The sequence below is a fragment of the Pithys albifrons genome, chromosome 16, assembly GCF_047495875.1.
Source record: "Pithys albifrons albifrons isolate INPA30051 chromosome 16, PitAlb_v1, whole genome shotgun sequence".
Classification (NCBI taxonomy): domain Eukaryota; kingdom Metazoa; phylum Chordata; class Aves; order Passeriformes; family Thamnophilidae; genus Pithys; species Pithys albifrons.
Genome location: NC_092473.1, coordinates 8,363,682 through 8,652,039, shown reverse-complemented (window position 1 = coordinate 8,652,039; position 288,358 = coordinate 8,363,682). Strand labels below are relative to the sequence as shown.

At 41.6% G+C, this 288,358-nt stretch overlaps 1 protein-coding gene across 2 annotated transcripts; it reads right to left on the bottom strand.

Moving 5' to 3' along the window:
- Positions 1–55,289: 55,289 nt before the first annotated feature.
- Positions 55,290–224,205, bottom strand: XYLT1 (xylosyltransferase 1). 2 transcript variants are annotated; one of them, XM_071571087.1, is made up of 12 exons: positions 223,639–224,205; positions 179,535–179,573; positions 140,751–141,279; positions 112,797–112,969; positions 111,957–112,159; positions 89,795–89,875; positions 77,373–77,589; positions 75,112–75,288; positions 72,927–73,189; positions 69,384–69,579; positions 63,654–63,987; positions 55,290–55,999 (listed from the first exon to the last, which is right to left on the bottom strand). In XM_071571087.1, exons 1-12 carry the CDS (start codon positions 223,858–223,860, stop codon positions 55,677–55,679), a joined length of 2,757 nt encoding a protein of 918 aa, XP_071427188.1. In that variant the 5' UTR covers positions 223,861–224,205; the 3' UTR covers positions 55,290–55,676. The 2 variants fall into 2 exon arrangements, with proteins under 2 accessions (XP_071427188.1, XP_071427189.1); XM_071571088.1 differs by lacking the exon at positions 179,535–179,573.
- Between the last annotated feature and the right edge of the window lie 64,153 nt (positions 224,206–288,358).

The following is a 288,358-nucleotide window of genomic DNA, read 5'->3' as shown; positions in this document are numbered from 1 at the left end:
GATTAAACATTTAAACCAAAAGAAATGATCCCATAATTTAAATAGAATGATTTAGGAATTTTCCACAGTGGCATTTGTATTCTTAGAATAATTTACCAGCACAGCTTATAACTTCCCAGGTTTCTGTTTGCTTCTGTGTGAGAAAAATATGCTCTGCTAGACTGACTGTAGTGATTAGTTAAATTACTCATACATCCATTATTTAAAAAAAACCCTACTATTCTGCTTTGAGTTTGTATTTGTTTAGTGCCACCTGATATTAACTTTCTGCTTGAATGATGGCTGCTCATTTCGTGTATGGCTCTTGAATGTCAATCATACAAACGTTTGATACCAGCTCAGGCCAGTGGGTGTGGGTACGTGTGGAGGTGTGTTTTTGTGATAATTTATCATGAGAAGTGGAACTGGGCTTTACTGGTGTATGACATGAGTGATACAGATGATTTGGTACCTGTATCAGTGAAAACTACATGGAAAATAAGTATAAAAGGGGAAGAGCTCTGCTGGTGGGAAGTGCTGCCCAGGAGCACTGGGACAGGGCGGGTGAGGGGTTGCTCTGACTCTTGCTCCCAGTTGCAGAGGAGCACTGGGACTCTGGTTGGCAGTCAGACACCTTCATACCTGTAACACTGCTTGTGAATTTAATGTACACTTTCTAACAAACCATGGTGATAACAAATCTCCTTTGAGTCAATCTGGCATAAAGAGAGGAAAGCTGTGTTTCCCAGGAAGAAGCCTACTTATTCTTTTCAAGATTATTGAGTTATTTTGAGCTTGTTGCTACTATTTTAAGCAAATTGCATATTCTGAACAATTAAAAGCATGTCTTGCTTTGAAACTGAATATACTGCCTTTTGTTGGCATTTTGGTTTTGGACACACATAAATGCTTGAACTATGGGTATATTCCTGTGTCCATTTTTTCCCTGGGAAAGGCCACTTTTGTTTTCCTGCTGATGGACATTGTGGGAGCCATGGTGCTTCTTCTTCCAGAGGGAGCATGTAAGGGATGGCAGAGCGGCTTAAAATAGCTCTCTCTTGAAGCAGCCACAAAGGACCAAAGGCCATCCAATCCATCAGGTAGGGAAATTTTAGTTTGACTAAGTAAAGCACAGTCTGTTCTCATCAGAATGAGAGAGATGTGTAAAGGCTGATCAAATTCTATTTGCTAAAAAAGATAAAATGTATATAAAATTTATGTATTACTGATCTGGAAGACATTTATCTTTTTTGATCCTCATTTGAGAGAATGTGTTTATTAAAGATATAGGTTGTGAGTTTGTACCTATATGGTTATTTTTGTTTCTCACATGCTCTTTTTGACTGACAGAGGGTCTTCATTTCAATGGTCTGTTGTCTTTGAGAATTGTTTTCTCATTTATTTACTTTCATTTTTCCTACTGAAAGTTCCTATTAATAGTCAGATCAAACTGTGTTATACCAGAATGTCTTTACAGGGGACAGGTTTTACAGAAGTTGTCAGTTTAATAATGTAACTATAAATTCTGTTTAATGTAAAGCAGGACTTTCACCACAGTGTCTTTAAATGGTTCATTTTGTCTTACAAACATCAAGATTAATCTAAAATCTTTGACTCATTCTCTGTAATCTCACCCCAGTATTTTACTGCCTCTGATATATTCAGCATTTTAAAGACTATGTCAACACAGTAAATTTTATTCTGCCAATAAAACTTGGTGAGCTCACTGAGAAATTCCTACATTTTGGAAGGCCATTAATGTTTGAAATACATAGTAATCTGTTTATTGCTACATTTTACACATCTACAAAATTAGGTTACCAGTCACTAGCTAGCTGTAAACTGCAGCACTGCAAGATAAACCTGAAATAGTAAATACTGTATATTACACTGTATGATCTTTTTAATAGTGTAATTTTCAAAAGGGTATTGGAGAGAAAATGGTTACTATTTCCAGCTTATTCTTGACATAGAAATGGTGGAGATACATAGCTTATTAAATGGCCCTCTGACATATGGTAATTATGCTGATTCTAGTGATGGTTAAAATCTAGCTCCAGCTAAATGCTAGTAGGGACAGCAGCCTTAATTAAATCCACAGTTAAATACTGCTGTTCAGACTTCCTGGCCATCAGAGCAAAGCTCCCAGTTGCCATCTAACCATGTTAAGCATGTTGGGTCCCTCAGTACTGTACCCATCCAGAGGACTACTTAGGGATGCTTAGGGGGGATGGTCATTGCTATGTTCTGGGATGCAGAAATCACCAAGGCATGCTGTTTAGCCCATATCCTTGCCAGAAATTCAGTGACCTGGTAAGCTGAGCATTTCCCATTGAGAGGCAGCACTGGGAAATTTGAGGAAGAAGTTGAACAGTTACCTGTCTCTGGTTGCTCTGGACATACTTGTAGCTTCCCTTGTAGCATTGAGCCTCTTCAGCTGCTGAACATTCATTTCACTTAGTTCAATTTTAAGTCAGGCTGTTAAAATAGTTGGGGAGGACTGTTTAAGGAACTGTTCACATCACAAATTGCACAGTAATGAAGTTCTTTGCAAGATATGTAATGAAGAGCTTGCAGGTTTCTATCCTAGCTAAGTAAGTCTGTAATTATCAACTCTGCAAGGCAGAAACTCAGGATGAGGAAGGTTAATTTTGTGCTATAAATACATTGGTTGATAATGTAATATAGATGCCGCTCTTGAAAATTAGAGTTAAGATACTCACATTATTATAGCATAAACTTTAAAGTCTTAGCCCAGGAAAGTTGAAAACCTGTGCCCTGACTTGCTGCTCATTCCTATTGGGTTTATACCAGACTCTTCTGGACTTGGGTCAGTGAAAATGTGAGGAATCACAGAAAACTGAAAGGAGGTTCAGACCTTTTCTCCTCCCCAAAGGCTCTCATAAACAGCTGGTGCCATTCAGGGTTGCAGTAGCTTATTGGCAGAAGAATTCTCCCTTTTTCTGCTTCTGTATAGTTGACACTAAAACATCCATTCTTGATATTCCTGCCTAGTTAGTGACTAGCTGTAACAGCTCTCTCTTCCTGAGGAAACTCAGAGTGGGCAACCTAGACCAGACCTAAAATTCATTGACAGGGAGGTGCTATTGTATGGGTTTGGGCCAGGACACAGAATATAAATAATGATTTCCTGATACTGATGCACAGAGGGCAGGAATCTAAGACCTTTCTTTGACCTTCAGCAAACTTAGCCATTAAAAAGCAAATATTGCCTTCTGTCAAAAAGGGAAGCAAGGTCCAGAGGCATCTAATAAAATAATTTATATTCCTCGTTGAGACTCACCTAAGAGAAAACATTTGCTTCTCAAGTGCTGGAATCATGTAAAGAAGTATTTCCCTCCCCCTCCCCCCAGTCATATTCACACTACATCACTATATATTCAAAGATTAAGTAAATCTATAACTTATATCACCACATCCCTGCCATCAGTTTGACTGAGGTCTATTCCTACAGGTGACTGAAGCAAGGCATATGTGCTGTCAATCTCTAAAGAAAATTATATCGAATATGTTTTTTATAATCTCTTGTTGGAAAAGAAACTTTGTTGTAACCTTCATAATATTTTTAAAGTCACCAAAAGTTTTGGGATTAATAGTGGAGTTAGGATTTCTGTTGGCATTGAGTGAAAGAGCAGCAGTTGTGGGGCTGTTCAGCTCAGGGTTTCTTTATACCTAAACCCTCAGAAAAGTCCTGGAAAACCCCCAGATAAATAGGTCCCAAGAAAGCAGTTCAAAAACCTCTGGAATTAAGACAAAAGGCAGGTAGATGTCAGTCAGAGGTCTGTTGTTTGCCTTGTGTTTTGGGTATTAATTTAATTATCTATTAAATTAACAGATGGTTTCTGTGTTCCAAGGTATTCCTGATTCTTGGTGACCTGTCTCTTGTGGTGACAGGAGCTGAGCTGTGGAGCAGCTTAGGGAGACCAGAAGATCCATAGGCACAGCTTGCGGGGACCTGCTGGAGCCATCCTACCTTGAACCCAGCACTGCTGGTCAGGAGAAAAGCCTCTGGTCAGGAGAGCATCTACTTGGGGAGACAGATGAGGGAGGAACTGTCCACCACCCAGGGCACCTTCTCACATGAGGAATGCCCACCACAGGTATGAAATAGCGTTTGGGTGTGCTGTGACCACTGAAATATGCAAGTGACTGAGTCAGATGTTAAGGAAGGCTCAGGGGGAATAGCTGGAAAAATAAAACAATAGGTAGGACTTTAGGAACTAATGGGCAGAAGCTACAGTAAAAGTAAACACAGAGGACTCATGGACATATGTGATAGTGAGAAAGAGTCAAAATAGGTTTTGTTCCAAAGAAAGTTATGCCTTAAGAATTGGGAATTCTCTGAGGAGAACATATATATTAAGATGTTCCACCTGATTTTGCTCAGTTTTATCAGGCTTTCAGTAAGTTCCAACAAGAAAGGCACTCAAGTTAAGCTCTCAAACATTAAGAGGGAATGCATTCTGGCTGAAGAACTGGAAGCAAATGATAAGAATTACCATTTTTACAGTGGAAGGATGCTGCTGATGTGTTTCGTGTGGATTTTGGGTAGAACTTGTGCCATGAAACACATTAATAAATGGTCTGGAAAAGGGGATTAATTGATAAATGGCAAAATTTACTGAAATGGAATAATCAAGGGAGTAAAAGCTAAAATTGACTGCTGAATAAACATGATGAAAAGTGACGGGATGGTAGCATGGAACCAGAGGCTCAGCATTGATAAATGCAAAGTAATACACAGGAAAAAAATTAGCCTTAACTATTTATGAACCTTGATGGTGTCTAGATTAGCTGTTTCCACTGAGGAAGGTACTCTGAAAGTCACTGTGAATATTACTCTGGAAGCATCAGCTATTTCTGACAGCAGTCAAAAACACACATTGACTCTTAAGTATGATTACAAAAGGAAGTGGGAACAAACCAGAAAACATTATGCTACTGTATAAAGCTGTGCTCATCTCTCCAATTTGGTATACAGTTAGAATGCTTATTGCAGGAAGGATACAAATAAGACTTGTATGAGACAGGGATGAATATTATTATATAGTTTCCATTCTGAGAAAACTGCACATATTTGGCCTCTGAAAGAGATCCCCAATAAGAAGATAAAATAGACCTACTTAAAATCAGCAGTGCCATGGAGCAGGTGAGCAAAGAATAATCTGTCATTGTTTCCTCAGTACATGAAAAACAGAGAAAGAAATAGACAATCCATTTAAAACAAATAAACAATAAAGAAATATCTTGTCTCACTTATATGTATGATATGAAAGACACTAATGAAAGATGTGAAGTTTAAAGTGGATTACAAGTGGATTCAGGAAAAAAACCCATGTGTTTGGACCATAGTGAAGTGTTCACAACATCTGAAGTCATAATGAAAGTCTCCATTGCCTTGTAAGAAAAACAAAATTTTTTTGCAAATTCTTCCCTTCACTCTATATTCTTTCAACATCTGTGAGGATTAAAGAAATCTAAACCACTCTGGACCCAGGTAAGATTTGCTATCACCAAGAAGCAGTTCCCCTTTAATTTACAAAGCTACTGAATTCTCTCACCCCTTTATTCCCCACTGGCTGTGGCTGTCCTGGGTGCCCAAGCTTGTCTATCTCTTCTGATTCCCCTCTTCTGCCAACATGCCTCTTTCTTCCTGCAGCTCAGTGTGTCAGAAGTAGTCTACAAATAGCTAAAGCTCTCATCTGGCTGTTTTCTTCTCTCTTTGTCTCCTTGCCTCCTTGAAGTTTTCTGTCACTCAAGACTCATGTGCTTCTCCTGGGCAGAACCACCATCAATAAAATCTTTACTCCTGCACCACCTGTGCAGTGTGAAGAGACTTCTGAAGATGTGAGTGTCCGAGGCATGGGCAGTTGTCCTCTGGGGAAGGAATGGAGGAGATAACACTTCAATATTCTCCCAGGCCCCTGGCATAGCCCTCTGGGATAGCTTGGGTGGGGAATTAGACCCTACCACACAGTGCTGCAGGCCAGGGACATTGCTGTAACTCGACTGGTGGTTCAGACAGGTCTGAGAAGCCACACTGAGCTCATACAGTGCAAAGAGGTCAAAAACTACTGCAGCACTCTCCTTACTGACTCTGCACAGGCACTAAAGTACCATGTTCTTTCTGGGATGTTTTCACTTTTTTCTGCCCAAGTTCTTCAGAGAAACTTCCCTCTGTCTAATAGGACTTGCCAAGAACTTGTCCCAGTTCTGGCAATCTCCTATAAAGAGAGGTGAATACACCATAAAATGTGTACGGCTTGGAGAGAGCATTATGTCTTTTAAAGAGGTCTACTTGCCTTCCCCACAGTAAAGCACTTTGAGCTCTGCGAGTGAAAAAGCCCAGTGCTGTGTAGAACAATGAAAGTACTAACACTGTCTGGGATAAATCCTACAGGATTAGGCAGGCCTGAAATAATTATCGTTTTCCAGCAGAGGAAGGAGGCAGCAAGCTGCGTAGATTTTGAGTTTTATCTGTTCTCTTTTTGCCATCAGAGGATGAACTTTCATGCTCAGTTTGTATGAAAAGAATGTAATGAAACTCTACAGCAAGTAACTTAAAAGCTGAGTAACTCATTAGGACTTCTGTCCTCCAATTATGTCCCAATTTGAGTACCCCATCAGGTGCCAGTTAAATCCTACTTTAGTTTGTATTTCCATCTATTACACCAGTAATCCCTTTGATGGCTTTGAGTTTTATCGTGACTGCTCTCATGGTACTGTGCCTGGCTGAGGATGCAGACTGAAGCATGAAGCTACCTTTGAACATGGTATCCTGATTTGCTGCCCTCTTCAGCTCTGTGGTTATAATTTGCACATGCAGTGAAGTAGTCACAGAATCACAGAAGGACTGAGATTGGAAGGCACCTCTAGAAACTGCCTGGTCCAACACCCTTGCTCAAAGCAGGGTCAACTAGAGAGTGTTGCCCAGTGCCATGTTCAGATTTTGAATATCTGCTAGGATGGAGACACCACAGCCTCTCTGGGAAACATGTTCCGGTGTTTGCCAAAGGGATCAAACATAAGATAAAAATGCCAAACTTGTGAAGTTTGAATCGATTTTCCAATACTTCAGTGGCTGTCTCTTGTCCTGTCACTGAGAAGAGCCTGTCTGAGAGTTTTTGACTTCTTCCCATCATATACTTACATTCATTGAAAAGACACCACCCCTGAGACTTCTGTTCCCACGCTGAGCAAACCCATCTGTCCCAACCTCTCCTCACAGAGATGCCTCAAGACCTTAACCATTTTTGTGGCGCCTCATGGACATGGTCCAGCACCTACTTGGCTAGAACTGGACAAATAATACTGCAGCCATGTCTCCATAGGGCTGAATAGAGACAATTAATCACCTCCATGACTGCCAGTGTTGCCTTTCAGCAACCCATGCTGCTGGAAATACTGGCCATCTTTACAACATATGGCTGGCTCACGTTCAGCTTGGTATCCACCAGTACCCAGGTCCTTTTCTGAAGAGCTGCTAAACTTACATGTTACTCTGTTTTGCCAAAGGTATACAGCTAAATGAAAATGTTTGTATTAGTAGAGTGGGGATTTATTAACACAGGTCTTTGATCAGAGTTGTGTGAAAGAGTGAACCCCAGTGTGGGCTGTACCTCAAGAGGCAAAGGAACATGCTCTACTCCTGAGCTATGGTCCCAAACGCTGCTCCCCTCTTCCAGCTGTCTCCCCATGAGTTTGCCAGGCTTGTCCCAGGTTTGGGAGTCCCTGCATTGTGTTGAATGAATGGCTTTATGTCATTTGTGGAAATGTGATATGTAACTCAGCCAGGTGTTAGTAAGCCCTGAAACAGTACTGAGCACATGAATGTGTCTGTAAGGCACAGCTCAGCAGAGATGCTGATTCAGGTTGTGGGAGCAAGGGAGCTGTGTTAATCCAGTACAGCCCTTCTAGCAGGTCTGATTGCCCCCTGCCTTGCTTGTCACCTCTCTCCTGGGGCCAAATCTGGAAGTAGTCTGGATATAAATGAAGTACACTGTATTTACTTCATGTTGTAAAAAACGTGCCTGTAGTTCGCTATTTCACTTATGCTTAGTTTCATGGAAGGGTTCGTATGCCTCATTCTGTGCTGCCAGAAGGAAGTGGACATTTGGTTCTGCTTGAGGACCCAGTCCTGAGGCTCAGTGTTATTTAAGAGATATTCAATGTGATTCAGTGCGTGTAAATCACTGTTGTTCTCTTTATCTGAAAACAGGTTGCTTTGATTTATACCAGCTCAGGACTGGCACACTGTTTGTGCAGGAAAATGCTTGCATTCCTTCCCAAAGCCTGTTGCTGTGTCTCAGAGTGATCTGTATTCCACTGCAATGTTGAGTTTTTTCAAAATTTGGGAGCCATTTACAACTTCAGTGCCATGCTGTGACATGATGCATTGCTTTGTAAACAGGGCCTTAAACAGCCGAGGTCTTAAATCCATAAACTGACTGAGGCTTGGCAACACTTTGAAAATCTCTTTGCCAAATAGCAATGCATTAGAGTACCTTCCAAACAAGATCTGACTGTTTGAAATGTTCAGGTCTCTTTTGACACTCTACCAAGGCATTATGAGACTACCTAGGGCTTATTTCCCCTGGAAATAATAAGAAAAATTGCATTTGTTCTATGTGTAAAATAATACACCTGAAATACATGACATGCTCACTTCCTCTGGTGTTTTATTTCCTCTAGGTTAGCATATTTTTTTTATAAAAATAAATGATTGCTATCAATTTTGCTTTTGGAACTTGCTTGCTAAGACATCTCCCATGTGTAATATCCTCCCTGAGACATTTCAGCATTTGTGCATCTTCTCCTCCCTCTCAGCTCCCTGCTCGCCGAATGGAGCCAAGTGGGAATGGTTGCTGTAGGTACCAATATGTCTTCTCTTATTCTTGTAGACACATTTCAATTCATCCATTTTCAACAGTTGGTTTTTCCCCCCTCCTCTTTATGAAGACATGGCTATATTTTTCTGCAGCTTTACTTTTCACTAAGGCATCCATATGACCATTGTAATTTATCATTTCACAGCACTTTGATACTTTTAAACAGTCACTTGTCCAAGAGCACTCATGTTTGGCAAGTAATGTGACAGGCTCACAGAGAGCTCTAACTGCTGTCCAGAGTCTTGGTAATGAGCCTTCTCAAGGCTTGGATTAGTGTGCTCTGCTGCTGTACATTCTTCAGGTGCTTGTGAAGAAACTGCTCTCCTTCCTCCTGGTGTTGTAACTTTGCATAGACGGGGGGAGAAAAAAGATCCCTTTTCTATCCAAATCTCTTCCTTCTTTCTGCTCTCACTGAATGAGACTGTGCTGGTTGGTTGACACCTGAGCTATTACTGAACAGATAACCAAGACTGTGTGATCCATTGTAGCCTCTTCTAGGGACACCAGCACATGTGTATCAAGTGAGGAAAGCATGAGGTACCACATACTGAGGATCTTGGTGAGAGTGGAGTAAAATATGTTCAAAGTCCAGACTAGAATCCACCACTTGGACAGCTAAGCATCTTTAATTTCTAGTCTTATTTCCAGTGTTGTCCATGGCTGTTTGTGTTTACTCCTTACTATTCCTTAAAAGAAGGGAAACAGAAGTGAGAGGTGAGGAAGCAGAGTTCCTTGGCACAGGTTTGATTTGATTTTGGCTATATTTCTTAGTCCTGTAAAATCTGCTTGTTTTAAAGACACAACACTGCAAGTGCACACAGACAGGCCAGCCCTGGTTTTCCTGCTGCAGTCTCTTGAAAGCAGCAGTTCCTGAGTGGTCATACCCAGTAAAGGTCTCACTGTGACCACACACCAAAAGAAAGTGTATTGTAAAATCTGGATGAAAATAGGACATTTAGGGAGGTTAAAGCTCTGCATATTGGTGCAGTGTGTCAAAAAATAATAAAGAGCATTTTCTGCATGTCATTCAGAATAGAAGCAGTTAATAACCCAAATTACTTTACAGCACCCTCTTTGGCTGTTGCCAACTGCCCAGACATCCTAGAGCTACTTAGTGAACCATAAATTTGCAGAAAATGTTGTCCAAAAGCCAGCAGACTGAAATGATGTAAAATGAATTCTGGCCTTCTGCACCAAGATCTCACAACACTTATGTTCCTCTTTAACTGATTTATTGAAGTTAGGGAGGGAGTAGTTTATTTTGGAATTTTTGTTACTAGGCTTTGTATCGTTCTTTATACACGAAACTTTTCATGTAAGAGGAAAGTGGTCTTGTGTGGTGGTACACATAGTGCAGCTCTGCACTTGAAGAAAATTAGGAGGGTAAAACCCAGCAAGCACAAAGCTTGTCTGGAGGAGGAACAATTTTAGACTTTCCTTGTGGACAGTAGCAGAATTATTTTTGGAAAATATGTATGGAGATTTTTTTAGAAATTCTATACTTTAATTTCCGCCAACAATGTGAACAAACATATCACCTTCTGTCTGACTCATTATGTCTTATTGAGTAGTGAATTGTAAATCTTCTTTGTTCAGGCATGATTAAGACTTACATGTCTCTTGTTGGCCAGATTTCCTATTGACCAGAGTAGCAGTCAAAGAAAATGATAGTACAATTTTATGTGATTAGGGCAAATCCTTAAAAATCTGGGCAACTTTCAGTAACTATGTCAAGATGGTAACTAAAACAGAAATTTTGATACTTGTCAAAGCTTGATTGTTGGAACACACAAATGTTTCTAATTGGTTGAGTCAAATTTTGTTTAATCATATCCCTGTGTTTTCTTCAGTTTTGGTTTTCCTTGTAAACATCTGTTGTTTTTCTTACTGCTTACATAGTCATTTCATGCACATTCCAAGAGTGAAAACATCATTCATTCCTCTACAAGCTTCATTTAGATAGTCTTTTGTCCAGCTCATTTTTTCTTGTACTTTCCTTTTTTTCTAATTTTTCAAATAAATTCAGAATAACAATTGAAATAACTAGGAGAAACTAACAGGATTTTCAATAAAGCTTTGTGTTACAGATCTTGTCAAGAGTAGTGTGAGCATTGTACATCCCGAAGATGAGAAGGAGAAAAACAATACCAAGTCTGCAAATGAAGTCTTTAGTCCCTTCTGCACCAACTGGAAATTTGAACAGTTAGCTCAAGGAAAAAAATTGAATCAGGCACTAGAAGAAAAGAAAACATAAATAATTTGTAACTCTGCTAATAACCTCTGAGAGCATAAACAATTTTCAGCTACTGGAAATGCAAATATCTTTGTAGCTAGTTAAGCCACAGGCTTAGGCACTGTCCTTGTCAGCCTCTTCTGGTTTGGGATGAGCTCACAAGGGCATGCTATGAAAGCCTCTGCCTGTTGAGTTGTCTCCATCTATAAAAATTCTTAATCCTGTTTACTTCTTCATGGATTTCTGCACCTGATTTTTGCTGTATTTGACTTGGAATCAGCCTGTGTTTGAGGGGTTCATCTGCCATGCTCCACTGCCAGGCTATGACTTTATATTGTTGGCCAAGAATTTGTCTTTCTTCCTTAATATTTTGTAGTTGAACTTCAGCACATGTTTCTGTGTGACACTCAATGTGGGGGCCTCGAAGCAGAAATTGTTACCCACAGTTGACATATTTCCCTTTCATTCAAAAAGTCACCTGCTCGATCTTTATGTTAAAGATGGATCAAGATATACAAGATATAGAGAAACATTTACTTTTCTTTTAATTTTGAAATCAATTCAATTGTCAGGGTAAAACCAATGGGATTGTATGTGTGGTAGTGCTGGAAAAAGATATTGCTGTGTCCTTTTCAAATCCATTGCAAAATTAAGGCCAAATTCAACCTGGAGAATCACCTACAGAAACATCCTGACTTGGGTTGTTAAATAACTTATTTATTTTACTTTTTAGTGTATACACTAGCTCAGTAGTGTGTTTCTTCAGCATCCTTTCATGTTTGTCATAGTTTTACCCAGCTTATTTTTTAATGTATTTTGACGGCACAGAGGAGCAAATTGCAATGTTGCTGATCACCACCTGCCTCACCCAGCAGCTGACCAAGGTAAAATGCTACTTACTGCATTTTTATCCCCTGTTAAGTGTATAATTCATAGAAGCAAAGGTACAACTTCTGGGAAAAACAACAAAAAAACCTCAAAAAACAAAACCCTGTGAGCAAATATTTGCAGAACTGAACCCAGAACAGATGTATGTGGTGCTCTGAGGAGAGCTCAGATCCCAAGGACTGTGTGAGGACAAGCACAGCGAAGAGCTGGGGGTGAGGTGCTGGTGGGGATTTCTGCTTGCCCAGGGTGCCACCAATCCCTCCTAGCTCTGCCAGTGTCCCCAGAGTGAGATGTCTGCACTGACCATGGGAGATCACAGTGCTGTTCCTGTTGGGAACTGCAGGCAGTGCAGGCTGTGGTGGGGTCTCTGATAATGGTATTTGCATGAGATGAGCAGAGGAGTCCATGAAATTAATTCTAAACATTAAGACTCATCCTTCATTTTTATGACAAATTTTGTAGGAAAGGAACTCTGGATGTCTGTGACCCAACCCAGGGCTCCAGTGAGGTCCAGTTACAGAAGGGTGCTTTTGCCACCCAGGTTGGAATATGTTCCAGGATGGTGTTTCCACACCCTCTGTGCATTCTGTTCCAAAGGATGAGTACCTTCAGGATGAAATATCTATGACACAAAATACCACAATTTCCTATATTACAACTTATGTCCATTGCTGAGAGTCCTTCTGCCAAGATTTAGCTATTTCTCATGGTAAAGTTTAATAAACAATCATCAGTGTGTTACTGCTACTACTCCAGTCCAAATAATAAGCAGAAGGGCTCTTCTTGAGATGGAGTTATTTAAATCAGCTTCTTAGAGGAATTATCATGCATAAAAATGCAAATTGGAATCTACAAGCACTGTTATCTCTCAAGTAGGTGTTATGAAAATCCCACCAGATACCTGCATCCTGTGCAGATGAGCATGAACACGCAGCCTGATGCAGCAGTAAGGTAAATTAATAAATGAAGCAGTGCTGCACACAGCGACCTGAGCATCTCAGCTGCACTGTTTGCAATAGGTTGTTTGAATAATATGCAGTAGGCCCCAAGAAGGAAGTTAAATCTGGAATTTGAGTGCATGTGGACAATCTGCACAAGAGAGGTGCAAAGAAGTTGACTTCAAACTGAGGCAGGCGCAGGTACCCTGAGGGAAGTCCTCAGTGTGAATGCAGAGCAGTAAATATAAGACAAGCAGATTCAAACTGGGTTTTCATTATGGTTGGCTCATTTTAAAAAGCTGAGCTGGGTTTTCCTGGGTGTTTAATGTTTGCAGTATCTATTGATTTCAGCTGGTGTTGGTACATGCTCCACTGTTTCAGAAGTGTCGGAGCAGCTGCTGTGCTGAGCCTGCTGCACATAATTGCTGAGCACAATAATCTCACGGCTTGTTTGGGTTCCCTGTGCCTCTCTTATCCAGCTTGCTATCTCTTGCCTTATCCTTACATTGCAATGCCTTTAGGACAGAACTATCTCTTGTGTTGTGTGCAGCAACTGAAGTGATAAAGATCCTGGCTGTGCCTGGTGCTTCTAGGAATTACTGCCAAAAATCCATCCCATAATTATTTATTAATATGGTATGCATCAATGTGAGACATTTCATTGGCTTTAATAGGCTTTGGATCAGTTTCCTCAGTACCTCTGGCCTTTTTGGGTTCCATTATTCATGAAGAAACATCTTTAATTCAGAGTTAGGGACTACAAATACAACAAGTGTACCTCACGCTTTTATCCATGGATACAGAAGTTATCCCTAAGCTTAGAGCTGCTGCCTCTGCGTGGAAGAGTACATGGAAGATCCCCTTCTGGGGATGCTTGTGTTTGCAGGAAATAAAGGTGGAGTTCCTCCTCCCAGTGTGGAGGATTTTCTCTCTTTTGCCCTGTGTTGGGGTGTGTTCCCAGAATTCACCTGCTGCACTGCTCACCTTGGGCCTAAATGGCAGCTTTGCCCATGGACTGTCAAGTCAGCAAAGTAGTTTAACAGGTCAAAGAAAGGGTCATGCTCTGTTCCATACAATTTTCATTCAGGGGCAATCTTTTTGCCAACCTTTCATTATCTTTTTCCCAGCTTTTACCTAAAGATAAAAAGAAACAGCTTATAATTCATTACAGTTCATTAAAATGAAAATAAAATTTATTTTGCATCAAAATGAAAAAATATGACTTGTTCATTATTAGCATATAAATGGTATTTTTTTATGTCACTCTGCCACAAAATCACTTACATTTTCAATGATCACAGCACACAAAATTAATTTTTGATAGCCTTTTGTGATTTGGTTGAAAATTCTCATTTCTTTTTGTGCATTAACAGCAAACTGTATCCACTGCTATTCATACCAAATTTTAGATAATGAAGCAATTAAAAATACATGGATTGAAGATCTTATCTCATTTTTCCTCTGGCCTATTTCTGCTTCATTATTCATGAAGGGATATGTTTAATTCAGAGTTAGTAATTGCAGATATATCTAGTATAAATTGTGCCTTATATTCTTTTACCCAATTTCAATTTATTTTAGCAAATAGATCTATGGGGAAAAAAAGAGCAGGAAAGACAAAAGGGCAAAAACTACATCTCAGTGTCGCCAAACAAAACCTTACAGGTCTATGGCTTGTAAAGTATTTCTGCAGCTCAGGGAGAAGTTGATGCGATGGAGCTCTGTTCTTGGCATATTAATAACCTCACACTCGTATCAAATGGCTGAATTAAATTATTCTGATTTGGAGCAGTTTGAGAGACCTCATGACTCAATGTGACTGTCGTTCTACTGCTTTTATCCACAAAGTCAAAAAGCCCCAAATCAGTGAAAAGCAGAACTAGTAGAGACATGAATGTAGATAACTAGCAGAGTCGAAATAAAATTAAGGTGTTTTAGGCAAGTAGAGGAACCTTCACTTTCCAGAAAGTGAAAACAAGTCTGGATCATCTGTTTCCATATGTCTGGGATGAAATGTGTCTGTAACAGCTTGATAAAACGTTCAGATTCTGAACACACAAAAATCATGAGAGCTGACAGTGGGTTTGGGATCCAAGGAAATAAAAGCTAGTACATGTGGTAGAGTTGGCTGGGAGGGGCCTGCCAGTGAGGGCCAGATGGCTCCTGCCTTCCCTCCCATCAATCCCAGCCCAGGGGTTGGATTAGGGTTGGCAGCAGGATGTCAAGGAAAAGATACACACAGCAGGAAAGTGCTTGGACCAGGCAGCCCAGATACCTCTAGGGCTACTGGTGAAACTGTCCCCCAAAGCCCAGCTCATGTGGGGCCATGTCGAGTTTCTGAACTTGGGCTCAGCTGGGGGCTTTATGTGAGGATTGGATGGTGCTCGTGGAAACAGTTCTTCATGGAGAGGTGCTAACAAGGTTAATTATACCCAAGCATTGTAAGGGTTGACTGTTGGTTACTGCAGTGCCAGGGTCTTCTTGTTGGGTTATAAGCTGTCCTCAGGAGTTGTCACAAAAATCCCCTTGTCCTGAACCTTCTGCTGAAGAAAGGAAGGGGCATGACATGGATGAGGTTCCAACTATTCTGCCAGAGTGCTCTGGAGAAAAGTTTTGTTTTAATTGCTAAGGACAGACCCCCAAACATCTCTTTATACCAGTGGAAATTTTTGTAGATATGTCTCTCTCTTGAAATAGTTTGTAGAATTAACAATTTGGATTTATTAAACATTGTGATCAGCACTTTCTGGTCCAATTATTAATGCAAATATTTCTGCCCAGCTATTTGATTAAATGAATAATTTGCAAAGTGATGCATAGCCTCTCCTGCATAGTGCTTGATTCATAATTTCAATAAGTTAATTAATTACAATCTATTTTCTCTTGTAATGAATTCCGGTTTGCTTTGATGGCTTTGGAAGTCTTAAACATGGTGTGAATTATTCTCAGTTAAAGTTTCAGAGAGTTTTTATGTTCTATAGGAAATAGCATTTACAAATTATTGCCTTTCAGTATAAACAAAACTTCTGCCTGCCTTGCGCCCCTAGTGCTCTGTGAGGAAAGCCTGTCCCTTCATAGGCAAGTGTCCCTGTTTCCCCTGACAGGCATCACTTTCAAAGAAATTACACTGCATTCAGTTGCTCTGACCAACAAAAGCTGATGTGCCCTGGGTGAACAGCCATTGGGAGGATGTGCCACCCACCACAGCTGTGTCAGGCCATGCAGGATTATCTGATCTTCCTTTGTCTACAATGTCACCTGTTGGTTACCTGGAATGGGAGCCCCATGTCTTGTGTGCTAATGCTGCCAGTAAGTGCATTGACTGCTTTCAGTGAAACTTGCTGTTCGTTCATCACACACTGGTGAAATTAAATATAATGCAATATTCTTCCAAGAGCATGACATCTGTTTTCCTGGATTCCTGTTTTTACTAAGTTCAGTGAAAGCAGAGTTCCTGGAAGTGGAACTCCTGCACAGAGTTAAAGAACTTCCAGCAGGGTTCTGCTGTTGGATTGCTGTGGCTGTGCTAAAGCTGACCCCTGACTGCTGCTGGTGACCAGGTGCTTCAGGGTGCTACCAAGCCAACAGTTTAGGCTGTGTATCCTCTACAGGAGGGACACACCTCCTCACCAAATTTGCCATGTTTTTTCCCCATTCTGTGGTTCCCTTGCTCCGACAGGTTGTCCTTTCTTCTTTTTCACCTACCATGTCCTGTTTGGATTTGGTCCTTTATCTTGTTAAATATCTTTCCAGATTTAGGCTGATGTTGGAGAAAGAAGGTGGGAGGCCACATGTTTGGTGATTTTTCCATTGTTTCAGACCATATTCCTCCATCTCTTCCTGCTTTTCCTATCTCTTTTTTTATCACATGAGTGTTTCTGATCTCTGCCTTGAACCCCCATCATACTGTTTTCTCCCTTTTCATTGTTCCACTTCCCTCCCTCCTTTGCTGGAGGGTGGCATGGGAGAAAACACCACTGAGCTCAGAGCTGTCATCTCCTTTCCTTCCACTGATGTTGCAAAATAGGTGGCAAAAGCACTCCCAGCAGTTGTCCTTGAGAGAGACCTGGAGGCTGGACATAGAGAGGCTCAGACACTCAGATAATAACCATCTCTAATTAAAAACTGGATAATTCAGATGCCCATCAGACACACTATCTGATCATAAACACAAGCCTGGCACAGGCCTAGATCTTGCCTCCTCAATGTCCTAGTCTGCTAGGAACGGTCATCTGAACAGTCACACAGTAAGGCTTCATCAGCTTCGCTTCATTAGAAACTAATTAGAACCATCACCCCAAGCTGGAAAGATACCTTTGAAGTACAAATATTTCCTCAGCTTTTCTTAATCAAGGCTTTCTTTTTATGCCCTTCTATAATGCTGATTCCAGCCAGCACATGAACTAGAAATCCTGGAAGACTGAGAGGAAAAACTCCTCTTGCAGTATTTCCAATTGGATAAAAACCAAAAATCCATTGGAAATCTCATGATTTCCAGTACAATGTACTGGCCAAGACAATCTGGAGAAGCTGCAAATAAGTATACAGATGTCTGGAAAAATCCCTGACCTGAAAAAAAATAATCTTTGGAGGCTTGTTTATTCTTAATACAGGGAATAAACCCTTACTATTTACCAATATTAATAAACTCTTTACAGCATATGGTGCCCACAAGGCAAAGAATTAGCTGTGTTATTTGCGTTGATAAGCCCATAGGCCTGAGGGCTTGTGCGGCCTGGACAGACAGGAAAGCAAACTGTAAAAAGGAAACATCTTCAAGAAGGAAACCTGTGGAAAAGACAGATACATGATACAGGTGAGGTTTTTGCCATGTGTCTCACACCGATCAGGTAATGTCCTGCACATCCAGCCCAGCACTGTCAGTGCCAGAAGTGGACTGCAGGGACTCCAGGATCCCACATCCCCCCTTCCCTTTTCCTAATGCAGTGCAGGAACACCAGAATCCCTCACCTCTCCTTCCCTTTCCCTGATGCAGTGCAGGGACACCAGAGACCCACACCACTGCTCCCCTTTCCCTCGTGCACTGGTGGTCAGGGCAAATAGGGACCATGTGTATCCTGCTCTCCACACTACCCTGAGATGTGGTCAGAGGTGGAGAAAATAACCTGAGATATATATCCAGGATGGGGCCTTTATTTATACACTTACAAAATGCTTCCCATAAATTCACTGCAAAATAGCTCAGATCTCTGAAGAGCAAGCCATGTGATGTGGCCTTGCTATTTCAGATGGTTTTGTTTGCTCTCTGCATCTTTATTAACAGCACTCTGTCAAGGCCATTGCATTAAACATTGATCTACCTTGACAATGGGAGCAGGGTGTGTGTTTGGAAGGGTAGGGGTCAGCCCCTTGCCAGCAGCATCCCTCTCACAGATATTTAACTGTTTCTTAGGCTCACAAGAAAGACACATGGGAAGAGTCACTAGTGCTGAGAAGGCAGAGAATTGCACTGCTGACTAAAGCGTGGTGGGGAAGAAAACTGCACTCCTGAATTTCATTCCTGGAAACCTGCCAGACTAGGGGGCACCTCAACCAACCTTGTTGCTCTCCTGTTGAGGTACCGTCTGCTTGTTCACATTTACCAGGCAGGAGCTACTTATCATTTCATAGCAATTCTCCAGGCTGAAGCCTACTGACCTGTGGGAAAATCACTCAAAGGGCATTTTATAGCACTTGAAGCTTCATCTATGCCTAGTGATGAGCTCACTGCTGTAGTTTTGAAGGTGCTTCCTGCAGTGATTCTTTTATGCAATTGCCACTTCATGACTTATTTTCAATTTCTAAACATTCTGGGATTCCCTTGAAAAAGTCTCAGGGGAAGTTGCAGGTTCTAAAACTCTTGATACTTTCATGAAAGCAATTCAGACACCAAATGTTGGTCTTTGTATTGGGAAATGAGATGTCAGAGGCTGCTGCCTGGCTTGGTGGTGACTAGTGGAGAAGAGGTTTGAACTGCTGGGGTAGTCCTTGAGGATGTTTGAAAGGGAAAATACTAATTGCTGTGTTTCTGTGAAGGGCATGATGAGAGGCACAGATATGCAGGGTGTTTGTTTCTCTGGCTTCTTGATTTTAATGTAGTGAAAGGCACTTAGAAACTTTACTGGCAGATAAAAACAAATCTACAGCAGCCTAAGGGAGCCCTGTAACCCTCACAGCTACCTTTCTGAACGCTTTAAACTACCTAGTGCAAAAACTCAGCCCAGCTTTCTAAGTGGGGCAACCTATTCACAGTCCACCTTCACGTGGGCACTCCCAAGTTTTCCAGCTCTTTAAGTAAGAGAATCATGAAATGCTAATCTCCAGTAGCTCTTTGTTCGTCCAGAGCAGAGGGATTGATCCCTGGGCTTTTTCTGTGGCTTTCCCACTGAGTTTCTCCCTAAGCCTGCCCTTGCTCAGGGTGTCCCACTGATGTGAGAATCAATGACAAACTGCTCTGTGCAGTGTGGGACACGTCATCTCCACGTTAGGGATGACAGGAGCAGCCAGCCTGCTGGCAGGCATCCCCCATGACGTATCCCCTGCCCCACCCCAGCCTGCAGCCCAGGGGCTGTATCCTGCCACGCTGTCCATTCCCTCCTGCTCCTGGCTCTGCAGACCCTGCCTGGAGCCGTTGGTTGGGGGAGCGAGGCCAAGCCTGTCTGGCAGCAGTGCAGGCTTTGGGGAGGGGCAGCAGGGCTGCTGTGCTTCAGCTGCCAGCTGGCACAGCACGCCAGGCACTGAGTGGGGACCAAGCACACTCAACTGAAATGCCCCAGATAAAACATTCCCACAGCCTGTTCACATTTGCCTGGCTTCACAAAGCACCTTAACTTCAAGGTACCTGCTCACTGAGTGCTTGAATTTGGCTTGAATGTCTGGTAGCTTTTGTTTGCAAGTTTTAATTTTGGCAGAGGTTCACTTGTGTCTGTTTCTTTTTTTTTTATTTTTAATTTTGTTGAATTCTCTGGCTAAGGATAAGTTAGAGGCTTAAATTACACAGTTGCACTAACAGCAGTCTATACATTAACCACAGCAGTTGATGAGCTTTGAAAGTTTTGCTATAAACTCCCTCATCTCATGGCATCTATTTTCACCGTACCTGTCAGTGCAGGACAGCCTGACACCCTGTGGGTGCACTTTGGAGGGAGTGGGACTTTGACCCATTTCAGTTCAGCCACAAATACAATGTATTTTTTTCTCCCTCTTCACCAATGGCTTTTAATATAAAGCTGAGACAGGCATTTGCAACTTTTTTTTCCCCAGGGTTGAACTCTGCTATTTCAACATGAAATTTTTAATCCAGTAGTAATGCCTGGGTGTTGCCTGGACCTCCAGGGTTTTGCTGATATGTTTTTCTCCAAAACTAATGTGCCTGTTGCAAGCAACTTTACTCTGAAGTCTGTTCAAGCTCTCAGTTTGCCTCTACAAAAACCCTCCAACACCCTGACCATACTTCAGCTGCCACTGTGATGAAAATGCTTGCTGTCATGTTAATTAATGCATCCCCTTGTCAGTTCTTTGTAGTCTTCCATCTCCCTGCCTCTACCTTTGTCTCTTCTCTCCTCTCTTTGGGTGGTAACCCCTCTGGATGGATCTGAGTGTGCACAGAACCAGCCATGACAGTGCTCCTACAAAAACAAAGCATGTAAAAACATGAGAGCATCCCAACCACCTCTGCCCTGTAATACCATCACCTCACTTTCAGTAGGTGCAGTGCAGATACTGAATGTCACACCCAGATACCTATTCCCTTTTCCTTGTGTCCCTTATCCCAACTAAGAAGGGAGCAGTTATCTGCCCACAGTCTGATGATGAACCCATGCAAGCCCAGAAGTCACTGAACATGTAATATTTTAATACTTTTATCCCTAATAGACTTTCCTGTCCAGTTTGAACTTCTTGTCCCTCCAAGAACAACTCAGGAAGGATCCCATGGAAGTTCTCACTGCCACGGGTATTCTTAGGTCTCCATCAGGAAAGGCATGGGAATCTCTCCAGGCTATTACATCAGCCTTGCAAATGACTCACTTTGGATGTCTGCACTTTCTGTTGCTGCTGAGGACACAGCTGGGTTGGAGAGCTTTGGTCAGAATCATCTTTCCAGAGGCAGAAATGAAGGCTGAGCCAGCTCATGGTGTAACCACAGTGGGTTCAGTAGGGTGTATTGGTGTCCTAGGGGATGTCTGTGTGATGGATCTTGTCTACATGATGTTGAAATTAAGAAGGGGTCTGATATTTTTCTTCATCTTCTGTGACACACCACTTCCTACCTTCTGGGTTTTTTTGTTCATCTGCAGAAATTTTAGTGTTTGTGCCTGTGAGACCACAGCAGAGTCTTTTTTAGCCTGTCCCATTGCTCATTCTGGAAAGTTGGGCCAATTTAATTCACTCATAACCTTATAATATCAGAAAATGAGGTCCAAAGTTTCCTTTCTTCTCTGTAGTCTTGTGGTCTTTCTTCTTTTTTTCAGCATTTGTTGGTTTGCCCATTCTGAAATTCCATTTTCAGGAGATGTACTCCTTCTGAGTGCATTTCTCCCATATTTTCGTTATACCTTTGTGGTATTTGATTTGAGTTTTTGAGCAGGTGAGGTCCTGACTGACATTCCAGATTAAGCAAATTCCCAGCTTGTGCAACCTGATCATCTCTTCCTGCTCTGATTTTGGTGTGTGCATCACACAAGTTGATCTTGGTGTGAGATGGATTGGCTTGAGAGCCACATTGCCCTCCTTATGCTGTGGCAAATGCCGGTGCTGTGGCATTTCCAGTGCGGGGAGATCATCATCATCTCATTAAACTCTTTTGCTGCTCAGTCTTTCACCTTCTGGGTTGTGTAGCTTGAGCTTTGCTTTCCCATGGGCGGAACCCACTGGAATGGCAGTGATGCCTCAGACATGAATCCGGTGACTTCTCTCAGCAGGAGATGATACCTGTCCTGTAGCCTAAGTTCCCCAATAACACTCCTTGAAGCTGCAGGCACTTACCCACAGTGGTTAAAAACACTGCCACTGGGTGGGAAGAGAAAGCTCCCAATTCTGCTATTACTTTAGACCACCTGTGCCAGGCTCCAGCCTCCTTGCACTGCACTCTGAACAGATGTTACAAAACTTAACAGAGGCATGAGCTTCTGCAGAGGACTTTATCCAGCACAGTGGCATTTTGCAGCTACAATAATCTCCCTTTAGCACTTCCAGTTGTGTCACCGTTGCAATTAGCAATGCATTTATAGCACAAAAAGAGACTGATAAGAGCACTCAGGCTGGTTCCTGGTCATTGAGCAGCACCGTTTCTAACTTTCATTTGAGCAGGTTTGTGGTTCGGCTAAAGAAAAAGTGACATCAACCCTTAAGAAATGGCCAGGGAATTATTACAGTGCATGGGACTTAGGGTCTAAATGGTCTTCTAAGTTCTTTGTGATATGGCAACCCTATTCTCATGTCTCTTGAAAAAATCAGTGTTAGATTTCACTGAAAGCAAATTGATTTCTCCTAGATTAATAAAATGATGGAGGCTGGAAGGGAATTCTGGAGGTCACTATCTTCAACCGCCTGACCAAAGCAGGTGGTTTTATCTTGGCACAGAGCTGTAGTGGCAGAGAGCTAAGAAGCCTTGAAAACCATGCAAGAAGATTTCAATGAGGCACTGAAAAGGGTCATAAATAACTAACTGATACTAACTTTTGAATGATCCTCCCTGGTCTGAGCTGCTGAGCCTTCCTCCAGGGTCTTCTGCTATATAAAGGGGGTTTTGATGTTTTCTATTCTCACCAGGATGGTGTTGGAGTTTGTACAAAGTGAAGTGTTCAGCTGACTGTTGCATGTTAGCCTTGGAAGCTGCAATCATACAACAGCCCTTTGGAGAGCTGCTTGGGGTCGGAGTATTTTCTCCTTGTATCCCAGGATCATTTAGAAAGGTGGCATAAACACGCTGGAGAACTGCTCCTTCAGACACTTATTCTAAAGGAGAGAATGAGTTTTTTATGATATAAGCTGTTTTATTATATTCCATTGTTACTCCCTGCTTAATTATTAGCTTGACTTTTCTTTGCCTTGCCATTTCTAATTTGTTCCCAACCTTCCTCTGCAAAAAAACAAAAAAACCCCCCACTCTTTAAAACAGTTGCCACAATTCACCATGATTTTTCTGTTCTTCCCTTTCTGGCCCCACAACTCCTCCTGCTCCCCTAAGGGTGCCGTACCAAGAGCCTTGCAATGCCCCGGTGTGTCTGGACTGGAGGTCTCCATGGCAGTGCTAAGACACCTGCTCGTGGTGTCCCCATCCTGCACTGGGTGAAGTATCCAGATGTGTCTGAAAGAGCATCTGCTCCCTCAGCACATAGAGGTCCTCATTCACAAGCTGGGCTGCAGTCCTTTGTGTTTACAGAGAAGCCTGGCTTTGAATCCCAAGGTAATATCCCTGCAAATGGCCTGTGTCTGATGGAGGAGCTCTGTGGACACGGTCATTCCCAGTGGAGCGCATTCAGGTGATAGTTATTCATTACTCCTGGGATGGAGGGGGTGGAAGGAGGTGCTCTTTGACATCCCAACAAAGAATACCTTTTTTTCCCCCTCAATTTAAAAGTGTGTGTTACTTACTAGTGTAAATGAAGAACAAAATGGAGAAAAGTCTGTGATGAAATATTTAAGTTCTTCGCATCTTAGTTTTTTCATCTCTGTACCTCCGAGGGACAGGACACTATCAGAGTCTGGCTTTGTAGTGCCAGATAGCAGCACTATTTTGTCTGTGCTTGTAGTACCTCCTCAGCCTCCAGCCATGTGCTGCTGCCAGCTGAGTCCCCTGCGCTGGGGGAGCCGCTGCCTGGTGTGGAATCCCAATGCACTCACAGCACAACCACTTGTTACCAGAAGGCTGAATTAATCAGCTTGGAAAATTTATTAGATTAGCAAGGAATGACAATGGCCCAGAGAATGAACTCTGGCAGAGGGGCTGAAACAGAAATGGGTTTCTGTTTGTCCCTAGGAGAACTTTGAAGTGTTTTATTCAGAAAAAAACCTGCAATAAATGGCATTACAGAAATGTGGGGACTGCTTGGGGGCTATGAATTGGTGACTATTAAGGTTAGATTTCCAGAGACATCTATTTATTCTCCATCCTCAGTTTCTGTGGAAAGTCAGTGGAGACCATTTTACTGGTCCAGCTCTTTCAGCAGGTGAAAGAGAGGGTGAACAGGCACACATCTCCATGGAAGGATGAGCTTTCAGGGGACTACAATGGATGCAAAGGCTGTTGTGGCCTTGCTACCTGCTGCCCCAACCCTGTTCTTGGGCAGACCTGCCCAAAGACTGCAGCAGCCAGGTTTAGTGAATGTTTATGGACTCTCTTTGCACAGAAGTAGGATAAGATGGAAAAAGCAAATCATACCCTCCAGATCCTTTTTTTGGAAAGTCACAGCAGCAATTCAGAATCTGCCTGAGTAGTCTGAACCTGAGATTTTTCTTCTGACATGAAGGAGAGCTTTTCATTGATGGTGTCTTGCCTCTACCTGTGTTCATGACTGGCAGCCATACAGAAATATTTTGCCTTCAGAGCCAGGAGAGATGAAATGCTACACAATGCAAATGAGATGCTGACACAATTCTCTCATGTGCTTGCAAAAATTCATAGCAAAAACTTTCCCTCCCTGCCTTCTCCCTCATCCTGGCTGCAGTGCAGGCTGACCCCATGGGCTGGGTTTAGAACTGAGCAGTGCCACTTCCAGCCCCCTGGGCACTGCCCAGCAGAAGACAGTCCTGCAGCTGCTCTTCAGGCCACCTCTTGGCCTGATGATGCCAGAACAGCATCCAGGCATCTGTCAGGCACAGGGGTTTCTGCTCTCTATCTGGAGAAATGAACTGCACAGCCTGAAAGGTGAAAATCCGTTTGCTGGGATTCATGTAGTATCAGGAAACATGAGAGTCTGAGAATTACAGACAGGAAAAAGAACAGACATTAAGTTCCCAGTCCTGGTCTTTTTCTCTGCTATTACACCAGGAAGAAAACCCACTGTGATAAATGGACAGTTGAAATAAGAAATGTCATTACACCAGGTTGCTCTATTACAAAAACATGTCTGGTCAGGTAAAACAAAGATGTGTGGCTTCTTTATCTTCGGTGTAAAATAGTCCAAGTTTCACCTTCAAGGTACAGAGTTTCCTGGCTTGTAATTTATACTGGATCTATGATTCCACAAATCAGCCACCTTTCTTCCTTCATTATAATAATGAATTTAAAAGCAGAGAGTAATACTATCCAGGGCTAATTCATTCCTGGAAATTTTTTATCTGGAGCTGCAGTCTTCATTATCTGAATTTTCTATTAGTTGCTTGAAGGTGTGCATTTCTCATAGAAACTACCACATGAAGATGTGAATAACACATAACGGAAAACTGAGGAGAAAAAAAGGCCTCTTACTGTCCCTTCAAATGGAGTTTTATAGCTGAAAAAAAGCAATACCTGGTAGCAGCTTTGGGTCTGCTCGTCTGCTTCTGTAATATTGTCGTATATGTTGAGCTTAATTTCTTTCTTGCTCCAACATTTTATTCTGCTGTCACTACAAGCAGGTTCTTGGGAGACTTTTGGGGAATGCCCAGAGTGGCACTGTTACTAATGCTCTGAGGCCTGAGGTGCTCATCCCAGTTCACTGTGACACAGTGGCAGAGTCACCTGTCCGGAGTTGGATGGTGTGTTATGTATTAAGCCCTACTGAGAAACCAGAAGACTAGGGAGACTTCTATCATCAGTGTATGATCATGAAAGCATAGCCTGGTGTAAGGGGGTGAGAGGGATTTTTGGACAATTCTGGAAATCTGAGCAGTATGGGGCTGCACATGGAGTTACAGTATATCAGACTGTGTCCATGGTCACACTGTGGTGGGCAGATGGCTCTTCAGGAAGGAGATATGTGTGTGGTTAAGTGAGTCCTGAGGGTTTCTAATTGCAAATATTATGAGTATTCTTATTGCATTAATACAGGTATTAATATATCATTGATATAGCATATAATATTTAAGTAATTATACTAATATTGAGCTGGCAAGTGAGAGCTGAATGTACACATTAGTTCCTCCTCATCCTGCTATGTTATGCAAACCCATAGGAAAATTATTATCTCATTCACATAATAATATTGAGTAATATCTCATGCACTGAGCTAATTACACCCAGGTCAGGTGTGTCTAAATTAGTTGCTGTCATACCTAGCAGCCAGGTCTGAAGAGAAACAAATGTCTGACTTCAATCTGATTTAGTCCTGGCTCTGCCTCTGCAGTGTGGCACAGCTGCATCCTGCACCTTCAATGTTGCACCTGGAAAGGGAATGTTTCTGCTGTGTCCATAGGGAGCTGTGGGATTTAATGGATGACTAAAAGATATTTTGGGGCCACAAAGGCTGGGTATTGAGATGAGCATTGTAAGAAATGCAGAGCTGATAAACAGTTAAAGAAAATGGAAGGATACGAATTGAAATCTCTGTAAGAAAACTCCAACCTGACCCAGAAAGACCATATCTTTCAAACTTCACATGCTCTCGGGCAATTCCACTGAAAACATTGACTGCAAGTGCTTCTGTGCTTTGTATTAATCCTCAAGGCAAAAGTAAGGTCACTGCTACAGAAAAAAGTGGTAGCATTTTCATTTTAAAACAAGCCTAGGGCTTATTGAATCTTTCTCTAATTAGGAGGTCTTTTTTTCATCTCTGTTCTCCTCTCCACCATATGCTGCAAGGCTGGTTTGTTTCCTTGGCCTTGAAGAAGGGGAAAAGCTTTTGTGGGAGAATTTTAAACTTCACAGGTCTTTTCCTTCTGGCTTGTATTCGATGGTTGTGCATAGTTCATAGAGAGCATGCTCTGAAATATTGCTGTGTACTTCAGGAGCCCCTGAGAAGATGCCTCCTGCTTCCCTTTGTGCTCTACTCAGACCATGGCCCCTCACACTGCTCATGTTACTGAATGTGATGGGACTATGGATGACTCCCAGAGAAGGGTCTCTGGCTCCCTCTGATAATGCTGTTACAGTTCTAAGGCAGTTGTTGAAGCTTTGTAATTGAGGGCATTCTTTAGGTGAATTTGGCTTTTGAGGCTTGAGATTTGAAAACAGCACGTTTGATCCCTGTTAAGGCCAAAGGCCAAAGGAAAGTGACTTTACCAGTTTCTGCAGGTTGTGGACTAACTAACTGCCACAGGGTAAACCCTCCTCTGCTGTGGTAAGAGAGTCTTTGCTCTGGCTCGATCACTGGTGGATGTAAAACTGGGGTTTACCACTGTGTTGGAAGCTCAGTTAGGAAGAATTATGCTTTTGCCACCCAGGTGTCAAGCTGGAGTGAGCTGAATGGTTCCAGGACGCAGTGCTGCATTTATGGGCATTTCTTCTCAGGACTGGAGCTGATGTGAGGGTGGGTGGGTGCTCACAGGCAGGCAGGGTGGGAGCAGGGCTGGCTGCAGCTGGAGGGGAGGGGTATCAGGCCACGAGTCCACGTGTTTACTGGGATGGTGTGTGTTGATTTCTTACATATGTGGAGATGGACTGTACACTCCATGAATCCCACTCACTCAGTCTATGTGAATATAACACCCAGCCAAGTGTCTAGGCAGGTGTCTCACATTTCTGCTTAGGTTATTCACTTCTCCCTCAATCAAGAATAAACTTAAAAATGTAGGAAGAGACTCCTTTTAGGCTATCAAACTATCATCATCTTCTCTGGGTTTTTAATTTCCTCTACCCCTGTCCCATTAACACTAGGTAAGTGTGTGAGAAAGATAAAAATCAGCTTACAACTTTATGGACAATTGATTGGAATAAAAAAAACAGAGTGCTGAGCGTAGCTGGCTCAAGCCTGCATAGAACCTCTTAAAAATTATTTACTAGATACTCAATAAAGTTTGCCAGAATAGCCTGTTAAAATTGCAGAGGCAGAGCCTTGGGGGAGATTTCCCTGCTCCACTCTGTGCCAGCCCAGCTGTGGCTTTTGGTAGCATTAGGAGTAAACACAGCTCCAATCAACATACTGTTGCTTTCTGTTTGCAGCAAATTTAAGCATGATATTTATAGGCATCTCTGATCTCCTTTGATCCATTCTTTCCATTTGAAGAAGCTGTGCTTTGAAAAAAAACACCACCTTCCTCTTTTCAGTGGCAGAATTAGAGAAAAAATGCCAAGGCACCAACTTTCAAAATGCTACCTTTAATGTTTATTTTAATGTCTAAAAAATATCTGAGATACTGATCCAGCAGCAGACATGGATAAGCAAAGCAGCAGCAGATCTTGTTCCACATCAGTTTATGGCTAACATGTCTCTGTAGTGTCAGGCTATGAGGTTATCACACATATTCCCACCTAGAACATAAAGTCCGTGCTGGAGCCCAAGCATGCTCACCTTCCCCATGCTTATTCACAACATGCCATAATATTCTGTGTATCAAGAACCATTATTAGCTCTGATTGACAAATGGATTTCTGAGCTAATGTATGTGTATCACACATGGATCACAAGTTTGAAGTCAAATGAATTCCTGGGAGCTGAGCTACGTCTGTTACAGCACAGCATTAACGCACTCAGCAGCTGGTAAATAGAAGGTGAAGGTGCCTCCCTATTGCTGGAAGAGCTGCTGGTGTCTGGAAGAGGAAGCTGTGCTATGAGCAGCTACAGGTGGGCTGGGGAGGCTGGTGCCTCTGCTTGGCTCTCCAAGTGAGGGGCAAGAAGCACAGTACTGGGTCCAAGAGAGGTCCTCAGAAGAAAATAAAATGACCCCCTCTGAAATACCTTGCCTGAAGCCAGTGAGACTACAGGAGCTCAATAAGGCTGTAATTGAGTTTCTTGAGCAAATAATGCTCATCATGCCAAGGCACACAGTAATCAAGATTCTCCATTCCCATCCGAATGGCGCCCTCACATCTACTCTGTGCACCCACACCACGTGTGACTCCTTTGCCTGTTTTTAAAAGAAAATGTAGTCTTGAAGGCAAAGGTGTTCATAAAGGATTTATACCAGAAACAAACCAGAACATGCTCAGGGTGGGGCCCAGAGTCAGCTGGACCATTCAGCTGATGCTGGATGAACAAAAACTTCTTGGCTCATGAAACTTTATCCCTGTTGCACATAAGCTATTTACACATCTGGAATGTCATTTTGCACTCAGTACTAAGGCTGCACAAGGCATAGCTCAACTGATGTTGCTTGCTTTGTGTTCACAACAAACCATCAACAGATGGTTGCTTGTTATCTTTACCTCTATGTAATTTCACAATCCTGCTCAAGCAGTCACTAACAAGCATAACATGGAGACTGAAGTACAAACATCATCCCCTCACGTTGATAGTACAGCATGAAAAGCCTTAATGAAACCATTGTTCTATTGATGCAATCAGACCACAGTACAGAGTCACAGCCTGCAGTGTTTTACCAGTTCAGAGCCATCAGTTAAGTGGTAATCCTGGCCAGCACAAGAGCATACTTGTGTTCTGAGTTGAAGAATAAGTGTTGATAGAAGTCATATAAATATATATACACCTCAACAGCACCCAAAAAGGCAGCAATAATAGCCTGGTGCAGTTCTTTCAATATTGTGGTATCTTCTGTAGCCCAGCTTCTTCATCCAAATGAAACTCTCTGGCATGAAATCCACTGGAAAGTGCACGTCAACCCTGAACTCACATAATTGTTATGCCTCATTAATTTGCTGTGTTTATTTAAACTGGCTGATGTGTTCATAAAATAAGTAACCAAACATTAAAAAAACCCCAAATCTTGCTTCATGAAGCTTTGAATGGCTCTAAGTGTAAACTGCTTTGTTGCTTGCTTGTCTTTCTCATTGGAATGCAATGGATACCTTACAAATGAAAAGGACTGGAAAGGTGTGTAATTTATGAACTAAGAAGTAGTTCTAAATAATACCTAATTAAGTTCATTCATGACCTGGCACATGCTTTTTAGCTTAGCCTGGGCATTTGCAAACCATTAACAAACATTTTAATTGTAATAATTGCCACTGGCAGCAATTATTTTTGGGAAAGTGGCTAATTCCAATCAGTAGAGAGAATTTGAAACGTGAGGAGCACACATCCTGTCTCTTTGAAATACCAATAGAACCAGCTGCATGGCAGTGTGACAAATACTGAACTTCACTTTGTAGGAACGATGGTGAGATTTGGAGAAGCTGAGAACATATTCTCAGGCCCTTCAAACCACCTCTTTCACCAGCAACCTCAAGGGCAGATCTAGAGGGAGTGATCAAACATGCTGCCAGCCCAGAGGCTGCTTTTGGAAGACATGGGTGTAAGACACTGATAGGGTGGGGTAGTGCAATATCCTCCACGTTATTGCTGAGATGCAGTGGCTGCATCTGCTGACTCTAGAGGCTCCTGACTGCACGACAGGGTTTGTTAGCTGGGCCAAGAGCCAGCACCCTGCCACGCTGCTGAGGATGCTCTGCCAAGCTCTGAGGGAGCTGTTTATGCTGGCATGAACTGCCTCCATGTTTGATTTCTGGAAGATGGAAAAAGCTGGACCCCTGTCCAAAAATTCAGAATTGAGTATAAGATTGTTGTCAAATGCAGCAATTAGATGCAGCACTGCAGAAGAGGAATAAAGCACACCATTATTTCTTTGTTAAATTAACTTTTCCACCCAAAGCCTGTGATGCTCACCGTGAAGATGTCACTTGTAATTTTTTTCCCATGCACTCAGCATGGTTCCGTCTTACAGGCACTTTAGCACTGAATTAATTACTATGTTAATGGATGTCTATAGTCCATTAGTAAATTAAGGCCTGATGCTAATTCTCTTGGGGGGGAAGGAGAGGGGTGTCTCTTTAGTACCAAATCATTCAGTTTGTTGCCAATGGACTCTAAATGTTCAAAGGCAGGAGAGAGAAGTACATCAAAGACACTTTAATTTGAAAAGCATAGGGGAAGCTGATCTCCAGGCCTGTCCATCTTACAGCAGCAGATAAATTAGCTTTGAATTTGTAATCAACCTCATCACTAGGGAGTGGGCATGATGAACCTGTACCACCAGGCATTTTCTTCAAGTAAGACCTAACCCTGTGGTTTTGGAAAGGATACAAACAGCCTGAAATTTTGTGGGAATATCAGATTAAACGAATGAGGTTGTTCCTGCCCACCCTTCAAATGCAACAGACTTGATCATGCTTGAACTTCAAAATAAATTCGGGAGAAGCCAGTGACAAAAGGACGAAGAAAACAAAGGCAGGAGTAAACACAATATTGTTATCATTGGCACAAGTCTGCTTTGGACCCTGCCCAGAGGTCCTTCAATCCTGTATTTGCCTGTATGTGTCAGGAGTGCTGCTGTAAGTAGAACTGTCATTCCAGTGGGGTTTGGGGTGACCCTGTTGCATGGCTGCAGGAAATGTGGGCTGCTGTGCTGCCTGTTAAGGAGACACAAGTAACAGCTCAGTGCTCCAACCCAGCAATACTCAGCTCCTGCCAGAGCATTGCTGCCTTTTCTGCGCTATGAATACAGCCACGCTCATGCGTTTTACCTTTAATAGTATACAAAAATGAAATTTGCTCTGTAAGGGAGGCAATCATAGTCCAAAAACTGTTCACGTGGGTTCTTCCTCTCTGCCAGCAAAAATATAACAGTTAATTAGGCTGGAAAACCCAAAGGAAAGTGAATTCCAATGGCCAATCATGGAGTGGCATGGAAAATATCTCCATGACAACAGAAATTTATAGCACTTCAATTTTAATATATCAGAGGATAAGGGTAATTTCACAGGCACTGTGCTGAAGATATACCCCTTTCTCTTTCTCTTGATAGTCCCTGGATTAAATGGGAGCCATGTTAGTGAGGTCCCAGATGTGACAGTGAAAACAGCATTATGAAACCTGAAAGTTCTGAATGCAAATACACTACCAAGGGAAAACCTTACCCTTGTTGTGTACTACAAGCATTTGTGAGACACTGCAGTAAATCACAGAGATTTCTTCACACATTTTGGTACACATTTTATTAACATAGGGCTCAGCTCAGTACATGAGGCACAAGGAGGTGCCAGTTCCCATCCCAAGAGCACAGTCCACCTCTTGCATAGGTTATTGCTAATTGTCGTCTTTTGATGTTAGTGTTTTATAACCCATCATGTATTCCATGGTGAAAAACTAAAAACAAAGGAAAAGATGAGCTTAGAGAGTATGGATAGGTACCCCAAAGTCTGGCCTACATTCTCTGCTAATGATGAGCAGGAGTATTATGCTTCCATTTTAAACACTCCATTCAATGTATTTTGCAAATGTATCCTTGGACATGAATATGTCTTGTAAAAAATGTCTTGTAGATTTAGTAGGGGATGAGTCAGTTAGCACCCGTAGATATTTCATTGATGATTTCAGTGAAATTAATCTGTATTTTAAGTTAAAATCAAATGTAAATATGAAAGCATTGGCTGTTGGCAATATTTACTTTTTCTTTCCTTTTTAATCCTAACAGCATGTCACTTTTGATTAGGTTCAATAGGATGCTCCTATATGTAAAAGGGCATCCCACTAGTTTGCCTACAAAGAGCTCTTCTCTCATTTTCACATATCTAAGCATGTTTTGTGGGTCTCCTTCCAGCCAGCCATGCCTTGGACTTGTCCTCTTGGGCAGGCCCAGCTGAGAGTGTGCAGGGAGAGATACGCTGTCTATAAACACGTGAGAATGGCAGGGTGAGGAACCACCACAGCCTTCTGGTTTGTTTTCTGTAATACAATATGGAAAGCACTAACAGGATTAGCCTTTTGTGATGAGTGATAACAATATATTAAAAACTAATGTTAATAGGCAGCATGAAATTGCTAACAAAGTAGAAAATTGCTAATAAAATTCAATGGAGCTAATTTAAACTTTGATAATGCATCCAGCTTTGAGAGCCCTTTTCCACAAAGCAAGCTGTGGACAGTGAAAGAAGAGGATTTTCATTGCAGAGCCCAGGGCTGCCACTCTTTTTTATTCTTACACTGTTTTACTGCTGTAAAGTGACCTCTGGCACCTGGAAGGTGAAAATTGCCGTGCTTTCAAATCATCCAAACAGGGCTAAATGCTGCCTGAATGTGTTACCTGTATGGAAACCAATGTGTGCAGGTCCTTACCCAACCCTCCCTGGGCCACGGGGTTCTCCAGTGATACAGAGCAAACAAAAGTGGTTGGAAAACTCAGCTTTGGGGCACATTTGGTTCACTTATGCATATAGCTCTGGACAGCCCTAGAATTATCCAGGGTCCCAATGAATTTGTACAGCTGGGAGGAGGAAACAGAAATCTGGGTGAGCTGAGGGTGTGGGGACTGGAATCAAAGCAAGATGCGACCTGGGGAGAGCAAAGAGCTGATACCTGCCCCACAATAGCCTGGGTTCTAGCTCTGTAGGGCATCTTGGCTGACTTAGTCCTCTGGCCATGATGTAACTGTTTCAATCTTAAGAAAAAAATCTTTTATTACTTAAAAAAAATAAATAGATTCAAAACAAGGCCAGACTCAAATACATTGTGTGGAAAGGAAGCTGAGAGTAAGGGCAGAAAGACCAGACAGTGCATGGAGGGAAAATTGGTAAAAACAGACAAAGGATTCTAAAATGCAGAACAAATCAATTAATTGGACAAATAGCAGGGCAAAAAAGAGACAGACCTGAACAGAGACCTGTGTCCTGTAATAACTCTTCCAAAACTACCCAGATTAAGGGAGAAAGTAGAGATCAAATGAGCTAATTTAAGCAGATACCAGGCTCAAAGGATAATGTGAATCTTAATTACTCACTCTTACTCTTCCTTCTCTTCTTAACTAAATGAATTTCCCAGGCAGTATTTCTGAGTTTTGCCAGACAGGAACCCAACTGCACATTTCAACCAAGGGCTTTGGCGAGGTCCTTTTCCTCAGCACGTTCTTCTTTCCATTTTTCCTTAGATTCAGTTATTTTCCAGCCTGGCCTTCTACATGCTTCCATGCTGAAAATCACTTTAAAAGATATTTAAGAATGTTCTGTGGAGTGGTGCCATAAGGCCCCTGCACTGATGTCAGTTGGGGATGTCCTTCATGTTCACCCAGCTCACTGTTCCTGGACCTTACTCATTACATCCCCTTGGCTGTAGACAGAGGTCCTGCCACTGTTTCTGTTGTACCCAATTTCAGCAAGCTTTTAGGAGCACTTAGAAACATCTTCCCATCTTTCTCAGTGTGGGGGGGACATTTCAGAGGGGTTCGGTTCCCCTGGGACACTTCTTTTCCTTCACGTGAGTTTGACATTTGCAGCTGTGGGGCTGCCCACAAAGAGCTGTGTTGGGAGTGTTCAGTTCTGAGGAATGTCCATGGCTCACATCAGCTTGAGACTGAGCGTATTTCTATTTCATATGAATTTTCAAGATCTTAAAGAGTCACTGCATCTCCATGGGAGTAAATGGGAAATGCATGTCAAGCGAGGTACGACAGAAAATTACCTTTTTAAATAGGTTTGCATTGTAAATGAGTAATCAGTTCACTGATAAGATATAATGACTTGGGACCACAGAAAAGATTCAAGGAAAGGCAATGTTTTTCTTTTGTCTCACAAGTGACTCTCAGCTGGGAGAACTAACACTCTTCCTAGAACAGCAGCTATAGCAACAGGAGGATTTGACTGAGTAGAGGTCAGAGAGTATAAGCTGTTTTTCACTGCTGATTTTAACATGCCATCCTCACAATTGGCTATTACTTGTGGTGTTAGGAACCCTTTGCTGTGATTATATTTCAACCAGTGCTAAATAATTAAAGTTGTCAGCAAAAAAATTGAAGTGTCTATGCACCTTTGAGAACAATTTCAAAATAATATGATGTCCCAGTTATCTCAAGAAAATTACTAACAAAAGAAGCTATCCACAGGGCAGGGAAAAACATGTTTTGAGGGCATCTCTGTGTATTTTGCATAGCATTTTGCATAGAACATTGTCACCAGTGTCAGTCATATGAAATTTCCTGGTAACTAGAGGTGCACAATTTCTCTAAGTGGGGTTAAAATTCATACACCCATGATCAGGGCAGAAAAGATCAGGCAAAGGGGCATTCCTGTACCCAGCCATATTTCTCATTATCTCATTTGATTTAAGGAGGGAAAAGGTACATGGCACATTTTAATCCTCATGTCTCAAGCCATGTCCTGACCTGCTGTGCTGCTTTCTGGATGCTGTCAGAGGTATCAGTTCAGAGCTGGCTGTGTCCCACTAGAATGCAGGCAGACAGAGGAAAGGCTGAATGTTGTCCCTCCTCTGTTCTTCCTCACTGAGCATCCATGTGTGCACTCTAAGGTCCTTTTCTGTTAATCTGTGAGTATAACTATCATGGTGTTTTTGGCAGTGGAGGAGGTACTGAGAACACACAATTTGCTTTGCGGCCACAATAAAGATCAAAGTTTAAAGAACATTGGCACAGGCTCCTTTAGACATGAAATTCAGGCAGAACACAGCAAAAAGCAGCATCAGCACTTTCCCTGGGGATGGAAGATCTGTGTCTGTACTGCAGGGGCATTCATATGTCATGGGCTGTATGTTTGCTCTGAGCGTGCTTCCCCTCAGTGTCAGGCTGTGGTGGGAGTAGGAGGGATCCCACTGCCGGTCATGGCTTTCATGTGCAGAGAGGGATACACGTGCAGCTATCAAGGTCTTGCTGTAACAGAATCATGCCAGAAATTCCTTTCTGACCTTAGCACAACTCAGTTTTTCCAAGGACACAAAATCTCAGCAAACAGGTCAGTACAACAGGCACCAGTTGCTCATATTGTAGTACTTCAGCAGGATTGTGTGAAAAATGTGCAGCTAACTTGCTAAAGACAGGAAAATACAGTGGCAATACTCTTTACATAACATACTGGGGCTGGCAGAGCTTTCACAGGACTGTAAGAACTGGCTTGGCTTTGCAATAGCCTCCCATTGAAATGTTGTTCTGCTTCCTTTCTTCAATACATCATTACACCTAACTTTTTAGTTCCTCTGCATCATAAAGGAAATGTGTGCCTTGTGGAGTTCTGTGCAATAATACCCCTGTAGCTCATGCTGAAGTTAAAGATAAACCCTTATCTTCCCAGGGTTGCTGGCATGAAGCTCCACAAATCCTGAAGCCACTAAACACGCACAGACTCAGGTCTCAGGGGAGCTCAAACACACACTCAGTTTGTCTGAAGGCATTTACCTGGTCAAAGGCACCAGAAGCCTTGATGCTATCTGTTTGCAATTATATGTACTAATTGGGCACATAGCTCAGCAGGAAGGCTGCCATTTGCATACACAAGTGCCCCAGGTTGTTAGTCATCGGTGCAAATGCCAGGGTTTAGCTCCAGCAGGCAACTCAGCTCCACGCAGGCACTTGCTCACTCCTTCCCACTGAGATGGAGAATCAAAAGAGTGAAAGTGAGAGAACTTGTGGGTTGAGATAAGGACAGTTTAACAGGTAAAGCACTCACACAGCCCCACACTCAAGATTTGCTCTCTAAGGCTGATGAAAAGAGTCCACTTGCTTCCCTGGAGCCAGAGTAGCTTTGGGCTGTCCTGCTGGAAACTTGGTTTTATCTGTGTTGAGTTTTGGAAGTTATCACATGCCCAGAGGCCGGGGTGGCTTTAGTTACAAGCATGTTAGTGTTTGTGCACCACATGGATCAGTTTAATATTTGGCTTTTCAATGAAGCTCAAGTGTCTGCTTTTAATAAAATGGCCTGCAAGCAGTCAGATTTCCTCTTGCACAGGGTAATAAATGACTCATGCCTTCATGTCCCATTCCTTCAGGGCAGACATATAACAAGCTACTTTGCCCCTGTTTTTGCCTAGGGCTTTATTTCACTCTATATATACATATATATATTCTGCACTATATACAGAGTGTAGAATAAAGTATACATATGCACATGTATGTATTTAGAGTCTGGAGACAAAGAAATACATCTATATATAAATATAGGGAGTTAACCTCTTGGCAGGGGCAATTCAGCTGTGGAGGAGAGGCTGTTGCTCCTGGGGCTGGCCTGTCTTGCAGGGGCAGCAGCAAAGCAGCACCCAGGGCTTGCCTGAGGCTCCATGTTCCTGTCAGCACAGAGTCCATATACCTGCTAATCCATACATTGCTAAGAATTGCTAACTAAACTTTCAGTTCTTGGAAAAGGACATAATTTAATTATTTCCCTCTGCCTTTATCCCTTGTTCAGTGCAGTTTACCTGACCCTGTCTTGGCATTTAACCTTTTATGGGGTTTCTATAGGATGATCGTCATAAAGTTGTGTTCATACTGTATTGCTGCTTTCTGCTGCATCCCTGGAAGTGATGCCACTTCCCACAAGGACAGAAGATGTGCAGAACATTTTGCAAAGAAATTTCATCCTCTTATGGTGGGATTTCCTCAAAAGGGCAGAAAATCATGACAATAAATCAAGTGCATAAATATTCACATCAAAGTCTAAACCTGCAGGGCACATAGAAAGGGCATATATTGTTAAATTTCTCGTTATTTATTGTTTTATCAGACAGGGCTATTATTGCATTGTAAAGGATATATACTTTCCCCATCATGAGGAGAAGGGAATTGTACAGCACCAGTAAATCAGGTTATAAATTGCTGAGATATACAGGGTTTGATCCTAAGTCCACTGGAGTGGAGGATATGCTCTCAAGGCTGAGAAATTGTGCTTCTGGTCACATTTCCTGGCTACCCACCCCTAATCCCTTTTTATTTCCAGTTACCTAGAAGAAAATAAAAGACTTAAAGCATTACAGCTGCTGTTGTTTAAGGAAGTAGAGATCAGCTTTTTGGTTGTAAGCCGAGATTATTTGTGAAAAGTGCATTGTTGATCAAAAGTTCAGGCTGTGTCTTAGTTCTGGGAATGTCTCTAGCAAAGGGGTTTGGTATTGAACGGGTGAGTCTGTCTGCAGCTGTAGACCTTGGAAACAAATGAGGCCCAAATTAATCTCTGTTGTCTCTCATGTGAACAATCTGAGGGGGGAAAAATTAGCAAAATATTACAGTCAGCTATTTCTGCTCCAGAAATACATGGCAGTGAGTATCACACCCCTCTGAGGCTTTTCCCCCTCCAAAACCCTGTAGCATGGACAAAAAGTGAAGGCAGGATCCTTCCTTTATGGGCAGGAGTGGGACCCACTGTGAGAAATCCAGTATTACATTATGTGCACTGAGGGATGTATTTCCATCTATTTTTACATCTAGATCCTATTAGGATCTAGATCAGACCAATCTTTCAGTTTAATGGTCAAATGGAGAACAATAAGATATTTCTGTGAGTTAACCCAGAGCTTACAGAAGAAATAGGAAAATAAACAGCCAACAGTTCCCATTTGGGATCAAACAGGATTTTTTATTTGTCAGATTGAAATTAAAATGATGTTTGGGTTGGTTTTTTTTTTTTTTTGTTGTTGTTCTCTTTTATCCTTCCTTAGAACAGACACTAAACTAGATTCCAAAGGAATTTACTTTAAAACCCAACAGCAAGGTCAAAAGCCAAGATATTGTGTGTTTTATCTGAAGAAAGAAAATGTTCCCATAGTAGTCTCAAGGCTGAAAAGCAGGGATGTGCTGGAGTTGAACAGCTCTAATCACAAGTACTGTGTAAGCACATGAGCACTGCCCAGACTCCTGGGCCATGGGCAGCCTCTGTCCATCCCTCAGCTCAGCATTCAACAAGGACAAGTCCCGGAGTGACTGTGACTGATCCCGGCAAGAAGCCATGAGGAAATCAGACTCATTTGCTTCACATTAATAGTTTACAGGAAGAAAGTCTCATTTCCCCCACAAGTACAGCTTGGAGGAGCCACAGCTCTTTGTGGCTGCCCACGCTTTGAGCGAGAGGCTGCGCTGGGCACTGCGGAGTGTGCAGTCAAGTAGTACTTGAGAAAACCATGTCACGGAAGTTGTTGGGGGTTTTTGGACTGTTTTCAAGCAATGAACTTTTAAATGTTGGTTAACTCCTTATAAAATAGTGCTAAGCCAAGTCCTGTTCTTCTGGATGGGAAAGCCTTGTGATTCACCAAGGAACCTAAATTGTGTTTATGTATTTCTTCCATCTCTTTTGTACAAAATTGAAAGAATTGTTATAAATTAGACTCATTTTTTGCTCTGCCCTCCAAACAAAATATTTTTATAATAAGAAAAGTATTAGGTATGAGTTCAGAAATGTTTTGCTACAAACATATCTGCCTACAGAGAATGCACTGAGGGTAAGGGAGGCCAGCAGAGTTAGATGTGGAAGGAGAAACTCTTTAGTGAGATTTGATCCAGAGGAGTAAAACATTCACAGTCACTGGCTCGCAAAAAAATTTTCCCCTCCCCCCCCTTTTTTTTTCTTGCTCTGTGCAACCCCCAGAAACTTTTCTGGAAGCCCCAGTAGCACTGCTGGTCTTTAGGGGCTATTTCTCAGCCCCTGAGACTGTATAGGTGTTACACAGCTATCTGAAGGAGTCCAAGATTAATTTATTCTGTCTAAAGGAGTCCTGGGGTGTCCATGGAGGAGGGCTGAGCTCTGGGACAGAGCAGGGCTCCAAGAGGAGCACTGGTTCTCCATGTCCTATATTCCTCCACCCCCAGAGGTACCCAATCCTGAGGCTACTGGGAAAAAATTTGGAAAATGTCATTCTTCTTTGGGGAACTTTATTTTGACTGCGTCCTTAAATAGAAAGATTTTGAATCAAATCTATTTCCACGGGAACCAAAGAGTTCAGGGTGTTTATTTATCTTCTTGTCACTAATAAAACAAAATTGCCTGTTAAAAATAGTCATTCTGCCTTATGCAAACAAGCAGGGGATGAAGCAGCAGACAGGGAACGAGACTGGAAAATGAGTGATCCCAAAAATTATTTCTCCATCTGCCATGAGGTTTGGGGAAGCTCTCAGATCTCTATTTTGCTGCGTGAAGCCCTGGAGACAGAACATCCTTCTGTCAGGAGGTGTTTGCTGCTGCCTGCAACGTCCCAGCCCTGTAGTCACCCCTCCCCAGGGTTCACAGCCCTCTGTGCCCCAGCCTGGCACCTTGGGCACTGGCAGCTGAGGTGTGTGACCACCAATGAACCTTCCCTCCTGCTCTTGGGGCACTGCAGACCTATCAACCCTCTTCTCAAGCTTGTGCCAGACACGAGCATCCCTCTCAGCCCTTCTTGCTGCCCAGTAGGAATTTAGTGCAGAGGAATGGATTTCCCTCCCTCGCCACTTAGTGGCTGTTCCACACAATCTGGCTGGGAACCACCGGTGCCTCTATGAAAACACTGGTAGGGCCAAAACCTCAAAGAGGACCTGGGGTTTCACAATGGCAATCTCCTGAGGAGCTGATCAATTCAATATAAGAATTCCTTGGAAAACCAGTAATTTATTTCTCATTAGATATTATTTTTATTCCAGATCCTCCTGTCAGACACAACACAATGTATATATATTGGTAAGTGTGGGGAGACACCCCTCCTGGTGCAAAGAGATGAAGAGCCGAGCTGCAGGGGCAGCTGCTCTTTCCTTTGCCAGCTGCACCCTGTTAACAACAGCCATTGTGCCTCCAGCGGGAGAAAAACCCCAAATCACTCCACGTGCTGGGGCAACCTAATTGGGTATTCAATATTTGTGTAACAAGCTGTGACCAGGAGAAGTAGCAGGGCTGTTACAGCACTCCAAGGAAATGAGGATGGATGGACTCCCACAGTGGGGTGTGAGCTGCAGCTCAGCCAGGTGGGCACCTGTGTGGTTTGCACCATCCAGGCCTTGCAGCAAAGGTCTTGGTACAGCTCCTGGTGGGTAAGTAGAGGAATGAGGTTCAAAGTGCAAGAATAGGAGAAAGGATGGGACAAACCTGGAGAAACAGCATGGCCTAAACCCCCACATCATCTTTCAGCTTCTCCATTAGTAACATTAGTTTCCTAATGCTTCATTTATGCCCAGCTAATGAAACCCAGGCACCTCCAGGGAAGATGCAGTGCTGGAGCACATGGAGTACATGAGGGAACTACTACATAGCCTTGCATTTGCAAAATGTTTTTAAACTGCACATTTGTTGGCATATAAATGCAACATTGAAAATCATTAGAAATCAAAGAGCAGCAGGAAGCTGTGGACATGGCCTACAATTGTCCTGGGACAGCAGAACCCTTCATCTTTATCCACTGATCTGTATCTCTGATCATATCCACATCAGAGAGATCTGCTGAGGGTTTTTCTCATGTGACACAAGCATCACCCATAGGACTGTCACCTTTCAAAGACACCAGTGCCTTTCCTGTATGTGTGTGTCCCCAGCACCCTCCATCTCTGTCCCTCATCCCACCGGAGCTGCCTGTAGCCGGCAAGCCCTGAGGCAGTGCATGGGGCAAGTGCTAATATTTATCACTTTGCTGTTATTGATTAGTCCCTCAGGGACTTACAAATAATTCAGTCTGAATCACAGCATCCAGTGAGTGCATCTGCAGTCAGTGGCAACACATCAGACCTGTGGGGGAAGGAAAGAGCCTTCTCTAGAAACTTTCATGGATGGACAGGTGCATTGCTATGTGGGTGGACATGTTTCATCACCCTCACTATGTGGAAATGGATGGGTGACAAACACCTCCAGAAAGACAGAATAGGAAAGTTGGAGCATGAAAGAGCTTTACAGATTTCCTGTGTTATGAAGCAAACCCCAGTGCAGGGCAGGGACACCACCCTGGGCTCTGGCTTTAGGAGCACAGCTTGGGATCCCCAGCCAGCAAAGGCTTCTTTCCTTTCTGACATATTCTGATGCTGCAGCTTATTTCCCATTTAGGTTGGGAGATGACAGCACTGTCACACAGCTGTGCTTTTTCAGAGTAGTTAAAAAGCCATATAGTAAGCAAAACTCCCAAGCTTCTGATGAAAACTGTCTCAGGAGGGAGTTTTCTCATCAGAGTACTGACTAGTGAACTGCTAAAAGGCATATATTAAAACCCAGTACTCCAGATAACTCCAGCCCCAACTTTGCTGAAATCCAGAAGAAAATGGAATTCTTTGGAAATACACATTGCCTAAATATTCTGTGGGGCTGAGGTGAAGGGGTTTGCCCTAAGTTGGTCAGAAATGTCACAGGAAGAATTCCATGCCATTCAAACTCACTCAGCTAACAGCACCTGCATGAGAGGGGGTCTGAACCCTCCTCCACCAAAAGCTGAGCCCATACATCCTGTATCATCTTCTCTCATTGAGCTCCCATAGGAAAAATATTAAGAATTAAAGAAAACCAAATCAAAATGAAAATACCCCAGACTTATCCCTGAGATTTACAGACTATGCTCTGCATCTAGTTTGCACCTGATACGGTTTTACTGGCCTTTAAGCAATTGTGACTCATATTTCCCTCATCCCTCCTTATTTTTGAAATACTTTAGAAGACCTTCAAGGCTTGGTCTGAAGCTTTGTCAGTCCTGTGCATGGGCAGGATGTCTTCCATGACACTGAGGTTCTTTCAGCACGTCAGAAAAAAAAATTCCTTTAAACATAAGCACAGTGTAACTGAACTGAATTAGTCCTGCTGCTGGTTGTGGGAGGAGAACCCACTTGCAAAGCAGGGAATGAATCACTTGAAAATGAATATTAAGCTTTTTTGGAGATGAAACCAGAAGAACTGAGTCAACACAGACTTTCCAGCCTGTGGGAGACAGAGCTGCGTTGGATGGCAGCAGAAATCCCCTTATCACGCCCAGAGCACGCCACAGGCATGTTTGGTGTGTGCAGCATCCTCATGGTCTGCAGCCCTGGCATGGGATAACCACAGGAGGGTTTGGAGCACCGCAATGGCCATCACTTCATGGGCTCTCTTACCAACAAATTGCAGGGGTGAGCTAAGACAAAGTGCTCCAAGTCTTCCACTGACTTCCCAGGGGCTGTGCCCCCACCTCCTCTCACAGGGGGAATAAATCTTGCCTGTCTTTCCCTTGGCTGTGACAACACCAGGCTGCTCCAAAACACTTGTTCATCCCCATCCAGATGCAGTGAGACCGAGGTGGGTTCCCACATGCTCCAGGGTGTGTGGGACAGCCGTGCTGCCATCACCCTGCCAGGCTTTTCTGCAGATCACTGGGCTGCCTGGGGAGATTTTGGCAACAATTGGTGGTTTTCCATGGAAGCTACTAGATCATACTCGGGTTTCTGTGGAACTGCACTAAAAACATGGATGAACCTGTCCAAAGACACAAACTATACCACAGTGTAGGATGGACATGGAAAGGGGCCAGACTCAGCTCTTCTTTTCACAATAAAATAAGGGTTATTTCAATGTATTTTAAATAGAAGGTGCTTTTTTTTCTTGATTAAGCTCAACCCAACAAAATTCCTAAAGGAATTAGAGGGAGAAGAGGAAGTCAGGGGTGGTCGGAAATCGAGCCAAAACATCAGGCAAATGAAAAGCCCCAGACTGTTTGTTTGCAGGCAGCAGTATTTGGGGTTAATGACACTTTTTATCCGGATTGGAACAGAGAAAAGGAAATTCTTAAGACTTAAAAATATTGCTGTAACGTGAACCATAGTTCTCAGCCAGCCCTTGTTCTGAAGCTATTTATTTGCCATGACTAATTTGGAGTTTTAAGTGTGGCCATTGCCTCACACGTGGCAGTGCCAGGGCACTCTGGGCACCAGGAGCCCAGGAAGAGAAAGCCACTGGTTCCCACCAGCAGTGCCAGCCCTGCCCTGGAGCCCAGAAATGAAACCCATTAACACCGTTTCTAAAATGCATTTCACGTGTGTGCATGGGGATGCTCATGCACTAAAATTAAACTGCGGATACAGACTCAAATCACTGCCTCACTATTTCTTCTCTTGCCCTATTTTTTTTTTAATTAATCAGCCCAGAGACACTGAGAAGCCAAGTGCCTTGACAGCACAGAGGTGATTTGGGAAGGGTTGATGGGCTGCAAAGCTCCTGGTAACAGGGCCAGCTCCTGGGTGAGCTCTGCAGTTGCCCCTGTTTTAAGGGTAAATATGTTGTTAATTTGTTCAGCAGACCATCACTTCCCATTTTCCATGCCCAGAAACAGCAGGCCAAGGCAGGCAGCACTTCAAACACAGGTGGTTTAAGAATTCTCCCCTTGAACCATCTCCTTTGTGGACTGAAGAGAGTGTGTCCTGCTGCCACTTTCCTAGCACAGGCAGTGCCTCCCTCTGCCTTTAAATAAGGATGAGAAAAGGGAACTTGAGTGGATTCTGGGTTCATTTATGACAGTGCCACTTTCAAATTCCTTCAGTTCTGTGTGATGCACATCAGGCACAAGCTGAGATGCACCAGGCAGAGAGCTGGGCTAAAAATAAACCTGGAGTGTTGTTGCTGTGTTAGTCTCCCGTTGATATTTCTTGGTTTGTTTTATAACATCTTCAAGGCCACTCAAGTGTGGGGGGAAAAAACATAAAAGAGAAAATTTTTGCTTTTGAGGCTGGATCAAGAGTGTGCTGGTACAAATCGTGTCATTTCCCTGAGTGGATACAGAGCATTACAGTCACTTTGGTACTGGTTCACACTCATGCATACTAAGCAAAAAATACACAGCTTGTGCTAATTCTTAATGCATTATTACATTGATACCAATTCAATTTTTGTTAATTATTAGCATTAAAGGGATGAACAAATTCAATCAGCACTTACTCATGTGAAAGAAAGGGACTGTAGTGCAACTTGGACTCAGCAAGAAGTGGCCCCCTGAAAGAGAGACTAGGGCCACAGCAGATCTTGGGTTAGGGACTTGTTGGCTCTATGGAGAGGACTAAATCAGAGAGAAAAGCTTCCAAACAGGGAATTTTGGAAAGAAAGTACATGACTTTAAGTGCCTTTGGACATTGCATTAATTGCCTGGGAGATGTAAGGTCTCTGCAATGGGCATGGCACTGATCTATTCCTGGTCTGTGATGGGCCAGAGTGGTCCCTGCACTGTCCCTCTCCAGGAAACCTGCCTGCCCTCCCTGGCCTGGCTGGTCCTGCTGTGGCCAGGCTGCTGGAAAGTAGCTTACAGCACTTTTTCTTTCTTCCTGGAGGCAAAAAATAATTTCTTACTCTGAAGGCCAGGGCTGGAGCCATCCTCTGCTAATGAATGCAAACCATCAGTGAGCAGTAATGGAAAATCAGGGATGATGTGGCAGGCAGTGGCTTGCTTTCAAGGCACCAAAAAAGCCCTTTTAAATTTAAATTTAGCAAAGAATTAAAAGCACATATAGGCAGACTCTATTAGAAAGTGAAATATTTGATTTTGGTTATTAATCTGTTATAAGAATACTTTCATTTCCTTGCCATATGTATCCAGTGATAGACTTTCATAAATGAGATCACATTAAAATGTACTTTGTTTCTAGTCAAATCTCTTTTATTATTATGCAAGTCTTAGTTAGGAAAAAAGAAAAAAAAACAATTACTGAACCAGACTAAGAAAAGTAGATTATTTTAACCCATTTATACAACTGAAATAGTGCTCCTGCTTGAAGGCTATATGTTGTGCAGTACTAAATGCCTTGGGAAGAGATTGCTCCATCACAGCTGTGCCACCAGCTCTGGGATAACTTACAGGCTTTGGAGAGATGCAGGGCCTGCTTGGGTGGAAGTGTTAATTCAGAGGCAAAGGAACCACTGGCAGTCTGAAACCAGCACAGAGCATCACTATGGATGTTTTAGAGTGAGAAGGAAAAAGTGGTTTGACTCTTACAACTCGCTTTGGCTGATTAGGCACAAATGTCTGTTTTAAACCTTCAAGTCTGGGCCCCCAAATCTGTGTCATATTCCTGCTGCATTTCAAGTGTCTTCACTTCCATTCAAGCAGTCTGACAGAGATCCAGCAGGGGCCACAGCAGCTGCAGTCATGCTGCTGGAGCAGGACAGCTTTGCTTCCAGATTCACAAGCGCTGTGGATCCACACACTCCCCTGGGATGGGGCAGCCTTGGTTCACAGCCAGTGTGTACACTGACATCCTTCTTCAGCTGAAGTGAAAAGTCCAATCTGGCCTTTACTAGAAGAGGCTGGAGGCTTAAATCTGCAAAAGTGTAGCATACTTTTGAATTGTATTCATACTGTTAATAAATTAACCTGAAACTCCCTGCCCATGAAATTAGGATCCTGATGTGGCTCTGCTTTGATTGAGAGCTGTCCAGAACAAACAAGTGTTTGACATTTTACTCCAGGCCACGTGGTGTCTGAGCATGGTCCCCTTGGAGCCCCCAGCTCCAGGTGCAGACTGTTCTCACCTAGGCAGGATTCACAGCTGATGCCTTGGCTGTGCCCTGTTTCACATTGCAGCCAGGTGAGGGATTTACCCACACCAAAGTGCTGATTTGGCACTGGAATAGCCAAGATCATCTTTCATAGGAGAATGAAAAATTGCCATCCGTGTCTAGTTTTAGCTATAGTAGAACCTCGCACATCTCCCATTTTTTAATCATTATTAGACAGCAAAGATTTACTGATGTCTGCATTTGTGAAGCCTCAAATTACAAACAGCTTCTGATTTTTAGAAAATATGTTACAGATTCTTTAGTAATGGATGAAAGAATGTCAAATATCTGGGTACTGAAATGAAATCCCCATTGTCGAGGCAATTAAAAATACCTCATTCCTGTTGCACTTGGCTTACTGTGCAGCTCTTGGCAGATCACTCTGCACTAGGTTTTTTGTCATTACTGTGAATTAGCCGTGTTCTAGACTCTATAAATATTAATTGCAATCCCCTCAGCTTAGGCATGGCAGAAGCAAAGATGGGATGATGTTGTCTCCAGCAGACAGAGAGGCACAGCCTTTCCTGCCAGGGTGATGCTGTTGGCATCTCAGACCCTCAGGGCCGAGGTGCAACAGGATTTCTGTGTGTTGCCTCACAGAGCAGAGCTGAAGTCTACGAAGCAAACACAACACTTGAACACCTGGTGGCTTGATGTTTTGTGTTTTTCCCCCCCCCCCTTTCTTTAAAATAGCGGCCAATGACACATTTGGAGATAATTAAAACAAAGGTCGAGGGTTTTTTTTTTAATATGCCATGACTATTAGCAGCTGGATGAGGAATAAGCCAGCACAAAAGCAGCATACTTCTTATCCCAGCTATAAATAAAACCAGCCTTCAAGAGCATGCTTTTTTCTTTTTTTCCTCCCTTTCTCCCCTCCACAAAAAGTCCTTTCTTCGTGCCAAGACTAAAATATTAGCACTGTGTTAGCTTCTCTGTTTAAACAGACCTCTTTGCATCTAAGTGCCAAAAAAGTGGAATTCCTGAACAGCAGGTGAAAAGAAAACACGAGATCAAAAGCAGTTCTGGCTGCCAAGAGAACCTGCAGCACGGCTTGGGGGGTGCATGAAAAGTCACGCAGACTCCTGGTGGTGTCAAAGACTTTTGGAAGGTCGTCAAGGAGTTTTTTTCAAGCATCCCACATCAAAAAGCCATGCTAGGAGACAAACCTGCAATACATTATGAGGATGGTGCTAAAGATACCAGTCACCCACTTTCAGGAAATTTAACTTTTCCCCCATCACACCTATGGAAGCAGCTCTAAGAAATCAGAGTATGGGTATGAAAATAAGTTTAAGTGCTCATACTGGATGAACATTAGGCAATGGTTGGTTTGGGTCCATAACCCACCAGGGAACTGTGGAAGGAATGGGTCTTTCTAAGCTCATCCTTGTACTTAAGGCAAAGGACACATAGTTTGCTGCTCTTGTAACCAGCCAGCCCTTATATTAATTCATATTTCTGCACCCAGCTGGATATTCCTAAGCCCATGACAGAATCCTTTCTCTTTGGATGATGTGCCCTTCAGGGATGCATGGAAGAAACTGCTCCAACCCTTTTCATAGATGATGGCCTTCAGAAAAGAGATTTCAGTCAAGCTCCTTGTTAATCCCTTCTGACTCTTTTCCTACCATTCCATGACATCACTTGAAAAGGTAGGGGCAGTCTGGCCCCAAACCAGACATCTGGATTTAAAAACAAAGAGAAGGCAGTGCTGGGAACCCTGTGAAGTTCAACCACCTCGCAACACTGCACTGGGGGCAGCACCCCCGGTCAGGCTGCAGCACTGCCCACCTGTGAGCCATCCTCTGACCAGTGAAACTTATTTCCAAAAGGCAACCCTGAATGCTTCCCCATAATTGCTATGGCTGGGAAACAGAGCCTGAGAAATAACTGACCAGGCAGTAGCACTGGGATCACAAGTCAGAAGTGTTTGGGCCCATTTTTGCTTCTAAAACTTACCAAGCAGCAAAGTTCTTTCAAATAAGACACCGACTGGTGGAGTTGAAAATAATACCAGGTGCACAGGTGCTTCTAAAGACAGCCTTTTTTTTTAAATTTTATTTTAAAATTCTGCATCTGAAAACACAGTATGACAGAAAGCATTTATATACACTGCAGTGTTTTTGGTATAATACAGTATTTCATACATCCATTTCTTTTTCTGCAAAAAAATTTGCTTTGTCGGACAAACAACCAAACTCCCATTGACAAAGAATACAGCTAAGGCACATTGTTTCTGCGAAATGAAAGACAAAAGGGTGCAAAAACGGGTAGTGCAATAATTGCTGAAAATCACATTCTACTACAAGAAAAGCATTCTGACTTTGAACTTTGATTACTGATCAATTTAAGACATTTCAATATTTCATAAAATACTCCTTTAAATAAATAGCAAAATATCTACATCTTTCACTGTGTTCCATTTGAATTTCCAATTTTTTTAGACTTTCCTGTATATACATGGTTTTCCTTTTTCTTATTCAATAGATTACAAAATATTTCTGTACAATTTTATGCATATTATGATCTATAACAAAATAGTTATTTCTTAAAACTATATTACCACCAGTCTTTGAAAATGACAGAATAGAAATAACTTATTATGGACTATGTTAGGCAATAGAAAAATCCAATCAACACAAAACAGAACCAAAAGGACAAAGTCAGAAAAATAATTTCATTACATTGAATTAATTAATTTTGTTTCACAAATCTTGTTTTCCATGTAAACCCTTTTCAGTTGCCTTTGGGTTGTTTCCGCATCTGAATACGAAACAGGATAGGGTTGGGATTTCTAAGAGCACTGCAGCCTGCCGGGAATATTGGTGCTACTGAAAGACGACAGTTCTCATGGAGAAAAGTATTAAAGAAACCCAACATACACCAGCCTTAGCAGAAGTCATTGGTTTCTGCTGACTTTGACAACCTTTGGATGAGGCTCCAAAAGCCAGATTTTTGGAACTGCATTTATGACTCAGATGATACAACCAGACTCCACTATGTTCTAAGTGTACTGTCAGATTCCCAACCACCACTCAAAATCTGGCCCATGTGGTGACATTCTTCAGGTTTTAAGACCATACCATTTAGAAGATATTTCTTATCCCAGTTACCAGCACAAATCTGAGAGGAATGTTACTACATTGTGTTAAAATGAGTGAAATTACTGCACAATTTGTCTTGTGCATCTGAAGCAGCCTGCACTGTTGTAATCTAAAGATAAATTAAAAGTTATTAAGTTTGTACTTGGTACGCAATTAAATCAACTTTCCTTATCTACAGTGAGTTGCAAAAGACAGAGCTCATAATTTCCTAAGGTTTATATGAATGTCTGAGCCTTTCTTTTGCCCAAAGGGAAGGTCATTTTCTTCCTTTAAAGACTGCATTTGTAAGCAATTTCCATTGTATTTGTGAAGTGTAAGCTGACAGCAACACAACTGAGCTGTAATAGAAATCTCAAGGTGCCTTTTATTCAATTCCACAACAGAGAAAGTGAGCAAGACACAGACAACACCGAAGTTCCTAACACAGTTTAAGGCCACATTTAGAAAGGATGAAAGTAAGGCTTTCTTTAAGGGGCAACACACTGGATGCCACAATGGGAACAGACACCGAGTGATCCAAAGCTGATGGGATTCACCCACGGAAAAGCTGAAACAACATCCTAGTTTTGGCCAGCAGGTCTGTGCCTCTTTGGATCTAAGCAGGAAAATAAAATGAAATGCCACAGACATCCTCCTCTGGAATATTCCCAGCAAACTGAAGATGTTTCCCTCGTAAGAGTGCTATCTTCTCAGTCCAGGGTGTTAATTACAACAGAACCAAAGACAAGCCGAGTCATTACAATATACAAATGCAGCGCAATGAACCGCGCCTAGAATTGTCACTCTGTTATCAGAGGCACCTGTACAGTATCTTGCTGTTTATTTGGCAAGGTTACAAGTAATACTTCTAGGTTTTAACAAAGTAAAAAGAGAATTTTGCATAGATTGTACATTCAGTTCAAGGAGATTTCTGGTACCTTTTTTGTTGTTCTCAGGTAAACGTGTTTGCAGACACAGTGAGGTAGCAGCTGTGATAGCACCCATGAGCAAAAGAAGGTAACCAAGGCAGAAGCAAAGAGCAGAGTGATCAACACACCACTGTTGGTAGAAAGGAACAGAATCAACATGGTATCTGCAGTGTCACATCATGAGGATTATCTGCTGCCAACACCACATAACTGAGACACCCTAATGCTGCCATGCTCCTGGGTCACATGGGCTGTTGCCTCAATTTTAAATCCTCTCCGCCTGATCCTTCTTTCCCTTACTGTGATGGTTGTGGTGAAGATTTGGAAGACCAGTATCTTCTCCACTACACCTTCAAAGGGAATTATGAATGAGAGTGTTTGCTCACTCTTGAAGAGTCTGCAGGGAAGTAGGTGTTGCCCTACAAATTCTTCCTTGCCGTCCTTAACCCTAATTCACATTTCTTTGGCTCCTCTGTGCCTGGCTGCAGTGGCAGCTGCCCTCAGCAGGGCTTTGCAGCAGGTATTCCTGCTCTCAGGAACTCCTGCTGCCTCCCTCCCCTCTCTTTGGGTGTCACCCCTGGAGGTCTCTTGGCAGAAGCCTGAGCGTTTGGTTTGGAAAGGCTTTTTTTCATGATGTTTCCAATTGTCATTTAATATGGGCTTATGGTAATGACCTATAAATCCTTAAGACTACATTGGAGGTCTTGAATGGTAGAAATAAACACATAAATGAATCATTATCTTTTCACAACCAGACTGAAGCAAAAGCCAGTGGGAAATGCTGCCAACCACCAGTTGGTCTTACTCTATTGCTGAAATAACCAAGTCTCCTCTTACATAAATCAGACACCCATGCCTGAAAATCAAGAAAAGAGAACTGCTGGCTTTCACCAACTTCTTCCTGTGTACCAGTACTGAACTGACTGAGGGCTGTCCTGAAAAGCAAATTTTTCTGGTCTATAGCAAGGGTTTTTTTAAAAAGCCTAAGGGGTCTGGCTCACACAAAACTTCCTGCTCAGTGGAAAGCAGCGGAGTTGGCCAAGGTTTCATGTGGCCAGCACCTGAAGTTTTGGGATCTGGGAAGACAACAAGGAGGGCGTGACAGCCAGCGGCAAGCAGGCAGTTCTCTGACAGCTGTGATCAAATCAACAGAAAGCTGGTCCTCATTGTCTGGCCCCAAGAAACATCTGGATCTTGCTTTCTTTCTATCTGGAAAGCCAAAGCTGAGATCTCAGGGTCTCAGAGGTTCTCAGTTTGCTGTGCAGAAGAGCCCGGTTTGTTCAGTGTTTTGTTGCAGCACAATTGTGTCAAACTTTTGCAAAGTTTCAGCATCTTCTTTACCCTTCATCTCTCCCCTTGTTCAGGTTTAGACTATCCCAGTTCTGATTCACTGACTTCACTACTCTGCTCATTATAATCATAGCTAAGAGTGATGGAGGCTTCATTAGCATCGTAATTAGTGCTATAGGAGATGGAGAAAAAGTGAATGCACATTAGTTGGTCCTTTTGAAGGTGCTGCAGGATCACTGTTAATATGCTGTTAAACAACTGTACAGGCATTGTGCACTGAAGCCAATACCCAGGAAAGTCAATTTGTAACACACGAATGCACATTCCTGTATCTCTAGGCTTAGCAATAACGAAGGCTTAACAACAGAGATACAGAGGGACTTTCTTGTATAACACTTGCTATCATGAAGGAATTGTTAAAATTCTCTGCTTGCCAAGAGCACAAAAAATGAAGACATAATTTCAATTCTCAAAAAAATCCCCTTGAATAGCAGAAAATGAAAATGCAAATACTAGTACTCAATGTCCAAATGCCATCAAAGAAAGAATTGGACAAATCTGAAAATAAACTGTCATTTGAGCTATTTCGTTTAGCTTCAGGGTTTAACATTACCATATAAACAGGTTTGCATAATGCTAAGACTGACTTTGGACATAATTCATTAAATTACGTATGTAGATTTCCTGCATTTTGCCACATTCCCTTTCCATGTAATAGAGATTGATCACAGGACTATTTGCTGTTGTGCAGAATAGGCAGGGAATTTAAACAAGCAAAGCATTGCACACAGAGGCCAAATCTGTGAATATGCAAATATAACCCTCTTCCACTGAAAGGGATTTAGATCAAACCTGGCTTTCAGCTGGAATCTCACTCAGCCAGGACTGGCCAGAGTGATTGGAAAATAACACCTGCACATTCAGATGAAGATGCAAAACTCACTTGTTTTGTACAAACTCTGGGTCCCTGCTCTGAATTCTCCTTTTCACCAAATGTAGGATCTGTGAAGTTATTCTCTTCTGACAATTGACAATGTTCATCACAGGTTCCCAGTGCTGCCATTTCAAGCCAGAAAAGCCACTAAGCAGGATGTCAGTCTTAGTAGCACTACCACTGATGAGCTTGGAGCCAGCTGTGATCCCTGATGCAGAATCTGGCTTTATATGGTTTTTATTCACTACTACAGGACTTTGCAAGGCAGACACAGAGTCCCATATATATCTTATGGATTCACCTCTGCATATTAATAGCTATAGTAGAGGTGGTTGTTTAGATCTAGAAGATTTTCCAAACATGGCAATTTACCCTTTCATGACTTCAAACACAGACAGCCATTTACCCCTGGCATGCTGTCACACCTTTTATTTATGCTGGATTGACTCTGAAGCCCTCACTCAGCATTACCACTCTGTGGAAGTTTTGCCTGAGAAAGGACTGCAGGGTCAGCCCCTTCAGCTCTGCATCCTGTTTTAACAGCAGCACTGGGATTGCCAGCTGGCTACAAAACTTCACTGTGTAGATGCTTTTTGTCTTTCAGAAAATGGACTAATATAAATTTTGCTTTGAGATATTGTAAACCTAGCATATAATGCAAATGGATATATCAGCAACCATTTATTTTCTTTCCCTTTTTTTTTGTACTAAACCAAAATACTTTGCACCTTGTATTTCAAATTATAAAAATGGCAGATTTTTTCCTAACCACAGAAGACATGACTATTGTCACCTTCTGCTTGGTCTAGTTAGTAATGAAAACTTACCAACAAAGCACTTAAAAACATGCCTCCTTAAGAATAAAAATAAGTATCAAAGCTAAGTTATCTTCAAGCATGTGCTTGGGTACACCCCTACACATATGCTGATGTGCAAGACAGACTGAAGATTTTGTGACTACCCCAGTAGTCTTTTTGAGAACAAGCACTGCCTGGCTTGTTAATTAATGAATTTTATTGTGTGCCCTAAATATGACGTTCTTCATTTAATCTGCAGGGCTTGGACTGTGCAGCTGCTGTTGTATCACTGTGACTAAAGCCCTGGATTTCACAGTGAGGATTGGAGGTCCCCAGAAAACACGAACTTGACAATGGAATGTTAGATTAAAAACAAGCACTGATAAAACCCCCTACTGAATAAGAAGTAACAATGTGATTCTATTACATAAACCTGTTGGCAACCCTGGTCTCAAACATGCTTGCCTCTAGAGCTGGTTGAAAAGCTGGAGCATTATCTTGACTGAAATATTTCAACCAGCTCTCTTTGCTACAAACTTTCCTAAAACTACAGTTCATGACTGTCAAAATCAAGACAAAAAAAGAAAGGGAGGTGTGAGGGGAGGAAGGCCTTTCCTTAATAAAGGCAGCTTCAGTTAGTAAAATAACATAATCTTCAAGCTGCAAAGGCAGCACCTACTAATTAGTCATTGACTAAAACATAAATAATAAATACCTAAATTGTTCCTTCTATGCATCCATTTTTGTGCCAGATAAACATTTCAATGCTCTGCCTTAATGCCAGCACAGCTGACACCACAATTTGAAGTCCAAAGCAAACTGCAAGTAGCTTTAAACCAATACGACAGAGATACTACAAGTCACTGGGATCTGTGTGTTACAGTCATACTGCAATTGTTTAAAAGGGAATTCAACCTTCCTGTGAGATGTGTTTACAGAATGATTTAAGGGTCTGTTTCCCTCTTGATGTGGCTGCTAACTCTCAGCAGAAAGTTAGCCCTGCATACAGAAGGGTGAACAGATACAGCAGCAACAGGACTTCTTTCCTAATTAACCCAATAGCTTCTAATGGCCTTTTTGGGTTCTGTTGCTAACAAGAGATTACCACAGCAACAACAACAAAGTATATGTCTTTGCTAACGTAAAATGCATTAGTTGGAGATGAATTTGCATATAAAACCTGTATTTTAAACAGTTCTTGGAGTGTAAATTAATTTTTTCCTACTATAGAAAACGCAGGTTAAAATGATGCAGAACATGCCTATTAAAAACAGGATGCAGCTTGCTTGGAATTTTGAAGACAGGTAAAAGTAGACTGACAGAATAAAGTAAAAGCACAGAGAAACACAGCATTGCTCTCCTTCCTGTTCAGTTCCTGGCTTCGGGCAGGGACCCATGTCCTGTACAGCCTTCCAGATGCCCTGCACAAGCCTAGAAGGATCCTTCTTCACCCAGAGATGGAGACTAAGGGAGGGAATTAGTGTTAAGTCTCACTAGCCATGACTGAAATTAGGGGAGAAACCTGTTGTTGCAGGTTTAGGTCCCAATCTGACCCTTTCATCGGTTCCATGCAACTCCATTGCCTGAGAAAAAACAGCTCAGTTCATGAGCAAAATTAACAGAATGTGAGCAGACACATCACAATTCCCCCTGATCTACACATGCACACCTGCTGCACTGGCAGTCTGTGAAGATTCTCAGGTACTGGTGGGCTCAGAAAATACCTGCAGATTTGAAAGGGTTGAAATTTAAAACACTTCTTTGTTCTTTAATAAATACTTTTACTACGCTGACCCTGAACCCGACTGCATGAGACATAGAAGACTCATCCAGCAAAACACTGGTTCCATTTAGAGTTTATCGTGAAATTAGTCTAAAAAGTTCCCGAAAATAATCTGAAAGTTTCTGCTTTTGCTTGTTTTCTCTAACTAGGATAACAGACATCAGCTGAGTCCAGAATTACTTTGTATTATTAAAAACCAGAGGTATGGTGTACCATAATTATGTCACGTTCTGTGAGGTCATGTGGCCATTCAGGCTCCAGTCTGCAGTGACCGACCCCTGGGAATTTTGCTGTGATTTATTCATGGTAGCAAAATAATGAAAGCCTATGAAATAGCAGAGGTACAGACAAATTTATTTTTAAAAAACACTTTTAGCAGCTGCTGCTTCACTGCCGTCTCCATGGCTTGGCACTACTGTTTCCAAACCCACAAGAGGGTGGGTGCAGCAGCACGTGGCACAGCTGGGTCCCCACGGAACAGCACAGGCTGTGGGATAAGTGAAGCTGCTCCCGACAGAGCTGATGGAGAGGGCAGCGCCAAAGGCCTTGTCTGAACTTCTTTTTTTCTTTTTTTAAAATGAATTATATTGCAATAAGAACAAAACAACAACAAAAAAAAGGAACATTCCCTTAGGTTTCAGAAATCTGGTGCCAGATTCACACAGAGGCAAGGTTAAATTCCCTTTTAAAAACCTATGCCGGGGCAGGGCGCAGCGGATGCTACCTCAGGCGGCCGTCGGGTTTGACGGCGCCCAGCTCAGATTTGGGGTCCGGGCTCAGGGAGCTCCAGGCTGTCTGAGCACAGCCCTGCATGACAGGGCAGGCGCTGGGGCCGACACTGCAGATGTCCACGGCCGACCAGACGCTGCCCACCAGAGAGTCCACCCAGGCGTCCAGTCGTGTGCCCACAAGCCCCGCGTTCCGCTTGGCCTGGTCCACGCGGGCGGCACTGATGGGGATGTTCAGCACGGGGTTCAAGCCCTGGAAGCTCTGCTCCATGTACGCGTTCTTTGGAGGCCCACTGTGATACTTCATGGCTTCCTCTGGAAAGGCAAAAATAAACCCAAAACTTCGTGTTAAAACAAAACAACTTTAAGGATCTAGGGGTACAGCAAACAAAACCCCCAAGGTTAGTGGTGTGCTGTGGCACCTTCCCCAGCACTGAGGACATGCTGTGTCCCAGGGGTGACTGGCTGTGCTCAGCTCTGGCACTCCTCATGCTCAGCACTGAGTTCTGCTTATTGTGATGCTCACCCTGCAAAAGCTGCCTCAGCAGGGTGAAGCTCTGAGCCTGAAAGCACCTTTTCATCAGCACTTTTAATCAGCAGCCCCAGAGATGCAGAACACCCAGACATGGCTGCACTTTGAAACAAGGAGATAGTTCAAGGATGCTTGGTGTGAGAAGGCTGGAACCCCTGTGAGACCTTCAAGTGCTATCATTGATTTGTCTAGGAGGAAGAGCCAAGATCTCAGTTTGGTTTTTTTTTTCTTCCCTAAACAGATGAACCTTGACCAGCTGTGGAAAAGTCAGAACATTTGTTAGGTCTATCTACCATTCCTGCCTCTGAAAGGACAACACCATGGCCTTGGACAGACCAGAACCATAATGAAATACGTGTAGCCCCAACATCATTCCTGGAAGTACTCCAGTTTCCCTGGAAAAGAATTGACAATTATATTTCAAGCACTTACGCTGAACAGTGGATCACAACAATTCCCTAATGGCACTTTTCTTTGCATTGTGATTGCTTTCCTTACAGTAACCCTTCTACCTCAACAAAATGCAGTACAAAACCCCACATCTGCAATACTGCAGAAAAAATAAATGTCAGGCTGTGACATTGCTCTCAAAGACCTAAACTGGACAGTGGGTCAGGCCACCCTTGTCTACAGTTGTCTGCCTTCTGCAGGTCTGTGAGTGCACTGAGGTGCTGCTCATAAAATCAGACTGGGATCCTCCCAAAATGTTCACCAAGTGCCTCTTGGGAGCAAATTCCCAACCATTTCTTTCTGCTCTCAGTCGCCTTCCCCAGCATCCTCTCTCTGGCAGCACAGAGGATATGTTTAGCTCTGCCAACAGACACACTGTCTAGAACAGAAAATGGGCCCATTCAGGGCGCTCCAGGCGAGGAAAGCCACGGTGCACAGCGAGCGTCAGAGGCCAGGAATTACATATTCACAGCTACAATTCCTTCCACATGTCCTTGCTGCTTGCACTGCAGCCTGACACTAAGTCCTTTCTTCCACGCAGAGGACAGTATCTCAGGTGCTGGCAGTAAATCCATGTATTTACTCAGAGGGAAAAAGGGATGTTTAGTTGGAGCTTTGCTGTTACATTTGCAAAGTCTTTAATGTCAAATACTGTGAAAGTCCATTACTTCAAATCCCCAATTAAATTGGGTCAGCACATCCCTATCACCATTATACATCACTTAACTGTTCCTGTGTCCATCAAAACCCCTCTTTTTATTTTTAATGTTAGATATCCACAATAACCTCTAGTCAAAATGAGGTACATGTGTCAGAAGTGTATTCTGCCAGAGCACTGCAGTTAAAGAAACAGAACAAGTACACATGATTAAATTTCCTTCTTTGGAAGCAATTAAATATGGAAGACTGTTTGTCAACCTATTAATTAAATAGGAACATTCTGAGTATAAAAACCCAAATAAATAAGAGTTGGCATTACTAGCAGGATCATCTGATTGAAACAGGCAATTCAGCAAGCCTGTTGAATCAAAGCCTGTTGTGCATGTGTTTAGTCCATGGAACAAGAGAGATCTTTATTCAGACATGAAACAGGATGAAATGGAACTTGCTCTTCCCTCTGGCTCAGCCTCGCACTTTTTCCAGGCCTCAGGACTTGGTGGAGTATCAGGACTGGAAGGAATGAAAACTACAGAAACCGCAGGACCCAGTGCTTGGCAATGCAGCGGACATTGTGTTAAGGGCTTCCACTGCCCGCAGTGAAATGTGCTTCTTGGATGAACCTGACCTGGTACTGGCAGGGCATTGTCTGGCCCTACAGTAGAATGTCACCCCAAGTTATGTGACAGCAGGTCCTAGAAAGGAAAAGCAACCTGAGTGGAGTTACATACATTCCTCAACAGGAAATGCTGAGGATTTGAATCAGAACCCTCTCCTGGAGCCTCCAAGTGTTTGTTAAACAGTTCATAGGAAGAAGTAGGGAGGATGCTGCTCATCCAAACCATGGCAGATACGGGCTGTTCCTCTTTGCATTAAAGGAAAAACAACAGAGAGAGAGAACCATCCCTCTGTAACTTACTGGGCTGGTACAGGAGAGGGACAGTGTGGCTGCCAAGCCCTGAAATGCTGTACAAAAGGAGGCTGGAACTACAGGGCATGATCTTAAAGCACTGACACTTCAGTCAAGTGTCATGAGCAAGAGCTCATGAAAAAATAATGAAGAATGTAAGGCTTGCCTCTGTAAGACATGCATTTAGATATCTGTATGGTTAGAGCACAGTTCAAAATTAGCTGGATTGCAGACATTAAGCCAGACTTTTCTGCCAGCAAGCATAACCAAGCAGCCCTTTGACTTCAGGAGGAGATGTATCAATGCAAAATATATTTTATTGACTCTAAAATATAGCTTTAAAACACGTGGTTATTTTTGTCCCCCATTTTTATTTGCTCTTCACTCTGGCAGGGTACATTTTTCAACTGACTTTTCTTGGGATAACTTCTTTGAACTAAGTGCAGACTCTGAACTAAGCTGCACAGGCTGGGATTTCAGCATTCTTGTGGGAGTTTGTTCTTCATTTTGCAGAAAAAGCAAATGAGTTTAGACAGAGAGTGGGCTAAGAAATGAAAAATGTGGTTACCTTGGTACACATTAAGGCGCTAGACCTGTGGGTTTTTCAAAGTAACACAGAATGTACAGCTTTATTTCTTTACTTGAATTGCGCTGAAACCCTCTGGCAAAGAGGTAATTTTTTATTGACATTTTGTTTGTTTTCTCTTGCAGCAAACAAGACAGTGCTGCATTTGCTCATTGTGGAGCTAATCGACTCCTTGTCAGCTGAATCTGAACTAAATTTCAAAGCAAATCCCTGTCTTCAGGGTTTTCCTTGGAATGATGATTCCAGGGCATGTCTGCTCTTCTGCAGTCATGTGCCTGCCTGCTGCTATCTCTGTGTTTATCAAGAACATGTCATGTTACCTCTGGTTAATTTAAAGAAATCACAGCAGTTCTGGCACAAGTTGCCACCCACTTTATAATCTGTATAGATGCAATTAGAATTGATTGAGCCACTGCAAACAACCAAGGGCAAAACGAAAGTTTCCCAGTATATACTAATTGAGATGATCTATAAATATGGATTAGGTTAAAAGGCCGTTAGGTGCCTGTGTGCATTGCCTGTGTCTGCTAATGCTGTCAGGTTCTGAAAGGAGTGGCTGCAGTTTGGGGGCACAGAGACCAGGAACTGGTGTTTCAGGCTCCCTGGGAGCAGCAGAGATCAGCAGCCCCGCATCCAGGACATGCCCTCAAACTGGGAACACAGCAGGAAGAGTGTCTCTCATGGCAAAAGAGGTTGCTCTTCTTCACTGCCCTCCTTGCTTGAAGGAAGAAGGGGTTTATGTATTCTTTTATTTATTTTCAATCCAGAGTTTACTATCATCTTGAGGTTTTGGGGCTTTTTCTTCCTGAGAAGTGAACCTGCCCACTGGCTCACCATAACCTATTTGGCTTTAATGGAGCAGGTACTATCCATTAAACAGATGACAACTCATTATCAGCACTCCAGCTGGGAGAGTGCTGTGGAAACTTTACCATGAATATAAACTCAAATTTAAAAATTAAATTGCTTTGCTTTTTTCTCTTCCCTCTCTGTGCCCCTGGGAGTTGTGTAAGATCACACTTGGCATGACTGTTTCACATGGCTTTTGTAGTACCTGGAAGGGCGGAAAGTGGGATGATGGGGATGCAGAGCCAACCTCTGCTGAATTTACTGTTTTCTTAGGACTTGAAATCTACTGGGTAGCTTGGATTATAGTCTATGAACTACTGGCTAAATGCTCTGAATGATACCTGTTATTTGGCTCTGCCTCTGCAAAACCCACACAAGGGGACCTGGACAACTGGCCTCGAGTCTCCAAACTGTGCTTAAATTCAGGCTGCCTAAAGCAGACAGCAAGAGTCCCCCACTCCTGTCTGTCATCACTGCTAGTGATCTACTGATCTGCTCACTGTTTTGTCTCCTCCACATCCCATTCCCTCTTTGTCTTGGCACAATTATTCCTAGAACATCCTGCTGGTCCTTGGCAGCCCTCCCATGTCCTTACAACAAGCACAGAGTACTTGGCTTTAACACACTCGACCATATGGTGAGAAACTCAAAATCATTTTTTAGAAGAATAAACTGGACTCTGTCTGTGCAGAACATAGAGAGAAGGAGGCTCTGGTGGAGCGAGTGAACCTGGTATCTCCAAATGATTTATCTCACAAATTCACTTAACTTCCTTTTTTTTTTTTCTTTCTCCAACCAGGCAAATACTTGAAGGCACTCTTGAGCCAGAGGATCTGCTGAAGGCAGAGCTGATCAGTGACACAACTCAAAGAAGAGAAAACAGACACAGATTTGGATGACTGGAGGGGGAAGAGGAGCAAGAAAGAAAGAATAAATAACATTAGATTATAGACTATATAGATTATAGACTGAAATAGATCTGAGAATGCCATTTACAGCAGAAATACCCCAAACAGCATCCTCAGTAATTCCATGTAAGGTCTGATCTCTTACAGATTCAGGTTTTGAAAAGATCAATGAATCTGTGGTTTTAAAATAATTTACATTCTGTCACTTATGCTCATCTGGACACAGTATCAAAGAAAATATCTGCTCTTGATTTACCTTTATGCTTTTATGTGCACGCACAGAATTTAGGCCAAAATTAATAAATCAATGGAAGTAGAAAAAGGAATAAACTAGTGGCATATGCTGTTTTTATAAACTGCTAAACAAAACATCTTTGCTGGCAGCTGTCCCATGATTATTTTTTTCATTTTGAATTGAAATAATCAATTTTGAGAGTCATGATACAGGAATGAACAGGTTTCATTTTGATTATTCAAAAGAAGAGCAAGTGGTTCCCCTCAAGATGCTGGAAAACCAAAAGCAACTTTTCCTTGTTGTGCTCCATATTGAAGTGATATGTAGATGTGCAGAGATTCAGGAAATACAGGGATTCTTGTCATGTCCATGTTCTCAAGATATAAGATTTTAGTGGCTCCTGCCAGATTTGTGCAAATGCTTTTCAGAATGAAAGAAGCAAAATGCACACAAGATCATGGACAGATTTTTATGTCTGTAAGTACAGGCACTCCAGTTTCTACATCCGGGGTGTACGAGACAGATCATTATCAAGGAAATGACATGCAATGTGGTATGAAATCTATCAGTCATGTAAAAAGCTTCTGGAGTAGCAGATGACTTTCCAGGGCAATCTTTCTGACAAGGGCTGGTTTGTTTTTTTCCAGGGGGGAGAAGGTGGTGGTTGTCATCGGTGCTGAGGGATGATGGTTGGAGGAACAAAACTGTAAAGAAATCTCTTGTAAGATGTATTCCCCTCTTCTCCTGACAACTGCTGGCTAAGTCTGATGTATGCTTTATTTTCAGTGTTAAGACAAAAATACCATTCCTTCGTTTTAGAAGATTTTTGGCAGCTTTTCCATTGTTTACAGTAACAGAAATAGTTCTTTTAGGAGTTCTTATTCTTCTGTCATACTCTCAAAATGCCTTTACTTGACAGAGTAAAATGTATTTAAATAATAAAGTGGTGACAAACTGACAAAAGCTGGAAATCAAAGCTAAATGACAATTGCCTGCACAGAGCACAGTCACTGAGACAGAACGCGTTAACCAAACAAGAGGAATTTGCATGGTAAACACAATTCTAACTACAGTGGAGGGTCACTACCTGCCCCTGTAATTAATTTCCTCCTCTACCTCCATTCCTCAGTCATCTAGAGTTTATACATCACATCATCAGTAGCAAATCATCACTCCTGAAACATTTTTCCTAGAAAATATTGTTCCCAAGCTTTATATTTCATTCCTGTAGTAGATTCTAGTTAACATATGAATGAACAAGGCACTTTAACAAAAAATACGAGCCAGATCTTCTCCCAGTCTATTAATGGGCAATACAGAGTAATTGTATAACTTCAGTGGAATAATTTCAGACTCAGAACGGATCAAAGGGAGTCTTGCCCTTACATCATCTAGTGTGGGCTTATGGTGGAAGTCTGAGACACATTTACCTGTCCATGGGGCTCTCCTATCATAGGGAAAAGCAGCAAGGTTACTTGCTACATGCCATGTTTTCCATCCAATTTATGCCTTTAATGTTAAATTATCAAAGAACATGGAATTCATTAACTTCCAGGAGACGAGTCAGGAACAGCTGTGTTTTGAAGCAGGTTGCCTCAAACTTTAAAAATGTATTCCTTCCACACATGGTGTTTGTTCACAATTTATCACTGCCTATTAGCTAATAACAGCAGCAGGTTGGAGGTAGTTTAGTTTCTGCTTAAGAAATGATGCCACCAAATGTTAGAAGTAGAAATCAGTAAGTTTGCTCTTCTGCTGGGAACTGTGTGGAATCAAGCTCCTGTTGAGTGAGATAAGGGCTGCATTAGCTCTCAGCAGTTGTCTGTTGGTGTTTGCATTACAGAAGCAGCACGTTATGCTGGAAGGTAAATGCCTCAGTTTATTTGCTGCCTTGTCAGGAAGAAGAACTTCTGAAAACTTAATAGGATCATTCATGTATCTAGCAAATTTAAGATGTCTAAAGTTATGAATATTAATACTGGGCAGATGGAAGTACTTGAGCACGTTAAGAAGAATGGTAAAGATATTCAGAGCAACAAGCTTGTTTTGATTTTACTGAATAAGAAAACAGGTGTGGCTGTAAAACAGTCCCTCCTCTCCCAGCACAGTGTCATGGGCACTGGCTGCAGACCTGAGCACTGGGGTGATGCCTGTGCCATGCAAACCCCTGCTGGGAGCCTGCAGACACTGGCAGCCCCAGAACGACCTCCGTGTTTGGATGGCTCAGGGCTGCCGTGGCAGGGAAGAAAACGGTTTCTTTCTAGAAACTGTCAGTGTAGGTCTGATCCCAGGACTGTATCCATAGATATTTCTGTAACAACTGCTAGGCATGTACTGAGGAGATTTTGGCATGTATCAGGCAAGAGTGAATGTCTGGAGCCTGACAATATGTCAGGTGAGCTCTGGCCTAGGGTAATTTTGTCTAATTCAGCGTTTTGTATAATAATGCTTTTATACTGTTAAACACAGAAACTTGTAACAAGAAAACAGTTTAAACATCTGGAACTCTGTAAGAGCAAATGTGAATAAAAAGCAGCTTTCTATTTCTAAATGATGGCTTTTAAAATAGCTGTTAGATTATGGGGAGTCTGAAGTTCTCTGGATTCTGAACTGTGCATATTTTACAGATATAAAGTCTTTTGTTCAAAGTGGCTGTGTTTTACAGAGTGGATACAGACACTTCTACTTGTCTTGGTGCAAAAGTTTCTTCTGATTTAGTATCTATAAAATTCCTTTCTTACATTGTTTTCTAACAGAGTGCTACTTCATTTTCAACAGCAGCATTTACAGTGAATACAGACCCAACAACTGTATTATTCCTGTAGCAAATAATAAAACTTACCTGGTTTGATAGGCTGCTGATTAGAGAAGGCGAGAGGAGTAACAAGGAATTTGGTTTCAGCTACCTGTACCCAGTGGTGCATAATTTTTATTGTCCAGACACCGGGTCGCAGGGGCAGATTCAGAGGTGGTTTGTATTGAGTAAACTCGGCACTGGATTCAATAAGAATATCATAGGTTGCTGCAATTACATTAATAGGATCCACCCAAATGACAGTCACGGTGACATTGGGGCCTTTTCCCCACTTCTGCATGCCCACTGGCTCATCCATTGGTCCAAGGAGTCCTCCGAAATTCCGGAAAAGCCTCTCCTTGGCATCCCATTCGGTGCCAATCTGAAATGGAAGAACACACCTTTGCTGGCATCATCTCTGTTAAGCACCTTGTGTCAAATGAGGGCTCTCAAGAGACACAAATCACATTTCTCTAATGACATGAATTATACATACATATATAAAAGCTGACAGCAACATGACCTAAGACTACATAGCATGTACACAAACTGTGACAACCCCAAATGCAAGGCTTGTTTTTTTGTTCCACTTTTGATGGATAAAAAGGTTTTCTTTATCTTAAGAGCAACATAACAGGCTAGAGCAGCTCTCTTTCTTCCCTCCACAGAGGCAGACAATAAGGGCCCAATCCTAGTGACTGGACACAGGCTATGCATAGAAAAAAATATGACCCATCATCTCCTGGGTCATGAAAATGTATTACACATTTTAGAGATGGACCCTGCAGTAGAGACCTTCTCAGCTGCTGCTAAGACCAGGAAAGAAGCTTGTGCTATGATTTCAGGACAAGTCACATCAGGTCCTTTACCACAATCCATCCATGAGATGCTGTCCCCTTGCACTACCTTCCTGCCTGATGTGTGGGAAGTTATTTCTTGTAAACTCTTTTCTTACTGTCATAACAATGACATTGTTTTTATTTATTCACTAACAAACAGTAAACCAGCTGATTCACAATCTAGCATAAATATTTAATGGACCTTTCTTTTTCCTAACAGCTTTTATATTTCAATGCTCTTCATATGAATTTCAGTGGTTCTCCCATAACCTGCAGGATGACACAAACTTACAAGCTACTGCCATTAAACCCCTCATAGTCCTTCAGTCTCCTTTTGCCTTAATCTGCAAACAGTGTAGATGACTGAAGAGTTGATTTGTCCCCTGTACAGAACCTCCAGAGACCCATGCACACCAGGCACGATCCCCACTTTCAGGATATATGTGGATATTGCAGATTTCCCCAACTCAGAGGTGTCCTTGTCCCTGAGTTTCACCTCACAGGGGCATGGTCAGAACCTGCTTTCCTGAAAGCAGTGTAGCTTATTTGCTTCAGAGATTTTTCTTCTAGATTTCATCTCATTTCATGAGAATAAATGATTCCAATATAATGCTAAAATCCTCCCAAATCCCCTAAACATAACAATTACAGAACGCCTATTACTCCTGATACATGTACTGGAAACTGTCCAGTCTCCAGTCCCTTCTAAATAAATCCCTGTGGCTGGCAGACAAATTACAGGAGGACTGCAAGCAAAAAGGTCCAAGGTCAGTAAAATAAAACCCTACCACCCTAAATCCATCTGTCATCATATGAATTCCTCCTACTGGACTATGACACTGCAGAATATGAGACAAAATGAGCTTTCCACTATTCTGCAATCCATGCAGCATTTCTGGTATTCAGAGGTATTTCACCCAGCACACCAGCTAATCAAACCAGACAGCGTAGCCCAGATATCAGACCCAAGCATCGACTGCCTCGAGGAGCTGTCAGTGCGTACTCTCCTGACAGGACTGACTGAAAATGTATGGAAATAAGCTGAGAAAGAAAATTTCCTGACCAGATCTTATTATCTACTCTGCCAACCTTCACTGAGTGCAGCCATGTCACACCTACGGGTGCTCAAGAGACCTGGAAATAATAAAGCCACAAAATGTGAAACAAATCTACACCCTTCTGGGCAAAGAAAAGCCTATAAGGAAGCTTTTTCCACCACATTTGATATTTCTTACTGAAGAACTCCTTGAAGAAAACTTACTTGATCCTCAAAAATGAAATGTTCATTCCTAACATAAAATTATTTCCCCTCTCCTTCGTCTTTCACCCCTGGGAAAAGAAATCAGAAAGTTACAGTCCCCTTGCTCCAGCCTCCAGTGACACTGCTCAACACCAGGTTGCACAAAAGGTGTTGAGACATTTTCACATGCACAAAGATTTATTATAGTGCTCTGTAGAAGAGCTAAGGGTGCTATTCGGGAAAAAAGTATAACAAAATCGTTGGCTGGTTGGAAAACTTTCTCTAATGCAAACCAAAAGTCCCAGCCAAAGGGCAGTGGAAGAGGAGAGGAAAGGCCAATTCTTGTGCTGGTGGCAATTACCTCCCATGAGAACCTGTCACACCACTGTGAGGGTGTGTAGGTCTATGAAACAACAGCACAAAACCAACAAGGAGGACACAGGGCAGGCCCTCAGCAACACAAAAGGCACCTGGGCACCCCAAACCCCCCTGTGCCCCAGAGACAGAGCTCACACCAAGGCTCCACAGGCACCTTGGGCAAGGGAAAAGGCAGGCAGCTGAACACATCTATTCACAGGATCTGCCCTTTATGTCTGGTTCCCAGCTGGGGACATACTTTCCCATGCTGCTCAGCTGGCAGTACAGCTGCTTTTAGAAGCACAGTATTTTACAGGGAATTTTACTTAAAGCACTGGTTAGAGGCTCATACCTCTTCCCTTGAACTTTACACAGCTGAGTTCCCAGGACCGAGATGTCTGATTTTACAGGGCAAGAGATACAACAGTCCTGTAATAATTTTCACAGCCCCTTAAAACACTGTGAGTAGGCTTTCATTTTCAAATGGAATGCACAAAGTATGGGATGGAATCAAGCAGTGAATATCTGATAAATTATAAAGGGATGTGGCACAGAAACTGGTATTTTCCACATCATTATTTTAATCACCAGTATTTTTGGGTTTCAAGAGCAAGTACTGTGCACAGGGTAGCTTTGGAAACCTGGAAATCTCTCATTGGCTTAAAACTTCTGTTTCTATCTCTGTTTGGTCCAAAGATAAAATTTTCCCAAGATAAATTATGCCTTGATTATGGGTTTGTGTCTCATTGCTCACCACAAACAGGACCATTAGGTTCACACAATGCACACTAATTGCCTGCCACCTAGTTTATTTTATTCTCTGTGATGAATCACAAGTCTTAACAAGACCAGAAATGAACTTAGTGTTCAACTGATAGACAGTGAGCTAAGACTTTTGGTTCTGTACAGCAAATAAATCTCCTGCCCTTCACAGAAAAGTTGCCTGAAGCCAGGCTGGCAGGACACACACTGTGTGCCTTGTGCACAAGCCAGTTTTGGGAGGTGTGGGAGTTTCACACTTGGAAATCATCTCTCTCAGATTTCCTATAAGTTTATTTTATTTTACTGAGCCCAAGGTTGAGTGCAGGAGCTGAGTACCACCCCCTACCAGCCATGGGGCAACCCAGCTGGCCCATTTCTTTCCACTTGACATAGTGTGTGGTGAAATCTGCTCCTTATGAAGCAAAGTCTGAGAAGCAAAGCAGAGGAGCAGAGGGCAGGAAGCACTGACTGGAGAGACCCCATTATCTCTGCTGCAACCTCAGCTGTGCATCAAGGTCACAAATACACTTGGGAGCACATTGAATGCAACATATTTGTTCTCTTCCTGCTGGCCCTGCTGGTGTGAGTTGGGAGAGAGAGGAAAGCTCCCAGTTAAAATAGCCCCAATTCAGATTTTAAATTCCTGCCAGATCATGGCATGAAAGTTGTTGAAGAACCAGCAGTTCTATGTCCCCATAAGTGCAAATATTAATTCTCTTTTCTGTGAACATTGATGCCTCCATCTTAGCTAAACGGCTAAGTTTGTTTTCCACTTGCTGGACTTGGACAAAGCAGTGGCATTTTAATAAGCTGTAACAGATCAGAGCTTTCCAGCCACACTGAAGCTGAAGAAGTTAATGCTGGATTTATACCAGGGTAACTGAGAGAATAATTTGGCTCAGAGGCAGAGATCTCTGCAGACCAAGGGAAGGCAGAAAGTAAAATAAACAATTAAGAAAAGATTAAATTATTTACTTTGTACCTCCTGGTCTTTTAAAATATGAATCATTTCCAAAAGGAGAGGACAATTAAAGAGTTTAGCTGAATACAATGAAAACAAGCAAGCAGACACCAAAACTCTTTCGTGAGTTTCACATAGAGGGAGATGTTTCCTTATCAAGAGAAAAGCTCACTAGTGATTAAATTCTTCCCATGCTTTGTGCTCACACAGCTTCCCTGCAGCAGCAGTTCGTACAGGGCTGCCCACAGACCAGACATGGTCTATGAGGCCGTAAGAGCAGCTCATTAGTCCCGTGGGATCCAGGGATGCGCCTCACAGAGCGACACACTCCACAGAGCTGTGGGCACTGACATGCCAGGGGAGGCTGGCGCTGGGCCCTGCTGCTGCAGGACATCTGCCAGTCAGGCTCAGGCTTTGCTGCAGGACTGCTTTGGGGAAAAAAGGTGCCCTGTGGCCAGGGGGGACCTGGCAAGTGGCCAGTGAGTAAATTCTGGTTCCAGGTGAGTTTCCTTCCTACAACTGCAAAGATGTCAGATGTATTCTTTCTATACATTTGTTAAAGTTCTAAAATACCACAATCAAAACTTCTTTTTATCACAAAGTTGGAAAAAACTATGCCCCTGCTGCCAGCCCAGTTGTCTTCTAAAAGAGGACCCAGAGCAGGCAACAGGATGAAAATGAGATTAAAAATACAAAATAAACAGCAGAAATACTCCTACAAATCACAAAAATTAAAGCTGGTATGACTATTTATCACTGCATGAAATGGCAAGCCTACCACCAGACACATTGATAAATGAAGCACACTTTCCATCCATCTCTTTAATGGCACATTAGTGTCGTGGATTTGCCATGCACACCAAAACACTGAATCCCACCTAGGCATTACTTAATTGCCCAAGAAGATGGTAATTTATGGACTTAGCCATAATGACTAGAACACATTTGTTCAATCAATTTTTGACCTTAATTGAAATTTGTGGCTTAACAAGAAAAATCATGAAATTAACTGTTCAGACAGTTGTATCTTTAAAACAGAACACAGATGTCGGGTTCTATTAGTGGTCAACTTTCCTGATATATTTTAGGGTACATTTTTTATACTCTGTGTCAGATGCTGAGAAAAATCCTAGATAAAATAACAGGATTTGGGGGAATCTCTGTGATAATTTTCCCTTCCGTGTTACAACATCAATATTCTGCTCACACACGGCATCGATACTTGGCTATCACTAATTGTATGAGATTTCAGCGTACTCTGGAGAGAAATATTTAAAGACATCACCATTCACATCTGGAGTTGCAGAAATATGGCATTTTCCCCAGGTATCTTCACAGTACTCACAACCATGATGCTTGCAGGAACTTTTAAGTTACTGAGCCCTTTTTACAACAGCAAAGATCTTCAATTTGTTCTTAAAACAGAAAGGAGCAAGGACACTCTGAGTAACATCTGACCTGGCAATGGTATCTCCTGTGAAGAGGGTGTGCATTGTGCTAGACAGCCACTCTCACCTAAAATTTACATGGAATACACTTTCCAAAGACTGCTGAATTAGTATGCAATCTCTTGATGTCAGAGCTTATGACACTGTGCAGGGATGACTACGAGCACTTACCTCTGAGAACCGCAACCTTCCAAGATCATTTGGTGGACTTCCGGTCTTGAAGACTTTCTTGGGCATCACCCATGTTTCCAAAGTTTCTAATTTACTGACAGCCAGATTGGTTGCATGGTGTCTGATCAGGAAGCCTTGGAAACGGTCAGCAAGGAAGTAAAGGTGGACAGAAACTGGATGGCCCATGGGGTAGTATCTGTAAAACAGCACATGCACGTGCTCATCAGTTACACAAGAGGGACATGAAATCTCCATTTACTTGGAGCTAATGGCTTAAGAAGCATTCACTTCAACTAAAAAATCCACCACTGTACATTAAGACATTTCAAATGTGTTCATGACTCATTATCAAGTATCCTTAGACTGTTCTAATTACCCTGAAATGTAAAGAAATATTACTAAGAATATATGCTCATTTAGAGCATATTCACAGCTCTAAGCTCTTTAGGAGGTCTGTCTGTGTGCCAGAGAACTCCCTTCCTTAAGCACCTCCTCTGAGTACAAAGTGCTCCCCAGAGATCCACACAGATCATAAGGCTGCAGCACTGTTTGCTCAGATAAACTGTAGGATAAAGGATGCCCCAACAATATGCCTGTGCTTCAAGTGCTGCTTTTCCCACCCCAGCAGGGTCAGTGCCTGCCCACACGGGACAGCAGGGAATGCTACAAGGCCAGGCATCAGCCCCTGAGGCCCTTCCATTCCTAAATCCCTTCCCCAAGGGCAAGGCTCTGCAGGATATCACTACAGCAAAAGACACCAGGATCCCATCCCCATTTTAGGTCCCCCTTTATTTTAGGAAGTAAACTTCACATTCCTTAAAGACTTGAGATTTAAAAAGAAAAACCCTAAAAAAAGGTCAACCAACCAGGCAAAACCACTCCTCAGGAGATTTACGGGCGTTCAGTTACAGTTCAGATAAAAACACAAATAATTAAAATGTATGGTCAATTGTCTGCTATAGTCTCAGAAGCATCTGTAATGATGTTTGGATATATCTGGATGCATATATAATTAAAAACTTGTTATTCATAGCTCAGAAATCAAATATTTTGCTACTTTACAGCACTGACATTAACTGTGAAACAAGTTAAACCACCCAGTAACACACCTTCCCAGAAAGTCAGCTAAGTCTAACTCCTCATTTTTGTTACAACAACTCAAGACATGAACACTAAGAGAAGCTGACCAACGAGGACTTTCCTTTGTGCGAGGTCAGCAACACCCAGAAGGAAGTCTTTAGAGCTTGAGAAATAAACATAAGAGGATTGAGCAAAAATGCAGCAAAGCCACGCAGCCAATTCCAGCAACAACCTGACTTGTGTTCTGAGTACTGAGACCTCCTGTTTTATATGTGTGCAGCAGCAAATATTTACAATATCCTTGAAATAGTCCGAGTAAATTGCCTCTTGGCAGAGTGAGTAAAAATGTCTAGAGATGGAAGAAATAAATTAAATCTCAATCACACATTAATGTTGCTTCCGTGGAAGATGCTGATATGCAATCTCATTTGGTACCTGAGCAGCCTGCAGGGCGGCACAGCTTTCTGAGCCTGTGAGCTGGCCCTTGTTAGAAAGGTGTGCAAGGCAGGTTCTCCTATAATCATCTCCTGTGCTGCTGCAGGAGGCAGCAGGGACTGACTCCAAACGTGATCTGAAGCAGTAGTGGCTTTTCTCTTAGTGCTGGCAGTGGGTGTGAAATGAGCTGGGGTGGTGACTGCAAGGTCAGCTGCCTCGGTGCTGCTGTACCCCAGCAGCAAAGGAACACTGTCAAGGTGCTCAGCCCAAATACATCCCTGCCATTACTGCGTTAGAGATGTGAAAAATCACTGCAGGCAAAGAGGAAAGGTATAGATGCACACACCTAGAAAGACAATGTAATATTGAAGAGATGTGAACATAAACATGAGGATTATCCACCTTTCTGTGATTTAAATTAGATGCTGGCTCACAGTGTTTCAAGGGGGCTCAGGTAGGTATGAAAACAAAGCCTCCACTCCATATCACTGCTTGCAATTCCTCCCTGCACCGTTTCATGAGGCTCCAGCATGTAAAGGAGCCATGCTTCATCCCGGGGACAGCTGCAATCAGCGGTGGATGACATGGTGTCCCTATCTATAATCTGAGCAAGCTTGAAAAGCACCTTGAGTTCCTGTCCAATGGAAAAGTTCCTCAGTAAAGAAACTGATAATTGATGTAAATCAGCATCAGAACACTGGCAAAAGGAATAAGCACAAAAGTAATTGTCAAATTATTTCAGTGCTGGTTACACATAGCCCTCATCCTCTCTGCTGGCTTTGCTCTGCAGGACAGAGGACCCAGCACTTCTTTGGGTCTGCTTTTATTTCCTATAAGGAAGGTATGCTACTACTAGTGATAATTTCTATGTAATTGTTATTGATCTTTTATTGCTTTGCACTGGTAACCTTCACTGACGAAGCTCTAATAGGAATCTGGAGCACTTATTGCCACATCTTTCTAAATGGGACATTGCTCAGGACTTTCATGACTGATTTGGGAAGGTCAAGGCACATTTGGTTCCCTCTCAAGAACACAAGAGGGGCAACGTCCATCCATCAAAGCACATGGAGTGTCTTCAGTGTTCGCTGATTTAGGCTGTCTGTGTTTTCTAGTAGGATAAAAAAAAATCAGGGTCCAGAAACACATTCTGAAGAATGAATAAAGAGATGGTAAAGTAAGACTTTAAAAAATGAACGCTCTCCGCTTTAAATGTAAACAGCTTCAGATGTTGCAGGCAGCAAACACCTACCATGAAGAGAGCCTTTTCTGTGCAAGTTTAACTCCAGAAATTCTACTTCCAAATCCCTTTTAGGCTGAATTCTTCTTTACTAGGCTTATGTGTGAGAAACGAAGCTAGAATATAGGGGCAATTTCCCTATAAAGACCTTTATTTGATATATATAGCTATATATATCATTAATAGATATATTTATATATGCAAACATTTTATGTATTTTGTGCTACTAGATCCTACCAGCTGCAGCACTTTTGGCACAGAGAGCTGCACCACACAGGCATGCTGAGTCAAAGAAGTAGCTCTCTGTACTCCATGTGTGCTCCCAGGGGAACAAACAAGCTAGGACCATTAACCTGCCTGTGTTCAGATTAGTTCTGAAACCCCGTCCCTCTGCTCTTGGTAAGTGTAATAGGGGTGAACACGACCTCTGCTGCAATCACATGGAGGGTTTAGGAGTGGTGGCTATAATACACTTGCTGAAATTAATCAAGGCAAACGCAGCAGTGGGGGTAGCACTGCCCAACTGCATCCTGTCAGTCTTCATCAGGCTGGAGAGGAGCTCCTTAAAAGTGCAGCAAACAGGTCACATAATGTCAACCCAGAATAACCAACGCTTTATTACAGACATAAATACTCCTGGAAATAAGCACTCTACACTTGCAGCTGCCTGGCCGTGTTTGTGAAGGCAGGTCCCAGCCAGCACAGCCAAGTAGAACGAACATCCCCTGGAGCTCAGCAGCCCAGCCTGTGTCCCCCGAAACACCAGAACCAGGCAGGCTCAGACTAACCGGCAGCTGTTGTCTCCGGCAGCGTGGAAGGAGGTCTCGGCTCTGCGCAGGCCCAGGCGGGAGAACGCGTGGAACATGGTGAGGGCAACGTCGCTGAGGGTCTGCACCCCGTCGGGCTCGTCGTACACGTTCTCCCAGTAGGACCGCAGGCCAGGAGTGCCAGATGGGTAGTTTCCGTACAAGTAATAGTCCACCTGGCCAATTATCTCTTGATTCACTACAGCTTCAAATTTTCGGGCAAAGAAAGTTGGCCTGGCAGTCTGCTGTTGGGATACAACAGGAAAAGGCACTGAGTGAGTTCTCGTTTTCAGCCATGACACTTTGTCCTAAGAAATGGGTTGGAGTTGAGGACATGAACTGGTTCTCTCCATGGGCAAATATGGCTTACAGGGTTGCCTTTGTGCCCATTCATCCTGAGGAGTGGTGATAAGATTCAGATAAAACGTACATAATTACGCAATGAAAACACAGCTGTGTCAATCCCTTCATACCAACAGCCACAGCCCACTGCCTTGCTCTGGAAGGCTTTCCCAGTGACAGAGTGGTAGGAATGCTTTCTAAGTCCCTCTGTTAGCCTGGAGACAGTGCAGCACTGGCACGTGTTCGTCAGGGAACAAAGTGTCCTGTGGCACAGGGGCTCAGAGGAGGCAGAGCAGCATTTTCTGTGTATGGATTTGCTGCTAGGAGGTGGTAAGAGGACTCTGGGAGAGGGACCCTCTGTGGCTGAGGTTTCCCAGCTTCTCAGTGGTCCTGCACAGTCTTTGCTCTGCACTTGACACAATCTTGGGCAGATTGCTGCTTTATATGCTACTACCATAACCTTTAAAGTCTTTGTTTTTCTTGCTCATATTTGAGCATGGGTTCTGAGGTGCCAAGGAGTTCAAGAGTGCCCCAGTGGCTGGAAAATTCTTTTGAGGATGCTCAGTTTTACTCTGAGATGGCATATGCTGTGGGCTCTCTGATCTGTGCCTCTGCAGCTCACTTTGTGCCTCCGTGGGAACTGCAACCTAGCCTTCTGGTGCTGTGTGTTTTTGTGAGGAACTCTCAAGTGTCAGAAGCTGCCTTCAAATCTATTCTAATTTTGAACTTTCCCTTCCAGCTCAGTTTATTTGATTGTTCTCTGAAATATTGTTGTGGGTTCACAGCCTGGAGCAGGTCAAGCTCTGCAGTCTGGCAGGAGTTTTTAAAGACTTGCCATTTATTCTGTGCTGGAGATTTTCCTGGGATTGGTGTTTGGGGTAGCAGAGCCTCTCTTAGATAACATCTCATTTGCTCTTTTTGTGAGTGCCTGTGTCACTGACTTCAAGCATGCCTGGTAGGCAGCACATTACAGTAAAGAAAAGATCTCTGTTTCAGAGCAGTCATCATTTCTCTGCTATAGGGTAACACATTCCCCATCCCACACAAAGCCTGAACAAACATGCTTTATGCAGGGAAGCCTGAGGAGCTGCATGGATGGAATTGCAAATCCTGTGACCTTGAAACAGGCGGCTGTTCATTCTTCATAAAAGATACATGGGCCAGATACAGCCTTGAGACTGAGTGTACCCTTGAGCACAAGATTTGCTCTCATGTCTGCCTTGAGGAAACTATCACAAAGGAACTGATTAAACTTTTTCAGGCAGTACTGCCAAACCTGGGTGATCAAAACCTCATGACTAAGGCTCCAAAAACCATGAGATAAACTTTAATATAATCATGCTGATGAATGTATTTGCCTTGTGTTATCTAAGTCTCTAGCAGGCACACTAGCCAACTTCTAAGTTTTTTTAAAGATAAACATTGCTTAACACTGAAATCCAGGAGTTTCATGAAATCATAAAAGCACCTGAGCTGGAACTGTGGAAAAAATCCTTTACAACAACTTCACAAGAGTTACCAAGTAATAGTGGTACCATGATGGATGTGTCAAGCTTCCCTTCTCTCTAGCACAGCGGATTACCAATGCCAAGTAGTTTTTCTGTGACCTTACCATGTAGTAGTATGTCTCAAGGGTCAAAACACAGGAGAACTAACCTTTTGTTCTCCTGAAATTTGGAATAGAGCTTTCTCACATCTCTTTCTCCACCTCCCTGATGGAGTAAAAGCTTCCCTTCCCATTTCCTGGTGCTGTTGTGCAGCAGCCAGGTGGCTCTCCACACCACAGGAGAGGGGGAAGAGCCTCTCTTAGATTATGTCCAGGTACCTGGAAGCGGTGAAAGTCTGCTGGTTTGAAGTCATTAGGTGAACAGCCACACCAGTCAACAATGTGCTTGTATTGACACTTGCAACCAAGTTTCCGATTCCAGTTCGTGATGCGCAAGTTGTTGTCCACCATGGAGTCACAGAATGGGCTGTTCTCCAGGACAGTGTGAAAGAAGGACTGCAAGAAAAACAGAGCAGATCAGTATACTTAGTTCTTCAAACTTCAATTTTTTCCTTCACTTCAAGCCCATGGGCTCAAACCTAATGCAGGTGACTTATCTTTGTTGGAAATCACAGAATTAACGGGCGCATATGAAACGTGCTCCATGTGTCTGGATTCCATAGAGCATGAAAAACTCACAACACACAACAAACCCAACCAAACTGTAATAACACACAGCTGAGACCCTGCTCCAATAACCTGGCACAAAAAAACTGCACTTCTGCAATGACCAGTTTTGCGCACAGGAGTCCAAAGGACTCAGGAAAGGTACCAGTGCCAGTAATTATTTTGTTTATATTTCATCTGTATGAGCAGTTCCAAGAAATTCCCATTATTTCTTGTCTGTAAGTTACTCTCTGGTCTTACAGATTTAGGACTATTTTCCTGAGCAATGTACTAATGATATATCTCAAGTTGTTCCCTAAGACAATTCTTGAAGCTACACCATCACCCTGGTTACTATGAAAAGTAGACAGTCCCAGACAGCTCTTCTGTGGGTGTCTCTATCATCAGCACTCTGATATGCATTGCCAGTTGAGTGGCTTTGTTCTGAAATATACAGTTCACCCTAGGCACTAAAAGGACATTCTGCCTCCTGCACTTATGTCTGAAATCATAATTCTTTATTTGCTGACTCATGGCAGCATGGTATTCCTATTGGGCTATCCTAATTATATCACCATAATACCAGCTATTACATAAATCATATAGAATGGGGACTGATATAGCAGGTCAACAGGTCAGTGAAGGGAGGGTAGTTTTAAGAAACCAGCTACGTGTCTTGCAAAGAAAACCTTGTTGAAAAAAAGCTATGGAATATCATCAAATTTAGCCCTGGAAGAGACCATTTTTGGAGCAGTGACTTCTCTTCAAAATCAGTAATAGTAAGATCTATAAATAACTAGAATAACATTACCGTGGCTGGCCCCCAAATAATCCCCCTACTCTTTTTAATGTTAAATGACAGCCCAGTGAATATGGATTTTATGCTTGAACTGTTTGGTTAAACCCATAAAGGCATCCATTCTCATTCAAGCGAGAGGGGGAAAAAAAGCCTACCCAATTACCCATTGCCCTGTGTCCTTTTATAGCAATACAGAAATTTTTCTAGATAATGGACGAAAAGGTTATCAGAGTTGAGTGAAAAGGTGATTTTTAACAGAAATGGGATTAAAAGAAGATTATTCAACATGTGTGTGGAATAATGAACCCCTATCAAAAGATGACAACTTCTGTGCTCCACCACAAGCTAATGAGCCTAGATTTGCAAGATTAGTCCCATCAATCCCTCAAAACATTCAGGAGCCCAGGAAGTTGTTGTTTTAAAGACTGTCATCAGGTCTTCCTTGGGATGGCTGAGTGCTGCACTCTGGAAGCAGAGCCTGACAAGCCAAGGGAGTAGTGTACCTGCTGAGGCAGGTGCAGCACAGCCTGACAACCCACCAGGGTCTGTGCTCTACCTGCAGATAACGCACATTCCCTGACACACTGCTGCGTGCCAGACAAAAACCCATCCTGGTGTGTGCTCCCCTTCTGCATCACTTGAAGCCAGAGCGATTCCTGAGTGATCTAAATGATTTGTGACTGTGCCTTCTAGCTGATTTTGAATGGAACAATAAACCTTTGTTTGTAGGGTTTATATTTTTAAAGAAAAGGGATGGATAATAGCAAGGAAAGCTACTTATGAAGACAATTCACCATCTCTAATATCCTTCAAAAGCTTTGTGCAGGAACAATTGCAAGCAAAGGGCAGCTGGATTTTTGGTTGTTCAGGGACAGATTAAGTGTCTTAGAAGTATAAAACAAAGCCACTCCTTGCAAAAAAGTCCCACAAACAAACAAAGCAATAAACAACTGCAAAAGATTTTCTAACTCTGAAGGACTTACTTGTCATGGGAGTAAAATTCTCATTACCCACTGTGGGATGTTTCAAAGCCCACCAAAATCAGGTGAAAGACCCTCCGATTTCGGTGATCTTTGGGACAAGCACAAACACTGCAGGTTTGAACACAGAAAGGGATTGCTTTGGATTCACATACCTCAGCAGGAAGCAGCGTGTAAGTGTAAAACCTCCTCATCTTTGTTACCAGGTCATCATTAGAAAAAGTGACATATTCCACAAACTTCCTGTTTAGGAGAAACCAGTCAGACCCTCCATCAACTGTGATTCCTTCTGGGATCTTTCTGTCCCCCAGGCGCCACATGTGTGTATCACATTCCAGGAAAAGCCGATCCAGTCCTTGTTTTCTGATAAATCTGAAGGAATACAATAGTAGTGAAAAGTTAATTTGTATATTGTTATCATCACAAGCTCTATAAATAAAATGCTACTTTCTCAAACAAAGAAGGATCAAAAGGTCACTTGTTTATATTTCTGTTCTACTCCTAAATAATGCAGAGGGTTTAATAAATGATTAATCAGTTATGCATTCAGTTATAGAGGCAAAGATCAACAGGTTGCTTTTAAACATCATTTTACACCTTCTGCTGTCCTAAGGCAGAACTGTGCAGATGACAGAGCTCTATGGCATGACAGTCTGTAACACTCATTAACTCTCAAAAAACCACTGCAGAAGAACCATGACAGGATCTAAACACAACCTGTGTGACATGCTTCTGTCTCTAAAGAAATTCAGTTTTTCAAAACCAGCTAACTGTTCATAAAGGTTAAATGACCAATTTGCTCCTGTGTTATCATTCCACTAATTTTTCTGTTGGGTTATAGCCAATTAGGAAGAAATGCCATTGTATTGGTCTTTGCTGCAGAATGAGCATTTTTGCTCCATTTTCAAGTCTATGGGGAACAATGTTTTATTATTGCTGAACCATGAATAAGAGGAGCAACTGTAGAACTGTAAAGTTCTGGAAATGAACTATTTGAGGCCAATAAAAGAAGAAAAAAAAAGGTAGGAAATCAATCTATGTTTGAAAACACTTTAGACTGGATGCCCACACATGTTTTGAGACTGTCTGAACCAGGTTTCTGTTTGGTACTCCCTTTTCAGAATGTATTCCCAGAAGGAGAAGCAGGGCTGTGAATTAGCACACGCCTTCATACGGGGGGGCTGAGCGCCGTTAATCACAGGGAGTTGTGCTGAGCACATCCCACACGTTCTGAGCAGTAACAAATGCTGACTAACCAGACGCTGTGGAACTCACAGCCACACACCAGGATCCCTCTGGATGTAGGATCTGTAGGGTAAGAGCTAAGGCACCCACAGTGAGGAGGGCACTGTGTTCCCTTCCTGAACCACACAGGACTATGCCAGGGTGTTTCAGGATTAGGAAGTCAAGATGACATTTTAGGGGTCCTCAAATACATGAAACTGAAGGAAGGGGAAAAGAAATAAATGTTAAAGAACAACACCAAAGCTTTCTGGACTCCGACATCTGGAAACATGAGCATTAACCCTGCAGGCCAACTCCCTGGTTCAAGTTCTGTTCTATACCAATCAAAGAACTGAGATGCAATTATGAAATGGTGCATATTAATTTTCAAAAGGACCGTAAATGACTTCAGGGTCTATGTCCCACTGATAGCTATGTCTCTTTTCACAGCATGAGAAGAGCTCCTCTGTTAACATAACAGTGCAGAAAATGAGTAAATGAGAGTTGAGAAATTTTTTCTTTCCATGAACAAGTTTCTAATTTCATGTTCCATTATGAAGGATAATAGAAAAGTCTTGCAATTTTAATGTGGTGCTCTGGAATGTAATCTTCAAATTCAATATTTATGCAGTTATCTCCAAATCAAATATTAATGTGCCTGAAAGTTTGGTCATTTATTTATTTCCCTCAAAACTAAATGCTCATTTGAGTTAATTATTTTAAGAAAATAATAGAATTTTATCGACCATATTTGAATAAGAACATAAAGTTCTTTTCCATGAAGTAATTTTTTTCGACTGCTATCTCTACCAATTTATCACCCTTTACTCTCCTTTTCAAACAGAAGGTTCTTTGGCTGCAATAGAAACCTTCAAACCAAAGAAATCACCTTTCAAATTTCAAGAACTGCTCTACTTACAAACTCCCTCAGCCTGTATCACATGATGGGGCTTAGGAGGTAACTGGTACCAGAAAGCTCAGTTACACAGCTCCAGTCTTATTGTCTTAACCTGGCAATACAAGAGCATGGCACACTATCTATCTATAATGTGAGCAAGCTTGAAAAGTACCTTGAGTTCCTGTGCAATGGAAAAGTTCCTCAGTAAAGAAACTGATAATTGATGTAAATCAGCATCAGAATACTGACAAAAGGAATAAGCACAAAAGTAATTGTCAAATTATTTCAGTGCTGGTTACACATAGCCCTCATCCTCTCTGCTGGCTTTGCTCTGCAGGACAGATGACCCAGCACTTCTTTAGGTCTGCTTTTACTTGATACAAGGAAGGTGTGCTACTAATGATAATTTCTATGTAATTGTTATTGATCTTTTATTGCTTTGCACTGGTAACCTTCACTGACAAAGCTCTGATAGGAACCTGGAGCCTCCAGAAAGGCAGCCCAGCCCAGCTGAAGAGCAGCAATGCCTCTGGAGACCTCCAAAGAGATGACCCTTTTCCTCATGCTTCCTGCAACCTTCCTAGAAACATCATAACAGGTTTCAGACACCGGTAACAACAGCACAGAAAGCAGGCATTTTTCCGAAGGCTCACCTTTGCTGGGCCTCTTCACACACAGTCATTACAACCAAAGGGAATGACACATTAGCATAGCAAATAATGAAGCAATAGTTTATACAAGGGGCTGTCAAGACACAGCTCTCCACTGGGCAATTGCTTGCTGTCCATTTTTGTTCCTTGGGAGCCAAGGGGACCAAATATATTTCAGATCTGCTGGAAGCTAAATGATGCTGCCTGAGGAGGCAGCAGCTGCCCCAGCAAGCCCAGGCAGTGCTGCTGGCATAGACAGCTGAACTGCAACCAAACTGCAAAAGGTGGATAAGGCTTCTTTTTTTCCCCCCCAGGCTCTCTTCTAGGATGACTGATTCTCCTAGCTACTCCAGCAATAGCAATTTTGGCACTCAGGCAGGCCAGAACTTACTCTAAGCATACTGAATATTGCCTGAGGAAAAGGGAAAGGGGCTATTTGTATGCCACATAGGCCTTTTCAAGAAATGAAAAACTCTCACACACTACCAACAGTTCATAAAGATTCTTGACTAACCATTCAAGAATGCTTGCAGCCACCTCTGAAAAGAAATATAGGAAGATGGAGAGCAAAAGCATGACCTTACTGATTTGTTTCTAGTCTAATGCTGTATTTCATTAGTTTCTGGTTATGCTCAATGGAATACCAAAGCAGTACATTTTAAGAAGGCATGTCAAGCTTTGGAGAGAGCACTGACATGCAAAAAAGTGTGGGTTTTCCCTTTGTCTTTCTCTCTTGGGTTTTACAGGACATCTAGCAGATAACTCCCAAATTAAAAGGAGAAAAAAATGGCTTAATCTTTGTCAATGGGAAAAAAATTCAGGCACTTCCTGTCACCCTGAACCTCAGGTAAGACTGGCACACCTCTGCCACCTGCATATGTACTGGCCAGAACAATGACATCCAATTGCACCAAGGTGTGGTTGGCCAAATACAACAGAGACTGTCATCAGATGAAGACACGTGACCTTTCTCCTAATCTAAAACAAACAGCAGGAGGAAAAGAATAATGATAAGAAAAAAGTCAGCCAGGGGAAAATAAAATTAAAATAACTCTAGGGTTAAGAAAAGCATGCCATTTTGCCTTATTTCACAGAACGCTTCATCTAAGACATCTTATGCTTCCCCTTAATCTTTCTGACTCTCGTGAAAGACCCTCCAATTTAGAGGACCTGGATTACACTCAAATTAAGCAGCAAGCATAGGATGTTATGAATGTGTGTTGCCACCTGGGCTCAGCAATCAGGCATTGACACGTGTGAAAGGTGCCATTTGTGCCCTGACCATGTGTGGATGCAGCCTTGGGGTTTTACACGGTTTTGGATGGTTATTTTTATACTTTGTTAAAAAACCCTACTGCTTGCAGCACATGGTCTGTCACACTGAATATAGATGTCAGTCCAGACAGCTCTTGATTGCAATCCAGCTCAGGGAACTCCTCTTACTTTGTAGTTTATTTAAATATTTATAATTGCATTTCAGATGAGATTCTAGGATTGTATAACACATAAAGCATTTGTAAGTTGTTTAGCACACACTCCTACAACATGAATATAAACATATAGCTCAGCTCTTATGACACGTTTTAACTACTAATATCACCATCAAATATCATCCTTTTGGACAGTTTTTCCAAGTGACAGTGCATACCACAAAAACTTGGACATCCCTGCTCCTGAATGCTCATACTTACACAGTCTGTAAGTCAGAGAGTTTGCTGTTTTCTGGTTTTTGAATTCTATAAATGAATAACGCTTTCTAAAGCATCAGAGACTATCAGATAGATTGCTAAATGTTACTTATCAGTAACTTAGTCCCTAAAAGGTTTTCATCTGGAAACAATGTATTTTGTAAGGTGAAAAGGTCTCTTCCTAAATGTTTCCTTTTTCGGGCCTCTTGCCCGGAAAACCCCTTCTCAACATTTCACTGTTAACCAGGTGCACCCAGGACCTCATCATCATTAGTCAAGGTTTAAGGAAAAGAGCTATGAATAAAAGTTACAATGCACCAGGGAAACAATTCATCACAAGTCAAAAGTCAATGTCAAAGCAAGAAGTTGTAGAACTTGGAACTCCACTAGCAGCATGTTCGTGTTTCCCTTAATGTATGTGGGCAAACTTTGCACATTGCTTTGATTTTATCTGCTCCTCTTTTAACTCTCTTTAGACGAAAATCTGAAGACAATAGTCCATTTTGGTGGGAAAAGTCAAGTAAATATTTTTACAGATGAGAAATATGAGAGTCACTTGCCAGCAGTGTTTGCACAGCCATCCTGAAAACACTTACTGGGGTCAATCAGTTGGGAAGCATAAAAACAGTAACTTGCAATTTAGGTGACCAACTAGAAAACACAGAACAATAATTTGACAATCTTGAATGTAGCACTGCAACAAGTAATTTGTGAGCAATCTCTAGGCTGCCATATATCTCCATAAACCACTCACTGAAAAATTCTTTGTAATAAGCAAGTTCATAAAATGCAAACCTGTGCAGAGCAGTATTTTTCCCTGCCTGCTCAGGCCACAAATCCTCACAAATCCATTGAGTATGCAAAGGATTTCCAGTCAACTGCAACACAACCCCGATTTCAGCCTATTTCCAAGAGCAACTCTATTCTGTGAAGGGTTAAAGAGTATTTACAACATCTGAAATAATTAACAACTGGCTATTTACACACATCTATACAGTATCAGATGATCATCTGTTTCTCTAAGGATATGATCTTGCAGTATGTTTCCCAAGAGCTCTTCCTGTCATGCTGAAAGCCTCCAGGGCTGACCCACCACTCCCAAAATGGAGTTGAAGCTTGAAAAGGGAACAGCGTCAAAAAGAAATAGCACCTACTTAGGCTGTCAAGATGAGGAAGATTTCCACCTGGTATGACAGGCAGCATGTGGAAAGCACAGAACACACAATTCCTGCTGTTCCAAAAGGCCACAAAAATAACTCTCAGTATGGACAGAAAGGATGGAAGAAAAGAGAAGGAGAAACAAGAACTTTGTTTGCTTTGCATGGTGCTTAAACTGTGGCATCCCAAATGCAAATGTTAGCAAGTCAAAAGTAGATTGCTTCTTATCTTTAATTCCTCTATTAGGAAGACAATATTATAAACACAATACTCTCCCAACAATCTCCCTCAGCTTTAATGCCAATAATGCAAAACCAAACATCAACAATATCAGAAAGAATTTTTCTCTTGACAAGATTTGCACTGGTGGGATTGGTCTTATTTCATGATTGGGCTTATTTGAGCAGCAAAAGCCAAAGCTGTAAGTAAGCACACAAATTGAAATGCTTTTAGTAGCTTTGCCCACTGTGCTAAATACTCAGAAGTTAACAAGGAACACAGGGAAATCTTACTTCTAAAATGTGATTAGTGTTTGTCATCCATATCTTTGCATGTCCCACACCTTGTGGAGCAGCAGAGCACAGTGTGTGAATGGAGGGGAAGCCAACCCTGCACAAGGGCATCACCAGCTGTCCCTTGGCAAGGACAGCACAGGCTCTGACCTCGGGAGGACAGGGACTGACTTCAAAGCAGAAAACGCAGGTGACACAGCCATGAATAGCAACCCAGCACTGAGAGATGCAGTCTGTGACATTTGTTCCTGTAATTTCTGTGGGTCTCCAGGAGCTGGGCTGCAAGTTGTGAGAACACGGAGTTCTCCTGGAAGGATTTTTTGGCAGTCCATGTTACCACAGCTGTTTTAATTGTATGTTTAAATACTTTGATGTTCAGTGTGCAAGTAAATCAGGGGCAGACAACTGCTGCCATATACACTGGACATAAGGTTTAGATCATTTACAGTGCAGCAAAAATGATGCAGTACTCTGAATGTCTCTTTCAAGTGAAAAATCTGCCTTGAAATATTATGTTCAATGTGGCCCTTCTCAATCAATGGCATCCTTACAGAACCCAAAGAACCATGGTACTCAGGGTATTCCACAAGATGCTGTTGAAAGCTGATGAATACACATATTTTATCTGGTCATTATTTCATCTCTGTGTGGACATAATTAGATTTTTCAAGCTTTAAAATAGGTGCCTTATATTCAACATAATTTGTTTCTGTTTATTTCATATATGATTTTCTCAGAATAACCATTTAATGCTTTAGTCCTATTGCATCTTTGTTTTATGTTTAAAAAGAAATTTCTCATGATTCTTTCTTCTTGTCTGCCTTTTCCTAAGCATTAACTTACCCTGATTTTGAAAAATCGTACTTTCCATCTTCTCTCTTTGAAAAGAAAAATCTCTCAGAGGAAGTCTTAAAAAGCCTCAATGTCTCTCAATATTTTAATGCTGCAGATCAAGGAGCAAAATAAAAAACCCTCTGAAACTGTTTTAGTTGTAGGAAACTAGGAGAGTTCATTTTTTGCTGTAATGACTCTACTAGGAATTGCCGTGTTTTGACAACAGTTCCATACATTTCCTTGTGAGCATAAAAAGCTCGAGAGGGACTTTCAGAGACTTTCCTGTGGGTTTCTTTCCACCACTTTTCACTTACATGGTATCTTTTAAGCAACACTGAAATAGCTTTTATAAGGACAAAAATGAAATGGCTTCCTCTCTCCATCAGGGAGACAACAACTCAAGTGTTTCTTTTTATATTAAATAAGCAAAACTGCCAGTGATCGTATGCAGAGATGTAGCATGAACTCACCACAGACAGACTGAATGATATGGAACCTGACATTTTGCAATCTGTTTGTGTCCAATAAATGTCTTCTCTAGAAGATTTCTTGTCCCCTCACCGCCTCTTCTTCCCAAAACCCACATGACTGAGCAGTCCCTGACCTGGGAACGCTGCTGGACCTGAGTGGCTGAGCTTGCAGCCATCTCATCTATGTGATGCTGCTGCTGAAGCAACTACACCACAGGCTACTGCTACACTGTGGCCAGCAGATCCAGCAGATTCCAGCTGGTGCAGCCCCAGAAGCACTGCAAAGGGACACCTGAGTGACATCATAACAGCATCTCAGGGAGGGTTCTTCTGTGCTTAATGTCTCAGGATCTGCAGGCTAGACAGCAAGGAAAGAAAAGGAAATGAAGTTTCAAACTTTCCAGCTTTCCAAGTGACTGAGGGCAAGTGTGAGTCACTTCTACACAGATTTCAAGCTGCCAGACCTGGTCACTGACCTGTGGGTACATCAGGGCCAACAATATGCAGCCAGCTTAAAAGGATGTTCCCGGCCATAACCATTTTATAAAACGTCTCAGGACCTCAGTTGACAGGGCTCAAAAGTTACCATTTATATGACTAAAAATGAAGTGTGCAGCTCAATGTTTCTATACAGCAATAAGATTTCTGATTAGTTTACCAGTACCTCAGTTTACACCTTCTTCCTAATTCTGTCCCAGCCCCATAAAGTATGGCCACTTCAAACCAGTGGATGATCTTGCTTGTATACTCTAAGAACAAAGAACATCCTGCTTAGTCCCATGTCAAGACACATGGCTGGTTTGGTTTCTCTTTGCATTGACAACTTAGAGCATTGTTTTCCAAAACCAAGCAGAAATAAAAGGCCTACAAGGAGGCAAATTGTCAAGCCAAAGCAGTAAAGGCTTTATGGATCCCTTAATGCTTAGCATAAAGCACTAAGGAACATTTGAAAGTTAGCTGTAATGTCTAAATTTTTTAAGTGCAGTCTCTTTGCAGATAAAATGCATGTTGCTATTTCAGTCACTACATTTCTCATGCAACTGTTGGGCTGAACTACTTCCAAGCAAAAAATAGATGTTAGACCATGTGCTCCAGAATATTCAAGTGTTTTCAAAAAATAGCAAAAAAAAGTGTGGCTGAGGGTAATTTGTGCCAAATGAAGCACCAAATATTTTACATGAGCAGCAATATAAATGCTGCTAGAACCTAAGTGGTTAAACTATTCCAACACCAGGGATAATAAATAATTTTTCCCCTAGTTTTTGAGTACTTACTGGGCAATTTATCAGTGCAATACACAACAGCATTTACTGTGTGATCCATTTTCCCAACCAACCACCAACCCAGTATACAGAACACCAACAAGCAATGTCTGGCACTGAGGAAAAAAATCATGTCTGAAATAGTGGTGAAACAGGTATTTATCAGCACAACTGGGATGGGATTGTGATGCTCCTTAGTACATATCTAACATCTCTAAAATTATGTGGAACCCAGGAGTCAGAAAGGGGACAACACAACTGCAAAGAATAGTATTAATGAGGAGAAAAAACTGCAGAAGAACTCAAATACATATCACACTTTTAATGACCTTTTCTTTAGTTTGTATTTTGCCTATTCACTCGAGATTCCTCTAAGATCTAACACCACCCAGCCTTCACAGCATGTTTACACTGTTACCCAAATGATTACTGTGGCAAGATTTCTATAAAAAACCCTTTTTCCTGCTTGTGACATTGAAGATGTCACATTATTATTTTATAATACATCAGCCAGCTGCTGCTCCTGCCAAAAAAAAATCTTCTGCATATTCCAAATTGCAATGGTTTATACACCTACCAGGTTATTAACTTGCTTTTAATAGTCTGAGACACTGAAAAGAGGAGAAAATATAACAGTTGTCCAGTAAGTACTATGTAATGACTCCAGCCACTGTATGCAATTTCATTTCATACATCCACCTCTCTCAGGAAATAATGTTTCTCCAGCTGAGTGTAGGAGCCACTTTCATGTCCATTCCCTTTACTGAAGTCACTAAAGGAAAATCAGAGTGATGAACTTCTTAATGACTTTGGCATAACTAAAAGAAAACTTCACTCCATAAAGGGGAGTTTGGTTTTTCTCCTTATTTGGCAGTAAAACATGTACTGATTGTGAACATGGCTTGAATACAAAGTACATTGTAATTGAGCTGTATAAGCATTTCAGTTTTAAGATGCACTTCTAATCTTTCTCTCTTCATTGTATGATTCAAAGACTGTGGTGACTTAAAATTCAGAGTTTCCAGTTGTTTAAAAAGCAGACAGCTGAAAAGCTTATTCCTTAGGAGCCATTATTCATTCACAGATTAAAAATACCAGCAAGGCTTATACATTGTTTTCAATGATATTTAGATGAGTAGCAGCTGTATTATTTGTTCAAATGTTTTGAGAAAAACACCTTGGATAAATCAAACCATTATTGTATATGGAGGAGCAGTCAGTATAGTCCAGTGCCCTCTCCCTTCATGGCTTCAATTAGCTGGTTTAAATAAAACATTCTGTTCCAGTCTGTTTTGAGATAGGGTATCCCAAGGGAGTTTTTTCCTATTGCCCAATAATGTGGAGAATAGGCCTGTGTTCTAAAACCTTTCCCAAAAGCTGGCCCTTTTTTAAAAAAATTTTTTGTTCCCAAACCTTGAGGCTGTTGCTTCTCTTCTAGACCTTAGTTAGCTCTTGGCCTTACCATTCTCCTCATGGGGTATTTCTTTTCCCCTGGGCTGTGCCATGACAAAACAAAGAGCAAAATTTAAAAATCAACCGGAAAAATGAATAGAAAAAAAAATCATTAATTCAATGATCAAGTAAACAAGTTTGGCTGTGGAAATTCCCCATGCAAAGGTCACAAGAAGCTGGGAGAATATTGTGAGTAGCAGCACTACCCACCCCTCTTGCTCCTCCAGGGACACTGGCTGTAGGGAGCTGGCCACAGGGTGACAGCCTGGATGGGCTTTTGCTCTCATCTCATCTGCCTGTGCTTGCACAAGGCATTTAAGCCCAGAGAACTTCATCATTCCAACTACACAGACAACCAGAATGACCACAGCTTACACACCTTGGGCATACAATCAAAGTTAGTTGAAAATTGTATGTCCAGTGGATAGAGCGGAGGGTACACTTACCAGCTTAGACAAGACCAAGTTACTGAAACACTAAAAATAAAATATCAGGCTAGAGATCTTCAGATACAATTTCTCTCTCAACAGGTAGATGCAGAGCTTGAAATTCACGCATTAAAAAATCCAGGGGGTAACTGCTTTTTGATCAGCTTTTGGAAACAATGGAATAAATTTTTACCAAACACCAGCATTACTGAGAAGATTTGCAGCTGCTGGCTTGAGTGTGTCTCTACAGCTGTCTGGGCTTTGCAGGAGGGGAGCCACTTTATCTCTCTGATAGAAAAACTGGGGAGATGCCAAGGGGTGAAGTGAAAGGATCTATTCATCCAGTGGTCAACAGTGGGAGTGCTTAGGGGACTCAGGGACTAGGCAACTATGGCAGACAGGGACAGCAAATCTGCACTTGCGTGCCTGATGCACGGGGAATTTATGGCAGAAATAGAGAATAAAACAAACAAACATGGTGACTTGTTTTAATAGGTTTGAAGGTATTTAGTTGTTCATACAATGGGAAGCATTGAACTACTAAATGGGTTGTTATTCCTGTGAGGGGAGGACAAGTGGCACATTATCTCATTTCATTATTAAATTAATATCAGATTAGTGTGTTTAATTGATCTAAATTGTTCTGCTCCAGCTGAAGTTGGTTTATTTGAGCCAGTTTGACGCTGGCATGTCATAATTCATTAGCTACTTTCCTTAGCCAGACCAGGGAATTTGAGAAGAATCAGGTGCACCAGAGGAGCAAGGAGGCATAAGAGACCAACTGCTTTTCCCTGGCTCTTCGTCTCCCCTTTTCTACACTAACTCTGCTGTCGATCACCATTGCCAGCCAGAGCTGAGTCTGCCAATCACTCTGACACTCTGCATTTCCCAAAAGAGGGACTCTCCAGTGAAAACTGTTGACTTGGATTTAAATATTATCCCTCACAGTATTATTTTTTACTAACTGCTACAGAATTCCTGACTGCACAAGGTGAATGCTCATGAGGACTTAATTTAAACAGGAACATGACAGAACTGATAAATCTAGTGACAAGAGCAAGAACAGCCAAGGAGTGAGGGAGACCTGTGCGTCACTCTGCCCACCTGCTGTGCTGAACAGGGATTCAGTGTGTCACATTCTCTATGTTCTCTAAACAAACCCAGCCTTACAGCACACTTGACATTTTACAGAATAAAGGGGTGACCTGGTGACCCAAGCAGAATAAAACCATATTTTTAGATGCAAAGCCACTGGGACTCAGTATATGAAGTTGCTGGAACTGTTGCAAGACTGTTATTAGAGTACAATACTAGCAATAAAGAGGAAAAGCAAAACTATCAATAAATAGGAAAACAGGACCACTGCAATCAGATGGGAAAGTTCTTTCATCTGCAGAGGTTGTTTAAACCTTTGGAACAAGGTGCTTGGTCACTGCTGCTTCTCCAAACAATGGGAAGTGGGAGAAACACAGCACATTCTCTTCTCCCTGAGACAAGTGAGGGTGGATGAAGGCAGACTTTGATTCAAGGACCAAAAAACTTTACTAGACTGTGATAAGCTCCAGCCACCATCCTCAACCTACTGGAATGTGTAGGCTGCTGCAGGTTCCCACAGCTGGGGCTCTGCTTGCATGAGGCTTTGCTGCAGACCCCTGCTGGCACAGGTCTGGGTTACCGGTGTGGCTGGGACCAAGTGGGCGTTGCTGCTGTGCAGGGCAATGACTGTTTGCTCATGACACATCAATCTGTGCCAAGCCCCAGGGAGGAAACAAGCATCACTCTGCTTAATGTCTCTTTCCCCACAGAAGCATCTTTGCAAACTGACTCTGGGAAGGAGTCATTCTGGACCAACACACAACTGTCCTCAGAAGAGGGTTCCTCCTCATACACTTCTCTCTCCTGGATTAGGGATTCCTTCACTCAGATAACACTGGAAAACCATCACTATGCAAGAATTCTCAGTGCCGTGGTTAAAATAAGGTGAGGAAAGGGCCAGCTTACCTTGCATTGTCCCTCCCATGGGATTTCAAGAAGTTCATGTCACGGTATCTGGACAGGAATGCTACAAGCTGGTCATTTGTCCTGCAAGAGAAAGAACAAAGGATGCACAAATTATACTGTGAAAACTGCTATGTCCAGAGCAATTTATAAACCTCTTGTTCTCATCCACAGACTCTGAAGGATTTGATTCCTGTAAAAACTTCCATCCTCCTGCTAAACTTCCCTGCCTCCCTCTACTCAGGAAAGCATACTTGGAAGGAACCACAGCTTTATTAAATCTTAACAGATTTCTTACCAGTTCTTGGCAGACAGTTAAAGCACCATAACAGAGTATGTATTAAGTAAAGTCCAGTTGTGAGAGGACTGCATTAATAGTCCCATTTTACATGCTTTGCTAGATATTTCATAGGGAATTTGGTTAATTATCTATTGGCATTTTATTTGTTTTTATCCTTGTAATAGAGAAGAGGCCATGGTTGGAATGCATAAAGCAAGAGGATGCCAATATAATTAATAGAAACAAAGGAGTTTAGAAGGTTAATTCCAATTAGTATGACAGGCAATCTGACACCAGTATTTTCAAAATTTCAGCTGACATGCCCAAGAATGTATTTATGCTTGACAGCTTTTGTGGTCTGTTATTTCTTTAACAATGGAGCAAAAATGTTCTCTATTTATCTAAGCATATTTAGGAAAATGGAAAAAAAATCACATTAAAATTATCTGAATCTCCCAAGTTGCATTCAAAACCACAACCTTACAGATACAACACCATTTAAGCAATGGTCTGTAATGAAGATAGCCCAAAAGACCAAGCTAAAACAGCTGTCAATAATATTGTATCTTGAAAACATTTCATTGCTATAAGGCACAGAAAACCAAGTTAAACCAGAATCCTGTACAAAATGCATTTAACTTCTCAGGTCAGGCTACAACAACTTGGAAATATTATCAGACAAGTAAACTATTTTCATAATCTCATTGATTTTATCTAGACCAAATGAATTATCTATCAAGCAGCCTGACAGACCAGGCTGCAGCAGCTTGAGACCCTCCTCCTATGCTCACTCATGTGAGCTGTAATACCTCCCAGGGTCAGACTCTGCATCTCAATTTGGCAACCTCAGAAACTGCTTTCTCTATAGTAAGCTGTGCAGATTTTCACATTTGCTGCTCCAGTGACTCTCCATCTTACTGGGATGAATAGGCATTTAGTGAATTTACTTATCAATGCTTCCACATGAAATGGTTTCAATGGCTGACATCTTTGGGTGAGTTTCTAGGCAAAAGCTGGCACGCAAAGATGATCCTTGGAAATATAACCAACTTAGGAAGTGCTTGAGCTTTAGTTTCATTACAGGATAAAAATCAAATCAACCAAAGTAACAATCCACAGCAGTCAATAAAACATCATCATTTCTAGATTGCTCACCAATCTATATTTTGCTGTTCAGCAGTGCTCTACCAAATGCACTACAGCTTGGGGCTACCCTTCAAACTTCCCAAACCTTCTCAGTTTTTAGATAATTCATATAAAAACCCAAATGACGCTTAGCTCTCAAAGTAATCAATAATTGACATTTTCCCTCTTCTTGAAAACACTGGTACTATTTTCGTCTTACTTTGAATTTTTTTTTTTCAAGAACTTATAAGGAGTTTTACTCCTTGTCAATTAATATGCTTCTTTTCATGTGTTGACAACATGGAACTAAAACATCATATTTCTTATTGGTAAAACTTTATAGTTATTTGACATTTAGATTTATGCAGCCAACCAATTCCATGCTCAGCATGACAGCACACTGCATTTCTATTAAACTTTCATTCAAACTGCTTCTTCTGCCCCCAGTATCATGAGGATGCTGCACATCACCTCTGAATTACTCTACCACAAGACATTAAAAAGAAAATCAAAGGTATTGAACATGTCATAGACTTTAATGCACTTGTTAAAATCCCCCTCACCTTTGAGAAAACTTTGCCTTCAGGGGTAGATTATCTAAATGCCTCTGGCACAGATTGCTGCCACACTCCTTCATACACAGCAGCAGCAGAGCCTCTCTGCCATGGCAGTGCCTCTGGCACAGCCTATTTGCAATGCCTCTGGCACTCCTTCTGAGAAAGACTACAGACATGGGCCTATTTTTTCTCTAAGTAAGGCAGCTGAAAGCTGAGATTTTCAGCTGAAGACATCACTGGGAGTAACATCAACTCCACACTGCCAAATTAAATTCTGCTATAGCTTCACAAATTTCAGGGATAACTCACTGAGCATAAATTTGGCACAAAATCTTGTACTATCACGGTATAACAGAAAGTAACAAGTGCAATATAGCCTTCCTAAGAAGGAAATAAAGTCATGGGGATAGGGAGAGTAGTTCATAATTTCTGATTAAAATACACTGATATACATATTACATTTCTAGAAGTTTCCCCAGTGTGTAACACAGCATGGATACAGATTGAGGAAAAAGCCTTTCCACAGGTGGTGCCCAAAGCTTGGACTGATGGAAGTATCCACACAGCTCCCGCTTTTATTTCCTTTTGTTATTAAACTCACTTGGAGGGCAAGGCATCAGGGAGGATTAGTCAGCTGGTTACCTGTATCATTAGCAGGGAAAGAGGATGGTGTGAGTGTACAAAGGCTGAGAGAAAATGTGCAGTTTTCAGGTCTGCAGCACACAAAGAGAAATGGGAAACTAATCCTCCAGTGAACTCCAAGTGTGGAGAAAGCTTGCATGTGTGGGAGGGCTTCTATGAGAAGATGACAAGTGAAAACTGAGGGGGAAACAAAGTGTATTTGACTTCATTGATGCAGATCTGGTGTTAAGCAAGGACAGGTCTGCCGGCTTGGAGTGGGGCGCTCATCTCCCCCAAACCTTTGCTGAGGACACCTCAGTGGGGCCCTGTAGCTCCTCTCCTGCAGCAAGGGTGGATGGAGGCAACAGGAGCAGTGCCCTGGGACTGTGCCCACCTGATGAGATGCCACTCAGCAAAACCCAGCCAAGCCTCCCTCAGGGCTGGGCTCAGAAGGTGGGAGCACTCAGCTGGGCAGGCAGGGGGGCTCTGGAGGCTCCAAAAGCATCTCCAGGGCTGCCAGTGACTCAATCCATGGCACTGCTCAACCTGGGGATGCGGCCAAGCCCCTGGGCTGGAGCTCAGCTGAGGGCTAGGGTCAACATTGGAGGTCTAAAGAAGAGAAAAAGGTGAGTCCTATATCCAAAAGCAAATTGAGAAGACATTGCCAAAACAAAGCAAGGTCCACAACCAGTGTCTTCTCATGAGCAGACCCTGGCCTGGGCCTGAGGTGTCCCAGGGCATGAGCAGACTAACCAGGCACTCAGTAAGCACATACACATGCTGAGCATTGCAGCAATCTCAGAATATGGTGTATACACTGGGGACTGAAATGAATAACTGGAAAGAGAAACATTGACTTTGTGTTTGCATTGCCTGAACACACTGACAGGTCTGCCCAGAAAGCAGCACGAGCGTGTCCCTGTGCACAACCACGGCCGGACACTGCGGAGAACAAACGACACTGCTGGTCTTGCTGGTTTTGAGCAAACCCTCCAAATCCTAGTGACTCATCCAAGCAGAGATGCCCCAGTTTACAGCTGTGAAAATAGATTAGGAAAGTCTTTGGAGACTATGAGGAAAGGACAACAAGTGATTGTTACTTTTGGAAGGTAGTGACAGCTAATAAAAATGTTCTTGATTCAGCAGGTACTTTAACGCATGGGCAGTTTGAAGGATGTAGGGAATAGCAATCACTTCAATGGGGCTATTCACATGTCAAAACTTACACAACTGAACAACAATTTGGTTAAGTTAGATCAAAAGTTCAGACACTTGTGGCAGCACAAAGGTATGGAAAGAAGACAGTTTGATTCTGTGTATGAATTAGATGAAGGAAAGAGCAACTGCACTGAGATTGATTCTGTGTAGGGTTAACCCTAATCCTGTGTAGGAGTAAAATGAAGGAAAGAGCAACTGCTCTGCTGGATTCTGGGATGGGATTGCCACTTTGGTACTGCATGGGCTGCTCCCTGTGTGGGAAGAGCCCAGGGCCTGTCTCCAGCAGGTCTCACCAGACATCGATGCACACACCTCCGTGCTGGTCCTATGCTTGCTTTTGGTGCAATTCCAACAGCCACAATATAGCAGAGAACAACACACCTGCTTGTGTGGAGACAGCACACTGAAAATGGGTACAATTATTAATCATGATTAATTTAGTATTATTTAATGGCAAGCCTGCCAGCCACTGCACAAGGCCCTACAGCTGTAACAAAGAGGAATTTGAGTGTAGAGACGGGATAGCCCTGGCCATGGTGAACAGTGGTGTCAGCAAACACAGCAGAAGTTCTGCCATGGTGAGGGTTGCTGGAGAGGTAGCTGAGGATCACAAAAGCAGCTGAACAGGCAAAAAACATACAGGGGAAAGTGTTTGGGAGAATACGGCAAGGAGGCTAAGGTGGTTCGAAGCAGCAATGAAGGGCCTCTGCAGACAGGACAAGGAAAGCAAACATACAGTCAGAAGAGATAGGTCAAAATTCTTACAAGTTCTCTCAGTGTCCAAAACTTTGGTATTTCCACCCATACCCGCCTGACTCATCTCCACAGTTTCCTTTCCCAGGATTCAGCCCTGCAGAGACCAGACATACAGCAACCCTAGCAGCTCTTTGCCAAGAAACTATTTCTAGAAGGTCCCTAGAGAAGAAAACTGGAATTATGGGGCAAACTGACCTATTCAGAACTAAGCATAATATTACTTCATGGTGAAACACAAGAGCCCAGAAGTGAAAGAGCTGAGCATCTTGAATTTTGTGACCTCCTTTTCAATAAATTCTTATAATTATGTTTAAGCTCATTGATTTAAATAAATTATTAATTTAATATTCATTAACACAGCATTGTAAATTATTAGGGGATGTCATTGCTGCCAAGCCACCTGTGGCAAGATTGTTCCTTTCCTGGCTATTCCTAGGCTGGGGTATCCTGCCCTGATGCCCACTCCCTCCTGGGCAAGGAAGCCATGTGCTCAGACTGGCTCACCAGCTTCTGCAGCTGCCAGCAGCCCTGCATCACCACCAGAGCAGCTGGGGAGGAGGACAGCAATCCAGCAGACAGGGAAGAATTACTGTAATTCCCACATACACCTCTATAGCATCCAGAGTACTCAGAAAGCTTTGCTCCCACATCTGCTGGGGACACGGCAATGAAGCTGGGTGGGATCTTCCTACTCCAGTAAGGGACCCTGATCTGCACTGGTCCTCTCACTGTTGCCAGCTTGCACACATCTGGGTGTCTGTGCATGGCATGCATGGGTAGCCTAACAAAAGAATTCAACAGTGAAAAGCAAAAGGTACAAAGACCTCTTCCTAAAGGGAACACTTATAGCGAGGTGATCAACCATGTAAATGCAGCACAACAATACAGGAGAAAACCTCTCATTGCAAGGTTCAGCTTTCAGACCCTGGATATGCAGCCTGACCCTCTTACTGATGCTCCCAACTCCTCCTCCCTCCCTGAAGGCAATTTAGTGCAAGGGGAGGCTCAGAGGAGCCTTTACCCTGGCTCTAGTAAGAAAAAAATCCAACTCTGCCATCTAAAAAGGGAAGAAAAAGGAAGGTTATATTTAGCCTTTGCTATCCATCACAAAACAAATATTAGCATGGCAGGCATTTCTCAGTGAAGCTGGTCCCTGTAACAACAGTCATTCATAAAATGCACCATAAAATGAGAACAACAGATATGATTTCAGAGGCCAACTGCATGTGGAAGGCTCTAGGTGACTGTTAATACTTCAGCTTTTACAAGTGTTGTCTTAAACTGTTTGCTTTGTCTTTCAAGTCAGGTTTAACTGAGGAACAAGATAATGGAAGAAAACTATTCCTTAGCTGCTCAGCTTACTGGAATACTTCAGAGATTAGAGTTCTGCTCCAGCACCAGCACTGCCATCTGGGCTGGGAAGTTGCACCTGTGTATTTCAAAGCATCAGCTTTCTGCATTTGGATGCTCCAGGCACTGATCAATCATCACACAGGATGCAGCCACTCAGTGCAGCTCTGCCAGTGTTGTACGATTCTCAAGATATTTTATTAGCAATACAATCATCTTTGCTGTACTTCAATTACTGCTTCCCATTCAACCATTGTCTGTTTCCCATGGAAAAGAAAATAACTAACATAGTCAAAAAAGACTGAAAGTCTTTTATAAATGTCACACTGCTGAATAAATCTCTTCCCAGTGAGAGTACATAAATGGCTGGGTACAAAGGAGATGTACTGAGAGAAAAAGAATATACTCCATCGTCTGCTTCCTGAGCCACTTCACAACCTATTTTCTATAAATTCAAGGCTTCAGATGGCATTTATATAATAAATAAATAAGCCCACTGCTGTGAAGCAGCAGCACATGCTTAAATGAAAATCCTAAAGAGACCATATAAGAGAATTCCACCAAGGATTAATGAACAAATGTGATTAAAACTATCTACAGCTCTGGACCGCCGCCAAAATGCTGCCAGCAGTATTTGATATGTAAATGCTTAAAACATTTGCTATGTGTACTGCTGCTGATGCAAAGCCTCTATAGAGAGTTTCTCCATCTAATTAGAGATATTGGTTTAGCAAACTTTGGAGTCTATAAAAACCCTCAATGTCTCATTATTCTTTTAAAATAGAATATTCATTTGTTTGGAATGTTTTCAGCTCTATCCCATGAAACCCTGAAAAGCCCTTGGCTAATGAAAATCTCCAGCCCTATATCAGCTAATAAACCCTACAGCTTTTATGATAATAAAATACTCTCACATGCACTCATTAAAACTTTGTAACTTGTTGCTTTTGACTTTCTTCAAAGACTCTCTAGGCAAAAAGTAAACAACTCAATTTCCAATGATTTTATAGTGCAATTTCAACAAAAGCATTTAAAATATCCAGGATCTTATCAAACACACCATACAATAGTGCAATCACTGTGTCTCTGATCTGGTGAGGCACTTAACAGCATGTGCTTGACTGTAGCGCACTTGGAGCTCTGCTGAAATGGTGCAACTTTCACACTCTACTCTCATAAATTACTTTACTGCTAAGGACCTACCTGTCCATGTGCTGGGAAGCAGCATGTGCAATGATTACACAAAAGATTAAGAACTGAGAGCTGCCTTTTAACTAATCTTGGATCTCTTAGGCACACGAGTGCACTTATTAAGGTGACTTTAAAATCCAGTTCTAACTGAGATTGCCCATCTCTACCACAGATACATCACACAACTCACCAATGGTTTAAGATTTTACTTGCTGGTGTTTACAGAACCTTTTTTTAAAAATTCCCTCAGTCCCAGGAGTATCTTTTGAATTGATCTTAGGAATTCATTTGTCTTTGACAATGACATTTTCTGAGCATCGCTGCTGGTGCAATAAAAAGTAAAGAAATAAGAAAAACACTACCCTGTAATACCATGTTATATGTAGCTCTTTTTCCCACCTCAACTTTAAAACAACTACAAGTTGCAAGTTAGAAAGCAAGTTACTGTATTTTACAATAGAACCATACATTTGCTTTCCTTACATAAATCTAATCACATGCAATTGCTAGTAGGGTTATCAACAACAAATACACTGAGAAACACTTGAATAACAAAAGCTTCTGAAGCGCCTTCCAAATGTGCAACTGCACAGGACCTGATACACATAAAAATAATCTAAAAAATCAGGTACAGGCAGGATGACTTATTCCCTAAATAACTGAGTATTGATGCATTCAAGACAACTCAGAGGTATTTTGATAGAAAGGAAGGAAATGTTTCACTCTGATTTGTTAAATAATTTTCTATTTATTTTTCTCTCTAAGTATTCGAATCATCAGCACATCACCACCACTATTTATTTTTTCATTTTGCTAGCCCAGAACTTGAGTGCCTGACAGATAGCCTTTGCTAGAAAGGCCTATAATTGCCTATTTCCCACAAATATTTTTAAGTAAAGGCAGAAATGTGTGTCAAACTTAGATAAGGGCTAGAAAACTTGGTAAAGGCATATAATGCAGTAAAGTAAAATTCCCACCACACTCACAAGAGACGTCAGTTTAGTTGAACTGCATGTATGAAAGAATGTTCATTTTTATCAGTGCTGGCAAAAACTGTTTATCAAGCCTTGCTGGCATTCCCATTACTTGCATTTGGAAACTAAAATAATGCAGATTAGAGGAGAGAAAATACAGCAATGTGGGGTTTAGACTCTTCAATGTTTAGCATTTTTTGATAAGTAGCCCAAAAAGATTCAGAGACTCATATGCTTATTCAGCATTATCTCAGCTCGAAACATGGAATCATAGAATCATTTAATTTGAAAAAGACCTTTAAAACCATGGAATCCAGCACTGCCAAACCCACCTCTAAACCATGCCCCCAGGTGCCAGTCTCCTAAACTAGAGTGCCAGTCTTGAGTAAGCAGATTTCCTTTTGGCATTGGTGCATGTCCTGTTCACAAGTAGAAGTTTCTGTTCATGGGCTTGTGAAAACTCTTTATGAGAGAGAGCTGCTATGTTTGGCTGTTCCCACTTCAGTCTGTCTGCCTGGAGTAGAGGCAATTTGTGCAGTCATATTAGAATTTGTTTATCTAGGCTCTGGCTCATTTATAGCTTGTTTCGAGCCTTTTTTGGCTTCTGATCCCACCAACACAAACATACAAATTGGAAAAAAAAAGCCTAACAACTTTCTTTAATTTTTATTCTCTGATAGGGTCAATGGTTAAATATCATCACACCTTCTGTGGTTAACAGGCATGTAAGGGATAAACCATACACGTGGTCTCTTTTGCCTTCACAGACAGGATGCAACGTCCCCCAGAGTGGAAGGTGTGCCTGACTCTGCTCCATGGTGGGTCCATGGAGTGGCACAGCTGCCACTCCAGAGCCAGGCCAGGATCCTTGGCTGCACAGCTCAGCTCTGCTCTCTCCTCAGCAGCAAAATCAATTACTTGTTCTTGTCCATATTTACTCTCCATGCCACATGGCAGGCTTTCAGAAGACAAGCCAACAGAATGGTTCAAGTTGAATTCTTCCCAAATCAATGCTACAAAGGGAGGAGAAGCACCAATGCAGGGGCAGGTGGTCTTGCCCATACAGGAAGAACTTCATGGAAAACTTGCCACATGCAGGTGAGATGGGTTCACACAAAGCACAATGTCACTTTAGCTGACCTTCCACTAATTGCTCCCATTACCACTTCAGTCAGCAACTTTCCAAGGTAGCTGTGGTTAGTACAAATGGAAAGAATTGTGATTTTCATGATACAAATGCACCAGTAAGGTGTATGATACCAAGTCCAAGTCTGAACATATTTAACCTCCTTCTATCAAGAGTGTAAGGACTGACTGAAGGCAGAGTGTGAAGCTAATGAACACACGCTATCTGCTGACAATTTGGCATGAAAAGGCTATTTCAATATTACACTGTCAAAGGGCGATCGTATTTTTCATTTCCATCACCAGGAAGTTGAGTGTTGACGTAAATGATCACTTTGATAGACAGTGAGCAGGAAGCAGCAGTGTACCTGAAGAGGTCAGCTACACAGCTTTAAGCCACATTGATATTTATATTGAGACTCATGTTTGAAGAGGATTCATGCTCAGAATGCCTAAATTTAATGAGGTCATTTAATAGTTTAAACTCTACAAGCTAAAAACACAATGTCTTGGCTGTTATCATCTCTTGTTTTCAGCATATTTCTATTTAAAAACTTTTATGACAAAAAGGTTTTTCTCCCACTAGATAAAAAACTTATGAAGTGACAGAAACATTGGCAAATGCACTTTCGACCCACTCTTCTACAAAGTGCATGTTTGAAGAAAGCAGTGTACAAATTAACCACATTTTGTTCCTTAAAACACTAATATTTTTAGGAACTTCAATCGTGAGACAAGTTACCTCTTGTAAGATCTTTAATCAATGAAAAAATACTTTTTTCTATCCTCTTTCCCACTGATAAAGCCCTATACAAAGGACAGCATTTTATATTTGTAATGCTCCAAAATCAGTGCAGTGCATTCAGCTTATGCTGGTGTAAGCCAGACCATAAACCCAGCTCTGTACTCTTGGCTATGGGAAATTGTAACAAAGATTTTCTGGTGTTTCCCAGTTTAGAGGCTCTGAAAATGTGTTGTTAGCCTGTATGACAGTATGGTAATAGATGAAAATCAGCACTGTCTTCCTATCACTCTGAGAACTGCTCTGTTTTTCCTTGCTTACATGTCTTATGGTAGGTAATTCTCCATAGGAAAAAATTCCTGAGCAGCCACTTCTTTCTGAAAGGCCCTTTCATTGTGTCAAAGTGGCAGCAAATGTAATTGCTGCCAGTTACTACATGACTTCTAAGAGCTGCTGAAATGTATTTGCCAAGATAATTTCACAGAGTTGCCTTTACCTGTTATTACAATAACAAGCCATTCCATTACTAATCATTGCCTCAATGTAGAGATCAATAGAGAAAACTAGCACATTTAACAAGCTAGCACATGAACTCTTGATGGACCAAATACAAGCCATCCTCCTGGGGATGCCAGAGTAAGGACACAGCACTACAAAGAGTTAAGACTGACATGACTATCCTCTCTCACCAAAACATCTGAGTCCACTTAATATCTGCTGAAAAGTATCTTGGAAAAAAAAATAAAAGTGTACTGAAATACTTGACTAACCAGCTGCTAATACCCAAGGATATTTAATTATTAAAACTAAACATGATATAATTTTAGCTTTATCAAAGCACTGGGAATTTATTTAGTACAGAATGATGCTCCCTGCTTTGCGTTTTCCCAGTGTTTGTCTGCTGCTGCATATTCATGTAGAACCTCATCTGCCTACACCATACATCCCATTTTGATGAAAACAATAATCACTGATTAAATAAGCAAGTGGAATGAACTGCAGAAATTATCAAGTTCATTACTCAAATTAGTAAGACTTTGTTTAAAAGAAAAAAAATCTAGATATTGGGCTGAACGGGATCTTTTTGTTTGTTTATGCTGCGTATATTTTACATGGCACAGTTTATATTCAGCAAACTTTTTCACCATCTCTAAAATTAAATTACCAAGAGTTTTGTGTAAAAGGGAAGAAATTAAAACGAAACAGGAACATAGATTTAAAGCAACCGTTCACTTCATCCAGTTTCTACATTCCTGCATCCATCTGAAATTTTATTTGCACAAGTCGGTAAGAAAAATTATTTGCTCCTTAGTTTAACAGCTATAATAAAAAATGCTCTCTTTCTTCCAAGAAAGTGGGAAAAAAGAAACCTTGAGAATGTTTTATGTGAAATAAACTCAGTCACAAGCAGTATTAATACTGTTGCCTCCTCTGCCCTGCTCATCATTGCAGAGCTTTGCCTGCAGATTGTGGAGTCTTGTCAGTCTGGGGTGACACGTGTGGAGGTGTCAGCCTGGGGCAGGCTGTGTGCCAGGGAGGGATCTACCCAGCAGAACCAACTCAGATTTAAAGCCCATCATTGTGGACTGTGTGTTCCTCAATCAGCTGTTAACAGTCTTGCAACTTAAAACTCATGAGAAATCTTTGCTTTTCTGGATACAGTTGTTAAAATGCCACTTTTCCAGCTTAAATGTTAACTTTTGCTCATTTCTCATTTCCTAAACATAACTTGCTCCCTCTGACTGTGCTCACCACAGGCCATGATTCACCGCGTTGCCCCACCCTCACACATGTGTCATACCAGGAAATGAAAGCCATGCAATCCTATCCTTCCCCATGACACTTTCAAAATCAGTGTGATCCTGACAGGCATCAAAGATGGGTCACTGCAGGGCTCAGTGAAAACGTCCCTCCCTGCACACACACACGAGTGAAGCCCCTCCACCACAGCCCCTCTCTGCAGGCTCTGAGCAGGGGAAGGCATAACAGGCATGCTCCCAAATGCAGCATCTCCTGCAAAGCTCACCAGAGACATTCCTGGCTGCCACACAACAAAGTGGCCAGCCAACACTTCACGTCAGCAGTGAAATCAAAACCACTCATGTGAAGCTGGCAAGGTGCAGGGAACTGAGACAACCATCCCATCACTGGAAAAGGAAGCAGGAAACCCTTTCTGATACTGGTATTGGGTCTTGCCATCTCCCTGTTTAATTTGCAGGCAAAAACTGGCCAATTTAGTCTGATGTTGCCCTGACAACAGACAGTCCTTCTGATGCAGTAGAGAAGATGGACCTGGATAAAAAAACTTCTAAGGAAAAGACAAGAGGGAATATACACTCATGCAATGAGCAGCTTCAGTCTCCAAACTAGAGTTATCCCAAGAGAAGAGTGGTGGGACTCCACTGGCAGAGTGTTCTCTCCGTGCCAGGGTGCAGCCAAGTGCTCTTCATCCCCCTCATGAGACCCCTCTGCTGAGGCCCTTTTGCAAACTCATTTAAAAGTAAAGTGAATTACCATAAACCAGGTCCTTCCCAAAGCTCCTCCTGGGCCTGACACTCCCTTTGATCCCTGAGCTGCTGAATCAACCTGTCGGAGTGCATCAATCCAAAGGACCAGAAGGCAAAACAGGGAAAACGGGGTCAGGCTAATGGGATTTAACATTAATTCTGCACCAAGCCTGAAAAGATGGAAGAACGAGGCCTGGGGGGTGAAAGGGATAATGAACTGAGAGTTGATGGAAGGAAACTTAATTGGTTTTAACAAGAGAAGGTCACATTTTGTTACCTTTCTTTGGGTTGAGCAATAATCTTATTTTGACAATTTGTGCAGGTGATGACCTGCCCTACTCATTGTTGGGACTGCTTTGGAGTAAGTGAAGAATGCAGAGCTGGAATACGGGGCACAAACATGTGGCAGAGAGGATGTCTGAGTGTGAAAACTGAAAAGGGAATGTCTAGATCCATTAACTGACATAACTGGGGCTGATGAGAAAACAATTGGGAGGGTGGGAGGCTGATGTTCCTGCTCACTCCTGTGCTTAACAGAGCTGCAACCAGTACAGTCTTATTTAATCCGGAGATTAGAGTAGAACCATTGGCTCACTTCAACTCAGGAAAAGGCACATGAATTTAAGTTAGGCAGGCAGTCACCAGTGATCTCCTGATCCTGCCAAGCTCTACTGTGCAGCAGTGACCTGGAGAGATGTCCTGGCTGCCTCTCCCCTCCTGGTCTGCAATGGTTCATGAATCTGGAGATGCTCCATGCACTTTGTGATGAAAGCCAGCACTGGTATCTCTTGACACACCACATGGACCAGTATCCCATCCAGAATAAAAATCAGGGTGTTCCAGCCTTCAGCTACAGTTCTGCAGCTGCCACCTGCAACATGACTTGAGCCTTGTGGGAACAGTTTCAGTGCCTACACAATACCACCTATGGAAAGGTTTAGCAGTGACGCTGACCCAAACAGTGCAAGCATAGCCACAGTCCTGGCAAGCTCCTGCCACTCAAAGCATCTGGAAGCTACCTTGCACCTGAAAGGCATGGTGCATCCCATCTTCAGAATACAATGATCTGAGTCAGTGCTAAAACATCCTCCAAGGATGCTCCAATTATTTAAAGCCATAATGTGACACAAATAACCAATTTGGATTTATAGATCTTTTAGTGTTCAGCTGCCCCAAGAAGGCACCGCTGTAAGATGACTTGCCAGAAATTAGTTTGGGGCAGCAAAACTTCTAAACTGAGATTGACTCTGTATTTGGAAATGACTTGGCCCCAAACCAGTTCCTAATGTGGCAAAGAGTGCAATTATCCTGATGAAAGCTTAGGGATGCTTGTGCCTACAGCTGGTTCATCAAGTAATGTTGAATGATGGATATAATTAAACAGCGTGTGGCAGAGTGGAATGTGTGCTACAATGAACCACTTAGGGCCTCATCCCCTCCGATCAGCCTGGAACTACAGATGGATCCTCAGAAACAGTCAATGGCATTCAGCACCACTATTTATATAGAGAGATTCAGAAGTATCACATAATTGCACTGTGACTCGTAGTGCTGTGCAGGATGAGCAGAAACGAAGAATCCAACTGTAATATTGTGCAAGTGTCAAAGCCAAGTGGTCCCTAATTCTACCTGGGACTGTGCAGTAGCTCACTGTAGGTCTGGAATTTCTGCACTACCAGGTCAAAGCTTCCACAGTATCTCAAGATAGAAAGATTTGACTAGTTGATACATGTCAGGATTTTAAAGAAAAAAAAAAACTTGAGAAAAAGAGCCACATTCTGCAGCACATCCCTAAAGACAAAGAACACCACACACAGAGGTGCTCTTCTCTCCTCTGCTCTCCTCCAAACCACACAAGCTCTGCAGCACTGACAGTGCCCACAGATACTGCTTTTGGCCTGCACAGATGTGAGAGCTGAGCCAGGTCTCCTGTGCAGCACTGACAGACTGATGAAGGTGTTTGTTCCCTGCAGAAGACAACAAAAGTGATGAAGCCTCTTAAGCAATTCCTGTGTAAGGGAGTGCACTAGAAGATCTCAGCATTTCCCACCTGCAACCATCCTCCTCGACCCCACAGCCCCTGGAGCCTGTGGACTGCAGCATCAGCACATGGTGTGGTTTTAGGGATGTCACTTAGTGACAACAGCAGACAGAGCAACTGGATGCCTCTGTCCAAGTCAATATGGTATTTCCCATCAGTACTCCCCATAAATACCAGGGAATGAGGCAGCTGGTGCCAGCTGACTCTTACCTTGCACTGTAATTCTCCAGAAAAAGGAGTTTCCACTGGATCAGAAGAGGAAGGTGAGACTGTGTACTTGTGCTACCCACCCTTGGTCTGTAACCACAGTGGGTTACTGCTGCATTTTATTTATATAAAAGCACTTCTATAAAATTATCTGTCTTCCAAAGCAGCTTTAATTCTGTTATAAAGTATTTAATTCATATCATGGCTTCAGCTCATTCACATGCAGTAACCCTGAATAACAAAATGTCAAAATGCATAATTTGATATCAAGACAAGACCTGAATTTACGTATCAATTGGCTGAAAAATCTTAAACATCAAATACCATTCCATTCTTACATTTTGAGCTCTATATTCAAGGAAAAGATTTCATTTATCCATCTCTCCCTCTCTTCTCTGTTTCAATATCACTAAGAGACTGAATCAGAACAACATTTTGGCTCACCCTTTAATGGCCTTTTGGTTTGCAACTATTTAAGAGTGACTTGGGAAAGGTGTAATAGCACATATTGTGTTCACTTTGAACTGCCACCAGATATTATTTTGCAGCTGTTTTATTGTAGGTGGCATCTGAAATCTAAACAAAGAAAGTATCTTAATGGCAATTTCAGGAGATTTTTAATTTCCTGAGAGAATTCAGCGGGACCACAAAAGGGAGAGCATGTTTAAAACACAAGGTTATAATAGGAATGTTTCCCTCTTCCAAGTAGTTTTAGCTTTTGGAATTTGATTATGATTTTACTGAACTTCCTAAAAAAATAAAAAATCAAAACCCACCTGAAGAGAGATTAAAGTTTCTCACAAAACCCACGTAAGCACCACAAGGACTTGCTTCTCTGCAGCTTCTGTTACCTCCTTCACACTCAATCCAGAGTAAAAGCCATTTGAAGCAAAGTTGTGGGAGAGTGAACAGGAAAGAAAGGTCACACCTAGGATTTCTGTAATCATTAACATTCCACCACATGCTGAAACCCCACTGGGGCTTCTTCATTCCAGGAATGGAGTGAGCAACTGAGTACCATGGGATGAGTTTGCCAGTGTGGGGAAGCTAGTGGGGAATTTTGTTAAAGTACAGGAGCCATTCTGCACAAAGGACTTGGTTATCACACACTTTTTGTCCACAAAGACAAGTTGTCAGTGAAAAACAGGTTTGATAAATAGCTCAGGAACAGTAAAGCAGAAATAGCTGAGCTGGCAAGATCCCTCATACTGCTCAATGCCTTCCTCAGCCCCAATACATCAGTTACCCTTACAAAAATACTATTCCAGATATTATCCTAGCATCCTGAAGACAAAAGATGCAACTGTTGCCTAGGAACCAATGGTGCACATTATCACAACATTTGTGCTGTTATTGTTTACAGATCAGGCTGAACAGCATCCAGTGAAGATTCATATTTAACTCTCTTTTAGCAGGCAGACTTTTTTCTCAGTCATAAATAAATAAAAAATAAATTGTGTCCAGAAAACAAACAGCAAACATGAAAACCCTTTGGCTCTTTGCTGGAGAACACCCCTGTGAGCAGCCCCAGAGCCAAGCCAGAGAGAAGTGGGTACCAGCCAAGCAGCCCAGCACGTGCCCATCAAACTGTGGAGTTTGGCATGGGGGGCTTCTGTCTGCCAGGCAGTCCCTGCAGTGGCCTGAGACACTGACTCAGATGCTTCAGTTCACAGAGGAAGAGATAAAGGGCTCAAAGGAAAGCACTGCAATCAACACGGTAACATGTTTCCAAGTACAATGGTACTTTGAGTAAAACTCTTCTTAAAATGTGCTTTAATTGATGCATCTTTAATCTGTGTGTACTGTAAAGATGACTGCATAGCCAAACCAGTCTCCAGTTTGGGGTGCATTTATTCCTGTTGCCAGACTGAAGCTGCTATGCAGCACATCTCAGAAGTACTAAATATCAAAAAAAGTTACTAAGAGCTGCAAATGTCACAATTCTCCAAAAGCAAAAGCTGCTTTATATCCATAAATCCAGGAGGGAAGGGGCAGAAGAAGTAACCTCAGCTGCTGGGGCTGCTCAGAGAAAGGGTGGGTCTCCCATCACTGAACATTTGCCAGCTTGAAGAAAACCTTATGGTAATGCCAGATGTAAATAAAATTTTTAAGCCACAGTAATTTCAACATTTCACCCCACCCATTTGTAACCACACACAAAACCACTGCTTTGCCAACCACTGATAACCAGTAAAACAGAGAAGAGGAATAGCAAACCAAAAAGATAACCTTCAAAATATATAAATTTCAAGAAAATATGCTGGCAAAGTGAGGAAAGAAGAGGAGAAAAGGTTATTTGAGGGATTAAAGAAAGAAGCAAATCTGAAATTCTCAGACAATGCAGATTCAAGAAAAACACTGATAAAGTTCCTTTTTGGACAGGAAAAAAGATTCCCTGTGAAGCATTGAGACTGGATTGACATCTGGATTGCCAGATAAAGATATTCTGAGCAAACAAAACCACATACAATGTCAGTGACAATACTGAGATAAAAACCTCAGGCACTGGTATCTTAACAGATGTTGTACTGCAAAAGCTACCTGTCCTGCACTCCCATCTAGATGTACAGATAGGATTCAGCAGTGCTCCAGCTCAGGATAACATTTGAAAGGGCACTTTAAAGAACACCACACTATTCGCCTTGTGGCTGGTACATTATTTTAGTGGCAAGGCCTCATTTCAGATCAACATTTCAACAGGTGGCTTCATAGGGGTGTAAGGTCAAACTCAGCCCTGGAAAAACAGTATCCTTTATCTAGGCTTTCATGTCCAGCAACAGCTTACATAGTGCCAGGAAGGAAATATCTGTAGAAGACATCTCAGACAGCTGAGTCTTAGAGAGACTTAGAATTGCTAAATTAAATCAAGTCTAATTAAGAAAGTGACAGAGAGGAATTGCCTTTTCAGCCAATGGTTTTGGTGATCCTATTTGCCATTAAACAGCTCCCAACAGCCCTGCTGGCTTTGGGATTTCTAAATTCTTAGCCATCAAGAGGACACAAATGGGTCTCAGACATTTCTCACAAAGCCAGAGAGCTGCATGTGAAAGCTAAGAGTTTTGTTTCAGTTCTAAGAAGAAACTTTCCTGTATTTCCAATATTGCATTTCAAGCCTGCACATTGCAAAAGCTGGGAAGTTTTGCAAAAGCAGCTGGACAACTCGAGTCTGGCATCAAAGGGCATTCCTCAAGTTTTTAAAGGAGCATCTAAATCTTGATGAACATTGCTATTTTAGCATTAACAATGTTACCTTGACCCTCAGAAGACAAGACAGTGAAGCAAGAGCAAGTCTGTCAATAGTTCTTTGCTAGCTCATTTTTCTTAATTTCTGAGTATGATTCTGATTGACAAAGATGATCTCCACAAATTAAACCAAATTGGCACCTGTTTAAAGGACCAGTCCCAGACAGATCATCCCATTTACTCCCCAGAGTCTGTAGTACCTCAAGTGTTATTTGTATTATAATACCCATTTCATTCAAGTACCAGACCAAAACCTCTACTGAACGTGTCTCATTTAAATGAGTCTTCACAACACAAGCTTTTGTGAACAGTAGGGCTATGCAACTTCATCTTAAAATAGTGTCAAGTAGCAAAACAAAAGTAGTTTCATTAGGTTTAAGTTCATTTGTTGTACCTGATAGCTCATAATTGAAAATGTAGTTGTATCTGCATTCCTGGCTCCATCAATAAGACACTTTATTTTCTTACTGAAGCACTCCCCAAGCTTCTGCTAATAATTTTGCTTGACCTTTATTAAAGACCAAGCATTAGCTGCCAATTAGATTTGGTGATCCCTTTGGTGATTGAGGCTTAGTGATTTACTGTAAATTATAAATAGTTCAAATGTTTCATTATGTTTATTCTTTATACAAGCTTTGTGGCCAGGTAAGCACTGACATGACATTCACTGTTAAACGATCTCATTAAACTTCTTAATTTAAGTGGTGTAACACTTCACCTGCCACATTATCCAAGGACTCCTGCAATGCACATTAAACATTCAGCATGAATAGATGCTCTATCACGGTTCACCTTGTTGGGAGTGAAATTTCAGTCCCTGAACATAAGGTTGACTACTTTATGCTGTTTGTCAGAGACAATAAATAATGTAAATAGATACCCATGTAAAGAAAGAGGTTAAAGACATCAGTAGTTTTCTCACAGTGTTTTGAAAGAGGTTCTCAAAAAAAGGTGCGTTAAATCACTAAAAAATACCACTAAAATAAAAAAAAATGTTAAGGAAAAGGAAGGAAGTTGCTGGTTTCTTTCATTTCTTTATGAATTCAATGACTGTGAAAGATGATTTCTTGAGAACCCTGGAGGTATGTGGTCCTTCTTTATTCACAAGCCCAGAGCAAATGGAGGGGCAGTTGCACAATCTCCCACCTCAGAGCTGCTTGTGGAGGTTTGTCTTTAGCCATTTCATCCCTCCTTTTCCTGCTGAGGATGTTTAACAGAGCTGAATGGAGTCAAGGCTGGATAATCCACATCACTTCACTTAGGCCAATAAATAGCATATTGCCTCATGGCTAAAGGGCGACACAGAATTTTTGTTGGAGGCAGCTTCGTTTCCAGACTGTTGGCCTGTGATTTTTATTTCAGTAACAAGGAGAAGCACATGGACTAGGACCTTCCCTGTGCTAGGTGCTGGACCTACAGATTCCACAAACAAAACTTTCAGGCACAAGGAAGAATAATAGGGGGATCTGAATTTTCCTTGCCTGCAAATGTTTTATTTTATACATTTTTAATTGTTTCCCTCACAAAATGAATAGTTCTAATATTTTTCCCCCATGCCTTTATACAGTATGATCCTTAACATCTGCTTCTGGACATCTCTTCTGAAGGATGAAGGGCTTCAAGCAATTCTGCTGTAGTCTGTGAACATACCAGACTGCTCCCTGGACAGATTGAAGCTTCATCATATAGTATTAACCCCACATACTGAATATGTTTTTCTGACTTAGAAGGCTGGATTAGCTTTTATTATCAGAAGAGAAGTAGTAAAGGTTTCAGTGTTACAGATGGAATGGCAGATGGGAAGCAAAAGCTTAATATGAAGCAGCTCTGGATAAAAACTATTAATCCACAAAATTCATATGTTCTTATGCAGGGAAGCCTAGCAAAACCCATGGCAATATGACTAACCAGTGAGGGAAGTGTAAACTGCCCCTACTCCATTATGACAAATCATGGCATGAGGTCTGAAAGAACAGAAACTGCCTCAAACACCATATTACTATTTCCTGGAAAAACAATCAGCTCTCTATGGGGTACACAGGGAATAATGCCTTCTTAAAGATTATAAATATTAATTTATAGCACCTCCACTATGAAAATGAAATGGGTTCATATATGTATTTGAGGAGATAATATTTTCCAGGGTTTATAGCTGTAATATTCCATATTACAGAAAATTCTAACAGTATAAGTCACTGTCATTGAAGCTGCAGCACTGAAAAAGGCTCCTTACTTTATGTTGAAGTGCATCCTGGGGTGAAGAGTAAGCACATTTCCTTCAGTTCTGGTAACAGAATACTCTGACAGAATGGAAAGGCAGCACTTCAGATGCTGTGGCTGCCGAGAGCCCACCAGCAGCTCTGAGAGCAGCTGCAATGGAGAACCACAACCTTTAGGAATTCCCTTCCCAAAGAAATGAGTGACTGGGATTTCTCCAGCAGAATGGCACTTGTTCAGAGTTTGAATGACTGCAAGATGCCACGGCATCATTACAAAGAATCCATTAAAACTGAACTGACTCCAGTCTATTCAACAAATGCTGCGGTTGTTTATGGCCTTGTCTGTGAGCGACTGACCCCATCTGGCCCTGTGGTTTGACTTGTTCCACAGGGAACTAAGGCCAGTTCAAACTGCCACAGGTCACGGTCTCAGCATTGCACGATGGTTGGGGTGGACCCAACACCACAGGGTAACTGGACACATCTGCTGGAACTAGTCTATAACTACATTAGACCTTCAGTAATTATTCTTCTACAATTTATCTTACTTGATTCAAAGGGCCATCACCTACCTCTTCCTTTATGGTCTTTTTAGGATCAATACAGCATTCCTCACCAGGACAGTGAACAACAGGAATAACAAGGTAGCTTTTTCCAAAACTCAGGAGGTATACAGAGAACTACATACTCTCCCTTACAAGCAAGGATAATATGTCAAAACTGTGAAGTGTCTTTCAGTTGGATGCCAGAACTGTTTAATTCTGATGCAATGTGAAATACCATGATTTCTTAATTCAAATCCCCATGGTCTAATATTAATGCAGTTATATTAATTCCCTCATTTTTCTCCCCAAAATGCATGGACAGTGCTTAAAAATGGGCACCAGCAATAAAGGCTTTTGTCAGTCCTTACAAAATCCTTCCTAAGGCATAACCTCATGGTTTTTTTCATTTTTCCCCTCAGTAGTGATACTTCTGTACAAGTAGCAGCTTCAGTAAGGGGCTCATACTTTGAGAAAGATCTTGGAGACACCTAATCAGCAGAAGCATCTTTTATATTTTTTTTCTAGGAATATAAAAACCATGTTACAGCATCACTCCCCAGAAAACTGCCCAAGAAAGTTATTTCCCCTTTCATCAATTTATTTCAACATCGAGGGAAACAGAAGCCATGAAGAGAATTTCCTGTCTCCTTCTTCTTCATAACTCTTAAACTGAAACTGAACAGTTTGAAGATATTTGGGTTTTTTGGGGGTGAGTATTCTTTGGATTTTTTGTTTTGGTTCGCTGGGTTATTTTGTTTCGTTTGAGGTTCTTTTATGGACTATCTACTTTTGCACAATGTAGTAAACTTACAGAATGAAGCTGTGAAACCTGGGTAATGTAAGTCCAGTTCTTTGCCTGATTCCATCTGAATAAAGACATTCAGGCAATGGTTGATGCTAAAGATGAAATTGACTCCTAGCTACTTATTTGTCACTTCTACACCCATCAGCCTCGACAGATGAAGTACTAAAAGAAGGGAGAGGAGAATGTTACCTTCACTGAATCTGTATTCAAACCTTTAACACTTGTTAAGACATGAAATCAAACTGTTAATCAGAGCCCTGGGAGAAAAGTATCTCTCTGTGTCTGGGATTCATTTGCTGAGCTCCAGCACTTCTTGCTGCTTTACTCATCCTCTATTGCAGGTGCCTCTTTTGCTGGAAATACTGACTAACTAGAGCAGCCCCTCAGTGACAGTGAAGGCCCAGTGCTGCTTGCCTGCTCACAACTGCAGTCCCTCCCAAGGAAATGAAGTCACACAGGGTACAGTGAGGTGATTGTCTCCTTGGCTAAAGTGTGATTGGCAGAGACATGCCTCACCAAGGAGTCTTCTGCTGTAGAACAAAAGAAACTGCCCTTCTGACCTGTGCTTCTTGCAGTACAGCATGGACATGTCATTCCTTAAATCCAAACTTATTTCCTTTAGGAACAAAACATGTACATTCTTAAAATATTCATTATACCTGATTGGGTAGTCGGCACCACTGAGGTTAATGAAGAAATCCCATGGCCAGTCATTCATCTCCATTAAGTCCCTCATGGTCTGCAGGTAGGTGGCCAGAAGACTTGCTCCTCCCCAGATAGTTGCCATTCTCCAAGAAGTGACTCTCACATTTGGGTACTGGTTGGCAAACTGCAGCACTTGCCGATGTAAGTAATTGGATCGCTTTGCAGGAGAAAAAAGTAACACATTCAAGTTATTCTGTCCAAAATTTTTTCTGTATTCACTAACCGCCAACCCTACCCCCAGACTCACTGAGTGCTGCTATTGCTTTGCCCTCACTTACTATGGTACACAACCTTCTTTCACCAAATGTTAACTTGCTAAATGTACAGTGAACTCTGTTGAATTCGTTTTATTACAACTACAGTAATCGCTAATCAGTGTGATTAGCTCTTATTCACCATTTGTCATTGTGGATCCCAAAGGGCTTTTGTAAAGGAGGTGACTGTTACCACCTTCCTTTTACAGTAAGTTGCCTGCGGCACCTCATGTCAGCTCTCCATCCAGTGGGCCACCACCTCAGTCTGTATCAACTTATCAGTTACTGCTAACTAATGTACAACAGGCAAATATGGGGAGATGCTCATCCACATAGAAGGAGAAATGAAGGTTGTTATATAAACAAGATAACAAGAAAGAGAAATTTTTTTAAAAAAAAGAGACTCCAAACATGTAACAGATGGAGGGACAAAAACTGACGTGCACTTTATGCAGCAGAGGTAAGAAGATGAACAAGATGACAAAGATGGGTAGACTGACAGATGGTGAGACAGGCAATTTATAACCAGTGATATATTACCTTGTCAACATGAATGTAATAAAAATGGTCTTTATGGTAAATAGCCTTAAACATGCGTTGGAGCTGCCGAGAAGCTCTGCCATGAACAATCAAGACAAATGCGATCCTGACTGGGTTGGCTGGCATGTATTCTACGGAGTCCTCATCCCACTGTACATTGTTGTTGGCTTTTCCTGTTCAAAAACAAAACACAGGACATCTCTGAGCGTATCCACGTGGCAGGGGTGCAGTGAGCAGTACACATTCCATCTTGGCTCTTTCTTCAAAAGCAGTTTCTATGGTAGAGCGAGAACTCACATGGGGTGCCAGCCTGTGCCTCATCAAGATCATAACCCTCTCCTCTGTCCCCATACAGGGCCATCACCCCTTGGGCAGAGCCATGCCAGCCTTCCCCATGCATGCCTCATCCTGAACAAGGCTGCATGAATATGGACAACTACCCAAATGTTTATGAGTTGGACCAAGCTCTACCTGAGTACATCCACTAGTATCTTCAAAGGAATCACCTCCAAGTTTCTAAGCACTGTTCAAAGTATTCAAACAAGGACAAAGCCAACATTCTGCCAAAATGAAACCCCCTGCTTAGCCAAAGTTGCTCCCTCCTGTGATCAGCACAGCTCTGCTGAGAAGCTGGTGAAACTCTGCTACTGAACAGCTGCTGAGGATTATTGACTGATAGCCTTTATTTATAACACCAGATGTATCCTGGAATATTTAAATGGCAACCTGCATATCTTCACTTCTTCACATAGGAGAGGGGCTTTTGCAATCTCATTTAAAATTTATATTCATTTTTATTTTAATGGAGTAATTTCTGGTATCCATTTTCTAAAGCAAATACCCCAGTGTAAGGTTCAGACAGCATATACTGATTAACTGGAGAGCTGCAGAGACATTTTCAAAAAGCAATTCAAAGTGCTTTGTTTTTTGTTTGTGTAACTGCTCTTCAACTCAAAAACTTGAGCACAGTGTAAGAAAATCACAATTTTATCCAAAAACTGAAATTCATTCTTCAGTTAAACAATATCAAGTGCTCTGACCTTGTAAGGACCTTTTTCAAAAATGATTTAGAAAGAACCTGAAATTATGAATATTAGCAGAACAAGGAAGGAAAGTACCTCAAAGCTAATCATAAATCAATGCAACTTTATTGCCCCTGGTTGTATTAAGACTAGCCATTTCTAGCCCCATGAGTCACTCAACTTTAAACAGGACACAAACAACTTACATGGTATTTCTTTTAAAAATCCTCCACCACTAGTTCAGTAAGACTTGGATGAATATTAAAAGTTAGGAAGAAAGCTTAAATTTAATTTCTTCTATAAGTTTCAGCTTGTTTATTATGGGCCTTAGCCTTTGCCCAGTTCTACTCTTTCTCCTGAGCAGCTGATGAGCTTCTCCATGCACGTGCTTAGGATTTCTGCACATTGACAGGGACAAAAAGGGACTGTGAGAGAAAGAAAATGTGCTTCCAAGGAGAACTGACAGCGGAATGAAAGGCAATTGCAATAGCTAAAACAAGCCATTTTTCTTTTAAACTGCTTTGATTTCAAGTTGATGATGTCCCATCAATGGACTCAAATATTTTTAGTGGTTTTCATTACATTTTTGGATACTTCTCTTCTGAAATCAGTGGCTTTCTGCAATGATATGCAGAAGGTGAAGGGAATTTAAAACAGCTATATTGCAGATCTTTTATTTTAACTAACTTGCCTTCAATACACTATCATTTATCTAGCAATTACTGAGAACAAAACTCTCCCAAATTTTCACCTGAAATGCCACCTCACTTCATTGGGTTTCTCTAATAAATTCCTGCAGTGACTTATTTTGTTCTCTGCTGTTTTCTCTCTAACCTCTTTTTCTATGTCCTTCTTTCTTCCTTCTCTTTTAGGCTTAAGTTTTTATACTTTGATATTTGACCTGCATACTATTTTCACTTCTTTAATCCTTTTCTTAGCTGTCTGGAAGTTCACAAAGGTTACACTTTTTCCATCTGTCAGACAATCTGCTACTTTGCTCTGTACTATTACTTCCCTGGTTTTAGCTCGTGGCTGCTTAGAACCCTCTATTTTGCAGATTTCTTCACTGATAGAGAACCAGCCTGGTTTGCAAATAAGAGGAAACTGGCAGAAAACATTCAATTGAGTATCTGCTTACTAAATAATACAGGACTTCAGAGCTATATGAGCAATGTTAAGACCTGAACAGCTCCATCCACTTCATTTCTATACAACTTGTCCATACCAAAGGCTTGCACATCATGTCAGTGCCTGCATATTAATGACCTGCCTCTCGGATAGGAGTGCATCCTCTTCAGGGTGTTGGGAGAGAATACACAGAAGATGCAGCAGATGATTTCATTTAACATTCTACCATTCAGCCGTAATAAAAATATAAAGGGATTTTAAGCAGCACTTGCATTTGACAGCTACTTCAGTGCCATCACTACACTGCATTTGCCCCAGGTGCTAAAGCTCAATGCAGGTGCTAATTCAAGTGGCCTCTACCCTCAGTCACTTCAGTCCAGCAAAAAGCAGTTGCCAAGATCACCTTTTTCTCACCCAACAGGTACAGAGAATTCACTGGCAGCTTCCTTGCTCTGCAGCACTCCCTGCTCCCAGCCCTCACAACACTTGTCACCTCTCCACATGCCACCATCTGCCTTTTCAAGAAAACTGTATCAAGCCAACCCAAGAGAATTCTCATCTTCTCCTGTTGCACAGGTCACCCGGGACAGTCTCAGTGGGACTGGAGCTGTGCTCCATCTCACCTAGAAAGTTTCTGAGTGTGGGTGTTGTCTGTTGAGCAAAGTTTCCCACACTTTTAGGGAATTCCCTTTTTCTAGAATAACTTCCACAGATCAGTGCTTTATAAATCGTAATAAAGACCTCACAATATTAATACAAAGTAAAACAAAAACCATGAAGAATATGATTGTTACAGTTCCATCTTGAGAGCACAGCTCTACCCGCAGAATAGCTTTGCACATATGAGTGAGTGGGGAAAGTGAAAGGGGCATCCTGTTTATGGCCATCTGGCACAGGTGAAACAGGAGCTCTGGCCTGGAAGCAGGACCTGTTGCCTTAAACTTCCTCAGAATTTCATTACACAATTGAAATGGTGGGTAGAAGAAAGAGGGACTTTTCATGCTTGCCTTGCTTCAGAGAAACTGGCACGTGGAGCCTCAACAGAAGGGGCAGTGCTCAACCAGCTCATAACAAACATTTTCTAGTCCTTGTATTGAAGTGTATTTATTGTGTTAACTGAAAACAAACAAGGCATTTTGCTCTGTGATCACGTCTTTCACAAATTTACTGGGAAAAGAGAAAGCTGCCCTTTGGCTTCCTGTTCAAAGCCTGACAGGACTGGCATAAACATGTGCTAGCAGGAAAACCCATACCTGGTTTTGTAGATAACAGAGAATCTCAGCTCCACTGCAATTTCAACTTGCACTTTCCAGAGCCCAGAGAAATCAATAGTCATAATTAAGAGTTTAATCTTCATGTATTGCAGTATTACTAAATGCCAGAATAATGAAGATGGTGCAATCATTTTCCTATTTGTTGTGATGCCACATTATGTTCAATCACCCACCAATATATTTCAGAGCCAACCTGCTAATCTCTCACTTCTATTGCTAATTAATGATATCAGACTTCTCCAGCAGAACAAAGCAATCTTTTAATCAATTTTGTGAGTCATATTACGCTTTTTAAATCAATCCATCAACTTCTGTTCTCAGTTTGGTATTGTCCTGGCTGTGCAATAGAATACCTCTGCACAGACATACCTGGATGCTGCTGACTTCATCTGAACACAGCTAAGTGTGTATACTCTGCCTTGGTCCATGAATCGATGGATAGAGGACATCAGAAGAGTTATTGATGTGTAGTTCAGCCCACTATTTACTGCTATTACGTCCATAAATGCAATCAGAAGCCCTGTCATTACAGCAGGAGTATGAGCCATAATCACTCCAAAGAGGTAGAGCTCTGCAGTCCCTACTTAAACTCACAGGAGCAGCCCCATTCCCTTCAGTGGGACCATTTCTGCAACAGCCAGCTGAGTGGTTGTGGTAGTGCTGAACTCAAATTTCCACTATAAACTCCTTTTCAATTGCTCACAACTCATAACAACACAGCGGGTTGAAAATTTCCAGGCTTGGCTTTCATTTGAAAATGTTTTTTATTCTGGTTAGAGCAAAAACGGTTTTGCCTTGTTCAAATGGTGAAAAAACTAAAAAACCATAAAACCCCCCAAAAAATCAAACTAGACAAGACAATGTTTTCATTTAAAAACCACAAATTTTGTATCAGACCTAGCAACAGTAGTTGGAGTTATATAAAAACAATAAAAAATGTCACTGAGCAATTTACCAGTGAGCCATCAGGATGTGATGAGAAGTCTTTGTCTGAAGGGTTGATAACAGCAACATTAACCTGGCCCGAGCCAGAACTCTTGCTGGAGTTAAGGCCCAATGATCCATTACAGCAAGTGCATCACTTACCAGCAGGCTCAAGAGGGGATGTTCTCTCTTGCCACAGTGCCCTCCAGGGAGGACACCTTATACAGGAGAGGTAACTTCTCTAGCACAGCATGTCTTAATCATACTAAGATGAAAAAAACAATTTTTCCTATGCCAGAACCTAGAAAACTATCTTTAGCAACATTAATGCCAACTTTGGGATGCCAGTTTTCACCTCCAGTCTAATAAATGATTCATTTGTTTCCATGGTGGCCCTCAGATCTTCAGAAAAGATTTTAGGTGACCACTCATTTTATTTTACAGTTATAATCATTATTTATACATTAAATGCCCAATGAAATAAGCCGAGAAGATCTTCTGTTCAACCGCCCCAGGGCACGTGGATTTGAGAGGGATGCTTATCATTTGCAGAATGAAGTGCTGCTAGTTATGTCCTGTAGATTTCCTTAAAATTGTTGTTACTCAAACTTTTCATGTGTGAGTTAGTGTTGAGCACTTTGGAAAAAAATTCTGAAAACATGCTGCAAGTGGATATTCAATCTTTTTGCAGTAATGTTTTATCTCAACATCCCCATTCTACTATTTTTCATTCTCAGGCTCTACCATGAATTGCAGAAGCAATTTATGATCCTCTGTAAGTTCATATGATCAAGTAAGCCATAAGCAAAAATCAATGCAAGGTAGGCGGGAAGCAGCCAGACATAATTTACAAGAACTCAGTGACCAGTGCATTTAACATTAAAGAGAGATTTCAGTAATGTTTTTTCCATGCTGAGAGGAAGCCCTGGCTTGGAACAAAGGAGCTGCTGATGTGGGTATTTTGAGTTTTCTTTAATCATTTCAGAGGGTGACAGTATAAACTTAGGGCAGCCAGAGGAGAAGTCACTGCCTTACATCTGGACAGTTCCCTTCATGTGATCACTGGAAGTTTCTCTACAGAGTTTGTGAACTGATAAGCAGCTCTGCAGCCCTGCAGAATTTATATAAAAAGCAAAACACTGTCATTACAGATTTAGATTCAGTTCTGCTGTCCATGAACAGAAAAATAAAGTGGAATGAAAGAAGGAAGGTAGGAAGACAGAGAACAAAGGTAGAACTGTTTCATATTCAGAGCCAATCATAAGATGAATTTTTTCTATCTTTTCCTGAGATGGAAAAAAGTATTTGTTTTGGAATTTAAAAGAAAACATTTCTATCCCAGCTTTGTTATCCCCCTGTTACACTTATTTAACATTTGTGCTACATGCACCACTTCCAAGGCTCATTCAAGAACCCATCAGGGCAAACATCATCCATTAAGCAAATCCAGAAAGACACTCTGCACCAGAAAACTTTGGTGAGTACATCTGTTCTCACATGATTTATAGGATTCATTGTAAATGAAGAAATACAAAAACCTTGAGAACAAAGATAGAATTTTTTTGTATCACAAAATCTGCCAAAGCTGTTGGGATAACACAGCAGTGTTCAAACTCAGTCTCAGGGCCCGTGTACGTGTGTGCATGTGTGTGTGCTGTGAGGGCACATTCACAGCCACTATATTTGAAACAAAACCAGGCAGCACCTGGTTTGAAGCAGCTGCCATATTTCAAACAAAATTTCATTCTGTCGTGCAGTCTCGAGTCATTACTGAAACGATTTTAATGATTTGCAAATGACCAACTAATTATCAGATTCCACTGTACTGCACTTGCAACACACACTAAACTTAATTTACTATGATACTTATCTAGGCAGGCCAATCATCTCAGTAACAAGCTTGCTTTTCTGACTTTTCAAATTATGAAAATGGTAGCATTCCTAGGAGACAAATCTCAATTATTTGTAGTTTTGCTGGAGTGTGTTAGTCGAGCCTTTTCTCCATATTCCTACTGACTGCCATGAATAAATAACACTCAAAAGCAACAGTAAATTAATTAATGTTGAATTAGAGTGAATCTCCTAATAATAGTATTTATCACATCAATTAACAGCCAATTAGCGCATCATGATCAGTGTTACCAGGGTGAATGCAAAATGCCTTCTAAGTGAGCATTGGGAGATTTTTATGATATTCAGTGACATTACTGGACTTCAGAGATGTCATGTAAAGCAAATCCAAGAACAGACACAAATATTCACTCCACTCGCTCCTCTTGCACCTCAGCTTGCCTTTGTAGCCCAGAAACCAACCGAATCCTGGGCTGCATCCACAGGAGTGTGGCCAGCAGGTCAAAGATGGTGATTTTCCATCCTTTCTGGATACCCCAAACCTGGTAGCGTTCAAGGTCAGGTTGGATAAGGCCTTGAGCAACCTGGTCTAGTGAAAAGTGTCCCTGCCCATGGCAGGGGGTGTTTGGACTAGATGATCTTTAAGGTCCCTTCCAACCCAAACCATTCTGATCCTAAAACTTAACAGTTAGGGGATAACACTCTTGGAAACCACAAAAAAGAAAAAGACCACTATTTACAGGTACCTGTATTATACAGCCTTAAGAAAACACTGTAAATAAAAGAGATTTTCCAGCTTGGTTTTCAAGACAAACCAGCAGCCTGTTGAGAGTGGGATCCCCAGCTCAGAGTCAAAACACATGGAGACCAACCAGCTAATCACAAAAACCAGGTGCAACTCCTGAATGTACCAGTTCTGTGACAATACACTCAAGGCAAAAGGAAAAACAGCAACCCTCTCTTCTATGTCTAACATGTAAGGTGTGAGAGTTTTCCTAATGTGTGGATCCACCCTCCTCTCCCAGCGAGCTCATGCAAGGAGGAGACACTCCATTCAGCTCTTGGGCTCCAAGAGCGGATTCCCGCCCAACTGAGTGACCACTGCCATGGAAACCTTGTGCTCATCAGGAGGGGAGGGGTTACAGAAGGAAAGAAGTGAGAGGGTTGAGATGAGGCATGCCTTTAGTTATCTTACCCACCACTAGTTGTTGCTAAGGATGCTCCTATCAACAGCCCCAAACTGATGAGAATAGCAATTTGTCAGGCCGGATAAGTCATCCCCCACCACTCCCAAAGAAACTGATGACACAAACCGAAACTGAAGCACTTATAAACCTCATTCACAATTTGCATTTTCTGGACACACCTGCAGGGAAGCCAACAGCACTCTGGCTTCTACAGAAGCATTTGGAGGGTACTCAGTTCCTCTGGGCAGCTTGTTTAGTGGGTGCGTGCTATGGGTCACTGGCCACCAGCACATCCTTCCTGGAGAGCCCCTGCAGGGCTGCTGCCCATCAAGCTGCCTGCAGTCCCTGCCCCTCTGAGCACTGACAGTGGTGAGGTTCACAGCACTCAAGTGCAGCAACATAGTTCAGCTGCCTCTAAACTTTGCTGCTGCACAGCCTCTCCAAACAGCCCATGGAGACAGAAGGACTCTCCAGAAGCTTTTTAAGCAATGGAAATATAGGCAGTACTGGACAGAATGCCAAAAAGGCTCCTTCATAGGAACTGGTAAACTCAGGGTTCTCCCAGGCAACAGTGGTAGCCCACAGGTACATCAGTCTCCTGCCTTATTTCAGTTGAGACTTTCTCTTCTGCCACAAATCATCAGGAAGTTTAAGCCTTCAAGGAACAGAAACTTGAAAGCCCATCAGTTACTCCAGAGCAACCAAGGCATATATCAACAAGAAAGTAACAATATCAACATAAGAAATCCTAAGCAAAATAGCAATAGAAATCTACCAAGGCTCACACTTCAAATTAGCACTTGAAACAGCCTTTGCTGACTGGAATGTCTGTTTCAGTGTGTTTGGAGAGTGGCACACCATAACCTTTACACCATCTCTTCCTCTCATGCTCACAGCACGAATAATCAGTAAGGAGTGAAAACATAAGCAACTCCATATGCCTCTACTTCACATAACTTCCCAGGAGATATCATGTAATGCTGAGGCTAATATGAAATGAATAGGTAGATCAAAGCATGTTTGTTACCTGCCTGATCAGTGTCTTCCAATTTTGTTTTACTGTGCTGGCATCTTTCAAGTCCTGTGTAAAGTATTTTTTCCCTAGATTAAGAAATTAACAGTTAATAATTTTAATCACTTGGTGTAAGGCCAGGACCAAGCCAATTTATACTATATGACTATCTGGTCTGCTAACTCAAAATTAATTCTTCCTTTGAGATTCTCCTATTTTTTTAAATGTGGAATTGGAAGGACAGAGTTTGCTTTTATTCTCTTCCCAAGATAATTACAAACACAATATTGGAAACAGACCAAAAAAGTAAAGACTTTCACATGTATTTTACAAAGCAAGTTTGAAAAGGTCTAGTTAGGTAGTGAGAATAAAGGCTGCACCAGCAAAAGCAAAAATCCACCCACATACTTGTTCCTTGTGTCAACATGTTGCAAAATGGGGAAGTTTAGCCTTATATTGCACCTGACACTTGCACTGCAAGTGAAATTAATAGGAATTTCACAATACAGTCAAAAGGCAGAGAAAAGATAAATAGCACATGTCTGGGAAGATTCATGCCAAAGCTGTCAGGCTGTGCTTCCTCTGCATCCCTTTGAGTTAAGCTTTATGGATTTCAAAGGCTGCAGGGCTGGGACTAAGCACTTTTAAGAATCTCATACTGTGGCAGTAAAAGAAGAGTGAAACATCAGATTCATGTATGTGTATGTACCATAAATACGTGCCTTGAGTGTGTATACACTCGTAGTTTGGCTAAGCAACAGTTGGAATCAAAATATTTAAAGCAAAACAGCACACCTAAAAACTAATTTCCCACAGGGAAAAATGCAGTTTCTGCACCCAAAGTATACATTTTGCAGCATGTGTCCTGACACATAACTATTGTCAAATATCCTTTATGTCAAAGGACACTGCTAAGCAATAATTTTCCCAAATGACCCGAAGTACTTCTCATTTGTTAATCTGAAGAGTGACACTTTATTTAATCATTGATCAGCTCATGTACTTCATGAAAGTTGGCTACTATGCCTACAACTTAAAGGATGAATGTAGAAAGTGAATAATTTTACCCAACAGAGAAGAAAAAAGAGGACCAATCTTCTCTGAGTATATTGCTTGTCAGATGGAGGAATGCAACAGAATTATATTATGACATTACCAACAGCAAATAGATTGTACTGTAAGAAGTTAACTGGTTCCTTTGGCAGATTTCAAACATTAAATTGTATAGTATGCTCAGTTACAGTAGCATCTGAATAATAAATAACCCTGACTACTTGAGCTAGATTTTAACAGATATAGAGAGGTTAAAACAGCAGAGAAAGAGATGTTAACTCTTGCACAGACCACCCTGATACGCTAAAATTCTACATGAACATGGAAAATGTTCAGGATGTAAATATGCACATGTTTTGAAAAAACAAGTACCAGTGATAATAAGTACTCTGGATATAACTACAGTGGAGAATTTTGGTCTGTGTGCTGCATATTACAACCCCTGTCTCTCTTCCTGGAGATGGGAAAGGTAGGGCTGGGCTCTCCTTCCTGGCTAGAATGCTTTCCAGAAGCTGCTTCTGATCAAGAGGGATTAGTAAAGATGGTTTAAGAAGGAAGAAAAAAAATCATCAGGCATTAATCCTTGAAACATTTCATAGCCAACATATCTTTAGTACAATCCCTCTAATCCAATTAGGGTGCCTTGAAAATCATATCTTGAACTCCATGCCTCATTGTGATGGGTTGTGTGCAAGTGAAACATCCATTTACCAGAAAGCTGCTCAACTCCTGCTCGGCTCTGCAGCCACTTCCCACTCTCCCAATTAAACCCCAACCTGCCCAGGACCAGCCTGACTCCAGTCCCAAAAGCTGCACCGGCAGCAAACCTGTGACCCGCCACATCCATCCGGGTGAGCACCCCCAGCAGGTTCAAAAGCAAGCTTGCCACCCAAAAGAGAGGATACCGAAATCACTTTGACTCATAAACATATACAATTAAATATGTATGAGAAGTTCAAGACAGAATTTTAACTCCCCATTTTACACCTGAGTGTCGGTTTTTTAGAAATATCACCAGGCAGAGGAAGCAGACTGTAGTTGTAGCAGGTGGGTTTGGATGATGGCCCTTTAGCATTCATCCCTTTGAACCAACAGGGAAAACAATTCCTAATACAATGTTTTCGTCAGCAAGGAACAAATCACTACTAGTTAACTGAGTCTGATTTTTTAAATGTTCTCATGAAAACTATTTGGATTGGTTTTCACAAGGATGTATATTCACAGTTATATTTATGGGCAAAGAATAGAACAAAACAGCATAGTCTTGTTGCTAAAATAAAGGACTTTCACTCCATTATTCCATCATGGTATAAAAAGATCCCATTAACATACCACTAGAGGAAAACAAAGGAAAAATCAAATTGCCAGCATCAGAAAATGTTCAACAAAAGCAACATAAAGTGATCTTTCTGTGTTTCAATAGACATTACAGCTTTGTTGTTAAAAAAATCTAATGTGCAGAAAACGTCATTTTATTGACTAAATAAGTCATTGGCTGTCGTTAAAAGCATTTGGGGAGAATTTGTATGTAAAATACATTCTTGCAATACTACCATAATTTATAAATCAGTTCTAAATTTCCTCCAGATTTTAATGAGGCTGTGATGCCCTTGGATGTCAAGGAGCTGCTTAAACAGTAACTCGTAGAAGAGGAGTCTCTGTGCAGTGTTTGAAACAAAAAAATTAATGCTGACCTTTTACAGACAAAAATAATACGGAATATTATTTCTAAAATTATCTTAACTCTGCTCCTCAGTGGCTGTCTTCTCATTCTGCAACTCTCCATTTCATGTCAGCAGTCAGAGATACTAAATTTGGCCCCAGGCACTTCCCATTTCCTGCAGCTGGGACTGATCCTGCCCTTCCAGTGCTGCTGCCTGTGAGCTGGCAAGGTTGGAGCAGGGCAGCCCTGGCTTCAGAGAGGCTCTGCTCTTGCACAGCTTCTCCCACACCACTGAATTCAGGGAGTTTGGCAGAAGGGAGCATGATGTATTAGTGTGGATCTCCAGGAACAACTTAATGGGGCAGCCCACAGTGATGAGACAGGGCACACAACCAAGTAGTTACGCATTTTCATCAGGTAAAGTGAGTGTTATGAACTGCTTTGAAGGTCCAGATGTATATCAGTAGCATTGGTTTCCAATATAATTGGGATTTTCTCCTGCCACCTCTCACCTATCACAAGGGGAGGCTTAAAAGAAAAAAACTACCAAACAACTTGTGTTCAGATGTAATTCAGCTCCTCCTCCTCTAAAAAGACAGAGCCCCAAACAAATTTATTCACAACTTGGCTTTATGGCACAGTAGGGCATGAAAATCACCAACTGGCAGCAAAACTGCTAAGCAAACCTAATTTAGGAGATGAAAAGTGTGAAACACGAGAAACATCTCACAGATTGTAAAATGACATGTTTATTTAAAAAAAGAGACCAGGAAAAATAAGAAATGTTGGCAGAGGATTGCAGTAACAACTCCCTAGCTGTCAGCTGGTTAAAGCTGGCATTACCTGCAGACTCCCAGACCAAGAGCAAGTGCTCCACAGCCCTCAGACATTTGCAAAAATAGTTGTATCCTTCACTATCTGCATGGCAGGACCAGTAAAGACCCTTAAGCCTGCACCCCATTACAGAATGGTACAAAACCACAGCACTGCAGAACCACAAATCCACGAGAGCTACAGCAATGCCTCCTGTCCCTACAGCAGCTGGTGCTGCAAACGCTTGTGTGTGGCTGTGGACTACTGGGAACTCATCCTTCTCATAGCTTAAAAGACAAAAACCCCTAAAGATTGTTTTTAATGGAGGCTAAGGAGAAATACTGCTTTTTATGGCAAGGAGTTAGCTAATGAGAAGTAGCAGCAATGTAACTCTATCCAATTCATCTGCTGAATTCATTTCAGTCCATCTCCTGCTCTGCAACCCATCTGAAATCAATGGAGAATGGACACTGTAAAATCAGTATCAAAAAGAATTAGCATGTCTGAACCAAATTCTGCTCATGTTCTGAGCAATTCTTGATCTATATAAATGCAGATTAACTTTGAGCTTCCTTAACAATTCCCCATTCTAGTTAAAAGAATCAAATATAACTGAGCTGCAATTACCTTCAAATACAGTTCAATTTCCACTGTCTTTATTTTGACATTAAAAGAATGATGAAAAATCTCTTCACATTAGTTCTTAAGACACTACTGCAAGAAGGCAACTGCTGATCCACACCCCCCCCCCAGTCATTCTCTCCCTTTCTTTCATGAGACTGGACCACTCTGACCTTACTGTCACAAGTACCATCTTTTCCCTAAGGAAAAATCAGTTTTAATTTCTAGAATCACTATGTAAACTAATCCAATGTCTCTTAATACCAAATGCTTACTGTTCAACAGGTAACTTTCATAGTTGAAGATGACATCTGAAACAGAATGCCTGCACAGGCAACCTTTTTATTAGAATAAAATCACTCTAAAATCCAAAAGTGAACTAGTATGGAAAGTTTAATATTATGTTAAATGAAGAAGCATTTAAAAGTAGCAATCAGATCTGACACTACAATTACATTGCCCTAGTGTATAATCCCAAAAGAACACAGAGACCTTTTGCCAAAGGTGGTTCGAGTGTTAATATGAAACTCAACGTGGGCTCGTTTTAATTACATATGTACCTACTGAGAACATATGATAGAGTCCAAAAAGTTAATTCATTGTCAGCATGACAGCAGGAACTAATATTAAATCTTGCACACCAAGTAAATTTTTCCAGATTACCAATTACCACACAAAAATAGGACACATTGCAAATGTGGTAATCAGCATGAAAGCAAAATGTGAAAAAAATATTGCTAAATAGAGTTCAGCCCAGGGTATAGAAAATCTCCCAATAGTTCAACCTTTCTCTTTAAAACAGAAATATTTAATTGGTCCAACTCTAACCCCACTGACACCAGGTTTGCACTGACTCTTACAGCATTGATTCTCACTGACACAATAAAGTGTAATAAAACTCCTCTTTAGCAATATATACAAGCAATTCAAAGTAGGTTTTGGTGTGGTTTTTTTTTTCCCTATTTATACTTAGCCTTAAATTTTCTGCATTTCAAAGATACTACTGAGGGGTTTTGTGTTCTCTTCTCATGAGTCCCTGATAGGTTTATGGCACTGAAAAGATGTTAAGGGTCAGTTTATACCTCTTAACCCTCACCAACATGCTAACAGGCACTTTGATTTACTTTTAATTATGGACATAGTCATGCATCAATCAGTATTTTCCTAAAAAAGTGCCTGGAGTATGAAAGGGAACACCCAGAGTCACAATGATGAGTTAACCCTGGGGAAACAAGACATAAACACAATTCTGAAGGCAGCAGAGACCCAGCCAATACTTCTAACTGCATCTTTACCTGCCTTTTTGTTGCTTTACTGATGCATTATTAATTAATAACTACTAAATGTTCCCAACAGAGCATTTTAAACAACAGCTGCATTTCTTTATGGCTGATTATGAATCATAAAAGTATGTCTGCATGTTCAAAGTAATAAACAAGCCCAGGTAGGGAGCCTGAACTGCTACAGAAACTGCTCTTTGAAGCTTGAAGTTTTAGGGATGTTAAATACCTACTGTGTAATATTACACAATTTCCAGTCTAGCTTAATCCAATTAATCTGAAGAAATGTAGAAATTTCTGTTTTGCCTCAGCATAAGCAAATGCTGTGGGAAGGGAAGATGATGGCATTTTAGAAGAGCTGCAGGGTCAGTTTGGTTCACTGCTTTATCCAAATGAAGCTGCACCAATTTAGGCCAGCTAGCAATTATAGTTTTCAGTTTTCAACTCAGACAATGAAAAGAAAATTGTCAAATCACACTTATTTCTACTCAAGATTTATGCAAATGCTGAAAATGTTTCACCAGCTCTGAAATCAGGGATGATGCACAGTTTTCGCATTCTGCTTGAATTCTGGATGCACTGAGAAAGTATTGAAGGTGTGTTTGGGGCACCTTGGTGCTATTTCAGCTGGATAGTTATAGATATAGGTTGAAATAAATTTGTAATGCTTGAAGATGAAAACTCATTTAGAGATTCTATTTATCCATAAGATAATTCTTTCTACCTCCACTTCAAAAAACAAAAAGTCTCCTACTATTCAAAGAAAATTCCAGCATTAGTTTTCAACAATATCACTGCCTTTAAGGTAGAAAGGGGCTCACATTCTCTTCCCATTTTCACTAGATTTACTTACTATCTCAATAAGTATTTTTTTTCTTTAGACCATGTTTAATATTTCTTTCTGGTGTTTAAACTGGTGCATAGACAGTAAAAGCTTCAGATGTACTTGCTGATCCCATTACTTGTCTTCTAGATAGAAAATCCAGGCCCTTGCCATGTAACACTTGGTAGATGAGGCAAAAACTAAGCTACCTACACTGTTTTCTGAATAGTGCAATACAAAATTATTAATCTGTATCCAGGCAGACTCTAGACAAAAAGGACATGCAGCTCAGAGCACTATGTGCCCCAAGGCTTCACAGTCCACGGGCACAGGACATGGACTGGCTTGATGGCCATTTGCATGGAATCAGTGCTATCCTCTGGCTCCACATCCAAATGCCATCCTGTGCTTTTGTCTGTAGCTCTTCCAAAGACACATTTCCATTCTACTGATCTACCAGGTACCTTCTACACCCTGAGCAGGGATCAGTCAAAGGCAGGCTCGGTCACCTGGAGACTCAATGTGCCTTGGCAGACAAAACACTGTGGAGCCCAGGTCTTCTCTTTTCCTCCAGGAATGAGTCACCCACAGACTTCTGGAAGGTCTTGGTGTGCCCTCTGAGGACAGCCAGCATGTGAATGTCAACTCACAGTATTCTGCTCAGTCTTGGTGAAAATTTTTATTCATCTTTTAAAGCAAACAGGATTTGCTCCCAGTTCCCCAGATGAACTACTACTATTCTTTTGCTTTCTAATTTTTCTTTCTGTCTTCTAATCTTAATTCTTCCACTTTACAGCCCAGTGCATCTACAGGCATTCATAGCAAAGAGAAACAATAATATCTTTCCTACTTTCAGATATTAAGATGGATCATTATTCCTCCTGATATGTTGGAAGATATTTATCAGTATGAGCTATGAGACCTTTCTGACTGTGAAGACTTAAACATTGATTTAATGCCAACTTAAAAGACTCCTAAAAGTGTAGGAGATTGCATTAGATAAATAATTTAACAATAAAAGGTATATCAAGGCAGACATTATTGCAACCTTCCACCAATCAATCACCATTTTCCGTGTTTATCCAATTTTCATCTCAAGGATCTGTACATCAAATTGCCTAGACTTATACTATACAAGTGAAATAACTTCATCATTGAATAGAATTGCATAGCCATTAAAATTCTCTCAAATCAAGACAGCTGACATTATGTAAAGTATTGGCTTTGGTTCCATAGGGTAATAAATTCTGACCCAAATCCAATCTTTCATGGATAGGTGATTCATAATGAAAAATTACTGATTTGTCACTCTACCTTAGAAAATTTACTGTGGGAACTAATACAGCACTGGGCAGTCTTTGAAATATATGATAAGTAAAACCACAGTTCCCTTCCCAACCCCCGTGAAACAAAGGAAATAGATACAGTTTGGCACAAAAACATGACGTGCTGTGCTTTCTCCGGGTCTGTGAGACAGAGGCACCCAAGTACCCTCAGGACACTGCCCAGCTGGCACCTCCTGCAGTAGCCGCCCCCAGAAGCCACCACACGTAAGTTCTGTACCAGGCTGAAGCTGCTGACTCTGAACAGATAAAAACGGAGGGCAAACATCACAGAAAACTCTTCTTTCAAGTTCAACATTTGTGCATCACACCATAGTGCAAAGTTGGAGAACCATTGCCAGTGATGTGCTAATACATCTGGAAGGTACAATCAGTCAGACTGGACCTACAGCTGCACTGCTTTCTTGCCCTCATGCCCCCAGCAAACACCATGGTTTTACAGGGACAGATGTATGGATTTTAGCACTTAAATTAAGTGACTTCCACAACCACTATTTTTCCTCTGTGTATATCTACAGTGGAGTTACACACCTGTTGCCCCTGGTCTGTACATGTCATGAGTTGCCTGAGGTGTCCCAACAAGCCTGTGAAGCATCAAAAAATGAAACCCGTTTCCCCAAGGTCACTGAATAAAGTTAACGAAGTAAGACATCACTTAAGGGGTGTCAGCAAAGCTAGTTTATCACATCAGTTAAACCTCTAGCCATTTTGCTTTTAATGCTTCACAGGAAGCTTGGGTTTGTGATCACCTCCTGGCAGAAAATGCTAGATTTATTTACAAAACCACATCAGCTCCATGTAGCCTCTCTCTGCTCTGTCTTGGCAAATCCAGTGTGCGTTACACAGAAGTCTTTTACACAATTAGTCTCGGTAGGTCTATTCACAATTAATCTCAATCACACCTCTCCTTAGGCATTTGCTTCTCTGGCAAGGTGAGCAATTGAGCCAGGCTGGGTTCTGTCCAGCTTTCCTTTCTGTAACAGAGTATATTCCTCATATGCTTTTGAATAAACAAGCTAAGAAAATGACTCCCTCAGACAAAGAGAATGACTTTGGCATAGATCCTCAAACCTGCTCAGAGACTCACAGTGAAATTCTCTCAGAGCACCTACACCTCAGCTCCATGCAAAAGAGAAAGTACAAATGGGTAAAACATATATTGCAAAAAATTTCTCTTCTGAACTTCCCTTTTCCTCACCACTATTCAGTAAATTGCCCAGAATGAATCATAGCCCATAAATAGATCAAGAACAAGAAAATGTGTGCTTCTGTTTAGTCATACTACTGTCAAGCTCCACACTGTTACGCAGCACAGTAACACACTGCATACACAGAAGCTTTTAGTCTGAAAGCAGCATGGTTTAAAATGCTCCACTGCACAGCAATATCCATTGGTTGGATGGAAACCTTCATTTGCAGTTGAAAACACAGGTGAGTAAGCAGTGAGACTGCTTAAGCTGCTGTTTACACCCAGTCACGAACAAAGGTGCTTTCTCATCAGTGAAGTGCTTCTCTTATAACTTTTAATGAGTTACAGAAATTAATCAAGACTTAAACAAAACAATTGCATTACTATGGGCAAGAAAGTCTCCACAAAAGAGACACAATCACCTTGCAACAAAGAGAATGATTCAAACAATTATATTTCAGTTACACAGAGGGCTGCCTTGAACTTCAGGTGAGTAGTGAAGATTCCAATGAGATTTTCAGAAAAAGATTCTTTCGACTGACAGGGTTTTTTTGGTGGTGGTGCTCCATGACAAGACCTACAACTGCTGCAGACTATTACAGGAGGTTTAGGTTGGATGTTAGAAAATGTTCTTCACACAGAGGGAGAATGGGGACTCAAACAGGCTCCCCTGGGCAGTGATCACAGCACCAAGCCTGACAGAGCTCAAGAAGTGTTTGGACAATGCTCTCAGGCACATGGTGGGATTCTTGGGGTTTTCCTGTGCAGGAACCAGAGTGAAACTCAATGATCCTTGAGGGTCTCTTCCAACTCAGGACATTCTATGATCATTCCTCAAGGACAAGTGATGATTAAAGTTAGCAAACACAAGCCAGAAGGATTAGCAAGGAAGTTGGAGATGAGTTCTGTAGATGAACTTTGTCAAGCTGATCCACACAAAGATGTGATATATAAACAGTATCATAAAGATTTTATGTTCAGACTCACAAATCTGGCCCCAAATCATCAGCAAGACATATGTCACAAGGGTGTCCTCTCTACAAGGATCTTCACTGGCCATGACAGTAGGGAATAATGTAAAATAAGAAGAGTGGTGTCTAATTAAAAGCTTTTGATTCACGAGGAGCTGAGCCTTTATCTCTAAACTCCTGGCTTAATTCAAAGGCAGTATCCATATTGCTGTTAATAAAAATGTGTGAAGCTGAAGTTATCACTGACTTTCACTGCCTACGCAGAACAACACGGTGTCTCTGTAACACAGACAGTGTGTCTATGCAGTAATGATGAACAGGAAACTTGAACCCACATCTGAACCAGGCCTTTACATGCTCAGTGATGAACTTAACATGCACCACTCACTGACAACCTAAATGCACCCACTCTCCTCGTTCTAGACAAAGCATATCATTGGGAGGTAGAAGGGCCTTCTTCAAAGTCTTTAGCACCCAGAAAGTTGTAGCAGCACAGGAGAAGGTGATGTGGAAGGGGAGTACAGTCAATTCTCTCCTCACAGCACTGTCTGCAGAAGTCTGGGTTTCATCGTTAGAAGAGTAATATTGAGAAATTCTATTTTAAAAGGCAATAAGCAATTCAGTCCTGTAGAACAAATCCTATGAACTTCACAAGTTGAAAGTACATACAATTGCTATTCAAATTATTTTTAAGAAACTGCACAGTTTGAGTTAACAGATACTGATTTTCCTGCAGTGTAATTCTGCTTTTTGGCCTCAATATCCCCTCATTCTTACAGTGACATCCATGGAAAAAGACAGATGGATAAGCACTGAAACAAGAGATGATCAAGTTGATTCAGCTGCAGCAAGCTCTAGGAGAAAGTACTGAAAAATTCTTCAACCTCCCTGGAGGCTGGTGAGAAAACCAGAGAAGAAAAATGATGGACCTTTGCCACAGGCCTTTCAGTAGGGGCAGAACTTGAAACCAGTATCTTATTTTATAGTAAAACTGTAAAATACTTCAGAGTTTAATGTGTATTCAATTAAGCCTGTTGGTGACAGCAGTAGCTACTGGGGGATCGGAGTACTCTGTTCTTCCTTACAAAGGTGCCAATCAGGAATAACTTACCTGACACAACTAGATGATAAATCAGTGGCACATTGCAGATATTAAAGTAGTGTGAACAGGAAATCAGGGCTATTCACTTCTAACATGCTCTCAAACTATCAAAGACAAGCATTTATTTGGAAGACTAAATATATACTGAGCAATTTTAAAACCTTTCTCAGGGTTGCTCAGCTACAGATTCTTTTCATTCAATTATTCTATAGAAGTCATGATTACCCACAGAGAAAAAAGACTGATGTTTTAAAACTACCTTCTGCATAAGCAATGATCGCAACAGAAACAAGCAGATTATGGTTTGGAATTTAAAATGGCATTAATGCCCTGTAAGATTGGCTTCATGCCTAGATTGCTGAAATTTTAATTCAGAGAAGATCTCTTAAATAGCTCTTCCTCATTTCCAACGAAAGACATTACAAAACAGCCACTGGTCTCCTAAAGCTCAGTGACTCCCAAAATACATCAAATAAATGTACCCTTTCCAAAACCTGCCTGAAGTGGTGTGCATTCCCTTTAACTACATACTTAACACTGTAACAAACTCTCTAAACAGTTCAGGTATTTGTTTGAAGAAGCCACAAAATAGGAAAATTCTTTACCTCAGCTCAAGAGGAAGAAATTAAATGTCAATACTATTTCCCCCAGTTACTAATACAGTCAGAGCCACTGGCTTCAAACTAAACTTTGACAGCCTTGAGCTGCAGACAGCAGGGATTTCTGGAACATAACACTTCCCACTCTCAGAATAATAGTTCACCAGCTGTAGATTCTTGTCAAAACACAGTATATTATTTTGCTAAGTAACAATACCTCCAGAAGTGCAATGGTTAGAAAGTCAGAGCTGAATTTGTGCTCCTTGTGCACTTGGTGGCATTTTAGGCCTAAACCAAAAAGCAAACCTGAAAGTTGCTCTTGCCTGATTACAATTACTGTGCATCATTGGCACTCTAACACAGTTTTGTTATGGTTGCAAAGTCAGATTAGGAAAGAATACAACACTGAGACTGTGCAACCTTGGCTCAAGCTCAGTTCAGTACTAACGTGCAGAGTTGCTTGCCTAGATTCGAATAAAATTAAGATTAGATGCCATGTTTCCTCTTAAGGGTCTGCCTACTAAAATCACCATAATGAGTCCACTCCAGAGATCCAACACCTATTTTGTATGAAAAATATGTTTCCAGTATAGTTCAACTTACTACGGGAAGGTTGGGTTTGGTGGTTTTGGTTTGGTTTGGTTTTTTGGTCCTCTTCATTCCCCAACCCCCCAACCCTCTCCAGCTCATTCCATTGTACCAACAACTGTATTCAGCCCTAGTTGTATTTTGACTTTCTCCAGCAACACTCTGTCCACAAGTTTCAGGATCACTGGGAAGCATTAACGATCACTTAAGTACTTTTCTTTCATCTCTCTACATAGACAGTAATCTTTATCAAAACATTCACTGAGCTTCTGCTACCCTCATGCTCTTTTTCCCAGGAGGTTTGCAGCAAGGTCATACTTAGCCATTATCCTCTCCCACGCCTGCCCACACTCCCCCTTTAATGCTCCATAAAATTATATCATTTTCCAAAACAGAGGCTTGGTGAGAACTTGGACTGCTGACAATAAATCTTCCAGCCCTTCTGCTCCCCATTTCTTGTGTCATGCATTTCCTTGAGATGCCATTTCCTAGATGGTTTTGTGCAGGTCTGCAGCCCTGGCCTGTCAGGGACCAACTCTGCAGCCTCCAGATCCACAGGTGATCAGACAGGCCTAACATTGAAAACGTGACCAGACAGTAGCATCAGTGAAAAAAAAACAAGAGGAACATCAATTTGCTTCCATTCTCCCACTTCTAAACTCGCAGATGATCTAGACAGGAGCTGTCTGTATTTAGATGAAAGGATTAATTGCCACAGACAACCAACAGTTTTCCCCTCACTGAAATTTCTTCTAAAACCAAAGCTGATACTGTGCAAGACAGCACTGACAGAGCCAGTCTGTGCTCGTAACAGATTTATTTTTGGAAGAAGTATCCCTGAGCTCTGCAACACCACAAGCTCACACATCCTCAGACACACCAGTACCCTGTCCTGTACAATGCAGCTGTCCCAAGAGATGCAGGGAGGAGACAAAACAATGTCACCCTAACCTGGGATGCCACAAGGACATTTCTAGCAATTCGAGTATCCTTACAATGTGTACACACATCTTCCTTCTGCAAAGAAACTTGCCCAGTTTCTGACTCGCTGTCCAGATGCAATTTCTAAGGATAATTAATTCATTTTGGCCCTTTGCCCAGGGAACCACTCAGCTGTGAGCAGGGGAAAGCATTTTGTAAGTCTTACATCAAGGCTGCCCCATCACTCCCTTCAAATGACCAGAGGGCACTGGTCACCCAGCAGCAAGGCAGGCAGGCTGGTGACAGGGGCTTATGTGCACCACTGACACTAATTTTCATCACTTAAATGATATACTGCATTCCTTGTCCATGCAACGAGGCAGGGCCCATCTTCAGCCAAGATGATAAAGTTTCTGTTCATTACTTACATCCTAATTTTTACTATCCAAACTTACACATGTGGTCATAATAAAAATCTGAGAAACACTGCAAGAATACATTCTTCCTGAGCTCTCATTTTTTTCTTCTTGAAGTGCCACAGCTTCACTGATTTTATTACAGTTGGCTCTGCTTCACACATGAGGGGAAAGGCACATGACTTATTTCATAAATTCATTTCACCTAAAATGCAAACATTGAATCTTGAAATGGCCCTTTATAATGAAAGTTGTGCTGGAAACATGGTTTCCAGACTGGTACACAATCTCTGTACACGGTGTAATTACATCTTAGCATTCTGCAGAATACCAGTGTATGGCTTAAATGCTATTAATTGTAAGCAGTTTTGTTCCACAGGATGTTGTTCGCCGATAACTACTCAATTAGGGTTATTTTGCAATTAGTCTACTCACAGTAAATTTATTGCAACCAGAGTCATCTGTGGTGCAGCAAATTAAACTGCTGTCTGGGCTGCATGTGCAGTGCCTCTTACAGGCTCCTTAAACCGTGCATAGCTCACCACAGTGATTTTGTCACACTAACGGATTAAACATGCAGAAAAGCAGCAGCAGCCAATGTCATTTGGAATCATGAAACCAGCAGAAAAAGACAAATATGGGGTTCAATGATCTGTAAATCAAACACAGCAAGCCCAAAAATGCACTGCCAGAAACTTAAAAGCTAAACAAATCAAGTGTCTGTAAGTCACTGTGCACATACACATGCATATTGAGTGGATGAAATCCTCTCTTTGCTAAGTTACAGGTCCCATTCTTTCAAAATTTTACAAAGTATGCTCTCATTTCCATGCCTTGAAGAACAGTTCTGCTCCACCCTGTAAGTGTTTGGCATCTTATCCTCTCCCTTTCTGCAAATCACACCTTTCTGTGAGCGCTCTGAAGTAGTCAAATAAAAACATTATAAACATTCAGATTGCTATTACCTGTATTATTCAGTAAACAGAGCTCCAGAGCCCTTTTCTCTCAGTTTGAAAACCAAAAGGCTGTGATTTCTAAAATGAAATAGAAAATTTTCTTCTCAGGAGCCTGTACGAAGCTGAAAGCTCTTGCTTTGATGTGCCAGAGCATTATCAATAAGCAACCAGGGAGAAGGCAGTCTGAAGAATGATGTGGGATGAGGGTAGCTTAATTATTTTCTTACTTTATTATAAGCTGGGGATGAAGACAGCAGAAAACCTGTTTGATTTAAAAACTAAGAAAAGACAACAGAAGAGCCAAAGGGAAATAAATCAGGCTCACTTGAGGCTCTCTGCTTTCCTAGGGACTTTCCTTTTGCCAGAACCATATTTTAGAAAACACCCCTCAAAAAACCCCTGCTACATACCTTTAGTCAATCAAAAGCCATAGATCTGGGTCAAGAATAAACCCAGCTGGGCAATTAATAGTAAGGATTAGGCCAGAGTCTGCCCAGAGGATATGGCAGCCCAGAAGAGCCTGATGTAGATACCACTTGGCACTGTGCCTGTGATGACTCATGGACCTGGTGCCAGTGACTAAGAGGGAACTGTGGTGTATGTTCATCCAGCAAACCTGCAAGGCAAGGGATTCAGAGCTACAAACTCCCGCAATCCATGTGGAAGTGAAAATCAGAGAGCTCAAGGACTGGATCCAGGCAGTGGGTCAGCAGCTGGGCTACTTTCAATGCAAAAGGAAGAGTGTAAGTAGAAATCACAACTTTAGTACCATGTTGAAATGGGTAGTTGTGTAATTGTAATTGCACTGCTGCCCACTGCTGTTGGGCAGTCATGGTCAGGGTAACAGTGGCCATTCTAGGACTGTGCTCCTGTCCATGATAATAAAGAGATTCTGCAGGGAGTAATGTGGTACAGATCAGGTCACTTGTGCTTTGTCAAAGTATTTTATCTAGGTCCAGAGTGAAGCTTATTTTGGAGCCAAGAATTTGCATTAAAACTTCTGCTTCTTCCCAGTACCCCTGCACAGGAGCGGGACCATGTGTTATATGGACAAAGAAGGGAGGCAGCTGGTCCATGTCCACCACGAGCTTTGGTGAGCACAAGCAAGTCTGTCACACCACAGGAATCAGTGTCCCTAGTCTGGCCTGCAGAGGACAAGGCTGAAGGTGGCCCCAGGAAGGAAATGATCTGCCACATTGTCCACAGGTACCATATCTGAGAAGAAATGAACTCCCCCAAAGGATGCCTACCTGTACCCTCTTCTAAATCTGCACAGGGCTGGATCTGCCCTTTCCTCATCTAACCTTGTGCTGAACCTACATTTCCCCTTTTACATTTGCTGACTGCATTGTCCCCAAAATGCACTTGTACAAACTCCAGACATTCCTTTCTGAGTGAAGGGAGACTTGCAAGCTGCCTGCTGCCCTATCTCAGCCACGACTTTGGATAAGGCTGCACCTAAAGCTTTTGACACCAATCTCCTGTTCCATAGCATTTGTGCCCTGGTTTTAGGACCAGCTTGCTGGGAAATGCCATCTCGTGCTCTGCAAGTCAGGTAACTGGTAAAGCTGCCATGTCCTGTTCTGTTGTTTCAGAAGCAATGACCTTAGAGGGGCTGTAGCCCTCACCTGTATGTCAAACAAGTAGTGAATATCATGCTCTTGGTTTTAACAATACTTGCTTTTATACACTGGAGATAGTTATAATCAACTTCCTTTGCCTGTTGCCTTTGGAAACAATAAAATACTTAGAAAAGAAACAGCTTGTACAATCCTGTTCCCATTGATAACCACTCAAGTGAACATATCACTTAACATTTATGACAATCCAGCTGGATGGAATCATGTCCATAATTGATGGCTACACTTAGCAATGTCGTGGTTTTGATCAGCTGAGACAAGATCCAAGGGGATTAAACAATGGATGACATCTCAATGGAAACCACAGCACTGGGAATATGTTTATATGTTGGGATAATGGATGAATGTGCTGCTCCAACACATAAATATTTATACTTCACAGCTCTGCTGAAACAGGAAACTGTTTTACAAAGCAAACTGAAGGGAACAACACTCACATGCTAAACACAGACTTAGACCCTCAATGTCTGACTCTTGCTGACAAGCAGTATACAGCTTTTATAATGCACAAAGTGTCAAGACTGCTACCCACACCTCCCCATCAGCAATCCTAACTATGGGGTGTCTCATATCCCCAAAAGCTGATGGCCAGTGCTTCACAAACATCTCCAAACCAAGTTCAACTCCTTTCAAGGACTCCCAGGGTTGATGAAGTCACCCTTGATAAGGGATGCAGCCACACTACGAGTGAAAACCAGCAGTATTTATGTTCTGCAGTGGGGAGGAGAGATATGGGACAACAACACACAGAAACTCACTTAATGTATCTTTAACAGGGCTCTAAAATTCAAGGGACCTACCAGGTAATATACATCTAAGGCTTTGCAGTAAGCACTGGGCACCTTTAGTTTTGGGAGTCCCACATGTCTGTCTTGATAATAACTGTATTTAGACATTTAAACAATTACTTAAAAGTCTGGATCTCTCCATAGGTCTGATGTCCCAATCTGGTTGTGCATTGGTGCCTCCTGCATAAGCGACTCGTTGCCCATTCCATATGCTGCTGCTTTATCACTTTCCCAGCAAAGCTCCCAAATTTGCTTCAGAGCAACCTCATACAGAAAATGGGAGGTCCACACTTTCTGCAAGGAAATGTGGCAGTTGAAGTGGTTAACTTCAGTTGTCAGCATGGGCAAGAGGCAATAACCTTGAGGTAAGAAAAGTAAACATTTTCCACATGTATCCATCTGGCTAAGATGTGTCACAATTATTCTTTTTAAACAAGTGTCACTGCCCAAAATAAAAAAAATTAAATGAAACTGTAGTTTTGCAAACCTGAAAATTTTACACACAATCCTTTTACACTTATTTTTTTTAATGTGGTATATATCCATAAGACATGAGTTTTGCCTAAATTAACCATATTTGGACAACTTCTTCATTTCTGTAGTTATTTTTGTAGCTCTCAGATTTCCTGAAGGTTTTACTATATCTTATTACAATGTAAGCATTTATACCAATGTCCTATGTACCTACATTCTGAAAAGCTTCAAGTGTAAGATGAAACACTTCTCTTGCTTCTAAGACTACACCATTATCCTGGCTGCAGGGCATAAGAGATAAATCCTGTATTTAAAAAAGAAGCAATAAATATTTCTGGAGAAACCTGTTTTTAAGAGTAGCAGTTGTTTAAAACTTCTGGAAAGGAACCTGCATCCCTGGGAAACAGATTACCAGGCAGGGGACGGAATCATAGGGGTGTGCAAAATTGCATATTGCCCCCATTAATGACAATACAGCTTCCAACTCTCTCTAGGATATTCACTTGCATATTTGTATACATGATGCATTTACTCTACACAAGGGATATAGCATTGCTTACATTACTGAGACATGTCCTTGATCCCAGAAAGTACAGGACAGTGTCTGCAAGGTGCAGACCTCCATCAGCGTTCTCACAGACCAGAACTGGCTGCCTTGCCATTAGGGAGGAAGAGGAAAGGAGAGCAAGGACATGCTTTTCACCATGAATTCCCATCTTTGACACTTCAGTGGGACCTTAGGGTACCCACTGATGCTCAGCCTGCCACTGACATCTGATTTTGCTCAGTTCTTAATTCTCTACTGCTCTTTTATCTCCCCTTCAACTTGTGCTGCCTTTGCTGTCCCTCTTCCCTTCTTCCCACTGAAGACCAAGTTTTCTGCCTGCTCCACTAACTCTTTGTCTCCAGTGTCTGCCCATCCAGTTTAACAATTTGGAGTATCACCATGATAAGAAAGGGAGAAAAAACATCAAAGGAGACATGGTAAAAACCAAACCAAAACAGTCACAGATGCACAGGGGTGGGAAATGGGGTGCTCACACCATTCATCCTGGTAATATGCATCATCTAAATTAAAAACCTAAGAATCCTTACAGGCAGATATGTTTGTTTGGAAACATTCTCTAGGGCACCTCGTTATTTCCACTCTCTGTACAGGGAATTTAACCTTCTAATTTAGGTAATAGCAACATAGATCATTCTCTGCACTCCACTGAAACCACTCTGTAGCACCCACTGCTTTGTCATGGTGCAATAAACAGGCACCGTGGGGGTTACAGGATGTAACTAAATGTTCCTAATGAAAGAAATTAACACCCCCTAGTGCCCACGGCTCACCATGTTTATTATCTCAAAGCAAAACCTATTCTCTAGTTTGTAACAGTCCCTCTGCACTTCAGCTCGGATAAAGGCATCAGCATATCCTTCCAAGGTAGGGACTCTGGACTGTTGTATAACCAAATGCATCTGTGGAAATGATGCTCTTTGATCAATACCCACTTTGATCAACTGATCAATGTTTTGGGTTTTTTAAAGGCACTTTGCTTTATGGGGAGCTTATAACTTGATGAATGGTGACACGTGAAGCAGTCTCTGAAAAGTAGGAAAAGGTCAGCTCAGAAATGCAAACTGACAGCAAGCTGAGAGGTAACTCATGATCTGACAGCATGGAGAAACCAAAAGCAACAAATCAAAGCCTGGCTTAGCCCAGCACAGGTAACTGCCTCTCTACAGCAGTGATTTCGAAAATAACTTTTGCTGATTCAAGAACATTAAAAACAAAAGTCAGCCACAAAATTGGACTTTATCCACACTTTTAGGAATTTTTTTTACTAGGCTTCTAATAATTATCTGGTCTATTAACATGCTTAGGACTCATATATGCCATAAAAATAGCCCTATGGCCATAACAGCAGTGCCACTCATTTATTGGTTAGCAAAAAGCACTGAAATTCACAATGGCTGCTCCCTGATCACAAAAAAGCAAGCACAGAATAAAAAGACTTTGACTAAGCTTCTCTGTCTGTAAATAAGAACTAAAAGAAACAGGAGTAGCAGCTGAATACCCAGATCACATTGTGTAATAAAGATCTGGTGGAAGTGAAAAGAAATTCTATGGGAATCTCTCAAGGATCTTGTGACATTCACGTAATTCTCTGTTTAAAACACCATCAGACCATCCCTTGTTTTCATGGACTAAGTTCATTACACATTCCTGCAATAAAGCCATTTTTGTCATCAGAAGGCCATTTCAAATAAATAGAACCCTTCCCCTAAGCCACTGGGTTATTTCTCCTTCACCATCTACCAACTTACCGTCCAGGGCACAGAACCGTGTCACCGTCTCCGGCATCAGCTTCCCGACCTTGTGCTGACAATACGCGTCCGCGATCTCCTGGCGACACTGCTCGGATTTAGCGCGGGACATGGCTGAGATGGCGTCTTTGCCCGTCACCTCACACTTTGGTGGTTCGTCATATTTCTGTTCAGGGTAGCTGTTTTCAATTTTTTTTAAATGAGGCTCTTTTGGAGACCTGTCAATCTCCTTCAGATTGTTGTTGTTGCTGCTGCTGTTTTTTCCGGGGAGATCATTGAATTGCACCACCTCATTGGAGTTCTTCCCCAGCAGCAAGTTCTCCTTCATCTTCTCCTCTTCCAGTTTCTTTCTCAAGTGCTCCTTTTGCTTGCTAAGGGGTTTTTTCACCAGCTCAGACTGGTGTTTTTGCCTTTGAGTCCTGGGAGGAAAGTTACTGTTATCAATAGTTTCAAAGTCCTTGGGGACTGAATTTTCATTATTGCTGTCTGTTCGCATTTTCTCTTTTGGTCGGTGGGAAAAATAGCCATCCTATAAATGGGGAGAAAAATTATACTCATCTTACTAAAATAGTCATATTTCATGCATTACTAGCATTTCTTATATGAAAACAATTCAGTTATAATTCAACACACTGCAGAAAATCCCCATATTAGGGATTACAGCAACAAGGTGGAGCTGAGAGGCCTCTGAGCTGCCCATGTCACCCACACTGGCACCCCCTTCCTCACTGGGCCAGAGTCCAGCTCCCATATCGGATGGAGTAGGAAGGTTTTACACAGGTTTGTTAGCAGTGATTAACCAGACACTTCACCTTGACACCATTAAAAGTCAACGACAAAACCAACTACAGGACTACAGCCTGAGCTTGCTTTCAGTGAAGTAACTTTGCTACAAACTAAACTCCTCCAAATTTATTTTTTCTTTTTTGCTTCAACATACTATGACTTTGGAGAAGTGTTCCCATGGGGTGCACTGCAGGCCTCCTGCAGGTGGGAAGCTGTGGCAGCAACAAGCCCTGTGTAGCTGCACACACTTGGGCTCTCCATGAAGGTCAGAGCCCAGCTCAGATGTTGGCTCTTAACTACAATGTTCTTCTTCTCCACACTGGGTGCTCTCTGATAAATACACAGCCCATAACATTGCAACATTTAAAATACATCATATAAAGAAAGGAAAAGGAACAGATCATGTAAAATATTTGTCTGCAGCAGAATAACACTTTGCTTCACAGTTTCATCCCTGTGATAGGTGGAGACCTATGACCTCGGGAACTTGTCCTTGCTCATCAACAGCACAGTAAGTTTACAACAGCAAATGAAAGGGAGGATTCTCACAGAGTCTGAGACAGCTCTGCTCTAGAAAATACATCACAGCCTAGTACAGAACAAAGAGGCATTTATATGTGTATATGCCTATCAAATGGGAAACTGATAGCCAGGGGTGGGAGAGGTTGAGCTGCCTTTGCTCCAGCCATGGAAACCAGCCCTCAGACTAGTGGGGGACACCATTTATAGACCTGTACACCAGGAAATATCAGCATTTCCAAAAGTGATGAGTAGCAGATGAAATCAAGGACGAATTGTTATTAACACATCTAAAGACAGGAGTATAAATATTGAGACACTTTTTGAGTCCGTCCTGTTTCCTTTTCGCTTGTGGAAGACCTAACCAAAACTCAGAGGCTGGGAAATGACAGCATCACTAACTATGACTGATGGGAGCATCTTCTAGCACCTGTGAACCACATTTTGCATTCAAAACATTTTACCAGCATGAGCTAATTGTTTCTCACACCTCTTCTGGGAGGAACTAAACAGTCAGGGTTTGCAGAGAAAGGAGAGGGAGATAATGACTTATCCAAGGCCATGCAAGGAGTCAGTATCAGTTTGACCTCTGCAGCTCAGCAATGAGAAATGTTTGAATGTTTTTGAATGTTTATTATTAAAAGATATTGTTTTGTGAGTGGATGAAGTGATTCTCTCTTCATGAGTAATATCTTTTAAATCCCTCCAGGGATGGGGACTCCACCCCTTCCCTGGGCAGCCTGTGCCATGGCTTGACAACCCCTTCCATGAACAAATCTAAATAAACAAATGAATTCTAAATGCTTCAAAGGCAGACACAAAACAAAGCTCGGCTGTAACCTTCCCTGCCTGCAGGGACAGTGAACTCCACAAAACCTCCCCAAGGAGGACACCAAGTGTCTGCAGGGACATCTCTTTGGGAGGAGCAGGAACTAAAAATAAAGCAGGGTCTGTACAACAACTGTAAAACCAAGAGCTATATAAATACACTGAAAAATAAAGACATGTAACAAATATCTCAGCTGGACAGTCAAATCCAGCCTCACATAAATCTCACACCTGTTGGTACAAGTGTTAAATGCCACAAAGCCAGAAATCTCCACCCACCTTTAATTTGCATTTCTCTCTCAATTGCTGTCACCAAAGCCAAGCATGGCTTTTACAGTATAATGATTTCAAGATAGGCTCCCTACATGACAGCAGAACATACACATTTGCCGTGCAGAGGAAACGAAACTCAGCACTCTGAGCTTAGAACAGCAGCAGCTGCTGACAATAAGTTGTGTTCATTTGTGAAGTTCAGGCATACAAACAAAAGCAGCACATCTGTTTTTCAGCTGGCTACAGGAAGATGGGTTTTACTTGCTCGGCAATGTTTTATTTTTACAGTGCTGGATTAATTGCAGACTTTGTCATGGATGTCTGAGACAATCAAGACAGGACAAAGTGATCTTGCAGAAAGATGATCTGGGAACCAGGCAGTCCCAGTTCTAACAGTCCCACAGCACGTACATCAGTGTGTTCACTGTCTGAGTCATCCTTTTTCTCATCTAGCTATTTTTTAGTAGCACCTTCTTATCTCTGTGTTTGCAAATCACTGAAAAAATGGCAGGCTATACCAGGACCAAATGAGAAGCAGAGAGCCTGTTATTAGAGCCTGTGTATGTCCACAGTCAAAGATGAAAGCAGCACCAAACCAACACCAAACACTGCTATTTTTTGTTGTTGTATAGACTTAATCTCATCCAAAAAACACACAAAAAAGTTATTAGGGAAAGCACCATTTTGATCTTTGCAACAGACCAGTTCTCTCTAGAACATGCATAGACCAGAAGAGGATCTATCCTATTACTTTACGCAGCATTATAAGGTGCCTAACACAACACATGCCACCCAAGAGCACATATTTCAACTGTGCTTCTCCTACAGCCCTACCCCTCTGTCAGTTTAAAGCCTTTCTCTCTTGTTCTATCACTCCACACCCTTGTAGAAGTCCCTTTCCAGCTCTCCTGTAGCCCCTTTAGGTACTAGAAGGTGTAAAAAGAAAACTCTGTAGAGTTTTCATCACTTTGCAGCACTGTATTTCAAAGATGAAATGTGACATTCTGGATGTATATCACAGAACTAAGAGGATTTCCACAAACAGAAGTTTTCTGTCCTGACTTTATCTGGTTCTCAGAAGATACACATAGAGGTTAACTGCTGAGTAGTCCATGGCAAGAGCCTTGGCAGGGACAGTTTTAATGACTGTGGGGCCTCTTCTGCGCCTGTGCATGCTGCAATTCAGCAACAACAAGCAAATACTCTGAAACTGGGAAAGAACAGTGTGTACCCAGGAGCATGCATGAGATCACTGCCAATTACATACTGATTGCCATTGATGCCAAAAATAATATTATAACATTAATGCAAAAAACCACCCATTTTAAGCTCAGAGCCATTTTATGTAAGGAGAGAGTTTTTCTGCTGCTTGTTGCAGATCTTGATTCTCCAAACTCCAACTTTAATGTGTTTTACTAAAGTTTGTCAGACACAGCATACGCTCTTTGGTATATTAGCCACTGTATCTACAGTGACTGAGGATCTGGAGCTCAGGCACTGTGAGTCTGATTGATTTCATCAAGTTCCATCTTTCTCAGGAAGGAAAACCTGTGTTTCTGCAGAGACTTTGCAATCTACTGAGAAAACCATGGAATAAATTGCTGCTGTAACCCACTACAGACCCAACAACAGCAGCTGCTGCTCACTCCATCTAGCACAAATACAGAGAATTCGGAAGAACTTTACAGCCCTCTGTAATGACAAATGGATTTTAATGACAGCCTATTAATACTTTCAGAGGTTTTTGCTAGTACAGCCCACACCAGTTCAGCTGTGTAAGGTTACATACCTGCAGACTGTCTCACTCCACATATTTTTCACTTGCATCTGTCAACTATATTTACATCTAAATTCAACACATTCAGGTATAAACATGAACCTGGGATTGCCCAGTTTAGATAATCTAGGTCACAAACTCTCATGTAATCCTTCAGGTACAGTTCTGTATCCTGTGTGCTAAATGCAGGAGGTTAAAGGCTATGGCTGCAGTACTGGCCCAGGGAAAAATTAAAACAAAGCAGGACATTCTCTGAGGGGTATCCTGCTGTAAGACAAGAATGCACTATAAAGCCAAGAGGTACCAACTTGCTCAGTTTACAACTGCCCCTGGAAGGAATGCCTCTGCCAACAGCCAGGATTAGGCAATGACTGTCCATTTTTGCAGTTTGCAAAAAGCCAACAGCAGACCAATTTCAAATCTGCTCTCAGAGAGATAATCTAACATGCATTTAAATCAGCAGAGACTCAAACACCAGCAGACTGATGTGCACCAGCTCTGCAGACAGCAAGGCCCACAGACTGAGAGATCCAACTCAGGACACCAAAGCCAAGGGGAAGAGCCCACACCATGCAGGTGGGCACTGCTCCAGCATCTCCTGCTACACACCTGTGGAAGTACAATGCTGTTAGAAGGCTCCTTTTGTAGAAGCTTTGTATGGAAAGGCAAAGGAAACCTTAATCAGTTCACAAAGGCACACAGTAAGAGCTTGCATTTATCTGTGAGAGGTGTTCATTGCATTGTGCAGAGCATTTCCTCCTGACAATAAGAAAACGCTCCTTTCTCAGGAAAAGTTATTCATTGTACGATTTCTGTATCAACAAAGTCCTATAAATACTACACAGATGGATGGACCATGTGCAATCAAGCCCTGAATGGCAAATGTTCACAGTTTCAGTTTATCTGACAACTGATTTTCTCCCCAGCATGGAGGGATTTGCTGTCTTTTTATACTGAGAACATATTCTCATATTCTTCCCTTGGCAAAGCTGGGTACCTCTTAAAGACACAGCAGAATAAGCCAGAAACAGGGATAAACACACAGTGAGCAACAACAAAACACACAGACCTTCTTCTAAATACAAGTATTGGACATGTTGGCCTTGAGGACCAAGTATAGATCAGACATCTGTACTATGAAAAAGTTACATATTTTTCACCCTGTCACATAATAAAGCATATTGCAATTATAAAACTCATGTGAAAATATGCACTGATTGGGCAGTCATGAAGGATCACAGAGGTCTGAGGCCCCCAGAGCTGGTGCAGGCACTTGTCTCCTTGCTGGGGTGAGCTGTGGGGCTGCAGGACCCAAACCAGCTCACAGCTCCAAGAGGTGAGGAACAGCATCAAAACCTGCATCGTATGTCAAATCCTCAAAGAGACCTGGTTGGCTTTTATGGGACCATCTATCTTGCCTGTCCCATGACCAAGAAGAATTTAAACAGTGCTATGAGAAGATAACTAAAACACCTTTCTGTTCAATATTAATCACAGTTCTGTGACATATTATTTCACTGTGCTTGTTAATTCTTCAACAATGACACCTTCCAATTGCCAGAGGATGCCATTTCTACAAGCAAGGACTGCTCCTGGATTAAATCTTTTTTTTCTGCTCTTGCCTTTCTGCATTTGAGGACTGTTTCTTAGTTGAAACCAAAGCCTTTCGCCCCCAGAACTACAAACTTTACACTATGGTGTTTAGAACAAGAGCAGAATTATAAATATTCCTTATGCTTTAGTGGGTTCAAAATCCGATTTCATCCCATTTTTCTGAAACAACACAGATTTCAATGCTCTTCAGATCCTCAGTTCAATGGCTCAGAAGGCCACTGGGTCAGGAAAGTGTTGTCTCAGTTAGGGCAGGGCCCTGCTGATACAAAATGAACTCGATACAAAGCCCACTCTATTGTCACCTGTCCTACCACATCCACATCTTTCAAACTGCAAAACAACCCCTGCTCTGCTTGAAGTCATTGTGCAGCCACATGGACACAGAGCACACACCCTGCAAAACACCAAAATGAACAAGAAATTGGGAACTTTAACCGAAGACATGGTTGATGTGCCACGAGACCCTTGGAAAATGAGTACTTTTGGCAGGTTTGAACAAAAGCAGGGCCAAAAGAGCAGATGGAGGAAAGGCAGCAGATGTTAGTGCACTTATATTTTCCCATATGTTTTTCCGATTTGCTGTAATAAGTACATTGTACTTTAATTGTCAGTGGCTGAAGACTTGTGAGAAATATTTTGGAGAAATGTATTATGCTACTTTATGCCTTTCACTAAAAAGGGAGATGCAAAAGGTGAAAACAACTTTTTTGACTTGCAAGCTGATAAAGATGAAAGATGTGATTAGTTCAAACACAGTGCTTTCTTATGTAAAAGGATTATGAGGAAAAGCAATTGTTTGGGTTAAAAGGAGGATTCTGATACTTGAAAAAGCATGAGTCCTTCAGGTTCAGAGCTAACAGATACTTACAGGCACAGCTAGCCCAAAACTACTGCAATGCTTGTGATTCAAGACAAGAGTAACAGATGGACCACCACAAAGTGCACAGGGGACCCTGTGCTGGAACATCTGCATTGGTAAGTGCTTGTTTGGAGGATTGTTTTCCCCTTCCTTTTCAAAAATGTTGCCAACTATTTTTATTTTTTCTTAAAATCAGTCTCAGCAGTGTGTTCCAAAACACTAAAAACAACATCGTAAAAACATCATTAATAGAAGCTGCTTTTATCCCTTTTTGCATAAATACATTAAGGAAAGATATTCTGGTTTGAAATCAAATGAAAACAGCTTCCAAACTTTGCTTTTCTCAAAAGAGTTTTTCTGTTTTTTTTTTTTTCTAACATGTGACTTATTTTCAGAGAGATTTAGATCAGGGAGTAAAGTAATATTGCATCCCTCAAGAGACCAAACAGATTTTCACATTTGTTCCCACTTAGCACAGTAACTGTATGAAAACCCATATTGTATCAACAGTAATTTCAAATGTTCATCTGGTTATTAAAAACTTTGGAATACTGCTAGAGGGAGCTGTGAAAGCACATATCCATAGTGCTTCACAAACTGACCACTTTGTTTTCTGCTAATTTAAACTTCTCAGAAAAGTTTGTACTTAAGACACCACAGATCAGTCAAATTTATTCAATATGTAACAGAACTTGATTTGTAAACAATAACTGCCCTCACTTTACATATATTGTTCCCTTTCCAATCACATTCGATCTCATTAAGACTCCAGACTCATGCACAAGCCCTTCACTTGGCAAAGGTCCCTTCTAGTCCAATTCACTGACAGGAACAGCAACAGTTAGGGCAGGATTTTTTCCCTGTACACACACACACAGAGACACACACACACACACAGACACACACACACAGAGACACACACACACATTCTAATGGTTTCTACCTCTGCTTTGCACCGCAGTTAGCTCTGCCTGGGTGCGGGCAAGGGAACCCACCCCTGCATGACACAACACATTGCTCCATTCCCAGGGGAACAAGCCCTCAAAAGACAGTCCTGGAACATTTACCAGCGTTATTAAGCCTCCTGGATTCACTTCAGTTTAACCACATCTTTAAACAGAATTCACCACAAAACTAGGAAAGAGATGAAGGAGGACTGGCCTGACAGTGCAAAATGCAGCTTCTGAGAAAGCTCAGGAAAACCCTGGAGGTGTATTTTCCTACATCTTCTTCTCAAGAGAAGGTGAATCTTACAGTCCTTCCAAGAAAGACTTCAGACACAAAGGAGCTTACGAAGAAGTGAGTCCTTTCTCAAGGGAAAGATATTTAAATAACCTTTGATACTAATGTCTATTACTTTGTGGTCTTTGCACAGGACCCTCAGACAGCTGAAAAGCAGATAAGGCCAAGACTGGTACATCTACATAGTTGTTTTTCCTGATGCCTATTCTAATATTAAAAGGAAAATGTGAGATGTTCCCTCTCCTATTTATCCCCAAATAGTACTGTTCCATAATTTGACAAAGGAGCCCCAAAGAGATAGTATGTAAATAAATAACACAAAACAAGAACAGGAATAAACCTCAGATATTTGAATGTTTAGAATGTGGAGACACAATAACCACACTGAACACCCAACCTGTTCACTTTTTTTTTTACCTTCCCCTTCTTAGTGACCCACCCTATAAAAAAATAACATGGCTAATCTGAACTGAATTCCTCTGCTTTCCTCTCCATTTCTTTCATACAAAATTCAGCCAATATAGATTTTATATCTTTCAGAGCAGCAGTAAACACTTCAAATTGCTTCCTGGTGACTTGTTATTAACTAGATTCCAACTCAATTCATCAGGAGGCCTATTCCAGCTCCAACCTAAACAATCTTGAGCAGCCCAGGGTGAATTGCTAAGACACACAATAGGATCTCTGGCAGCTACAGAAATTAAACATAATTAAAATATGACGGTATAAACCAAAGACACCCTCACATACAAATGAAAACATCCTTGTAAAATACGGTCAGTTTAGCACAAATGTATTCAGCCTTAATTAGGTAGAAAATCTATTTAGATGAATACAATGCAAAGAATAATAATGAACTTCAGGATTACACTTTGTTACTTGGAGGCAAAAAACAACACAAATAAATGGTAAGTAATTGGACCTTATTTAATAGTCTCAGACTATCAGCTTGAACAACAATAATCATTAAAGACCCTGCAGTGATCTTCTACTGATAAATGTTGTTAAATCAGAATTACAAAACAACAAGCATGAAGGGCAAAGCCTATTAATATGAGACGCACTAAAAGAAAGAGATTCCTTTACATCTGCTTTCACCAGCTTCACCAGGAGTCTTTGAACCAAACACACAGAAATGAAAGGCCTCCATGTTTCCTCTTGTTTTGGATGAGACTGAAATATAAACGTTTCCACGCCTGTGCTCACTGCAGGGGGACTGCAGTTATCCAGTGCTGGGTAAGTGGCAACACAAACTTTGGTATCCCGGGCCCCAATGTATTGTCCTGTCTCTGCTATTCAAAATAAGTCAAACAGACCCTTTCATGCAAGTGCAGAGCATTGCCACTGGACCCTATGGGCTGGGAGGGATGGGTGGCCACAGGGCAGACATCCAGACCCACAACAAAGCAACTCATTAAAAGGGGATCAAGATAATGGTTTGCATCTTCTCAGAATGTTCTTCTGCAGGACCAGTAAGTTACATTAATAAAATAAATAAAAATTGAAGAAGTCAGAGGATATTATTATGGGCTGTGCCATCTACCTCCTTAGCTACCCTATCGGCAGCTCAGCCTTCCTGAAAACTCAGCCCAACACCTGGCAAGGATTCTGTGTGTGGTACTGCATTCTCAGTTCTTATAAATCCATTAATTAAGAGCTACGCAAATTAGCAGTTTTAACACAATGATGAAACATGACAGAGATCTGAGGTTAAAAGATATAGCAGAAAACAGATTTCTGACAGCGAAAACAGATGCACCTTAAGTTCAAAAACTTGTCATTGTGTTGGCTCCAGCAAAGATCGTGAAGAATATATGCATTAGGAGAAGACATCAAAAAGTTTTACAGGGAACTGCCTTCTAACCTTTCTTGAATAGATACTAATTTTGGAGACCAAAACCTTCTTCTGTACTGCCCTAGACAAGCTGACTACATTTGAGGCAATCACCAGATTGTAGAGTGCCCAACTTTCTTTAGCCACGTAACAGCTTTTCTCTCATGTGCTGTAAGCACAGTGCTGTCAAAACAGTGATTGGTGATTACCCTTCATTTAACAGAAGTTGTGTTTTCATAACTCCCCACTACAATTGTGTCAGAAACAAGGAATCACTTCACAGTCAATGATCATACATATACCAGCATATCCTCAGCTGACAGAACCAGGTGGAAAACAGAGCATAATGTTATCTTAGTCACTATTTACACACTATGCCATGCAGAAAAATCAGATCCCAATATACTCCATTGTGTTAACTAACATCATTATGTTAGAGCATAACAAAAATATTTCCTTCTAAGGGCAAACCCTGGCCTTGCAACTAAGCCAAAGGTTTATTTACAATCAGCGGTTTTTCACGTGATCTAAAATAAACTTTACCCCAGGGACCTTAAGGAAGTGTATCTTCTGAAAGCATGAGGAAACTCAAATCCTATTAGGCTTTTGTATTCTTGATGGACACATAACGCAATAACTTCTTGCATGCAACAAAACTGCAGTGTCTTCCTTTGCATCATGACTATTCACCCATCACTGACAGTGAGCCTGATGCCTTTGACAGGCACAGGCTCATTCACACAGTGCTGTCCCATGGCAGAACACACCAGTACCAGCAATACCCTCCTTCAGGCCCAGCTCTGGTCACTCTCCAGTCGCTCTGCTGCAGCCTTCCCTAACTCTTGGGCAAGTTTCAGAGTTATACTTACTTTTCTATCCTATGATCCTGGTCTGTCTTACAGGGTCTAAATTGTTTTCCATATTAGCACAACAAAGCCCATGGCGTTACTGTAGATGTGTTCTTGATCAAGTTAAATGATATTTCTGTTTTCATTTATAAGACGTGCTCACTAACACAGTTATAGTAACATTTACTCACATGTATCTGCCATTCCAACTTCCCACCTATGGCATTTACCATTCCTAATTATTCAATGAACTAAAGTTATGATTTGGATGTCTGCTGTGAAACCCTGCTCCACACAGATTGTGATCAATCTGTACCACTTTAGAATATCTCCTCTTCTCCCAGTGACCTACCTGTCACTGAAGAAAACAAACAAATGCAAATAAAATATTTTATTAAAATAGCAGCTTTGGGCTGTATTACAAAGTCATTTGCTTGCTCAGTCATCAGCAGAGGAGCATGTGCCTGTGTTAGCAGCTCTGCACAGTGTGCTCTCCCAGACCTCGGCCCTGAGCAGTATGTGAAAAACCCCACCGTTAACTTCAGCACTCCCAGAAATCAGCCTAAGGGAACTATTGGTATTACAGATTTGAAGCTAACAGCTTCTAATCCATGGTTTGGAAGGATGGATATATCCCCAGCTCCTAGTGAAGCAATACCAAGGAGAGACATACACAACCTTGTGTCCGTTTAGTGATGGGAGCAGATAAACAAGTGTCAGTTTCCAAACTTTGGCACTTTGGTTGGTGTTTTCCATATATCCAAGAGAAAAAAATCACCAGGATCCTTGTCTGATTACCTACTGCCTCTCAGTGACACAATGCTGCTTACGAGAGATGCAAATTCACCAAGTTTCCAGACTTTGTGTCCTTGTGCACATCTGCCAAGGCAGGAGGTCACTTCCCACAGCATCAGCCTGGAAACCCCACAGACGCCTCAACACTTTGCTGGGAAAGCCCCTCAAGGTGACAGGTTGCACATAATTCGCTTTTTGAACCTCGGGTTGTTCCAGGAGAACAGGCATGGGAAAGTTGCTGGAACACGGGCTTTTGCCAGCTCCCCCGCCACCCCCAGGCCGGGCAAGCCCCGCTGCACAACCAGGATGGCACAGAACTGTTTGCTCTAGCCCGAGCTGGCCAGAATATCAATGCAGCCCAGCAATGAGCTGAACGGCAAACAGGAAGGAGGAAAAAAACCCTGTGACACAAAAGAAACAAACAGCCGGAGATGAGCTTTCCCAGCAGGTACCGCATTGGAATTCAGAGCGCGGCGGTACCAGCGGTCAGCGATCTCCGTACGGGTGGCTCCGCCGGGAACAGGCGCCCTGGATTCCTATCCCTTCCAGAGGCAGGACCACCGATTATTGTCAGCGGATCTGAAACTGTTGCCCTTAATTATTGTTTATTAGCATCAAATTATGTTAGCCGAGCAGTTTTGAAGAAATCTGAAGCGAGCCGAAGGCTGCTGTAAATCCTGATGTGAAAGGATGCATTTCACATGTGATGAAAGCCGAGAATGAGCTGTCGCCTTAATTTAATTCCTGTGTTGTCCTTTATAGCAGCAAAAGCCTTCATCAAGAAGAAACAAGGAGCAGTACTGTCTATGGCCCAGATTGTCAGTTTGTGCTCAAATAAATTTTACATTCTTCTGAAAGCAGACTTTGAATGACTGCTGAAATGTATATGGGCTATTATTGGCTCCTAGAGTTGCTCAAGGAACTTCAAAAAGAGCAGACTTAGGAATCTATTAAGCAACATTTTCTCTTTCCGTTGGAATCTCTAGAATGATGAATGCCTTGGAAAAAGCAACAAGATTGTTATCATCCTTTACTCTCTGACCGGATGCATAAGCTGGGCTGCTTCCAGTAAACAAGTGGTTTGTGATAATTTTATAGAAGTGATTAAAATAAGTAAAGAGTCACTTGAATTATTTTTCCTTCCCAGTTTGTGAATAAATACGGGCTAGTTAGCCAAAAGTCCCTGCTGACACAGAATATAGCAGCAATACAGTAGTGGCTGAAAAACCCTATTCATCTTATCTGCCATCAATTGTCCATGGAGAGAGTGAATGACAATTACAATGTTACACAACATCTATAAACACAAATTCCTCTGTACTGTACAGTCAACAAGACTGTTCCCATGTCTAAGTGTATTACTTCAGTGCTCGTTTTACAAAGAAAGGTGAAATTCTGGCAATCCCCCCACACAAGTCAATGGACAGGAAAAAGTCAGTCTTTCACTGCTGGCAAGCCACATCATCCCCACACAGATCCAGCATATTCACAAAAAAAAAAGCATAGGCAGAAAGCAAAGAAGTGAATTAAGTACGTTTTTAACTGTACTAAGCAACAGGATTGCTTGCACTTCTAATTATTCTATGAAATGCCCATATTTTAATCCAATCTTCTATAAAAACCAGTAATTTTTTACAATATATTTTCAGATATGTTGTGAACTGGCTGGCACAGAAATTTCTGAAATTCTAAACACATCTACCAAATGGAAATTGCCTCCAAGTATGTACAAAACAACAGAGTGCTCAGCAAGGAACCAATAACAAAAAACAGGATGACATTACACGAGAAACTTACCAATGAGCAACTTACCTTCCCTTTCTTACACCACTGCTTTTATTATATAAAAATACTTTTACCACAAACTGTGCAGTAGTTTTGTGCAAGCCACATGCAGAACAGTGCCATGGTGGGGACTGGGCAAAACAGTGGGATTCAGAATAAGCCAGTAAGAGAAAAGGGGATGTATCTGTGCTATGATTAATCTCCTCACTACCTCTCTGTTTAGTAACTCAAAACTTTTATAGTATTCAGTTCACTGAAGAAGGAGGCACCCAAGCTGGAGCACTTTCCAAGCACAGGGGATCCACCACAAGAGCAGAGATCCCACACAGGCCATTGCTGCTGGTTCTATTAACACCACAGTAGATGAAACAAACTAGTCATAACCAAAGCAGGAAAGTATATTTACTTCCACTGCTCTTCCAGGCATTTGGGGAAGCAGAGCAGGGGAGAATGGTGAAATGAAGAATACCCAACACCAGGCATGAAGTCGGAGAAAACTGAGTCTGAATAGTCTACCCATTGCATTGAGGAGTAAACCCCCCACACACAGCTAAATACACATGGAAAGGGCAGAGCCAACAGTGCCAAATGCAACACAACTATCTGACATGAAAAACTTAATTGACAAGTATTTGTAGGAAATTGTTTAACACCAATCCTCTTGACTAGTCAGCCTGATGTTCATTAAGTGCAAAAATCTTTAAGAAGCAGCATTTAATTACTCACAGAATGCTTTAATTGCTATTACAACACAGTAGTTTTTAATTACAGTTAACATTAATATAAATATGATCTTATCATGATCATTAGGATTAACTGTAGTGATCTTGTTCACCAACACAGTATCTTTGTATTTAAAGTAAAATGTCATTAAAAAGCCATGGGAACTTCATCATTAATGTGCAAGTAGCGTAATCTTAATTTCCTCCTGCAGATACTGAACTGAGACCAATCATGCAGGATTTTCCAGTATGTAAAACAACTGTCACTTTTCATTACAAAGAATATGAAGCAAAAAGAACACTGAAATAACAAGGCTGAAACAATTTTCCAGATTTAGAAAATCCCATGCCATATTTCATCTAAAGCACTTTTTTCAAGCGCTAAATTTTCCCAGGAATTCTGAATACGAGATGCAATGCCCCTTTGTTCAGAGTTCAGTTCTGGGTTGGCAAGTAAGCCCACAACAGACTGACTATTCAACCTACCTCTCATGTAGATGATGGTACAACCTCAAGTGTCTATTTATTTTAAAAAACTGATTGAAGATCAGTGCAATTGCCAGAGGATAAAGATTTTAGTTCTTAATAACACAAAAATGATCAAGCAGATTTAATGACAAAGTGTACAAAAGCAAGAGCAATGCACAGCTCAGAAAAGGGAATTACAGGGGAGGAAAACCAATCTTCAGTAATAACATATGTCAAGCAAGTGCAGATTGTGACATCAGCAGATATGGATGTGAAGGTAGAAAGTCAGCTTTAAGAAATAATGAACAAATGCCCAGACCTACAGGATCCTGAGGATTTTACAAAATTAGGCAAGAAGGAAGGAAAATATAAAGCAGCATTCTAAAATATAAATGTTAGGTAACAAAAATGATATGCATTCATCAGGATATACATGGTATAAACAATGAGAAAGAATGAGTTTGATAAACATTAAGATTATTCTCTAGAAAATATGGACAGTTTAAAGAAATGAACTTTGGATCAAGTATATGTAACACTTAACTTAAGCCCTCAGTCTTTCAGACTATAATTTGTGACCCAGTCTTGAACCTCCTGTTGGGCACCATCCTGTCAGATGTCACCTGAGGCTGACACAATGCACTTTGTGTTTGTCTTTTAATCTTATCTATCTCTCGGGCTTCTGCTTTGGTGTTCAATAGTTCACCTTTTGTCTGATTGATGCCCTGGCTCAGGTTCCAACCTCTGTAGAGCTGCAGACTCCTCAGACAAGGAACAAAAGACTCTTTTCTAAATAGATAAGGGAACATAAAAACAACCATGGGTCAGGTTCCACCTGAAGTTAGGACAGAGGCTGGATTCTGTGAAGTGCTGTCAAGATGAGTCAGACTTCCTCATCTGCCAGCTTCCTGGTGAAATGTCCCAAAACTTTTCAGCCTTAAAGTTCTAGCACAGCCTCAGGCCAGGACCAGAACACAAAGCAAAGGACAATTGCACTGTTTCTGCACCCCACTCACACTGTAGTCACCTAAGCAGGGCTGCCCCTTGTGCTGCTGGGCTGATGGGAGTTGCATCAACATGGAGGTCTGGCATGGCTCAGGAGCCCAGAGGCACACTGGGATCAAAAAAGCAACTGGTATTTTCCAGTTCTTTGTCAGCAATGAAAGTCCTCAAAGATAACTCCTGTCCCTCCCTAAATAACCCCTGAGTTCAACATCTTACCTCTCTTTCACAGAGTGGCACAATAAATTGGGGACAGCATTTCACTGTCTTCTTTTCTTACTACTCTTTCCAAAGTTCAAGATAAAATAACATTTTCACAATGAGTTTAGTAGTTGAGAGCTAAAGGCTTGTTAGCCAAACAACAAGTGATTTGAGTATAAGTGAAAACACAGATTTAATATTTCTAGCCATTAACCCCTGGGATATTGTTGTATTTCCATTGTCACAGTGTTGGAACAAGCTTCAAGATTGCACCATGCAAAGCTGAAACAAGGATGGGATGGGAGTCCTGGCTTCACTGAGGGCTCCCAGAGCTTCCCAAACACACGGACCCCATGCTGCAGTGTGGCTGAGAGACAATGACTGGGGCAACTCAGCCCCTCCAGCAGGGTACAGGACACATGAAGTGAATTTGCAGGTGTTGGTCTGCAGGGCACAGACTGCCTCAGCAGATTTAAGTGGTTCTGCAGCTGCAGCCATTGCAGCCACAGCATTGGTATGATGGTAGTCGGGGTGAAATCAAATGGAAATCACCAGAAAGGCTAAGAGTGTCCTAACCCAAAGTTAACCAGCACATGTTGTATGTGGTGGCACTGCAAACCCACCTAACTACAGCAACAAGGGATTTGACAAGGTCTACAAGGTCTATCATGCATTTATTACCCCCACAGCAGAGGATATGGCAGTTCACAATGTTCAAAGAAACATGTATTTTCATCTATTACAGGGAAAATGCTTCAAGGTTACACTCCCTGCATGTTAACACTATCTCAATGTTTACATAGATCTTCTTTCATATAGTTTTATTAATCAAACTCCCTGCTACATGTGTGATGGTGGTCTTGGAAAGACAAGAAAGAGGCCTTCAAAAGTGCAAGCAGATTGCATATATTGTTTAACAGAAATATTTTCATGTGTGCAAAATAAATAATTAAACCAAGCAATTCAGAGTCTGAATAAAGCTACTCCAATACAAAAACCTTCTGTCCCTCTAAAATCTGGTCTATGTTATCACAGAAAACAAATAAAAATGGATTCCTTGTTCCTTTCCCAGACATTTCAATCAAATTTTTGACTCCCTGCAAGTCTCTGCCTGTCCTGCTGCTAAGAACCTCAACCAGGAGCCTGGACATGGAAGACCACACAGTGTTTTAACAACTTTCTGCCTTCCTTTAATTTGCCATCTCCAACATCACAGTCCCAGTCTCTCTTGAATTACTACTCCTCCACAGGCTTGTATTGACACTGGAGATCTTCCTCCTACTTTTCAAGTACCATTGAAGTCCTTATGAAGATGCACACAAAATGGAAATATTTATAAAACTGTGAAACTGAAATACACTACATATGCTGAAGACCAAAGTAAAACAGCAGATGCCAGTATTATGCATACTTAATATATATTTACATTCTATATATAATTTACATATTATACATTTCCTGGGTTTTTTTCAGCTATCAACACACTTATGTATCAAATAACATTTTAAAGAAAAGCTTGGAAAAAGCCTATTTGTCTTCACTGCAACCTCATAAATTCGCAACATCTCTTATGAAAATGTGCCTTGCAACAAAATAAACAAAAGAATGAGTGGAAGGGAAAAACCCTTTTTTGACAGGCATCCTCTCTGCTGATCAAGTTAAAGGAAGCTGGATATTCAGGTAAGTAGTTAAAATGTAAAAAAATTCTCTGTTTTGCAACGGCAACAGATAAAGCTGCTGATGTGGCACTTTCCCAGCATCTGAACATGATGTCTAAGGTTTGTGATTGGAAGATTTTCCTGCCCCAATGGAATTTTAGGTGCTAAGACACAGAGATGCAACTCCTGCTGCTTATTCAGAAAAGGTTAGGGAACAAAGGAAGAATCAGCACGTTTGCTTCATCTCTTCCACACACAATTCCCGGTGACTCACGGCTGCTGATGAAGCCTGGGCTCCCGAGGAAGCCTAAGGCTTTTTGGTGTCACTTTTTTAATTTCCAAGTGAAAACAGCTGTAATTATCATGCAGCTGACACTCATCCCACTAAAATCAGTATGTGCATAAAATAGCAAATAAAACAAATATAGATGAGAGCTAGTTATGGGCCCAGACCAGCAGCCTGCACAGACCAGCAGCAGCTCTGGGAGGCAACCAGTTCCCACTGGTTTTGCAGCAGCTCACTTGAAGCCAGAAGGTGTCTCCTTCAGGCAGGAGACCCAAGTCAATCATGAGAACATGGTAGCACAGCAGTACATAAGTAGAACAATCATGAAGTAATACCAATCTAACTACGCAAGGCTGACCTACTGTACTGTGAGAATTCAAAAATCAATGACAAGAGGCAAGTGAGAGAGTTGTCCAGACCTGTAAGTGAAACAGAAGGCATTTTCCATGGGAAACTCACAGCTCATCTAAAGCAAAATAGTAGGCAGCAAATTCAGTTTGCAGATTCAGCAAATTCAGAAGGAGAAAACAAGGATGATTTATCTCTGAGTTCTTGCTGCAGTCTGTGGCCAGCTTTCACTAAAATGCAATGTGTCTAATGCTTACACTGCATCTTTCATCCCAAACACTCCACAGCACACAGCTCCACTGAAATGTTGGACATTTCAATATCAGCACAATCAGTAAGTAATTTCCAACCAAAAAAAATCACCCAAAATATCTTCCTGAACTGACTTGGAAAGCTGTGGGCGGAAGACTTCCCAATTAAGCCATCCTACATAAATATCAAAACAGGACTCATTTAACCAATATTCCCTTTCTAAAAAATCTAAACAAAATCCCATTTGGGCTGACTGTTCATTTTACATAAGGGAGGCTTCACAACCAACTCACAACGTCCATATAAAGAAAACTGAAGTGTGCCAACCTTAAATTTAGATAAGTCATGAAGTCTTTCTGACAGAGTTCTGGCAGTTGACAGTTTGTGTTTCACTGATTTTATAGGTCAAATAATAGACATTGTGATGCCAGCCATTTGGGAGCATCATCATTAAGCAATACTTTACCAAATCCAAAAGATTTTATAAGCTACCCACAGCTGATTTTAGCTACCAGTAAAGCAAATGTATATTACTATAGTAAGAGATGCAACTGCTGTACTCAGATGACACCATTAATTTAGAAACTACTGAGCAGCAGCAAGCAGTCCCTGCTATCCTGATTGTTCATCTGCAGCAACAAATTATTTGTGAAGTGAACCACACCGGTTACTCAATGACAGACAAGTTGTGACCAAGCAGCTTTTCAAAAACTTGTGGCCATCACTGAGTTGTTGTGGCCTGTACTGCTGCTCAATGCCATGTGAAGAAACAGAAAACCACATGTGCACATAAAGAAGTGACAGAAGGCAGAAATATATAAGAAAGGAAAAGGAAAACAGGGAGATCATGTGCTTTTCTCTATGTCAGGGCCTCAAGAAGACAATTTCGGATGAGTTTGAAGTCACTACAGTTAACTGACATCACATAAAGGACAACTGTCACGCTACACTGCAGACTGTTTCGGTACCCAGCTGCCAGCACTGCCTGGCTCCGAAGAGCACGGGAGATCAGGAAGCTGCAAATGTCACAGCACACACAGAAGAGTTATGCAGACAACAAATGGGACAAAATCCACTCACTGTTTGGCTTAGCAACTGTGGAGAGGATGTCTATAGATATCATGTAATATATCATATTACAAGGACTATATCATGTTTATAGATATATATGTTATGACAGCCACAGCCTGCATGGTCTCTGCATACCTGGGCTAAACCCGGGGATTGCTGCCCATTGTCGCTCTCAACTGCTCTTCCCTCCACAGTCAGTTCTCCCTCAGCTCCAACCACCTGCACACCAGGTCTCCCCACTGCCTTTCCCAGTTCTCCAGCCCATGAGCACTGCTGAGCACAGCAGGCAGTGCCCGACCCTGCTGGTCCACTGAGCTGTGGCAGGAGCCCACCCAGGTGCCCCCAGACAGACTGCACATTTCAGTAGTTGCACCTACTGAAGTCCAAACAGAAAACATGCAGTGCCATATTCCATACAGAGAACTCATGGTATTTTCCCTACATGGTTAAAATGGGTTAAATAGAAAATAGTATCAAAATTAGGTGTTTTACCACATTGAGATTATCTTCATCTGATAACCTCGTAGTAGCTATTACCAAAACCATATGGACATGAATCTCTCAGTTCTTATCTCCAACTACAACCCCCTGTTATCTTACAAGCTCTTTGGGGCACGAAATGCCCCCCACATGCTGCATGTCGCCCCATTCAGGACAGCTCCATGCAGAAGCTCTGAGGACATGCCACATCATTGCTGACAGTTCAACAACAATTCTAGAAACTTTTTTTTTTGAGGGAGTATCTCTTTGTAGTTGATTTTAAGTTTCCCACTGAAATTTCTCTAGGTTTTCAGAGCTTCATATTGAATGACCTGGTCTTACAACCCAACACAACTCCTGGCATGGACTAGCAGAGGAAAATGCAGCAGCCTGCCATGCTGGAGAACCTAACTGCATGGCAATGCACAGTGAGACTGAGTCAGCTGGGGAATTATTTCCCTTTGTTTAGATTTTCTTTTGGAAATTATGGGAATGTGAATCATTTAAAATGTGTAGTCTGCTATGCAAGAAGAATAACATAAATTAGGAGGTAACTGAGACAAGCTGTAAAATGGTATGTACACATGGCGCTGAATTCCTGTTGCCATTTGAAGGAGCATAAGGGCTCACTTACAGCTAATCAATGACAATATTTTGTTTTGCAAGTCCTGGTGTTTTAACAAATCAGCTGTTACAAAAATGCTTTTTAACTCCACACAGGGACTTCTTCCACGTGAAAAAGTTTGCTAACATAGAAAAAGAATTAATCCAATCAAGGACCCAAGTAGGTCCTGATACATATTGAGGTTTTAACAGTTAGTCTATGAGAGATGTATTCCCTAAACACTCTTTACCTTACTTATTTCCATACATACATACACAGAGGATGGTCGTCAAGGCTATGAAGCTACCTGCAAAACCAGAGATGAGATATATGTGCAGCACATCACTGCAAATTATCCCTTTAAGTAGGAGGGATGCAGGAAAACCTGGAGAAGATTGTTCATGTGATATGTATCCTGACAGTGTCTTTCACTATAACTCTTAAAATCCTCTGCAGAGCAATAGCTAAAAAAAGCCACCTTTCTGGGGTGCCAGAGGATCCCAGGAGCCAGACACAACCCAGGGGGCACAGCGCCAGCATTTCCACAGGCTCTGCCCATATCCTAAATCCTGAGCAAACCTACAGCTTATACAAGAGCTATGGACTCTTAAGATGATTTCTCCACAGTTAATTTAATGGCTTTTTCAAACTATAAGATGAGAAACAGATAATATTTTTTAAAAACTCCAATATTATTAGCAAGAAGATATCAATACAACTCTAATTAAAAAAAATCTTTTATTGTTTCCCTACTGTATGTGAAATTGAGATGACTAGAAAAATGAAGATCACTTTTTTCCCCTAAAGGTCTGGGATTTTCTGTATTTGCCTTTCACCCTTACTAGAAGGCCAGAAAAGACTCTATGAAGTGATACATCCAATGGACAATATGCCAAGTAATGACAGGTTTATAACCCCAGATAAAGATCTTAACTTTCATACTGAGGCCATGCAGGCTGTAAAATATGAACTCATTGCTGTATCCTCCAGATAACTGGTCTGCCAATCTCACCTCACCCATTTCTTTCTCATTTGTTTCAGAATTCTTTGCAGTTGATATTTTGAGCAGAGACAGACCTGAAACTGTGACCTGAGACAGGTAAAACTAAGCACCATAACATGATAGGAAAGGAGGCAAGAGAGCAATCAGGATTTTAAGATTTGGAATGTCATTAAGTGGCTGAAGTACAAACACAAAACAGATCAATGCCAGCAAGTTCAAAGACATCTCTTGGTCTAAGTGGCAAACCAGACACCAGAAAAGTTTCCTTTGGTACTGTATACTTTTTGACTCAAGTCAAAAACTATGTTCACTGCTAATTTTTTTATTTATTTTTAGTACAGAAGAGGAATTCTTTCACAGATCTACCTTGGAGATTCTGTTCGGGGTTTGTTTTTTTTTTTCCTGAAAGAATAACGTGACTGTCACACAGCTGCTGAAAGAGCACCCTGTCCACAGCTGCAGCCCGTGATGAAATCGTTATCCTCCCCACGTAGCCTTGCAAAGCAGTCCCTGAGTAAGCCCTGGGTGTCTCGGGATGGTCTCTAGACAAAAAGGGCCTGTGTGGGAGCACAGAGGTGCTTTCAGTGCCCAGCCATGGCTGGTGAAGGACAGAGCCCGGCTGTGGCCGCAGGAAGCACCCGGCTTTGCTGCCTGGCTCAGCACCTCCACTCTGATGGAGCCTTGTGGAGAGGGCAGAGATCCCAAAACGCCAGCCCAGCCCCAAGGAGCCTGCACAGGGTCTCAGAATCACCAGTTCTGTTACAGTCTCCTGTATCTTCAGGAAAACAACCTCGCCATGAACTCTTTCAGGGGAATTCTCAATGTAATTCTTTAAAAAGGAGCTTGCTCAATCCTTCCTATACAAGCCTTTGACATTCCTTGATTGCTCCTGCAATAATTCAGAAATTCAAATAACAATTCAGCAGATATGTTTAGAAAATAAAAAAACTACAGAAAAACATCCCCCCCCCCACACACACACACACAAAGGAAAGAAAAATGTCAAAAACCCCACCCAAACAAAGCCTCCTCTGTCAGGGCAGATCTTCAGTTGGTAAATCAAAGAAGTTCTACTGGCTCAGTTAAGAATTAGGTTAAAACCAGAAAAATGCTTGGATGGAATCAACTGATTTCCTTTTATTTAATTCAGCTGTCTAATAGGCAGCAATGGTAGCCAAAAAAGAAGGTGGTCAAAATTTCCCTGGTCCTCCCAAGTGGCTTGACAGGCCCTTGCTCCACTTCACATGGCAATGGCACTACCTGGGAGCCTCGGGGGCCTTGGTCACTTTAGAGTACCTGCTTGTTCTTGGAGTTGGGGGCTTTTCTCAGTCACATACACCAAAGTTTTGGGGGTACTTTATGAAACAAAACATTAGAGATCACTTTGCCAGCAAGAATCCCACAGATTTAAGTCCAAATTCTATTTATTTGGGAAGACTCTTGTGTGTTTCATAGCTGCAGGAGCTCTCTGTACTGGAAGAGGTGGGGTGTGCCCTGGCTGAAAAAAGACCTGGCTCTGAGGCTGATGAAATCATCTCTTCCACACCCTCAGCTCATGGCAGGCCACAACTAAACAACAAGCAAAGCGATGCCTGTTTAAATGGAAAACTGAGTATTACCTTTTTAACCAGCTCCACAGGATGTCCCACAGCTAGATATGCATGTGTGAGATTCAAAATAAATGCACTCTGATTTTAATGCAGTTTTACCTCTAAAGAGAAATTCCTCTAGTTGATATAGTTTGTACAGCCTGAACTTAGTAGTCTAATGGAAGAAGCTCTTTGGACTCCCTAAGGATTACTGGAGAAAAATTATAATGAGCACATTAGTGGTATAATTGCACCACAACCCAAGAAGCAAAGAACAGAAAGTTTCATGTTTGCTGTTGCTAACTAAAAATTAAAAAAAAAAATTAGGCAGACAATTACTGCACATTGCTTGTTTCTAGATGCAAGCTTAGGCAATGAAAATTTCCACGCAGAGATGCCAAGGCTGCTGCAAGGATGGTACCTCCTCGCCTTGGCCCAAAAACTGGCCATGGCTGACAACAGCAGGAGGAGCTCTACAGCATTTATGCAATCAGTGCTTGCACGGTAGTTATTTATTTCAATTCATGTCCAGAAGCACAAGACAGGATTATATAAGTGCAATGACACTGCAGATGATTTTTCACCAACCATAAGGCATGTTTTACAATCGTGCTGTTCATATGCACTGCTGGTCAGACAGATTAGAGTGACTTAAACTTCATATGTACATACTTAAAATCTACAGGTAATATCAGTCCACCTCACCAAGGTAATTTCCAAGGTGTCTCTCAGGGGGTCAGACAAATGCCAGAGAGCACTTACTGTCAGAAGGGACATGTAGCAGCATTCGCCTCCTGCTGTCCCAAACTTCTGCAACTCCTCCAACCCACAGAGCACAGGCCATTCCTGCCAGGAGCAGACTTGCCTGCTGGCCTCTGCCATTTAGGTTTTTTGAGGAAACTTTGGCTTTAGTTTCTCGCAGTACTCTGAAGAATATGAATGTACAGAATCAATGCACATTTTATAACAAGGGATCACTTAGGCTACCATAGAATGTATCTATGTCTGATAGGTTAAGTATTTATAAAAGCTAATGATCCCTTAACTGCACAATGGTACTCTGGTGCTCTCTATTCACTCTCATCAGAAATTTCAGGGGTTGGTTTATGAAAGAAATCCTGTGAAGTGTACCAAAAGCCATGACAGTTAAAAATCCTTCCTCTTTAGAAGGAATAACAGTCGCTTCCATCATAAGAAGAGTATATTGGTTTCCTCTGAAGTGAAAAGACTGGTGTAGAACTCTGATGTTGACCTATCCTCTGTATCTTCAAATTCTTTGCCTAAAATTCTCTGTCCTGAATAGGCTGTTTTACACCACTGTGAATAGAAAATAAAAGAAGCCCTGGATGATAAATGGTATGGGAAGATGATGTCACAACCATGCAATATTTAGCTTTCAGGCCTTCCCAGGGACAGACCTACTTCAATGGATCAATTTTAATATTGTTACTGCAAAGCAAAGAGTAAAATTATCACTAAATTGAATCTATCAAGTGCTGCTTTTGATAGAGCAAATGTGGTTACACGTGTTTTTAAGGTCACTGGGATCACATATGATTGTTTCCTCTTCCTACTTTTAATCAGTTCTATAAACTGGAAAATTATAGATAAACTTATAAGAAAAATGGCATCTTTCTTCTCTCCTTTCATACATGTATTACAGGCAGAAAGAATAAGAGAATTGTATAAAGCCAAGCCTGTTTAACCAGTGCTTTGCTGTGGGCAGTTTCCGATTTCAGTAATATCCAGCTTCACAACATTAAGCACTTGCACAATGACTTCCACAGTAACAGAAGACTTGGTTGAGAGCATTGGTAGCTTTTGTTGTTCAGTGTATCTACAAATGGAATAATCTAATAAACACATTTAGATTTTAATTGAGTTTATTTCTCATTGGACAAATACAAATGCCTGATGTTTTTCAGCCATTTATCTGGACTGGATTTCTGCTGTAAACTAGGATGAACTCTTTTGCAATGCTATTAAAACAAGGTCTCAGAGGTATTAATCTGACCCTTCTAAAAATTATGGAGAACACACTGGAAAACATAAAAGCATTGAATAAAAGAATTGTGGAATTTCTTTCAGTTTCATAGACAACAAAAGGATAATCTCATACACTTGAGGAGTAATTTTGATACACACAGAATAATCTGATACAGACATAAACTCGTTTCCACTCTTTCATTAGTTCATCCATAATTTACAGCTGCTTTTCTCTAAGTTTAGGTGAATTGATTTTATTTTTTTTATCCCAAGCACTGGGATAAAAAGCACTGGGACTCAGGAAATACAGGTTTAGGTTCAACCAAACCTGATTTCTTTACCCTCCTAATGAGGGTAACATGGCCTTACTTTATATGACTTAGGCAAGAATAAACTCTTCAAGCCCTGGGGCATTCCTGGGTGTATGCCCAGAGGAGGCACTTCCCAGGTTTGTGCCACGCCTGCACTCTGACATACAAAACCTGAACGGGTGCCGCCAATTCTGCTGGTGATGCTTGAGCACAGTGGGTCTGACAGATGTCAGCAAAAGACATAAAAAGTTGTATCAATTATGTTACGAAAAACAGAGCACCAGCCAAATACATTCACATTTCCACAGTCTGTGACTACAACCATTACTACAGAAATTACGTTTCTCTAGAAGTGTTCATTTTACACTCACAAATGCTCACTTTAAACTGCACGACCTAACTTAAATCTGCATTTTCTAAGAACATTATTCCTACTTTTCCCACATGCATTGATACTTAAAGCCAAATTTACAAAGGTATTTAGGGACTTAAAGGTAATAACTGGTACCTTAGCAGGTATCTCAACACCGTCAAAGCAGGTATGGGAGTTGTACTTCTATCTCATTAAGTAATTGTCCTGTATCTTTACACATCTATATATTATAATCCATTCTGAAACAGCAGAAATGTTCTCTGCAAAGCAGAATTACCCACTGCAGAGCAGCTTTGAGCCTTAGAATAAAACTCACTCATAAAGTTAGAATAAAAAATGCCTCTTTGAGGACTATTCTGTGATTGCCCACATTTGAATATGGAACTGTTTTGCATGGGGGTAGAAACGACCTTTCCCTCAAAACTGGACAGGCACTAAGTTTTGTGAGAGTAAGGATTATTTTGAAGCTTTTATTAGAGCTTCACACTGGATGGAGCCTCTGCAAGATCCCCAAACGCTCCTCTGCAACAGAGATTGCCATTCTGGTGTTTTCCCCAAAACTGGGCAGTAAAGCCATCCCAGAAGTATGGTTATAAACCAACTTTACAAAGCAATCTGCACTTCATGGTAACTGCTCTTTATCATTTTCCAATCAAGACTAGTTGGCTTCTAATTGATTTTATATTATGTCCCTTACCAGAAGTAAGAATATTGTGCTTACTAGGGCAGCACAAAGAGGGCAGGCCTATTCTTACTGCTGTATTTAATGCTGCTGCTAATCATGGAGATTAGACTGAAACAATTACAACAGCTAATTAAAGAACAATGCGGTTTTTGGCATCTTTTCTCAGACAGCACTATTGGGAATTCCTAACTCAGGCAAAGCAGGGATAATTAAAAATCGAGCTCTGGTTTCCCCTGCACTGGCAGCTGGATCATGCTGATTAAACTGCAAATAAAACACATGAAACCAACACTTTGTAGTGTATCCAATTTCACTTAAAAGGGTCTTTAAAACTGAATCATAAACAGAGAAACAGCACATAGCAAATTATTTAGCTGAAGCTGGATATACAGTCTACACTGCAGTTGCACAGCTTACACTCTTGCATGAGTGGGGGACAGCAGTTACTGGAGGGCCTGATGACCCACTTGAACCATCCATGTCCCTTCCAAAGGCATCATTGCTCAAAATCTCACTAAAAGCAACTGAGCTCAGAGTTAAACACCAGCATAAAACTTTGGAAGATCCTGTGGAAAACACGGAATTGCACCTAATGACACTTAGGTCACGACTGAAGAGCAAGATGGGGCTCAAACCCCTCAGCAAGACTCTGGAGGGCAGAGGAGTTGCTGAAGAGCAGCTGTTTTCTGAGAGCTAGAAGTTGAAGACAAACTCCCAGATGCTCAGGTAGGGCAGAAATGTAAGCAGAATTAAGCCTTGTCCAGGATTACTTGGTACTCTCTCTGCTGTAAAACAGCAGGTACTGAAGGGCAGTCAGAGCATCCCTTTGTCCTGCTCAGAACACACCATCACTCAGGGTCAAAGTACAGTTACCCAAACAGACTTACAGAGCTTAACTTTATAATATTTATAACAAAAATAATAGTGTTTACTCTTGGCTAGCATTTGTTTGTATACCTCTGAGTCACACAAGAACAGTAAGAACACAAACAAACCCAAAGACTAAGACATGAAGTGTGATGCAGAAATACCAAACTACTTGCCTTAAGCTTATTTGAGTGTTTAGAAATCTGCCTGAAGATTGTTACTGTGCTCTCTGGACAAGTAATTAATACTTTTTGAAATAACAAGGGGATCCTGTAAGAATTATTTTAACTAACGCCAAGAAATTTTGTATGTGTGCATCTCTGTGAACAACCACCAGCATAAACTCATTTTCAGTGATCTCACTAAGTGGGTACACCTCATACAAATTTGATGCTGGGACATCAAAGCTACACCAAGATTGTAAACCATCAAGTGCACCACATTTCTTCAGAAGCAAAACTATTTTTAGCTTCGTATATTAAGCAAATATATTTAACAACAACAAATAATCATAAAAGGCAGGGAGGCTGCTCTTGGCACCAGCAATACCCACACTAAAGGAAAGTGCTCAAGGGGCAGGGTGCTGATGCCAGCTGATGCAGAGGAAAGCATATAACAATGGGGAAGTTTTCTAAGACAAGGCCTTTTTGCTTTTGGTAAACATTTGAAAGTTTGGGCTACAGGACAGAAAATCTGCTAGACAAAATCGTAAGAAACACCAAAAGGGAAAAATACACATGCTTTTTACCTATATAAGGTGTCCAGATTACACAGAAGTCCTGCTTTAGATACATGTCATGGGAACAGTTTGAAAGGTTGGAAGTAAAATTATAATAAAGGTCCATGTGGAAAAAGCCCTGTTAGCACAGTCATACCTCAGAGAAACACTCAGGTACTTAAGAAACAACCAGCCTGGCCACAGAAGTGTTACAAACATTGTACTGGCTTTTGTTAGGAAAATACCAGGGCAGTGTCAGGTAGGGAGCATCTCCTGAGAGCCCTCCTTGCCCTCTGCCACCAGGGAACCAGCCTAGGTCAGTGCAGCCATACATTGCCCTCCAGTACAGCCCTGCTACCCAAGTGTCAGTCCTTTCTGCAGGGGCACACAGGGGCACAGGTGAACACCCACAGCCCTACCTCACCCTACAAGATGAACTTGGTGAAATTGTCAAAGCTTGCAGAAGATTCTCAGACCCCAAACTCTAGAGAACTGAGAGACTCAGCTGAGCCAGAGTCAGCCTGAACTGCCACCTTTTGTTCTATTCATTATCTCTGAGAGAATCATTCTTTGTATCTACTTCCATTTTATTAACCTCATTTACCTTAGACAAACTACAAAAATAATTGCACTGCCTAGAAATCAACAGCAGCAATCAGTAGAAGAAGCAGACATTGGCCTTACAAAGGGCTGCAACGAGAAGTGGCTGTCAAGACCAAGAGCAGGAGAAGAGAATCAAAAAGCCAAATAAACAAACTTAGTGGCCTGGCTGGTGACTCAGAGTGTGATCCTGAAGGGCTCTCCTCCACCTGATCAAACAGTGACAGATAATATGCTGATATCTTTTTGCCCACTTTCTTGCTTAGGTGCACACATGCTTTATTACAGGGACACAAGCTATTCTTTATTTTAAGCTATTTGTTGTTTCCTATTACTTTTGTTAGTCTCTGGTAACACATAACAGAAGCTTATACTGGAGAAGCAGCTTTCATATTTTTCCCTGAAATCACAAGTTTGTTCTCAATCCCTGAGATGGTATCTCATGTTTAAATGAATTTTTGGCAAAGAAAAGCAAAGCACTTCACAGTTATCCTTCTACATCTAGTACCATTATGTCTTTATTTACCTGTGTTAAAACAAGCTATGCAAATTTTCCTAAAAATAATGATGCTAGAATAATTGTTCTTTCTGGGCTATGTTCCAAACCCAATTTTAAACTTGGAAAAACTATGAAAGTGGGATAGCTGAAAAAATACTTTGCATTTTACTTAATAATAAATGCTTGAGAGGATCACAACATTTTATAAGGTCATATGTAACACTAGCTCTGGCTCCACAGTAATGCATTATTCAGTGCCAGCAAAGAACATAAATCCTTGCAATGTACATGGGTAAAATGTGTTTTAATTCTTATTATCCTTTGGCTTTGACTCAAAGTTCCTGCTGAGCATTTTAATGTTCAGACGATGCATATTCCCCAAGATGCTTTAATTAAACCTGTAATGTAAGCCCTTGCCTCTGGCTATTGGTCACAGTACCTGGCACTTCCATCTACACCCCCCACTTGTGTTCCACTGCCCAGCCTGAGTGGGAGCTCAGACCCTCAGTGGAACAGGCATGTCTAATATTGCTCAGGCTGAAGCAAACTGGTGCTTTGGGCAGACATTCAATCTTTGCTATTGCGCGGCTGAGGTTTACGGCAGAAAAAAATGACAACTAAGAGACTGAGAAAATAAAATTCTTGCTCTAACCTTTCCTTTTTTAACAACACATTTCTGTGGAGGAGTATACGGATGTTTAAGACCAGGAGTTTGTAGCACACATGCATGAATAGGATGCACTTCAAATATGCTCCAAAAACTCATAAAGAAAAGATGTCTGAAATTTGTGTTACCTGGTGACTGCCATTATTCACTCCTGCTCCACAGCACGTCAGCAGGGAGAATGCCTGAACCTCGAGGACTTCTCTGGTACATACATGCATAACACAACACTGTGCTTAAGGAGCATATTTTGCTCAACTTTTATGAAAATATCAAAAGATCTGATTTTGTTTTGAAGTGAAACACCACTTCAAATCTCTAAAACCTATAACTGCTAAGGATAGTTTTTCCTTCTCAGCTCTAAGGGTCTTTGATTCAAAGGCAGAGAGCTGGATGCCTTCAAGCACTCTAGCAAACACCCCTCAGCATTTTTAGGATTTTCACAGTATTTTTCATAGCATTTTCACTCCTGTGATTGTGACCAGCCTAATGGATCCTTCTTCCCCACGGAATGCTGAAGCAGGCATTTTAAATGCAGTTCTTCACATGTGTTGACTCCAAGTGCATGCATCCTGGAAATTCACTCCCTTTCAGCATTACTGCCAATAAATAATTAAAAAGCCTATTAAGACAGCAAAAGCCAATTCACTTGAAATTATAAGCAAATATTTTCGCATCAAGGGCCAGACTCAGGGAAACACTTAAACAGCATTTTCAATCCAAAGCATGTGAGCATTTACATTGATGCAACTGCCTAACTTGCAAGTCTTGTGTTTTACTGAGTAAGGGCTATTACTCAGCTCTGCAAATTACTTTCCCTTGTGGAAACATACAGTTACCCAAGATTTCAAAACATCTAGTGAAAACAAGAGTTTCATAACTAGAAACACAAGCTACAAGTCTAATTTCGGTCTAAGTCCTACAATTTTGAATCTGGATAGAAAAACAGCATTTTCCAAGCAAATTGCACTGACAGAATTTAGCCTCCACTGTATTGTTTCAGACACCAAAATACTTAAGTTATTCAGATACATACAATATCACAAAGACAGACAATAATGGAAATACGGACATCAAGGTAGTGTTCTACTCCAGTCAGCACAGTCACTTACAGGAAACAAAATCAACTGGCACAGAGGGAAGACAGACATTAAGCACAAGAAATCTCAGTTTGAAAAACATTTCAGATAATGGAAAGCATCAAAGTAAAAATTAAACCCTAGTTAGGAACATGAAACCTAGGAGGGAAAGCCTGTGCTGTCAGAGCCACAACAGTTACATCAGGGGGTGGCAACGGACAGCAAGAAGCTTTGAAGAGGAACGGCGACACTCAGAGAAATAATAAACATCTTTTGGGAGCAGAGCATCTTTGCCAGACAGCACACCTGTCTGGCAGCACACCTTGCCAGGCAGGCAAACCCTGCTGACCCTCTACAGTTTGAATTTCCCAGGATGACCTTCCACAGCTTACTAATGCTGTATTTTTATTACTGGCTAAGATCACAGAGAGGGGTGAGCAGTAGAGGATTTGATCATCCCAATGAAAAAGAAAACTGCCAGCTGGGACATCCCTGATCCTTGACTGACTGTAATGCCCACTCTCCCACTGAGGAGCCTCAGGCTCACACTCCTTCATGCAGAACAACTTCAGTACAGCAAATGGATGAATGACATTTTCTGAATTATGCCAACATTTAATGTTGGACAGAGCAGACAGGCTCAGCTGGCTGTTTCGGAAAGGAAATCATCCTTTTGAAAATACACAGCATAATGCTGGAGTTAAACAGATTAGATCAAGATGTAGGACTGTCTACTGTGGAAAGTCATTTAACCTAAAACAGAGCAAGAATTCACCTTGGACCAACAATTCTTGATTAACTTCCTCTGCTGGCAGGCTTAGTGTAAACTAGGCACTATGCCAAAGCCTCCTAATTCACTCTGGAGTAAATGCAATTTGAAAAGATGCTCTCATATTTTAACAGCAACATCTTCAGAGAGAATTTTCATGTAACGGTCAGAAGTGGCACAGACCCATGGATAGGTCATGATACTGGTACTTTATGTAACAGTAAATCAAACAGGTCTTTACTGACTTTTTTCCCTGCACAGTAACGGAACAGCTTCCAAACTGCTGTGTGTATCATGGTGTATGATGTACAAGGAAAAACTGTTATTTCCAAGCTGGAATCAGAATTTACCAAAAATATCCATGTTTAGTACAAGCCAGAATAGTGTGAAATTTATCCTGCAGATATTTTTATATGCAGTACATACCCAGACACAATCTCTAAGTGTCTGTAACATGAACCAGATCTGCACACCCCCAGATTCACAGGTACTGGCTCCACTAACTCCACAGAAGTTATTCAGTGTTTTGTTGTGACTTGAGGCATCCTACAGGCAATGGACGTGACCTTCCACCTTCTGGCATCACAAGAAACAGATACAAACCAGAAATTTCTGCTTTCTGTAGAGATGGGAGCCAGTGCTTCATCAAATATTCTGGCTACTCATACATATCTCGTGTAGAAGAACTCCTCAAGGTCACTATTGCAGAGTATGATCCCAAACAAGAGTTTCATTTGAGTTTTAGCTTCTCTGAAGATTTTGGACTTTCCAAGCCCATCAGTTTGCCTCAGGCAAGCTGGAGCCATACCAGGATTTGCAGCCTTTCTGTAGGAAACCCAGAGGAGCTCTGCCCCGTAAACATGAACCCACTGAAAACCCACAAACCTCCCCAGCTGCAACTGGGACAGCTCCTCCTGCATGGCACAACCATCCAGGTACCTTTTAAATAAATCCCACCATGCTGAACAAAATATTTCCTTAGGAATGGCCAGATTATATGTGTGCTCAATCTTCCACACAAACACCAAATCACTGACAGTAACAGCACTGGCACATTGCCAGCACTTTCTGTCCCAGGCTACCAAACTGACACATGACCAGGAGAGTCAGAAAGGGACACAAGAAGTCTGGAGCAGAGACCTGCATGTGTTTTAACTTAGGCTCCATATCAGAATGAAGATAAGATAAAAAAACATCAACAGTTCTATGTCTCTGTCAGTTTTGAAAGGCTGAGCTATAAAGAACATAAAGCTATTCAACAGGTGAAAAAAAATGAATGCGAAAAGCATGAGAGTCATCAGTTGGATGTCTAAAATAAAAAGGCAATGAACTTCATTTACACAACATTCTGTGTTTTCATAGGCAAAGGAACAGACAGCACACCTTGAGAAAGGTCACCAGGAGGCTGATCTGGCATTAACTGATAAAGCTTCATTGATTTGTTATTTAAATTGTCTTTTGCTTTTTTGCCCTTAAAAAAACCCAAGGCAGCTATTAGTCAAGACTAACTTTTTGACCTTTATAAGACACTGTGTGCAGCTATCAAGCATCGTGATAAAAGTGCCAACACAGGTTCAAAGCTGAGCTGCCAGAAAGGTGTTCTGGAAGCAGGAATCAAATGTTGCATGTTTCCTGCTTACTAAGAAACCAAACACTGTGGAAGGCCACAACCAAATTAGCGTCTAGATAATTTGCAAATAATTAACTTAGTGTCATTTTGTAGGCACTAAGTGCTTGCTCTTCTAATATCATGACTTAATTATCAGTATTTATTAAAAATATTTTGTTTGCTGTACATAAATTCAAACATTACAAGATAGACAAAAGCAATTACAAATATAAGTAACATCTACTACACAGGGTAAAGTACAACTAAATGCTAAAAGACACAGCAACAAAGACATCATAGTAAATTTTTCTGACTTCTGTGAAGTCATGGGATAATATGTATAATAATTGTATTACACATAAACAGCAAGAAAACTATTTCAGGTTTACAATTGTTTTAAAGCTGACTCTCTAAGTAGAGATTATCAAACCCGCTTGTGGCACAACCTACTTCTTGAAAGCTTCTTGGTTTTGCTGTAGTGCATATAAACTATTAACCCATTAACAATATCAGCACCTGGCATTTGCTGCCTCACAGAAGCCTGTACCACGACTGCTATTTTCATCTTGATCTGAATGTTAAAACTGTTGGGGTTTTTCTCCAGTTTAGCAGCACATATAAAGTAGAGAAACTGTCCTGCAATAAGAAGCCAGGAACTGACCTCTCCCACAAGGAACAGCACGGATTGAACTCTCCAAAGTCTCACTGCCTCACTGGGGCAGCACAGGGCAGCGTGGCCAGGGCACAGAGGGGTTGTGCTCTCCCAGCCTAAGGAGAAGGTCCCTCTGGGGCTCCCACCTCTCAGGCAAGCATTCCCCAGGAGAGAAAATCCCACACCTTTCACACAAAGAAGCAAGCCTTGGCAGGGTGCTGTCTTTGGTTTTATTTTGCTTTGCTTTGAGAATAGACATAAGTAACACTTTGGGGTGATGGGCTACGAATGCCAAGCAGCCAGAGAGGGCACATTGCAGCTCTGTCCGAGGGCTACAATGGTGGGAGATTCAAAACTCTCACAACCTCAGTATTTTTGCTGCATGGCAGATTCTAGTAATCCTGTTCTGAGGCTGACAGCTCTCTACATGCACACAATACACTGAGCTTAGGCAATAATTCAGGGTCTGGCTTTAGCTTTGAAAGGCAAGCCTCAAATTCAGATGCTCTGTTGATTACTGGACACAGCTTCCAAATGCTCACACTCCTCAAACAACCTTGTCTAATGCACTGCTTGCTGTGTCTGGAAACGGAACTGATAGAGGAGTGCAAGTCTGCCAGTGTGACTGAGTGCAATGGTTCATGGCCCATCATCATGACTGGAATGCCACAAAAACATACTTAAGGGGAAGGGGACTAGCTGGTGCATGTGGGACATACCATTTCCATGGCAAAAATCACCTGTTTGGCCTGGACCAGCACAACATTTTCAGTCATGGAAATGACATTGAGCCACTCAGCTCCCACCAGTGTTAACAAGGGTCCACACCAGGAAGTCACAATTTTGGTTTCTTTTTCCTGAAGAGCAAATACAGGGAACATTTTAAGTATCCCAAGATTATTAACTTACTTCCTTAATTTCCCACTGAAATGCCTTTTCAGACAAACTATCACTTCCACAAATGCCCAGCTAGCAGCCCTGGGAGTGACAACCCACCAACTGCCCACTGCCTCAGTGTTGTTATCAGACGTGGTAAGCACCCCTGTTGTAAGGCAGGACAATAAAACATTTGTGTCTTTTCCTTTAAACCTTTGCTCTGGCACCAGCACTGCAATCCACCCCAGTGCAGTCATTTTCCCAGTCAGAAGACAAAACACAGGAGTTTAGAATACAAACGTCACCTCCATATCTCCATTGACTTTACCAGCTATTAATACGTGTTTATTGCCAGCCAACAGCCCAGATAATTCCTCATCCAGCGATACCAGGGAACTCTGACAGGGAGCCAAAACTACAGGGACTGCACAGCTACGTCAACAAGTCCATAAAACAAGGCAGTCAGAGGAAGAGGAAGGTTAACGTGGAAAAGTGCACATGTGATCTCTGCAGCAGCCCAGGAAAGCAAGAAAAGAATCTCCCACATAATCTGTCCTACTTACAAGTTTCAGAAGTAGGTTCTGCTTGTAATGTGGGCTCAAGAAATCGAAGAATTAGGTAATTACAAAAACAGACAACAATTCTCAGTGTGTTACATGAAAGTGGAAATAGCCACTTCAAAGCTGCCCTGGCTACAAAATGATTGTAACTGGATCTGGAAAATGCTGCATGTAAAACACAGCTGTGTGCATCTACATTTATCCAATTATTCTCTGATTGTTTTTAAGAAATTCTTCATGCATTTTTATTTTCTGTGCTATGAAATGAAATTAACACTTTAAATCACTTTGCTATACAAAAGTTATCTATGCCATTGAGGTCTAATGCCAGCAGAACCAGAGGAAAAAAAAATTCCAGGGGGAGGACGGGGATGTTGAGAGTTGCATTTAGCTGTAGCTGTTCCAGAAGATGAAATGAAACGGAAACAGACCCCGTGTTTCAGTATAACTTCAAACCAACCCAAAAGAGAAACAGATCCCAGACACTTTCCAAGAAATGCTGCACAGAGAACACCCCACAGACAGTAACATCAGACCCGGTCACCTGCATGCAGCTTTCTGTCCCACCTGCTGCACAACCTTCCACAACTACACCCCCATCCCACTGGCAAGTCAACTTGCATTTTACTCACTGCTCACATTAATACTCCTCAGCCAGGATAAACCCACACTGCTCCACTTCACTCAGAAGAGGCACTGGGAATTAATTATGAGATCATCCAGTCCACTGCATGTAAGAGGGCTCCAGAGGTAAAAACTGTATTGTAAACTATTGCAAAGGAAATTTGGCTTTAGGTAAGAAATGAAGGTATTATACACAGTGGAACTTCAAGGAAGAAGCATCCTTGAAGCAGCTGCACTGAAGTGGGTGCTTGTAATTAAGCATGCTCTGAATGTCAGCCTGGGAGGTGATGAACCCTATATTCTATGAAGAGAGATAGGAAATGGGAGGTTTGTTTTCAAAATATTTTTTCCAGTATAGTAAAGATCAAGTTTCTGGGTTTCACCCTAGATGAGTATCATTTGCAACACAGTGCAAATAAATTTGCCACATCCTACTCTCTTGAACACAGCTGATTAAGTAGTTCTTAATCTGCGGCAGCAAATTTATAGATTATATGATTACATGCCTGTTACACAACATTTAACATGAGAAAAGCTAAAGAATAATTGTTTGTGAGCTATATAGTCTCACTTGAAAAAGAAAAAAGAACAGGAAGAATAAGAACTATCTGATTATATCATCTTTTGACACACTGTTCCAGCACAGGTAGGTATAAATCAGACTGATGCCCAATATATTGCTTTTTGATTAGCACAGGTAGTGTGATTTGGCAGGTCTAATTTGAACAAACTACTTTGATGTGCCTCTAAAAGACAGAAGAACATGAGGGATTATGCAAACTTTTTTTTGTCCAAATTTTTTTTTCCTGAAACTGTCTTTTCCTTTGAAAAATATTAGTAAGGACACTTACTTAGCTCTCAAGTCAATGCTTTCCTCTGTTAACTTATACAAAAATCAAAATATATCTTTATGGGGGAGGCATAGAGATCTGCTGAAGGTGAGCACGTTGCAAGAGTACCCATTCTCTCTTCAGAAGGTCACTTGCAGCCATACCTGCAAAATTTTGAACAGCTTTACTGCTGATTGAAAGACTAGGGAAAGGATGGGAAATTATATGAAAAATTCATGAGAAGACCTCCAGAATACAGCATGGGTTTGAAATGTCAGCATTCAAAATACCAACCAAACCAAGCCGAGACAGGAAACCAGAGGGCAGTGGAGAAAAACTCTCAAATGACCTGATTCATCCCAACGTTGTGCAGGAAACCACCAAAGTAGAGAAGCTGCTGACCAGTCTACTCAAATAGATGCAAAGCAATTCTCTGCTCCCATCTGTGCCCAAAGAAAAGGAAGAGAATAAAGCAATTGGAGATTCTTTACTGTGAGTTAACATCCTGTTCAAGTCTGTAAAATGTTAAAGCTGCTGATGTTATTTTTCTCATAGTGCTTTTTCATAGCAAAGAAAACAGAGACGCAGCTGATACTGAAACTTCTTACTCAGGATATAAAACAACTTCCACTGTTAATCTTCAGGTAAAGAGAAAGGAGTTCCTATAAATCAAAGTTGCACCCTGACCTTAGGCTGACACCCAGATTTACTTCCACTTCTCAGGGAGAGACAGTCTCTTCCCTCCACTCTCCAGGATACCTGTCTGCTCTCAGCTTCTATACCTAAGGAGCTCCCAGTCTAGAACACTATAGGACATGAGTGCATTGCCCATAAGAAGTTGAGTTCGGCTCCCCTCGTCTATTGCAAGGTCAGAAGTGATCAGCTTTCTACAGAAAACTGATTCAGAAGTGAACATGGCTTTCAGTAACACTGAAAAAAAGACCAACGTTTAAGAGCATACCCTTATTTTCTACCTTTATTATTCATGAAACAATACATCTATGCCCTCCCTGACCCCAAAAAATATTAAGGCCCCTTGAAAACAGAGCAATTTTTGTGGTCACCTGGCAGTACCCTGAGCAAGGAGTTAATGGGTCAGAAGAGTGAATGACATGCAGATTAGGGAAGATACAGACTGGCAGGGCAGAGTAAGGAAGTCTGTGCTGGGGCTGAAGGCATCACCTCAGCCATAATGTACAACAGCTGGAGTATTGTACCAGCTGGAGCTGATGATCTCCTTGTCACTTCCTTCTCCTCCAAGTGAGAAGTTCTCTTGCTCATACTCACTTGTGCATTCTCCCCTAGTACCGTCACTGACACAAACTCATGTTCTTACGCTATTTTAAGTCAGTAATAAAAAAGCCTTCATTATTACTGTATATTTCTAGCTCTACATCATGCACGGATCAGTACTTTACTCTGTACTCTGTGTTTTGATACCATTTTATAATGCTACTGTGTATAACAAACTTTGTGTGATCCTTCCTTGTAAGTTCTGATTCACAAAGGCTTGGCTCCGAGGTGAGGTCCATAAAATAGATGTAGTAGGCTTGTTGAAACAAATGACAAAACAGTCAAAAGCTTTCCCCAGAGAAAGACTAGCAGAAGACAAAGGTAGAAATATTTATGTAGTCACTAAGGGACATTGGAAATGTGTTCTGAATAAACACTCATCTTCAGTATGCAAGTACCATTGCCTCTGCTGTCTCCAAAAGATCAGCGAGAATGGAAATCAATGATGCTGCCTTGTTAGAAAACACAAATCAAAGCATCAGTGACTTTGTAAAATCCCTTCTGTCACTTTGACCTTCTAGTGCCAGGCAGCTCCACAGATTCATTACCCTTCATTGTAATGTCTAAAGAAAAAAAATCAGCAGCACAACAGTATTTGAGAGTAACACACAAGCAGTGGGAGTCAGAAAAACAGCCAGAAAATGGAGTATACAACAAGAAATGAGAATCCCATGAAAGGATGCTCACACTGCCTTGAGGGCTGAATCCTCTCTTCTGTCATTTCTGTGATTGTCCAGCTGCACCTACTGTTTGGTGTTGAGAGCCTGGTTCTCTCCTTGCCCAGTCAGTCATGTTGGGAGCTATGGCTGCAGCTCCTACAGTTGCACCTTCTCCAGAAACACCAGCAGGGTTAAATATTGTAAGTATAGTGGGAAACACCAAACCACCCTCTCTTTCAGAGTATCTCTTGGAAGAAAGCAGTGGGATGGGGGGGGTAGTACTAACCTGAGTCTCCAAGCTGGTGTTGGGACTAGGAGGTTCAATCTACAAAGAGAGCAGACAGAAACAGCCATTACTCTGGAATAGTGGAAAGGAAGGTGTTCTGAGCTATTACTGGTCCAAAGCAGTGATATTAGGAACAAACACGCCTGCTTGAACAAGGATGGCAGGATTGGGTTTTTTGTTTAAGAGTTACCACTTTTCCAGACATCTAGAAATCACACAGAAATTAAAGACTCTCTACAATATTTGGATGAGCAAAAAAAGTTGCAGTAACTGAAGCATACCATAGACATATTAGTTAGAGAACAACTCAAGCCCACATGCAGGCCCTTGCATCTTTGATTTAGTCATATTTCACATTTCTTTCTTAGATTACAATTGACTGTGTTTAGATTAGGTTAGATTAGATTAGATTAATATTTGGTGCTCATTTTCAGAAAGTTGATCAGGACTTGACGATGAAAGGATTTGTCACACTCTTGATAAAAGTTTTGCTTCCTCACAACGGCTGCAGTTAGCTGTGGTTATTTTGTTTTCTGGTAAAACTTTATCCTCAGTAATGTCCCTCCCCAGCTCTGCACCTTATAATGCAAGTGCACTGTGCATTCTCTGCAGTCTGGCATCTTTCTCAGTGTCTAAATCTGAACTCTTAATTTAGCTTGGCCAAAAGATTCAAACCTCATTAAAGAGCTTCTAAACACAAAAGCACAAAAGTCGTCTATTTAGCCTGTTAATTAAAAGGTTAAAAAGAGATATCCCTGTAGGAGACTCCACCATTAGTGTTCCAGGATTAGCACTCACAAGCAAAATCCTTAAAGAAACATCTTTTAAAGCATAAGGGACATTTCAAACCTCAGCCCTGCAGGTCCAGGACCTCTGCAAGGTTTCACTTTCTACATCCTGTTTAATTGGAAAGCCTAGCAGAGTGGAACCAGGTCAGTGGTGCTTTCTCTTAAATCCATCACATCTGTCTAAACTTTCAGTTTAGTAAATTCTTGTGTATCAGATCATCAGGCTTTTAAGCCTAATTTTGAGTTTTGAGTCATTGTGATTCTCACTTTAACTAAATCACAGAAGAGAATGGGAAAAAAAATCTAACTTTCCTCCAAAAAACCTATACATTCCTTTTACTTTTAAATATGCATATAAAGCAGGTTTTATTTTAATAATCACCATAAATATACTAATGAAGAAACAAGCTATCAACCCAGGGGAAAAAATGTTAAGGAGGAAATTGGCCTTGAAGCCCTTGATACACCTTTTCTCCACTCAGCAAGTTCTGAATCAGGGACCACATGGTGCCCAGGTGAAAAAGTCCATGATTACCTCTGTCACACTGCTAACTTAGAACAGGTTGATGAAAGATTCATATTTAACACCACAGTATCATTTTGACATAGATGTAGCAGATATCTGACAACTGGCCAAATGATATCAAGATTGTAAAGAAAATGAGAAACCTCAGTGAAATCCAAATATCATGTCATCAGCTAAGCTTGGAGGGGAGGGGGAATCATCTGAAGGTGAGAGGTGAGAAGATTCTCATTCCTGGATGGTCTTACTCTAAAACAGCTCTTTGCTTACAGACTTAGTGGGGATAAACTCATCTGTTTTGCAGTTGGACTCCAAGCAATGCTAGTTTGGTCACAACATTGTCCTACACAGTCCCACTCATGTTTATATCATAGCAGGAAGATCACAATACTGGCAGGTGTGCATGTCAGATAGAATACAAAACATGTTCAAATGAAAAAACCAAAATACTGCTGTTACAAAGAATAGCCCAGCTGCACAGGCTTCCCTTTGGGAGATCATCTGGATTTTCTCAGTCGATGCCAATTTGAGTGCAGACAAAAGCTTTTTCAACATGCACTGTTCAGTACCAAATGACAATACTTCTATAAGAGGAAATAGCTACTGTATGTATAAAAACATCCTGGAAAGATTAGGGGATTCCTGTAAAAGACAAGGCTTCAGACTACTTAAAAGCCAGACATACTAAGTCCAATACTTGCTGAACAGAAAAGACTTCTTATGGTGATTACTAATTTCACGACACATTAATTACCTGTAAAGATTCATCAGGGTAAGGCGACACTGAGAACGGCAACTCTGGTCTGGGGTTGGGTTACTGTGTTTTTCATAAAGGGTTAATGTCTCACTCCCATACAGGAAAGAGACAGATGTCTTCAGAGATATTGCAACCTTCCCAAAACAAAACTAAGGATAGGAAGACTCAGAGGAACTGAAGTAAAGATGAATAAACCAAATATTCCAAAGTCATATGAAAAATATGAGAGAAACCTCCAAAATCCAGGACCTTGACCACAAGACATGTCTCTCTCCCAGTTTCAAGAGACATTAGGTTTGAATATGGTTAACTCAGTCTATGTCTCAACCTAATCAACATGATCTAAGCCTGACTGTAGCCAAGCCCGGTGCTCAGACTCAGCAGAGTTCTGTTGGCTGCACTGGACCCATTCCTGGAGACAAGCCTTCTACTCACTGCCCCTTCCATCACTTGTGAACTGTGCCCTTTCAGCTCCTGTGCAGCTCTGTTCAGCTTTGACGAGTGCAGCAGGAACCTGAGAAGGTTTTTATACTTGATGAGTTATTTTCACTCAGTTTCTACTCACTTCTCTCCATGCCTGGCGGCAGCACCAAACTGTGTGTGGCTGGGCACGAGGCAGTGGCCCCCAGCAGTGCTAGTCACAGGTGCCCTCACCCCAGAACTGCGGCACTCGCACTGCAGCAGTTTTTCCACATTTTACATGGCTGGACCCTGAGACGCAGGGGAATAAAGCCAGCTTGAAAAGTTCTTTTTTAGTTTTTTTTATTTGTTTTGTGTCGCTTTACAGCTGAATCAGTTCTTTCACTCAGCTCATCACACAGAGCAAAGAGAGCTGTGCTGGCACAAGCAGAGAGGTGCCCAGCAAAGCCAGGAGGGGGAGGATATGAAGGAATAACCATCAGTTAGGGACAGGGTAAGAAGGCAAGTAGTAGTAACAAATGCCAGCATCACCACCAAATACTTCTTCCCACAAAACCACAGTTTCAGACAAAAACACAAAACATTCCCCTAAAAGTGTCATTTCACATGTCCTCTCCAATTGTTCTGTTGCCTGCAAGGCAGGACCACATAACAGCAACTCCCTGTGTGGGCAGGGCTGTTTTTACAATTTGCAGTTGAGGGTTACAGCTACCCCAGAGCACCATGGCTTCATCTCTTCTGCTGACTCATTTTATGACCCAGGAGTTTGTTAGCCTGCCAGCCTGTGGTTTTTATCCTACACTCAAATTTGGCTCTAAACCTTTGTATATTCACAGAAACAAAAAACAAAACAAAACAACAGGATTGGAAGGGACTGCCTGGACTGCCACTTCCCCATCTTTGTGCCATCTCTCCACTAGTGAGGGGGAACACAAGTCAGGTAACCTCTCACACATCCTATGCATGGTGGTGGCATCAGCACCTGGGGCACCAACACTCAGAGTTTCCCTGCAGACAAGTCCTTGCAATGAAACCCAGCATGTTATTCCAGGAAGTGTTCAGTAACCTTAATGCTAACCTTAGACATGTCACATCAACAGCCGCCTCTACACCACCAGCTACCTCACACACGTTGACTTATATTGGGAAGAGTGACTTCCTAGTAGTGCCAGTACTGTGAGCCTGGACAGGAGATTCTGAAGTCACCCAGAAAATGTTCTTGCAGATCTGATTTTTATCATGCTGCCCACCATCAAAAGCTGCACTGATGTCTGCAAAGGGCAAGCATTTCCAGGGTGGTCTGTGGGGCACTAGCCTGACTTTTTTTTTTTTTTTGGCAAGTGGAAGTGTCTTAGGATAACTTCAAAAGCTCCATAACAAATGTTTGCATGAAGAGGAAAAGATGGAAAGGACTTGCTAGTATTAAAGTACCCAGGAGCCCCACTGTAAACTGCTCTGCAAAGGACCATTTCAAGCAAATACACCAATTGCATAGAAATATCAGCTCCTCATGACAGGCCATATAAATCATAATTTTATTATTTGTGCTGGACATCTTAACACATACCCAGAAGGGTCTAGTACACAGGTGTAAAAGCTATTATTTGACTTTCTTGCTCCTCCATAAGGCAGTCAGAAGAAAGGAAAAGTATTATGGAGAATGTTTCCTATGATGCATTAGGAACAATTATTCAATGAAAGACTCATCTTGAAATGCCAAGACACGGGAAATTAGCACATTTGCACCACTTCTCCCCCCACTAACACTGTTCAAATGAATAGTGGTTCTCAGGAAGAAATTACTGTGCTATCAATATACCAATTTTTCCACCACTTAGTACAGCTGCAATGGTCTGGAAACAAACATTTAGTGAAGACAGGATTCCAGCCAGTGCAGCCAGCTGTAGGCAAGCAGTGGCAGAGGCCAAGCCCAAAGCACATACAATGTCTTCACCCTACACAAACCAAGAGTGCAGAAAACGGGCAGTCAACCTGTCTGCTCTGCAAGCCATATACCTGAATTTAGATATGACAAAGAGCCACAGACACTTACCATGTCCACTGAAGAGACAGAAGGGAGCAGAGGGCAGATTGAGCATGCATGCAATGACAAAAGCTTCCAAGGAGCAGGAACACTGAAGGAGAAAGTTAGCACGAAGTAACCCCCTGGACAAGCAGCAGGGCCTGGCTGAGCCCTGATTGCAGGCTCCCTTGCTTCATCAGCAAGGACTCGTGTCACCCAGTAACTCAGTGCCAGCACAGTCCCACTGCTGCTCATGCAGTGTTAGGGTAGAATGGCAGTGGCTTCTCAATTGGCTGAGAGCCACCACCCACAACAACTGATACAGACCCCAGCTCAGGTCTCAGCCCTGCTCTCAGTCCCACGCATGGCACTGAAAGGCACTGAAGCCCCAGGAGAGGGGAGGACTCACACAATGAAACCAGGATGCAGACACCTCCCAGACGCTCCTCTCTGGACTAGCAGTGACAAGATGTGGCCACGATGGAGGTGGAGCAACCCCAGTCCAATGTGCTGGGTGGTCCTGCAGCTCCTGTGAGTTCTCAGCATGTCAGAATGTGCGGAGGCTGCTCCAAACCACTGAGCTGCAATTAGTGCACTCACTTCTAACAGCCTCACTGGTACATAGCTTAACAAACCTGTTCCTCAGTAGCAACATAAGCCCACATGGCCTCTGCCAGCCCTTAATTTTGACAAATGAAGTGTTTGTGTGGCCAAATTGCTGAACTGATCCTAACTGAAAACAAACTACGGGGGGAAAATATATTTACACAAGATCATTTCCTCATCTGGTTTGTCGAGAAGCTAAAATGGGAGGTCATCCTAAGCCAGGACATCCACTAAAATTTAAGACAAAGAATTTTATGCTCAGCTCCATAAAACTCCTTTTCCCCCTGAAAAGTCTCTGCTGTTAACAAACTCAGCACAGAGCCCTGAACTCAGCCAGGGCCAGTGAGAGCAGATGCAGAAGGCAGCAGGGAGCTCTCTCAGATGTCTGTAAAATATGTCTGACCACAGAGATGCTGCTGTCCAAGTACTGCTTTGACATTTTGAATAAGTTAGCTCCCCAGGCCAGACATGCTGTCTCACAGGTATGAGCAAAAGACAGTTGATGTTTTAACTTACTAAGTCCAGGCAGACTTATCTTTCAGCCCTAACACAACACTACAGTAGATACTCCGACACCACTTTTCAAATCAGTGCTTAAGAATGATGATCTGACTGACTCAGAGCAAGGGTCAACTGTCCTGCTTTCCTTAATTTATTAAGAGCTGGCAGGAGTGATGGCTTTGCTTCACTGTTTAGTTGTCCTAACAAACTGCACAGTTTGTTTCAGGCAGCAAATCAATTTCAGCATGAAATGCACATGTAAAAAGACAAGAATAGTAACCTAATGGATGAATATAATTGGACTGTTTGTATAACTGTTTGTTTTTATAGCTAAATGTACCAGATGATTCTGAAAAGGATCTTTTCCCCCTCTGCCCCACCTTATCTCTGAAAGCCCTGCAACTCATCACTGCTGTGAGCAGCAGTTTCATGCCCACTTCCCCAGCAGATGCTGCAGAGGCAACTTCGGAGAGGGCATCCCAGGAGGTACAGCCTGGATGTGGTTTTGAGTATAATTACACTCATGGATGTGGGTTATTTTTGTAGTTCTAGGTATGGAAAGGCAAAAGAAAAGAGAAAAGTTATACATGTGCTTATGCAACATTTTAATAGAGGAGTCTGTATTTGTAGAGTAACCAAGTGTTTTAAAAAGCTACATAAGAAAGCACATGGAAGACGATGTTAATTCAGTTCAGTGTACAAGCATTGCATTTAAAGGGAAAAAAATTTCCTAGCAGAAAACCACTCCAGTCATCATCTGCTGTTAGAACAATCTGCTTATCATCTGAAACAGGACACAGTTTAAAAAAATCAGCAGGAAGGCTATGACCGAATTCAAAGATCAGGCTCATTTGTTTCCAGACAACTAAGTTACCACGAGAAAGGAACACCTTCAAAAGTTAAACGACATCTCGGGAGAACAGACTTCAGGCCTGGCCAGCTCCAAAGCTGAGTCAGGCACTGCTATGGTGTGAACACAAGTCAGCCAGTCGGCAGAAGGGCTGCAAGTTTCACTTGTAGCTATCACAGGTAATCGAGCTGGAAATCCATATCAAAGCATTCGGAAAAGAGAGAGATATGGTGCTGGGCCAGCTTAAGTGGTGTTGGCATAACCTCTGTAACAATAACAACAAAAAGCAAGCACATTTTCACCAGATTTTGCACTGCACACAGAAAAAGACACCCACGCGATCCCGGCTCTCAAGGCAGAGCAAAGCACGGCTGTTCAGTGACAGCCACTTTGTGGAGTCCTCCAAGAGCAGCAGCTTCAGCTCTTCACCATCCTGAACCCTCATGCAACCACCTGGGGCCCTTCTGGAGAGGGGCATGGCCTGGCACACAGCCAGGGTCATGCCCTGAGCCTTTCCATTCCGCTATTCCCATGAGCAGCATCTTTCAAAAGAATAAACTGAGGACACCAAGTTGCTGGGAAGGCAGCCCTACGTCTTTTAGGAGGAAAACAGAAAAGAAAAAAAAAGGCAAGGGTAAGTCATCTTTGTTAAGAAAATCCAGCTAAAAATCTTGAGGGTAATGGAATGAGAAGCAGCCTGGATAGCTTTATACAGAATAAAGCCTGCTAGACAGATTTAATTGCTTTATTTGTTCTTTGATAGAGTTACAGAGAGAGTGAATTAAAAGAACACAGTGGAGGTCATATTTTCTGGATTTTAGGACAGCATCTGTGTCTCACGAAATCCTAATTGAAAAATTAATTCAAAAAGACTGGGGAAGGGGCAAGCACAGCCCTGGAATTGAGAACTGGCTGCAGGACTGTAAACAAATGATAATGATAAACGGCACTGTATTGAGCTGAGGGGAGGTCATATTGAACAAATTCATCAATGACCTGGAACAAGGATTAAAGAGCACGCCAATGAAATCTGATGATTGCATTAAAGCTAGATTGTGTCTGACGGGTGCGAGCCTGCCGTAAGGTGAAGAGGACACGTCCAGCAGCAGGATATTGCCCCTAGATCCTTGGCAGGCAGATCAGACATGCTCCAGTCACTGCTGCCTGTCATCCATCCCCCTCAGCCCAACCACACAGCCTCACACAGCACACAGCATCACCCTCCTGCCACTGCCTACCCTGAAAATAAAGGACTTTCTGCTTCCCGAGAGTCAAACAAGACACATGGCCGGTGCCAGGTGTGCAGGAGGCCACTGACCGGAGCAAGGCTGAGAACTCCCATTCAAACACAGCCAGGGAAAAAACTATTTAAAAAATCCTGCAGCCACAAATAACACAATGCCTTAAATCCCATCAAGATGTGTTTTCCCCGTTTCCCTGGTATAGCTTCAAAAATTGTGGCTTTGTGGATTAAAGTCCACGAGAAATCAATTTAGGATCAGACACTTCCTCTGCATAAACTTAGTACATTCCAATCTTTAAGAGAGAGGAAAAGAAAACAAAAGTAGAAAACCCAAACAAATAAACCAAACAAAACCAATCTACACCATAATAAAAACAAAAGCTAAAAACAAACAAAAAAAAACCCAAAAAACCCTCACCAAAAGAAAATTGCAATCAAACAACCGTTTGAAAAATTTTGAATTACTGTTTTTGAATACAGAATTTGGTTACACTGATCTTTAAATGATGAAATATATACTTTATTTTTTAAGCAGAGCTGCTGATTTTCAGCTTTGGAAGTACTGAGGGTTTAGCACTAAGCACTGGGTTTAATCATTAAGCTACAATAAAAGATAAAGAATATGCAGGTAGAACAGCAGTTTTGGCTCAATTCTGCAGTTTTCATGCCAGAACTAAAACATATTTTTCCCAAATAACAGAACCTATCCATCATTTTTATTATCAGCCTGGATGCAGATCCAAGTTTCATCACTTGGTAAGTTGGAAAAACTCTCATTAGCATCTGTGTGTGCAGGGAGCCCATAAGAACACCTCATTAACTCATTAAAGAGGATTCTCACAGAGATTAGCTTTGTCAATCCTTCATTTAGCTACCAATCCATTCATGTGATGCCATTAAGCCCCTCATAAACACCAAGTACTTAGTAATACACTGTAGGAGCTTGCCTTTGTATTGCTATACTGGTGTACACTGCCACTGTGTTTATGCTGCAGCAGTAGGAAAATTACTGCAGCCCAAAATGATAGTTTATTTCCAACAAGACCAACTGACGCCAACATGGTTGTACTAAAATGGAACACGTGGTTTATTAATTCCCAATCCCAATGATTTTAAAGCATTCTTAAACAAACCTTGCTTTACATCACACATTGAAATGATATGGGAAGAAACAGGCAGAGGCAAAAGAAAAGGTTACAGTAATACCCAGTGCAAAGCAAAGGCACTGTTGCTCATGCCCTGAATGGGGAAGCAGTCAGTGAGGAACCTCTCATTCCCATCCTTGATTTCCAGGTTTTCCTTCTTCTCCTTCCTCCCCAACCCTTCTACTGTGATCACTGCTGTCAAAACATGTGCAATCCATTTGCAATAAGCCACCTCTCCGTAAACAGCACATCTGCCTCTGCCAGGAGAGGCTTCCTCTCTCTTTTGGAACAGGTTTCCAGCACTGCTTTGGCTCACTACAGTCAAGATGGAGACAGAAGGGCAAATTCTGCCACTGCAGCATATCAGACAGGTATTCTGTGTTAGTAAACAAAACTGGCATCCAGACAGCCCTACAGCAGCTCCATTTTGCACTGGCCTTCAAATGCCACAGTGACAATAGCTGATGTAAGCACATGCTGAAGCATCTCTATTCCCATCACTGCAGTCAGTGCTGCTTCCCCACGTGTAGGTGTCCGAGATTTCAGCCCATCTAGATTTCTAACTTTAATACAGATGCACAATTTTATTTTCAAGCCGAATAATTCAAAGAGCATTAATTCACCTGCTTAAATGAAACAGATTTGTAAGACCCTAATTAGTTTGTATGTCCCTTTTATGCACAGCAACAGCCAAAACCAACATCACACTCTTGTTGAAAAGGCCTCACAACTCTCTATTGCAATTCACTTAGTCCCATCCCACTAAGCCTGCAAACAGTTCAGCTCAGACCTAGCGGCTGCTCTGTTACATCTGATGGAAAACATAAAATAATCTCTGTTACTGGAGGATAAACATGGCAGCTTGCTGGATGTGCAGGGGAGAAGAACCTGCTGTTCTCAGCTGAGCTGCCTCCCTGAATCCAGGCAGTTGCCTGGAATTGAAGCTGTGCAGTAAAGTGGCTTTCCATATTTCAGGTAGTCAGACAAAAGATGTTATTAATGGCACTTGGGTCTGGAGCGGGAAAATCCTTGAATGTAAAGTTTCGAGTCACTGCACATTGATGAAGAGGAGTAAATAATAAGAAAGAGTTGCCCACAGTAAAGGATTTTGTGAAAGAGAACTCCACAGCTTGATAGTATCACAAGCACCCCAGGAATCTGGAGAATGAGACAGAAGAAGCTGTGGGGAGACTGAAGTTAAAAACTGCACACTGCATGGTTCATTTTCCTGTAATTCCTTTTATTCATTGTTATAATCAACTTGACATGCAAAGCTGTTCCAAATTTACTGACAGCTTTTCAGCTGACATCTAGTTCTCAAGGTATTTTTTTTAAACTTAAATAGCTAATTATTCATCGCCCTAAACCAGGATATATAACAATGTCAGGAAATCATCTGTTCAAGTTATATCAAAAAGCCTTTGGGGATTAGTTCATCTCTTTTGTATGCTGCAGAAAACACTCACTTGTAAACAATTAAATCATCATTTGAAATCTGTCTACACTTTTAGCATCTCAGAATGCAGCCTGAAAAACCATATAAACAAGTACCCTTTTGTTGCCTCCAGAACCCAGTGCTGAAAGGTTTTCCTCTATAGTCTCCTGTTTGATGGGGCTGAAGGCTGAATTTAGAGGCTAATACAGGCTTTCCATAAAACCCATAATAGTACATTTAAATAAATGTAACAGTTGTCTAAAGAGATCAGAGCTACAATATTCTCAGGTTATGCTGAGAGCAGAAGACATGCCATGAGGATTTCAACATATTTTGACACAGAGGCATAGAACCTCCATGTAAGAGACTCATGGTTGATAGAAAAATAGGCATTTAATTTAGACATAAGGGCTCAGCTTTTGGCCTGAATTGACACTAATCAAACCTCATAGTACCCTGCCTGGAGATGCAAAGCTCCTGCTTTTTACAAAGACAGAGTGACATCACAGGAGCAAGAAACATTTAAAATCGGCTTTAGATTTCTATCTGAAATTCAGTCTATTTCTCTTTTGTCTCCTACTGACTTGACTGCATTTTTAAGAGCTGTAGCTTTGTGGAATAATAGAAACATAATGTAAGCAGAACATCCCACAGGAAGGAATTCCTTTCTGAGCACTCCAGTAGTAACTTATCAAGCTTGGACAGTGCTCATTTGCACAACCAATTACAACTGTGCAGCATGCAGGCTAAGAGCTTCCATTATCACCTCTGAAAGGGAGCAGCAGTACTGCACTACTGACATCATTTCTCAATTTTGCAAATTTGCTTGTGCAAATGTACACCTTTACAAATACACTGGTCACTCGAGGGTTTTTTAATAGAGTCACCCCTATGTTCAAGGATTTAATTCTGTATTCTACTTCTCTAAATGAAAAATCTTTGTGTTATTGAGATGAAAGACCAAGTTGCTGCTACTGCTTCACCACTAATTGTATGATTTCAAGGCTTTAGTAGTTTGATAAACATCTTGACTAATTCATTTTAATCACTGCAGCCATATCCTATTTACGATATAATTGCTGACCCAGTCAAGAAAACAAAACAAAACAAATCTTCGTCCTTACTGAATGAAAGGCAAGTAGGTTCTTGTGGAACTACAACTTCCTTTCAGTATGTGAAGGAAAACACACGGCATTCATAACAGCATGCAGATGGAGGGGATGCAGACAGCACATCATTGTTTGGGAGAGGAACTCCTGCATTGCCAAGACATCCGCTGAGATGATATCACTGAACATTAAGGCACAGAACTCACTTCCCTGCCAGTCAGTGTGCCTTTGGCCACAAAACCAGGCCCTGTGCACTTTCTGCCAGCTGTCAGGGCCAAAATCTGAGACAGTGAATTAGGAAGATGGAAATGAAAAATATGACAATATGGGAAGAATGACTTACAGAAGTCTCAGGAGTGTTTCCCAACATTTCGAGTCCTCACATTAGCCACACAAAAACTCAGACTAGAACTAACAGCAGAATGGATGAAGGCAGTTCATCTCAAACTCCCGGAGGACAGAATTTCATAGACTGATACTCCACAAACTCCAGACAGAGCATTACTGTTAACGGGAGAAGAGGCTGATACAAAGCATGCTCTTCTTTCTGCCACATAACACGGGAAAAGAAACAACTGGCTGTACTACCCTGCACTGCCATCCCTATGGTGAAAACACACATTAAAAAGGAAACTCTTGCATTTTATTTCCTGGAAAGCAGGAAATCATCACATAAGACTATCACAGTGGGTTTCTACTGACAACCATCAGTATTTGAGCACCTCCCAGAGAAGAAACAACCTATGCTAATTTCCCAGTGGCTTCGTAAGTGTGTGTTTAGCATTTCTCCCTTTTCTGGGCTGACTCTCACTGTCATGGGGGTTATTCCTACAGTGGGGGTGTTATTTTTGAAAGGAGCTTCCAGAAAGTAAGGGTTAAAAGGACTAGGTGAGTTGTGATTATGATGAGTCCTGTTTCAAGGGCTGTTCTATACCTACAAGATGAGCAACTTATTCTCAACTTTCATGCATAATTTTCAGTGTCCAAACACCTACATAACTGTTGTGGGATGCTCATGGAGAAATATGTGGGTCTTTTTAATGCCCTAGGAACCATGACTTGCCTATAAAAAAACAACTGAAGCTAACTGGGAGGAGTCTGAACACAAGCCTGACATTTTCCTGGCCACCTGGATCAAGCAAGAATTACCAGGTTTGGAGAGGTTTGGATTCACTGGTTGTTTGGTTTTGTTGGTCTGGTTTGGTTTTCTGGTGGGATTTATTTGATTTTTAACTAAAACTGAAAAGTACATACTTCAGTTTCTAATATGATATACTAAAGTAAATCAAGACAGAAACTATAACCTAATGGGAAGTTGTAGACAGGTTCTCACACAAGCATAAGGAAAAGTTTCCTACTTGCTGGAACAAACCCAGAACTTCTAAGAAGACTGAAGACTGATCATCCAGGCTTAGGAATAAAAAACCATACACAATTGCTACATATACAACATCTCTTTTCTTGAAGATACCATCACTGATCTAAAGCATAAATAAACACTGTTCCTCTGTCAGAGGCAGATAATTTACTGAACACTACATTGCTAATGGCAATATTATACAAGATGCAAGTGTTTCAGACTAAAAAAAAAGAAATCAAAGGAAGGTGTTTCTCATTCTAACTATTCTGCAACTGACAGGTGAGTGCTGGGCTGCAGATAGGAAATTCAATTTTATCTAAGAGGAAACATACCTCCACTCATTCTGTTGGTTGCTTCCGTGAGCAAGAGTTCCTTTAAGTAAAGGCAGCGTATACCAAACACCTCTCAAATTACAAATTACAAGATTCCTATACTTGAGAAATAATGCCATTTTTCAACATTTTAGAATAAATATATTGTTACAGAGATAATAAGGAACTTTTTGCTACTGGATGACTTAAAATATAAAATTGCCTTAGAAAGAACTGAATGCTGTTGATTATGTTGACAACAGCTTTATTTGTTTGAAAAGACTACTAATACATTTAAAACAAGAAACACTTAATGTATTCTTACTATTTTGATTGCAAATAAGTTCAAAATTTCAGGGGGAACCAACCATTAAGCTACTTTAATATGAGCTAACACTGCTTATGCCCTATCATGTATGTATGTGTGAGCTGACACTGCTCATGCCATGTATTATATCTGTATCAGACCAGAATTTGACTGGCTCTGTTGGGTATGTTTTTAATTTGAACAAAGAAGAGCAAGCCACCAGATCTGACTTTGGGAGGGTGGGGGGGTAGGTTTGTAAAGAAAGGATCATCAGAATAGCTATGATTGTTTCTTTTTTTAACAGGTGTCTATGAAAGCAACTAAACACATCCTCTCCATTCATTCATTCCTTAATGACCAGGAGAAAACCTGTCCCAGGTGCCTGCAATGGAGCTCATATTATCTGAAGCAGGGCTTTCTCAGTAAGCAGTAAGTACCTTTATAACAAGCTAAGCAAAAATTTAATTAATGCACAGCCCTTAAGAGCTGTTTTAATGGACTGAAGGTTAAGAAACTTCATGACCTTCCTTAACATGTGGTAAGAAGGATCTTTAAATAGTAATGGATGGGCCTTATGCTCAAGTTCTGCTAAAAAAGACAACTCATTTCCGAAAAAGGAAGCAAGGAAATGAGCACTGAGTTTTTGATTGCTAGCTGAGGGAAAGTAATACATAAAACCCGAAAAAGGAGGAGTTACAATGTTGAAGTGAGATGACTCAGAGTACTGTAATTAAGGCTAAAACCTGCAGACAGATATCAGGAGGGCAGAAGCAGAGGCCACAGTGGTCTGGCTCTTCCAGATCCTGGCCACAATTTTCTGGAAGTAATGAAAGATCCAGATGAGGATATCACTGGTGAAGAGCTAAAAATACCAGAAAGTAAGGTTTGAAATATAATTGATAAGTCCTTCATTGAAATGTGCTTCAGCAAGAGCAGGGGGAGAAAGGCACTGCAGAAGAATGGAAACATGACTCTTCCTGAGCACCAGAATACACACATTCAAACGCTGAGGAGCTGCAACACTACCCCAACCCATCCAAAATGCTTCCTCTCTATCAAGAGGTTCCAATCCTTCATATAAATACAGAGATATGGAAATCTCCATTCCAAATCCATTTGACAGCATTAATCTGTAGTAACTGAGCATTCAAGATGTCCTCACCTTTTCCACCTGAAAACATATTGGTTTTTCTAACCAATGCTCTCACAAAACTCCAGATTGTCTGGATTATTTTCCTTCCTATTCCTCATCACAACAGCTTTGAAAGCCTTTCTCTGAATTCACCAGAGCTTATTCTTTGTGCATTCAATGACTTTGTTAAGGTCGTAAGAAAGACTTGAGCCTGATTTCTGATGCAAAAATAAAGATGCAATTTTAACAGAGCTCTACATGAAATAACATGAGTTGATCACCTACTCAGGAGCCGAAAAAGGATATTTTGTAAAATGCTTAACACTTTATAAATACCTTTAACTACTCAGCAACTTTGCTGTTTGCATTAACTTCTCCAAAATCCACTTTCTTACTGCATGGGATGTAAGAGCAATTAGAATGCTCTTTCCTTTCACATATACATCCTGGGATGAAAACAATGCCATATAAATCAGACTTGGGACATTATTATATTGCTTTACAGCAATCTACTACACCCTAATTCCTTCCAATTTAATGCCAAGTATGCCAGTTGACAGTGTCTAGGAAAAAACCAAAAGTATCACGCAATGAATAAACTCTAGTGGCAATTCTGCTCACTGCTGAACAGGTCTGCAAGGCAAACACTTTCCTCCTGCACAATCAGTCCTTGTTAATGGCAAGGCAGAGATCCCCCAGAATGCAAACACTCACTGCGCCAGCATCCCATAACATTTGGCACCAGAGCTCAAACTTTGTTATTTCCCTGAGGAGCAACAATTTTCTTTGTGCAGCAGCAGGGCTGTGTGTCTTTCCAAAGCTGCCTCACAGCCAAGTTTGACACTCTGGTGAAAGAAGCCCATTGAGTGTGTCTGCCAAGGGGCAGAGTGTGCCCCGGCAGTGTCCCAGGGTGGCAGGGGCAGAGAGAGGGCTCCTTGTCCAGCTGCTCTCACCTGAGAGAGACCAGAGTGACACGTTAACACTCGGCATTAGCAACGAGGGTGTCAGCCAAATTAAATGAATAATGATTATGGGATTTTAAAAGCAGCTATGAACATTATGGGGCCTTGCTTTTCTTTTTCTTGGACAAAAAATTACCTCACTGAATACCACACAGTAATGCCTGTGGGGCAAAGAAAGCTGGGAGTGACTCTTGAAAGTAGCAGTTAGACAGAGATCCAGCCTTCAGCTGCTCAAAATGCAGCTGAGACAGAGCTACACCTAAGATACCACCTGAACATCTGTCACACTGTCTCACTGTTTTTACACACACCATTTTGTCTATAGCTCTTGCAAAATACTAGCCAAAATGTTTTCCTATGCTTAGTGAAACAATGGAGATTTGCTTTCCAATTTTTAGGAGGCCACCAACAGTTCTAGTGTAACCATAAAATACTGAATAATATTTCCCAAGTACTTTCTAACAGACACACAGACATGAGCAGCCAAGCCCATCCAAATTCACAATACAAAACAGGCTCATATACAACATATATCAGACCTAGAATTTTGCACTATGTATATTTAAATATTTCTGAGCTGACATGAGACACTGCTAAAATTTCATCCAGCTAATGGACTGATAGTAGCATATATATCTGACAAACTTAGTTTGTGACTTTGCCCTTTTTTATTCTGCCAATTATTTACCTAACTGGCCTTCTCAATTGCAAGCAAATAGGATAGCTGTATCTCAATGTATCTTGTCTAAATACTAAGGTAAGTTCAAAGTTTATAAACAGAAACATTTAAGTGTTGCAAGTTTCAATCCATGTTTGCAGAAATGAAGTTCAGTGGCAGTACTATTCAACTTCTAGGTAAAAATCTCCGTTCATGCTGCAAACTGAACAGAGCTCCACCATCTCAGTAACACCATGACAAAAGAAGGTTTTTCTAGGCAAAAAAAAATGGTTCCAGTGGGCAATACAATTTTTTGTTGCTTCTCTCCCCCCGGCACAGGAATCTTCCTCATTCTCACCATTGATCTCTCTTGCATCCACAAATCCTGACATTTGATTTTATATTCCTTCATGCAGCCACAAAGTAAAAATGTACTTCCAGCATTTGATTACATATGATCCCAGAAACAGGACTATCTTGCAGAAAAGCAAGTCAAATAATGAACTCCACAGCACCTCGAAACTCTGGGCAACTTTTACAACAAAAACCAGTTGCAAAGAGCAGCAGGATGGAACTAGAAACATATTCAGCTGCTTCTGAGCAGTGCAGGGAGATGGGCAGAAGTGAAAGCAATCTTCTCTAGAGCAGGAGCCACACAGTGCAGTGGGGTGAAGAAAAGGCCCTCTGCACTGCTCCACTGCCCTGCTCCCGAAGGGACCCAAAGGCAGACCAAGAGATACCCCATCCTGACTGGTCTAGTGCTTAAAAATTTAATCAGATGCAGAAGAGAGAACAGTGATGTTAGGCAAGCAACCTAATCTGCAAGACTTTTTTTACTGTCAGGTGTGACTATCAGAATGAGCACAAGTCTGAGACATGCCGTCACAGAGTATTCTGAAAGTAAAAACTGATAAAAAGGATCTCCTGCTAAAAAAAACCCCTCCTACACTTTAATATGTCATGCACAAGCTCTTTGCTCTGCTTCGTACAAAAATAACAGAGCTAAGTTGATCACTCACAGATGCCAATTAACATGTTCTTATTTATATCCTCCCAACAACAGCCAACAGCTGGAAGCCAGTGGTACCACTTGTCACAGATGAACTGGCACACCTTGGCCACCTTAACCATGAAGCCAACTCAAGGTCAGACAGATGCTGCTTAAAATCTTCTATCCATCGCTGTTAAAAATTGTGGCCAAGAGCAATTCCAATTGTGTAGCTCACAAAATTACAAAAATTGCCTGCCTACATATTGGTAAATAACAAGGATAAACAACTTATTAATAACTTAAGTCATTAATAACTTAAGTCAACCTACAAAGAGTGCTTAAAAGGAGAAGACTTGTTTTTTGCAGAATGTAGGTCAGTATTTCTGTCTGACGTAGATTTTATGTCAGGAGGGAACACAGCACTGCTCACAGAGCTTCATTTATACCCACTGTGCAAACCAAAGCCAGTTTTGATTTGAGTAAAATCCTTATGGCAATAACCATATCACTTCAAGCATGAGAGTCATACTTCCACTTTCAGACTTAGTCATCTTATTAAAAAAAAAGGTGGGGCAAGAGTTACAGTAATTGGGTTGATATTGTTTAGGTGATCAAGTTGAAACCGTGAGGAATTGTGTTGCTCCTCTTTGCAGGTGTATCCAGCAGGTTCTCCTGTGGAAGAGTTCAAGCAATGGACTGGGGCTGCCTCACCCACCCTGCAGCCACAGCCAGGCTGGGACACCAGGCATGGCAATCCAGGGAAAGGTGACTGGGTTTGGGAAAGATGAATGACGTATGCACACACACAAAATCAGCTGCTGACAGTGTTCCAACTCTTGGATTCACCCTTCCATCATAACTTTAAAAGCCAACCAGCAGATCCAATACCAATACCAATATCCAATTTTTCATTCACCTGGCAAATGCTGCTGAGACTACATGCAATGGCTAAAGTTAACACTATCTGTGGATAGTGTGGAGAGAGATGTTTTCTTTGATGAAAAAAACCATGGATACAGAAAAATGAGAGTAGATTCAGGCAGTAAAGAGATGAAGCCTTGAGTTCTTATTTTAGATCTGCCACCAAACCTTTGTCAGGCCGCAGGCACACCTTTCTGCAGCAGTTTCCTCATCAGATGTGGCAACATCCTCATACACATTTACAAGGTGTTACACTTGAACTGAGGTCAGAGAAAAGCAGGAATCTTTTTACCAGATCATTTTACAGATTTCCAGCATTATTATGAAGTGGATTACTCTAATTTAATCCAATCTAAAACAATCATGGGGGAAAAAAAATTGAGATATCTCAAACTCATACTACAGTCCAACATGAGCAAAACATCATGGAGGTACCTCCTTGGCCTGGGGGCTCTCTTCCTTCCAAAGTTCAAAGGCTTACCACAAAAACAAGAGTGACAGCATTTCAAAAAGGCTGCAACCCCATTTTCTTGTCAAGTTGCAATCTGTAGTCTAAAACAGAGCAATTGAAATGACAAAAATTACTTTCGTCATAATCTCTGCATTTATCTTCTTTTTCAAAATCACGTAATGTGGCTTTACCCCAAAGGGATGACACTTGAAATAAACGTAATCATAACTCCTCATTGGCCTATTACATCAAAACTGTAGGGGGATAAAAGTTTACAATAAAAAATTAACTTAATTCCTTCTTAAAGCTGGGTAGAAATTTCATTGTCCTAATGGAAGTTGGTTTTCAGCCAGGCCTTTCCTGAGTAAACATGGAATACATCAGATTTTTGTTGTTGTTGTTGTTTAAATGACATGTTTGTAGAATGGAGCAATAAAACTTCTTGCAGGTAATGCTGGCAGGCACTGAAGGACACATAGTAGAGGTTTTCAAAAGCAGATAAATTCATTCAAAACTAATGATAGCCATATGCCTAAGTCAGAGACTCTTCAAAGTTACAAGTGTCAACAAATATTCAACTGGGACTTAAACAAAAAGTGGCAAATGCCCTCTGGATCTTGCTAGAGATCTGCAGTCTTTATTGAAGGTCTTGAAAAGTGTGGGGAGTTGCACCCATAAGAAGTGGGTTCCACATACACTCCCCAAGAATCCCACAGCTCAGCTTGGGATCAGTCTTCACTTTAAATCTCATATCTTCACTGCCTAGCATCACACTTCAACAGAAAATCAACTGGAAACAATAAATGAGATAAATAAAATAAAATATACTGTTTGCTTCTTACATGTAACGTTGGCTCATCCTGTCAACAAAAACTGTGGAGATGCTCCTAATTTTGTCTGTGTAACCACTGACCTTTAAAGGAAAATACTTAGTGAAAATTAAGCAGTCACCTCATTTCAGAAGACTCAAAATTCTTGAAAAAATAAAATAAATCTGTCCTGTCAACAAAGAACACGTCACCACAACAAGCAGATCCATAAGGCCATAGGCGTCATCATCAGCAAAAGCAAATTGTTTTCAGCACTACACAAACTATGCAGATTATCTGAGCAATTATTTATGCAAAGCTGTGAGGGTGCTGAACCTCCAGCACGGATGATCTGCTAAGCTGGTTGGCTTCAGCCACCCCAGGAATGTAAAACAGAATTAGCCATGGGCGAAACCCAACACACAGAGCAACCCGCTCGTGTTTACAGGAGCAGGAGGCAGATTTATCCAGCACTCTGCCTGTATACAGCCCTGAACTCACTGCAGCACACGTCTGTACAACAGTAACAACTTCCTTAAAACGATGTAGCCTCCTACAGGGACATATGTTAAATATAGCCAGGAGAGAGCTGGGAGCAGAAATCCATGAATAACCGTATTGATTGCAGTAAAGAAAACCTGGACATACTCGGAGTAGAGACATTTCCTGATGAAATTCTTTCCATTTTGTAAAAACACAGACATTGTCTTACACCTTTCCACACAGTAAAATAGTAAAACAAAACTCCAGACACTACTGTTAGAGTTAAGTAAGTATCTGCTCAACTATTGTTTGCAGACATGGACAGAAAATGGATCTTCCAGCACAAATCAAGTCTGATGCTTTGAAATTAACAGTAATTCTTAATATCAAAATAAGCTGAAAAATTTAAATTTAATTTTATAAAAATTCTAGATAAAATTTCTCAATTTTTTCTATGCTTTCACTTTAAGAACATAAAAAATTGGACTCCATCTAATGCACACATTATTATACACATACCATCATCACCAGGTACTGGATATTCAGATTATATTGTAAGTGCTGGGATGGAACAAAAGATGACAACAATGAGGAGGGTGGCAATGCAGTAGTCCCTTGTCTGGTCTCTGGTTCTTTAAAGCCTTACATTGAGTTTTCACACATGAAGTTGTGCTGTTTTCAGCGAAACAGCCTTTTCCAATGTCAACTTCTCTGCTAATAAATAAAAATTCAGATATTCTACACTGACTGTCTAATCTATATGTTATATTCCTTATACAAGATGCTGGCCCGAGACATAGACTAAGGTTGATTTTACTACCCCTAACTACAGGCAGTTACATTATGCAAGCATTATGATTAGAAGAATTCACTATTTGCCAACAAACATTAGGAAACTTCCTCACAAAAAACTGTGCCCTTTTGAAAGGAAGCAGCAAGAGTTTTGAGAGTCACCTTTCAGGGATCCTTGACAATAAGTTGCCTGGCACATTAGCCCTTAACACTCCTAACTCTGTATGCTGCTGCTCCAAGCTTCCCCTGCACCAGAAGATGACAGGAGGCAGCGCTTGGTGGCTCTGCAGCTGTGACACTTTGTGGCCACTGTGCAAACAGGAACTGGCTCAGCTATGGCACAGGTTGCCATGAGCACCCAGCAAAAGCTGGGCTGAGGCTCATGCAGAAACCCTAAAGAGGAAGCCCTGCAGCAGTGAGGGGGTGGCACATGCAGCTGGGATTGACAGGGCAAAAACTAAAACTAAGAGTGTCAGAAGATAAGGAACAGTGGTAACACCCAGGAAAAGGAAGGAGTAGAGATATGATGTAAGATAGGAGTTTAAAAGTGGGAAGCTGAGAAGGACTTTCATAGGAAGCACAGACGTGAGCTCATCTTCTTGAGCATCTACCTGTTTTGCAGGGGCTGACAGAGTATAGTGAAGTACCCAACAGTGACATCATCTCCATGACAGGCACTTCAACAAAAATAAAATCTTTCTCTTCCCGAAAGCTTAAGCTCTGCCCTGAAACATAATCCTCTGCTATTTGCTTTTCTGCTCATCTCCTTCCATCAATCATTTCAAGTGCCAGGAAACCCATAGTTCTAGATGTACCTAACACAGTTTCCATTAAAGATACCTCTGCTACCTTATCCAACAGATTAGAAGTTCCAAATCTGTATTGTATGACATGTCTAAATTCCTTTTAAAGAAAGAGACCTACAAACATGTAATGAACATGCAAGAACTTATACTGCTGCTTTGTTTGTCATAAACTTCCTCTGGGAATCCTCTGCATAATGTTTAAAATCCCTTTGCACAAAACTTTCAGCCACACATGAATTAGATTTGCAGTGAAAAATTCTATGAAAAAAACATCCTTTTCTCAACAGGCAGGTGGAACAGCTATGTTCTAGCACAGAACAACTCCCCTACTCCCAATAAAACTCCTGCATTGTCATTTACTCACATTTAAGTGTTCATTATTTTGTTACCTACGTAGCAGCATGGAAGACTTCTGTTACACTAAACCCATAGAAGTGTGAGATAGAGATTTGAAGCAGGCAAGCAATGTTGAGAGTATTTCCAACCAACACAGTAAGGAGCAAGACTAGTGCATCCTAATTTGGCGCTCTGGACAATGAACTTACACACAAGGCTGCTGCAACTGAGAAATCAACACCACCACAACGACAGCCTGTAACAACTAATTACTCGAACCCAGAAACTGCTTGCAAGGACCAGAGTACCTGTGCAGGAGAGCACAAATAAAACCTGCATAAGCTGTTCGCCTCAGATGAGACTGGAAAAACTTGTAACGTGCTCCAAAAATCCAAAGACGCAGGTGGAGAGAGGGTAACCACATTCTTACCAAAAACCAGTTAATTTATTTTTCCCTTTGTTATGACTAGAAAAAAGTAAATTTATTTCTTTTTCTAAAGTTTATTTTCTCTCCGCAGAGACACAGGAACATCAGACACTGTTTAATGCCCCTTTTTCCCTGCAAGAACACACTCCAAAACACCATCCTGGCTCAGCAGCCGCCCTGCAGAGCTGCTGCTGATGGATGTCACACTAAGCTGCCTCCTGACCCCGCCGGAGAGCAGAGCAAGGCACTCGCTGCTGGAAGTGCCCGTCCCACAGCGGCTGCAGTTGGGCTCCTTCAGAGCCCATTAGCAGGGGCTGCCCAAGGCAGGTCCACGCAGGTGGAATACTGATGGGCTCTCCACACTCTTCTGCATTGCTGGGCCTTGCAAAGAGACAATTTTAACAGTGCTGGGTTTTCAGAGACACCACAAATGAGCCCATATTAATACAGTAATTTTACAAGATGACTGAAGTGTCGCATCCCAAGCAGCCCCTGCTGAAAATTGTCCGAATGCAGATCAGATCACAGCATCCAGAGCCCCCAGAGGGGAAAAAGCTGCACAGCTCCATCCACAGAAAACCATCTGACATGATCTTGAAATAAAGCCTAATAGAAGTTTCTCCCTGACAGAGTCCACACCAGGCCTCTTGCTATCCAGAGAAACAAAACAGGCATTTTTGTACAGAAACACTCTGCTCCTTTGCCTCCTGAAGACTTTGAAATCACACACACTCTTATTAGTTATTCCATGCAGGAGTGTGAACCTTTGCACTTGGGCGCTGAAGGAAAAATTTATCCTTGACATAAAAATCAATCACATTAACAGAGCAACTTTCCAAACTCCTGCAGGTTCCCTCCAAAGAAAGCTGTAATTCTTTTTTTAACACTGAAAATCAGATAAAGCATTTGCTTCAAGCTTCGTTTGTAGGAATTAAACATTTATGTGAGATCCCTGAGAATTTTATGTAACAGCATTTAACAGAAAATTAATGTTCCAAACAAATTTTTATTTGCATTTGTATTCAAAACCCCAGCATTTCTCAGAGGTTGGTATTGTAGCAACTGTTTCAGAGCTCTCAAACTTATTCTCTCTCAAACTAAGAAAATTTGGCAAATCTATCAAAACTTGTGAGATATTTAAAACAAAAGGATAAATGGTAATGGAAAAAGCATGACAAGCTGATGAATAATCAGAAAGCTAAAGGAAGAACATTTTAGCAGAAAATGTTACAAATAACCAATTTATTTTCTCCCAGACTAGAGGCTTATTCAATTTTTAAAAGGTTTACTCTCCCTGATAGCAAAGGATTGGTTTAACTCCCACAGTTAGGCAATCAAATGCTGCACAGTTTCTAACATGACTCCACAATTCTGAAAACAGCAACATGTATCAGTCCATGTCTGTAAATCAATCTGCTGGCAGACAAGAAGTGCTAAATGAATTAGAACTCCTAGCAAATAGTGTATAGTAGAATATTTCTACAAAGATGGGTGCAAATATAGTAACATAGAGCTCTGATGAGAAACTGGTAGAGGAATGTAAACCTTAACCCCACAAAACACAATTTCAGGAGACAACAATAGATTTCCAAGAGTCTTGCAGTCAAATCAAAAGGGTTTGAATGGAAGGAAAGCAGTCTGCCTCTGATAGCAGCTTCATAAAAAAAGCCTTAGGACCAATTATGTATGTTAAAATAGCAAAATAGTCCCTTGGAAGGGGCATTGTTGGATCATTGAGATGCAGGGAGGAAGAGAGGAAAAAATGAAATGTGAGGAAAGCTACAGCTAAACACTTATTTTGTAACACATTTCAGTTTTCTGAAGTTGAACAGAGATTTATGCACAAACCTACCTTCAAATCAGAAGCACACTCTCCTCTCTTGGTTTGTTTGCTTTGCCTTTTTTACAATGCAAGACCAATCATTAGGTGTGACACAAAAGCCCCTGAAAAACCCCACTGTGAGTGGGGGCCTCTCTGTTCTAAACATATAGTAAAATAACATTCCTGCTTCAAAGAAAACTTACAAGTTCCATAGAGACAAAAGACTCAAACCAGAAAGAAAATGAGGCACAGAAGCCAGCAAAGGCCACAAAAAAGGTCAGTGAGAGTGTAAAACTTAGCAGTCCTGTCCCCTTGTATCCAATATTATCCCTGCAGCGTCAAGAGGTCTCCCAGCATCCTCTGATCCTTTCTCCCACTCCCAGTAATAAACTGTAACATCCTCTGAACTCGGGAGGAGACACAGGACAATGAGAGAAGCTCCTCTTGCACTGTGCAGAACAAAAGTCACTGGTCTATAGTCTGTCTCACAAGGCTGAAGGGTGAAGTTCACTCCTCTACAGGAATCAAGCACAAAGATTACTCTCTATTTAATTTAACCAAGGTAAAGTTACTGCAGAGGTGTTGGACAACTTCACTAGAGGGTCTGAACTGCAACTGCTAACATTAGTTTGAAATTATTGATAGAACTCAGAAAATCAAGATTTAGTAAATTATCAATGCTTTAGTAATAAAAAAATAATTCAGGCTATGAATTAACTTGAAATTTAAAACTAGAGACTCATCACAAGGTATTAATTTATCCATCTTTGGCTGCTTTATCATGCATAGTGATTGATTCATTTCATATTCTTACCCTAAGATATGTTTTAAATATGGCTTAATATTCTAAAGACAGAGCTACCATCTAAAATGTGGAAGTAAGAACTAATTTAAATAGTGAACAAATAATGAATACAGTGGTAGCTTATGAAAAACTGTCAGATGACAAGGAAAAACTGACAAGGAAAAACTAACAAGGTCAGCACCTCACTTGCTATGTCATCTTTCATTTCTCCAAGTTTACTACAGGTCATAATTTGCAGCACAAAATAATGTGCTTTTTTCTAACTGCAAACACATTTTACTTTCTAAGAGAAGGCTCTGAGGTCACTGTATGTTACATTTTGCTGTCATATCTGTCCTTTCAGTTTCTTCAAGCTCGGAAGATGCCAACAGGAGATCAGAAACAGGTGCATAAAAACTAAAGAATTATTTTGTGCATCAGCTACTGTATAGTTTTAACTGGCATCACATCCCTCCCCCCATGGGAGGTGGTACTTCTGATTTGACATTTCCTCAGCTGAGGTCACAAAGTCCTGTCAAATATCAGGTATCCTCACCCATAAGATGCTTCAATCAGTCCTTACCAAGAGGATACTCAATTCCTTCTTCATGATTACATGCCCTGTCTGGGACTGAGAAGCAGCTCATATGTACAGAGAAAATACTTATTGAGATCTCTTAAAAGTGGAGGGAAAAAAGCAAGCCAAGAAAGGAGGATCAGCTATTTATTTGACACAGACATTTTTAATACAGATATTTTAAAAAAGAATTCTTTCTGGATTGAGTCTGAATTTTTATCTTGGTGATGCAGGGAAGTGCTACCAAACATTCCAGGTTTCTGTACCTCAGAGAAAATCCTCGACATATGTTTTGCAACAATAAAAATGGATACTTTACTTTTAATACTTACTTAAAACCCTTCAGGCAATGCCCAGTCATGGCAGGATGCTGCTCCTCACTTCCTGAAAACTTTCTCTAGCAGTATCCTGCCAACAGCTCTGAAATGGAATTGTTCATTACTATATTGCAGACTCATAATTCCTCACTTCTTTATATTTCTGATAACTTCTTGCAGATTAGCAAGAGTTCATTTTCCTTTGCAGAAACTGAACTATTTATGCTCCAAACTCCTGATGACACACCAACACCTGCTGGGCTGAGGGGGGATACAGGAATTGGCAGGACATGGTAGGATCCCACTGACATCTCTATAACCAAGGAGACTGCAAATAAATAAAAGACATCACACTTCAGTGCTGTTAAAAAGGTCACCAGATTATCAACATTTGTTTTAGATAAAGACAGACTCCTTTCCAAATCTTCACTTTAGTGTGCTTTCTGTTCCAGCTCCATACATAAAATTTGTGCCAAGGACGTTCTTTGTAATGTACCAAACATGAAACAAAATTCAGTTCCCATTTTTTGTTACAGTTAACAGGAAGAAAAGTTACAATAAGGAAAAAAAAAAAGCTGGAGGCAGACACCACTTCTCAACTAAGGGAGTAGGAAAACTTAAAGTTCCTTTAAAAAAACCCTGATGCCTTTACACAGCTTTAACCTGAAATAAAATGTGACAAGAACTTTTGGATGTGCTGCAAGAGACTAATAGCAAACAATTTTGTTAAGAACCAAAAAGCTGGATTGTCACAGCACCACTACTCTGCACACAACCTGTGCTCTCCAAACACCTGGGCTGTGTATGAATACAAATTTCACCTTGTCACCTGCTGAAGTTCTTTTTCCTCAAGATTCACTCTCCATGGATGTAGTGTCCTTCTCTTCCTCTGGGCAACAAAATGCAGTGTTCACTGGGAGTCTAGAGCTGCTTCATGCAGCATCAGTCCTGCATCAAGCTTTTCATACAGTAACTGGGATGAGCTGACACCCTACTGCCTTACAGGGAGAGCATTAACCCATTGATCCGACTTTCATGCTGCAAGAAATCTCTTCCCCCATACAGATACGTGTACAAACGTGAACATATATATATATATATATATATATATATATATGTATATATATGGCTGGTTTGTTAATAAACAGGGCACAGGGAAAAACATTTATTCTACATGTAATTGTTCATATCACATTTGGGGCAAGGTGCCTTTCATAAGCAGGGGAAAAAAATCCTTAAATGTTTTGCATTGACAAAAGAACCTTAAACATTAGCTCAGGATGCTCAGGCATCTGCCATCGTATAAATGTCACAGCACACTGCTGTAGCTAAGGGCAGAATCTGTATTGCCTCCTTGGCAATGTGAACCAAAACTGAACTCGATTTTGAGTAAGAAATGCTAAAGGAAACATCAACTTGAGCTTAGAAAACAAAATGTCAAATTGGTGAAAAACTCCAGGTGACTCTGAATGCAGTCAGTCACTACTGATCACTGCTAAATATTTCAGATCTTAAAGCTGTGCCAGGCATTTAAAACTCAAAAGGACAAATGTTGGAGCAAACAAGCCTTAAGGTGAAATCTTAACTCCTCCAAAGTAATGGAAAATTTTTGCACCAGTTTCAGAGGAGCTTAGCATTCCCACTTAATGCTACATACTTAAGGATAGTGGACATTCTCACTTGAACTCTTAAGTGATCTTGAAAAGGTAGAAATTAGAACTATCAAGCACAGTGTCCTTGAGCCTAGATAACAGGAACTTTAGCACCAGGTAAAGCTCCTGCACAGTGACGTGGATGAGTCACACACACCTATGGAAGAACAGTGTTTCATCTTAGGACTGAACTCCACCACCTCTGCCTCCCCTTTGACCTTCCAACACACCACAAGCACAGACATGTCCTGATGTCCTGCTTAAGACCAGCATGGTAGAACATGACCCTGTGACACCTGTACTAACTTCTAGTTCCCCTAGAGTCTCTAGCCTTCATTTAAGACACTCCAATATCAGAAAATTCACAATCTTCCTATGAAATTCCTTCCATATTCAATTGCTTTTACTGTTATAAATCATTAGATGGCATTTCAAATACCGTTTGCAACTTTGCCATTATGCCACACTATATTATGCCACCACTGTAGGGCACAAACTGCAGTGCTCTTTGAGGTGAGGCACACCCACCCAAAGTTGAAATTTATTTTACACCACTATTTACAAAATATAAGAAATATGCTATATCCTCTTTCCATTGGCTCTCAATATCCATTAGTAACTACCAGCCTATTGCTATTGTTGAAAGATGCTTCTTATAAAGCAACTGGTGTCATACAGAGAATACACAAGTGAAAGAAGCAATGCCTAGGGAAATGGGAGGGGGAGGGAAGTAAGTGCGTACTTTATCCTGCTTATTGAGAGAGTTCACTTTGGATTTTTCACAGCCTCAGAAGCATGATTATCCCTTCTCAGCTGGCCTTTGGATTGGGTAAAATAACTATTTGGATGCAGGACTCAAAGGTATACTAAGTAAGTTTGCCAGTGTTACTGAGTTGGGAGAAGAGTTTAACTCCCTTCAAGGCAGGAAGGCCCTGCACAGACACCTTGACAAATGACAGGGCTGGACAATCACCCACCATATGAAGTTCAACAAAGGCAAGTTGTAGTTGAGCCCTGTCCACCAACTAAGCACAAATGCAGCTGCTTGCTCACTCACTCTCCCCTCAAGGGACAGGGGAAGAGAATTAGAAGAGTAGAAGTGGGAAAATTTATGAGTTCATATAAAGACAGTTTAACAGGTAAAGCAAAACTCACACATGCAAGCAAAGCAACACAAGGAATTCATTCACCACTGCTCATGGGCAAGCAGGTGTTCAGCCAACTCAGGAAAGCAGAACAGTACCCTGCAAGTGCCCACATGAGGGCTTAGTATCACATAAACTACCAAGCTTTAAACTCACACCTTCACTTATTTTGTCACCTCTTTCTCTTGTTGATAAGTCCTTATTTATATTATTCAACATCTAAAAGGGCTGTGAGTTCATATCAAACATGAAGCATTTGCCAGGGTCCCTTGCTGCACAAATAAAAGCTACATTCCAGAAACACATTTCCAGAGGCAATATGCTAAGTACCAGCTACAAAGACAATCCACAGAGCACGCAAGTGCATAATGTGAATTTCTACAACCATTTGCTTTTGGTATTGATCAAAGTTGGTCTATCTCTGCAAAAAGGGGACAAAACTGTTACTCAAATGCTTAGAAACACTAAATGATCTTTGTTCAGAAAAGGGAGGGAGGGAAGAACAGAAGCAGAGATACACATCAGTGAGAATAAAAAATGACAGAGAGAGCATGAAAATCTGATCTTTAGAAAGAAGAAAGATGCCAGCTCAAAAGGGACTACAGACATGGACATGAAACATGAAAGTTTCCATGGTGCTCTGAGTGAGAATCATCTCTGCACCACTGATGACTTGTCTCTGCACCAATGATGACAAGATGCAGGTGGATCAGGCATGTGTGAGATAAGGAGTGGCTGAAGTTCAGGCCTCCAGGATTTCTGGTACAACTCGGACACAGAGCACAGGACATCCTCTACAATGGGTCACATGTGGGCCCTGGGAGGCAGCCACACCACTGCACAGCAACTGAATGTTTCCAGGTGTCACTGCCTTGGGCCAGCAGAAACTGCAGCAACAGCAAGTTCAGCATGATGTGGGAATAAAGGAGTAAGTGTTCAATAAAAAGGGATTGGGAGATAAGTGCAACAGCAGTTCCCAAGAAAAGTCAGGAGTTAACAGAGTAGTAACAGAAATCGGCAGCTCTAAGAGAATTTCATCCTACACAGGTTGTTTCTAACTTCTCATGAGCTAAATGCCTAGAGTTACCTTCCTCCCAGTAGCAACTGATACCTCTAAAAATCCACAAAACACAGAGCCTGAAAGAATTATTAGAACACAAGTCTTTGCACGCTTATATCAAGTCTTTTCTTACTATTTTTTAAACACAATAGAAGATCCTCTAGTGACTGGCAGGGTCTAAATGGTCAGATTCCTCAAGTTTGGCTTAAACCCTTAATATACTCCTGTTGTACTCTACAAACCATGATCTCATCTGTAGGCAAACTGTGAAAGGTGTCTAAGATCAGGGCATCCTGGAAGCACCCTCTGCTCCCAGGGCACATCCACTGCTGTGACACAGCTTCACTGATGAATTACACATTGTCTCTGGCTTCCCCTTCCCACCTACATTGTCAAACTCTGTTCTCTAAACCTAAAGATCTTAAACTCAGGAAAAAATGGCCTAAATAAGGAAAATAATTGCAAAAAAAAAAGAGTGGGCGGGGGGGAAGCCTGATCAGTGTAGTAGCAAAAAGTTTCTTTGTTACTAAATACAGATTGTAACCAATTATAGTTATTCTCCTTTTACTGTGTGAAGAAATTTTCTTCCAAAATTGTTAAAATTGGCATAACCAGTAAACATCTGTAAAGGGTTTCTGTACAGAATTGATTTTGATTCTATTTTCACTCAACTGTGAGCCACAAAACTGCTCCCCAGACTGCAGGCAAATAAATGCCTCTTCACATGGTCATTCCTCCAAGAAGAGGACTCAACCTCAGCAGCACAATGCAGCATCCTCACAGCATTTCCATGTAGCAAGAAAAGAGCTTTTTGGCTAATTTAAACGCATCTGAGTAATTCATTAGTGGTTAATAAACTGCTAACACAAAAAGTAATTCTCAGCAAGCCTGCTCAACTTTGCAGGAAGTTTCCTTGAGTAAGGCCGAATTGTTTAGTCAACGGATCTCTGCACACAGAAGTTTAAGTTGCAGCTGAGCAAAGCCTCGAGTAGTGTTTTCTTACGAACTGCATCACCAGTGAGGAAACATCTGTGTTCATTTTGTTTATTCAGCAAGCTTTAGAGCATTAGGGATAATAGCAAAGCTTCTTCTTAAGGACTTACTGATGGAATGGCCAAAGGTTTTCGGGTTTGTTTTATTTCCCCTACATACACACACAGAAGGATAACTTAAGGAGACTGATAATGCTACAAGAAATACTAGGCTTGCAACTAGGTCTATTAATAAGATACTCTTATTTATGTTGATATGTGCAAGCCAATGGATTTAATAAATATCAGTGTTGAATCCTGAAAAATAAAATGCACAGGAGTGAAGCAACACCAGCTGTTTCCACTACTGGCAAGTGGATGCTGGGTTGTGGGAAATGTCACCTTTCATTGAATTTGCCCAGGTTGAGCACAGGTTTTAGGCCACAGATGTGTGCAGCTCAGAAAAATTATCCCAATTACAGATGTAGCAGAAAGAAGATAAAATGGGTTTCCTCCTACCAACTGCTCCAAACCAGAAACAGCTGCTGAAACGTGAGCCAGGCACAACCCCAGCCCATAGCATTGGTAACAAAATCTAGTCAGTAATTGGTTGCCATCACCGGCCAGACCCGGACCATCCACCCCACCAAATAAAGGTCCATCAGACAGCTGAATCAGGATGGTATATTGTGGCAGGAAAGACACCTGCACAACCCACCTGGGTAGGTTAAGGGCTGGCAACTGTTTTGTCAACTGTCAGTTTTAGTTTTGGATCAAACAAACTCAAGACTCTGAAACTGAAACAAAGAGAAGAACTTGTCTGCTTCTGGGAACTCTGCATGGGGTGATGCTGGGCACATGCCTAACACACAGAAGCCGTATGCAACATCCACTTCTTGCACTGGTGTTGCAATAAGAATTTGTCTCACCAAAGTACATTTACACCATCTCCTTAAACACAGTAATCCCCAACAGATATTGTGGCAAAAAAACACCTTATGCTTTTCTTCAAATGCACCTTCTCTCCTGTATTCCCCAGTGAGTCACTTGTCAGGTTATGAATGCCCTTTAAACCTTCTAACTCCTCTGGCTGACTGTTCTTTCCAGGATAGTCCTCCTCTCATTAAAACAAACAAACAAACAACAAGCAGACAAGGCTGTGTGGCAAATGTCACCTCCCAGTGCAGCTTCAGTCTCTGTGTTTGTCGTCTGCCAGGAAATGGTGTACATAACCCAGGTCTATATCCAGTGACTTAGTGCTTCTGTTTGACTAATGGGAAGCAGAGACAACCAGCCCTGTATTTTCCTCAGCCATGAGAAGGCCACACAAGTAGTACTTTGTAAAGCTGAGTTGAATCTACATCCAGGTGCTGCCACACAGCCTTAGATACAGCATCTTTCTTCTAGACCCCGAGTTTTATTTTTCATCAAAGTCAGATTCATACAATCATAGCATCATTCAGCTAGGAGGAGACTCTAAGACCATTGAGTCCAACTGTTAAAAGCACCACAGATCAACCATTCAAGCTGACACACTGCACAGGCTGATCTGAATACAACAGTCCTTCAACATAAATGTTTGCAGTTTAACCTGACACTGGCTGATCCCCAGGCAGACAATCACTTACGAGTAATTTGGGTATCTCCTCATGTAGGGATCAATACATTTAAATTAAATTCTAACACAGGTAATCCACTTGAATACAAAGCAAGCATTGTGAACCCATTCAGAATCCCCATGCATTCTTTTCAAATCTGGCCCAGAAAGTCCACCAGTTACACACTTACTGCAGCAGATGACCTCTTAAGGGCAGACTGAGAGAATCAGAGGTAGAGCATAATGCAACACTGATGGATTCAACACACCTGCCATCAACAGAATGTTTACATGCATAATGCAAAACTCAAGGGCAGTCCTCCCACCTGAGCCTCTTTCGTATTTCAGCATGGCATAAAATTAACATTGCACAACTTTTACTGAGACCTAACAAGGCCAGCAGAATATGAAGGGTCTTAAAAAAAAAAAAACAAACAAACAAAACCACCAACGAAATAGCCCTGAATTACAATTTTGTCACTTATAAAAACACTAAAAAGGGAAAGTGATTGTTAAATAATTTCACCACTATCAAAAGAAACATGAAGGAATTCAAGTTGTACCCATCCAGCCCCATCAATCTCTCTTCTACGATAGATATTCTCCATTCAGAACACAGAGCAGAAATTAAAAGTTGAAAGAATTGTATATTATTTTGATATTAAGTTACTGTTTAACAGAAATAATCATATCACATTTATATCCGTTTTACAGAAATAATATTTTTAAAACTTGCTTAAAGAAGCATCGCTATCAAATACTTCCTTTTTTCCTTTTACCATGGAACACTTTAGGACAACAGCACATTATTTATTTTAAGACTGTTTTCACTTTAACAACTTAAATGAAAATACAATTTATTTGGCAGAAGTGTCTCAAAATAAGTCCTGTAGAAAAATCTCTCACACATCACACTCACACAGGATAATGATCCAACTCTGAACTAACCCTAAATGTGAAGATTTTCTAAAAGAATCTGCTACTAAAAGAGCATGAACTTGATGAATTGATGACTTGGCAAGTCCTAGACTCATTTAAACTGCATGCTGCAAAGCAGAATATTTCTAGGCAGCAGTCAAGTCTGGAAAATCCTAGCCTGGGCGACTCTTGCTTACATTGACACTCAGACTTACAAATATTTGACCACCACGGAATACAGGCATGTATGCCTGCCTCTGTTTGTGTAAGAAGTGCAAAACTGAGCCCTGAACACATTCTACCCTTGTAAACAGGAAGAGGAGAAACCCAAAAACCACCAAACCACCAACTCACTAGTAAAGACATGATTCAAACACCTATGGCGTCTCTTTGTTGCTACGAAACTACATCCTAACCGTAGCAACAGAGTTAAACACTTGAGGATATATTTTGCTGTCTGCAGGCACTGTAAAACAGGTAAATACTGCAGAAGTGTTTATTTTAAGCAAACAGGAAACAGTCTTTCAAACTGGACAACTACAAGTTAGGAAGACAGCAGCTTAGCAATGACAGCAAGAAAAACAAAAACACACCAATTCAGTTAAAGGAGAAACAGTGTTTCACAACGGAGTTACTGTTTGTCAAGTGTGGAACAGAGATCTGAAGTCACCTCCTAACCAACACAGTCTCAGCTGAGCTACTGAAGTCAATGTCTTAACTCCCAGTGACTTCCAACTAGACCTTGAATCAGCCTCTGCAACCCCTGAGAAAATCTCTAGCAACAATAGTGAATTGTTCAAGAAGGCAGAACAAGTTAATACACAGGACTATGTTAAAACTAAGAACAAAGTACAAACATTTACTAACAAGCAAAACACATAGCACCTTGCTCATTACCTCTCAAAGGCTTCAAAGCACTGAAGTGGTTTCTCTAGGTGGCAGAATGTAGATCAAAGCCTGGCTAGGGCTGGTAACTAAACTGGAAACCCAATGCAAAGGTTGAACCCAGGACAGTATGAAATTCAAGGGCTTCTTTTCACTTATCCCTTCCAAGTGACACACACTCCACAAACAGAAAGCATCTAGAGGACAGTGCGTGACTGTCGAACACTCGCTGCAAAATTGTAGTGACACTTCAAAAGCAACAAAACACTCCAGCGGTTGTCAAGCTGTCCACATTGTCCAAATATGGAGACCTTGAAGAATCATTTGACCGGTAAGACCCTTTTTTCCCCCTCCACAATTACACTCATTCATGGGTCCTTAAAATGAGTTATTGTAAATTCACATCAGTACTACTATAAAGTGAAAATCTACTGAAGGACTTAAACTACAAAATAACCTATTGATAACATTCTGAAAGCATGAGATCATTGTTCAGTCTGACACACTGGTGATGGAACTAAAATGGAGAAAACCCAAGTCACTTTAAAGAACTGTGTCAAACTTGTCTGAAATCTAGTAAAGCATTTTTCATTTATGTATTTGGTTGTACAAAGGCAAAGGTTTGAGACCATCTTTTCCTAATAAATAGTCATTAATCACTTACAGGCACTTAGCACAGAAGGTCATGCAGTGGCAGCCTGGCCAGTGTAAATGTTTAATACTGAATCAGATTAGAAAGGCTCAGGACAGTGTCATCATAGCTACAGTGCTACCTGCAAAACGTACCAAATTTCCTTTGTTTTCAATATTATTGGTGCCCAGCCTGGACTTTTGGGAATGAGATGACATGATCTTGCCATGAAGGCACAGACACAGCAAACATCACGGAGCTGAGTACAGAAAGCCAGATGGCCGTGAGCTTATCACACCATTTTATCACAGTACTGCTGTAAAACACTATCCCCTGTTTTGATCATGTCTCTGTTATTAGAAACATGAACACAGGGATGATTATCTGCCTGTGAGACAGACTGTACAGGAATCTCCATCTCTCTGCTATGGGGACCCAAACAATACACGGGCACTGCCATGTACTGGCACATGACATGCCAAAAATACAGACACAAACATCCTCATTTGTGTGCACAGAGCTAAAAGTGCAGGATTCAGATGGCTTTACAAGAATATTTCATAATCCTCCTGCTGCTGTCCCCTGCTCAGCAGCTCAGTCAGAGCCAATGGCAGTTATAATTATTGCCATAATTATTATTTTAATAAGAACCAATCACTTACCAAAATATTTCATTGACAACTTGCATATCTTTTGTTGCAAGACTGCCAAAAAGCCAGTTCATTGCTGAGGTACCGCTCCATGTTCACTGTTAGTAGGCAGCACCTCCAAGTTTCTATTTATGCAACTGGGTGACTAAACTCAATGCAACTGAATGCCAAAATGTAAGCAATTTGAGGCACAGTAGCTGTGCAAAGTATTATTACTCTCCTAGTGTATACACACTAACAGCTTTGTTTACTACATTTACTCCTCTTCTGCTTCCTTTCTTGGGTTTTACATATTGTAGGCCAAGTTGCTGAACCCAGATGCCTTAAGGTAGCCACTTGAATTTGTATTTACATATTTAAACAACTGTGTCAGGCATCCATAGAAAGTTTTAATTGCATAAGCAAGCCTGTAAGCATCAAAGTCAATATAATCAGGTGCCCAGATTCATCTCCAGCTACTCAAATGTGGATCCCTGCAAACAACAAGTTGCTATTTTTCGTAAGAATAATTTTTAATACCAGGTAATATAGCTTGGTAAGAGATTATTTTTTATTTACATGCTTGTCCAAGATTACTCCAAACTGGATGTCTGGTAACATTCCATTTCTACGGAGAACTCCACATTTTCACAGTTAGTAGATGGCCATTTAGCTAATTACAGCTCCAGCTACGGCCACACTGAGGAAAAAGGTCCTCACTTTATGTAACTAATGACCCTGGCAAATGTGGGACTCCTCATCAAGGGTGGCCAATTGTCATCCAGTGAAACTCACAGGTAGGACATGTGACACATGGTCTCTACTTGTCTCTCTGACATGCACTTGTGCAATTCTAAAGAAACTAAAATTTCCCATGGAAATGGCACTTTTCAGGTTTGTCTGTTCCTCTCCCAAGTGAGGGTCAACGGGCTGGATGTAGTTTCAGGGAACTCGCTTGACTTTAGTCAATACAGTCATGACCTCAACTGTTTTTTTGTTCAAAGATGATGTTTTAACTGAACTATGTGCCCTCCTGAACCAGAGAGAGGGCAATTATAAAGAATAAAGCTAACTACAAACAGGCTGAGTTTTATAGGAACAAAATAAGAGACCTCTCAAAAATTCTGAGAACATTAAATCCAAAACTCACCATTACAAAAATTCAGTGAATAGCATCAGCTCAAAGAAAAATAGTCAGATTCCACCAACATAACTGAACCAAAAAGTACATCTGAAGGGCAAGCAAAGGCTGCAGCATGAAGTAAAAATGACTGCCCGTGACTCATTCAACCAAATCCAAGTTAAACTGAAGTCTGCAGTGTCATTCAGCTTTATAGAATTGTTTAAATAAGCATCCCACTTACTCTCTAATAATAGAACAGCAACAGAACATTAGCTTGAAAACAAAATATATGTGGGAAGCATTCATGATCTGACCTCAGACTCACCACACACCAGTGTGAAATCTTTTTAGATAACTTTTTTAATTAAGTGGTATTCATTTATTGTTTTAATTTCATCACAAAAAAAAAGGCAAATTATAGACACATTATAAATAGTTCGTCCCTTGGAGGAATTCTCTAATCACCTCTAAAAATAAGAAGTCACATGATTTAAGTGCCCTGCACTGCCACTTTCAATACTCAGCAAGGTTACACCATATATAAGTTTAGGTAATGTTACATGTGGCTCAATTTTTATATCCACACAATTATAAAGCCTGGTCTCTGCATTCCTAGCCCACACTTAAACTCAGTAAAGCATCCAGTCCTGGACCTGATGTGAAGCTTGGGAATAACTCCATAGGAGACACAGGTCCACAAGGCATCAAAATCATTTTGTGCTTCCATGTGAAGCCTGCACATATGCTTTACTTGTCTGAAAAGTGGGCAGCCAATTTCTAATACTAGCCTCTTGCTGAGTTCCCTCTTGGTCCATCCACACTAATCAATCCTTTGGCCTAGCCTACCCTTAGGCTGTTTAATGTCAATCATGGGGAAATTTTGATTGGTGACTGGAAATCACATGAGTTTGTGTAAGTCCTGTGTTGAGCAGGTCCCTGATGGTAATACTGCAGAAGTTCCATTTGTGACTCTTGTTAAGTGCTAGCAGCCATACTTGCTATTCAGCCTGTAAGCTCTTCAAGGCAGGGACCTTTCCTCACATGTGTCTGTAAAGCTTCTAGTGCCCAGATGGTGCCATAGAAATGAATAATAATTATATTTTCATGTAGACCATTATTGTGCATAATGTAAATTACTTTCACTGATCCAAGAGGAAATAATTTTCTCATTTTGAAATTAAAAGAGGGAGTAAAAATAATGAATACTTGTTTGATGCTATTATTATAACAATAATTACATTTGTGGGTCCAGAAACCTCAGCTGGTCTGTACTGACTTTAATGAAGCTATGCCAATACATGGCAGCTGTCAGGCTGGTTCTGGTCATTGCTGAAGATCTCAACTACTTCACAAAGACCGACTACTTCAAACCCACACCACTTTCATGAAAGATGGGAAGTTAATTAAGTACACTTTGCAGACTGGGCAAGAGAAACCCGAGAGCTGGGATATGAAGGAATGGATTCCTACAACGGCATGGCAGGTCTCTGAGCATCACTGCCATGACCCCTTCCCTCACTGGTGCAGAGGAGCAGCACTTTTGCACAGATCCAGACTTCAGGAGAGCTGAATTGCCTTCTGAAGGTACTCATCTCTCTCCATTTATTAGAAGGCCTTAGACAGCCTGAGGTTAGCACCCCATGTTTGTGAGATTCATCCCAGGCTTGAGCACTCAAAAGGGGACACCTGTAATCACTGCCATCGAACCTGAAAGGGACAAATAAAGTTGGGACCTGCCAGAGCGTGGCTTCTCTGTAGGAAAGAAATCAAAACACAATTATCAGACCAAAGAGGACTAGTCTGGACCATCAATAACTGAAAACCCCAAAACTGCATGTGGCTTTTAGTTATGTGGCTCTAAATCCTTTGCTAAAGATGCCAAGAGGTTACTGATGAGACAAGGCAAACAGGACTTCTGCTTTCCCTTCTCCCACAGAGCTGTCTCCTTTTCAACACAGACTTTGTGGAACAGCATCAAAGACCTACTATTAAAAAATTGAGGGACTGAGGTTCCCAAATCTAAAAATCAGACTTAAAACATTTGAAAGTGCAACTCCTCAAACTCCAGTAATACAAGCAGTTATACGCACCAGAATTCAGGTGCCTCGTGAGTATCTGCACAGAGATATTTCTGCATTTGCCCAAGTCAGACAGCCCACCAGCCTAAATTAGAAGAAAAATATACAGGACATTGTATTCTAATTAAAGAGTCACTGTAAAAGCTGCAGTGAAGTGCCAGATCTAATTTTAACATTGTAAAGAAAAATCAGGAAGTATTTGATTAAAATTAATCCTTGAGGTTATATAATTTGACTGTTGCTACAAATTAAATTCACTTCATGCTTTCATTGTACTCCTGTCCCTTCAGCAAGCCCTAATAGGATCCCATATCACCAATCTCAGACTTCCATTAATGAAGGGAAAAATATTTTGAAAAATATTTCTGAATACAGCCAAAACATGTGGCAGGTAATAAGGGCCTTTTACACCAAAAAGTACCCATTTTGCAATAACTGACAGGAAGTAAATGGGATTTGTACATCTCCTGTACAACAGCTGGTCTGCTCTTGCTAAAAAATTGAAACGCTTCTATTTCAAAGGGAACATCTGCAAAATCCCATCATACATTAAAGAATAAAAAGCTGGCACAACAAAAAATACACCAGTGGCCTGAAAAAGACTTCCAATCCATTTCATATAACACCTTCCCACACTCCTCCAGAGAAGATGCTTAACGAGGTAACTACTGTAGGAGACCATCAATCTAATTCGGTTCTAATACTCCTCTTAAACGATGCATACATTACTTCTCTTACTGAGATTTGTTTGTTTTATTAAGGTGTGCCTTGTTAAGTACTAAGACTTTGTAAAAATCATTAAGGCAGCTTCCAGCTGCAGATGTATTGTCTTCCCCCTTTCACATTACAAAACGAATAGTTGTCTTCATTCTCCCTTTCAACTGTTATTAAAGCTGTGATTAAGCTCCTGATAACACGTAAAACTGTACTTAACGATCAAGTAGGTACTATGGACCCACTGCCTAAGAAATATATCATTTCTGGCCACAAAATAGCTCGATGTTATTAATTTTATTCACAACCTCAGGTTCCTTGACTAAGCTGTTTCACTGAGACCAATGTACTAAAACAAGTGAGACCCAGTTTCCAGAGCTTGATTCACACTGGACTGAAGTTAAACATGCAAATGACTAGCTCAGATTAAGCTCCTTTGCATCTTTCAGGTCTGAAAATTTTTCTGAAAACCAGTTTTCCCTCATTTCTTGTGCTCAGAGATGAAATTACTGAGGCCACATGTCTACATCAACAAGCTGCTTAGAGGAGATGTTTAAATAGGTACCCTCGGCTGAGGGTAGGTACCTACTGTGTGTTTGTTTCTGGCAAAACAGTGCTAGGAATCCACCTGTAGAATCTGAACATTCCGGGACAAATACACTTCAAAAGAACCAGAAAGAACCTCAAGCTTTTGAATGACACACAAGGTGAATTCTGCACCATTCTTAGTTTGGAGAAGCATTTTGAAAAAGTAGGAGGGAAAAAACTGATAGATGGATTTTAGAGAAAGTGGAGCAAAATCTCCTGGGTTTTCTCTGCTGTATGATTCCCCCAGTGTTCTCCAGCATTAGAGCTGCTCCTGCTTTGCCTTTAGTTACAGCAACTGATTATAGTTTCTATAACCATTACTGTGGAGTAGAGTAGCAGCCGCTGGATACCTTTCCTAGCTTCAGTAACCAATGGAGATTACACAGTTCAGGCACACGTTGTAGTCACTTTTAGCTTCTTGAACGTTCAACCTGGTGGAGCTCAGTGTGCATCACCAGGAGTTGACAAGGAAGGAAGCAAGAAAAGATAAAACGTACATGAGCATATTCAGCTGATCGTGGAGGATCCAGTCTTACTCTCCATATTCCCAGGAGAAGAAATACCACTTTTCCCACTACAGAAATAAAAATAAGGAGGAGAGGCACTAGTGATTCTCGGGACTGTCCTCCCTAGCTTAACTTTTGCTTGGAATTAAAACTCCTCACAGTCCCCAAATGCATGACACTTGTTTTCATTCTACAGTTCCAAACATTTTGAGCCATTGATATGTTTGGTTCTTTTGACAGCTTCATGCTGGAAGAAACATGCCATTCCTTAAAATGAATACATGAAATTTCAGACCAAAGAAATGCTTTGATCTCACACCAGCAGGCAAGAGCTGTATCTCACTCAACTGACATGGCAACAATGCACTGGCATTTTTTGCTTTATGGCAAAACAGGCAGCAATGAAAACCCAACAGTACCAGAAGGCACAAAGGAGCAGCACGTACCCACAGACATGGCCCTCAATGCTGAACTCCAAGGCAGGGGCCACAGCTGGGTAACACAACTGTGACACGCAACTGCCCCTCAGTGTAACGCCGGGCACGAGATGAGACCACAGCAGATGCTTTGCTGTCGCATCCCTCTCATCGCCAGCAGCCTGAAGCAGGGATTGGCATTCCGTTTTCTTCCCTTTGGGCTCCCAACACACAACATTCACAAGACCCTTCCACCACCACTAGCAGGCTGCATTAAAAAAGCCTGAGACTGAGCAGCATGCTTATGGTATTTTCACAAAAAAGCTGTTGCATACTTTTCAAAGATAAAGACCCTTACATAAAAATCAACCCATTCTCAGAAGGCAGCTTAATTCTCCCATGCTTTCTGTGAGTGGGTTTTGCTGCATGAATAAAGCTTGTCCAAAAGGTAAGAAGCTGCAAAACTGGTTGCAAGTACCCACTGAAATCATTGCTAACGACACAGTTCACACTTCTTTAAAATTATCTATAAGTTGGTTTAATTAAATATGGAACAACTGCAGGAAACTGCTTATGACTAATGAAAGCTCCAGATGTAGCTGGCCAGGGGATCTAGCACAGTAAGTGTTTTCAGTTGCAAAATAGCTCCATTCAAAATTGCTTCTTCCTGCCAAGTTGGCAATTCCCATTCAATTACCCACAGGTATGGGGGCAACCCTTTTACTATGGTATGATGTTATTTCATTTACCAAATGATATTGCTCATTACACATATCGGAATGCATTTAATAAAAAGTTAAACACCTTTTAAGCACCTGGTTCAAAGGATTATGTTTCTTTTCCCATAGACACAAATTACCAAGTCCTCACACTACTCATGTTCAACTCAGTAAAGTCTTGCACACAGGGCAGAGACAAACGAAAACCATGGTAAATAAAAACACTGTAACCTCACATAGCAACTTTTAGACGTAGGTTTGATAAGCACGATCTGCAAAGTATCCAAAATCTGGTTTGCATAATTATTTAGTATAAAAGTTCTTATAAAGGTAGTTAGCAGGGCAAGTGAAAAAAGACAAAAAAAACCCATGATCAAGTACCATGTCACAAACATTTAGCAGCCTTTCAAAAATGTAATCCTCAAAAATATATTAAAACACACCTTTCCCTTCCCAGACGAAAGACACATTGACATTAATACTCTTTTTTGGTGGAGGGCCCCTCAGATGTGCTTAACCCAAAGACCTTCGGATACCACAGAACTACTGTATTCACACCACCCAGCTTCTCCAACTGTTGCAAAACAATTTGACATATACAAACTATGGGAAACTTGAATTGAAAAGGATAATAAATTTGCTGGGGCGTTACATAAATTGCATTGCAATGTAGAAACAAAGCAAGAGGAAAAAAAGAACATTTTCTTTCACATTGATTATCTACTGTGCAATTCTATGGATCAGGAATTTTCCTCATGAGCAGAGTCTGAAATCAAGATTGGGCCTGCCTCAGAGACAGGCAGTATAGCCAGGGTTAGCTAAATCAACATCTGCATGTCGGGAGTGGCTGGGAACTTCACCTACCAAGGTAAGCCAGCTGCCAGGTTTTGAAGGCAGAAATCTGCACAAACTCAATTTCCCTATCACTTTTCCACCAAGCACACATTTTTAATCAATAGACGGATACTTAAGTGTGAGGTTTTGTATTCTGACAAAGTAATTTTAAGGATGGCAGCCACTTCCCCATGTGCAGGTTAAGCAAACCCACAAGTACCATAGTCATCTTGAAGAAGCATTGCCAAATCACCTCCTGACAAAGCACTTTGCCAATTACGCTGCCACTTGTCTTGAGCGTTGTTGCTTCCCGAAGTCAGACATCGTGACACAGCCCAGCAAGATCCATACCAGTCATTTAGATAACAAGGGGAAAATAGGTGCACTCAGTGTGTGTTTTAAAACATGTTTTCTATTCAGAACCCCAGTGCTCCATCTTTAGGTCTTTGATCAAAACTGTATGCACAAAGGTGTGATTCAGAACTGCCAGCATCAAAATAATCATATTCTTCGTCTGCGTGTCACCAGCACAGAAACAATTAGCTCTCGGCCCTGAACTTGGCGCTTGTTCCAGGGCACTGGGCGCAAACGGGACACTGTGCCAGGATGATTGTAGGACAACTGCTAACAGTACACATTCCAACACTGCCTCAGAGTCCACAGAAAAGGATCATTTCCTAGAAAGCCTGGGGAGCTGGGAAGCAGGGCTGGAGCCCCAGGTGCAGCCTGCCACCTCCCGGCCCCCTGCCTGCCCAGGTACCAGCATCCACCACCTCGATAACCCACAGTGCAGAGATCAAGAAAGAAAAAAGCTGGGGAAGACTGAGAGATGAAAGAATAACAGACAAGATGGACAGGAAAAGGGGCAGAAGGCAGGGTGCTGGAGGAAAAATAGTGGAGACTAAATAGCTAGATTTATGAACATGACAAGTACCAAGACAAGAATATGTGCAGAGACAAACACTGAATTCAGTAAACAAGAATTTTAATTTTCACATCTAGAAAGCACAGCAGGATCTGCACACAGTGGATGGGTATATACTACCTTTCATCAAAGTTGTCCCAAACGTTACTGAAAGAGTACTTGTGTGTTCAGGGCACAGCCTTTCTGTGGCCAAAACACCCACAGTCATCTATGAGGCTAAATCATCTCCACAAGTTCCTGCCTTCTCTCTCAAGACGTAAACAGAAATACAGAAACAGTCAAATACAAGCATGCATACTTTGACAGGCAGCACTAATTCAATATAAGCCTACTGCTAAAAGAATTAAATGAAAACCAAAGGAAGCTTCTCTACAGCTGAAGAATACTAGTAACTGGTGGTACATATCTGAGGTTTGCATTAACTGACCAAGAACACTTAATTTGCTTTTTCACGTGCCTATTAGAAAATTCAAAAATGCAACCGGCAACAGGGCCAAATTTGCAACCCCTTGCGGTTTCAGGCCAGAGTCATTTGAATGAAAACTGGGGAGTATACAAAAGAACGTGGTAAGAGACAGGGTCCCCATCCTGTGTGTGCAGTTTCAGTATCCCTGAGTTGTTAGCGGTTGATAAAACGATTGCACTACATTTCACTGCCGTCACCTACTAGGCCTGTTAGAGCTGTGCAATAAAGAATAGCGCCTGTGCGGTTTTTTGGGTGGAAAAACCAAAAGTGCCAGTAAAACAAATCGCCAGGAAGGTATGAAGCAGGCGGCTCCCCCGCGAAGTTCGGGGATGCTGCTGGGATGCCGCTGGGATGCCCGTAGCGAGCAGCGCCGGGGACAGGAGACGAGACATCCCTCTCTTGGGGTCGGGATGCATTTTCTGGCTCTGCATCTCAGCCCGCGGGGCGCTCCCGCCGCAGGACCCCGGACCGGGGCAGGACCGGCCCCGCAGCGCTGCACCTGCGGTGGGAACGCGAGCCCCGCAGGCCCCGCGCCTCGTTCGCCCCAAGTTCCCCGCAGCCAAACGCCGAGAGCCGCGGGCGCTCCCGCTCCCCCGCCTACCATCGCCTTGCCGTGCGGGGCGGCGGGTCCGCGGCGCTGCAGCTGCCCCCGCTGCTCCCCGCCGCGGTCTCGCTTCTCGCGGCCGCCGCTCTGCTCCTCGCCGGAGTCGAAGGAGGTGAAATTCCAGACGAGGAGGGTCTGCAGGAGCAGCACGGTGAGCGCCGCCACCAGCGCCGAGCGGGAGCGCCGCGCCAGCCGCCGGGCGCACGGAGCCGCCACCATCTTCGCTGCTGCCGCCGCCGCGCTCCCGAGAGCCGCCGCATCCGCCGCGGCACCGAGTTTTCAGCCGGGCAGAGCCAGACGTCAGCAGGAGGAGGGCAGAGAGGGGAAGGAGGGAGGGAGGGAGGGAAGGAAAGGAGGGAGGAGGAGGTGTGCGCGGCGCGTGGGGATGGGGGAAGCCGGCGGGGAGCCCTGGCGGCGCGGCAGCCCGCGGCCGGGGCAGCCCGGGGCCAGGGGTGGGGTTGGCGGAGGAAGAGGAAGGAGGAGAAGAAGGAGGAGGAGGAGAACGAGGAGGGTGGGCTGGAGGCGAAGGAGGAGCGGCAGCGGGGGCTGCTGCCGCCGGCGGGCGGGAGAGCCCCAGCCCTGCGCGAGGGGAAGGGGCCGGGGCGGGGCCGCTCCGCACTCCCGGCGGGCGGGACGGCGGCGGAGGGGAGGGGGCGGCCGCGCCGGGGCGGGCGGCGAGTGCCACCTTCCGAGGGAAAGCGGCGGCACCGGGCGGGAGGAAGAGCCGCGGGCATCCCTCTCCCGACCCCGCCTTTCCCCGCACCTGGCGGACGGCCGCCCCCGCGTATGACCGCTGGCACGAACGCCACGTGCAGAAATAATTTCGCGAGCAAAAATGGTCAAAATTCCCCAAGACTGAGGGGTTTGGTTTTGGTTTTTTTTCTGAAGGAAAAAGGTCACTGGCTGCGTTGGCCTCAGCGCAGTGAGAAAGGGAGGGTCAACACCTGCACAGCACAGTGAGGTTTGCAGGTACCAGGCTCAGGCACAGCATGACTGTAATTAAATGCCCAGTGTCTCAAAAAGTGAACATAATGGACGACTTCAGTTGCCTTTTTTCTCCTGTACTGGTATTGGCTTTCTAATCTGAAGGATCTCATTATCTGATGATAGTACTGGAGCAGGCAGGTTTTTTAATCTGCCTGCACAGTGCCTCTTTTTGTAAACCTAATTCCATTTTCCAAAGCAAATCCAAAGGTAAAAAAATATTATCTCCTGATAAGAACAGTTGGCTTTTTAAGTGACAGCCAGGTAGGATTTGCAGAGACCAACAGGATTTTGTTTGCATTGAAAGTGCCTTAGTTTCTGATCTGAAAAAAAGTAAAACAAATAGTAAAATTCAGAAGCATCCCTTATTATGGGAATTTTTCTAATGATCCAGTGAAGCTACGAATAAAATTTCACAGGATGTATCCTTTGTTACACTGTTTCAGAAGCAAATGAAGTGCATGGCAGGTTAGTTATAAGAAGCATTGTGCAAGTACTTCGCTTTACAGAGGTGCACGATTGGACATACAGGCTTGCTAATATTACAATTAACTTTTAAAAACAATCTCATGATCTGATGGAAGAATCAGGTTTAGAAATAAATGTGTTGTTCCCAACACATTAATTTTGAGTCTCTAGTGGGAAATCCTGTCCTCAAGAAAACAAGCAAGGTGTGGTTCCATACACGGCAATTCTGGCTCTTTGGTCTGGTCCTGTCCTCTGACGCTGTTGGATATTCACTTCACAGCAGCACTGCCCTGGTGCAAAGCCATCAGCCCATTGCAGTTGCTCCTCGTGAGTAGAGCAGTGAGATCTGAATCAGGCCCAAGCACACACGTGCACTTTCAAACAGGGCCACACTCCGAGTGTCACTGATTGCAAGGTGTCTCGAAACAGATCAAAATACATCATTGGTGACTTCCAGGTAAGTCAGCAGGAAAGGCTCCTCTCTGTGTGACACAGGAGCATTGCCTGGCTGACCTTCCATTCACATGATGGAACAGTGTTCATTTTTGCCAGATGGGGTGATGGCAAACTGCTCTTAATAGGCAGAGAGCCCATGATAGCAAATTTTGACAGTGCCAGGCTTCCCCAGCGGCTGCACATGCAGCAGATTTGCTGGTCATGCAGTGCAGTGAAGTGAGCTGTTAGAATGAAAAAATGGAAAAGATTTAAAGTGTTCCTCAATATTCTAACAGAGTCTGCACAGCTTGGAAGTTGATGGATCATTTTTATTCCAAACCATCAAATAACGTAGCATTATAAGTACAATCAAACAGATCTACTGACAAATAGAAGATAAAAGTGTCCTCCACTTGGGATTCAACGTTTTTCTCTTCAAAGGGAAGTTGTTGTCTTAGCACATGGTTGCCCCATGCAGCTTTCCCTCGGGCTTGTAGAGGGAAGAGGTGCTTGTGGTGCTAGAAAACAGACCTTGAACAGGTCAATGACTGCTAGCTCTGAAGAGCCCCAGACCTCAGGGCCTGATTCTGACCCTGCAAACCTCGCTGGAAAGTGGGAGGCACATTTCAACAGATGCCCTAAAATGGCTGAAAGCCCTAAAAGCAACATTTAAGCCAGGCGGTGCTTTAGGACATGGCAACACTTCTTTCTATAAAAGGAGCACAGCAGTAATTATGAAGAACTTGTGATCCATGCTTCTTAAAATTTTTATGAGCTATTGGAAAATTTCCTCCAGATTTTATGGGGCAATTTTTATGCTGGAAAATGTCTGTGGATTTTCCTAATCTCTGTATATAATTACTGTAACTGATAAGGCAGTGAGGAACAGCAGTGCATGCTCAGTCTTACATCCTACTGAAAGCCCGTCTGGAGTGAAGATTTGTATCCAAACCACAATAATTTATAGGCCATAAAGATCTGAGTCTTCAGTATAAAGTCAGCCCTGTGTATGGGTGGGAGCCTCAGCATGAGACACTCCTTCTCTGACAGAAAAAGTGGAGCAAGAAGAGGAGCAGGCATCTCATTCAACATCCTCTTTTCCCTGTATTTAAAGGATCATGTAAAATCTGTAAAGGAGACTGCTATAGGTATGGCAATAATTTTTAAAACCATGCTCTGACCAATGACCACTAACTCTTCAAAACATACTTTTGTGCTAAAGCAAACAGTCAAATAGAAGGAGCATAATTAAATGGATTACTTTTTTGCCTGTGCTAATTCAAACTAAAAAGCAAAGCTGAATGTCTTGAGAATTTGAAGATGAAAAAAAATCATAGAAACTGAAAAACTGAACCATACAAAGAACAAACTAAAATCAGAAATTACATAAAAGTTAAAACTCTAAAATGGAGTTTTCTTAGTACCACATTCATGAATAATGGCAGCTTGATTGAGCTACGTTGCATCAGAAAATATTTAATCTGGTTACATAGAAGACATTTGAGAGAATTATTACCCTGAAAATTCCCAATGTTGTTCATGTTAGGTGAGATGATTAGTATCTAGCACAAAGTATCTAAGAGAAAAAACAGATTTGATTCTTAATATACAAGTATTACGTTGGTTGCACTTAACTGTCAGAGAGAGGATGTTTTAAGTAAGGATAATGAATGGAACTTGGCTAATTTGCTTTAAAATCCTAACAGATAATTGGTTTAAATATTTTTGCCACTGCACAGGTATGTAAATTCAGTGTGGGTGTGTTTGAGAGACAGTGGGTATCAATCTTGGCTACTTAAAATGATGTAAAAAAAGAACCATGCTCTGTTCCATTTTAGTCTGATCTACTTTGCTAGATTTTCCTATCCTGTTATAAAAAATTGTTTCCTCCTCCTTACAGCTAGATACAGTCTAAAAATGCATCAAGAAACTAGATTTTGTACAAAGAAATAAATGAAGTTGAGAGCAATGTTAATAAGCAATATCCTTTGCTCTACTTTGCAGAGCTTATGGTCCATCTGGTGAGCAAACACTACAGGCTTATCTGAACTCCAACTCACAGGCTGACTCATAGGTGGTTTAGAAACACAATCTGTAATCAGTGAAAGACTAAGTTATTTCACACTGAAGATTTGCATTTTTCTTAAAAACAGTCATGTCCCTATCACATCAAAATTTAGATTTCAGATATTTGTTATCAAGGTGAAGGGGGAAAAGATGTATCTGTGAATGAACTGATTTGTCTAAGAATGGTTACCTCTTATATACTAAAAAGAAAATCTATGAAGAATACAGAACAAATAGCAAATGTGTGTATATTCCTATGATTTCAAAAAATCCCAGCACTCAAGGAATACAGGTTAGTAACAGAAAGGGTTGGAAATAGGCCACAGTGTTCAATGAGTAATCTGCAGCAGCAGTATCAATATCTTCTGAGGTTTGAGCTTCTTCCCTGAAGTGACAAACTCTTTTTTTGTCTTTTCCTTCTATCACTAGCCAGAACACCACACCACTCCTAGTCATTTCAGTGAAGTGTTGTGCATATGGAGGACATACACCTTTTCCCTGGGAGGCTGACAGTCTTACTGCTCTATGCATCAAATCTGAAAGGGCAAAACAGGACAGGGAACTATTCCTCAAGAATTTTACCGTCTCGGACTACAGGACACTGCTCTGCAACAAGTTCCCAGCTCATTGCTTTTTGTTCTACAACACTGGTGTATTGTTGTACTTTAAAGGTAGAGGAAATGTATCTTGATGTATTTGGCAGCAAAGAACCATCATTAACTTTGTGTTCTCCAGTTCAGTCATTTTATGGTTTCCATGTATGTTCTGCACCACTGAATTGAACCATACCACAGATATTCATTCTTCCATCTTTTCATAAACAAAACCAAGACTCTTTGCATGCATTCATTTTACATCAGGCTACTCTCCAAGTGAGCTATAAAATTCAGGTTCTCTCTTATGTGCATGGGCAGAACTAAAGTCAATGGAGATGTGACCATTGCATGCAAGAAATGCCATTAGTTCTGGTGGGTTTGCAAAAGCTGAGATTCCAGCAAGCCATTCATAATCCACTCTTGTTCCATTTTGCCACTTTATGTTTCATACACACAAACTCTGGTGTCAATGAATATGCAAAAGGTAAATTTTTGACATGAACATTTCATTCTGGTAACAGTATTTATAAGCTACCAACTGACCATACTTTGTCAGTATAGCCAAAGACAATAAAAGCAGGTTCACTGTTCAATTTATATAAAATACATGATACATGTGTGGAATATATACTATGTCTTCCTTCTGAGAGAGAAATTTAGTGCAGGACCTTGGCATACGCTCCACTTCAGGAAGTGAAGGAAAATGGAAGAATTATTCCCTCCACCATCACATTAAAGCATCCCTTTTTCTTTATAATCTCTTAGCATATAAAACCTTTTACTATCAATGAGGGAGAATGGCTGTATATGTACTTTATATACAGCCCTCAGTGTTGTGACAGCTTTTTCTTTCAGCCAGTGGTCGAGGATAATCACGGAAGGATTACCCATCTGTTCTTCCATGTGGCATTCTGTCTTCAGTAAGGAGATACTGCAGTTCACAGCTTCCTGCAGTTCCTTTCTTCTGATGTTCTCTCATTAACTAAAAATTGTTTTATTATCTGTCTGAGTTACTAAGTTGGAAAGTCTGGAAGACTCATGAAGGTGACCTACTTTGCATTATCTAAATTAGAACCAGCCATTGCCTGTTGAAAATAGCACTTTGTTTAGATGTAGAAGGAACTGGTTTCTTTGATTTGGGCTTTCATTCTGGGTTTTGCTTTATTTTCTGTCTGTCCACTTGATGGAAAAAGACAAGTGTTAGTGATCAGTCACTATTCAGAAAATATATTTAAGTAAATAAGATAATTTGTTTGTTAGTCAACAAGGAGGCTCTAGGTTCCTTCTCAAGAAGTTATACACAGGGAGATCTCACACTGCTATTACCTCTTCAACTCCAGTCCTCCAGATTTGCACAACTGTTGAGGAGACTGCAGCTGGCCCTACACAACACTGAAACTCAGCAAATGGCCAGATTCTTGCCTGGAAGCTGAACCAACAAATTTGGTAGATCATTTTGCAAGAACTCTGCTGAAACAGATTCTTATCTCAGATTTACCTGAGCACAGATGGAAAATGCAAAGAAGATCTATGACATTTATTTTTAAGCCCCAAAAGACCTGTGCTGTGAAGAAGAAGGTATATTATGCATTTTATACGTTAGTCTCTCCTTTGTGCTGTACATAATTGGCAGAGCTTTTCAGCAAAAAACCTATCTGGCCAAATTCTCAGAGCTTCATGCTCTGCAAAAATCTGTCTTAAGTTAATCTATATTAGGAGTAATATTCAAGTTGACTGTGCTCATATGAAAAATGTATTAAAAAGCTCTAGAAGATACAATCTGCTATTTTTTGCCTGACTTTGTTCCCTGCTGTTGTTGGTCTCTCATGGGATTTCTTGCAGAGTGGTTAAGTGATCTATATTGGGGTTTCAAAAGCAAAGATAATAGGAGCTCTATTCATGGGTTAAACACTTAGCTGCTTTAATACAAGATGTGTAGGAGCAGCCCCTAATGACATTCAAATCTTGTTATTGCTGTGCTTCAGTATAGGATGTACTTGGGTTTGTGGCTGCAAGAAGCAATTGTCAGAGATGACTGTAAATCCTGGACAGCAAATAAATCCCAGAGCACATAGAAATAATGCCTGAGTTAGCTCTTACAGCAGCACGTATCTTTGGACTTCACTGTGCTCACTCCTGACTTACCCCAATGCAAGTGGGATATTGAAATCAGTAGCTTCCCCTGTACCTACCATCACGGCTGACACGAGAGGGAGCAGCTCAACTTCATACTGGTGTTAAATTTCTAACCTTTCCTTTGCAAAAGTCTGCTGCCTATTCTTAATATCTTGGCTTTTGAGCACTACCCTAAAAACAGTATTGTGGGCAAGGTCTAAGTCTTCAGTATTTCTGAATCTCATGTCCAACTTATTTTTCTTATGCCCTCCAAGGTTTGCTAGCACCTCCCTTGCCTCCACCCACTCTAAACTAGCAATGTTACTAACATTGTGCAGAAAATCCAAGCTTTCTCCCAAAGAAATACAGATTCTAGCTGAACACACATTTAGTAATTTCTGTCTCTGTGACTCTGAAACCATATGAACTGTCTTTGCCACAAGGGAAAGTTGTAATAGACATGGATCGAGGCATATCACACCAGGCTTGGTTTTACTCATTAATCTATCAAAGATGTTAAGCACAAATATTGGAACCCTAAGCCAAACATAAAGAAGGAGCTGTTTGAAAGCCAGACTCATATTTGTAACACAAAGGTTTGATAGATTGATGGATTAAGAGGTCTACTGATATTAATTCCATTTGTTTCACACAAAGAGTAAGAGATTAGGAAAAAAACCCCTTAGACTGGTTCCCCACACAGGTGAGGAACCACTGGTTGATTAGATCATATTTTAAAGATTATTGCTAATTAAGGCCAAAGTATTTAGAGGCACACAAGTGAATGTGGTGTCCAAATGCCCTGAATTTCAATGGACATTGAATGCACGTAGCCAGTATAAGTCTGATTGAAGGCAATGATGTAAATCTGCTTCATAAGCAATGCTAACATGGTATATGGAATGGAAACATAAGTCCTTGTTAGCCAGATACCATAGTTTTGGTATTCTGAATGTCAGAATAACCTGCTGAATGACCATGAGCATTTTCTTAGTTTCACCTGCTACAGTACCAAGTGTTGTAGGTATCAGAATAACCTTCAGAAAGGTTATACCACCCAATACACTGTAATCACTTCACTGCTTAAGCAACCTCAAGTACTACCTGATGTGATGATGATCAAATGAATCATTGTGCCATATGAGCTCTGAAAGGCAGAGGAAGCTTTCCAAAGGCACAAGCACAAGATGCAATGGATACTTGCAGTTCAAATATTGGTGAAATTCATAATACTGCATTTCTATCAAATTTTTAATGTTTCTTTCACATTTCCATTATCATAACTCTCTTGAATTATGATTTATTTATTTGGCATGTCTGTCATTGTAAACAAAATGTATCATTACAAATTAAAGATGAAACCTGACACCATATAGATTTTGAATTTGGTAGGGACCATAGTCATTACCATCAGCTCAACTATAGGTTCTGAAACCATTTTTGCTGTGCATAGTGCAGTCAAAAGCACAGTTTTAAGGTCTTCTTCCTATCTCTTCCACACTTCCACTTTTCAAATTCAATGTTTTTATTCAAATAGCAAAGTGATCTCCTTACAAACAATAGATTGAGATTCATTTGGGAACAGTTATGATGCCTTTAAATAATCTGGTATAATTAGTCTTTAATATCGCATGACTGAGATGAAATCACCGAGTTTATCATAGGCTAAGAGCACACGTAGGATAAGTTAATTTAGTTCAGCTGATGCACAGTAAGTTTCAAGGTGCAAGGAAAAGTTATGCTGGACTAAGTTGTAAATTCCCATTGCTATTTATAAGACTGTAATTTCTGGGGGAATATCAGGATCTTCTGTTTCAGTAAACTGAAGAAGTCAGCATGAATAGAGAGCTGAGACTGAGAAAAGATTCATACACAGAACAAGTCCCCTCAGAAGGTACAGTCTGAGGCACACACTGCTGGGCTGGGGATTGGGCTGGAGGGACTTCATCTCCCTGTCTGGCTGTGGGAGAGTTCATCCGTGCCAGCCGCTCGTCACCACTCCCTGGTGGACATAACTCTACTGAAAACATTTACAGGAACACTCCTATGGTGCTTCAAGCCAATTTGTCTGAAATAGCTCAGACTATCCATTTATAAACTTTAAACTTGCCCAGCTGGCTCTGTCTGAAGCCTATTAGACAGCACTCTCACAAACAGCTCTCCTTCAGAGCAGTAGTCAAGATTATTTGAGGATGGTAACCTTGTCCTCTGACACAGCTGGACTGAAGAGGAAGTGGAAAGCAGTGAAAAGAGCAACCCCTCCCTGGGTTTCTGAATAATTGTGCGATAGGGCTAAAGAAGCCCTTAGTCTTTACTACAGAGAAATGAAAATGGTGCCCTGAACAAGGAGGAACCCTTCTAGCTCTGCTGCTGTTTGTCTCTTATTGTCCTTTGGTTCCTCTTCTGGACTAATCTGTGAAATATTATAATTGACCAAGCACAAGTGTCACAGGAACTACTAAAACCCTTTTGGAGGAAAACCCCCTGCACTCTGTACCACCTCTTGCTAAAAGCCAATGAGCAAACTCTTTATCCAAGTCCTTAACCCAGCATGGAGTAACATTGGAGATAGTAAATTCTCTGACACAGCCTATCTATGCTGAAAAATAAAGATATATATTATGCATCTTGGACACAATACTAGTAGATATGCTTATGGCCTTCAAACATACATAAAACTGCTGCAAAAAGAGAAAGGCAATAAATTGTTCTGAGTCCAAATGCAACAAGAAAAGATTTAGAAAGACATTAAGAAAACTTTCTAAGCACTGATATTATCATTTGGGAAAATTTGAAATCTGCAAAAAACAAGTTACATGAACAAGCTGTCGGGAATGGCTTAAGAATTTCCCTGATGTCAAAATGAATTTTCAGGATCCATTCCCACCCAATATGCTATGACTGTACAGAATATACTATCAGGTGAACAAAAGGGACAGGAGACCTGCCAATTCCACATAGAAACACAGATTAATTCCATGTTTCCTGTCTGAAAATTGTAGGATGTTAGAAAAATATACACAATCATATATATTAATAAATGGCATCATTTTACTGAAAGGATACAAAGAAACAATTGCAATCAGAAGGTCCAAGTGATGGTGTAAGAAGTGTATTTATTAATCTGTTTATCAGAAAAAGAAGACATGAATGCACTGTTTCTGAAAGGCTGTTCACCAAGTGTGTGCTGCATTTCCCACACCAGTGGGCAATGGCAGCATGAGATCCTGCAACACTAGGGAGCTTCAGCCAAGGTCCTTGTAGGCAGCTCTTTTGGGTACTTTATTTCAGGTCTGATTTAGCCTTCAGTTGCCTGAGCTCACTCCTTTGGCTGACAGTTGTTATTTTGCCCATAGATCCCTGGCTGTCCTGTGCACGTTGTGTGCACTGCAACTGTGGGACCGGGATTGCTCATCTCCTTCCGAATTCATGGTGAGCACAACCATTAGAACAAACAGCTAAATACAGCTTTTGGCCGCCAAATCTCAGTTTCATTGCTGTCAGAACACCAGTTATCATGGTTGGGCTATAATTTTCAGGCTGGTAAAACCCCAATTGTCATGTTTGGATTTTCTTTAGCACTTATTATAAATGCCCAAATTTGATTTGTGTAGAATGAAATGACTTGTAGTGGCTCAGGGATTTGGCAAACAGCTTCACATATTTCACTGAAATTCTGTTTGGCCTAGAGAGGCGTTACAATTGTAGATGAAGAATGTGCTTTTTTATGCGGAAATAATTTGTAATAGAATGTTCCAAAATAATTCTGTATAAAAGATGAACTAAAACAAAAGAAACATGATCTTTGCCACTCTACCACAGGAATTAATTCAGATTGAGCAAATGTATCTGGAAGAGTCTGATTTGAAGCTTTTTGCAAAATACTTCAAATGGGTGAAAGCAGGGCAAGGAAGCAATTCCATTGCCTTGAGCAGGAGGCTGAGAGGTGAGCCACGTATGGTTCCTTTCAGTAATCCTTGGAGCTGTCTGGGAGCAGAAACAGTTGTGTATATCATAACTAGTAAATTACAGTAAAAGCTCTTTGAGGAACAACAGAAAGGAGAAGACTGCTGAAATCTGCTTCCTTTAAGCAGGACAATTTGGATTATTTGGAGGCATCTGAACATCTGGAAAGGTCTGGGAAGAATCTTAAAAATTCATTATTTCTAAAAAACATAGATAAAATTGTACTCTTTTTTGAGTTATATAATTTGGATCTATATTTACACATGATTGCATCCTTGGACTAAGGAAATATATATGTGTGAGGTCTTATTTTTACATTCAATTTTGTTGTTTTGGTAAATGCAAATGATGGAAGAAGTTGACATGAATAAATTAGCACCGGTTTATAAGTGACCTCATCGCAAAGCAAGAGATATTTCAGATTATTCATGACCTTAATACAGGGAAGGCTTCTAGTGTTAGGCAAGTCATGTTATGTATCAGGTATGGTTTCAATTCTAGGCTGAGAAACTACAAGCTCTTGAAGGAGACAAGGAACAAATGTAATACTTGAGCATGTTTACTGTAAAATGGAGGGCTATTTTATCTCAATCAAATAAACCAACAAGTGGACTGCAAATCTGATATTGAAATAAATCCAATTTACTTTCATGTAATTGCTTATTTGATTCTCAAGTATGACATGAAGTTAGAAAACAAATTGATATTCTGTCACTTCTGTTTCAGTAAACTTAACTCAAACAATTTGCCCTTTAGGTGCATCTTGGATGGAACGGTACTTTATCTTCATCCCAAGGAAATCAGTGTATTAAATTTGTTTGAAAAATTATTATCCAAACCATGACTCCTTTTCAGACAGTGTTTGAACGGCATACTAAAAAGGCCAAATTTCCCCCGAGAGCCAGCACAAGCACAGACAAGATAAATACTGTAGTATATCCTCCTTCTGCAAGAAAATGTATCAGCACTAAAAGTACAATATGAGCTCAGATGAACTCAGTAGACACAGAAACTGCGGAAGTCTTGTAGGCATGGGCCATCTTCCTCATGGCCAAAACAAAGATGGTTTTAAATCCTGATGTGCCTCAGCATTTAAAGAATAAGTTATATAGACTCTATACTGTCTCAGCCATGGTCCCAGCACCAGAATCCCCAGTGGGCAAAGTTAAGAAATTGAAAGGTGTTAAAACAAAGCCAAAGGAATAATGAAGGGGCAAGAGGAACACCTTTTCTGCTGAAAAGTTCCGGAGGTTGAAAATATTTGCTCAAATAAATAGAGAATTAAGATTCAGACAAAAAAAAAAAAAAAAGACAAGGCTAGGTTGTTTAGCACAGCAGAGGTCAGCACAATGGGCATGGTAAGGAAAGGTTGGCGGCAGTGATCGAAACAGCCAATACAACATCTCGTTGAAGACTCTTAGGGAATAATCCTCATCATCTATAGTTTTAAGGATCAAAGGCAGGTTTAAGAAAAAAAAATCCCTTTAAAAGGTCCAAGACATAATTAATTCATGCCTGTGCAAGCTGAGAGAAGATTACAAAAAATGGTCCCTGTGATTATTTTCTTTTTTCATCTATGAACTTAGGAAAAAGGTTGTTCTAGACCAATTACTATTTTTAGTGGTATGTTCTACTTTTAATAAAGAATTGCAGATTAGTTCATATGCTTAAAGTTACACCTATTAAAATTAGTGTTACAGAAACAAATATTAATAAAATGATGATGAGGTAGGATATGTGGCACTAAGCACTGATAGGTAAGGGTTTCCAGTTTGTAGGAACTGGGAACATTAACTGAGAACTTCCAAAGCAATCCTGTTCGACCCTTTCAAGAATTCTATCAATGTATATTTATACTCTTTATCCAATAACCATAACTACTACTAAAATATTTAGATTTGATGTAATATGTCCTGTTTTCCCTGCTATGGTACTCTTGACCCTTGAGATAATAAACAACATTAGTTTTCTAGGCTTGTCAAGACATGTCTCTAGGACGCTCTCTGGATAACATCCAGATGACCCTTTCTTGTACCTTCCTTCAGTAAGAAGTGTAATGCCATATTCTTTGCTGACAGGGTCATTTCATCAAGATTTTACTGTGGTTCTGCATTTTATGTTTTATATTCTGTATTCTTCTGGAACATATTTGCCTCTAAATAAATTTAACATATTACAGGCAGAGGGAGGACAGGATACTTTTCTAGGCAAAATATTTGCAGACCAAGAGACTGACAGAAAGCACCAGAAGAAGCTTTAATTGAGTAATTAAGTGTATAGAATAATACAAGCCAGTTAAAACTCCTTTTTTGCTGTGCCAGATATGATGTCAAGTCAGGAGGCAGCACTCATTTAAACTGATTCTGGCTGCCGAGGTCAGCATGGCTGCAGAGCAGTGTAATAGCAGATGTGGTTGGAGACAAAATAGATGCACCTGATCCAGTGATTGTTCAGCTTCCTACACGTTTTCATAACAAACCTCCTCTTTGAGCTGCTAATAAGTCACTGTCATATTTCAGGCTGAAACTCCTCAGGCTTGTAAGCTCTAAATGAACATTAAGCTGGAGTTCATGCCAGAGGAACATCCAGGCTTGCAGCTGAAAACGGGCATTGATCAGTCAAGGGTACAAAACACGGAGAGCAGAAAGCTGTTACTACAGTGAGCACTGCAAAAATCAATGCGTTTGCAATGGGAATCAGTCTATTGAGGCTGGTAGGTAGTGATCACCCCTTGTGTTGTGGTTACAGTTCCAGCTGCAGGAACAGGGGGCAATTTGCTAAGCTGTGTCACACTCGCAGGGTTTGTGCTGGTGTGAGAGTCCTTCCCAGCTGTTGTCTCCAGCCCAATCAATCCAGATTCTGCCACAAGGATTTTGAATGCAGTAAGGAGCTTCCTTGGGAGCAGAAAGGCACAGGTGGGGCAGAGGCAGAAGGAATCATGGAGAAATGTGCTGAGGGGACAAAGTGATTGGGATTGGGATTAGAAGACTCAGAGGCTGGGGTGAGTTTGGTGAAATGACCACATTTTTTGTGTGTTTAAGCAGAATTCTTCTGTTCAGAGCTCATGTGAAAAATCTTACATCAGCATGACTCCAGAACAGAACCATATCTTCAGTCCCAGTATGTAGTCATGCTTTCCGACTTTTTTGAAATTGTGCAATAAATACCTGTCCTGATTTACATCTAATGCAGTGTATTAAATTTTTTATTTTTCTCCTATGCTCCTTGTAGCTCTTTCATCCCCGCCATCATTATGTTAATGATATAGTGAAACAACATTTATTTTGAAGCTCTCCATTTCTGTCTGGTTTTCTGCAGCACATGGACAAGGAACAAAGGAGAAGTCACAAACCTGGGTATCAGGAACTCAAAATAGGAGTGGAGAGACAACACAAACCCCACAACAACACGTATGAAGGAAGAAATGCAATAAAAATTGGGTAAAATTATCCCTTGAGTAATGCTGGATGAAATCCAGACTAAAATCACTGAACAGTGAAGCTATTGCAATTTATGCCACAGTAACATCAAAATACTTCCTTCTCTATAAACATCCTTTAATTCTTTTTGGAAAATGGAAGAATACCACATGTGACAAGTGTTCTTAAGAGGCATGCTGAGCACCAAATGTGAACTATAATTCACAATTCATGCTCAATTAATCATAATGTATAAGGAATGGCTCTGTTAATGCTTCTGCTAACTACCTAACCTATTTTGAGAGGTGCAGCCAAAATTTCAGCTCTTGTGACTTGCTGTTGTTAGTGACAGACTACATGTACCCTGGCAGCTGTCAAAGACAACAGCCTGCCCTCAATGAAGAGAAAAAATGATTCTCAGTATTGCAGGAGGCTAAAAAAAGCTTTGAAGGAGAAGCAGAAATGAAAGTACATGAGGGTGGAGAACATTATCTTTTCTTATGTAAATCCCACTGAAAAAGCAGCAGGAGGAACCCTGTGTAATCCAAGCCCTGGGTCAAACTAAGATTTGGAACAAACGTCACTTAGCAAATGAGCAATTTCCAAGTGATACAACTGAAAAAGGAGAGGTCTGGTGTCTCCAGATATTGTTCCAGACTTATTTTTACATGACAGCCAGGGAGCAAATCCTGTCGATTTAGGGGAAGGAGTTCTACTTTCATGCATTACTATTTTTGTTAATCACAAGGAGGGGTTAAAAGCAGGCTGGTTCATTGCTCTGCTCAATTCAAATTCTGACAGAGAAAACTGATTGGAATCACTAAGGCCACACACCCAGTTGATGGACCTGGAATCATTCCCTCTGCTCCAGGACATGTTTGTGGATATTAGAAAGCTAAACTTCATGGTTCTCCATTTCTCAGCTGTATAAGCTGGCAAGAAAAGTGGTAACTTAATGAATCCTTGAAATCCTCTGACCCAGTTTATGTCAGGAAACCACCACAGATATATGGAGATATTTTAGAGCTGCCCAGCGCATTATCAGAGAAATGTTTATGATAGAAAATATATAAAAATACCATAAGGAGAGAAGAGAACTATATGCTTTTTCATCCCTGCCACGTGAAATTCAGGAACAATATGGAACATCTTTTTCAGACTTCTTGATATTTTATTCCAAAAGTCTCCTGCAGCCTTCAGTATTTCAGCTGTTTCTAGCCAACTGACTAACTGTATTCCAATCTGTCATCACTAGACTTTGGGATGTTTTCTTTTTCCTCCCTCTCCACCTTCTCATTTTTTACAGCTATTTTCCATCTCAAACCAGTAAAACCTGCCATGGAAAATTGAGCTCAGCGCTAGAACACCGCTCTAGGAAAATCTCCTGGAAAATTATTAAAAGAGGTAAGACTTTTCTCTCTTGAATGCCGGTTCCCAGCCGTTATGAACATCGGGAGACTACGAAGAGGCGGAACCCTTCGGGGTGGGGACATGGTTATGAGCGGGCAGCGCTCCGGCCTGTTGTTTAGGCAGCGGCAAAGAGGTCTAGGGGAAAAGGGGTACTGAGGAAAGGCGAGGGCAGGGCCCGGTTCACACCACGCGCGGGCACGGCGGACCGGAGGGGCGGGCAGTGCCCACCTGATCTCACCTGACGCACCTGAGCCCGCCCACGGCTCCCGCGGGAGCGCCCACGCCGCCGCCTCCGCGCGCCGCCAGGTGGCGCCGCAACCCCAACTTCGGAACCGGAATCGGGACCGGGATCAGGATCGGGATCGGGATCGGGTTCCGGGGAGCCGGCCAGGGCCGGCAGCCCGGCAGGGAACGGCACCCTCTGCCTGCGCGGGCGCTTCAGCCAGAAACGGGCGCCGCTCGCCGCTGCCAGGACTGTTCTGCTCCCGAAGCTGAAAGGGCCGAGGCAGCGGGAAGAGGAACCCGACGCCGGGATGTTTAATCCATCAGCAAAGCCTCTGTCGCTGCGCGGGACACCTAGCTCGGGACTGTGTACACCAGCCTGGGAGGGGTGGGGAGCGAACACGAGGAAGCCAATTTGCGTTTAAATTTTGGCTTGAAAAGGACAGAAATAATTTCTTCTCGTGCTATAATTTTGGTAGATGCCGTGGCCACCGTACTGAGCACTGCTGAGCCAGGTGCTGCCCAGGCTAACGGGATTTATGTGCAGGGGTGGAGAGAGCACACATGGCATGGACAGATCTGTACACCCAGGGTCAGACAGTCACTGTGACATTTTTCTTCTGACCAACAAAGTGCTCGCAACAGCCTGATCCTGAAAAAACACCCATGCATGAGTAAGTTTACTCAAATTCACAGTCCCACAGAATCCAATTAAACAACCAAAAAGCATAAAGTTACTCATGTATGCAAGGATACAGACAGCTGAGTCCAACATTTATTTTGGTCTGGTTCCAGTTACACTATCCCTTGTCTGTATTTCACTTCTCAGCTCTACAATTAAAAGTTAAATTCAACTATCTTATTCCTAACGGACTCTCAAGGATGAAACTTTTATAGGTCTTTAAATACATAATGTCTCCACTACTTGTGTCTATTTTCTATCACATCTCCCATGGATTCTTTGGGGAAAGCACAAAGCAATGAATTACATATTCAGGATTTTATGCCAATCTCAGTAGTTGTTACCATGTTCAGAATAAAAAGAATATATCTATTTGATAATTAATTACACTCTAATTGCATTCAGCTGGGAAAAACAGATAGCACTAAGGGGCAAACAGGGGTCAATAATATTAATTTAGTTGATCATCAATCTTGCATATACAAGTACCAATTAGTTAAGCAGAGTTAAACAGTCAGTGATAATTTGCATGAGGATTTCTGAATGTAAATTATACACATAGACAGTAAGAGAGGTGAAGCTACAACATAATCTGAACTAGTGATGCATTTTCTTTTTTCCGGGTTGCATTTAAGGGCCTGTCATCAAAGGAATATCAAGTTACATATAAGGCTTCTCTGTACCATGGAAGTTGAGCTCACCCCCAGGCTATTTTCCCCTTGTGGTTCCAAGAGGGATATAAGACTCTAAGTGCTGGGAAGCGGAACAGAGTGGCAGTTGCAGGTGGCAGTTGTGCCTATACCACTCCATGCTGGTATTCCCATACAAGCCCTGCACATGGCTGAGCAGTCACATCTTTGACTCCAGTGAGATGACCAGACCATGCTGAGCATTAAACACATGCAAAGCTGTTTTATGGGATTAGAGCTTATGAAGAACAGATGGAGGCTGTAGCAGTTTGGTACTTCTTTTATATATCAGGCAGTAAAGAAAGCAAACGAGGCATTATGTTGACAAGGAGGAGCACCTGTGCTGCTCAGAAGCCTCTCTGCTGTTTTGCAGGAAGTTATGATGCTGCACACCCAGATACCAGGTGATGGGGGTGAGCAACTGCAGGGAAATGGCACTCCTTGGTCGTTTTCATGTATGGCTGCTTTCTGATGTGTGCAAACAGTAACAACTATGTTTTCTGTGGGGTCCAGAGCTGTGACTGCAGCAGCAGGTTAACTCCTGGAGGAATGGGAGCACTGATGCCACCACCACAACTGATCTGTGCACACAACACACTTCTGCAAAGAGCTTCCCTCCCCATCTGGGAGTCCAGCAGTGCTATATTAATATATGTAAACAAAATGGAAAACCAGGCCCATTCACTCTTGTATAATGACATACAGATGGTGCAGTGTAACTTGGCCTAGAGACATCTGGGGACTGGTTGGCTGCTCAAGGAAGGCAGTTGGACCATGCACAAGTGGAGGGGAACTGCTACTGAAACTTTATTACTCAAGGGTGGGGCCCTGGTCTTTTATCTCACAGTGAGGAAAAATACATGGAAACAAGCCTTGACAGCTGCTGTTTCATGGGATGTTGCACCAAACCACAAAGAGGTACATTTTGGGCTGCTATTTTGGGAGTTCTTATTAATCTTCAATGCAGAAGAGCTTTTCCAAAGCCCTTAGCTCAGCAGCAATGACACAAGTGAATGGAGTCCTTCATGGATTTGATAGTACAGAGTTCACCCAGGACTCTTTGGCTTGTGCCTACGGTATCTGTGAGTCATACATGAACCCCATCCAAGAACAGTATAAAAATCACTGCTGGTGATCAAGCACATTGACACTCAGTTAAGAAACAACAGCTTAACACAGCGAATGAAAGCATGTGATTTGTGACCACTGATCTAACACTTTCTAAGCTGAAACACCTATGACTGTATTTCAGCATATAAAGTCCAAATGGCCAAGCATTCCTTATGGAAGACAACAGCCCCAGGCATTCACACAGCACAGTACTTCCAGGGCTGCTGGATTGAGTGCTCAGCTCTGCCCTCAACCTGACCAGGCTGCCCCTTCCACCCACCTTCCAATCAGGTGTTCTCCTCAGGCATTGCCAGGATAGTGGAGGAGACAAATCATCAGTAACAAGCCTTACAGCATGCATAGAGAGCACCATGCCCAGCTACTGAAGTGCAGGTTCTGCTCTTGCATGTTCATGTTGCCATTTAGTCCTTATGGACTGATGCCTTCTCTCGGAGACTTGCAGCTAGTTCAGCATTACTATCGTCTTTCCCTTTGCTGATATGCAGTAGATAAAACTACTGCCCACCCTGCTACAAGGACTTCATACAGTGTTGAGTAGTTCTGTACAATTTTGTTACCACTTGAACTGCTGCTCTCAAAACTGAAAAGCATTTGCCACTCAGATGGAGGGTGGAATCCAAACTTCTTGGCCAGGGTGAAGAACTATTACATACTTACTATTCAAAGTGCATTATTTTAAACTCAATTATGTTCGAAGATACAAACTGTACCATTATCTGTAATGAAATTTCTAGACCTCATAAGGACTCTGGGACTCCTTCATGGTCATCAGATAAAAAAAAGAATGCACAGGAAGTCTCAGTCATTTAATAACAATGTGGGCCCTGTTCTCTTTGATTACAGCACATTGGGGAAAGGACAATCTATCATTAAGGCCCCATCTGCAGTCCAGGGAATGAAGAACAGCTTGTCCAGCATGAGGCTGGGATCAGGCCCTGGCAGAATATCCGAAATGCAGCTGCTAATGCACTGTGAGAATCCAAGTATGCCCTGCCGGTGGGATCATAACTGGAATTGATTATAGACACAGACACAGCCACATACATCCCAGATCCTCCAGATCGTTATTCTCACACAATTGTTCTAACCTTGAAGATAACTTGAGCTCTCTTGTCAGCCATCTGCCTTACAATAAGTCGACATCCTTATGTATTCTCTCCGCCAAAAGGCAACTTTTAAAATGCTATTAAAAAAAACTGTGTACAAATTAAACAGTCAACACATTTTACTGCTGCTCAGTAACTAAAATGCTTTCGCTGTGCTATGCAATCTATAACTGCTAAAATTACTTTCATATGTGTTTATAAGTCTTCCTATATTTTCTCCTCATTACTCCAAATACATTTTAAAAGCTTGTTAAGATAGATTTGTTGGTGTTTTGTATCTAGCTGACTGTGCATGTTAAAAGCTTTGACTATGACTTTCCTAACTTGAAACACAGTTTTTCATGCTGCTTGTTAAAACACATATCATTCCAACCATGTACATTAATTGGCTTGTCTAGGGAAACAGGACTCAGTTTATGAAGTCTGTCATCCTGCTTTGTAGCTTAATTATAAAATAAAATTATTTTCCTTCCTCCCAGCCAGACTATTTGCTCTGGGTTTTTTTCTTCCTCATGCTGCAGTTTAAATTCCAGGGCTGAGTAACTGATCCACTGGGTCCTACTTCAGTGGCTGCTCCCAGGGCTGGTGGTTAACATAGAATTTCTCAGCCAATGCACTGCAAGGGTCCTAAACTGCACTTGTAAGCATGTGAGGCTGAGAGGTGCTGAGAGAGAATCATATTCAAGCTAAAGGCTGCCATTTATAATAGAGGCAAAGGACTACTTAAGTTATTGCATGCTGACTTGTGATGTTTAATCTACACCCAGTAGCTCTACAGCACAGCAGGGGCTGCCACGTACCCAGTAAACAAGAAACCTTGAACATGATTTCCAGGTAGAAAGAAACAACGAATGTGTAAAGAACAGATGTAGTAGCTCTTGCCAGAGCCCGCCCTCAGTGACAGGATGACATCGAAGTCCTTTAAGACAAAAATGAATAAATAATATTTGAATGAATATCTGAATAAATCACCACTGTTGAAGATACCTTTCTTAACTTCACCTAAAGGTTTTCTTTTCCAATAGAAGAGTCCTTACTCAATGGTTGATATCATAGCCAGAAGCCAAGAGCCAAAGAGCCAAATTAAATTGTCCTGGCGTGAACTCAGGTAGCTCACTGTGAACCATGATGCTGAAGGATAAAATGATGGGTCAGCAGCTGAAGCCACAGCAGAACTCCCACTGACTCCAGAGGCACCAGGAACTCCCCCATGGAAGAAACAAAAAGGCCTTATTTCTACCAACTGAAACTTAATGTCCTGAAGAAGGAATTTCAAAAAATACCCAGAACTATAAAAAGTCTCACTGAAAATTAACTTTCTTTGTTAAACCATCCTGCTCATGGTCCAAATCCACAACTCCTATTCAACAAGGCTGAACTCCTCAAACTTCTTCTCCACTGAAAGAACCACTGGGTAGTTTGTGTTTAAGGCAACTCTTCAGCTGTGGAACAGTGCAAAGCAGCAGAAAACTGAAGTATTAGAAAGCATTTACCACACCCAGGTAGTCTAGTTCTTCCTTCGAAGGAAGAACTGACACAGAGTACTGCACATTTTAGAGGTCTGATCCTGTAACAAGTTTTCTGAGTCAGAAGCCTGAAACTTGACTCAGAGTCACAATAATTTCAGATAGAAATCAGAATTATCAAACTTAACATACACATCCCATTGCAAACTTTGCTTCTTGTCACACAAAACCTAATTTCACTTTACAAAGAGATCAGTCTTGACCAAGACACACATCTGCCAGCAAGCAACATCTCTGTAACATTATTCTGGTAAAAATGCTACTTTAAGAAAGGCATCGGGATCCTCAAAGTTCTCCCTTCTGACTGAACCAGCCCACTCCCTCCCACGATGGCAGGAAGACCATGTGTGCCAAGAGTTATTGGCATAATATGTAACTAGGCATTCTGCTAGTGATTTAGGAAATCTGTTAATGGGAAATTAATTGGAATCAGGATCAGCCAATTGCACAGATTTTCCCCTTGATTAACACACCCACTTGTCGACAGGATGAATTACAAGTTGTGCCATTCACTGACGAAGCTGAGCCCCAGGGAACTTGTTGGTGAATTCACAGTGTGTTGGCATTTAATGTGTCCAAGAATTGGCCCATGCTGGGAGGGTTTGCAAAGCTGGAGGTACCACAGCAGTAACTGAGCACAGAGAGTGGAGTTCTGTCCTGCACAGCCCCTACCTGAGGGCTGCAGCCGATAGCTCTGCTCTGCTTCACTTCAAAGTTTTGAAGATGAGAATAACAGTGCAGTGGCACAAACATGGTGACTGGCTATGAGCTGGACAACTGCAGCACCTGGACTAGAATTAAGAGAGCAGCAAGTGGGGAAAGGTGAGCTCAGTGAAGCCTGGCAGAACATACGGTGCCTCGCTGCTCCAGCCTCTTCAGGGCTGATTGCTGTGAAACCTCTATGCCTGGCTTTGCCAGCACTTGTGCTGTCAGAGACACCCTGCAGACAGCATGGCTGCACAGGCTTTGCTCTTTTTGCCCCACTTTTCCCTTTTTCTTTCCCCTCCCTGTAAGCAGCAGCTTATTGCTATGGTATTTCTTCTGTGATCACGGCTGAGGTCCAATCTTCCTCTTGTAATTTAAGAAACCTCCTGGTGAAGCCACAGAACTCAGACTAGTGCAAGGCAAATGTGGAGTCAAACTGGGTCAAGTGCCCAGCAGGGCTGTGGGCACTCAGCCCCCAGGAGCACTCAGCACCCCCCACTCTCTCCTCTGTCCCCCTGTGTCTTTGAACAGCCTTTTCAGAGGGGGCCTGAAAATACCCACAGCAAACACCAGTGGGTACATGGATATTCATTTCTTCAGTGCCATGGATATTTCCAAATTATTTCTGAATAAAACCCAGATGGGGTTGCCACAAGCATCCAGATTTTGCCTAATGCTGCCTCATGACAGGGAGAGCATGTCTAGCAGTGATAGGTTGCAGTTGGCCATGTAACTTAAGGCAGGCTGTTTTCACTGAGCTCAGGGTTTTACAATTCCACATTAAATATGGGAATGCTAATGAGAGAGCCCTGTAGCTGCTTGGGTGGTCTGTAACACGGAATGACAGGTCCCTAAGGAGGGGATCAGACTCTCCCCTAATGCAGCAAGGCTGTCTGTGTGATCTCTGTGGCTCTTCTGACATGCTTCCCCTGCTGCCTTGTGGGGAAGGACAGTCTTTTATCTCAGGTAAGAGGCAATGGGTTGGCAGAAGCTGATGATCGGCTTTGGTTTCACAGGAGGGGGAATAAGTTGCAAATTACCTGCTGTCAGTTGAAGGCCAAACCACAGGAGAAGGCAGAGTCCTGTGGCTGTGCAGGGTGCTGGAAACAAGATGCGTGTTAAAAGGGGAACAGAGAGCTTGAAGGGTACTGAGTCTTTTGAGGCAGAAAAGATTTTGCTGAAGACATGTCTGCATAAGTAACATCTTTATAAACAGGGATTTATGGAGATGAGAAATTGCTCCTCGAGCTTTGAGAAAATGAAGATTTACTGCTTTAAGTAAAAGGGTGTGTCCTTTAAGATGCCAGGCTGTGTCCCTACCTTGCAGGAAAAACATTACCACTCTGAGGTTTTGATGAATAGCTGTAAAGAAGGCTGAGTAGGCTCTGCTCAGTCTCAAAGACAGATTGAACCTGAGTTTGCTTATGGCAGAACATGATCAACCTCTGCCTGCCATAAGAGAGCAGCTGGGTTACTTTGTCTGTCCTGGTTCTTCTGTGATGCACAGGGTATCCCACAGCAGTATGTGCCTTCCCAGCCCCCAAAGCAGCCTGGCCACACACGGGGCATGGGGCTGAGCAGGATTTGAGCACTGAGAATCCCCCAGTGCCCAGTTTCATGGGACTGGGATACAGGGGAATCACTGAAGTTCTTTGCTCTCAGGTGTAACAGGAGTTCCTAAAGCATGAGACAGAGCAGGACAGTGTGGTAAAGCCACTGGTGACCTGCAGTCAGTCTCAGCAGTGTTTGCCAAGAGGGGTGAGCAGAGAACAGACACCAAATCCATCCTCAGAGCCCAGTGCCAGCCCACTGGGCATACAGCATTGAGGCACATCACTCTGGCAGTCACTGCCTGTCACAAATGCACACATAAATCATGAGCTTTGTATCCAATTAGCACTCAGAGGCATGAGGATTATTCTGCATTTAGAAATTTCTAAGAAATTAATCTCCAAACCGGTTGCTTTCAGTCTAATGCCTCCTGAGGGTTTGGAGGGGGTTATTTGTATGGATTTTTTTTTTGCTGACTGTTGTTAGGCTTACTCAGAATGCCAAGCTTCTGTTGATTTACCTGTGTATAAGAGGATATTGCAAATTCAGAAGACTACAGTTTTCCTTGCAGGAGCCCAGTGCCCCCAACCCAGTCAGTAATGGTAGACAACACCCCCATTATCTTGGAATACCCACAGTCTGTACAGAGAGCACTGTGGATACATTAGTGATCAAACTGTGTTAGTTGTGACCAAATAAAAGGCTTTGAAGATTAAGCAGGGAACAAAAGTCTTTGAAACAGATATTGAAAAGTTACGTTGTCCTTTCACTTATCTCACTCTAAAGCTTCCAACAGTGGTCTTTCAGAACAGGACTGATCAGGGGGTTCTTTATAATACATGAAATTACTTTCTTTCTCCTGATGGAGGAAATGACATGAAAACCATGGAGAAAACAGTAAAGTTTTAAGTTTGACAGGGAAAAGAGGCAAATAAAAGGATTTATGCTAAGCATGGAAATAGTATCCGTCCTCACCACTGACCATCCTAAACTGTGTGGAGTCTTTAATTAAAAATACATCAAATTCTATTCACTTCGCAGGTATCAGAAAGGTTTCAACTGGAAAAGATTAACTCATCCCTTCCTCTCATGCCACTCACAGAAACCACACAGTGCACAGAGAGTCCCAACAAAGATGGGATCTTATTTTGCTGTGAGACAACAATGCACAGCTCTTCTTTGGTCTATCAAGCTGTTAGTAATTACTAGAGGAGTGGTAGCATTTATACACCTTAGAAAACTTCAAGGGTAATATTACACAAGAGCTCAGTTTCCAATGTTAACAAAACTCACAACTCACATCAGCAGGTTATTTCTTTTAGATTGATGCTTAAGGCAGAACAGATTTTTAAACCATTACAAATGAAAATAAAATGAAAATGAAAATGTGATCTCTTCCACTTGTGAGGGGGCAATTTCTTCTTACAGCATCTCCTTTGCATGCCCCAGCCCAGCAGAAAACAGCTGCTCATGTGAGCAAGCACTGTCTGCGGGAGCCATACCAGCCACGTTCAGCACAGAGCCTGTGTGCTGTACCCTGTGTTATGACATCTCCAGAGCAGCAGAATAACTTCTCTGAGCCAAAGGTGTGAGTTTATCTGCCTGAACACATGCTCATATCACACCTTTCTCACTCAAGGAGTGCTACCACAGGAATTTCACATTATGTTTATTCTGGTGCCAACTGTAAGCTTCTGTCAAAGTCAGCAGTTTGCACTCCCTCCTGCAGTTTGTCCCTGCTCCAGGTTTCTGTCCCCTTGCCCATATCACATTCTATGACTGGGCTGATGAGAAGGAAAAGGCAAGATTTGGGATTTTTTGGGGTTTTTTTTTAGTGAGATTTCTGTCAAGTTTGGCCAACCACCTCTGCAAGATCCAGTGCAAAAGGGACAGCAGGAATGTGAAGCCAAGAGTAGAGCTGGGACGGTTTCTGACAGCAGCTGTCATTAAACAGGTTTAGGTGTAACAGCAGAGAACACCTTGTGGGGACTGAGGATGTTTATTTATATAGTATGAAAGACAGAAACAATGCTGAGGAAAAGAGTGAAAATTGGAGATAAGCAGGAAAAGGCATGCAAAATAACAGAAAGAGATTTATTAATACACTAATTACAGGCACTAGATTTGATTTTCCTTTTGACCATACCAAGCAAAGCACATTTGCTTCACTCACATTGCTTCAGACTAACTCTAAACTCATTTAGGATTTGTTCAAAATCCCACAGCCCACCCAAAACCTGGAATGTCAGTAACATCCCACTGCTGGGTTTCATTGATTTTCATACTTGGGTGAGATCAAACATGTACAACCTTGCAAAATTCAATAGGCAGATCACATGCAAAGAGTTAGCAGAGATGCTGCCTCCCCATAAAGGCTGTAAGTGAACTTTTACAAGATTTTATATTTAGTTCTTTGCAACTTTAACATTACCAGATCTTAAATGGTGTTTCCCCTTTTGACTTCCTTTTAGCAACTAGCATTTTTCAACTAGAAGATATCTCTTGGATTCTGACAGCTGCTTTCCTTTGTCACCCAGGGAATAACAGGCTCTAACCTCTAGTCTTGCACTGCTCATCTTTTAAACTAAAACCTACCAAAATTATCTGTTAATAAAGGCAGAAACATTTGCATGCTGATTTGTTTCTGAATCATATTAAAAAGATGTTACCAGCAGCCTGGAGAAACAACTATTTAAGAGGTCTACCTAATTGAATATTTTTATTATTGTTTACTGTTTATACAATAACACTGATGTCCCCGGTGTTTAACAGGGACACTCATCATTACCACTTTACTCTTTAAAGACATGCAGAAACATTAACCGTCTAATCCTTGTAAAATCTGTGTTTGGAACACAAGTACTGTTATCTTTCCTGAGCAGATGGGGACATTTCAGTGCCACCTCTCTGTGTCTTGCCCAAGAGCACAGTGCAAGAGGCAAGAGCAGGTTGGCAAAATGACACCTCGTGCCTGGAGCCAGTTCTGGCCATGCCAGGTGGTTTTTCTCAGCAAAGGGACAGCCTTGCACTGTAGAAGAGTCCTGCCAGATTCCTGGGCAGCTGCCAATTTCCATGGGCCTTACTGCCTCTCCATTTATTCAAGAATATGAACCAATTTCCCCCAAATGAGAGTATTTTTTTACCTGTGTGTGGCATGTGCTTGCATGCAGCATATGGTGTGACACTGTATAATCCAACATAAAGAACAACCCAACCTCTGTATCTGCAGGATTAGAGACTCCAGGAATGGACAACAAGGATGCAGATCTGCGCAGCTCAGATCTAAGCTGATCATACTGGCTTAATTGCTAGAAAACAGTATTAACCTTGACATGTGTAATTATCACCTCTCCGGACGTGAAATATCTTCTGAATGATCATTGATTCAGTGCAAGTTTCAGAACCAACCTTCAGCTGACATTCTGTGTCACAACTGCCCTGCTCGTCATCTGAAACCTCTGGGGACCAGCCTTACTCCAGCCTGGGCTCCCAGAATTTGTCCCATTGCTGCTTGCACTGGAATCTCGCTTCAAAGCAAAACAAGAAATAAATATTTGTTTATTTTCAGGCATAAAAGTGGGAAAGAGAAACCTCTGATGCCTCCTTTCTTAACTGCTGTCTTGCCTATTAAACCTACAGAAAATGGTTTCTCATTTCATATAGATACAACTATCTTGAGTTTCCCAGCTGTCATCTGACAGATAGGAGCATTGGGAGAGAAAAATAAAACAAGCATACTGTAAAAGCAACCCTGGGGACTAAATTTTGCAGACTCTGAACATCAGTGGTGTGCAATTCTTTGTTTACTGAGGTGAACAAGTACACAGGGAGAACTGTACACAACAATTATTTAAAACACTGCATAGTCCTTGAACTTTAAATATCTCAGAGCAATGAAACATAAGTGCAAGAGATATTTCCAGCTGTCTCTTTAAGAGGGAGAGGTGAAGGTTGTACACAAGGCAGCCGGTGTGAACAATCATAGGTAATCTGGGAATGCTTATATTGGAAGAACCACAGACATCCCGAGGATGTGACTACGGACCTCAACGAGAGGCCCTGCAGGGATCAAACACAAGCATTGTTCCCTGAATTTCTCATTAAAAAGCTAAAAGAGAAGAAACTAATGAGTTTCATTGCACACAGTATTTCTATTAAAAACCAGTGGGTTTTGTAACATAAACAGATGTATCGAAGATGACACAGACTCTCAGTGGCTGCTAATGCAGGGGCTGTGAGGTTTGCTCATAAGGAGAGCTCATGTCTTGGGGATGTCTGTGAAGGGACCACATGTTCTACACTGACAGCTCTTAAAAAACACCTGCCCTAACAAGATCTGTAAAGCCCACAGCAATATGGGGCCTCAGATGTACTTCTCTTCTCTTTGAGACAGACAACCCAACATTTTATGAAAAAAGATCTCAACATCTGGTTGTCATTGTTTGAGAAAAATATCTGATCAGCAACAGCACCTAATTTCTTGCCAGCATCCTCCACTCTTTCAAATTTCTTCAAATCATTTGACAGATGTTCTTCTTCCCCTCCAAACTTGTTCTATTTAAGCTTATTTTTAATAATGTACTGACAATAAAAAATTCCCCGCTACACCCAAAAATCTCAGTTCATTCTGCCACAGACCCTTTTTCCAGCCACCCAGCCATAAGTGTGAGCTAAAGAGTGAAGTAAGTATAAAGAGAATCAAAAAATTGTTTTAAGTAGCAGAGAAGTTCCAATAATTTCTTTAGCATAAATAATATTTTCCAAACACAACTATTGATATCAATTTGCAACATCAAAAGAAGAGAAATTACATTGCAGAACATTACACGGCTCCAGAGTAATTACAGCAATGGTTCATCCCTACAGGAGTGACAGAGATGTGACATTAACCTTCCAGCAGAGAAACCCAAGCCAATCTGCAAGGATGGTGCCATTGATGATGTCAGGAGAAACTGCAAAAGTGGCAAGTGAAAACACAAAGAAAAACATCTTTCTGACCTCAAAATCAGTTACAAAAATTACCCTATGGATCCATTTAAATGATGACTGGGTCCTGCAGAACAAGTGCAAGTATCAGCTGTGGAAGAGCTGAGCACCCACAAGCTGTGCCCAGCCAGGGCTGGTGGAGGCACCAGCTGGCAAGGCTGGTTTGCCCCAGAAAGGCTCTGGTCTCTCAGCACAACTCCTAGGACTGGTGTGGACATGACAGGGAGGGTGGGTGGACCAGCCCAGAGGAACCACACTGAGCTGCTTCCCAGTTCTGCCCTGGGCCAGAGCTTGCAGGCAGCAGGCGGTCTTTAAACTGCAGATAAAGAGACACAACTCCTTTGGTTTTCCAAAACCCCAGAAACTATTTGATGATGATTATCATCATTATTATTATTAGCTTTCCCCCTGCATGTTCAACATTTTCGCCGACATTCAGAATTTAAAACATTTAGCCAAATAAGTAACTCACTTCCTATTTAAATGCCAGTATTTGAAGCCAGCAGTAAATGCTACATAAGGTAATGATAGCCAGGTCTCTTGAAGAGCTTGATGAGGTGGACCAAGTCCACACACAGTGCCTTCCCTACATAAGAGGTCAGCACTACCCTTCAGTGTTCCCAATCAGATCTGGAAAACCTGTTGTAACTACACCTTGCCTCTAGCCTTTCACTTCCAGCAATTATTGCTCTCAGGTCTCACTGATCCCTGTGGCAGGTCTGTTAGACAGAACAAAATGCTCAAAATTAATGAGCAAAATTAATAACCAGAAGGAAAGCAGAAAGCTGTTTATTCAAATGATATAAAGATTTGCACTCCATTAAGCCTGTTCTAATCCACATGTGGAAAATATGAAATATTCTACAGTACTTAAACTAATGAAATTCTTGGTGTCAGACAGAATGGGCATATATTTATTAACTAGCAAGAATAGACCAATATTTTTTAGACAAATTGAGGCAGTAAGGACTACAGAACATTCATATCTATTTAAGGATCAGCTTGGGAGTTTTTACAACTACAAACAGGAATAGGATTTTGCTGTAAGCATGCTATAATGTAGAGCCCCAGCAGAAACTGAGACAGTTCTGTAGCATTTATAGACATCAAAGTATGGGGGGCAGAAATAAGCTTTAGTTCTCAAAGAAAAATTGTAAGTCATTGGGGAAAAACCTTGTGAAGTTTCACAAACATCCTAAAAGTTTGGGGTCTTCCCACTTGCTATTAACAAGAGCACTGCTTCACCTACACTAAGGTTATAAAGTATACTTCCTAAATAGAGCTGGAATTGCATTTCCTTGAAAATTGCCTGATAAGGAGACAGCATAACGGCAAAGAAACTCACAGGCAAGGACAGAATAAAGTGTATTTCCTCAGATATCTTGGCACAAATGGGAGCAGATAAAGGCTGTCAAACATCACCCCTTGGTGACTGGATAATGTGGGGCAGAGGTGGCAAATCTGATTCAGACTCCTCCAGGATGTTTCTTATTTTCTTTGTTCTTTGGCTTTAAGTATTTTTAATGTGATTTTAATTCAATGTGTGTTGTATGAGTAAGACAGTGCAATGGAGGCATATGCTGAATTCTTTCCCAATTTTCAACAGATTAGGAAAAAATAGTTCCTCGGCAGTTTGCAATGTGCAGAGTTCACACACACCTGCAAGTCTTTCCAAGAGGACATTGTACTGATGCTCAGAGTTTGACAGACAGCTCCTCTCACCATTGTGAAGATCTGACCTTGCTGTCTGAGTCGTCCCTGTACTGTTCATTTCAGAAAATAAACTGGTTCCCTCTACATTAAGAACTGATTTCTGCAACTGCCACATATCCCAGCAACTCCCTCCCCAATCCCACAAAAGGTTTCAGCAGCTGCTTCAACAGACAGGGACCTCAGCAAGCTATGCCAGGCTCATTCCCAACCCCAGCAAACAGCCAAAGACACAAGCAAACAGCCTTCAGTCAAGATTTCCAGCTGCACCTCAGAGAGGTCCAAGAGCTCACAGGCTGGGAGAGATGGTAGACAACAGCAATAGGTCAGAAATCTGTCCTTAATGAAGGGACAGCTGAAGCTGCTGGTGACTGTAAGCTGTAATATGGTGTCATCCAAGGAAAGTGGTTCTGGTGCTAGACAGGGTGCTTTGCTGTAGAAAGCAAAGCAGCAGAACAGCTTGTGAAGAGCCGTCCTCACTATTTCTGATTCACACCGTGTTGAACAGAAATGCCTTTGCATGCTGCAGCCCCCTCCTCCTCCCGTTCCTTCTTCCCAGCCAAGAGCTGGGACAGCAGCCAGGAGGCTTTCAACTGTGTACCCTTCACAGTTAGTCACTTTTCTTAACACACCCCGTCCTCGCTGGGTCTGCCTGTGTGGGTGTGCAGTGTCACCCCCTCACATGGGCAGGAGTCCGTTGGCCGCTCCGCTTGCTCCGTGGCAGCTGCTGCTGCTCATTAGAGGGCACTGGCAAACCTCCCACGCCACAGAAGCATTCGCCAAGGGTGCCCAAAGGCTTTCTCTCAAGCTTAGAGGAAGCTGTGCTCATAAAAAGCAAGGGTGCTGTTACAACACTTGTCAAGCTTTGGTGTATTTTTAGAAGAACCTGTGTTGGAGCCATCCTGTGCTGTGGGAGCAGAGCTGAGAAGTTTGCCTCCAGCATCATCTCCACTGCACAGCCAAACACTGTGCCCAGCTGGGGGAAAAGTCACAAAGGAACAGTAGTATGATGTTGTATCTCTAAGTGGAAGCACAGGAACACTAGCAGTGTAACAGATTTAATAATTTTAGGCTGCACTGAGAAGCTTTGAATAAAATAAGGGTCTTGCTATGCTAAAGGGCTGTAATTGAAAAAACCCACAGTTTTGTCCTCGTATGATCTTCCACACTAAGAAGTTGAATATGAGTATACACCATAAAAAGCAAGCTGCAGAAAGTTGTAAAGTATTCATTGCATTTGTATTTTTCCAAGTTCACCTTGCAACCACTGTGAATTTTACAGCTGAGTTCATTGCATGGCAGCTGTTCTAAAAACTCTGAGAAAAACCTACCTGTGCAATCAGTGGCCAGGTTGCAGGGACTTGATTTGAACATGGTGTCACACAAGCAGAGATGAATTAATGTGAGAAGACTAAAGCCATCCAGTCAATAACTCAAATTGATTTCTGTCAATATCTATGGGTAAGATAACTTCCAATCTGAAAATCAAGAGTTTAGGAATTTATTTGCATTTCTCCAGAATTTAATTAACCTTTCCAAAATACCCCTGATGTACTAGTTTCAATTCACTTTGAATTTTGGACCAGACGTGCAGACTTTTTGCTATTTCCCCTGAAGATGTTTCCACAGACTTATCTACACAAGAGGAGAACAAGAGTCTGAGATGTGTTGCTGAGCCGCTCTGCATATCGTGTAGATCTTAAATGCTACAGGCTACCTCTAACTATGGTACTACATCTACATTTAAGTCATGACTAAACTATCTGTACATCTCAACATTTGCTGTAACAATTTTCTGTGAACAACTGAATCAAGAATCCATGAGTCACTTAGGCATTTTTATCAGCCTTTGAGGATCAATGGCACATCTCAGAATTGGCTCGTTACACTTGGCTGGGACAAGAGGGACAGGCACAGATATACAGAGCTTTGTTGTGCCAGCACAGCTAAATCTTCCAGGGAAGTAACTTTGCACAGCACATGAAAATTCTTATTCCAGAGCATCAGCATTCTTTACTATAATCCCAGTCTTCTTCCAAGAGTAGAGTCGGGACACAAAGGAGCAAAAAACAACTGCTGAAGAAGTGGTGTGTCCAGAGAGATCTACTGTGCCAGTGGAGGAACCCTGTGCTTCATAGCACCCCCAGGCAACCCAAGCAAGTTCAGCTGCCACCTTTGCTGCCACTCACAAAGGCCAAGGAAGGCACATCTCCACAAATGGATGAATTTTGTCAATCACACAAATACTTAAGGCCACCTTTGAGGATCTCTCTGGTGCTTCAGTGTATGAACAGACAGATCTACTTGCCAGGACTTCAGATTATTTTCTCCATGGTGAACTTCTACTGTTTTTTTAATGTTACATGACTCTCTCAGAACTTGCTGCTCTGAAAAGCTGCTGAAGTTACTTGTTCTGTCTTTCATTTTTCCTTGGCGGAGTGCAATCCAGGAAGCCCTACTTACGTCTCTCACTTGTGCATCTTAATGTGAAGAGAGTACCCCGGCAGAAACAGAGCTGGGGAAGGAGCAGGTTTCTAGAGCACATTAAAGCTCCATGGTGTTACTTTGGTGCAAGTTATCACATACTTTAAGTACAGATTTCCTGCTCCTTCTTAGGAAAGTTAGAGCTTGTTGAGACTCCAGTGACAATGGCTCCCTTCCCAAACAAATGGCTTCCATAACCCCCCCAGCAGCAGCCAGGCTGTTAAGAACAGACCCATTAGCCACTCATTCCATCAGCAGTGTTGGCAAGGAAAGCAAGAGCACAATGATATTTATTTTTTACAGCTGAGAACTTTGACAAACAGCATCAGGCAGCAAAGGCCAGTCGATTTATATTTCTTACAGTGTATATTCTTAAGAATGGCAGTCACCATTATGGAAGCTATCAAAAAGCTAGCTCTGACCTTAAATAAGTGTGCTCCTATGTCAGGCAGTTCCAGGAAGGAGAATTTATGAGGCAGATGCTAAATTCAAGGAAGGAAGAAAAGTTGGGTTACTATTGCTAGAGCTGCAGCCTGAGCTCACAGCATAAGATGCAGTCACCGACATCTGGTTTAATTCTTTGAGCCCCTTTAGGATAACAACCACCCTCCACCTTTGGGTCAGATTGGTTGCTGGTCTGTTCAAGATGACCATCTAAACCACAGCACATGAACTCACAGTGCTCCCAGCTGCTCGGAGTGCAAGAGGCACATGTGTATGCATTAACTTTGTGCAAGGAGCAGAGCAGAGTACAATTAATTCTGTGGCTTTATAGACAAGAAAAAATGCTAGGAGAGCAATTCTTACAGTGCAGGTTGGTTACCTTTTGCATATGCTTTTCTTGCTGAAAATTGTGCATAATAACAAAAAATCTGTCATTTCTGCTTTGAGAGGATAAGACCATTAACTATTAATTTTGACTAAGTACAGCATTCTTTTTCAAAAATGAAATCCCAGTCATAGCACAATGTTGTATTGTTTACATCTCTTCCTGCTTTAATAATGCTTTGCAAAAGATGCTTATTTATGTTATGAAGCCATCTGAAAACGATATTGCTCAAATTTCTTTATGTACTAATTTGGGAAAAAAATCAATAAATTACTTGGCCTTTCCTTTGACTCTATTACGTTTGTTATCATTTATTAAATGGACTTGTTTTAAGTTCATTTGCAAGCAAAGTAGTGTTGCCTTAAGACTGATTCATCATTTTCACCATAAGAAAATACCAAGGAATGCAAACTAATTACAATGGCGGGGGGGAATTGTTATTTTAAAAAAAAGTACTTTGAAAAAAAGATACTTTTCTATGCAGCACCATCAACCAGGTACTGCTGCATTACCTAAACACACCAACCCAAAGACTTCTCAAACAGTGGGACAACATATCATGCTGTCAGCTTTCCATGTCACCTACTGTTTTGCCCAAAGAAATACTAGATTATTGTTCGCTTCTCTCAGATACTGTTCTTCCCACTGCTGCTCAGCTCTGTGCACTTGCAGCCCATTCCTCATCCTGGCTGCAGCCTCTTGTGGGCTGGTGGGGCTCCTGGGGCTGCAGCCAGCACTTCTGCAGGTGAGGCCAGGCTACCTGTGCCCTCACTGACATCTGCCTTGAATGGGCAGAAGCAGCATTTTCCAAGTTATAGAATCATAGAATGCTTTGGGTTGGACTGAACCTTAAAGACCATCTCATTCCAACACCCTGCCATGGGCAGGGACACCTTCTACTAGACCACGTTGCTCAGAGCTCCACCCAAACTGGCCTTGAACACTTCCAGGGATGTGCAGCTGTACACAGATTTTTGTCCTAGGAAGTACAGCTTGGGAGGAAAATTAATAAAGGAAAAAGGAGTATTTTCCTTTATTTTGCACAGAACTAGTAGAAACATGAGAAAAATGAGAAAATGGCAAATACAGCGGCATCAGTTGTAGGAGGAAGGAAGGAAAGGGGGCAACGTTTTTAAAGCATTTTCCTCCTAGTTTGATTCACTGAAAAACAACTTGAAACACGAGTTGTTCTATGCAGACCATGGACCCAGCAGCACTTCCTTCACATCACTTCCCATTCAGCATGAGGGAATCACACTCTCCCTGCTCCTTGCCAGCCACCACTTTACTTGTTCTTGTCTGCTCTCACCACTTGTGCTGTCTCCCCTCCTGTCTTTGTCTCTTCATGAAGCATCCTGGAACCCAGCCCAGCTTCTTCAAGCTCCTAACGCATTTTGAATTTTAATTCACTCTCATTTTAAGGCATCTATCTCTGTTTCAAACCAAGGTACAAGGAGAATGAGCCAATTTATTATTCATAAAAACCAAAACAAACCTGCAGAGAAAGCCTGGTCTGTCCACTTTCAGCTCGTTGCAGCATGTCCAGCACACTGTAGATCAGAGCTCAGAGCCTGTGCTGACTTGGTGGTAGGTAAACTGGGGACACAAAACTCGCAATAGGGACAGCCCACTTTGAAAAGGCAGTACAAATATCATATACATCAACATCCAAAGATGACTCAGATTTGGCTTGCAGGTTAGTGGATACTAAATAGCCTTCTGGTTGGCCCCCACTGCTGTGCCACAACCCCTTGCACTCAGCTGGAAAAGACATTGGTTCAGCTGGTGAACAGCAGGTTGGAAGGGCAGAGCCCCAAAAGCTTGAGTGGGAATCTACCCTGTCACCCTAAACCCCTGTACCATATAATACAGAAAGAACAAGGCAATCAGAATTAATTTTTGTCAATGAATGGAAAATTTACAACAAAAATAAATGAGGCAGGGGAAAATGGGAATCTTTGTCGAGCATCATGCTAGTTTACAAACACTTTCTGTTAAATAAAAAACACCAGGGTACTCAAAACCAAATAAACAATCCCAAATAAACACAGGTGGAAGCAGGAAAGCATTCAGTTATTTCCTGACCATTTCCAAGGATGGTAACTCCACCCTGAGTAACCAGTCCCAATGCCTGACCACTCTTTCAGTGAAGAATCTCTCTGCTTTCTTCCTGTTCTGTGTGCTGTCCTTCACTTGTTGTTTGTAAACGATGTGCAGTGAACACAAATTTGAGCAGAAGTAATCTATAAAAGCAGTTTAAATCACCAGTATAAATATTATTTTTGAGCATTAGGCTTTTAATTCTTATCCTAATTCATAGATTAATCATCTCAATTGGTGAGAAGACAGTTGTTCAATCCCTGTCCATTTTACTGCAACCCAGCAATCTTTGCCCATTGCAGCTCTGTCATCAATACAGAAACTGCAACTGCTTCAACTGCAGACCCACAGAGCCACATTTCATGTTCCATTCCATGACAACGCATTTGCACAGATACTACAAAATAGTGGACTATTTGTTGCATTTCTTTGATCTATAAGTAGGACTCCTCTGTAGGGGATATTTTTACTGCATTTGGAGAAATCTGGATACATAGATTTTAAAGTAATTTTCATCACAATTCGAAGTTCTGTGCCTGAAAGAAGTAACTGTAGTCGAGTGAAAAGCCAAAGGAGAAGCCTGGAGGACCAAGTGACCCAGCGTTTGGTAACAGGACACAGAGCTGCTTTGCTTTATTCTATTTTATTTACAGCTCAGACTAAAACTTCTTTCCCTTGTGACTCTTCCAGTGGCCTGCAGGAAATGAGTTGACAGTGGTAAAACAGCTACTCAAAGCTGTTCAGTTCCAAGCTGATGTGAGGTGGGAGGCAGTGACAGGAGGGCCTCCCCCTGTGCTCTCCTGCTGTGCTGCGCAAGGCCAGTCCCCGGGGCAGGGTCACTGCTGGCACCAGGAAAGGGCAGAGGGAAATGCTTCTGCATACTGGCCTGGGTGTGCTGTTCCTGCTGCCTCCAGCAACACCCAGTCTGGAGACCTCCAGCTTCAGATGATCTCATTCACACTTTTGCTATATAAAAAAATCTTGTGTCACCAGCACATATTATTTTTTCCTAGATTTGCAAGTTATGTTTGTAATTTATAATTCTATCCCTGGAAAACTCATTTGTTTGGACCATTTGGTTAAAAAAAAACCCTCTCAAGGTTATTATTCTCAAAATAATTAAAAAATGGCGGGTGTGCACAGTGGAACACATCACCCTGTCACTTTACCACTGACCCAAAGCATCACCTACTGAACACAATGAAGGCACACACATGCCAGCTTTTAAGATAAGACTACAATAGTAAGTCACCACTTAGTTTTGCTATAAAAAAAAGCAAAGAGGAACCTGTATATCATTCAGACGACAAGACACTAGCTCCTAAATGTATTGAGTATTTATAGTTACAGCATTCAGGAATGCAAATTGAAATGAATCAATGCCAGCAGGGATGCCTAAAAGACATAAGTGAGAATTACAGCAATTAAAAATGTTGTCTCAAAGGAAATTAGTACAGTCCATTAATTACAATGCCTTAAAGGAAAATGTACTAAAATAAGAAAGAAATTAAAACATCAGGAAATTAGCAGAAAATTTGGGGTACAGAAAAGATAATGAGCACAGTAGGTATTTCCTACCCTTTTATTAACCACAAAGAAATGAAAAAAAGAAATGGTGATGGGAACCAAACCATCACGAATAACAGAGCTGAAATATTCTGCCACAAGACCAATGGCTGGCTCGCTCAAAGCTTTGCTGATAGAAGTTCAATTTGTCATTAAATTCTGTAGAAACTGGTCCCATGGAAAAGAGTGCAAAAAGAATGTGCCAAGCTAATAGGTACAGCAAAAGCTGTATTTATGATACAACATAACTGGGGCATCAAATGGCTGTGCAGAGAAAAATGTGTGTTTTCTGCCCTCGGGATAAGTGGATGTCACCGTGCTGGGACCAGGTGCAGGCTGGCAGAGTGGCAGCTCTCTTGCTTCACCTGCTGCAGGTGGAATGTGACTCATTTAGTAGTCCAAGGGCCACGAGTTCCCTGCCTGTCCCAGGTGCCCATTGTTGCAAATCCTGCTGAGCCCTTGGAACTCCAAATGCCCTGCTCAGAGATGGCCCTGTACAACTCTCACAAACTCAGCAGCAACATGTTACAGTTGTACCACAAACAGCTGTCACTGGCTGCTGTTAGAGAAATGGCTTAACAGCCACCTTTTCACCAAGGATACTTATGAAAACCCATTAAGCATCCTCTTAAAACAGTAGCTCCAGACACAAACACAGGCACACACAAGAGTTTCCATTAGGAGCTCCTCCAAGGTAAAAGAGGCAAAAATTAACAAGGTGCAAGCAAGACAGGAAGCCCAAAGAAGCCGTACCTTCTTGAACAAGCTCCAGTATTTATGTGGAGCTCAGCACCACCAGCTGCATGGCAGAGTACAGAAAGAGAGAGCATGAGGACACTGACATTCACACCCAGCCTTGCATCCCATTTACCTGTCTGGGTGAAATTAGAGCTATCTGGGCCCAATTCCTTCTTCAATCCACAGACCACAACTCGCCATATAAGCTTAGCATGCCATACAGCCTGGTAACCTCTTTCTCCCCTGAACCAGGAGCACCTCCGACACTCCTTAGTTTGGTTCATCTTGCCCAGCAGAGTGGGCATGGTGAGGTATTGCTTGTGTTCCTGACTAGTGTGACCACAGGGAGTTTGTTTGTGACACAGCCAAGTGTCTCTGTGCAGCCCAAGGGACAAAAGCAGTGGGCATAGCCTAGTGGACACAGTCCTTCCTCCTGGACCTGAAATGGCTGGAGAGCTCAATGTGTCAGATTTATACCATGGAATTTGTTTATTTTATCTAAAACCAAATTTAAAAATATTTTTTTTCTAAGCAAACTGAGTTACAAGGATGTGACTTTCATTTACATTTGAACATTAAGTAGCAGTCACAGTTCTGGAGTTTGGAATGAGCTCATTTCTCAGCTGTGGACATTTCTATCCTTCACAAGAAATGCAGATAAGTGTGTAATTGTGCACCTCAGACACCACAGCCAGGAAGAAACTGAAACCCCAATGACAAAATTTGACTGGAAAGACAGAAATTGCTTGCAAAGCATAAAATACTTGCTGCTGATGGCAACGTGCCATCAGGCTGGTTTTCAGGTTGATGAAAAACATTCATACAGCTTCTAAACTGAAAACCATCCTTGGCTATGGAAAGGTACTCCTGCTTTTCCGGGCTGCAATGGTTTGTGTCTCCTCCTTCAGGCTCAGCCATATGAATCCCAATGATCTGGCTGGAGCCAACCACTGCTGCTTGGTGAGGTTTTAGCAGGAAGAAGTTCAGACATGGAAACTATAGAAACTCATGGGAAAGGGGAAAGAACTCTCTCTATGCCAGACTCTCAGTTACGATAAACTGGTGTGGTCACATTCACTCCACTAGCAAGCTGGGTTTCTGTCTTTTCTCTCTACTTTCTGTCTGCACTCTAAAGTATCTTTTCAAATAATTGAATTTTAGTGGCATTCAATTATTTCTTGAAGTGCAAATTCTGCATTCCCTCATCTGTTAGTTACATATATTTGGTACAGATTGAACAGCACCTGCTGACTGGATGAATCATTTGCATCCGAGTCACAAAATGGGAAATTAAGGACCTCCAGTGCTGCTGTTGAGATTGATGCTACTGATGCTGCCAATTCAACTCCTGTTGCTGATACTAATCAGCATCTCTTTAAAATGATTACAGCATTCAGATAGGGCCATAAAACTACCAGGTGGGCTATATTTTGTACTGCTTCCCAGTTTTTCTACAGTCTTCCCTATGGGAATGGATTTATTGGTCCCATCAATCCCTCTTATGGTCTTTAGCATTGGAGGGAGATGTCACAGAATTTTAATGTCTCATATATTTCCTGAATTACACGATCATTATAACCAGCTTGGCACAAAATACTGTTTTCATCAAACTCGGTATTTAAAGGCAAAAAATAGCATTTTTTAACTTAACTGCAGATTAACATAAATTTATATGCATGGATAAAATAGAAGATTTTTATTGTTTATTTAGAGGTCTCCTAAGCTGCATTTGCACATGAACTTCATTTAAAAACACAGAATTTTTATCAGGCCATATTGCTCTCTATCAAAAGCTGGCACAGTGAATTCGAGTCAGTAAATCTGAACCTGCTGAATCCAGCTCCACTGCATGTCAGGAGGCTTGATAAAAGACTATTGTTTTTTTAAAGGAGAACTCATGTGAGCTAAAAGATAGCTCAAAAATACATGAGAGTTTCTTGGGTCTGGGGCATTTTTATTCTATTTGTTTATTTCAGAGGAGACATAAATTTTAAATGGAGGACAAAGGCAGGTGGTCAGTTCTTAGTCATTTTTAGCACAGTAAATCACTGACTCTCATCCAGCTGATTTTTGTTAAAAACATCAATGTTTTCCTTTGCAGTACTTTAGACAAACACATTCTTAGTTTCACAATGCTCCTGAGGTCCTTCTGCTGGAGGTTATTTTCCAGAGTCAGACATGAAAGAGGAAAGAAAAATAGATCAAGTAATTCAGCTGAGCAATTACACTCAAAGCCAGTTCCCTGATGCAGACTTCAGGGAACTTCAGTACATTTGGAAAGTTCATGAGTCTGGCTTTAGTTCTCTAACAGTCAGCTGTGAGTTTAAATTGTTCATTATCTTTAATTAAGGAGGGAAGAACAACTTTCTTTTCCACCAATGTATTTCCCCAGTGCTGCTTTGGCCTTTCAGCTTCGTGGTGTAGAAGACAAAACTCAGTGAAAAAGGCAGCAAGAGAGGTTTCTTTCTGTTTTCCCTTCTCGCTTTTCTAAAGTTCAGTGAGCTAACACCATTCTCATTAACTGATGCTGAATTTTAGTGATAGCTTTAATGCAAACTATTGAGCAATTGTATTTCAGCTCTAAAAACTGTCTCGAAAATTTACTGAAGAACACTTGCCCTTGAGAAGCATGAAGAAGAAATGAAACCAGTGAGAGCTTATTTTCCATAAAGCATTATTATTGTCCCCAGGATGAATATATTATAGTTATAGCTGATACAACTTTCACACAGATTCATACGTAAAAGGTTCAAATATTTCTATAAAGATTTTCACAGGATTTACTGCATCTTACCCTTTATACTTTCTCCATCCCCTTCAATATCCCTCAGGCCTGTCTGTGCTTCTGCCAAGTCCTCAGCCACAAATATGACATCCAATTGCTGAATCCCAACACCAACCATTCCCTAGTTCCTTCCAGCTCCTTCATCCCTGCATTCCTCCTTCCCCACCACAGCATCCTGCTCTCCTTTACACCTCCTTCCTCTGGCCCTACCTTCCCAGACGGTTTTTGCACAACCTTCCTGTGGCTTTGCGCTGACCTCCCACTTTCCTGCTTACACCCTCTGATCTGGCCCTGCAGTCACAGCATCCCAGCAGACAGACCCACAATGACCAGCAAACACACACCTACTTACAAGGAAGGGAGAGCAGACCAAATTTCCTTTAACAAGAGCCGTGAATGCTTCAGGAGGCTCAGGCTGGTCCCCCACTCAGTCAAGCAAAACTCAGACAACTGCAAAATTATGCCTCAGACTGCAGGTGCCTCATCTTTGCTACAGCTCAAAATTCAGGCATGAATTTCTCCCCTGAATTCCTGTTTTCCCATTAGCAGCAAAACATAATGAGTGCCATGAACAAGGAAGAAGGAGCCATTTGGGGGGTTAATTAGCACCCATGGTGCAGTTCATTGGATGTGCTTGTGTAAACACGACACAGGGGGCACGCCAGGCAGGCACTGGAATGAACAATAACAGGGTAAAATTAAAAAAAGCCTAATCTTCATTTCAGCAAAAAGTTTCTGCTCATAGGAATCATTCTAAACAGAGAGACGAGTGTGAACAAAATTAAGGACATGTCAGCTCTGAGCACCCAGATCAATGGGGACCATTTTTTCTATATAGGAGTTAAGGAAAGGCTTTATAACCCTTTGTATGTCTTGGCTTTGAATATTCTTTTTTTTCCCTTGCCTTTCTGTAATCAACTTTTTTATATTGGGTGTGGAAATTTAGACCAGCCTAATCCATATCCATGAACATGCCAGGTCTAGAGAAATTTCTACTTTTGTCATTCCTTCCTCCCCATAATGCCAAGTGACCAGGCATTTCAAATACTTTTCATATTGAATTTGGGGTAATTTGCTTTTTCCATGTGAAGAGGAAGGTGGAGGGGAGCTAAAGGAAGTTTTGTCTGCCAGCAATTTCCACACACCCTCTGCCAGGTATCTGACATAATGACCCTGCCTATTGGACCCCTTGTGATGGTAACACAGTTGGCTAAAAAAGAGCTGGCCAAACAAACAAGCCTCTGATATTGTGGATCATTGTTCCGCACTTCAGTAAAAATGACAATCAATTAATTAACTGCTTACCATTAATTATTAATTGCAATTAATTACAATATTCTGTATTCTGGGAGTTCTACAGGCACAGCTTTCAGTTAAGTCAATTTAGCTATTCTAGAAACCGATTATTTTTTCATGCAGTGTGCTCAGTACTCCCCATGTCCATACATCATCCTTTCAGCCAAGCTAGTCTGCTGTCTTCTACAAATCAAGACCTGAAGGGAAGAGAGCTGGTCCTGCAGGAAATGGGGCCCAGAGTTCAGTGATTTGGGGTCCAAGTCCTGTTGCAGCCCTCGGTGTCTGCAGAACTGGATGCAAAGCTCTGTCACCCATCCTTGCCCAAAAACAGAGGCCTCAGACTTTGTGGTGTTATGATAACTGACATTCTGATTTGGGTTGATAAAAGAAGATGTAAGACACAGCCAGAAGTTCAAGCCTTCTGTGTGTTTTTCTGATGACCCTGATTCTCACTCACCTGTACCTTCTCCTGCTGCAGCACAAGAGGTTGCAAGTCAAAGGAGAAACACATTTTGCCCTTTCTTTATATGGGTAAAAAAGGCTGGCACAGGCTGTGCCAGCAAAGAATGATGTGCACTAGTTTTACATCAAAGTCTAAATGTGTTTCTGTTCCCTTTGCTTTTCACTTGGCTACTTCTATACTCCCTCCTATCATGAAATGGGACTTCCTGAACCCAGATCAATGTGATGGCCTCATCTAGAGGGACAATAGTGTAGGTGCTGGAACACAAAGATTTTTTCTCCATAATTGCAAACCCAAGAAATATCTAGACATTTCTCCTCTCTTTACTCCTTATTTTTAGTTCTTCAAGTTCTAAAATATTACTTTGGTCATGATTTTCCAACTGATAATTATTTATTTTACTGGTAAAGGGAATTATCAGATCTCCATTCCTCTGCTTTTATTGGAGGAGTTTCTCAACTGTGAGAGCTCTTATGACAGCCCAAATGATTTTGTAGAATGTAACATTCAGAAGACGTAATTTGCTCATCAAATGTGACTGTCCTCCTTCTCCTCAGCCTCTCTGTAAAGCACAATTGTTAAACACTATATGTTTACCCCTCAACTGAGCTCAGTACCTGGGGGCACTACAGTGCTGCAGTTCCCCAGAGATCAGTTATCCATGTACCAAAAGAAGACAAAGGTACAGCAGCACCAGGGTCTTTGTAATGGAAGAGAACTGAGTGAGATATTTTTGTAGTGCATGAGCAGGCAGAACCCCCTCAACAGAGCTTTCTTCTGCTGGAAACTTTATTTCTTTATTACATGGTGGCATTTGGCATTGATCTCAAGTAGGCATTTGGGACATACACTACTTCAAAGCTGCAAGAAATTGTGTTTGTGTTGGAAGGATTTTCTATGAAAATGAAGAAGAAAGGGAGGGATGATAGAAAATCTGCTGCATGCTAAATGCAAATTACTGACTTGATAGAATGATAAACATGACTGTCTTTGCACACTTCTGTTGGCTACAAATCACAGGTGAGACACTGCTGTTCTCTGCTGCCTGCAGAACACAATGGGGTAAAACGTATCCATGAGATCCTTGGGAGGAGACCCTGTCCAAGCCATCAGGTCAGCGTGCCCAGAATGTGCTTCTCCACAGTCATTTCCTTCCCCACAGTGGAGAGAAATTCAGTGCTCAGCAACTGGAGTTACAGGTTAAGCAACATCTGTTTAGCAAATCAGGAAGGGCTGAATGAAGGAGAAGCATTTTAAAATTTTATCTTCTCTTTCTGCCTGTTTTAAGATCCTTTGAACTGATTCCCTTGTCCCCAGGTCCTGTTCATCCCTGCCTCTTTGCCTGCTGCCAGAATTGCTGCTCTGCCCCTCTGCAGGAGCACAGAGCTCACAGGCACTGCCTGCAGCATTACCTGGGCTCCTGCCAGCAAAGTTTACTCACACCTGCAAACTGGGGAGACTCCCCAAAGGAAGAGAAATAGGGCAATCAATCATAAAAAATGTGTTGGCAGTCTCAGGCTTTTAGATATTTTCACAGAGAGCCAGGTGAAATAGGAAAAAAATAGGATATTTTTAAAGTCTACATTGGATCCTTAGAAATAATTTCCTACCTCAGCAGTTCTGGGCAGCCAGAGCAGAAGGTAGAAGTGCCCAGTGTCTTTCCAAACAAATGGTGTGTTATCCTTCTCTATGTCTTTACTTGACATCAGAAAAATCAGCTCCATTAACACAAGGTTACTCTTTAGAAATTTTTCGTCTGAATTACTCCATTCATGTAATTTATTTTAGTCCTCTGATTCCTATTAGAGGGATCAATATTAATTTAAATCAGAAGGCTGTGCATTTTCTCTTGCTCCATTCATGCAGATCAGGTGCACAGTGTTTCCCCTACCCATATTGCTGACAAATTAACCTCAGCTGGGATTGTCAAGACCAAGTGAGAAGAGTTACTGCAACCAGTTTTTCCTTTCTTTTTTAGGCAGGGATAAAATGGCTAGCCCATGGCTACACTTGTAAAGAATTCTATACATCAGGCTTGGGCAAAAGCATAGAATAACACTGGTCAATGCTTGAGGAAGCCAGGTCACACCTGAGATAGCTCCTTCCTCTCCAAAGAAATTACTAAATACTGCAGCAGTCATCCCCTGGGCAGAGATGAAGGATTTGTCCTCCTAGATAAAGGTGGGGGTCTCTGGAGTCAACGTAGGACTGGATATAGAAGTGGAGAGAAACTGAGATGAAAAAATTGTGGCATACAGACAGGTAATGATTTAGGTGGGAAGGCAGAAAGTCATAGTGTCATAGAATGGTTTGGGTTGGAAGGGACTTTAAAGATCCTCAAATTCAATCCCCCCTGCCATGGGCAGGAACACCTTGCACTAGATCACGTTACTCAGAGCCCCATCCCACCTGGCCTTGAACACTTCCAGGGAAGGGACATCCACAACTTCTCTGGGCAATAAAGGTACTTACAAGGCAAGGAGCAGCACAGTGATGAAGCAGGTGGTAAACAGCACATGAACAGTAACGCAAAAGGCAGAGAGTGAGGCCGGAGTAGCAGTGGGGGACAATCCTGCACAGCTTTATGGGCACAGCTCAACACAGCTGCGGCTGTTTGGGACGTGGATACTCAGGCAAATCAGGGCTAATTCCCAATGACACCCAGGACTCATTAGCAGATGGCCTGTGCTGGGTTACTGTAATGCTGGGTGCTTAGTAATGTAAGCAATGAGCTAAAAGTCCAAATAAATCTGATAAAGGGTCAAAAGCCAGATGTGTAACATATCTAGCAGCCATTGTAGACAGAGACCTGGGGAAAAGATGTTTCTCATTGGTCTGGGGAGGGATCTAGAGCCAAGGACTGTGCTTTAAAGGGTACTATGGCATTTAAACTGTGTGGTGCTGAAAAGTAAGATCTAGGGAGAAGCAGTAGTTTGAGAGTGGACACAGCAGTTAGCTGGTGCAAAGAGGCTCTCACACCTGCACACTGTACAGGCTGGGTTTGCCAAAAGGCCATGTTAACAGTTACATGTTGAGGGCAGGGCACTGCTCAGAGCAGGTCCACACCCTGGTTTCAGTGGGTCAGTGTCCTGACTGCTCTAAATGTTCCTGACATCTCCTTAAGATGCCTACACTTTCATTTGGATTCTCAAGTCACCTGGAATTAGTAAATGACCGAGGCTGAGAGTTAGACTGAGGTAACCCAAGTGAAGAAGGTCTTTTAATTCATTTTATAGCAGCTTTTGCAGCAAAATTGAGTGAAAGATGTAAAATGAGAAGCACAGTCTGTTCATATCAGAATTCAGTATCATAATCATAAAATAAAGTGCTAAGTTCATTTCTTTCCCTGAGCAAAGCTAGACTTTCTTGTTCACCTTTGCTATAATCTTAAGCCCTCACCAGAACAATGCTATTGGCACTATCCTCCAGCAACGTGGCCATGGGGAGCACTGTAGCCCTCTGCAGAGGGTTACTACCCCTCACCTCACAGGGACTGCTGTGGGCAAAATCCATCTGCAAATTTTGTCCTGGCTTGGGTTTTGGAGATGACTCATGACACAGTACAGTGCAGGGAAGGCCCCCAGCTGTGATACCAGCACTGCTGCTAGTGAAAGCACTGGCAAGGGAAGTGACACAGATGCACAAGAAGTAAGACACCATCAGCTTGTCTGACCCCCCAGTGCTATTGTTTGAAGCCACTTAAGTCTGTTATGGCTCCCAGCTAGGGAGTGTCTGCCTCTGGCATAAAGATTCTTATCACTTAGGATGGCTGCTGTCACTCTTGTGCAATGGCTGAATGGCACCAAAAAGTCTTGGCTTCACTATAGCGGACACTGAATTAATTCTTGAGGCCACGAGAAGGTATAGGTTAGACTCTGTCACTGAGGTACAGCTGCTTTCAGGCCCAGAGGCAGAACCTGCACCAGACAGTCAGAGGGGAGGCACATCATCTCACCTGCTCCTGGCCACAGGGTGAAACGTGCCCTTTCCTTCTCTGTTCCTCAGCATAACAGCAAACACCACCATGTCAGGGCCAGCTCACCAATGAGATGTGCAGGTATGGGGCCCTGCTACCTCCAGCAGGTACATCTGAGGATCCAGACAGATTGATGAGCTTAGATCAGTGCCTTCAGAGAAAACCTGTTAATCCAATCCAGAAAGACATTTTTAAATTTATTTATTTAAAATTCACTGTTTGAGAGAATTGCTGGGTTCACAAAGTGAGTAATTTGCATTGTCCAGTAGTTTCAGATTTCAAGGAAGTATTTTCAGGAAACACATGGACCAAGAGGAAATATGTTATATTTTTCCATTTATTTAGGAGGTATAACAAACTGCCACCTACTCAAAACAACATAAGACCCCACCAGCCATGGTGTGAAGCTGATCTCACTCGTGGGCAGGCACTCAGAGTCAATCTATCCACTGCCAGCACAGCACCCATGGCATCAGCCAAGTCCTCACCACTTAGGTACACTTCATCCAGGGAAATTACCTCTGAATACTACTGTAATAAAAGCAGTTAGTAACATTATTAATATAGTTATTATTAACTTGTATAGTCTCTGTAATTAATGATCACTGCAGTCTGATGCTGAGCACTTTAGCAAACCAGTTTCCACTATGGATGGCAGTGCTACCCCTCTTGCAGCTTACACTGCTGCAGAAATGAGCTCCACAGCTCAGCAGCTCTATGCTTAGTCACTGCTTCCACTTTTCTTGGCAGTCTCAACTGTGTCAGTGATTTCAACTGCCAGATCTAAGTTGGTCTTCCTCAGGTTTCATAGCTATAGAGCAAATATTTCCAACCATGTGCCTCTTCAATGAATTCCTTGGCATTAAATTATCCTTCCTCACCTCCAGGCTCCCTGATAAACTTCCCACCACTTTATGAATCTGGGACATTACTTTTCTTCTTTTCCCACCATGAGATGTATAGGGTTTCTTCATTTGAGAGCAAAAAAGACATGCAAAGGGGAAGAGAGAGAATGTGTTTTTTCTCTTTATGTAGGTTGGGGGGTTTTGCACAAAAACCCCTTTGTGAAAAACAGTCATCTGTCTGATAAGGTAATGAAAAACACAAAGATTGTGAAATTACTTTGTCCAGTAGAACAAGGCAAAGCAACACAGCTGTCCTCAATCCCACAAGTCGCACAGCCCTGCGCCTTCTCCTGCCTCTCCTCCTCCTCACGTGCCCTAGGATGCACCAACTCCCTCAGCAACAGGCATTCCACAAGTAGCCATAAGACTTTCCAGTGCTCCTCACTTCAAATTTACGTGCTAAAACTGGGCACTGTGGGGAGGAAGGTTATCCTAACGTTCAGATATAAACTATGGTGCTGACATAGCTGTACTGCCACTCCTATTATCACCAAATATGTTTTGATGCAGTGTCTATTCCATCACAAAGGAATAAGCCAACACTGACTCATGGACAGCCACCGCAGTCACTACACTGCTGGTGTTTAGTCACCACGCCTGCTCTCAAGAACAGCACATCAAATGCAGATGGGGAACGTGATTTGAATGGAGAATGCTACAGGTCTTGAGAGCTCATAGACACAGGGACTGCTGTGTGGCAGACTGAATCAGTGTTTCCCACAGGTGCCCATCAGGACACGTGCAGAGTGACCTAAGGGACACCACCTGCTGCCCTGTGCTTTAGGGGATGAAGGGAGAAGCCTGGGGAACAGGAGTTTGTAAACCCATCACTGACAGTCAGAACTTAAAGCAGTAAGAATGTCTTTTGCGGCTCTGCTGAATGGATTCGTAGGTGTGTTTATGCCTGACAAGGTGGTAGAAAGCAATTTGTACATTTTGAAAGCTTGGTAATAAAAGAATTGTGTGAGGGAATTAACATTTAGTGTGGAGACAGGGAATGCGGGCTGGCAGTGTGGGCAAACCTGTCTGATACTGAAAAAGCAAAGGTACAGCCAAGATCAGAATCTGTTTAATTTTCTATGCATGATAAAATTAGATTAGCAAAACATTAATAAGAGAGCCTTCAAAGGCAAAAAGAGGATTTAGCTACCTTTACTTTTCATGGAATCTGGGGGAAAGATTCTCTGTGCATTTCTAAAGGCTTTTATTAATGTGAGGTGAATGAAGTCCAACATTCTAAGACATTGAACTAACAAGAGCTTTTGCTATTCTAGTCTTGGTTTTGTAAGCAATGGAGGCACGACAGGAGATTTGACTGTGCACAAAAAAATTGACATTCAGTAGCAAAAAGGTGATTCTGTTTAAATTAAATGGAAATATAAACAAAAACAAGCCTGAAGGACAATCTTTTATATGTTAAAGAAACCTAGAAACCATCTTGGGCCAACATGTTTCAAGGTCTGTGATTGTGACAGCCTGGAATTTCTTGAGGATGGTGAAATTCACAGGAATTTTAGTCAAAGGCATGAAAGAAAAAAAAAAAAAGAAACAGAGTGCTCCAAGTCTTGATGAATAATCACTCAGGAAAAAAGCATATCACAAGTAAACAAAGAATGCACAAAGAATGGGGGAAATGTACAATCAGCAAAGAAATCACCCACAGAGGCTATGAGATACAGAGATTCTCACAACTCAGTCTGAATTACATCTTGAAAGGGACATCAAACCAGACAGCTACAGACCCTTCAGAAATGTAGCCCTACAGTCATGAGACAGTAAAAGAGTGGAGCAGATAAGCAATGAAGTAAAAAAAAAATTAAAAAGCTCTAATTACAACTTAAACACTTTAAATCAGTTTTCAATCCCTCTTCCCTTCCAGTTCTTTATTGCTGTTTTCAACACCCTACCCAGCTTTGAAAATCTCAGCCAACTGATCCATTCCCAGTACAGTATTCACATAGTGCTCCCAGCAAGAAATAAAGTACAATGATGGCTCCCAAGAGAATCAAGGCTGCACCAAAGCTGGGGAGGTGTGACAGACAGCCAGGCTGAGCATGGACAGGGGAGGCTGTCCCCAGGAGACAGGTTTTAGAAGTCTTCATTTCAATCTAAGAGCAGGGGAAGGACATGTTCATGCATGATTTCACCTGAAATATGCATTGTTGAGGTACACTGCTTAACAATGAATGCTTTCTCTTTTAGGACTGCATCCCACTGATTTGGATAAAACCTTTTTTTCTTGTACATGTTTCAGCTACAGTAAGTCATCACTCTATTGTCTGATAGGCAACCACACTAAATTGTACTAAAAATGCATTCACAAGAGAGTTACTGGGAAGTGATTTACAGCAGTACAGATTATTTCAGGGCAGTTTGTCTGCCTTATCTCAGCAGAGCTTACATGGTTTCCTCCACTTCTGCATTAGAGAATCCACTGCAATCTCTTCATGTTTGCCTGCAGAATTACAGAGATGCTGCCTGGAACTGAGAGGCAGAAAGCCTCTTACAGTGGTAAAGTCCTGCAAAAAGGCACCTCAGAGTTCAAGTGTTTCATTGTTCTGATGTCTCACAAAGCCATCAGGTGGGCCAGGGACCATCTCCATGGTCTGACAACTGGAGACTGCTCTAACGCAGTGAAACCAGACAAGGCAGAACAAAGATTCACTTTCTGGCTACCTAATGCCTAGAAAGCATAAATTTTGAAGTGTGGCAATGCATTTGTACATGTCAGTGACAGCTTTGTTACCTATCTAATGAAATGCCCATTTGTCTATGGCTGCAGGGCACGGTGCTCCTGCAGATCTCACTGTTGCCCTCAGCTCTGCAACACCGTGACAGATTCTGGAAGTGCTCCTGGCCCTTTCCAGCATAAAATCAGCTGTGGTTTTTTGCTTCACAGCCAAAGCACAATTGCTGATGCTCAGAAGGCAGGTGGGTATCACAATATGCAGAGATTGAGCTGTGTAAGAATCTTGCTTAGACATCTATAAATCAGTTAAGCACAACCATCTGCCTCTCTTGCAATCAATCTCTTAAAAGATTTCTCTGACCTCCAGCCCCACAGTGAGCTCCTTCAGATGGGAAGGGAAAGGCTGCATCCTGCTTGCCTTCACTATGTTGTCCCTTTCACTTTCCTGTTCAAGAAGAAAAATAGTGCAAAAACCTGCTGCTTCAGAATTCAGCTTATGTTGCCTCCTCAAACTCGTCAATAAATCAGAAAAGAGCATAGAAAGAGCAATTTTGGCCAAAATCCTTTCTTATCACTCAGAGTTTCCAACTACCAAGGTCTTTTTTACTGCACAACACTGAATAAGTGCTGAAGCAGTGACCTGACAGAGCACTCCTTGGTGGTTCCCATGGCTCCCTTGGCTCTTCTTCCTTTGATTGATGTTAATGAACTATGCAGAGTCTGAAACATAAATTGCAACCTTTAATTTTCTTTTCACTAGTCCCATGATCAGATTAAAATCTTGGCTTCAAATACACTCAGCTCTTTTGGAATACAGTATTTATGTCTCGATCAATCACAAATTATGAAGAACTCCCTAAAGCATTATGCATGTAGGAGTTCCCCTCTCCTTTCCTTAAATACTAAACTGCAACAATTAGAAGCCTAAAGAAACTCAGGTGACATTCTCTTGCAGTAAAATACACATTCATCTCTCCCTCTTCGAATCTCCCATTGTTTTGCACTGTTTTCTAGACTTTCATGCCTATATGCCAAAGGTAGAGTGCATGATACATCACACACAGGGAGTGCTACTTTTCTGTTGTATCTCTGACTGACCAGCAGCTCAGAGCCTTGCAGAGTCAGAGGGGATATACAGACCCTCAGTGGCCTCTTCCATTAAGTACCTCATTGCTCAAGCAGTTTAACTACCTGCTCCTCTGATATCCACAACAATAACTAGCACAGTTTCCCAGCTCATCTGGGCCTCTGTGTGAAGAAGTAGCTCCTTTTAGTTGATCTAAATCTTATATGTGACCACTTTATCTGAAAGTGGCTTGTTCCCAGTTGCACCCATCCCTTTTTGAAATGGGTGGTGGTGGTGTGTGTAGAATATCAAGACTAGATAAAGTGTTTAAAATGTGGATGCACAGATTTATACAGCCACACAGAAATGCTTTTTACTTTATTCTCCAATTTTTCCTAGTAATTACTCCCATTCTACCTGGGGTTTTGGTTTGCTTTGCTTTGCTACTGAATTGACAATATAATTGATAGTTCTATAAAACCACTCAGGAAAAAGATCTTGGAGTTAAGAGCTACTTCAGAGACCATCACCAAATGCGTTTTTCCTCCCAAGTGCATCACTGCACATTTATCAACCCTGAATTTCATCTGCCATTTTGTCCAGGTGTGTGGCAATATGAGCTTGGGAATCCATTGCTGCAAACTCTCCTTGCCCTGCAGGGCTTGCTCTGCTGAATTCACCCACAGGCTGCTTGAAGCACCCTCATCAGCACAGGGGGAACAAACCTGCTTTCAAACTGCACCAACACAGAATAGCTGATTCTATATAATGACAAATGTCACCTAAAAGCAGAGGTACAGCAGGGCTGCCCTTCAAAATTGTGGGAAGTGGGAAAGAACTGGTGGGTTCGTTCCACCTTACTCTCAGTACAGGTGCACAGACACTTGGAAAGCACAGAGTCCTGAATCAGCACTCCAAAACTCAGGGCAAATGCACATTAAGACAGAATACAAACAGAGAACCACTCAAAGAAGCACTGTATCATCATTATGTTGGCCCCTCAAACCCCTTGGACATGATTTCATGTGGAGAGTAGGCTGGTGCATTCCCTCTGTGACAGCTTACACACCCCCCACCATACACCCAGTTTCAGAAACCAAAAGTGACTCTTACACTTAATCTGCTTCTCAAAGAGGTACTTGCCTTCTCTTTGCAAAGGAGAGTGGCCTGTGTTTCTGCTAAAGGCAAGTACAACTCATGTGAGAGACAGTTGCTTCTGGAGCGTTGATTCAGACAAAGTATCTCAGAGAGAGCAGTTATGTCAAGGCAGTGAATAACACCACAATTATGAGCCTCTATAAAATATAAAAGAGCCTGCACTCTGGGAGAGGAGTGTTTTGTCATGTCACTGCTCCATGATCTCCAGCATGATGGAGTTTGTTAGTCATAAAAAACAGTGAATGCTCTAAATACAGGAATTAAGCTTTACTCTAAAATTCAGCAATGTGAATAGAAGAACTGTGTTTTATTTTGGTGAAATCTGGATGGCTCAAGCTTTTAAATTCATATTTTAGCTGCAGTTATAGAAAAAGGCCTTATTTTAGACATGTTGGATATCTGCTTAACTTGTATGTTTAACAAACTAGAATAAAAGACTTCAAAATGTATCCTACAGATACATTGGGTTTTCCTTCCCCAAGCAAAAGTTGCAGCAGTAGATACATGAGACACATCTGTCTTTATCAAGAGCTTAATCAACACAAACGCAGACAACCCTTGTTTATGGAGTATTCAAAATTCAGGTGAAAATCCCAAGGCTTCCTTTGAGAGAAGGAGATGGTTTTATCATTCCCTAATCACAATCTTTCTCACTGCAGAGACTCTTGCTGTAATATTTACATATTCCAGAAGCATCTGCCTGTACAAGGGGACACACACCTAGGAGTTTGGAAGCAGGGCTTGAGTCTTGGTTTCTGGAAATCAGATTTTGACAGAATCTGATGAGCTGACAGTTTCACTGACATTGACCAGTGGGTAATAATATTTTTATTTATTGTGAGCATCTGGAGTCAGCAACATGCAGGATAATAAATTGCATCTAGAAATTACAACTTTCAGGAAAGGAGAATGCTATAGCTCCCTCCTATGGCATGATTCATATCCTTTTTCTTGGTAATTTTTAGCAGTGCCCATCCTATCCTATTGTAACATTTCATTAACTTTCTTCATTTAGCTAATTAACCTGCAGTGACCATCTCAGGGAAGCTGCACCCTTTTCGTGCTGTGCCAGTCTGTTATCTCTTAAATTAGAGATGTCTGCCCACAGGAATGCTGACCATGATATAAATTACGTTATGAAAATGGATGCAACTCATCTATCAGGCAGAGTAATTTATGATCTTTCCAAATACAATAATCTGTCTTGTAGTGATTGCCTCAGTGAAATGCTATCCAAGGGCTGGATGGTCCAGCTCAGGACCATTTTGGGAAGAGGCCAAATGCAAGTAGACTGACACTTTTGGTTTGTGAGCTTTGTCAGTAGAGGGCACTGGGTTTCACAGAGGTTTTCTGACTCGTCCCGCTTTCAGAGTCACCTTCCTCATACCATTGCTCTTCTCCTCAATCCTTTCAATCCCAACAGTTGTTATGCTGTCCTTCAAAGCATCTGCTTGAATGGCAGCCTGTAAAACATCAGTACAGGCAATGAAGCTGATAGCATCGTATGAAAAGGGCCATTAAATCACCATTTAAAAAATAATTTTTAACCTACACTATTGGGGTCACTAATTAAAAATCAATTCCTTTCTGTGCTGAAAATCTGATGGTAATTCTGCTGCCAATAGGTATGGCAAGATTAACATCATGTCAGGTAAATGCAGCTGGGAAATGACATTTTCATTAGTGATTTATTGGGTGTGAAATTTCCACCATGGTGAAATATTCATGAACAATGCAGGTTAGAATGTCTCCATAAATATCCATGTTACTAATTACTGCTGAAGCCCACACTGGATTAAATGTTCACAAAGCAAAGCGTTCACAAGCCACAGGAGAATTATCTAGGACAAGACTTTTAGGGAGAAACCAGAAATACACAAAACCCAATAAGCAACAAATTAAGAGGTTTTCTACTAATCACAGCATATCACTTCTCCCACTCCCCAGAAAAATAAACAAACAAACCACCCTCAAAACCCCAAGAGAAAGCAAAGCAACACAGTCTCTATTAGCTGTTTATCCTAATGAAGAGTGGCAGGGTCTGATCCTGGGCATGAACACCAAGTGATAGAAATTGCACCAGGTATTTCATGTCCCCATCCCTTCAGGTTAGTGAGAAATGTGCCCAGGTGAGTGATCCCGCAGGGGCTGGTACTCAAGCGCAGTCACTGTCATTCCATTGTCAGTACAGAGTGACCAGCAATGGCAGGGCTGGGTACCCTCAGGATTGTCACAACACCCAGAGAGGTTCAGGTCGGCCATACAAACCCAGTGAAGAGAGACCTTCAGCTTTCTCAGTGAACCTCTGTATAAAGGGTAAAGCCACCAGAGCAAGAGTTACAGAGCAATTGGAACAGACCACGTGTTTTCTGTCTGCTGAGTGCAGGTAGACAAGTTTCTATTCTTGTGCTGATCAGCAACTGTTTTATGAGCTTTGCCTGGCTTTTATGGGGAGCCAGGTCAGGGGCTGTGCATCTTCAGAACCTGCAAAGGTGAATTTAAGCCACATTGGTTTCTAGTCATTGGTATTTGGATTTTTTTCCCCCCACTTTTAATTAGATCACATCATAGATGTGTTAAAGCACAATCATCCAACACACAGAGAACAGGTACTATCTGATGAGAGAAACTGAAGAGGAGGCCTTCATGGGTTGGGATGGAGACTTCACAAACCACTTCTGCTCTTGGCTGGTAACTTGGCAACATGGGGACCCAGACATAAACACATTTTGCCTTAGCACCAACATTTGTGGGCTGCAAGACAAATCGGCGTTGTTGACTAACCAGGATTTTGGTTTTAGTTCCCTTTTATACAAGTTTTCCATATGACAAATTGCTTAAGCCAATGTAACTTCTCTGTCAAATTTGGTACTTGAATATCTAAAATATTCTTTCCTGTTCAATACTTTCGGACTGGTATGGCTTCAGTAGTATTTACTTTCAGTGGAATGAGCTTCACTGTGCAATGAGTTGGAGAATCAGTAGCTGGCCACAGTTAATAACCTGTTAGGTCTTTGCAGGCATTTGATAGCCCCGAATAACCACATGCAACATAAAGACATTTAGAGAAGCACAGTCCTTAGAGTACTTCATGTTTTGTAGATTGGAAGTTCCAAACTGTTTAAAAATAGCTTTATGAAATCTAATTTTGCACAGTTTGGACTAAATAGAAGAAACTGAAGAAGCTGATGAAAATGCAAAAGCAGCAAGTTTAAGTGAATTGAGCCTCAGAAGCTGTTGGAAGATAATGGCTTTGGGAGTAATCCATTCTGGTCCCTGCCAGCCTTACACCAGGGTTTCTACATCTCTTTTTCAGCTCATTGTTAAAAGCCTCACTACATATTACTGACATTGTTGTTGCTGACTAAAATACTTAGTAATGACACAAACATCATTCAAAATCAAATTATCAGATGTACAGACAACATACTCTAGAATTTAATAGCGTGTTAAATGATTGCAGGGAAATGTTCTGTGAAGTCAGTGAAGCAGCAGCAAAAACTAATTCAATTCTCAAATGAGTAAAAGTGAGAAACTGTTCTTATAAAACCAATATTGTAAAAATACATGCTGCCATACACTGCTGACTTCTAGAGGAGGGAGAAGGAATTTCTTCCCCTAGCAATGAACAGCTAATTTTGTGATTGATGTAGTTCACCTTGAATCAAAACTGCTCTGTGTGCCTGGAATAACAGCGTCCAAAATAATTTAATGAGGAATGTCATATGTTTAAAATACCAGTCATGAGTCAAAACTATTTATCACTGATCATGATCTGATGAACATATGGATCTCAAGTTAAATGCAAGTCATCTTAAATTTCTGGAAATTGCTAAAGAGCAAGAGTAGAGTCTGTCTCTTACCTTCTGGAGCAAACAGCACCCTGGCATAAAACTTGCCTGTAACATGAAGGGCTTCACACTGCCCAAAATTAGTGAAATGTGCACTGATTATCATGTTGCTTTATCAGCCTTGTTCTGGCAGCAAGTCCCATGCGAGCTGCCAGGTAGGAAAGAAGCTTACAGCCATTACTTGCTTCCAAACTCTTCACATCAATGAGGAAGAGTTCTCTTAGTACATCACAGGAAAGCAAAAATCTAATTGAAAAGATCCAAAAGAGATGCCAATCCCCAAGAGGTTTTGTCATTTGATGATGGGATGAACAACTGTGTAGAAGCACAAGTGGAAAGGAAATACCCAAGCAACCAGATGGAAAGTGCTTGTGCCACTTCTGCCCACTTCCTACTTGTGCATCCATTTGTGGATCCCATATCTGAAGGGGCACTGACACCACTCACACCACTTCTGTCTGACTCTGATGTCAGTATTTGTGTCTTCAACTGTGAGTATAATTAGAAAATAACATCTGTTCCCAAGATGAAGACCTGTATCTGGAAAGAACTTTCACAGCTATTATTTACATTTCAAATGAAAACCACTCCTGGATTTTAATATGTTTGGAATTATATCAACTTCTAAAACAACAGAACTTTTAACTCAGAAACTTATCACTGAATGAATGAAACTATTATTATTAGAGGGATATAATATGTGTTATTTTGGATCTCATGTTATTTCTCTTGGAGATGGGTTATAACAGTGCTTGAGGTTAAGTAGTATGTAATTGAAAAGACAGAACAAAGTGATGAAAGTCTTAATAAAATGATGAAAGTTTTAATAAAAGGCATGCCAAAAACTGAAGAACACAAATCTTGTTATAAACAAGAAAGCACAGTATGGTTGAACTTTATGGCTCTTACATGCTCTTTTTTATTAATGTTTTCTATACAAAGCTCAGCATGTCCTTAAAGCATTGAGCAAGTCATAGCACTCTCTGGTCCCATATATTGGCTAAGAACGGCTGGTGCAGTGTTCTCTCTCTGTTTTAGAAATGGAGGTTTATAAACAAATAAAACAGGCCAAAAAAAGCTATAAAGTTCAACAAATTCATGCTTCCTAGTTTATACAGAGTTGGTTTCTGTGAATGGGCACACAATATGAGAAATCTCACTCCTAGTTATGCATTCATCCAAACCTACATGTCTTTGGCTCTGCATTGAATATCCTCCAACAATTCAGCCGCAGGTCCCTCCACTAAAAATGGATTCAGCAGCCAAGGGAAGGACTGTCTTTGCCTAGACCTGGTGGGCTATTGTGGATTTATAGCCCTACTTATCCCTGTGTTCTCCTCACTGCTAGAGGCAAACTTCGAGCTCTGAAAACGCAGGGCAGAAACAAACCCCAGGCTCCCCTGGATGTGAGAACCCCATTTCAGCTGTGCAGCATCAAAAATCCTCTATTTCTGCACTCTTCAAGAGTGACTCTTGCAGAGCATCTCATGGAAGTCTCAAACTGAAGAAACCCTCCAGGACACAGAGAAAAAGATTACAGTCCCAGATCTGTAGCTTTGAGGAGCAAAATGCCAATACCAATGTAAAGGATTTATCACTGTGGTACAGAATGGGAGTATGTCATTAATGTTAAGAATATTCCAACACTTTTGAAAGCATGAAGTTGTCACACACAGCCCTGCCCTCCATAGCAGAGAGTGACTGAAGTGCAGATACAGCCAGGATCTGAACTGAACCCACAAAGAGTTGCAGAAGAGACTCAATTAATTTTATTTATTGTATATTGCACTTTACATTCAGTCTTTCCTGCTTCTATCTATATTATCTAACTAATAGTCCACTACTAGCCAAATTATGAACCTTACTATTTTGCTGAGCTGTTCTGTTTCAGAAACTATCCCTAATGAAAATCAGTCTCTAGCTACTCTCTGTGTCTGGGGGAAATAGGCAGCAAAATTCAACACATGCCATGCACAGTCCTTTTGATAGGGTGCTGTAAACCATCTTTGCAGAAACAGAATTCATTTGCTCTCTAGCAATGGCATCCTTTATGCAACTTATGAACTCGTAGAAAGGATTTCAGAGAAAACTAATAGATGTCATATATTTTGGTTTGGTGTTCTCAAATGATATATTTGAGAATATTGATTTTTTCTAGCCTAGTTATATCATATTCCCAAACATCAAAATACATTAAAATGTTTTCAGGCAGATACCTGAAAATAGACATCAAAAGCCCACTAACTACTGTCTTATAGAGACCTTGCCCTCAGAAAAATGTTCAAGGCAGTTAAGGACACATCCTAAGGACTTTTAATTACTTTATAATCCTGTTTTTGTCTGGCATTTTTGAAAATAAATAAAGCACAGAAAGACAAACAGAACAACAACTCAGGAAAAGCAGTACCATGGTCAGCATTGATGCCCTTGTTCAATTCCCAGCTCTGTCACCAGCTTTGTTTTTAGCTATGGGCCACTGAGTTTGTCTTGCTTTTTCTCTCCTACAGCAGATGTAATATGGTCGTGAAGGGAAGCTCATCAGAAAATACCTGATATAGGTGATCAGAAAATAGGTTCCTCTAGGAGGTGTCCATTATATTACCATAATGGTTACGTACTTTAAAGGGCAAGAGAGAGTGCTCTGGGAAGCAAATAACATTTAAAAGTCCAGGTAGGAAAGAAAAAAAAGATAACTCCAAAAGAGAAGGTAGGGAGAACACAAAGCACTTCCAAAGTCAATAGGAATTTTTCTTTGACTTTACTGCAATCAGGAATTCTGCATTGAACACTCATGGATCCTGTTCCATCTGATACCATACCACAGTTCTACTTTCCATGCATTTCTTACCTATTTCCCAGCTTGTGTTAAAAGCAGCATACAGGGGGAATGCTGAAACCCTGCAATCTGTGTGCTGCAGAGAAGGCCAGTGTGCTGGCCTGTGTGGATCAGGATTATTTCAGTTTATAAAATAATCTTTTACAGAAACAGGAGGACGGTGCCTCCCAACACAGCCAGAATCCTTCAAAGCCCAGCGTGCTCAGAATGTGATCCCAAGTTCCATGTATTACATTGATTTTATAATTGATTATCTTCCTGGGGTCAGTATCTGGAAACCTGTAAGACATAATTTTTTTCAACTGATTTGTCTCCCTGGACAGCTGCTGCTTACAACCTCCAACTTTCCAATAGATGATGACAGCACGGTGAAAGATGGCTCAACCACTGTGATCATTCACTTCCACCCTGTGGGCTGCAATCCAAGACTTTCCTATATTTCATTTTTTACATGCAGTAAATCATCATTGGGAAGAAAGTGTCCAGGTTTCCCCTACTGTGAGTGCACTTAATTGCTACCCAAAATGTTGGGAGGGCTGATTCAAACACATCTGGTGTTAACCAATGTGTACTCCCACAACTGACCACCTTTCCCTCTGTTCAGCAGTTCATCTGAAGACACATCTCCCATTTACAGCTCAATACTTTCAATACCTTGGTGTTTTAAAGCCTGTTTTTCCAGGCACTTGCTGCTTTGCAACTATATAGATAGGAATCCAAAACCCACTAATATCAATGAGAGTCTTCCCACACCCCATCCAGGCCCAAGCCCCACCCCTCATGATCCAAGGCATGTCCTGCTTTTGCCGCCCCCCTAGGCTGGCACAAGCCTGGCACACAACTGGCATATGCTGGGCACACGACTGGCACACTACCTGGCAAGTGTGCTCCCCATCCCTGCTCATGCCTCCCAAGACAATCCATTCGGGCAGTTCCGATGAACCACCTTCACCTCTATGCCCCAGCAAGCCATTGCCAGAGCTGTGTGCAGGCAGGGGCCAACATCCCAGCTGGAGGGAGGATGAAATAGGGAAAAAACATCTGTGAAATACTGGGAAAAGCTAAGAAATGAATCCATGCAAAGAACAAAAGCCTCTTAGCAGTAGCTTTCCAAATCCCTGCAGCCGTGAGACAAACAGCAGCAGCATTCCCTTGCCTCTCCCTACATATTTGTAGCAGGTTGGAAGGAGCTGCTGTTGGCACCCACTGGCAAGAATACCTGACAAGTCTGACTTGACCATGAATCTTAGAGCCCCTGCAGATGAGGAGTTCATTTGGCAAGGGAGTCCTGCTCTCCAAGCACACCTCTGCATGCAAGAAGGGACCAGACTGGTGGCTCCTTCCTAGGAAGAGGATTTGCCTCTCCAAGTGCAGAGGGATCTCTTGGTAATTTTGGGTAACACCACTACCCCAGCTGGCTTTAATTCCTTACTACTTCAGAGGTTATCACTTCACCTTAGCTGGCATTAATTTTGCTGGCACTAATTACAGGATTCAATTGGCATTAATTACTGGTTTCAAAAGTACCAAGTTTGTATTTACTGAGGTTAATTATAAAGAAGTCAAACCCCCTAAACCTTTGCATTTTATTCACAGTAGGACAGAAGTCCAGCTATAGTACTCTAGTGAAAAATGGTTTATACAGACCTACCAGAAACCAATTCCTTCTCCAAGGACTTTACAACTTAAATCTGTGATTGAACACTTGTTCACATCCTTATCTTGGAGAAGGTAGGTTGTTCCAAAGACTCTAAAGTGATTATTCATCCTGTTCATGAATTCAAGAGCATATATATATTTGTACAACTGGAAAAGGCCACAAGAATTGGAATAACAGCAGGTGGATATAAAGAGAGATAATTGTGACTAATGTAATAACAGTGGCTACAGACAAGTAGCTCCATAACTGTTGCTGAATATTTTATTGACGGTACACTAGGGGCAAAAATCAAGGAGAGATTTGAAAAAGGACAATGTAGTGTTTTGTCGGATTTTAGGAGAGCTTTTCATGTGCGTTATTATAGGAAAAAGCATGAAAATGTCTGGTGGAGAATGGATTAATGGCTTAATTTCTAGGGAATATTAAATTACCTGGCATACTGTAGAAACATTCATAATTTATAAGGAAAATGACATTAGCAATTTCCATGAAGATTAGAGAAATAGTCTCGACAAGAATAACTATATTCAAATCCAAGGTTCCCACTTCAGGAGCATGTTAAACATCCATATCCTGTAACAGGATCCACCACACAGAGGAAGACATCAGTTTCCCTGTCATTCAGGCAGGACTCAGACCAACTGAATGATGGTGCTGGGAAGAGTCAGCCCAGGGGAGCTGCATTGTCACTGCAGGGGAATGCAATACCACTCCAGCTGCACCACTTGTGGATTGTACAGCATCATGAACTGGGCAGGATTCTTTGGAGCATTCTCTGTCACTAAAATTAATTACAGAGATGGAAGCTAGAAAACAACATAAAAATCTTTCTTCTAAATGATGTTGTAGACTGTAGGTTTCCTTCACATGTGTCAATATTTTACTTTTAGAGGGATGCTTCCCTGTTGTGGCTAAAAAAAGTGTTGCAAGCAACAAAAATATTATAAGGTTACAAGGAGCCATATCTCAGCTTGCAAAGGCCACATGGCTGAGATCTGCAGGTGCAGGACAGGAATCATGGTTAGCTCTGAATTACTTCAGGCTCAGGGAAGGGGATAAGTTTTGCCATTCTCTTCTCTGCTGTGTTGCCTATTGAACATTCCCATTTTAAAATTCACTTAATTTCTCATTTATCTAATTTTTAACCCTCCCTATTTTTATCAACTATTTGAGATTCCCTCATTTTTCAGGCCATTAAGATATACAGAACACATTGCCTGCCTTTTTAATAGGTGTTCTGGGATTTATAGCAATAAATTTGTCCCTAGAAAGCCTCATCAGGGTGACAAGCACTGCTGACAAGGGGGTCTAACCATCCTGGAAAGGTAAGAAGACATACATACAGGCTGGCAGTGCAGTTCAGAAGTTGCCGATACAATTTATTTTTAAATATTCTGAATGTAATGCTAAAAATAGTGACAAACAAAATTACTCACAAGGAGTGCCCTTTCTAATCATCTTTAAACACATTCATGCTTAATGCCACCTTTTTTAACTTCTGCAAAATGCACTCAAGCAATGGATTCTGTGCAGCAGGGAGGTATTAATTTAGCACTTTAGTGTGAGTCTGGTTTTGCTCAGTTAACTTTAGCCTATTGCTGCTTTATTGAGTGAATAAATTAGTCAGGTCTTATTTATTGCATATCTTTATTTGGCTTTACATCTTTCTTCTGAGCACAGAGGGTGAACAGAGGCAGCTGAGGCCAGAGATGTGGTGAACTGTTTGACATGTCAAGACAATAGACTCCATTCTGATCCATTGGCCAAACCACGCAACAAGCTGCATTTTTTCTTCTAGGGGGTTTGTGATGTGCAGGTGGAGACCTTGAACCTGCCTGCTCATGAGCTGACAGATCATACAGCAACATGGTCCCACTGAGCAGTAGTTTACTGTAACAGCTCCTACTGGCTTTTCAGCAAGACCAAATCAGTGTCCCAAAGGGAAGAAAGTCTTTGGGAGCGCAACATGAAAGAAATGCACTGGCTTACTTGATAACTTTGAATAAAACACATTTTTAAGTGCTGAAAGAGCCAGTGACTTTGCTTATTCTTTAAAAACATTGCCCATTTCAGCAACATTACTTCTCTCTCCCTTGACCTAGAAGTAATTTTACAGCCCAGCCTCTGCCTGTACTCCACGCTGGAGCATTACAGAAATGAAGGAACAATAACAGTATTTGGGTGCCAGCAGCACACTGGCAGTAATGGGATTCAAGCATCTCCTAGAAACAAAGAGGGGCTGGTTCTTCCCAGATTAATATATTCCTTTTTAAGAGTAGCGAAATTGTAGCTGAGGGTCTACAGCCTGAGTGGAACAGGAGCAGTTCCCCAGCAAAGCCAGCTGGGCATCTCCTGGCAGCATCCCTCCACTCCCTTTTTCTTTTCTTTTTTTTTTTTTGCCCCCCACCAGATTTCAGTATTACTTTGAATTCTAAATGAGCTCATCCAAGTAGGTGAAAGCCCTGGCAATCTGAAAGGTAGTGTGGAGCCCTCTGCATTACACCACCTGCAACCAGTGGTGCCTCAGTGCCGTACCTAGCACAGGTTCTGCCCAGCTCTGCAGGGAAATAATGGCAGGAAGGTGGGAAATTTCATGACAAGAGTCTCCATGACCATGGATTCAGCAAAGCAAGCTCAAGATCAAAGGTCTGGTCAAGACTTCAGGCTCTCCCACTCACTTCCAGCACACTCCAGAGCAGAGTAACAAAACTTTCTCTGAATCTTTTTATGCAAGCATGAAATAACTTAATGTTTTCTGGAGCAGGAGGAGCAGGCAATGACAGACTGAAAGAACAGACAAACACAATATAACTTCTGTCTAAAAATGCTGACTCTCCTTCAATGACAGAGCTCAAAGCTGAAATCCATTTCTGCTTTTTACACCTGGCAGCATTTCACTGAACATATTGGTGGCAGGGACACAAGAAAGAAAGAAATAGTAAAAATGTAGTTTTAAAAGGACATTTCTTTATAGAGTCACTTAAATATGAGAAATGCATTTTTATTCTATCTGTTAAAGAAAAATCAATGACAAAACCTTCTGAATTTCTTAAGTTCTGAGCTTTAAATAGGAGCCCTAAGTAAATAATTTTACCTGGTTTATAACCCCTACCATGTAGTCAAGAAACAAGCCTGCTCTTATACAAATCCCAAGCTGCAGCAGCTGCTAAATCCCTCTCCTCTAATGACTTCTGCTGTGAAGCAAAGTAATTGTTTTTAAATGCTGCTCAACACTTAGCAAAACTAACTAAAGATTAATGTTTATAGTTTTCATTTGTATTTCCATTAGAAACAAGAAAAGCAGCCAAGCAAATACCCAATTACCTCTGTGTACAGCTTTGCTCTGCTCCAGTATAGTATAACCAAGCAAGTGTGTTCTGTGTTTTTCAAAGAAAAGGAAAAAATCTGTTCAGCAACAAACTTGCCTTTAGTCTTTGCCCTTTGAGTCTTGGCTGCTGTGACAGTTTTCCTGCTGAGATTATTTCCTGTGTTTGTAGGAAAAAAGTCAAATCCTGGGATGGACATATTATACACCATCTTTTTCACAGGGTACAATAATTGATCATGTGTCTTCTTCTGATGCTTCTTCACAGTTCTGTTTAATAAGTACTAATGAATAATATATATCAACAGTATCAGGGGTTTTTATCTAAAAGAATTGTAATTCAGTACTGAACAGAAGATTTGGTCTCCCTGGCCTGCCAACCAGTTTGGATTTGGGCAGGAACACTCCAGATGGGGTCACTTCAAGGTTTAAAGTAAAGTTTCCAGACTCCCAGTGAAGAGACTGCTTGAAGCAACTGTTCATGCTTGAGATGTCTCTGCTTGTGTGACAGGCCTGGGCACAGCGATTTACTTCCAGTTGACATTTTGCTACTGTTTTACATAAGAATTGAAGTTGGGGAAAACACAGTGAACACAGGTGACATTTCTTACATCTTGGGAAGATTTCAACAACTTCTTTTCACTATATGCTATTACTCATGAAATTCATAAAGGCCTTGCAAGAAGTATTCCATTCTAGTTAATGCAATGAGACAGGTGAAGAGATCCCCTCATTTCCATGTGGATGACAGCAGTTGCTCAACAGAAAAAAGAAATTCTGTACAAGCACTGTGTAAGAATTGAACACAAATATTCCATTCAAGTGCAAAAACCTCAAGTGACATTCGTCTAGAACTGGTTATCAGCTAACAATGTGGGGTCCTTGAGGGCCCACTCCTACCCAAGACCCTGTGCCACACCTCTGAAATGCACCATCACCTACAGAAAATCCACTCAAGCTTCAAGAGTTGGCTCAGGAGAGAGGTAAATCCTGACATCAGCTTTCGGGATGCCACCAGCACTCCCTGTAAGGTCTTTGGGTTTCTTTAGGGGTCTTGTCTCACAACTGACTTTGGATTTAAACTCCAAACTTGGTAGATCTGTTCAGATCTTCCAAACTGTGAGACTGCATCTGAACCTGACCAAGAGGAAAAATATGTAACTACAACACAACAAAATACAAAGCTTTGCATAAGATTTGCTACCCTGAACCACAAGTATGG

What these genes read in the sequence shown, in the direction of transcription:
- XYLT1 (XM_071571087.1), bottom strand. Translation starts at nt 223,860, where the DNA reads ATGGTGGCGGCTCCGTGCGCCCGGCGGCTGGCGCGGCGCTCCCGCTCG. An exon ending in ACACGCTGCTTCCTGCTGAG is followed by an intron (nt 75,289 to 77,372) that starts GTATGTGAATCC and finishes TTTTTCTTGCAG; the next exon opens with TCCTTCTTTCACACTGTCCT. An exon ending in GCCGGAGACAACAGCTGCCG is followed by an intron (nt 69,580 to 72,926) that starts GTTAGTCTGAGC and finishes GCTGTTTTACAG; the next exon opens with ATACTACCCCATGGGCCATC.